The 288,358-nt window shown below is 44.7% G+C and overlaps 1 protein-coding gene across 1 annotated transcript; it reads right to left on the minus strand.

Annotated features, from left to right (window-relative positions):
• Positions 1–44,964: 44,964 nt before the first annotated feature.
• Positions 44,965–227,717, minus strand: LOC146829849 (indolethylamine N-methyltransferase-like). The gene is made up of 3 exons (XM_085608519.1): positions 227,542–227,717; positions 192,829–193,036; positions 44,965–48,081 (listed from the first exon to the last, which is right to left on the minus strand). Exons 1-3 carry the CDS (start codon positions 227,687–227,689, stop codon positions 47,646–47,648), a joined length of 792 nt encoding a protein of 263 aa, XP_085464645.1. The 5' UTR covers positions 227,690–227,717; the 3' UTR covers positions 44,965–47,645.
• Between the last annotated feature and the right edge of the window lie 60,641 nt (positions 227,718–288,358).

Raw genomic sequence — 288,358 nt, forward strand, 5'->3', positions numbered from 1 at the left:
TAGCCATGGAGGTCAGGCAGGATGGGCACTAGAAGCAAGACACACCATGAAGAGCAACAGTGAGACTGTGATGGCATACACACAGACCATGGAGGGAAGGTGGGAGGGGGTCAGGGGCAGCTAACTGACCACACAGGGAAGGTGGGAGGGGCCATGGCAGCACAGAAGACCATGCATGGCAAGTGGGAGGGTTAGTGGCAGCACAATGGCTATGATGGGCAAGAAGGAGGGTGGAGGGGCATGCACAAAGGACAATGGAGGATAGAAGGGAGGGTCAGGACCTGTGCACAGACAAGAAAGTTCAGGGGAAGGGACCTCACAACAGACCACACGGGGCAGGCAGGAGGAGCAGTTGCAGCACAACAGACCAGGGAGGGCAGAAGGGTGTGGCAGTACAATGGACCATGTAGGACAGGAGGAAGAGGATAGGGGCATGGCATGTGGACAGGCAGGGTGGAGGTGGCAGGGACAGGTTACAGTCATCTGACAATGCTAGGCAGGTGGGAGGGGAGTGGCAGCTCAACAGAACACTCAGAGTAGATAGGAGTGGCAGGTCCATGGGACATGGTGGGCAAAAAGGATGGAGCAGGGGCATGCACAAAGACATCGGAGGGCAGGGGGAAGGAGAATAGGGGCAGCAAGCTAAGCACAGAGTTTAAGCAGGAGGTCAATGATGGGGCATAGAATTGGGCAATGGAGGGCAGGAGGACTGGACTGGTACATCATACTAAATTGAGGGCAGTGGCAGCACATCAGACCATGCATGGCAGGAGGGAGGAGGCTAGTCCATGGATTCACACAACAGAGGATAGGGAGGAAGGGGATGGGGCAGCAAGCTAACTGTTCAGAGAAGGCGGGTATTAGGAACTTTATTGTTTTTAAAACATTGTGTCTGTGCGAACTACTTAAAATATGAACAAGTATGCAGCATAATCTCACTTTTATTCAGGAAGAAGAGGACGTTTGTGACTGTGACTCCGGGCTCACTTGGCAGAAACACCCCCTGACCCTCCACCCCCTATCGCAAAATGTAATGCCCGTGAAAAGGGTAGGTGAACACAGTGTTATATAGAACATAGTCCTGAGAGCACGATTGAAAATGAAAACTAGATATAGTGTATGGTATAAACTATGCACCAAAAAGTGTGATATAAGATGAACCGGGCGTGAAATATAATTTGCAATACATTGTGCGCAATGACAGATTCATTGGAGAGCGCGAGATAGCACAGGCACTAGCGCGTGCTATGCGATATGCGCCTTGGAGTGTAATATGCACAGGGCAGTGTTGTGTAACCTAACTAGTCTCTAAAGTTGTAATATAAAATATGTGCTGGGGAGTGTAACGTTGCATATGCACTGTGACAAATATATGGATCCCAGATTGTAATATGTATGGCATAGCACTGTGCGTTATAACATAGGCATCGAGAAAGGCACGTTAGATGGGGCAATATAACCCGTGCGAAGACAAGTGTGGCATGACATATTCACGGGGTGGTGTTACAGTGCACATGGGCTAGAGAGTGTCATAGCATATGCACTAGCTAGTGGAATACAACACAGAGGTGTGTGGCACTCGGCAGGCAATGGTGGGTGTAACACAGCATTGGGCTCTGTCAGGAGCACGCTGTGACTCTCAAGTGATGTTCGTCCCCTTTCCAGAGAGTAAAATAAAAAGTATTACACATCCGGCAGTGGATGTGTGTTTTATTAACCGTGAGGGGGGTTTCTTGCATAGTTTTGGTCGAATTTTTGTCGAATCCCCTTTGAATGGCTTGGTGTGCATGTGTATTAAATGTGCCCGTCAATAGCTACCCATGTTTGTATAAATAAACGACAAGGGTGTCTACCAGGATTAGGCACGGTAGGGCATCAGACATGTCAGAGCTTCACTAGTGGTGTAAATACATTCCACGTGGATTCATTGCATGCATAGTCGCCTTTTAATGAATATCACGCAAATCGTCATGGTGATAGGTACGTACGGTTTGTCCAGCATGTCCTAGGTGTGTCTATAAATATATATTTTTTAAAAATAATAAAAAACAGTGGCCGGCCCTGGGGATTGGGGTCAAAAAAATATAATTAGGAGATTGGCCCTGGGGGATGGGGTCATCAGGGCCAATAAATTAGAATAAGAAGGGGAACCAAACAGCCCCCCTTCTTAAAAAACTAAAATAAATAAAAGACTGGCATCGTGCCGGAGGCCATGCCCCCTCCGTGCAGCACTCTGCAAACGCGCCCCCAACAGGCATCTCCAGTATGCGCCAGGGAGCTGCGCTGCAGCCAGGTGTTCTGAGGCCAAGCCCCTTTTTACACCTCTCTGCAACGCAGCTCTGTGGCGCTTATTGGAGGTACCTAGTGGTCTAGTTTGACCCTAGGGACCCTTAGGATTCAGGGGGACTCTCAACTTAGAACAGCCACAGGGCGCGTTTACACAGTGGTGAAGGGAGGGGACGGGGCCTGAGGTGACGTGTGCAAACACGCACTATGGCATGTTTTAAATTGGGGATATAATTTCCCTTCAATACTGAGGGCCCCTGGGGGCTAACTAGCCCACCAAGTGCTTCCAGTAAGCGCCACTGAGCTGCATTGCAGAGAGGTGGTCCAGGCCGTGCCACTTTTTACACCTCTCTGCAACGCAGCTCTGTGGCACTTACTGGAGGTACCTAGTGGGCTAGTTGGACCCTAGGGACCCTCAGGATTCAAATGAACTTAATCTCCCAACTAAAAATGGACACAGGGCGTGTTTACACAGTGGTGAAGGGAGGGGACGGGCCTGAGTTAATGTGTGCAAAAACGCCCTGTGGCCTGTTTTAAGAGGTAGTTTTAATCCCCATGCCCTATTATACACTAGGGGCTTACAGAGGAGGTCATGCTAATCACAGGGGGACCCCAACGCATAATGTTCCCTAGTGTATGTAGGTGTTTTCACTGTATTCTAAGTGTCTTTTAACATAGCACTGGCTCTAGGACTGGTTAGTCAGACTCAGTTACCACCAGTATCCGTCTGAAAAAGTTGAGGGTACAGGATGATTTTGCAACAAGGCTTCTTTCTGCTCTTCTTTTTGTTCTTTCTGCACGTTATCCTTCTTCCTGCACTTATCTTCGTATTTGAGGACTTCTGTTGCTTCTTTCTGCACTTCTTTTGTTTCTTTCTGTGCATTTTTTCTTCTTTCTTCACATGTCCTATCTCTGTAGGCATAGTTAGAAATTAGCATTTAAAAAACCTTTGAAATTCACTGAAAAAACCATGGGTTTCACACACGTTATAGTTAGGAATTAGCATTTAAAAAACCTTAGAAATTCAATGAAAAAACCAAAGGTTTCACACATGTTATAGTTAGCTGGACATTTCACTCGTAAAAAACCATTGAAATTCCCCCGTTATAGTTAGTTCAGCTAACTATAACTCGCGCGCCCGCAATGCACTACTGATGACGTCACATATTACATCACTCATGACATGGTCACTGACATCACTCATGACATCACTGATGACATCTCAAATGACATCACTGATGACATCACTGATGACATCATCCAGTGATTGTGTGTTTTTATGAAAATTATATATTTTTTATATTTATGTATATCTCAAGGTCAAAGGAAGAATAAATGGGTATATAAGTGTCTAAATGGATACTTTTTTTGGAATTTTTTTTGTGTAACTGACTGTTTAAGTGTATCATAGTGAATACATGGCTTACTGAGTAATCTTTAAATATTTAAATATCTGTATCAGTTTCTTACTTTGTGTATAAGTGGCTGCATGGGTTGGTGAGTAGTTACATGAGTGTCTATATAGGTTATTAGTTGGTTTTTTATCACTATGAGTGTCTGAGTTTCTGTATGGTTCGGTGGGGGGTATTACTTAGTGCATAGGTGCATGAATGAGTGACTCACTGTTTGTATGTGTTGAATACAGCATGTGTGCAGGACTGTATGGGTGGATGAGTGTGTGCATGGGTGTGTTAGTGAGTGAATGACTGTCTCAATAGTGTCTTTATGAGTAACTACATATGTTTTAAACTAGTATATGTGACTATTGGTGTATATAAGTGAGTATATGTGAGAGTGAGAGATTGGAAGAGTTCCTGTATGAATAAGTATGTGTTTCTATAAGTGATTGTTTAAAAGAGTAAGTATATGTAAGTTTCTGTAGAAGTAAGTGTGGTGGTGTGTGTATAACTGTATATGCAAGTAAATGGATGATTGATTCTTTATTAGCATGAGTGACTATGTGTGTGAGTTACTCTATGGATGAGTGGCATTGTGTAACGGGATGTACAGGTGTATGAGTACATATGATGAGTGAGTACATGTATGAGTGACTGTAGAGGACTGTTGGTGAATTACTGTATGTGTATGTGGTTCTTAGAATTACTGAATAGGTTGTTGTAACTGATATTGATATGTTCATTATTTTGAACATTTTAGTTTCTATTTTTGAATGTGTGTTTCAATGGTTATATTAGGGGGAGAGGAGGTCTGCCACTCTATCACAAGGATGATGTCATCAGTGATGTCATCAGTGATGTCATTTGAGATGTCATCAGTGATGTCATGAGTGATGTCAGTGACCATGTCATGAGTGATGTAATATGTGACGTCATCAGTAGTGCATTGCGGGCGCGCGAGTTATAGTTAGCTGAACTAACTATAACGGGGGAATTTCAATGGTTTTTTACGAGTGAAATGTCCAGCTAACTATAACATGTGTGAAACCTTTGGTTTTTTCATTGAATTTCTAAGGTTTTTTAAATGCTAATTCCTAACTATAACGTGTGTGAAACCCATGGTTTTTTCAGTGAATATATATATATATATATATATATATATATATATATATATATTCACTGAAAAAACCATAGGTTTCACACATGTTATAGTTAGCTGGACATTTTACTGATAAAAAACCAATGAAATTCCCCCGTTATAGTTACTGTAGGCAACTATAACTCACGCGACCGTAATCCTCTGCTGATGCTAATACTGTATTTAGACACTTATTTGCCCATGTCTTCTTCCATTAAATTTTAGCTATACATATATTACAAATATTTTTTTTCATAAAGACACATATGTCATCAGCAGAGGATTACGGTCGCGCACCGCGTGTCCACGTTACGCTACATGGGCCATGAACGCACGATGCGCTTCGCGCACCGTGCGCACATGGAGGACATATGAAGAGCATCGCTGTGATAGGTAAAATATATGTTAGGTTTAATCCTAAAAAGCCATGCACTAAAGGTGCCCTTCGGGCAGCATTTGGACACGGGGTGGGGAGAATGTGGATGTTTTTTTTTATTTCTTAGCGTAATCGGCGAAATTTTCGAAAAAATTAAAATTGCCTTTTTTCACTTGGGGGATTGTTGGGGACTCCCTGGACATGGCTAGGTGCTTGGGAGCTGTCTAAACAGCCCCTTTACATGTTTTGGGACTTTGTTTTTCAACCCCCTGTCAGAGTGCGAGAGAGAAAATGGCGGCCGCCGCTTCCTGGTTTCGACCGATTCGAATGTTTACTAAGATCTAAGGGCCAATCAGAATCGCGCTCGCGCACGTCACCGTACGCGTACGGTAAGCGCACGGTAAGCGCACGGTAAGCGCACCGTAAGCTGCCACAGATATATATATTGATTTAAAGGCTATTTTCTCAGAATCTACTGAACAGATTTACACCAAACCTACAAAAGGCACTTCCTTGACCTGAGGACTACCTCTCTGCCAAATTTCAAGTAACTCTGTTCAGCCGTTCGGGCTGTAGCTGTGTCTAAAGGTCCTATGGAAAAATGCATGGGAAAAACGCGTTTTGGGACCCCCCTTTTATCTCAGCCCCCGCTTGACGAATCCCCCCGAGACTTTCAGGGTCGGAGCGGAGCGTAGCGCCCCACCTATTTTGAAACATTTGCGAGGATTCGTCAACCGGCGCCAAAGTTATTCAAAATAGAATGTTGCGGATTTCCTATGGAAACGTGGTCCTAACTATAACTATCTACTGGCGACCGCCAGTAGATAATATATATATATATATATCTTATTTATAGCAGCTGAATCTCCGAATTGTATGGACTTTGAATTTTGCGGTGAGACGTCAAGGGGGCCCGGGGGAGACTTTGGTGCAGCAAGGTCACTAAGTTACTAAAGTACTGCACCTATTCAAGCTTAGTCACGATCGCCAGCACTCAATTACGATTAGTTTACGAGCCGTTAATGAAACGCTTACCTGGTAGCAAAGATGATGTATGCTGGGAAACAAAGTCTTTGATCAGGCAGCGTGTAGGCGTTCAGTCAACCAAACGACTCAGCTGGGCTTCCACCAATGGCAGCGAGATGGATCACTGATAAGCTACAGGTGGCAGGAGTCGGTGTTTGGCATTTGATAAAGGGACTCAACCCAAAACACGTCATGCCTCCTATGCTGCAATAAAGGTTTTCCTCTTGGCTCTCCGTCTGTGTCCCTCCGGTTCTTTCCCTGGTGAAGTGAATCTTTTTTGGATATTTTCGCGCCATACCCTGGGCGTGATTGGAGGACCCGTCTCGCTTTGTGGACTGAACTCAAGGGTATCTGCTCTGCAGCTTCTGTTGTGTCCAAGGTATTGGAATCAGCTCAGACCCCCGCAACCAAAGAACATTGCAAGGCAGCTGCGAATGCAGTCCGTGACTACACGGAGGGACCAGCGTCATGGCAGCTGAATCTCCGAATTGTATGGACTTTGAATTTTGCGGTGAGACGTCAAGGGGGCCCGGGGGAGACTTTGGTGCAGCAAGGACACTAAGTTATTAAAGTACTGCACCTATTCAAGCTTAGTCACGATCGCCAGCACTCAATTATGAGTAGTTTACGAGCCGTTGATGAAACGCTTACCTGGTAGCAAAGATGATGTATGCTGGGAAACGAAGTCTTTGATGAGGCAGCGTGTAGGCGTTCAGTCAACCAAACGACTCAGCTGGGCTTCCACCAATGGCAGCGAGATGGATCACTGATAAGCTACAGGTGGCAGGAGTCGGTGTTTGGCATTTGATAAAGGGACTCAACCCGAAACGCGTCATGCCTCCTATGCTGCAATAAAGGTTTTCCTCTTGGCTCCCCGTCTGTGTCCCTCCGGTTCTTTCCCTGGTGAAGTGAATCTTTTTTGGATATATATATATATATATATATATATATATATATATATATATATATATATATATATATATATATATATATTCACTGAAAAAACCATAGGTTTCACACACGTTATAGTTAGGAATTAGCATTTAAAAAACCTTAGAAATTCAGTGAAAAAACCATAGGTTTCACACATGTTATAGTTAGCTGGACATTTTACTCGTAAAAAACCAATGAAATTCCCCCGTTATAGTTAGTTCAGCTAACTATAACTCGCGCGCCCGCAATGCACTGCTGATGACGTCACATATTACATCACTCATGACATGGTCAGTGACATCACTCATGACATCACTGATGACATCTCAAATGACATCACTGATGACATCATCCAGTGAATGTGTTTTTTTCTGAAAATTAAATATGTTTTATATATGTATATCTCAAGGTCAATGGAAGAATAAATGGGTATATAAGTGTCTAAATGGATGATTTGTTTTTGAAAAATTGATTGTGTAACTGACTGATTAAGTGTATCATAGTGAATACATGGCTTAGTGAGTAAAGTTTAAATATGTAAATATCTGTATCAGTCTCTCACTTTGTGTATAAGTGGCTGCATGGGTTGTTGAGTAGCTACATGGGTGTCTATATAGGTTATTAGTTGGTTTTTTGAGTATCAGTATGAGTGTCTGCATGGTTCGGTGGGGGGTATGACGTAGTGCATAGGTGCATGAATGAGTGACTCACTGTTTGTATGTGTTGAAGACAGCATGTGTGCAGGACTGCATGGGTGGATGAGTGTGTGTATGGGTGTGTTAGTGAGTGAATGACTGTCTCAATAGTGTCTTTATGAGTAACTACATATGTTTTAAACTAGTATATGTGACTATTGGTGTATATATGTGAGTATATGTGAGAGTGAGAGATTGAAAGAGTTCCTGTATGAATAAGTATGTGTTTCTATAAGTGATTGATTAAAAGACTAAGTATGTTTAAGTTTCCGTAGAAGTAAGTGTGGTGGTGTGTGTATTACTGTATATGCAAGTAAATGTATGTTTGATTCTTTATTAGCATGTGTGTGAGTAGCTCTATGGATGAGTGACATTGTGTTACAGGATGTTTAGGTGTATGAGTACATATGATGAGTGAGTACATGTATGAGTGACTGTATAGGACTGTTGGTGAATGAGTGGATGTGTATGTGGATCTTAGAATTACTGAAGAGGTTGTTGTAACTGGTATTGGTATGTCCATTGTTTTGAAAAGTTTAGTCTCTATTTTTGAATGTGTGTATCAAAGGTTATATTAGGGTGAGAGGAGGTCTGCCACTCTATCACATGGATGACGTCATCAGTGATGTCATCAGTGATGTCATTTGAGATGTCATCAGTGATGTCATGAGTGATGTCACTGACCATGTCATGAGTGATGTAATATGTGACGTCATCAGCAGTGCATTGCGGGCGCGCGAGTTATAGTTAGCTGAACTAACTATAACGGGGGAATTTCATTGGTTTTTTACGAGTAAAATGTCCAGCTAACTATAACATGTGTGAAACCTATGGTTTTTTCACTGAATTTCTAAGGTTTTTTAAATGCTAATTCCTAACTATAACGTGTGTGAAACCTATGGTTTTTTCAGTGAATTTCTAAGGTTTTTTAAATGCTAATTCCTAACTATAACGTGTGTGAAACCCATGGTTTTTTCAGTGAATTTGCAAGGTTTTTTAAATGCTAATTTTTTTTTTTTTTCTTCTATTTTTTTAAACATATTTTTATTTTAATTTTCTTACCTTTTATAAAGACTATAATTAAATTTTTAAAATTCTTTAATATGTTTTTTTAATATATTTTATAAAATAAACATGTAAAATTTATTTGCAGTACATTTTTTTCTATTTTTTTTATTATTTTTTAGTACGCGTACCGTAAGCTTACGGTAAGCGTACGGTTTACGCAACGCCCGTAATTTGTCTACGCTGTTTGCGTATTTTTGCGCAATTTGCGTAGCCGCGCGTACTCCGCGTGGGACGCGTACGCGTGTACGCTACACGCGCACGTTACGCGGAAGTGTCGGGGAGTGACTGTTAAGCGCATGCGCGCAAGCGTGTGTCTTTTTTACGCGCATGCGTACTTTTTGCCGTAAGCGTACCGTAAGCGTACGGTAGGTCATATGATCAAGAAACACAACTTTTGATTGGTTGAAACTACTTTCAGTTCTAGAACTCTCCTACACCACACCCATTCCCCTCATTTCTGCTTGTGATCCCTTAGGAGAAGGAGCTGGGTTGTCTTTGTGATACAATGGCAGAACTGCAGAGCCCTTCTGTGAGTGAGGCTAGCACTAGCAGCACTACCTTGAGGCAGAGAGCGAGGAAACAAAAGACCTCTTATGTATGGGATTATTTTACTTTTCCTGAAGGCCAGCAAAAGGTAAATGCACCCTTAGTAACTTGTAAGCTGTGTCAGCGTGTACTTTCAAGAGGTAATCCTGACAGGAAGTATTCCTTTGGGAATCATACCATGATGAGACACCTCAAGGATGTACACAAAAGGACATATGCTCTAATTACTGGAGGTAACCCTTCAGTAAGTCATCCAAGTACATCCACAGCAGCTCAGCCTGGACCATCATCTGCATGGCCGAGTCCTGCTTCTGCAAGTCAGGTGAGCCCTTCATCTGTGGGGGGAGCATCTCCTTTTGCTGGCCCTCTGGAAATTAACCCTCGGTTTGCGAGGGTTGAAGTACGGTGCGCCAATTGTCATGATCTAATTACTTATAGGGAGACCAGTATTTCCCTAGTGAACAATAAAATAGATCAGCACACTTGTCGTACCATCTAATATTCCCAATCTTTCTTTCCTCTGTCCCTGCATGAACACAACGGCTCTTTTAAGAGCCAACCTTATCTTTCATCTTTTTTTTACATATGTTTTTAAAAACTTTTTTTTTTTTTTTACCATACGCGTACGGTGCGCGTAATTTTTTTTTTTTTTTTTTTAAAAACACTAAAAATCAATTATCACATTACAAGGTCTTTGAGACACTACAATTATTATTATTGACTTACCATACCCACTCAAAAAAATATTTATTCATTTGTTTTTTTTAAAAAAAATTGCTTTAAAAATGTTTCTAGTTTTCGCAAATTTTCTAAATCAATCTGAAAAAAAAGGAAAAAAGTATTAATATTTTTTAAACATTTTAAAATACAGTACACGTATTTACATATTTACCAAAAAATATTTTTGCCTTATTTTTGCTGTTTTCAGAATATATTGCATTTCACTATAAATTGTGAAAGCAATTGCATTCATCATTTAACAGCGGGCAAAAAAAAAATAACAATCTCAAAGATTGTATTAAAAAAGCCCAGAATTTCTTTTTACTTGAACTTAGCATTATAGAAATGCATAATATTCTTAAAAAATATCATCTAATATCAATACTTATTTCTTTAAAATACCGTCTGATATTTTTGTTTCAGAAGTATAATCACAATATTATATCTCAAATAACTCCACAATACATCTGGTTCGATTTCATTTAGGCCAAATAGTAATTTTAAAATTCTTTTTTGATTAAATTTCCAATGGTAATCCAATAAAATTCTAAAGTTTAATTTGTCCAGATCTCACCGATTCTCTGTAACATTTTGGTTCCCGAAATTTTTTTAAATAATTTATTAAGTCCACAATAGAATTGGTTACTTTTCCGCATGGCCAAATAGTAATTTTAAAAATCTTTTTGAAAAAATTTCCCATGGCACTCCAATAACATTCCAAAATTTAAATTGTGCAGATGTTACCGATTTTCTCTTAATTATTGGTTTGTGAAAGTTTCTTAAAAAATTAAAAAAGTCCACATTACAATTGGTTATCTTTCCATTAGGCCAAATGATAATTTAAAAAATCTTTTTTTTTGAAAATTCCAATGGTAATCCAGTAAAATGGTAAAATTATTTTGTCCAGATCTTGCCAAGTCTCTCTAAAATTTAGGTTTCAGGAAGATTAGATAGGAATTTGCTAAATCAAACGGCAAACGTTGTTTGAAAATCAAATGGGAATCATTACACAGTGTCCAGCCTTTTTCACATTTAAGATAAACTGTGTAATGTCCAGAAGTAACAGTAGGTCCATCATGGAAAATAATTGCAATAGTTACAAAAGTTTTTCCTGAAATTGATAATTGCTGTCCTGTAAACTTCTTTATTAAAGTATCCAATTTTGAACCATCAGCTCTACATCGTTGCATCATTAAAATTACATACTGTCCGTATTCCTTTAAAATTAATGTTGAAAACATGTCAGATTGACACTCACCGCATTTCATGCTATGATTAGCATCTTTAACTAATTTTGCAAAAGTGACTGTTTTACTCTCTGGCAATGTCAAATAAATAAACCTTTCATTATCAACATTAGAGCCACATATATTATAACAGTTTTCACAACTATGTTCCCATTTATAAGAGAGACCAAATAAAATATCAATGGGAACCCCTTCTTCTTCCAGTACCTCAAGAAAAAACATCAAAAATTCATGTGCATCTTGCTGTTCATTTTGAGAAAACTGTGTTCGTCCTGAACATACATCTAAAAGTTTTCTAATTTCAGTAGTACTTTCTATTTGAGTTTTATCATTACTCAGCTTTTGAAAAAGGAGACTCAGCTCAGAACAGAATCTTTTTCCCTGATTTACTATTATCTGCTCTTGCAAACTTTCCAGATAAAATGCAACATTCAGCACTACATTTGCGTAGCAGTTGACACCAGAGCTATTTTCAAAATGACATCCTACAACCTGTTCTTCTTTTTCCTTACTCTTTTTGCTTGCAATTACATCACTCCTCTTTTTTTTCCTCCTCTCTACATCGTCATCACAGATATTCTCATTTCTCCTTTTACGAGAAACTACACGTTTCTCCAACACAGGATACTGACCTAAATGAGGAGCATAGCTTCTTCTTAATCTATTATACTCCTTTACACAATTTGTATCAGCACTAACTTTTGAGTCATCAAAGTCTATCATGAATAAACCTGATAATGTTTTCACTCGTGACAAAGCAACATATGCCATACCTTCTTTGAACACAGTAGAACCAATGTTCACAAATGCACAATCTACAGTCAATCCTTGAGACTTGTGAATAGTTACAGCATATGCTAGAGAAAACGGAAACTGCTTCCTACGCACATATAAGTCTTTCACAAGCATGAAACGAACTGTACAACGACAAATGTCTTTAACTTCTTCTATCTGATCAAATTTTATTTTTAAACATTCAATTCCATCTTTTTTTCTGATAATTAATAAAACCCACAACTCTTCCCATAGCTCCATTAACTAAACCTTTTTCAACATCCAAATTTCTCCTTAAAAATACTCTACAGTTCATGCAAACATATAGATTTTTTTCTAATCCAGCTGTTTTGGAGATGTTCTTCTCTAGTGAATCCAATTTATTTTTCAGTGTGCCTGTTACTGTGACAGTAATTCTTCCATCCTCAATTTTGTCCACTGCTTCCAATTTCCTGATCTCTTGCTTTTCCAATTTCAAAAGCTCCTCATTGAATATTGAGCATTCACGTAGAGTTGGCATTAAGCAGATGACACTTTTGTTTTCTGCAATGTTCTTGTATATCTTCTCTGCAACTACTTCTTCCTTTGGAAATAAATTATGTAGCAGCCGACTCTGTAATGCTTTTTTGCCAGCTTCAGTGAGTAGTCCAATTCTGATATCTTTCAGAATACTTCCATATTCTTCATCGTTTGCTTGCCTCATATTAGTAGTAAGTTCCTTGTACTCAAAGAAGGACCAAATATTTGTATTTCCGATGCTTCCCAATGACTTCTTCGTGTCTTCATGTGTGACAGTATTAAACACTGGTTGTCCTTTAACTGGAGTAAGTTGCAAAAGATCTCCAAAAACTATGACGTGTTTTCCACCAAATAACATGTCATAGTCTGTCTTCAAAATTTGCTGCATTCTTAAATGCACAAAGGCAAGCATTAAGTTTGATACCATGCTCACCTCATCAATAATGAGAACTTGCATCTTCTTCAATACTCTTGAAACTTCCAAGGATGCTTCTCCAGTTAGCTTGTTGTATTGTATTTTGTTCTCATGCTCCACTGGTAACATTAGCAAACGATGTAAAGTGATTCCTTTTATGTTATATGCTGCTAACCCAGTTGGAGCAGTAACCACACAAGACAAAGTGGAATCTGTTTTTTGCTGTAGGTAGCTTCTGATGACTTTTATAAGGAAACTTTTTCCAGTTCCAGCTTGTCCGCTTACATACATCCTGATTGGATGAAATGATGTGCATGAGCACTCTTTTTTTCATGTAGAAATCCATGATCAATTTTGTTTCTGATCTCTTCATAAATTTGTTGCTGCTCTTGATTCAGTTGTCTTTCCAAATTTTGTAAGTCTATAAATTCTTCTTGAGCTTGATTCATAGCCGTTTCCACTTCATTCACGGCTATTGATGCTTCACTTTCAACGATTGGTTGTCCTAGGGGATCTTGACTGAGTGTTCCTGAACTTTGGCTGTCCTGAGAACTGTCTCTAGCTATTTCTGCTGCAATTGTAGTTTCCTGTTCAATTTCTTCATTTAACATTTGCAGATAAGTTGAGAATGTACTGCATTGTATGCTGTCTTTGCAAGCATTAAAAGAATCTTCATAGCATTGAAATTCTCCCAGTAGTTCATCCTCTGTACGCCATGGTTTAAACAACTGTAAAAGAGCCAAGTAGTAAAATTCCTTCTTGTCAGTAGTGTCGCAACTCAGCTTCCTGTGATTTATCAAACTTCCTTTTGTTTGCTTCACCAAACATCCTTCCTCACCAACGACTTTATATTTTCCATTGTTGATGTCTTCTGCGGCTTTCCGTGAATAAATGTAGTTCTGCAGCACTTCATAGAGACACATGTTCTCCAGATGATGACTTCTCTTGGGATAATATGTGTCCAACATATTTGATTTCAAAATATCTGTACTTTCTGGGTCATTCTCGGCCAAATATTCAATTTCTCCAACAGATTTCAATACCCGATTTCTCATTGCTGCAAGGCCTAAACTTGCCCAAATTATTCTTCTTGACTTCGAGTAGAGACTTGCAGAAGATAACCTATCTGAACATTCGTAGGATCCAATTTCTCGATGCGATAACATCTTCAAACTGAAACTGTACAGCTTCTTACTGACAGTCTTCTCGTGAGAAATCTCTTCCCACATTTCCTTCAATTCTGTTTTTTCTGATTTCATAATGTAAGACGTTACATATCGAGCAACAGCAATGGAATTGTCAGCTACATACTGTATATCCATGTTAGCGTTCCACATGGATAAAATCACTGGGTTGTAGTCATTTATATTTTTTGATTCTTCTTTTCTTTTAAGGTTGTAGGTATTCTTAGGTGATTTTCTTGTGATAGTATGTCTCACAGCTGACATAAAACTGTTGACTCTTCCATTTGAAAGAACAGGTCTTGGAAATCCAAATCGACATTTAGTGTAGTATTTATCTTTGCTCTTGTATTTCCGTCGACAGTATTTTCCACACCGATGACTTTGGAAACGTAAAACTTGCTCCTTTAACTTTTTCTCTTCTGTGCTTTTTGGTATAGCACATGTTGCATATTCTTCAATGTAAGATAACACTGCTTCATCAGTATCTGTTCCAAACTTTGGGGCATCCTTGATCCACAACAGCATATGAATATGAGGAGCACCTCTTGCCTGGTACTCTTTTCTCCAAAAGAAATCCACTACTTCTCCAAGAGGTGGATATTTTTATTGCAGATGAAGGACATCATAGCCTCAAATCTATGATTGAAATATCTGCAAACATTAACCGGATCCAATGAGCACAGTTCTCCTGCTGTCTTGTATTCGATGTTTTTAATGTTTGAATTTGCCTCTCGTAGAAAATCCAGTAAATCATCCCAAGCGTACTCCGCACAGCTTAGGGTAACGAACCATGTTGGTGTTCCTAAATTCCGTAACATGCATTTTAATTCACCATGGCGTCGGTACCAATATTCATTTGTCCCACGCTGACAAGCCATCAGATTGATAAGTTGTGTTTCCAAATGATCATCTCGGTGCTGCACTCTCTCCATAAAATCCTTAGCAGACACATTTTGTAAATGTACTCCACTTTTTAAAATGTGATTTACTGCATAAGACAGTGCAGACAAGTCGCTTTCAAATAAAAGATGGAACAAATAAGGAATACTTTGTCGAAATCTGGGATCTTCAGCATATAGTCTTGTAGTCCGATACTCAGAAGCTGGAATCTGTTCTGGACGTTCATCGTATCGTCCTCCTTTTCCTTTAGGAAACAGCTGGGGAAAACATCGAGCTTCCAAGCTCTCCTCCCATACACTCACGGGAGTTCCTTTTGCTTTCTTCATCTGAAAGAGATCAATATTGTCTCCCATAACTTCTTTTGAATGAAGAGGATGTATGCTAAAATGTTCATAAATTTCTTCTTCCTTTGACTTGTCCACTTTTTCAATTTGTCCAGTTGGTGTTTCAGTGTCTTCTTGTAAATCTTCTTCTTCTTCTTCTTCTATATAAATTGATTCATACCATTTGTTATTCCTTTTCAAATACAAATTTGCTCTTTGTACTTTCCGCACATCTACCAGCTCCTGCCAAATCTTCTTATTCTTTGTAGGTACACCATTAACCAGAATAACTAATGGTTCAGTTTCCAAAGTATCCGCATCAATAGTTTCCATATTTTTTTTCAAATCCAAGGGCAAATACACCACTCTACCTTTTAAACCTCTCAGTAAATCTGAAGGAGGTAATTTACCAGTTTTGGGCTCCATACGTACTATGGTCTGGAACGGATGAACACATTGAATGAGTATAGACTCATATGTATTTAATTCAGAAAGTTCAGCAGGAATAGCATCCAATTCTAAATTATTATGTACAGCTCTGGTCGGCATTCTATTTTCCTCTAACTTGTTGTAACAGTATTTACAAATACGCTGATCTTCACCCAAATCAAAACAATTTTCTAGAAATATATATGTGGCAAAATCCTTCCACTTATAATTATCTTCATTTTCACTCTTTCTGTAGAGATCAACATTCCTAGTTTGTTTTCTATAATGAGTTCTGCGGCAACAAATACAAGTAAAATTTGGTCTTTCATTAGAGACAATTGCAAATTTTGTTATGTGATCATTAAATGTGTAACTTACAGAGGGTTCTACATTCTCTTCCACTTCTTCCTCATTTAGTGTGTCCTTCTCTGCACTGTTTTGTTCAGGACCAAAGTAACAAAACTGAATTTCATCAACAACCTTCTCTACATCTGATACCGTTCCTCGGAACAGAGCCCTATTCAATTCATTTAACTTTATTGCTGGACTTTTGGCAAAATACAACCGTCTCACAAACTTTCTCATTTCAGTATGATGAACAGCCAGCATCCTAAAATGATAGAAAACACTATTGCACACTTTTCTAGATAGACAAGCCAGAGAATGACCCTGCAAACCAGTATTCTCTCTCACTCTGCATGGATCCAGACTTTGAAGCACCTTAATCTTCTGTTTTATACTTTTTTTACTATATTCTCTTAGAAACTCTCGAAATTTGTCAATAGATTCCTGACGCACAGTGCAAATACTACTACAATTCCAAGTGTACACTGGGGCTTTAGGACGTCTCCACATTGCCTCATCTGCCATCACTTGTACCTCATCTCTTGGAACCATTATCTCCTTCTCCATTATGCAACCATTTTTTACTTCGTATGAACGACCTCTGGTGTCAACTGCATGCAGCAAACTATTACTTTGAAAATAGCTCTCTTCATTAAAAAAAGGTTCACTACTTGAACTATGCATCCACTTTCCTAAAAACACTTTACAAAAGTTTGTTCTGTTCACTACTCTTTTCCTTTTGCTATGTGATTTCAGTACATTAACCATTTTGTCTAATGTACGCATCCTATTCAAAATTAATATAAATAGTTTCCTTTTTAATTCTAATGCCTTTGCTGCAATGGCTTCTATTTCTTTTTTTCTTTTATAAAACGTTGTCTTTTTTTTATATTTCTTCACATCCTTCATCAAATTAGACATAACTCTTCTCTGAAACATTTTTCTACGTATCTCTTTAAACGCTGTTTTTCTATTTATATAAATCTTTTCAGTTGCTGAAGGTATATTTGCATTAACTAAATTGTCAATTTTTTCCTCTCCTTTTTTTTTAAAAACATCCTTTCGAGTACAGACATTTTGTACATTTTTCATTCTTTTGAATATATTTTTTAAAAATTGTTTTTTCTGCTTACCAGAAGATTTTTTCTTTTTCCCAACATCAGCATCTTCTACTAACTTTGGTCCTCTAGTTGTCTTCAAATATAGGTTTTTTTTGTGCGTTTTTTGAACTCTGGATTTTGTAGGCATCTTAAATTTTGTTCACTGCTCTTCAGCAATACCTGAAAAAAACTAAAAAAAAAATTCCTTTATTTTATTTAAATATATTACTACATTTCTTTTCACAATAGTCACAAAACGAAATTTCTTTGCCAATTTGAATGCACACTTACTGCTCTTTTTTTTTGGCAAGTGAAAATCACTTTTACAGACTGACACATTATGAAACCACTTTTCAGTTTTTTTTTAAAAAGCCCATGTGCAGACTGCTTTTTCAGACCACCACCATGTGTATCCTCGGTGACTGCCTACACTCCAGCAAGGGCAACCAGCCTTAGTGATGCTGAATGTATTTGCATTACAGACTGAAACCTCAAAACCCCACTCGCTTGTAAATACTGTGCATGATTATACATAGAAAGGAGCTGGGTGTGTGCTAAGAGTCTGCTTCTGCACCAAAAAAATCGCTCCCCCTTTTTCCTACTAATGCAACTGTGAAATCACCAGAGCAATACGCAATAAATCTCTGCCTGTAATTCCTATTTGCACACAGAGTCATGTTTTCACATTAGTCCCAAAACGAAATTTCTTTGCCAATTTGAATGCACACTTACTGCTCTTTTTTTTTGGCAAGTGAAAATCACTTTTACAGACTGACACATTATGAATCCACTTTTCAGTTTTTTTTTAAAAAGCCCATGTGCAGACTGCTTTTTCAGACCACCACCATGTGTATCCTCGGTGACTGCCTACACTCCAGCAAGGGCAACCAGCCTTAGTGATGCTGAATGTATTTGCATTACAGACTGAAACCTCAAAACCCCACTCGCTTGTAAATACTGTGCATGATTATACATAGAAAGGAGCTGGGTGTGTGCTAAGAGTCTGCTTCTGCACCAAAAAAATCGCTCCCCCTTTTTCCTACTAATGCAACTGTAAAATCACCAGAGCAATACGCAATAAATCTCTGCCTGTAATTCCTATTTGCACACAGAGTCATGTTTTCACATTAGTCCCAAAACGAAATTTCTTTGCCAATTTGAATGCACACTTACTGCTCTTTTTTATTGGCAAGTGAAAATCACTTTTACAGACTGACACATTATGAAACCACTTTTCAGATTTTTTTTAAAAAGCCCATGTGCAGACTGCTTTTTCAGACCACCACCATGTGTATCCTTGGTGACTGCCTACACTCCAGCAAGGGCAACCAGCCTTAGTGATGCTGAATGTATTTGCATTACAGACTGAAACCTCAAAACCCCACTCGCTTGTAAATACTGTGCATGATTATACATAGAAAGGAGCTGGGTGTGTGCTAAGAGTCTGCTTCTGCACCAAAAAAATCGCTCCCCCTTTTTCCTACTAATGCAACTGTGAAATCACCAGAGCAATACGCAATAAATCTCTGCCTGTAATTCCTATTTGCACACAGAGTCATGTTTTCACATTAGTCCCAAAACGAAATTTCTTTGCCAATTTGAATGCACACTTACTGCTCTTTTTTTTTGGCAAGTGAAAATCACTTTTACAGACTGACACATTATGAAACCACTTTTCAGATTTTTTTTAAAAAGCCCATGTGCAGACTGCTTTTTCAGACCACCACCATGTGTATCCTCGGTGACTGCCTACACTCCAGCAAGGGCAACCAGCCTTAGTGATGCTGAATGTATTTGCATTACAGACTGAAACCTCAAAACCCCACTCGCTTGTAAATACTGTGCATGATTATACATAGAAAGGAGCTGGGTGTGTGCTAAGAGTCTGCTTCTGCATCAAAAAAATCGCTCCCCCTTTTTCCTACTAATGCAACTGTGAAATCACCAGAGCAATACGCAATAAATCTCTGCCTGTAATTCCTATTTGCACACAGAGTCATATTTTCACATTAGTCCCAAAATGAAATTTCTTTGCCAATTTGAATGCACACTTACTGCTCTTTTTTTTTGGCAAGTGAAAATCACTTTTACAGACTGACACATTATGAATCCACTTTTTAGATTTTTTTAAATGCACATGTCCAGACTGCTTTTTCAGACCACCGCCATGTGTATCCTCAGTGACTGCCTACACTCCAGCAAGGGCAACCAGCCTTAGTGATGCTGAATGTATTTGCATTACTGACTGCAACCTCAAACCCTTAAAGTATTCCTTATTTTTACCAGTACACCTTAATTTATCATGAAAAAATAGTCCATATTATTTTACATGTTCCTCACATTTAAATTTCTCCCAAAACACAAAATAATAAACACAACTTCTCCAAAAGGAATTCCAATTCTATTATTCATTTCTTAATTTACCATATACATCCCCTCTCAAACTCATAACTCACCTTTAAAATTAGTTAGCTGTGAAAGAAATGTGGCACTCAAGCAGCAGATTATCAGAGCCAGGATCTCTGTTCTCTACACCTCTCTCCTCTCAGCAGAACCAGAAAATGGCAAAGTTTCCCTCTATTTTCCACACATATACATGTAAGTTTCAAATCTCATTGCTTCCCCCTTTTTTTCAAATGTAATCACACATTTCTATTGGTTGAAAACCAACCCTTTTCTTAAAGTACCCTTCCCCCAACTTGACTTCTGCCTGCTACCATAGCAACAGCTCATGGAACACTGCTGTGTGGAGTTAGGTCAGAAGTTCGCCAAACAATGTTTCAATTCCACAGAGCAGGAGTGCTTGACTTTTCAAACCTAACAGCAAATCCATAGTACTGTTCTTTGGTAACACATTTTTCTGTACCAATACAAAACATGCTTCTATAAATTTACACATACAGCCTAGTTTTTATTCTAGAATGGTATGAAACAGTCAATCAGTTCTTTTTTTTATTTAAAAATATGTATGCCTCCATTTCCAACCTGTCTTTCATTTCTTTTTCCCATTCTACTGAATTACACCTCCTGAGTGCATCCAGATCTCCTTTGAAGATGTTCACAGTGTGGATTGTAGGGCACAGCTATGTCTTCTGGAGTGAAAAGTTTGCAGAGAAAACAGATATGGTGAGAGACCTTGCTTTGCCAAATGTAGACATTAAATGGATTGGTCAGAGAGGGTTAAAGTGGCACCAATTGATGCCATTGGTGAAATCCTTCATGCAAAACCAACACCCTGACCTCATAATAGTGCACTGTGGTGGCAATGACCTAGGCACTTTGACTGGGGTAGGTCTGGAAATGCTTATGAAGGACACCTTTGCGCAACTGTTTTCTCTTTTCCCTAAAACTGCCTTTGTGTTTTCCAACATATGCCAAAGGCAAAAATGGAACTGGTCCAATCATTTCTGTCCGCAAATTGACAAAGCAAGAAAGCATGTCAATAAATCTGTTTCTGCTTTCCTCCGTGACTATGGTATGGGTGCCATTTACCACAACAACTTGCGTTATGACATGCAAGACATTTATAGAGGAGATGGTGTGCACTTCAATGATGAAGGGAACAGAGTCTTCCTCTTGAACCTTAGACTCTGCATCGATACTTACTTGTAGGTACCAATAAAAAATCACTTCATAAACACAACGGCTCTTTTTAGAGCCCCCTAATATCTAAACACTTAAATCTGAATTACATTTCTTTTTTTTTTTTTTGTTACCGTACGCTTACCGTACGCGTACCCCGTGATTTTTTTAAAAATCAATAAATGTTTTCTTTGTACTTTTCTGTCCTTCTTTGACCCCCTCACAAATGTAAGGGGGTCTGTAACTCTCCTCCTTGCCCCCTTTTCTTGTTTTCACTCTTTTTTTTCAGAGTGAAACACACAAAATGGCGGCCGCCGCTTCCTGGTTTCGGCCGATTCGAATGTTTACTAAGATCTAAGAGCCAATCAGAATCGCGCTCGCGCACGCCACCGTACGCGTACGGTAAGCGTACGGTAAGCGTACCGTAAGCTGGCTCAGATATATATATTGATTTAAAGGCTATTTTCTCAGAATCTACTGAACAGATTTACACCAAACCTACAAAAGGCACTTCCTTGACCTAGGGACTACCTCTCTGCCAAATTTCTAGTAATTCTGTTCAGCCGTTCGGGCTGTAGCCCTGTCTAAAGGTCCTATGGAAAAATGCATGGGAAAAACGCGTTTTGGGACCCCCCTTTTATCTCAGCCCCCGCTTGACGAATCCCCCCGAGACTTTCAGGGTAGGAGCGGAGCGTAGCGCCCCACCTATTTTGAAAAATTTGCGAGGATTCGTCGACCGGCGCCAAAGTTATTCAAAATAGAATGTTGCGGATTTCCTATGGAAAAGGGGTCCTAACTATAACTACCTACTGGCGACCGCCAGTAGGTAATATATATATTACCTACTGGCGGTCGCCAGTAGGTAGTTATAGTTAGGACCACGTTTCCATAGGAACACCTCAACATTCTATTTTGAATAACTTTGGCGCCGGTCGACGAATCCTCGCGAATTTCTCAAAATAGGTGGGGCGCTACGCTCCGCTCCTACCCTGAAAGTCTCGGGGGGATCCGTCAAGCGGGGGCTGAGATAAAAGGGGGGTCCCAAAACGCGTTTTTCCCATGCATTTTTCCATAGGACCTTTAGAACGAGCTACAGCCCGAACGGCTGAACAGAATTACTCAAAATTTGGCAGAGAGGTAGTCCCTAGGTCAAGGAAGTGCCTTTTGTAGGTTTGGTGTAAATCTGTTCAGTAGATTCTGAGAAAAAAGCCTTTAAATCAATATATATATCTGAGCCCGCTTACGGTACGCTTACCGTACGCTTACGGTAAGCGTACGGCGGCGTGCGCGAGCGCGATTCTGATTGGCTGTTAGATCTTAGTAAACATTCGAATCGGCCGAAACCAGGAAGCGGCGGCCGCCATTTTGTGTATTTCACTCTGAAAAAAAAGAGTGAAAACAAGGAAAGGGGGCAATGAGGAGAGTTACAGACCCCCTAACATTTGTAAGGGGGTCAAAGAAGGACAGAAAAGTACAAAAAAAACATTTATTGATTTTAAAAAAAATCACGGGGTACACGTACGGTAAGCTTACGGTAAGCGTACGGTAAAAAAATAAAAATAGATAAATGAAAAGCAGATTTAAGAGTTTAGAAATTAGGGAGCTCTAAAAAGAGCTGTTGTGTTTATGAAGTCATTTTTTTAGTGGTACCTACAAGTAAGTACCGATGCAGAGTCTAAGGTTCAAGAGGAAGACTCTGTTCCCTTCATCATTGAAGTGCACACCATCTCCTCTATAAATGTCTTGCATGTCATAACGCAAGTTGTTGTGGTAAATGGCACCCATACCATAGTCACGGAGGAAAGCAGAAACAGATTTGTTGACGTGCTTTCTTGCTTTGTCAATCTGTGGACAGAAATGATTGGACCAGTTCCATTTTTGCCTTTGGCATATGTTGGAAAACACAAAGGCAGTTTTAGGGAAAAGTGTAAACAGTTGTGCAAAGGTGTCCTTCATAAGCATTTCCAGACCTACCCCAGTCAAAGTGCCTAGGTCATTGCCACCACAGTGCACTATTATGAGGTCAGGGTGTTGGATTTGAATGAAGGATTTCACCAATGGCATCAATTGGTGCCACTTTAACCCTCTCTGACCAATCCATTTAATGTCTACATTTGGCAAAGCAAGGTCTCTCACCATATCTGTTTTCTCTGCAAACTTTTCACTCCAGAAGACATAGCTGTGCCCTACAATCCACACTGTGAACATCTTCAAAGGAGAACTGGATGCACTCAGGAGGTGTCTTTCAGTAGAATGGCAATATGAAAAGAAAGACAGTTTGGAAATGGAGGCATACATATTTTTTTAAAACAAAAAGAACTGATTGGCTGTTTCATACCATTCTAGAATAAAAACTAGGCTGTATGTGAAAATTAATAGAAGCATGTTTTGTATTGGTACAAAAAAATGTGTAACCAAAGAACAGTACTATGGATTTGCTGTAAGGTTTGAAAAGTCAAGCACTCTTGCTCTGTGGAATTGAAACATTGTGTGTCGAACTTCTGACCTAACTGCACACAGCAGTGTTCCATGAGCTGTTGCTATGGTAGCAGGCAGAAGTCAAGTTGGGGGAAGGGAACTAGGCAGAAGTCAAGTTGGGGGCAGGGTACTTTTGGAAAAGGGTTGGTTTTCAACCAATAGAAATGTGTGATTACATTTGAAAAAAAGGGGGAAGCACTGAGATTTGAAACTTACATGTATATGTGTGGAAAAATAGAGGGAAAGTTTGCCATTATCTGGTTCTGCTGAGAGGAGAGAGGTGAACACAACAGAGATCCTGGCTCTGATAATCTGCTGTTTGAGTGTCACATTTCTTTCACAACTAACTAATTTTAAAGGTGAGTTTAGAGTTTGAGAGGGGATGTATGTGGTAACTTAAGAAATGAATAATAGAAATGGGAATTGTTTTTGTTGTAGTTACACATGGTGGTTTCATAATGTGACAGTGTGTAAAAGTGATTTACACTTGCCCCGAAAAAAAAAAGAGCAGTAAGTGTGCTTTCAAATTGGCAAAGAAATTTCGTTTTGGGACTAATGTGAAAACATGACTCTGTGTGCATAGAAGAATTATAGGCAGAGATTTATTGCGTCTTGCTCTGGTGATTTCACAGTTGCATTAGATGGAAAGGGGGAGCGAATTTTTTGGGGAAGAAGCAGAGGCTTAGCACACACCCATGTGCTTGCAATGTATAGTCATGCACAGTATTTAGAAGCCAGTGGGGTTTTCAGGTTTAAGTCTGTAATGCAAATACATTCAGCATCACTAAGGCTGGTTGCCCTTGGTGGAGTGTAGGCAGTCACAGAGAATGCACATGGTGGTGGTCTGAAAAAAAAACAGCTTGGACACGTGCAATTAAATAAATCAAAAATAGTGGTTTCATAATGTGTCAGTCTGTAAAAGTGATTTCAAATTGTAAAAAGAGATTTTCACTTGGCCCGAAAAAAAAAGAGCAGTAAGTGTGCTTTCAAATTGGCAAAGAAATTTCGTTTTGGGACTAATGTGAAAACATGACTCTGTGTGCAAAGAAGAATTATAGGCAGAGATTTATTGCGTCTTGCTCTGGTGATTTCACAGTTGCATTAGATGGAAAGGGGGAGCGAATTTTTTGGGGAAGAAGCAGAGGCTTAGCACACACCCATGTGCTTGCCATGTATAGTCATGCACAGTATTTAGAAGCCACTGGGGTTTTCAGGTTTAAGTCTGTAATGCAAATACATTCAGCATCACTAAGGCTGGTTGCCCTTGCTGGAGTGTAGGCAGACACAGAGAATACACATGGTGTTGGTCTGAAAAAAAAACAGCTTGGACACGTGCAATTAAATAAATCAAAAATAGTGGTTTCATAATGTGTCAGTCTGTAAAAGTGATTTCAAATTGTAAAAAGAGATTTTCACTTGGCCCTAAAAAAAAAGAGCAGTAAGTGTGCTTTCAAATTGGCAAAGAAATTTCGTTTTAGGACTAATGTGAAAACATGACTCTGTGTGCATAGAGGAATTATAGGCAGAGATTTATTGCGTCTTGCTCTGGTGATTTCACAATTGCATTAGATGGAAAGGGGGAGCGAATTTTTTGGGGAAGAAGCAGAGGCTTAGCACACACCCATGTGCTTGCCATGTATAGTCATGCACAGTATTTAGAAGCCAGTGGGGTTTTCAGGTTTAAGTCTGTAATGCAAATACATTCAGCATCACTAAGGCTGGTTGCCCTTGGTGGAGTGTAGGCAGTCACAGAGAATGCACATGGTGGTGGTCTGAAAAAAAAACAGTTTGTACACGTGCAATTAAATAAATCAAAAATAGTGGTTTCATAATGTGTCAGTCTGTAAAAGTGATTTCAAATTGTAAAAAGAGATTTTCACTTGGCCCTAAAAAAAAAGAGCAGTAAGTGTGCTTTCAAATTGGCAAAGAAATTTCGTTTTAGGACTAATGTGAAAACATGACTCTGTGTGCATAGAGGAATTATAGGCAGAGATTTATTGCGTCTTGCTCTGGTGATTTCACAGTTGCATTAGATGGAAAGGGGGAGCGAATTTTTGGGGGAAGAAGCAGAGGCTTAGCACACACCCATGTGCTTGCCATGTATAGTCATGCACAGTATTTAGAAGCCAGTGGGGTTTTCAGGTTTAAGTCTGTAATGCAAATACATTCAGCATCACTAAGGCTGGTTGCCCTTGGTGGAGTGTAGGCAGTCACAGAGAATGCACATGGTGGTGGTCTGAAAAAACAGCTTGGACATGTGCATTTAAATAAAAGAAAAAAAAGTGGTTTCATAATGTGTCAGTCTGTAAAAGTGATTTCAAATTGTAAAAAGAGATTTTCACTTGGCCCGAAAAAAAAAGAGCAGTAAGTGTGCTTTCAAATTGGCAAAGAAATTTCGTTTTAGGACTAATGTGAAAACATGACTCTGTGTGCATAGAGGAATTATAGGCAGAGATTTATTGCGTCTTGCTCTGGTGATTTCACAGTTGCATTAGATGGAAAGGGGGAGCGAATTTTTGGGGGAAGAAGCAGAGGCTTAGCACACACCCATGTGCTTGCCGTGTATAGGCATGCACAGTATTTAGAAGCCAGTGGGGTTTTCAGGTTTAAGTCTGTAATGCAAATACATTCAGCATCACTAAGGCTGGTTGCCCTTGCTGGAGTGTAGGCAGACACAGAGAATACACATGGTGGTGGTCTGAAAAAAAAACAGCTTGGACATGTGCAAGTAAATAAATTTTTAAAAAAGGTTTCATAATGTGTCAGTCTGTAAAAGTGATTTTCACTCGGCCCGAAAAAAAAAGAGCAGTAAGTGTGCTTTCAAAATGGCAAAGAAATTTCGTTTTGGGACTAATGTGAAAACATGACTCTGTGTGCATAGAGGAATTATAGGCAGAGATTTATTGCGTCTTGCTCTGGTGATTTCACAGTTGCATTAGATGGAAAGGGGGAGCGAATTTTTTGGGGAAGAAGCAGAGGCTTAGCACACACCCATGTGCTTGCCATGTATAGTCATGCACAGTATTTAGAAGCCAGTGAGGTTTTCAGGTTTAAGTCTGTAATGCAAATACATTCAGCATCACTAAGGCTGGTTGCCCTTGCTGGAGTGTAGGCAGACACAGAGAATACACATGGAGTTGGTCTGAAAAAAAAACAGCTTGGACACGTGCAATTAAATAAATCAAAAATAGTGGTTTCATAATGTGTCAGTCTGTAAAAGTGATTTCAAATTGTAAAAAGAGATTTTCACTTGGCCCTAAAAAAAAAGAGCAGTAAGTGTGCTTTCAAATTGGCAAAGAAATTTCGTTTTAGGACTAATGTGAAAACATGACTCTGTGTGCATAGAGGAATTATAGGCAGAGATTTATTGCGTCTTGCTCTGGTGATTTCACAGTTGCATTAGATGGAAAGGAGGAGCGAATTTTTTGGGGAAGAAGCAGAGGCTTAGCACACACCCATGTGCTTGCCATGTATAGTCATGCACAGTATTTAGAAGCCAGTGGGGTTTTCAGGTTTAAGTCTGTAATGCAAATACATTCAGCATCACTAAGGCTGGTTGCCCTTGGTGGAGTGTAGGCAGTCACAGAGAATGCACATGTTGGTGGTCTGAAAAAAAACCAGTTTGTACACGTGCAATTAAATAAATCAAAAATAGTGGTTTCATAATGTGTCAGTCTGTAAAAGTGATTTTAAATTGTAAAAAGAGATTTTCACTTGGCCCTAAAAAAAAAGAGCAGTAAGTGTGCTTTCAAATTGGCAAAGAAATTTCGTTTTAGGACTAATGTGAAAACATGACTCTGTGTGCATAGAGGAATTATAGGCAGAGATTTATTGCGTCTTGCTCTGGTGATTTCACAGTTGCATTAGATGGAAAGGGGGAGCGAATTTTTTGGGGAAGAAGCAGAGGCTTAGCACACACCCATGTGCTTGCCATGTATAGTCATGCACAGTATTTAGAAGCCAGTGGGGTTTTCAGGTTTAAGTCTGTAATGCAAATACATTCAGCATCACTAAGGCTGGTTGCCCTTGGTGGAGTGTAGGCAGTCACAGAGAATGCACATGGTGGTGGTCTGAAAAAACAGCTTGGACTGTGCATTTAAATAAAAGAAAAAAAAGTGGTTTCATAATGTGTCAGTCTGTAAAAGTGATTTCAAATTGTAAAAAGAGATTTTCACTTGGCCCGAAAAAAAAAGAGCAGTAAGTGTGCTTTCAAATTGGCAAAGAAATTTCGTTTTGGGACTAATGTGAAAACATGACTCTGTGTGCATAGAGGAATTATAGGCAGAGATTTATTGCGTCTTGCTCTGGTGATTTCACAGTTGCATTAGATGGAAAGGGGGAGCGAATTTTTGGGGGAAGAAGCAGAGGCTTAGCACACACCCATGTGCTTGCCGTGTATAGTCATGCACAGTATTTAGAAGCCAGTGGGGTTTTCAGGTTTAAGTCTGTAATGCAAATACATTCAGCATCACTAAGGCTGGTTGCCCTTGCTGGAGTGTAGGCAGACACAGAGAATACACATGGTGGTGGTCTGAAAAAAAAACAGCTTGGACATGTGCAATTAAATAAATTTTTAAAAAAGGTTTCATAATGTGTCAGTCTGTAAAAGTGATTTTCACTCGGCCCGAAAAAAAAAGAGCAGTAAGTGTGCTTTCAAAATGGCAAAGAAATTTCGTTTTGGGACTAATGTGAAAACATGACTCTGTGTGCATAGAGGAATTATAGGCAGAGATTTATTGCGTCTTGCTCTGGTGATTTCACAGTTGCATTAGATGGAAAGGGGGAGCGAATTTTTTGGGGAAGAAGCAGAGGCTTAGCACACACCCATGTGCTTGCCATGTATAGTCATGCACAGTATTTAGAAGCCAGTGAGGTTTTCAGGTTTAAGTCTGTAATGCAAATACATTCAGCATCACTAAGGCTGGTTGCCCTTGCTGGAGTGTAGGCAGACACAGAGAATACACATGGTGGTGGTCTGAAAAAAAAACAGCTTGGACACGTGCAATTAAATAAATCAAAAATAGTGGTTTCATAATGTGTCAGTCTGTAAAAGTGATTTCAAATTGTAAAAAGAGATTTTCACTTGGCCCGAAAAAAAAAGAGCAGTAAGTGTGCTTTCAAATTGGCAAAGAAATTTCGTTTTGGGACTAATGTGAAAACATGACTCTGTGTGCATAGAGGAATTATAGGCAGAGATTTATTGCGTCTTGCTCTGGTGATTTCACAGTTGCATTAGATGGAAAGGGGGAGCGAATTTTTTGGGGAAGAAGCAGAGGCTTAGCACACACCCATGTGCTTGCCATGTATAGTCATGCACAGTATTTAGAAGCCAGTGGGGTTTTCAGGTTTAAGTCTGTAATGCAAATACATTCAGCATCACTAAGGCTGGTTGCCCTTGGTGGAGTGTAGGCAGTCACAGAGAATGCACATGGTGGTGGTCTGAAAAAAAAACAGTTTGTACACGTGCAATTAAATAAATCAAAAATAGTGGTTTCATAATGTGTCAGTCTGTAAAAGTGATTTCAAATTGTAAAAAGAGATTTTCACTTGGCCCTAAAAAAAAAGAGCAGTAAGTGTGCTTTCAAATTGGCAAAGAAATTTCGTTTTAGGACTAATGTGAAAACATGACTCTGTGTGCATAGAGGAATTATAGGCAGAGATTTATTGCGTCTTGCTCTGGTGATTTCACAGTTGCATTAGATGGAAAGGGGGAGCGAATTTTTGGGGGAAGAAGCAGAGGCTTAGCACACACCCATGTGCTTGCCATGTATAGTCATGCACAGTATTTAGAAGCCAGTGGGGTTTTCAGGTTTAAGTCTGTAATGCAAATACATTCAGCATCACTAAGGCTGGTTGCCCTTGGTGGAGTGTAGGCAGTCACAGAGAATGCACATGGTGGTGGTCTGAAAAAACAGCTTGGACATGTGCATTTAAATAAAAGAAAAAAAAGTGGTTTCATAATGTGTCAGTCTGTAAAAGTGATTTCAAATTGTAAAAAGAGATTTTCACTTGGCCCGAAAAAAAAAGAGCAGTAAGTGTGCTTTCAAATTGGCAAAGAAATTTCGTTTTGGGACTAATGTGAAAACATGACTCTGTGTGCATAGAGGAATTATAGGCAGAGATTTATTGCGTCTTGCTCTGGTGATTTCACAGTTGCATTAGATGGAAAGGGGGAGCGAATTTTTGGGGGAAGAAGCAGAGGCTTAGCACACACCCATGTGCTTGCCGTGTATAGTCATGCACAGTATTTAGAAGCCAGTGGGGTTTTCAGGTTTAAGTCTGTAATGCAAATACATTCAGCATCACTAAGGCTGGTTGCCCTTGCTGGAGTGTAGGCAGACACAGAGAATACACATGGTGGTGGTCTGAAAAAAAAACAGCTTGGACATGTGCAATTAAATAAATTTTTAAAAAAGGTTTCATAATGTGTCAGTCTGTAAAAGTGATTTTCACTCGGACGGAAAAAAAAAGAGCAGTAAGTGTGCTTTCAAAATGGCAAAGAAATTTCGTTTTGGGACTAATGTGAAAACATGACTCTGTGTGCATAGAGGAATTATAGGCAGAGATTTATTGCGTCTTGCTCTGGTGATTTCACAGTTGCATTAGATGGAAAGGGGGAGCGAATTTTTTGGGGAAGAAGCAGAGGCTTAGCACACACCCATGTGCTTGCCATGTATAGTCATGCACAGTATTTAGAAGCCAGTGAGGTTTTCAGGTTTAAGTCTGTAATGCAAATACATTCAGCATCACTAAGGCTGGTTGCCCTTGCTGGAGTGTAGGCAGACACAGAGAATACACATGGTGGTGGTCTGAAAAAAAAACAGCTTGGACATGTGCAATTAAATACATTTTTAAAAAAGGTTTCATAATGTGTCAGTCTGTAAAAGTGATTTTCACTCGGCCCGAAAAAAAAAGAGCAGTAAGTGTGCTTTCAAAATGGCAAAGAAATTTCGTTTTGGGACTAATGTGAAAACATGACTCTGTGTGCATAGAGGAATTATAGGCAGAGATTTATTGCGTCTTGCTCTGGTGATTTCACAGTTGCATTAGATGGAAAGGGGGAGCGAATTTTTGGGGGAAGAAGCAGAGTCTTAGCACACACCCATGTGCTTGCCGTGTATAGTCATGCAAAGTATTTACAAGCGAGTGGGGTTTTCAGGTTTCAGTCTGTAATGCAAATACATTGAGCTTCACTAAGGCTGGTTGCCCTTGCTGGAGTGTAGCACTGTGGACATGGGCTTTTTAAAAAATCTGAAAAGTGGTTTCATAATGTGACAGTTTGTAAAAGAGATTTTCACTTGCCCAAAAAAAAGAGCAGTTTGTGTGCATTCAAATTGGCAAAGAAATTTTGTTTTATGACTATTGTGAAAACAAATGTAGTAATATATTTAAATACAATAAAGGATTTTTTTTTTAGTTTTTTTCAGGTATTGCTGAAGAACAGTGAACAAAATTTAAGATGCCTACAAAATCTCGAGTTCAAAAAACGCTAAAAAAAAAACTATATTTGAAGACAACTGGAGGACCAAAGTTAGTAGAAGATGCTCATGTTGGGAAAAAGAAAAAATCTTCTGGTAAGCAGAAAAAACAATTTCTTAACAAAATATTCAAAACAAAGAAAAATGTACAAAATGTCTGTCCTCGGAAAAATGTAACAAAACATAGAGAACAGCAAAAAATTGAGAATTTAGTTAATGCAAATATACCTTCTGCAATTGAAAAGTTTAACATAAACAGAAAAACAGCGTTTAAAGAGATACGTAGAAAAATGTTTCAGAGAAGAGTTATGTCCAATTTGATAAAGGATGTAAAGAAATATAAGCAAAAGGCAAAATATTACAAGAGAAAAAAAGAAATTGAAGCCATTGCAGCAAAAGCATTAGAATTAAAAAGGAAACTATTCATATTAATTTTGAATAGGATGCGTACATTAGATAAAATGGTTAATGTACTGAAATCAAAAAGCAAAAGCAAAAGAGTAGTGAACAGAACAAACTTTTGTAAAGTGTTTTTAGGAAAGTGGATGCATAGTTCAAGTAGTGAACCTTTTTTTAATGAAGAGAGCTATTTTCAAAGTAATAGTTTGCTGCATGCAGTTGACACCAGAGGTCGTTCATACGAAGTAAAAAATGGTTGCATAATGGAGAAGGAGATAATGGTTCCAAGAGATGAGGTACAAGTGATGGCAGATGAGGCAATGGGGAGACGTCCTAAAGCCCCAGTGTACACTTGGAATTGTAGTAGTATTTGCACTGTGCGTCAGGAATCTATTGACAGATTTCGAGAGTTTCTAAGAGAATATAGTAAAAAAAGTGTAAAACAAAAGATTAAGGTGCTTCAAAGTCTGGATCCATGCAGAGTGAGAGAGAATACTGGTTTGCAGGGTCATTCTCTTGCTTGTCTATCTATAAAAGTGTGCAATAGTGTTTTCCATCATTTTAGGATGCTGGCTGTTCATCATACTGAAATGAGAAAGTTTGTGAGACGGTTGTATTTTGCCAAAAGTCCAGCAATAAAGTTAAATGAATTGAATAGGGCTCTGTTCCGAGGAACGGTATCAGATGTAGAGAAGGTTGTTGATGAAATTCAGTTTTGTTACTTTGGTCCTGAACAAAACAGTGCAGAGAAGGACACAGTAAATGAGGCAGAAGTGGAAGAGAATGTAGAACCCTCTGTAAGTAACACATTTAATGATCACATAACAAAATTTGCAATAGTCTCTAATGAAAGACCAAATGTTACTTGTATTTGTTGCCGCAGAACTCATTATAGAAAACAAACTAGGAATGTTGATCTCTACAGAAAGAGTGAAAATGAAGATAATTATAAGTGGATGGATTTTGCCACATATATATTTCTTGAAAATTGTTTTGAATTGGGTGAAGATCAGCGTATTTGTAAATACTGTTACAACAAGTTAGAGGAAAATAGAATGCCGACCAGAGCTGTACATAATAATTTAGAATTGGATGCTATTCCTGCTGAACTTTCTGAATTAAATACATATGAGTCTATACTCATTCAATGTGTTCATCCGTTCCAGACCATAGTACGTATGGAGCCCAAAACTGGTAAATTACCTCCTTCAGATTTACTGAGAGGTTTAAAAGGTAGAGTGGTGTATTTGCCCTTGGATTTGAAAAAAAATATGGAAACTATTGATGCGGATACTTTGGAAACTGAACCATTAATTATTCTGGTTAATGGTGTACCTACAAAGAATAAGAAGATTTGGCAGGAGCTGGTAGATGTGCGGAAAGTACAAAGAGCAAATTTGTATTTGAAAAAAAATAACAAATGGTATGAATCAATTTATATAGAAGAAGAAGAAGAAGAAGAAGATTTTCAAGAACACACAGAAACACCAACTGGACAAATTGAAAAAGTGGACAAGTCAAAGGAAGAAGAAATTTATGAACATTTTAGCATACATCCTCTCCATTCGAAAGAAGTTATGGGAGACAATATTGATCTCTTTCAGATGAAGAAAGCAAAAGGAAATCCCGTGAGGGTATGGGAGGAGAGCTTGGAAGCTCGATGTTTTCCCCAGCTGTTTCCTAAAGGAAAAGGAGGACGATACGATGAACGTCCAGAACAGATTCCAGCTTCAGAGTATCGGACTACAAGACTATATGCTGAAGATCCCAGATTTCGACAAAGTATTCCTTATTTGTTCCATCTTTTATTTGAAAGCGACTTGTCTGCACTGTCTTATGCAGTAAATCACATTTTAAAAAGTGGAGTACATTTACAAAATGTGTCTGCTAAGGATTTTATGGAGAAAGTGCAGCACCGAGATGATCATTTGGAAACACAACTGATCAATCTGATGGCTTGTCAGCGTGGGACAAATGAATATTGGTACCGACGCCATGGTGAACTAAAATGCATGTTACGCAATTTAGGAACACCAACATGGTTCCTTACCCTAAGCTGTGCCGAGTACGCTTGGGATGATTTACTGGATTTTCTACGAGAGGCCAATTCAAACATTAAAAACATCGAATACAAGACAGCAGGAGAACTGTGCTCATTGGATCCGGTTAATGTTTGCAGATATTTCAATCATAGATTTGAGGCTATGATGTCCTTCATCTGCAATAAAAAAAATCCACCCCTTGGAGAAGTAGTGGATTTCTTTTGGAGAAAAGAGTACCAGGCAAGAGGTGCTCCTCATATTCATATGCTGCTGTGGATCAAGGATGCCCCAAAGTTTGGAACAGATACTGATGAAGCAGTGTTATCTTACATTGAAGAATATGCAACATGTGGTATACCAAAAAGCAAAGAAGAGAACAAGTTAAAGGAGCAAGTTCTACGTTTCCAAAGTCATCGGTGTGGAAAATACTGTCGACGGAAATACAAGAGCAAAGAAAAATACTACACTAAATGTCGATTTGGATTTCCTAGACCTGTTCTTTCAAATGGAAGAGTCAACAGTTTTATGTCAGCTGTGAGACATACTATCACAAGAAAATCACCTAAGAATACCTACAACCTTAAAAGAAAAGAAGAATCAAAAAATATAAATGACTACAACCCAGTCATTTTATCCATGTGGAACGCTAACATGGATATACAGTATGTAGCTGACAATTCCATTGCTGTTGCACGATATGTAACGTCTTACATTACGAAATCAGAAAAAACAGAATTGAAGGAAATGTGGGAAGAGATTTCTCACGAGAAGACTGTCAGTAAGAAGCTGTACAGTTTCAGTTTGAAGATGTTAACGCATCGAGAAATTGGATCCTACGAATGTTCAGATAGGTTATCTTCTGCAAGTCTCTACTCGAAGTCAAGAAGAATAATTTGGGCAAGTTTAGGCCTTGCAGCAATGAGAAATCGGGTACTGAAATCTGTTGGAGAAATTGAATATTTGGCCGAGAATGACCCAGAAAGTACAGATATATTGAAAACAAACATGTTGGACACATATTATCCCAAGAGAAGTCATCATCTGGAGAACATGTGTCTCTATGAAGTGCTGCAGAACTACATTTATTCACGGAAAGCTGCAGAAGACATCAACAGTGGAAAATATAAAGTTGTTGGTGAAGAAGGATGTTTGGTGAAGCAAACCAAAGGAAGTTTGATAAATCACCGGAAGCTGAGTTGCGACACAACCGACAAGAAAGAATTTTACTACTTGGCTCTTTTACAGTTGTTTAAACCATGGCGTACAGAGGATGAACTACTGGGAGAATTCCAGAGCTATGAAGATTCTTTTAATGCTTGCAAAGACAGCATACAATGCAGTACATTCTCAACTTATCTGCAAATGTTAAATGAAGAAATTGAACAGGAAACTACAATTGCAACAGAAATAGCTAGAGACAGTTCTCAGGACAGCCAAAGTTCAGGAACATACAGTCAAGATCCCCTAGGACAACCAATCGTTGAAAATGAAGCATCAATAGCCATGAATGAAGTGGAAACGGCTATGAATCAAGCTCAAGAAGAATTTATAGACTTACAAAATTTGGAAAGACAACTGAATCAAGAGCAGCAACACATTTATGAAGAGATCAAAAACAAAATTGATCACGGATTTCTACATATAAAAAAAGAGTGCTCATGCACATCATTTCATCCAATCAGGATGTATGTAAGCGGACAAGCTGGCACTGGAAAAAGTTTCCTAATTAAAGTCATCAGAAGCTACCTAAAGCAAAAAACGGATTCTACTTTGTCTTGTGTGGTTACTGCTCCAACTGGGTTAGCAGCATATAACATAAAAGGAATCACCTTACATCGTTTGCTAATGTTACCAGTGGAGCATGAGAACAAAATACAATTCAACAAGCTAACTGGAGAAGCATCCTTGGAAGTTTCAAGAGTATTGAAGAAGATGCAAGTTCTCATTATTGATGAGGTGAGCATGGTATCAAACTTAATGCTTGCCTTTGTGCATTTAAGAATGCAGCAAATTTTGAAGACAGACTATGACGTGTTATTTGGTGGAAAACACGTCATAGTTTTTGGGGATCTTTTGCAACTTACTCCAGTTAAAGGACAACCAGTGTTTAATACTGTGACACATGAAGACACGAAGAAGTCATTGGGAAGCATTGGAAATACAAATATTTGGTCCTTCTTTGAGTACAAGGAACTTACAACTAATATGAGGCAAGCAAACGATGAAGAATATGGAAGTATTCTGAAAGATATCAGAATTGGACTACTAACAGAAGTTGGGAAAAAAGCATTACAGAGTCGGCTGCTACATAATTTATTTCCAAAGGAAGAAATAGTTGCAGAGAAAATATACAAGAATATTGCAGAAAACAAAAGTGTCATCTGCTTAATGCCAACTCTACGTGAATGCTCAATATTTAATGAGGAGCTTTTGAAATTGGAAAAGGAAGAGATCAGGAAATTGGAAGCAGTGGACAAAATTGAGGATGGAAGAATTACTGTCACAGTAACAGGCAAACTGAAAAATAAATTGGACTCACTAGAGAAGAACATCTCCAAAACAGCAGGATTAGAAAAAAATCTATATGTTTGCATGAACTGTAGAGTATTTTTAAGGAGAAATTTGGATGTTGAGAAAGGCTTAGTGAATGGAGCGATGGGAAGAGTTGTGGGTTTTATTAATTATCAGAAAAAAGAAGGAATTGAATGTTTACAGATAAAATTTGATCAGATAGATGAAGTTAAAGATATTTGTCGTTGTACAGTTCGTTTTATGCTTGTGAAAGACTTATATGTACGTAGGAAGCAGTTTCCGTTTTCTCTAGCATATGCTGTAACTATCCACAAGTCTCAAGGATTGACTGTAGATTGTGCATTTGTGAACATTGGTTCAACTGTGTTCAAAGAAGGTATGGCTTATGTAGCTTTGTCACGAGTCAAAACATTATCAGGTTTATTCATGATAGACTTTGATGACTCAAAAGTTAGTGCTGATACAAACTGTGTAAAGGAGTATAATAGATTAAGAAGAAGCTATGCTCCTCATTTAGGTCAGTATCCTGTGTTGGAGAAACGTGTAGTTTCTCGTAAAAGGAGAAATGAGAATATCTGTAATGAAGATATAGAGAAGAGGAAAAAAAAGAGGAGTGATGTAATTGCAAGCAAAAAGAAAAAGGACAATGAAGAACAGGTTGTAGGATGTCATTTTGAAAATAGCTCTGGTGTCAACTGCTACGCTAATGTAGTGCTGAATGTTGCATTTTATCTGGAAAGTTTGCAAGAGCAGATAATAGTAAATCAGGGAAAAAGATTCTGTTCAGAGCTGAGTCTCCTTTTTCAAAAGCTGAGTAATGATAAAACTCAAATAGAAAGTGCTACTGATATTAGAAAACTTTTAGATGTATGTTCAGGACGAACACAGTTTTCTCAAAATGAACAGCAAGATGCACACGAATTTTTGATGTATTTTCTTCAGGTAGTGGAAGAAGAAGGAGTTCCCATTGACATTTTTTTTGGTCTCTCTTATAAATGGGAACATAGTTGTGATAATTGTTATAATATATGTGGCTCTATTGTTGATAATGAAAGGTTTATTTATTTGACATTGCCAGAGAGTAAAACAGTCACTTTTGCAAAATTAGTTAAAGATGCTAATCATAGCATGAAATGTGGTGAGTGTAATTCTGACATGTTTTCAACATTAATTTTAAGGGAATACGGACAGTATGTAATTTTAATGATGCAACGATGTAGAGCTGATGGTTCAAAATTGGATACTTTAATAAAGAAGTTTACAGGACAGCAATTATCAATTTCAGGAAAAACTTTTGTAACTGTTGCAATAATTTTCCATGATGGACCTACTGTTACTTCTGGACATTACACAGTTTATCTAAAATGTGAAAAAGGCTGGACACTGTGTAATGATTCCCAATTGATTTTCAAACAACGTTTGCCTTTTGATTTAGCAAATTCCTATCTAATCTTCCTGAAACCTAAATTTTAGAGAGACTTGGCAAGATCTGGACAAAATAATTTTACCATTTTACTGGATTACCATTGCAATTTTGTAGAAAAAATATTTTTAAAATTATCATTTGGCCTAAAGGAAAGATAACCAATTGTAATGTGGACTTTTTTAATTTTTAATGCAATTTTGAAAAACCAATAATTTATAGATAATCGGTAACTTCTGCACATTTTATATTTTGGAATGCTATTGGACTGCCATTGGAAATTTTTTCAAAAATGATTTAAAAAATTACTATTTGGCCATGTGGAAAAGTAAGCAATTCTATTGTGGACTAAATAAATTATTCAAAAAATTTTCGTGAACCAAAATGTTACAGAGAATCGGTGAGATCTGGACAGATTAAACTTTAGAATTTTAATGGATTTCCCTTGGAAATTTATTCCAAAAAAAAAAAAAAAAATACTATTTGGCCTAAAGGAAATGAAATCAGATGTATTTTGGAGTTATTTGAGATATAATATTGTGATTATACTTCTGAAACAAACATATCAGACGGTATTTTAAAGAAATAAGTATTGTTTTTAGATGATATTTTTTTAGAATAATATGCATTTCTGTAATGATAAGTTTAAGTGAGAAGAGATTCTGGGCTTTTTTAATACAATCTTTGAGATTGTTATTTTTTTTTGCCCGCTGTAAAATGATGAATGCAATTGCTTTCACAATTTATAGTGAAATGCAATATATTCTGAAAACAGCAAAAATAAGGCAAAAATATTTTTTTGAAAAAAATGTAAATATGTATACTGTATTATAAATTGTTAAAAAAATAGTAATACTTTTTTCTTTTTTTTCAGATCGATATAGAAAATTTTCGAAAACTACAACCATTTTTAAAACTATTTTTTAAAAAAACAAATGAATAAATATTTTTTTGAGTGAGTATGGTAAGTCAATAATAATAATTGTAGTCTCTCAAGGACCTTGTAATGTGATAATTGATTTTTAGTGTTTTTTTAAAAAAATAAAAAAAAGGTACGCGCACCGTACGCGTACGGTAAAAAAAAAAAAAAAAAAGGTTTTAAAAAACATATGTAAAAAAAAGATGAAAGATAAGGTTGGCTCTTAAAAGAACCGTTGTGTTCATGCAGGGACAGAGGAAAGGAAGCATGGGAAAATCATTCAAAGCTACAAATGTGCTGATCTATTTTGTTGTTCACTAGGGAAACACTGGTCTCCCTATGACAAATTAGACCTTTACAAAATGTGCAATGAATATCAACCTTCCGAAATCGAAGGTTCATTTCCAGAGGGCCAGCAAAAGGAGATTCTCCCCCCACAGATGAAGGGCTCACCTGACCTGCAGAAGAAGGAGTCAGCCCTGCAGATGATGGTCCAGGCTGAGCTGCTGTGGATGTACTGGCTCGTCTTTCTGAAGAGTTACCTCCAAAAAGATGACCATGTGTCCTTCTGTGTACATCCTGGAGGTGTCTCTTCATGGTGTGATTCCCAAAGGAATACTTCCTGTTAGGATTACCTCTAGAAAGTACACGCTTACACAGCTTGCAAGTAACTAAGGGTGCATTCACCTTTTGCTGACCTTCTGGAAAAGTAAAATAATCCCAAACATAAGAAGGCTTTTGTTTCCTCGATCTCTGCCTCAAGACAGTGCTGCTGGTGCTAGCCTCACTCTCAGAAGAGCTCTGCTGTTCTGCCATTGTATCCCAAAGACAAACCAGCTCCTTCTCCCAAGGGATCACAAGCAGAAATGAGGGGAATGGGTGTGGTGTAGGAGAGTTCTAGAACTGAAAGTAGTTTCAACCAATCAAAACTACATCAGTGATGTCATTTGAGATGTCATCAGTGATGTCATGAGTGATGTCACTGACCATGTCATGAGTGATGTAATATGTGACGTCATCAGCAGTGCATTGCGGGCGCGTGAGTTATAGTTAGCTGAACTAACTATAACGGGGCAATTTCATTGGTTTTTTACGAGTAAAATGTCCAGCTAACTATAACATGTGTGAAACCTATGGTTTTTTCACTGAATTTCTAAGGTTTTTTAAATGCTAATTCCTAACTATAACGTGTGTGAAACCTATGGTTTTTTCAGTGAATATATATATATATATATCTCGCTTCTGTTAGACCTGGCACCATTGGCGTTGGTCTACCTTTTATTTTTTGCTGTTGCCTCATGTGTTTTTGCTGGTGTTAGATGATTTGGGCACTGTACCACTGCTGTCCAGTGCCACAGTGCAAGTGCTCCCTACTGTAAATAAATGTACTGATTAGTGATTCCATGATTGACTGATTTGGTTTACTTGTCAGACCCTAGTATAGTGCACTGAGTGTGCCCAGGGCTTGTAAATCCAAATGCTGCTGGTGGGCTTGCAGCACTGGTTGTGCCACCCACAGAAGCAGCCTTGTAAAATGTGACTAAGGTCTGCCATTGCAGAGCCTGTGTGCAGTCTGGTACTGTCATGCTAACTGGGCAAGTGCACCCACTTGCCAGTCCCTAAACCTTCCCTTTTCTTCATATCAGACACCCCTATAGTGGGCCCAAGGGCAGGGTGCATTGTGAGGATAAGGTAGGACATGCCCTAGTGTGTGTGGCATGTTCTAATAGTGAATTACAGCCATTTTCGTTTTTCACTATTCCAAGGCTACCTGTTCTCCGTAGGCCAGAATGGGCAGTTTGGTTATTACATTTTATAATCCTAAACTGACTCAGGGAACATGGTAGAAATTTGAATTTAGTATGCCGGAACTCAGAATGATAAAATACATCTTTTAGTGAAGATGGTTTTAACATTCTGTGTTTGAAAATACCACTTTTAGAAAGTAGGTATTTTCTTGCCTAACCTTTCAAGCCTGCCTCTGCTAGGTTGTGTATTCCTTTGTCTGGAGTTTCTGCATCTAGATGGGTGGGAGGAGTTGCACCTGGGACCTGAATAGGGCTGTGCCTGCCTTCTACAATGCTGGCTCCACCCCCTGGGGAGAGGCTGATGTCTCTGCCCTGCACAGTGAATGAAGAGAAGGAATCCTGTCAACAAAGTGCTCCAGGGCTGTACTTGCCTTCCACAATGCTGGCTCTACCCCCTCCCCTATGGGACGTCTGATGCTTCTGCCCTGCACTGTGAAAGGAAAGGAGAAGTCTGGTAAACAGAGTACTCAGGAACTGGTTTGGACTGGGCAAAGGCCCCTCTGCCCTCAGAGGACAAATGATTTTGGGGTATAAGTAGTGGAACCCTGATCCCAAGAAATTATATTACTTTTGGAACAAGAAGAAACCTTTACTGAGGAGCTGAACCTGAAGAAACTGTGGCGAGACTATCCCTAAGCTGAAGTACTGCTTGGGGGTTTGGCCTGCAGTGGTTTGCCTGACTGCCAAAGGAAGGAGAAGAGAAGTTGTGTGCTTATTTCAACTTGTAAGGATGTCCAAGGGCTTGGAACAGAACTTGCCTCCTGCTGAAGTCTCAGAGACAACAGACTTCAACCACCAGCTCCGCAGAGTTCTTTGGAAGTGACTGCTGCTGTTTTGGGCCTTCTGAGGGACTCCGTGTCGCAAGGAGCTGGAAGCGCAACTCAACGAAGCCGAAGCGTGTCACCGTCGCTGCTGCTGCCGTCTCACTACTGAACAAGGATGTCGCCGCTGGAGTTGTCGCACTGCACCGCATCGAGAGAAGCGTCTCGCAACGAGGAAGAAGCGTGTTGCCATCGTTGTTGCTGCCGTCGCACTTCTGAACAAGGGTGTCGCCGCTGGAACGGTCGCATTGCACCGCATCAGAGAAAGCACCTCGCATCCCCGAGAAGCCCGCCGCCGTCGGAGCTGCTACTGTTGCATTTCTGAACAAGGATGTCGCCGCTGTAGTTGTCGCATCGTGCGGAAGCTTCATGCATCGTGGGAGAAGAGTGTCGCAGTTGGAGCTGTTGCCGTCGCACTTCTGAACAAGGGTGTCGCTGCTGCAGTCCATGCATCAAACCGAGAACTTCTCGCATCTGGAAGATCTTCATGTCTTTATTTCTTTGCACCAGAACTTTGCCGCATTTCCATCACTGCGACATTGCTTGTCGTGGAAGCGCAACGCATCGTAAGGTACATTGACGCAAAGTGTTGCATCTTAAGAACTGAACTGAACTAAGCTAAAAACTACCATCTTAAAGTAATAGTATTGTGTATTTTTGTCGTTTATGGTCTTGTGGTAAATCTATATAAACTATCCTTATTTTTTATATAAAACCTGTGTGGTGTCCATTGGTAGTGTTGCCACAGGATTACTGTATGTGGTCACAAAGGCTTTACACACTGCCTCTGAGATAAGCCTGTCTGCTCGTGCCAAGCTATTTTAGGAGTGTACCCCCTTACCCTGACTAGAGGCAAGGGTCCCTATTTGTCAAAAGTACCTACCTGTGCCAACTAGAGATCCCCAAATCTAACAGCTTCATACAGTGTTGCTAAGACGCTGCTGCTGGCCTCACAATGCCGGTGCCGTCGATGGAGCAACAACCATCAATACAAGAGTCCAAGTTCAAAATATTAAATAAAATGAGAAGACGGCACACCAAGATATATATATCTCATCAACATCATCATACTCATCATAAACTTTATCTCGGTCATTGCGACCACAAAAATGCAAATGCATACAGTACATGAATCAGCTAATAAATATGTGACAAAAGTTCATTAAATACAACACATGGATTGCCCATTGATTTGTACCAGCCAATTATAAGACGATTAAAAAAACATTTAAAAGAATAAAAGATGAGGCATCAAAAACGTATGCCCCAATTAAGTTGCACGGAAAGACCCACCATATAGTCACAATGTTGAAAACGGATTAGTTTGCGCAGATAAGAAGCATAAAGTTATTCTCTAAAACATAGGCTAAAAGAATTGATAAAAAATTATGAAGTGCACACTATCGGGTCTTTGATGAGTACCTTCTAATGATCCACATTTTACCAAGAAACTTGGCAACTGCGAATGCCTGGAATCGGATTTCAGAATGCTCAGCGCTTCTTGGTGGCATAGAGTTCCCAGCAACCTGCAAACAGGGGCTAGACATTTATTTCTCGGGGAGTTATACAGAGAGCAGGCAAATAAAATATGGCTAATTATCTTAACAGTGAGAGGGCAACCTGGACAGCACTGAATTGCAGAGGAGGGCCGACGCCAAGCTGCAGTAAAGAAGTTTACAGGAAGGGAGCCAGATCGAAATTGGATATAAACTTCCTATCCTGTAGGATCGTGATCACCTCCTTGTATTGTTCATAGACTCTTACCAATTTGAATTCCATAAATTCTAATGTGAGATGGACCCTGGACAATTAAGCAACAGTAGTCTGCGCCACCCAGCCCCAGTAATGGGTCTTGAGCAGTCCTTTACTGGGCAATAAACTGGGATCTTCAGCATCCCATGAGCTCCCCAAACCTATCACTGTAAGCAGTGACCTGACTTTGGTAAACCACCCAATTTTCTTGAAGCGGTTTAGTGTGTAAACTTTGTCAAGAGCAGCAGTGTAATGGGAGAGTTTAGGGGTTAGTTGATAGCGCAGCTAGAAAAGCAGGGGACAAAGCCTCGCTCCATCCACAATTGACGGTCTGCCCATATCTATCCTTAATGGATGAAATGGAGTATTCTGTGGAAGGAAGCAAAGGGATCTCAAAAATGTGACTAAATATATATCATCATCATCATTATCATGTGAAAGGGTTGATCCTGAATTTAGCCCTGTCAAGTCCTCTAGATAAGGACCGGTGTGAAATCTGGGTACAGGACCCGTTATTAATTTTCCAAAAAGCCAGGATCAAGATATTGACCCAAGCAAGACTCATGCTCCTCAGTTCTTAATTTCCAAAAAGGTTGAAACCACAATGCTTCGTAACAGCCATTCATACTCAGATCCTATATATACATATATATATATCAAACAATATGCCCCAGCATTGAAAGGGCACTCAATAGCGCCCCTTACCAACAGGTAATTTGATGCCTCGCTGCAGCTCGCCTCACATGACAATTGTTCTCCTCATGCCGACACGTTTCGAGGCGTACACACCTCTTCTTCCTGGGCTTAAAAAACAGGCATTGATGATTCACTTTGTTACCAAGGGTGCTTTTATTAACAACCGCCCTCAGTGGGTCGGGCATAGTGCCTTCATCATTCTCTAAGCATTATGGGACTCGCGGTCCCTCAAAGTGAAATACATTACTCCCTTGGTAGGTTCAATGTCCTGTTTGTATTGAAAGCATTGTTCCTCCTTAGTAGGCCAGGCAAGGTTAGGGCGGGCTCTGTATTAGGGACGATGTGCTGCATGGAGAGAAAGCGTTCCCTCCACAGCCTTTCACTTGTTCAGGAAATGGTGCTCCTTTCCATGGTGGGCCGCCGTGTAGACATTTTGTCAAACAATATGCCCCAGCATTGAAAGGGCACTCAACAGCGCCACTTACCAACAGGTAATTTGATGCCACGCTGCAGCTCGCCTCACATGCCAATGTGAAAAAGTGGAGTAGAGGGTTGTAGAGCTGAGTAGACTCAAGTGGCATAGAGGGGTGTTAGGCACAGGAGGGTTGAGCACAGGTTAATATAATGACATGTTAGTGACCGCTTGTTGTTCAAACTGACAAGAATTGTGGCTGCTTCTTGAGAAAACCTCAAACACACTCATCCAACATCCCGATTTCTCACAATATTAAAATAATAATATTAATGAATGACTGTATAGCCACATAAACTTTCACAGAAACTTACTTGTGATGTAATGCTGCTTGAAAAGTTATAAATATATTATTAAAAGGGCATCACTTTCCTAGCCTCGCCACTTCTCCTCCAAGCTGGTTGAGCAAGGTCTGCTCCTAGCTGATGATGTTGCCCAGTGGTGCATTACTTGCTACTGGGGGCAGGAGACCATGTTGTGGTAGTGCATGCAGCACCGCACTCTCCCCCACATTAGCCATCATTCTGATAGGCTGCAGGAATGACTGGGCCTGTAACCCTTTACCAGCATAAGAGGGAGGTGGCACAGTTCATTAAAAACTAGTGCTGTCACCTCTGCTTCATTAAAAATGTGGCAGGGCTTCACTACCTCGTCTGCCATCAGCCACTGAGGCATAGGTCTAATAGTAATTTATTCCATTGTACGGCTATCTGGTATGAGAAAAAGCGACCTCCTTCTCTGACTTTATTTATTCATCTGGTTTTGCCTAATGCAAGATTACAGGATCTCAATTATCATGAAGGAGAATAGAATTCAACTTTGTCTTGCAGAATGTTAGGGCCTGTCTTATGTAATGCTCTATGTGCATGGCCCATTAACTTAAACTCAGCTCTTTGGTGCCTTGGCAACTAGTGTAACATCTAAATACATCCTGATGCCAAGCTAAACTTGTCCTTGTTACATATTAGCTTGGCTGGTGCATTTTGAGTGACCTTCAGTCGTGAAACAAAGTAATCTGCCATGCCAACATACAAGGCATTCCCGTAGTCCAGTCTACTAACCCACACCCATTCTAAAATGGCCACCACACTGCCAATCAGAGAAAAAGGACCAAAATGAGTGAATGTGAAGCAGCAAAAAGTTTTATTTGATATGCTTTTTTAAAATTTTGTATTGTCATCATCATATCGTCAGACACAGGCAATTTTCATGTGAAATACGCAACATTTGCAGGTGGAGCAGTGCCACATCATGAAATTGTCACATAAAGTAATGTTTGTACTAGCAGGGCATTGTTGAACATCGCATCACACCTAGGTAATCCAGTTGTGTTATGATTAGCATGTTGGGGGATTTGCAGATGTTGATCCAGTTGCAACCCCACTGTGAGTTTGAGCAGTGTACATGTCACTTCATACAGAACAAATACCATTTCAGTTGGTTGTGTCACAATCCAAACCATTAGCTATGTCAGACATGCATTTTCTTATTGGCCCCATGTGTCCTTCGTCCAAACCCTTAATGGTTGCGGAGCAGAAATGTGCAGCATTTTATTGCACAGAGAGGCATCCCTGAGACAGTCCTGCACCTGAGGAGCGAGGAATTAAGGGAAAGCTTTTGTTGTTCTACGTTTCACTAACACCAGTAACAAAACTGTCATTTACCTGTACATGCATGGTATGTCTGCAACACACCTCAGTACCATGACTAGTGGTGTACATTCCAAGAGGCATGCTTATGACATTGTCATACAATGCAGTGCAACACGTCACCTTGCTGCACTTCCCTGCATGACAGGAAAACAACAGGAATGAGCCTTATTCATAATACGCCCCATTCCTGCCTTTTCCCCTGTGCTGACCCAGTTTTGGCTGTCTCGACCCAAGGCACCATGGCTTGTGTGGGTACCTGTGTTTTCAGCAGGATTTCTTAAACTCCGGAAGGGGCATCTTCCTGCACAAAAACTATCCTGGCAGCTTTATTCCTCTATGCAGCACACATGGAAAGAGGCAGTAACTTGGCGAGATAAAGAAATTACTCCTGGTTACACCTCTCCTGGGAAGAGCGTATCTTCTTGGTGCATTACCAGGTTTACCAGTTCTGGTAATTCTATGAATGCAACAGAAAACATGGAACGCGAGATTTATGAAGCCACTCAGGGTCTTGCAATCTGGTCTCACGTGGCTTCGTAAGGACAATTTTGGACTTGCATTGCTCTTTCACCACATTATGTGAATTTTCCAAATTTTAGGATGGCTCCTATTAGGGCTTCTCCAATACAGGGCAGTACCCCATCTACAGATTCTTGCTATACATCTAATCGGGGTGGTGCAGGGATGTCTTGTTATGTTTATGCTGGTAGTGAAGCTATCTATGGCATTTTTAATGTCTGTTTCAGAGATTGGTTCTGTAGTGTATTCATGCACATCCCATGTCCCCAAACAAGTGTGACTACCTCTAAATATTATTCAATTTGTGTAGTGAGCCACTGCAACTTGGGGGTGTGCAATTCTTTTGAATATTCAACTAAGTTTTGTAATATTTTTCCATTGCTGGGAGATCAAAATTGCAATACTTTTACTGAAGTGTGTGGCAGGACAGCCTCCCCATTTTTTCATCCCCATGCATTCTTTACTAAGTATATAAATTCTCATTCTGCCTATTATTCCACTGTAGCTTTATCTCATTAAGCTGTTTGAGTAAGTCATGGTTATGCTTTGTTTTCTAAATCTGTTCCAGGGCTGAACGTGATTCCAATGTATCTATTTGGGTAAGAATGGACTGAGGACCCAGGTCAGTTTATCTATTGAGATGTCTATAATATGATTCTGGAAGGGTTTCCAATTCTATTGAGAAAGTAGGTACTGACCTAGTGTTTACATTAAAAATGTTTCAAAGGCAGTGGTTATTTCATCCTGAACACTGGATCACTCAAGACTCAAGAGGATGACAACATTATTCAGTATTATATTATAAGGTCAGGTATAAGGTCAGGAGCACTGGGTGTGATCTGAAAGCGATCAGGGTAAGTACTTGGCTGCCTTTATCCATGCAGAGGCATCTCTGGATGTCAGATATTGGTCTATATGGGACTGTGTGTTGTGCATTGAGGAGCAGGAGTGGGCCTTGACAATATATTTCAGTATTGCAAGTTTGTGGACTATTCTACTGGGGTGTGAGATGTCCATGGCATGATCTACAGTGAGGATAAAATCCCCTCGAGCTTCATATAATCCTGGTAGTGCTACATTGTCTGCAGATGTCATGATGGCTTCCAAAACTCTTGGAGTCAGTATTTGAGGCATTTATGTTCATTCATGTAATGGGGCAGTCTTGTAGTGATCTAAAGATGATTAAACATCTTCTCAGTGGGTCAGCATGTATGTGGCCTGACCTAAAGCATAAGGTTTTATGGGTTAACAGGGCCACCCCATGACTTCAGGGTATGTAGGAAGCAAAACAGAAAAGTTGTCCGCATCTTTCAGCAAATTTGTGAGTCTTCCTCAAATCAAGAGGTCTCCCACAGGAGTGCAATATGAATGTTATGCCTTTCAAGAGAAGCCATGGCTGAGCATTTCTTTTTGCAGTTATTCAGAAGCAGCTAAGAGCGGACCTTTGCGTCATTGGTCCCTCTGGCTAATAATTCCTTAAAGTATCAGAAAACGAATGTCATTATTTATAGTTTGTCGGACAAATACTCTGTCAAAATGTGACAGATATCCCATCTGCCATATGATCATGTCATGGGCTATAATCCATTTATAATACAGCAGATGGGGCATTGTGATGAACGATCTTGTCCGCCAAACTCTAAATAAAACGCTAATTTTCTCTTTGTTTGCGTGCTTTTAAAATGATAATCGCATCAAAATCTGAGATATCATACAGAGCATTTGTTTGCCGACAATACACATGATGCTCCTCCATGCCATAGCCAGCATCCATGAGTGCTTTCTTTAGAAAACCCTCATCTATGCAGAGATGGGGAAACTTGACATTACCAACCAGGAAAAACGTTTTATTGAGGTTCAAACTCATTATCAGATGTCCTCCTGTTTTTAAGAGCGATGAGACATTTTTCAGAGCATCGCAGAAGGTCTTCTTGTCTGTGACAAAGAACTCCAAAGAGTTTGCCAGGAGCAGGCAGTCAGCCTGGGGTTGGATGATGGGACACAATGGGTTACCACTGATGAAATCACATTTTACACACTTTTTGATTTTTCTTCGTAACATGCTTTGCTTCTCCATCCAGTTTTCACTAAAAAGTAAGATACATCACATGATTAAAAATTACTGAGCAGCAACTTCATTGTAACACAGTTTTAACCACTGTGGATGTTATTCAGTGCATAGAAAAAGTTACAAAAGAATCAAGGTGGTCATTCCAATAGAGTCTGCTGCATTCTTTGAATTACACACTATTCTGGAACAAATTCTAGTTTATGAACTAGAGGTTAATACAAGTATGCAAGATTCGGTGCACCCAACTGGCTTCTTAATAAACATGCAGATGTCAAGGTTGCTACTTCTGAGTTAGTTATATAAATGTGTGCATATACACATATATGTATATTAGCATAAATATATTTATGTGTGCATATATATATTCACTGAAAAAACCAAAGGTTTCAGGGGCATTATAGTTAGGAATTGGCATTTAAAAAACCTTAGAAATTCACTGAAAAAACCATAGGTTTCAGGGGCATTATAGTTAGCTGGACATTTCCCTCGTACAAAACCCTAGAAATTCCCCTGTTATAGATAGTTCAGCTAACTATAACTCGCGCCCCCGCAATGCACTGCTGATGACGTCACATATTACATCACTCATGACATGGTCAGTGACATCACTGATGACATCACTGATGACATCTCAAATGACATCACTGATGACATCACTGATGACATCATCTATGTGATAAATTAGTACACTTTCTCACACCCTAATATAACTTTTGATACACCAACTCAAAATTTCAGACGGCCATTTTGAAAACCATAGATACTCCAATACCAATAACTACATACCCACTCATTGACTCTTAGGCCTACATGCACCTCCACTCACTCACCTGTACAGTCACTTATACTTACAGTCACTCCGTACAAGACTATCATATGCATTTATACACATATATATGGACACTCACACACTGCCAATCATCCATTGAGGTACTGACACACCTAGTCAGTTGTGCAAATAATTAAACACAGTCCAATTGACTCACCTAAACAGTTAAACACACTCAAGTTCACTTACTCATAAAAATACTAAAACATTTTGACACTCTTATTCAATTACTAGTACAAGCGCACACTCATCCATACAGCCAGTCCCGCAATCACACACTCTCACATATAGATAGTTATTTACTCTTATACACATATACACTGTGTTTCACATATGTAGTTACTGTCACATGTACAACTGAGATATACATTCAATCACTAACACACCCTTACATGCACTCACCCAACCATACAGTCCATCACAGTTGCACTCTTAAAACCATGCACCCATAGAATCACCCACTCACACATCTATGCACAGAGTCACACACACCCCACCCACACATACACTCATGCACCCATACAGATACTCAGACAACTAATCAAAAACCCATAGAGACACTCATATTGCTATTCACAAAACCATGCAGCCGCGTATACACCAACAGATAGACAGATACAGACATTCACACAGTTTAGTCACTAGTTTGCAGTAAGATACAGTTAATGACTCACTTATAGAGTCAGTTACGCACCTAGAAAATCACACATTCACACACTTGTACACCCACTTATTCTTCACACAGGCCTTTCCCTATATATATTAAACATATTAAAACTGTTCAGAAACACATACTCAATGGATGACGTCATCAGTGATGTCATCAGTGATGTCATTTGAGATGTCATCAGTGATGTCATCAGTGATGTCACTGACCATGTCATGAGTGATGTAATATGTGACGTCATCAGCAGTGCATTGCGGGGGCGCGAGTTATAGTTAGCTGAACTAACTATAACAGGGGAATTTCTAGGGTTTTGTAAGAGGGAAATGTCCAGCTAACTATAATGCCCCTAAAACCTATGGTTTTTTCAGTGAATTTCTAAGGTTTTTTAAATGCCAATTCCTAACTATAACGTGCATGAAACCTATGGATTTTTCAGTGAATTTCAAAGGTTTTTTATAAGCTAATACCTATCTATAACTTCTCTCTGAAGATACCATGAAACGCATTCTTTTTTAAAAGTAGGGTGCACATTAGTTTTGTGGAAAAGCATCTTTGTGATTGGTTAAGAAAAAGCAGTTTCAACGTGGCGTACATATCATAGGATAAAATTTGCTCAGCTCAACCACACCCGCTACTTGCATTTGGAAGGCACTGTTCGAATTTAAAACAATCGTCAACTTTTAACCTGCACATGTCGTTAAATGTTCAAGAAAACGTTACAAAAAAAATCGCAAAGTTTTAAAAAATTGATGAACTTTTAACCTGCACGTATTGTAGAATGTTCTAGAAAGTGTGTTGATATAATACATTGCACTTCTGACTTCTATGAGTTGTTGAATATTAAAAAAAAAGGTTCATATGGAAAATTAAACAGAAACCAATAGAGAAGTTTTGAAACCTAAAAGAATAAAGGAACTATTCTAATTTATTCTTTACATGTATTTATGTGTGCAGCAACAAAATTATAGACACAACAGCACTAGGAAAAGAAAGAAGCAGGGAGTGGGGGGAGGGGGGAGATGGGCAGAATGGCACACATGCACAATTAAGTACAACACACATATAGACTAACAATGGCCAAAATGAAACACACCAACAAGGAGCACAAGTCACACAACCTGCCAACATCACACCACTGAACGAGCATAGAAGTGAAAACCATGCTGCATTCATAGAGGATGTGTACAAAGGCCAGTCGTTGGTGTTGTGGGATGTCTGCGACCGTGGTCATCATGGATGAGATGCCCAGCATGTGGCACATGGATGGTCGAGTTCACTGTGTGTTATGTTGCCAAATTAGGATTTTTTCTCAATTTAGTAGTCCTAAATTTAGGACTACTAAATTGAGAAAAATCCTAATTTTAAGATTTTCGGTATTCACAGAAGGCATTTAGGAGTCCTAAAGTTAGGAGTCCTAACTATACTACTACTAAACTGAGAAAAATCCTAATTTTAAGATTTTCGGTATTCGCAGAAGGCATTTAGGAGTCCTAAAGTTAGGACTCCTAACTTCTGTGAATACCGAAATGAGTAAGTGCCTTCTGTGAATACCAAAATGAGTAAGTGCCTTCTGTGAATACCAAAATGGTAGTAAGTTTAGGATTTTGTCTTAAGTTAGTTCTGTGAATCGGGCCCCATGAGATTTCTTAATAGATTTTGTGTGTACACTGTAAGTGCAGCCAATTCCTCAGTGCAATACAACACAGGATTTTAGTATTTAGAATAAATCGCAAAGGTGCACCTCGTGTCTTTTTGCACGGGAACGGCTACTCTCCATTTCAATATCAGCGCTTTAACGGAAGTAAAGTTGAGATAAATCTAACACACTATTCAGAAGTTGGTGCAAACTGCAGATATCACCAGTATTCCAGCGATAAGTGCCCCAAAATTTAACACCATGGTGGACTCCATCAAATAACAGTAATAAGAACAAGAAAGAGTCACACAGCAGTTAAGAGAACAACCAAAAACATTATTAATTTTTTTTCAAACTTTATTTTTTATAATAATAAATATATAAACGAAAAACTATTTTCAAACTTTATTTTTTTATTAACATAAATATAAACAATAAACTAATAAACAAAATGTAACAACAATAATACAAAACAACAAGGCGGAACACTCCTGTAGGAACCACGGATGTCGACGACAGACCTGGAAAATCAGAAAGATTGTTAAAAAAAAAACAACATGGTATTCTCAACAAAATACCACAAGAAAAAAAATAACAGATATATAAAATGTATACAGCTAACAAAATTTTATAAGTTTAACTTACAAAAACTGTAAATGTTGCCGCTTTAAAATATTTACCGAATCTGAGGAATTTTTTTTGTAGAAGGCACCACGCCCACAACGTTTCTCTTCAGTGGGCAAACAAAGACCAATGCCACCTTCTTCATTCGCAAGATTTGCCAAAGAGTTCTGTTGCGAGGGGATCCTAACAAAAAATACTCGTGCGGCACAGCAAGTATGATGGAACACCTGAGGACCCTTCATCCAAACCATCTTGCACGAGAAGAGTGCAAACAGATGAGAAACACTCCTATTCTGTATCTGTAAAAAAGAATCACAAATAAATGTATATTAATAACTTTCAAATTTATACTATTCCATTACTGTACAAACACATTTTATATAAAAACTGACTAAGAAACTATAGCCCTGAACCACAAGTGTGACGATCGTTAAAACACTACATGCATAGTGCATACTACTTTGAAGCAGTTCATGCCCTAAAGCCTACCTCACTAAAAGACTACATGCTAACTGACTAAATGATTACAGTACTATAAGGAGACACACTGGGTGAGTGACAGGGTGTTTGCTAGAAGAGTATGAATACTAACTAGGGAATTGAAGGTGTGAAACGCAACTGTGTAGGTGATTAGAGGACTGCATCCATACTGCATAGGCATTTAAAGCAGTCCATGTGCTAAGGCATGGCTCACTGCATGACTACTTGGGTACTGACTGAATGATTACAGTACAGCAAGGAGAGTGCCTAGGTGAATTTATAAGTGCTAGGCTTTTCGCACAGGGAATGGATTAGTACTTGGTACTGAATGGGTCAATAGAGGAGTGCAAAGGCAGTGACAAGTGCTGGACTGTGTGGATACTGACTAGGACATTTAAAGTGTGAAAGACAAGTGTCTAGGTGGTTAGAAGACTGCATGCATAGTGCATAGGGGTTTGAAACAGTCCATGTGCTAAGGCCTCAGTGTATGAATACTTAGGCAGTGACTGAATGATTAGACTATTGCAAAGATAGTATCTTGGTGAATTTATAAGTGTTTGGGTTTTAGCACAGTGAATGGATTAGTACATGGTGCTGAATGGGTCACTAGAGGACTGCAAAGGGAGTGACAGGGTATTTCCTGGAAGTGTATGGATACTGACTAGGGAATTGAAGGTGAGAAAGATAATTGTGTAGGTGGTTAGAGGACTGCATGCATAGTGGATAAGGGTTTGAAGCAGTCCATATACTAAGGCCTGGGTCACTGGATGAGTACTTGGGTACTGACTGAATGATTAGAGTACTGCAAGGAGAGTGCCTGGGTGAATTTATTAGGGTTTGGCGCAGTGAATGGATTAGTACATGATGCTGAATGGGTCACTAGAGGAGTGCAAATGGAGTGACAGGGTGTTTGCTGGAAGTGAACGTATACTGACTGGGGAATTGAAGGTGTGAAAGACAAGTGTGTAGATGGTAAGAGGACTGCATGCATAGTGGATAGGGGTTTGAAGAAGTCCATGTGCTAAGACCTGGCTCAGTGCATGAATACAGAGGCAGTGACTGAATCATAAGAGTACTGGAAAGAGAGTGTCTTGGTGAATTTATAAGTGTTTGGGTTTTGGCACAGTGAATGGATTAGTACATACTGTTGAATGGGTCTCTAGAGGACTGCAAAGAAAGTGGCAGGATGTTTCCTGGAAGTGTATGGATACTGACTAGCGAATTGAAGGTGTAAAAGACAGGTCTATAGTATGTTAGAACACTACATGCATACTGCATAGACATTTGAAGCAGTCTATTTGGTACTTAGAAACTGACTAAATAATCAGACTACTTCTAGAACAGTGCTTAGGTAAAACTTTTACATTTTCAGTTCTGCCACAGTGAACAGAATATTACATGGTACTGCACCTTAGTGTCAAACCCTGACTCATTTTATCAATGCATAAGCAAAGACTAGCTTCTAATGCTACTAAAACTTGACAACATGCGAGGTTTTAAATTAGTTATCTGTCAGTAAATACACGATGTTACCAAATGCTTCTCTGACAGTTGTTCTCAAATGCACACAGACTCACAGTGTAATTCTAGACAACAACCACTATACCTAGGAGTTTACCAAAAATCATTCACTACTGTGGAAGTGGTAAGCGAACTGCACACAATCTTCATATTTCAGGACTGCACTTTTGTGTCAAAGCCTGACTCATTTAATCAAAGCATAAGCAAAGACTGGCTTCTAATGCTACTAAAACTTCACAACATGACCGGTTTTAAAACAGGTATATGTCAGCAAATACACGATGTTACCAAATGCTTCTCTCACAATCCTGACCCAAATGCACACAGACTCACAGTGTGATTTTAGACAAGCAACACTATCCTAGGAGTTTACCAAAACTCATTCACTACTCTGGAAGAGTTAATGGTACCTCACACAATCTACATATTTATGTACAGCACATCAGTGTCAAAGCATGACTCATTTATTCAACACATAAGCAAAGACTGGATTCTAATCCTACTAAAACTTCACAACATGACAGGTTTTAAAACAGTTATCTGTCAGCAAATACATGATGTTACCAAATGCTTCTCTCACAGTGATCCCAAATACACACTAACTCACAGTGTGATTCTAGACAAGCACCACTATCCCCATGAGTTTACCAAAACGCATTCACTACAGTGCAAGTGGTAAGGGAACTGCACACAATCTACATATTTCACAACTGCAATTTACTGTCAATGCCTGACTCATTTAATGAAAGCATAAGCCATAACTGTCTTCTAATGCTACTAAAACTTGACAACATGACATGTTTTACAACACTTATCTGTCAGCAAATACACAATGTTACCAAACACTTCTCTCACAGTGGTTCCCAAATGCACACAGACTCACAGTGTGATTCTAGACAAACAACACTATCCCTAGGAGTTTACCAAAACTCATTCACTACAGTGGAAGTGGTAAAGGAACTGCACACAATCTACATATTTCTCGACTACACTTTAATGTCAATGCCTGACTAATTTAATCAACGCATAAGTAAAGACTGGCTTCTAATGCTACTAAAGCTACTAAAACTTGACAACATGACAGGTTTTAAAACAGTTATCTATCAGCAAATACACGATGTTACCAAATGCTTCTCTCACAATCCTTACCCAAATAAAAACAGACTCACAGTGTGATTTTAGACAATCAACACTATCCTAGGATTTTACCAAAACTCCTTCACTACTGTGGAAGGGGTAAGGGGACTGCACACAATCTACATATTTAAGTACAGCACATCAGTGTCAAAGCATGACTCATTTAATCAACAAATAAGCAAAGACTGGATTCTAATGCTACTAAAACTTCACAACATGACAGATTTTAAAACAGTTATATGTCAGCAAATACATGATGTTACCAAATGATTCTCTCACACTGATCCTAAATACACACTAACTCACAGTGTGATTCTAGACAAGCACCACTATCCCTATGAGTTTACCAAAACTAATTCAATACAGTGCAAGTGGTAAGGGAACTGCACACAATCTACATATTTCACGACTGCAATTTACTGTCAATGCCTGACTCATTTAATGAAAGCATAAGCCATAACTGTCTTCTAATGCTACTAAAACTTGACAACCTGACTGGTTTTAAAACAGTTATCTGTCAGCAAATATACGATGTTACCAAATGCTTCTCTCACAGTGGTTCCCAAATGCACACAGACTCACTGTGTGATTCTAGACAAACAACACTATCCCTTGCACTATATCAAAACACATTTCTTCATCTAGAAGTAGTACTACATTTTAGTATAGAAACATAACATAACTCATTTCACAAATTCATAAACAATGACTGGTTTCTAATTCTACCAAAATATAAAAACTGCACAGTTATCTGTCTACAAACACATGAAAAACACAAATGCCAATCACAGAATGGTTTCTACATGCACACACATTGTAGAGACAAAAAGTACTCCCTACACTTTAGCAGGAAAAATACACTAGTCTGATTAAAATCAAAACAGTCTACATACATCCCCTCACAATTAAATAACTCATCTTTCAAGTTCTTTTGTAGATTAAGGAGTATATCAATCACTCACCATATTTTCTTTTACATAATCTCTGCACTGTGCAAAGAATGAAAAAGTTTCCCTTTCATTTTACACACATATACATGTAAACATCAAATCACAATCCTTCGCACATAAACTCAAAGGCAAACACACATTTCAATTGGTTAAACATTTCAACCTTTTCCAACTGAAATACATTTCAACCCTTCCCCCAATCTGCCTTCTGCCTGTTACCATAGAAACAGGTCATGGAACACTGCACTGAGCTCACAGGTCACAAGTTCAGCACACAATGTTCCTACACAAGACAGGAAGTGTGCTTGACTTTTCAACATATCAGCTTATCATATATTATGTTCCTTACAATCTGTTTTTGTTAACCAATAACAATCATACCTTTAAAAAACAAAAATATACACCCTACCTTTCAGTGTAGAAAGTTGTTATACAACCAATGATTTCTTGTCGTTTTTCAAAAAACGTTGCAGTGGATCCGCGCAACCACCGTGAGAGAATCCGTGCATCCAACGCAATAGGATGCACGCCCCGTGCGCGCATTTCTCCTCTTTTTTTAAAAAAAAAGGGGGGCCACAGGGGGTCCTTCTGGGAACCCCTAAGCAGATCTAGAGGGTCAGTGTATTTCCACTATGCCCCCTTTATATCTTTTACACACTTTTTCCCCTTCCATCTTCAGCCTCGCTTCTACCGAGGCAGAAAATGGCCGCCAACAGTTCCTGGTTTCGAATGTAGAGAGACGCTCGACAGCCAATTAGCATTCAGCATGCGATCGGGAGGGTGCGCGCTCCGTTCGGGGAGGGTGCGCTTATGGTGCGGGTACGGTCCGCGGATCTTCCGCGGCCATAGATATCACTAACTTTTTTACCCTAATTTTCTCAGGAACTACTGAACAGATTCACACCAAATATGCAAAAGGCACGAGTCCGAACTGAGGAATACCTCTTTGCCAAATTTGGTGTCATTCCGTTCAGCGGTTCGGGCTGTAGCTGCGACAACAGATCCTATGGGAAATTGCATGAGGAAAACACGTTTTTGGACCCCCTTTTTTATCGGCCCCCGCTTCACGGATCACCAGCGGAGCTGGCCAAAAGTTTGGAGAATTTTGCGAAGATTCGTCAATCGGCGCCAAAGATATTCCCAATAGAATGTTGCGGATTTCCTATGGAAAATAGGTCCTAACTATAACTATCTACTGGCGACCGCCTGTAGATATTATATATGTGTAACCAAGTCACAAGAAAACAGTTAATAAAAGGTTACAAAAAAAGAAAAGGGGGCAGTGTAGAAACACCCTGACCCCCTAGGCCTGTTCAGGGGGTCCCAGAAGGACCCCTAGGGCCAAACAAAGATTTCTTTTTTTAATAAATTCAGCTGAATTCACGCTGGGTTGAAAATATTTAAAAAAGCAAAGCGCAGGCTCCCGCACTTTGTTTAATTAGGCCCCCGGATGGGCCAGGTCCTGGGGGGGAATGTTTAATTGTGGTGCAGGGACCCATGGGGGCCCCCGCTGCCCCGGGGACAGCCACCTCCCTGGGGCTTAGTTTATTATGTGCAGGGGGCATGCGCCCCCCCTGCCCCAGGGACCGCCACCTCCCCGGGGCTTCAAATAAAAGAACAATAAGTTTGGGGGGAATCCTGCCCCCTACACTGCCCGGGGGATCACCACCTCCCCAGGGCTCACTGAATTTCAGGGTGGGGTGCCTTGCGGGCACCCCCAAGCCCGGGGGACCGCCACCTCCTCAGGGCTTAAATAATTTAAATTAGCGTGGGGGGCTCCTACCTCTCCCCACACTGCCCCAGGGACCACCACCTCCCTGGGGAACACATTATTTAAATGTGGTGGTCTGTTGAAGACCCCTGGGCCTCAGGGATCACCACCTTCCCATGGCCGTAAACAAGTTGGGAGGGGGCCGCAAGGCCACCCTCTTCGAGCCCTTGATGGCCCTGGGACCGCCACCACAGGGCCAACTCCTGCAATGTCCCGAGGTGCTCACCCCAAGGACATTGCCGTCTGCTTTGGCAGGGCTTGAGGATGGTTCCTGCCCTGCCATAGCAAACACTGCATTGCCTCTTGGAAGCGGGAGTAGGAAACCTGCTCTCGCTTCCAAGAAGCAAAGCAGAATTGCTTTTGGGCAAGGGGAGCTGCATGTCAGTGGCTCCACTTGCCCAAAAGCAATGTCGGCTCCCGCAGGAGGCGGAGAGCTGTCTGGGAATGTGGGGGCATTCTGGCTCCCCCCACAGTCCTCAACTTGAGGGCTGGCCCCAGGGGATGGGGTCCCTGGGACCAGAAGTGGCCAGGGGAGGGGAGCCATGCCGTTCCCCTCCAGAGAAAAAAATATATTTTTTAAATACAAAAACAAGGCCAGTCCCCAGGGGATGGGGTCCTTGAGGTCAATAATGGTCCAGGGAAGGGGGGCCATGCAGCCCCTTCCTTTTTTTTTAAATAAAAAATGCACAGGTCCCGTGGGATGGGGTCCCCAGTGGCCAAATAATAATAAAAGAAGGGGGTCACACTGCCCCCCTTCTAAAAATAATGTAAAAAAACTAAACGCCGGCAACTCTTTGGAGGTCCTGCCCCCTCCCTGCAACACTGTGCAATCGTGCCTCTTGGCGCATTCTGAATTAGGGATTAAGACCCCTTCAATCCTAAGGGCCCTTAGTGGCCAACTAGACCACCAGGTACCTCAATAATCCCCACACAGTGGGATTGCTGAGAGGTGGTCTGAGTCCAAGCCCCTTTTTTACCACTCTGCAAACGTGCCTCTTGGCATACTACTGGTGGGGTGATCAGGTCCTCTTGAGTCCTGAGGACCTCAGAACACAAGTAGACTTCATCTCCTGAGTAGCAGTGTGCCAGGAGGTGTGTTTGCAGAGTGGTGTAAAAAGGTGGCATGGCCTCAGACCAATCTCAGCAATCCAGCTGTGTGGAGCTCACCGGAGGTACCTGGTGGGCTATTTGGCCCCCAGGGACCCTGAGGAGCCAAGGGGACTTGATTCCACAACCAGGAGTGTGACAGGAAGTGCATTTGCAGACTGGTGTAAAAAGGGGGCATGGCCTGTGTCCACCTTTGAGCATTCCCACTGTCTGGGGCATTCTGGAGATATCAGGTAGGCTAGTTGGCCCCTAATGAACCCCACCAGCAAAGTGAACTTTAATCTCCATCCAAGAGCGTGCCAGGGAGTGCGTTTGCAGAGTGGTGGGGAAGTGGGCGTGGCCTGCTATGAGACCTTAGCAATGCTGCTGTGTGGGACTTACTGGAGGTAACAGGAGGGGTCGTTTGCCCCCAAGGTTGTCCTTGGGGGCCAACTATCCCTCCAGTTACCTCCACTAAGTCCCACACAATGGGATTGCTAAGAGGTCTTCGGAGGCCAGACACCCCTTTCTCCACCACTCTGGAAACGTGCCTCCTGATACACTACTGGTTGGGGGATGAAGTCCAATTTAATCCTGAGGGTCTTTGGGGGCCAATAAACCCTCCTGGTACCCCCTGTAAGTCCCACGCAGCAGAATTCCTGAGCGCTGGTTGGAGGCCCAGCCGCCTTTCTCCACCACTCTGCAAACGTGAATACCAGTTAAAGAAGCATTTGTAATTCAATAGGTCTCACATTTGCAAGAGTTAGAGTTATTGGTGTTGTAAATGTAAATGTTTTTACTAATGTTTTTTGATGTAGAGTGGATGTACATTGTGTGTAGTGGTATTATGTGGTATATTGTGCAGTGAATATGTGTGGATAGAAAGTATGTGGTATTTAGTGTATAGAAATTATGTAGAGTGGGATTATGTGTTATGGAGAGTAATTATGTGGTATGGTAGTCTGTGTTGTGGAGTGGTAACCTCAGGTTTAGTCTTTCTTGTTTCCATAGAAGCTCAACTATGAACTCTATGAGACAAAATAAAGAAAGAATCACTGAGGAGCACGTCTGGACCTAGTCAGATGTATGAGCAGGGTCACTGGATTTATGCGACTGTTCGGCTGTTCGGCTGTACCAATTTTCACATTATTAAACATTTTCCGCATTCGCCAAATATTCCATCATCTGTTGCCTAATCTGCAGATTTGAACAAAAAAAGCCTTGTTTCTAGCTCAAACTGCTCAAATGCAGCGTCCCGTGTTATAGCGTGGTCGAAGGCCCTTTGAAAAGCTGGAATGGTCATGTGATACTAATAGCAAAATGTGGGTGTAAATTGGTACTAATGAGCACACAACTCTTCTTTCTGTGCCTCTCTTGCCTCTTTCTGCATTTCTCTTGCTTCTTTCTGCACCTTTCTTCCTCTCTCTGCTTCTAACTGTCTTCTTTCTGCACTTCACTTGCCCCTTTCTGCACCTCACTTGCCTCTTTCAGCACCTCTGTTGCCTCTTTCCGCACCTCACTTGCCTCTTTCTGCACCTCTCTTGCTTCTTTCTACACCTCTCTTCTGATGCTCTCGTGCCTCTTCGTGCATTTCTCTTGTATGTTTCTACACTTCCTTTGCCTCTTTCTGTACCTCTCTTGAGTCTTTCTGCACTTCTCTTGCCTCTTTATGCACTTCTTGAGTCTTTTTTCTGTACGGCTCTTAATTCTTTCTGCAACTGAAGTGCCTCCTTGTGCATTTCTCTTGCCTGTTTCTGCACTTCCTTTGCCTCTTTCTATATCTCACTTACCTCTTTCTGAACCTCACTCTCTTCTTTCTGTACGTCTCTTGCCTCTTTTTGCTCCTCATTTGCTTCTTTCTGCATCTCTCTTGCCTCTTTCTGCACCACTATTGCCTCTGCCTGCAACTGTGTTGCTTCTTTCTGTACTTCTCTTGCCTTTTTCTGCACCTGTTTTGTCTCTTTCAGCATCTCTGTTGCTTCTTTCTGTACTTATCTGGCTTCTTTCTGCACCTCCTTTGCTTCTTTCTGTAGTTTTCTTGCCTCCTTCTGCACCCCTAAATCGTCTTTCTGCACCTCTGTTGGTTCTTTCTGCACCGCTCTTGCTCATTTTTGCATCCCTCTTACCTCTTTCTGTTTCCCTCTTCCCTCTATCTGCACCTCTCTTGCCTCTGTCTGCACACCTGTTCCCTCTTTCTGCACCCCTTTTGCCTGTTTCTGAAACTCTCTTGCCTCTTTCTGCAGTTCTTATGCCTCCTTCTGCACCCTTCTTCCTTTTTCTGCACATCGCTTGTCTCTTTCTGTACCTCTATTGCCCTCATTCTGCACCCTGCTTACCTCTTTGTACAAGTCTTTTAATCTTCTTTCTGCACTTCTCTCTCCTCTTTCTGCACCCCTCTTGCCTTTTTGTGCACCTCTGTTGCTTTGTTCTGCACTTCTATTGCTTCTTTCTGACCTTCTCTTGCTTCATTCTGCATCCCTGTTGTCTCTTTAAACATCCCTGATGTCTCTTTCTGCACTCATTTACCCTCTTTCTGCAACTCTCTTGCTTCTTACTGCACTTCTCTTGCTCATTTCTGCACCTCTGTTCTTCTTTCTGGACCTGTCTTCCCTTTTTTGCATTTCTCTTGCCTCTTTCTGCTGTTCTCTTGATATTCTATGCACCTCTCTTGCTTCTTTCTGCAACTCACTTGCCTCTTTCTGCACTTCTCTTGCTTCTTTTCACACCTCTGTTGATTCTTTCAGCAATTGTCTTGCCTCTTTCTGCACTTCTCTTGCTTGTTTCTGCACCTCTCTTGCATCTTTCTGCACCTCTGTTGCCTCTTTCTACACCACACTTGCTTCTTTCTGCACCCCTCTTGCCTCTTTCTGCACCCCTCTTTTTTCTTTCTGCACCTTTCCTGCCTGTTTCTGTACCTCTCTTGCCTCTGTCTGTTCCTCTGTTGCTTTTTTCTGCACTTCTCTTGCCCTTTCTGCACCCTTTGCACCTCTTTCAGCACCTCTGTTGCTTCATTCTGTACTTCTCTTCCTTCTTTCTGCACCCCTGCTGCCTCTTTCTGTACCTCTCTTGCCTCTTTGTGGACCTCCCCTACCTTTTTCTGTACCCCTCTTGCCCCTTTTTGCACCTCTGTTGGTTCTTTCTGCACTGCACATGCTTCTTTCTACACCTCCATTGCTTCTTTCAGCATTTTACTTGCCTCTTTCTGCACTCATCTTCCTTCTTTCTGCACCCCTCCTGCCTTTTTCTGTACCTCTCTTGCCTCTTTGTGCACCCCTCCTAATTCTTCCTGTGCCCCTCTTGCCTCTTTTTGCACCTCTGTTGCTTCTTTCTGCACTGCTCTTGCTTCTTTCTGCACCTCACTTGCCTCTTTCTACACATCTCTTGCTTCTTTCCACTCCTTTGTTCCTTCTTTCAGCAATTCGTTTGCCTCTTTCTGCACTTTTATTGCCTATTTCTGCACCTCTCTTGTGTCTTTCTGCACCTCTGTTGCTTCTTTCTGCACCCCTCTCCCCTCTTTCTGCAACTCTCTTGCCTCTTTATGCATCCATGTTCCCTCTGTCTGCACCTTTCCTACCTGTTTCTGCACCTTTCTTTCCTCTTTCTGTACCTCTGTTGCTTCTTGCTTCTTTCTGCACCCTTCGTGCCTCTTTCAGCACCTCTGTTGCTCCTTTCTGCACTTCTTTTCCTTTTTTCTGCTTTTCACTTGCATCTTTCTGCACCTCTCTTGCCTCTTTCGGCACCTCTGTTGCTTCTTTCTGCACTTCTTTTGACTCTTTCTGCACCTCTGACTTAGAGGTAGTTTTAATCCCCCTACCCTATATTGTAGTAGGACTGTACAGGGGAGGTCATGCAAATTACAGGGGTACACCAACCCATAGTATACCCTAGTGTATGTAGGTATTTTCACTGTATTCTAAGTGTCTTTCAGGATAGCACTTACTCCAGGCCTGGTTTGTCAGTGTCAGTTACCACCAGTACCAGTTAGAAAAAATGTGGGGGCACATGATGACTTTGCAACAAGGCTTCTTTCCACACCTCTGTTGGTTCTTTCTGCTTATCGCTTGCTTCTTTCTGCACATTTCTTCATCTTTCTGGACTTCTGTTGCCTATTTATGCATTTCTCTTGCTTCTTTCTGCACTTTTCTTCTTCTGTCTGCACATGTCCTAACCTCTGTAGGGATAGTTTGATATTAGCATTTAAAAAACCTTTAAATTTCACTGAAAAAAACATAGGTTAAAGAGGCGTTATAGTTAGGAATTGGCATTTAAAAAACTTAAAAATTGACTGAAAAAACCATAGGCACCAGGGACGTTATAGTTAGAAATTAGCATTTAAAAGACCTGTGAAGATACTGAAAAAAGCATAGGTTTTAGGGACGTTATAGTGAGAAAGAAATTTTCATTTAAAAAACCATATATATATGTATATATATATATATATATATATATATTAACTGAAAAAACCATAGGTTTCACACATGTTATAGTTAGCGGAAATTTTACTGATAAAAAACCAATGAAATTCCCCCGTTATAGTTAGTGCAGGCAACTATAACTCACGCGACCGCAATCCTCTGCTGATGCTAATACTGTATTTAGACACTTATTTGCCCATGTCTTCTTCCATACATTTTTAGCTATACATATATTACAAATATTTTTTTTTCATAAAGACACATATGTCATCAGCAGAAGATTGCGGTCGCGTGAGTTATAGTTGCCTGCACTAACTATAACGGGGGAATTTCATTGGTTTTTTATCAGTAAAATTTCCGCTAACTATAACATGTGTGAAACCTATGGTTTTTTCAGTGAATTTGCAAGGTTTTTTAAATGCTAATTCCTAACTATAACGTGTGTGAAACCTATGGTTTTTTCAGTGAATTTGTACGGTTTTTTAAATGCTAAGTTACTTTACGCCATTCGTGGCGTGCGCGCCCACTTAACGCAGTTCGTTCCGTGCGCGCACGGTGCGCTTCGCGCACCGTGCGCGCACAGTGAGCACGCGGTGCGCTTCGCGCACCGCGTGAACACTTTGCGCAGTTAGTGCCGTGCACGCACGGTGGGCACGCGGTGCGATGAAAAAGCAAGAAAGCACGTCAACAAATCTGTTTCTGCTTTCCACCGTGACTATGGTATGGGTGCCATTTACCACAACAACTTGCGTTATGACATGCAAGACATTTTTGAGGAGATGGTGTGCACTTCAATGATGAAGGGAACAGAGTCTTCCTCTTGAACCTTAGACTCTGCATCGGTACTTACTTGTAGGTACCACTAAAAAATCATTTCATAAACACAACGGCTCTTTTTAGAGCCCCCTAATATCTAAACACTTAAATCTGATTTTCATTTTTTTTTTCTACCGTACGCTTACCGTAAGCTTACCGTACGCGTACCCCGTGATTTTTTTTAAAATCAATAAATGTTTTCTTTGTACTTTACAGTCCTTCTTTGACCCCCTCACAAATGTAAGGGGGTCTGTAACTCTCCTCATTGCCCCCTTTCCTTGTTTTCACTCTTTTTTTTCAGAGTGAAATACACAAAATGGCGGCCGCCGCTTCCTGGTTTCGGCCGATTCGAATGTTTACTAAGATCTAAGAGCCAATCAGAATTGCGCTCGCGCACGCCACCGTACGCTTACCGTAAGCGTACGGTAAGCGTACCGTAAGCGGGCTCAGATATATATATTGATTTAAAGGCTATTTTCTCAGAATCTACTGAACAGATTGACACCAAACCTACAAAAGGCACTTCCTTGACCTAGGGACTACCTCTCTGCCAAATTTTGAGTAATTCTGTTCAGCCGTTCGGGATGTAGCTCGTTCTAAAGGTCCTATGGAAAAATGCATGGGAAAAACGCGTTTTGGGACCCCCCTTTTATCTCAGCCCCCGCTTGACGGATCCCCCCGAGACTTTCAGGGTAGGAGCGGAGCGTAGCGCCCCACCTATTTTGAGAAATTCGCGAGGATTCGTCGACCTGCGCCAAAGTTATTCAAAATAGAATGTTGAGGTTTTCCTATGGAAACGTGGTCCTAACTATAACTACCTACTGGCGACCGCCAGTAGGTAATATATATATATATATATATATATATATATATATATATATATATATATATATATATATGTATATATATATGAAACAACCAAACACGCCTTGTCGTGTAAAAATGGAAAGCACTCCAAAAGATTCCAAAAGATTCAAAGCATCGATGCTTTATTTTGCGAGCCCCCCCCCCCCCCTTGTCCCAAAACGCTGACAGACGCGTTTCGCCGACTGGCTATCTCAATGTCAGCTTTCCTTTTGCTCCGTGGGAACATTTAAACTTTTTTCACGTGTCACAAAGTTTATAACAGACATAAAAGACGGACTTAGGCAACATTGTTCAAAAATACATGGCGGCCATCTTAAAGTGACTGATTTGCAAATAGTGTTCCTAATGTTGGAAATCAAGTGCAATACTGCAAAATTTAAAACATAAACAATAGTACCACATATTCATTAGGTACCAGTTTCAGGAGGTAAGAAAAGAAAGAAATTAATAATAAACACATTTCTAACATTTTCATAAATGAATGTATATACAATATGTACATCCTATTTATACAGAGTCCCTATATATCTGTATTAATACTAAAATGATGCGAAGAATCTCAAAAATATAATGTGGATGAATATTCAATTCATTTATGCTCGTATCATTTTATATATCACCCCCTGATTTGGTTTATTATGCCCTGAATGGGCATTAAAACAGCTATTGAGAGAGATTTTATTACATTCATGATGACATTCTTTTAAGTGCCCAAACTTTCTACATTACAACAAACAAATGATGGACGGAATGCTGACAATGCAGACATTCTCCCCCAGTCAAGAGATCTGGGTTAAATCCATCGTTCTTTTGCCCACTACACCACCCCAGTTTAGACATGGCCATATGCAAATCAGTCTTGACCCTGTGCCTCATGGGAACAGTCCAGCCCGAACTGCCAAGCCATGTCTTCCCTGGACCGGAATCAAGCATCCTAGGACTGGTTTCTGGCTATCAGCCGTCATCAGCCAGGATAGCTTGACTCCAGTGGCGTAGTGAGCACGGGTCCCACGTCTGGGAATACCCATCCCACTTAGGGCGAAAAGCGTTACAACAAACAAATGATGGACGGAATGCTGACAATGCAGACATTCTCCCCCAGTCAAGAGATCTGGGTTAAATCCATCATTCTTTTGCCCACTACACCACCCCAGTTTAGACATGGCCATATGCAAATCAGTCTTGACCCTGTGCCTCATGGGAACAGTCCAGCCCGAACTGCCAAGCCATGTCTTCGCTGGACCGGAATCAAGCATCCTAGGACCGGTTTTTGGCTATCAGCCGTCATCAGTCAGGATAGCTTGACTCCAGTGGCGTAGTGAGCACGGGTCTCACGTCTGGGAATACCCATCCCACTCAGGGCGAAAAGCGTTACAACAAACAAATGATGGATGGAATGCTGACAATGCAGACATTCTCCCCCAGTCAAGAGATCTGAGTTAAATCCACCGTTCTTTTGCCCACTACACCATCCCAGTTTAGACATGGCCATATGCAAATCAGTCTTGACCCTGTGCCTGGGCAATAGAACGATGGATTTAACCCAGATCTCTTGACTGGGGGAGAATGTCTGCATTGTCAGCATTCCGTCCATCATTTGTTTGTTGTAACGCTTTTCGCCCTAAGTGGGATGGGTATTCCCAGACGTGGGACCCGTGCTCACTACGCCACTGGAGTCAAGCTATCCGGGCTGATGACGGCTGATAGCCAGAAACCGGTCCTAGGATGCTTGATTCTGGTCCAAGGAAGACATGGCTTGGCAGTTCGGGCTGGACTGTTCCCATGAGGCACAGGGTCAAGACTGATTTGCATATGGCCATGTCTGAACTGGGGTGGCGTGGTGGGCAAAAGAACGATGGATTTAACCCAGATCTCTTGACTGGGGGAGAATGTCTGCATTGTCAGCATTCCGTCCATCATTTGTTTATTGTAACGCTTTTCGCCCTAAGTGGGATGGGTATTCCCAGACGTGGGACCCGTGCTCACTACGCCACTGGAGTCAAGCTATCCTGGCTGATGATGGCTGATAGCCAGAAACCGGTCCTAAGATGCTTGATTCTGGTCCAGGGAAGACATGGCTTGGCAGTTCGGGCTGGACTGTTCCCATGAGGCACAGGTTCAAGACTGATTTGCATATGGCCATGTCTGAACTGGAATGGCGTGGTGGGCAAAAGAACAATGGATTTAACCCAGATATCTTGACTGGGGGAGAATGTCTGCATTGTCAGCATTCCGTCCATCATTTGTTTGTTGTAACGCTTTTTGCCCTAAGTGGGATGGGTATTCCCAGACGTGGGACCCGTGCTCACTACGCCACTGGAGTCAAGCTATCCTGGATGATGACGGCTGATAGCCAGAAACCGGTCCTAGGATGCTTGATTCCGGTCCAGGGAAGACATGGCTTGGCAGTTCGGGATCGACTGTTCTCATGAGGCACATGGTCAAGACTGATTTGGATATGGCCATGTCTGAACTGGGGTGGCGTGGTGGGCAAAAGAACAATGGATTTAACCCAGATCTCTTGACTGGGGGAGAATGTCTGCATTGTCAGCATTCCGTCCATCATTTGTTTGTTGTAACGCTTTTCGCCCTAAGTGGGATGGGTATTCCCAGACTTGGGACCCTTGCTCACTACGCCACTGGAGTCAAGCTATCCTGGCTGATGACGGCTGATAGCCAGAAACCGGTTCTAGGATGCTTGATTCCGGTCCAAGGAAGACATGGCTTGGCAGTTCGGGCTGGACTGTTCCCATGAGGCACAGGGTCAAGACTGATTTGCATATGGCCATGTCTGAACTGGGGTGGCGTGGTGGGCAAAAGAACGATGGATTTAAACCAGATCTCTTGACTGGGGGAGAATGTCTGCATTGTCAGCATTCCGTCCATCATTTGTTTGTTGTAACGCTTTTCGCCCTAAGTGGGATGGGTATTCCCAGACGTGGGACCCGTGCTCACTACACCACTGGAGTCAAGCTATCCTGGCTGATGACGGCTGATAGCCAGAAACCGGTCCTAGGATGCTTGATTCTGGTCCAGGGAAGACATGGCTTGGCAGTTCGGGCTGGACTGTTCCCATGAGGCACAGGGTCAAGACTGATTTGCATATGGCCATGTCTGAACTGGGGTGGCGTGGTGGGCAAAAGAACAATGGATTTAACCCAGATATCTTGACTGGGGGAGAATGTCTGCATTGTCAGCATTCCGTCCATCATTTGTTTGTTGTAACGCTTTTCGCCCTAAGTGGGATGGGTATTCCCAGACGTGGGACCCGTGCTCACTACGCCACTGGAGTCAAGCTATCCTGGCTGATGACGGCTGATAGCCAGAAACCGGTCCTAGGATGCTTGATTCTGGTCCAAGGAAGACATGGCTTGGCAGTTCGGGCTGGACTGTTCCCATGAGGCACAGGGTCAAGACTGATTTGCATATGGCCATGTCTGAACTGGGGTGGCGTGGTGGGCAAAAGAACGATGGATTTAACCCAGATCTCTTGACTGGGGGAGAATGTCTGCATTGTCAGCATTCCGTCCATCATTTGTTTATTGTAACGCTTTTCGCCCTAAGTGGGATGGGTATTCCCAGACGTGGGACCCATGCTCACTACGCCACTGGAGTCAAGCTCTCCTGGCTGATGATGGCTGATAGCCAGAAACCGGTCCTAGGATGCTTGATTCTGGTCCAGGGAAGACATGGCTTGGCAGTTTGGGCTGGACTGTTCCCATGAGGCACAGGTTCAAGACTGATTTGCATATGGCCATGTCTGAACTGGGGTGGCGTGGTGGGCAAAAGAACAATGGATTTAACCCAGATATCTTGACTGGGGGAGAATGTCTGCATTGTCAGCATTCCGTCCATCATTTGTTTGTTGTAACGCTTTTCGTCCTAAGTGGGATGGGTATTCCCAGACGTGGGACCCGTGCTCACTACGCCACTGGAGTCAAGCTATCCTGGATGATGACGGCTGATAGCCAGAAACCGGTCCTAGGATGCTTGATTCCGGTCCAAGGAAGACATGGCTTGGCAGTTCGGGCTGGACTGTTCCCATGAGGCACAGGGTCAAGACTGATTTGCATATGGCCATGTCTGAACTGGGGTGGCGTGGTGGGCAAAAGAACGATGGATTTAACCCAGATCTCTTGACTGGGGGAGAATGTCTGCATTGTCAGCATTCCGTCCATCATTTGTTTGTTGTAACGCTTTTTGCCCTAAGTGGGATGGGTATTCCCAGACGTGGGACCCGTGCTCACTACGCCACTGGAGTCAAGCTATCCTGGATGATGACGGCTGATAGCCAGAAACCGGTCCTAGGATGCTTGATTCCGGTCCAGGGAAGACATGGCTTGGCAGTTCGGGATCGACTGTTCTCATGAGGCACATGGTCAAGACTAATTTGGATATGGCCATGTCTGAACTGGGGTGGCGTGGTGGGCAAAAGAACAATGGATTTAACCCAGATCTCTTGACTGGGGGAGAATGTCTGCATTGTCAGCATTCCGTCCATCATTTGTTTGTTGTAACGCTTTTCGCCCTAAGTGGGATGGGTATTCCCAGACTTGGGACCCTTGCTCACTACGCCACTGGAGTCAAGCTATCCTGGCTGATGACGGCTGATAGCCAGAAACCGGTTCTAGGATGCTTGATTCCGGTCCAAGGAAGACATGGCTTGGCAGTTCGGGCTGGACTGTTCCCATGAGGCACAGGGTCAAGACTGATTTGCATATGGCCATGTCTGAACTGGGGTGGCGTGGTGGGCAAAAGAACGATGGATTTAACCCAGATCTCTTGACTGGGGGAGAATGTCTGCATTGTCAGCATTCCGTCCATCATTTGTTTGTTGTAACGCTTTTCGCCCTAAGTGGGATGGGTATTCCCAGACGTGGGACCCGTGCTCACTACACCACTGGAGTCAAGCTATGCTGGCTGATGACGGCTGATAGCCAGAAACCGGTCCTAGGATGCTTGATTCTGGTCCAGGGAAGACATGGCTTGGCAGTTCGGGCTGGACTGTTCCCATGAGGCACAGGGTCAAGACTGATTTGCATATGGCCATGTCTGAACTGGGGTGGCGTGGTGGGCAAAAGAACAATGGATTTAACCCAGATATCTTGACTGGGGGAGAATGTCTGCATTGTCAGCATTCCGTCCATCATTTGTTTGTTGTAACGCTTTTCGCCCTAAGTGGGATGGGTATTCCCAGACGTGGGACCCGTGCTCACTACGCCACTGGAGTCAAGCTATCCTGGCTGATGACGGCTGATAGCCAGAAACCGGTCCTAGGATGCTTGATTCTGGTCCAAGGAAGACATGGCTTGGCAGTTCGGGCTGGACTGTTCCCATGAGGCACAGGGTCAAGACTGATTTGCATATGGCCATGTCTGAACTGGGGTGGCGTGGTGGGCAAAAGAACGATGGATTTAACCCAGATCTCTTGACTGGGGGAGAATGTCTGCATTGTCAGCATTCCGTCCATCATTTGTTTATTGTAACGCTTTTCGCCCTAAGTGGGATGGGTATTCCCAGACGTGGGACCCATGCTCACTACGCCACTGGAGTCAAGCTCTCCTGGCTGATGATGGCTGATAGCCAGAAACCGGTCCTAGGATGCTTGATTCTGGTCCAGGGAAGACATGGCTTGGCAGTTTGGGCTGGACTGTTCCCATGAGGCACAGGTTCAAGACTGATTTGCATATGGCCATGTCTGAACTGGGGTGGCGTGGTGGGCAAAATAACAATGGATTTAACCCAGATATCTTGACTGGGGGAGAATGTCTGCATTGTCAGCATTCCGTCCATCATTTGTTTGTTGTAACGCTTTTCGTCCTAAGTGGGATGGGTATTCCCAGACGTGGGACCCGTGCTCACTACGCCACTGGAGTCAAGCTATCCTGGATGATGACGGCTGATAGCCAGAAACCGGTCCTAGGATGCTTGATTCCGGTCCAAGGAAGACATGGCTTGGCAGTTCGGGCTGGACTGTTCCCATGAGGCACAGGGTCAAGACTGATTTGCATATGGCCATGTCTGAACTGGGGTGGCGTGGTGGGCAAAAGAACGATGGATTTAACCCAGATCTCTTGACTGGGGGAGAATGTCTGCATTGTCAGCATTCCGTCCATCATTTGTTTGTTGTAACGCTTTTCGCCCTAAGTGGGATGGGTATTCCCAGACGTGGGACCCGTGCTCACTACACCACTGGAGTCAAGCTATCCTGGCTGATGACGGCTGATAGCCAGAAACCGGTCCTAGGATGCTTGATTCTGGTCCAGGGAAGACATGGCTTGGCAGTTCGGGCTGGACTGTTCCCATGAGGCACAGGTTCAAGACTGATTTGCATATGGCCATGTCTGAACTGGGGTGGCGTGGTGGGCAAAAGAACAATGGATTTAACCCAGATATCTTGACTGGGGGAGAATGTCTGCATTGTCAGCATTCCGTCCATCATTTGTTTGTTGTAACGCTTTTCGTCCTAAGTGGGATGGGTATTCCCAGACGTGGGACCCGTGCTCACTACGCCACTGGAGTCAAGCTATCCTGGATGATGACGGCTGATAGCCAGAAACCGGTCCTAGGATGCTTGATTCCGGTCCAAGGAAGACATGGCTTGGCAGTTCGGGCTGGACTGTTCCCATGAGGCACAGGGTCAAGACTGATTTGCATATGGCCATGTCTGAACTGGGGTGGCGTGGTGGGCAAAAGAACGATGGATTTAACCCAGATCTCTTGACTGGGGGAGAATGTCTGCATTGTCAGCATTCCGTCCATCATTTGTTTGTTGTAACGCTTTTCGCCCTAAGTGGGATGGGTATTCCCAGACGTGGGACCCGTGCTCACTACACCACTGGAGTCAAGCTATCCTGGCTGATGACGGCTGATAGCCAGAAACCGGTCCTAGGATGCTTGATTCTGGTCCAGGGAAGACATGGCTTGGCAGTTCGGGCTGGACTGTTCCCATGAGGCACAGGTTCAAGACTGATTTGCATATGGCCATGTCTGAACTGGGGTGGCGTGGTGGGCAAAAGAACAATGGATTTAACCCAGATAACTTGACTGGGGGAGAATGTCTGCATTGTCAGCATTCCGTCCATCATTTGTTTGTTGTAACGTTTTTTGCCCTAAGTGGGATGGGTATTCCCAGACGTGGGACCCGTGCTCACTACGCCACTGGAGTCAAGCTATCCTGGATGATGACGGCTGATAGCCAGAAACCGGTCCTAGGATGCTTGATTCCGGTCCAGGGAAGACATGGCTTGGCAGTTCGGGATCGACTGTTCCCATGAGGCACAGGGTCAAGACTGATTTGGATATGGCCATGTCTGAACTGGGGTGGCGTGGTGGGCAAAACAACAATGGATTTAACCCAGATCTCTTGACTGGGGGAGAATGTCTGCATTGTCAGCATTCCGTCCATCATTTGTTTGTTGTAACGCTTTTCGCCCTAAGTGGGATGGGTATTCCCAGACTTGGGACCCGTGCTCACTACGCCACTGGAGTCAAGCTATCCTGGCTGATGACGGCTGATAGCCAAAACCCGGTCCTAGGATGCTTGATTCCGGTCCAGGGAAGACATGGCTTGGCAGTTCAGGCTGGACTGTTCCCATGAGGCACAGGGTCAAGACTGATTTGCATATGGCCATGTCTGAACTGGGGTGGCGTGGTGGGCAAAAGAACGATGGATTTAACCCAGATCTCTTGACTGGGGGAGAATGTCTGCATTGTCAGCATTCCGTCCATCATTTGTTTGTTGTAACGCTTTTCGCCCTAAGTGGGATGGGTATTCCCAGACGTGGGACCCGTGCTCACTACGCCACTGGAGTCAAGCTATCCTGGCTGATGATGGCTGATAGCCAGAAACCGGTTCTAGGATGCTTGATTCCAGTCCAGGGAAGACATGGCTTGGCAGTTCGGGCTGGACTGTTCCCATGAGGCACAGGGTCAAGACTGATTTGCATATGGCCATTTCTGAACTGGGGTGGTGTGGTGGGCAAAAGAACGATGGATTTAACCCAGATCTCTTGACTGGGGGAGAATGTCTGCATTGTCAGCATTCCGTCCATCATTTGTTTGTTGTAACGCTTTTCGCCCTAAGTGGGATGGGTATTCCCAGACGTGGGACCCGTGCTCACTACGCCACTGGAGTCAAGCTATCCTGGCTGATGACGGCTGATAGCCAGAAACCGGTCCTAGGATGCTTAATTCCGGTCCAGGAAAGACATGGCTTGGCAGTTCGGGCTGGACTGTTCCCATGAGGCACAGGGTCAAGACTGATTTGCAGATGGCCATGTCTGAACTGGGGTGGCGTAGTGGCCAAAAGAACGATGGATTTAACCCAGATCTCTTGACTGGGGGAGAATGTCTGCATTGTCAGCATTCTGTCCATCATTTGTTTGTTGTAACGCTTTTCGCCCTAAGTGGTATGGGTATTCCCAGACGTGGGACCCGTGCTCACTACGCCACTGGAGTCAAGCTATCCTGGCTGATGACGGCTGATAGTGAGAAACCGGTCCTAGGATGCTTGATTCCGGTCCAGGGAAGCCATGGCTTGGCAGTTCGGGCTGGACTGTTCCCATGAGGCACAGGGTCAAGACTGATTTGCATATGGCCATGTCTGAACTGGGGTGGCGTGGTGGGCAAAAGAACGATGGATTTAACCCAGATCTCTTGACTGGGGGAGAATGTCTGCATTGTCAGCATTCCGTCCATCATTTGTTTGTTGTCAAACTTTCTACATATCATCATAGATGGACCCATAACTCCTCATCATTGTTCAACCCTGCTAGGGCCTTTGTCTGGAGATCAATAATATAAGTAGATTCCAGAATACGAAGTTGGCGTACCCTATCCCCTCCTCTCTCAGGTTTAGCCACTTGATCTATGAAAAAAAAAAAATATATATATATATTCACTTAAAAAACCATAGGTTTCACACATGTTATAGTTAGCTGGACATTTCACTCGTAAAAAAACAATGAAATTCCCCCGTTATAGTTAGTGCAGGCAACTATAACTCACGCGACCGCAATCCTCTGCTGATGACGTCAGATATTACATCACTGATGACATATGTGTCTTTATGAAAAATAAATATTTGTAATATATGTATAGCTAAAGATTAATGGAAGAAGACATGGGTAAATAAGTGTCTAAATACAGTGATGTAATATCTGACGTCATCAGCTGAGGATTGTGGTCGCGTGAGTTATAGTTGCCTGCACTAACTATAACGGGGGAATTTCATTGGTTTTTTACGAGTGAAATGTCCAGTCTAACTATAACATGTGTGAAACCTATGGTTTTTTAAGTGAATTTGCAAGGTTTTTGAAATGCTAACTCGTAACTATAACGTGTGTGAAACCTATGGTTTTTTCAGTGAATATATAAACATATAAATATAATCTGCATATCTATATAAATATAAATTCATGCAAACATATACATATATGCATACATATGCATGGTATGTACATGAAAGTTTGAAAAACTCTAATACAAGCAAAGCTAAAAAGCCACCTAATTACAAACAGAATTGCTTTAACTTAAACGAGGGCGAGACCTATTGCATTTTCAATGCTTGTTTACTTTGATTCCATCAAGAAGGCATTCAGATGTGTCCCACATTTTCCATAAATTCTGAATGGTAGCACTCTAGTTGCTCATTAGATCACTGTAGTAAAGCTACTGCTCACCAGGGAAGTCTGCTGCTGGTATTGAAAGTGCATGTTTCAGTCTGCATGTCAGAAAATTTTTAATGAAATAGAAGAGGATTTGATAAGTCACTCAAAATGTGCCCTAATTTTTCTTTTTCCTCACTAATCATAATTTCTATGGGAAAATGAACCTCCTCATTGTGTTCCTTTTAAATTAAACTACTCACTCTCTACTACTCACTCGCTACTACTTTCTACTACTCACTATCTACTACTCACTTTCTACTACTCTACTACTCTCTACTACTCACTCTCTACTACTCACTCTCTACTACTCTCTACTACTCTACTACTCACTCTCTACTACTCTCTACTACTCACTCTCTACTACTCTACTACTCTCTACTACTCTCTCTACTACTCACTCTCTACTACTCACCCTCTACTACTCTCAACTACTCTCTCTCTACTACACACTCTCTACTACTTGCTCTCTACTACTCACTCTACTACTCACTCTACTACTCACTCTCTACTACTCCCTACTACTCCCTACTACTCACTCTACTACTCACTCTCTACTACTCTCTACTACTCACTCTCTACTTCTTCACTAATCTCTACTTATCACTCTCTACTACTCACTCTGTACTACTCTCTACTACTCTCTCTACTACTCTCTACTACTCACTCTCTCTACTACTCTCTCTCTACTACTCACTCTCTACTACTCACTCTCTACTACTCACTCTCTACTACTCTCTCTCTACTACTCTCTAGTACTCTCTACTACTCACTCTCTACTACTCTCTACTACTCACTCTCTACTACTCTCTACTACTCACTCTCTACTACTCACCCTCTACTACTCTCTACTACTCTCTCTCTACTACACACTCTCTACTACTTCCTCTCTACTACTCACTCTACTACTCACTCTACTACTCACTCCCTACTACTCCCTACTACTCACTCTACTACTCACTCTCTACTACTCTCTACTACTCACTCTCTACTTCTCCACTACTCTCTACTAATCACTCTCTACTACTCACTCTGTACTACTCTCTACTACTCTTCAGAAGGACCACGATCCACCACCACCAGCAAAAGGTTGCACGCCGCAGCTGGAACAAGATCACAGCCGACCGGCTCGCAACCTCCCTGAGCAAGAACCCACCCACCAGCGCAATACACCCCAGCCAAGCGGCCACCAACCTCATGAAGTGGATCAGTGACTGCGCAGACGACCTCGCCCCTCTGAGGACCCCGCCTAGCAGACCCGGCAGCAAGAAAGCCCCATGGTTCACCGACGAACTCAAGAGCTCCAAGAAGAACTGCCGAGCCCTCGAGAGAGACTGGCGCAGAGACCCAACACCTGACAACATGACGGCCCTGAAGCTCGCCACCCGAAAACACCGCCAACTGATCCACGCCACCAAGAAGACAGCATTCAAGGAACGACTGGACAACAACGCACACAACAGCAAGGAACTCTTCAACATCGTTAAAGAGCTCTCCAACCCCAACGCCGGAAACAACAACATCACCCCTTCGCAAGACCTCTGTAACTCCCTCGCCTCCTACTTCCACAACAAGATCGCGGACATACACAACAGCTTCAGCACTCTACAGTCGCACGCCATGTCCGAACCACCGCCCCCCACCACCACCCTCCGCGCCTGGACCCCGATCAGCTCCGAAGACACCGTCCGCACGATGTCCGCACGATGAACACCATCCACTCCGGGTCTCCGACCGACCCCTGCCCCCACCATGTCTTCAACAAGGCCGACGCTGTCATCGCACCCCACCTGCGAGACATCATCAACACCTCCTTCGACACCGCTACCTTCCCGGAGAGCTGGAAGCACGCCGAACTCAGCGCTCTACTAAAGAAGCCATCAGCCGACCCCACCGACCTCAAGAACTACCGCCCTATCTCGCTGCTCCCGTTTCCAGCAAAAGTCATTGATAAGACAGTCAACAAGCAGCTGTCCGCCTTCCTCGAGACGAATGGATCCCTCGACCTCTCGCAGTCTGGCTTCCGAGCCAACCACAGCACCGAGACCGCCCTGATCGCAGCCACCGATGACATCCGAACCCTGCTCGACAACGGAGAAACAGCGGCCCTCATCCTCCTAGACCTCTCCGCAGCCTTCGACACGGTCTGCCACCGTACCCTAGTGCAGCGCCTCAACAACGTCAGAATCCAGGAGAAGGCACTGGAGTGGATCATCCCCTTCCTCACCGGAAGGACACAGAGAGTCCGCCTCCCACCGTTCAGATCAGAAGCCACCGAAGTCATCTGCGGCGTTCCTCAAGGCTCCTCGCTTAGCCCAACCCTCTTCAACGTCTACATGAGCCCCCTCGCAGCCATCGCACGCCAGCACAACCTCAACATCATCTCTTACGCCGATGACACCCAGCTGATCCTCTCCCTCACCAACGACCCCGACACCGCCAGAGCCAACCTACACGAAGGGATGAAAGAGGTAGCCGAATGGATGAAGAACAGCCGCCTGAAACTAAACTCGGACAAGACGGAAGTCCTCATCCTGGGTTCCTCACCCTCCGCCTGGGACGACTCCTGGTGGCCCCCCGCCCTAGGCAACGCACCCAAACCAACAGACCATGCTCGCAACCTGGGCTTCATCCTGGACGCCTCCCTCTCCATGACCAGACAATTCAACGTCGTCTCCTCGGCGTGCTTCAACATCCTGCGCATGCTACGTAAGATCTTCCGGTGGATCCCCACCGAGACCAGGAAAACGGTCACCCAGGCCCTCGTCACCAGCCGTCTGGGCTACAGCAACTCCCTCTACGCCGGAACCACCGCCAAACTCCAGAAGAGACTCCAGCGGATCCAGAACGCCTCTGCACGTCTCATCCTGGACATCCCCCGCCGCAACCTCATCTCCGGACACCTGAGAGACCTGCACTGGCTCCCGGTCAACAAGAGAATCACCTTCCGTCTCCTCACCCACGCACACAAAGCCCTACACAACCAAGGCCCAGGATACCTCAACAGCCGCCTCAACTTCTACGCTCCCAAACGCCAGCTTCGATCGACCAGCCACGCCCTCGCCGCCGTCCCCCGCATCCGAAGAGCCACCACAGGAGGAAGGTCCTTCTCCTACCTCGCCACCAAGACCTGGAACTCCCTCTCGACCCACCTCCGCCTTACCCAGGACCACCTCGCCTTCAGGAAGCAGCTCAAGACTTGGCTGTTCGAGCAGTAGCGGACCCCCTCCCCTAGCGCCTTGAGACCCTCCGGGTGAGTAGTGCGCTATATAAATGCTTTGATTGATTGATTGATTGATTGATTGATTGAGAAAGCAAGATCTTCTCACTTGCTGCCCTCCTCCCTCAATTTATGTGGTTTACGCTCTCCTGCTGTTGAATAAATGCACACATTAACCCAGGGATCCTCTGATTTCCCTGTTAATTAATCAATTAATTCTGCTCAGATCTGATTAGTAACCCTTTCCCCCACGTTGAATCAATTATTCAATACACAAACATAATTGCCTGTGTCAGAGGTGTCTAAGTATTATCTTATTTAACTCCAAGGACAAAAATTACCCTTGGGCAATGGAACTTCTCTCATTCATTCTGACAAAACACATAACCACAGTAGAGCCTGTACGCTATGTACATGCGTGTGTGAGAAGGGGGTCATGTGCATGCTGGACACATACAAATATGTGCTTACAAGTGTGTGCATGCGAGGCACAGACTCATGCACACAAGTGAACTCCTACACAAACACAAAAAAGTATACACACAAAACACGTGTGCACATAAGCATACGCATGCACGCTCGCATTCACTCATACTCACCAACACAATTATGCGGACAAAGCAACTCACACACCAAGGGAAACAATATATGATGTACTGAACAAATTAGATTACTTTTGGGAACATTTCATACTACATATAACCTCTAACATGCTTGGGGGTTTGATTGATTATGACATCTAAACATAATACACCGCAAATTTGCTTTGCTATGCTCCCAGACACCTGCAGCTGAATCTATTAGACTTTCATAGGTACGGATGAACTCAGACTAAATCTTAGTCTGGGCATAAATAGGAGGTTCACATTTGTGACTCTTGACTTGTTACAGTGTTTGTCTATTGCTGGCAATGGGAGTCTTGTCAAGGAGGGCAAGAGTTTGTCCAAATGGAGTGCCTAGTACGATCAAATGCGGAGAGCAGCACTCGGCCCTGGGTGCCCAGACCCTACACTGAAATAGCCAATTGTAGAGGAGGTGTAAGTAACACTCAAGTAGAACTGCTAACAACCTTGTAGGAGAGTAGGATCTGCATCACATGTTAACCCCACTTTTTGCTGGTGTTTCACTGTTGTTAGACATTAGTCTGGCTGTGGCCCCGCTAATCAGGACCCCAGCCTAGCTGCTTCCTCTCTAAAATGGTTTCCATGTACATTAGGTACATCTCTAATTGGATTCTGGAGTGCCTTATAAATAACTACTATTTCATACTATGTACCCAGGGCATAGGCACCACAGAGGCCTACCAGGGGCTGCAGCATGTATTATGTCACCCCTGGGAAGCACTCCAAAATGACATTACAGGTCTGCTATTGCAACCTGGGTAAGGTGGTGCATGCACCCCTTACTATGGTATAGGCTACCTATAGCACTACCATTGCACACACATATAATACCTATAAGTCACACCTATGGCAGGCCTTAACAATCCTGAAGGCAGAGTGCTTGGTTTTTATGTGAGAGGGTGCCCCTGCATGAGCAGAGCCCCTCTGCAGTGTTTGGAGTACCTTCTCTGATGCTGTGTGTGGTGCAGCCTGACCATATACTCTTAAGTGCATTATAACCTCGCGGTACATGCTAACTTTGGACTGGCTGCACGGAAACATGTTGTGTTTGGTGTCAAACACTTTGGAATACTACCCCCCACCAGTCCTGGCAGTGGGGGTAGCATTCCACCCTTCTAGAGGGAGAGACATGTTCACACTGGTCTGCCCAGTAAAGACTTTCTAAAGCCCTGGCATCACAAAACGGATGCCTCTGCCACAGACACGGGTCTGGCCTCCTGCTGCTGGGCGAAACTCTGGTAGGGGAGGCCTGGACAAAAGGTTTCCTGTCACAGGCAGGTGTAACCACCTATCCAGACAGGCAGATGTGTTTTGGGGCTGGGCGGGAGCACTCTCTGGTGCTTTGAAGTCCTGCACTGGGGGCACATTGGGTGCCCCTGTGCGTAGTCCAGTTCAAACCAGTTGCAGGGACTACCTGCCCCTGCTCTGGCATGAAACTGGACAAAGGAAATGGGTGTAACCATCCCTCTTTCCAAACCCTCCCATAGGTGGGTCCTGAGAGTATGTCCAACCTATAAACTTAGTATAAGTATGGGAACCCAGTCCTTGAGACTTTAGATTACCCTGGATGCAACATATATCCTGGACCTTCATCTTCCTATTTCGACTAGAAGACTGAAGAAATCTCCCTTGGGGTCAAGGAGTGACTCCCCTGCTTGGCAGGCACCAAAGAAGCAACTGTCCGGTCTGCAACTCTGAAGCTCCCGCTGGACGCCAAAGTCTTTGCATCACCAAGGGGGGATTTCCAGACCTCCCTGAGGCTACCCTGAGTCCATAGAAAAGCTGAGGCCTGTGGCTATCATGGGTGACGTGGAACTGTGACCCCTGGACACCGTGAACGTTTGCCAGTACATCAACTTCCTGGTCTTTCTCGAAGTTGTGCTTTGGGCTCTTAGTAACCCCAGCCTTGAGCACCAACTGCACTGAAGATCTCTGGCCTCCACTCCATGAGTGACCCGTGGGCCAGTTTCCAGTGAGACCTTTGCGATTGCTAGCCTGTTGGCTAGTGGGCCTCCAAGAAGGCAACTTCTTTTGTGCTTGGGTTCCTTGGTTGCTCCAGACATGCCCTGACTTACCTTCACTGGGTGAGTCCCCCAGACCTTGCTGGTCTGCACCGACGTCTTTCTTTCATTTCCACTGGATTTGCTGTTGTCAAGGATTGTTGGGTCTTTTCTGGTCGCCGACACTGCAGCACTTGACAGACTTTGTAGGGCAGCTCAAATTCAGCTCCTGATCATTATTGACAAATCCAAGATCTAGTGGCTGAAGAGTGAAGACACCCGTCAACTCACCTGAAGCACCTGACATCTGTGGGCATTGGACTATCGTGCCCCTGGTCACTTGCAGGTGACCCAGACTCTGTCCCCTCTGCTTTCAGGTTCCTTCCATCTCGGATCCAGGCTTGGATCTCTTCGGACACTTCTCCTTTTCACGGCAGCAGCACTTCTTTGTCAGCTTCCATTGAAAACGACTCTGCGACCCGACACCAATTGACACCTACGCACCCGGCTTCCCTGGGTGAGGAAACTCAAGTACTCCAGTGCTCCCATGGTTGTTGGCCCTAGACACCTCTAAGTCCAAAAGGGTTTGCTTGTAGTCGTCCTCTAAGTGTCCTTAACTTGTAATTTTCCAACCGCGACTTTCCCCATAGAAGTTAACGGCGATTCGTGTCTGTGTTCCAAAACTGAACACGTCCCCTGTGGGTCCCCTACATCACTATCTTGGGTGGTTCCTTGGGGCCCAAGCACTTCTAAAGGCTCTAGGCCTTGTGTCTAGTTCAGTCATGGTTCTTTTACCACTTTATTGGTATATGGTTTGGTACGCCCCTGGGGCCCAAACTTGTATTTGTGCTTTTACTGTTGAATACTGACTTGTAACTTAAGTACTTTGAGCTCTAGCCTCATAAAGAGACTAGGAGGGTGCGTTTAGTAATAAATGCATATATTTTATATATATACCTGGTGTGGATATCTTACATTTAGTGACTCAAGAGATTATAGACTGGTAAAACAATCTGCTTTACATTCCTTCAAGCCTTAGCCCTGAGGCTGCTCTCCATAGCTACCACTAGGATAGCTTTCAATAAAGATTGTCTTTAACCTATACCAATAAGGGGTTGTTTGGGCTGGTAAGAGAAGTGCAGAAATAAGCAACAACGGTGCAGAAAGAGGCAAGAGAAGTGCAGAAAGAGGCAAGGGAGGTTCAGAAACAGGCAGGAGAGTTGCAGAAAGAAGAAACAGGGGTACAGGAAGAGGAAAGCGAGGTGTGAAAAGAGAGATGAAGGGTGCAGAAAGGAGCAAGTAAGGTACAGAAAGAGCCAACAGAGGTGCAGAAAGAGGCAAGTGGGGTGCAGAAAATGGAAGAGAAGGCGCTCACCTGAGTCTGGGTAGTGTGAGCAACCCAGTCCATTATGGTCTGGATTTTGCTCTGTAATGGTTGAACCTGGCCTCCACCTACAAGGTGGCCCAGGTACACAACCTGACTCTGCCCCATCTGGCACTTAAAAGCCTTGATAGTTAGGTCTGCTTTTTGCAGGGACTACAAAACATTCCTCAGGTGGACCAGGTGATCCTCCCAGGTGGAGCTAAAGACAGCAATATCATCTAGATATGCTGCACTATAGTCTTCCAGGCCTGTATGGACTTGATTGACCAACCTTTGGAAAGTGGCAGGTGCATTCTTCAAACCAAAGGGCATTACCACAAATTGATAGTGCCCACTAGGGGTAGAAAATGCTGTCTTTGGCTTTGCATCATCAGCTAGTCTGATCTGCCAGTAGCCAGCTGTCAGGTCAAATGTGCTTAGAAACTTGGCTGAGGCCAAAGTATCTATTAGCTCATCTGTCCTGGAAATAGGATGGGCATCAGTCCTAGTGACTGCATTGATACCCCTGTAGTCTATACATAACCTCATCCCTCTCTTGTCATCTTTGGTGTGAAGTTTAGGTACCAGGACTACTGGACTAGCCCAAGGGCTATCTGAGGGTTCAATTACTTCCAAATCAAACTTCTTTTGAACTTCTGTCCTTATTCAGTCCCTGACATGGTCAGGTTGCCTGTATATCTTATTCTGGCAGACTGTCCCCAGTGTCCACTTCATGAGTGCACCAGGTGGTCTGATTTGGAGTCAGAGAAAACATATGTCTGAACTGGCTGAGAAGTTTTCTGCTCTCAGTTTGCCTGCCAAGGCTACACCATCAACTGACCAATCATCAGGGTTCTGAGAAAGCAGGCCAGGGAGTGGGTCACTCTCTTCCTCCGGTCCTTCATCAGTAGCCATGAGCAAGCCCATGTCTACCCTTTCAACATATGGTTTTAGTCTGTTGACATGAAGTACCCTGTGGGGAATCCTAGGGGTTCCAAGGTCTACCAAGTAGGTAACCTCTCCTTTCTATTCAACAATTGTATGGGGGCCACTCCATTTGTCCTGGAGGGCTGCTGGGGCCACAGGCGCCAACACCCACACTTTCTGTCCTGGCTGGTAAACAGTCAGTACAGCCTTTTGGTCATGACAGGCTTTTTGTAATTCCTGGCTAGCCTCAAGGTTTTTGGTTGTCTTTTTCATATACTCAGCCATCCTTGAGTGGAGACCAAGTAAATAGTCCACTATGTCCTGTTTGGGGGGCTTGAGAGGTAACTCCCATCCTTCCTTAACCAGACACAATGGACCCCTGACAGGGTGACCAAACAAAAGTTCGAATGGGCTGTAATCAACCCCCTTTAGAGACACCTCCCTGTATGCAAATAAAAGGCAGGGCAAGAGTATGTCTCATCTTTGCCTAAGCTTTTCTGGGAGTCATTTGATCATGCCCTTTAAGGTTTTTGGAACCTTTCAACTAAACCATTGCATTGTGGGTGATAGGGTCTGGTGAACTTGTAGTTCACTCCACAGTCCTTCCACACAGCAGTTAAGTAACTTGACATAAGGTTTGCTCTCTGTCAGAGACTACCTCCTTAGGAAAGCCTGCTCTTGAGAATACACTCAAGAGAGCTCTTGCCACCACAGGTGCTGTAGTGGTCCTTAGGGGAATTGCTTCTGAGTACCTGGTGGCATGGTCCACCACCACCAGTATAAACCTGTGCCCAGATGCTGTTTGAGGATAAATGGGACCAACAATGTCGATCCCCACCCTCTCAAATGGAACCCCCACCACAGGTAGTTGTATCAGGGGGGCCTTTGTGGTTCCACCTGCCTTGCCACTGGCTTGGCAGGTCACACAGGAGCAACAAAACTCCTTAGTGTCTTCAGCCATGTGGGGCCAGTGAAAGTGAGGGACAATTCTGTCCCAAGTCATGTTCTGGCCCAGGTGTCCTGCTAAGGGAATATCATGGGCTAGAGTCAGTAGGAAACCCCTAAACTTCAGAGGTATAACCAACATCATGTATGCACCAGGCTTGGGGTCTATACTCTCTGAGTAAAGGGGTCCATCAACCCAATAAACATTTTGAGTGCCAATAGCATTCCCAGCAGCCTCATCAGCAGCTTACTTTCTCAGGGGTTCAAGAGAGGGGCAGGTTTGCTCTTCCTGGCTAAGATCAGACCTGGAAGGGCCCCCTATCTACAAGAACTCAACCTGGTCAGGTTCAAGCTCCTCTGGGACAGTTCCTTCTTCAGGCTCAAGATCTTCTCCCTGAGGAGACTGATCAGCATTCTGAGTCAGTTGGGAAGGCACTGCCTTAACCCTACTGATCCTCCTCTTGGGAGGCACCTGGTCCATTATTCCAGAATCCAGGGCCTGGCCAGCTTTTGACATTTTAGCCTGTGACCTAGTCACAGCAATGACATGTGCAGGGATCCCTAACATTTCTGCATGGGTCCTGAGCTCCACTTCAGTGCAAGCTGAAGACTCTAGATCATTGCCAAGCAAGCACTGTACTGCTAGGTCTGCACTTACCACAATCTTCTAAAGGCCAGTTACCCCTCCCCAGGAGAAGTTAACAACTGCCAGAGGATGGTCTGTTCTGACATTGCTAGCATTGGTCACTTTGTACATGTCACCAAGTATAATCTGCTCAGGATTCACAAGATCTTTTGTCACCATTGTGACACTTGCTCCTGTGTCCCTGAATGCCCAAGCCTGTACTCCAATGATTAAAGGCTGTTGCCTGTACTTGCCCAAGTTACTGGGACTCACAGAGGGGGTCATATCCACAACCCCATCACAGACAAGAACAGCCTGACTAGGCTAGAGTCCAACTCAGTTCCCAGGGTCAACCCTACTAAACCCTTAATTTGTGTATGCCGACCACCAATTATGACTTCTCTAGGGGGAGCAGGTGCCTTAGGGGCATTGGTGGTGGCTGGAGTATTCTCTTTGGACTTGGTGCAATCACTGATCCAGTGTGTCTTTTGCTTACAGACTTTGCACCAAGGTTTCTTTTGGCCTTTCCCTTTGTTAGACTGTGAATCCCCACCTGAAGAAGATTTTTGGGGCCCTTGTGAAGACTTCTGGTTTTTACCCTTCTCCCCACCCTTTTCATAGTTCTTAGAATTCTAGGGTTCACCACTTTGGTTCTGTACCTTTTGCCTCACCCTGGTTATGACCCACTTGTCTGCCTTCTTTCCCAATTCTTGGGAAGAGGTCAGATCTGAGTCTACCAGGTACTGGTGAAACAGCTGATTTTGACAGATATTAAGAATCTGCTCCCTCATTATCAGATTGTACAATCATAGGAAGTCACACACCTTACTACCCAATAACCAACCTTCCAGAACCTTAGCAGAACAATCCGCAAAGTCCACCCTGTCTTGATTTTGTGCGTTTTAGGTATCCCTGAACTTTAACCTGTATTGTTCAGTGGTTAGGCCACACCCATCTATCAGTGCACTTTTCAAGACCTGTTAATCATCAGCATCCTCTTCTCTTACAGAGAGGAGCTTATTTCTACCTTTGTCTGCAAATGTCAGGGAACAGGCATCACGTGCCAGCATTGACTACATGACCCAGAATGCCTGGGGAGAGAGCAGGAGGAGCCGCGACCATAAAAGGGCGGGGACGCGCACAGGACGTGGCGCGTAATTCTGGATTGGCGAGTTCGTTGTTTCCTGAAACCGCTCCAAGGACGACTGGAGCGGTGCCGTAGGCGCTCCTGTTCTGTCGTTTGTTTGGGCATCCCTGCTGGAGATAGGAACTCTGCCAGCCTTCTGAAGCCCTTTCCGATCGACAACCTGCAAGGGTTAGTGTCGATGTGCCCGCTCGGAACTCCGGAGGAAAGCCGGGCGCTTCCGGATCAAGAACATGCCCGTCCGGTATTTCGCATCGGAAACCCCCCCCTCCCCGGTTTTGGATTTATTTGATCAGTACACGCTGCTGCTCGCCTCAGGCTGCAGCGAGCGTGGTGTTGGTGTTTTTGATAGTATTTCCCAAAGAACCTCCTGTGAGGTATTTTTGTTTACGGACAAAGGAAGCGTCAATCTGGCTCCTAGCAGCGGTGCTTTAACCCTTGTGACGCTTAAACCCAGAAACATTAGTGAAACGTGGTGTGAGGCTGATATCAGACCATTTCCTCAACAAAGTACTTGGTGTGTGGTTGGTTACTAGAACGTCATTATTTGTGAGTATTACAGTTTGCTGTGCAAGACATTTACCGAGACACTCTTTGACCTCTTAGTGTGAAGGGATTAAGGTACTGAGGAGAGTCAGTTAGGCCTATGAACATCCACTCATTTTTCTCTCCAGAAAGGGGGGCCTAAGACAAAAAAAACGTGAGACGTTGTGCTGCCAGTTCCTGTGCATATGTGTCTGTGAAGTGTCTGGGCTGTGTTCTGATCTCGTTGGTGTTTGGAATAAAGTACAAAACAAGTGTTAACAAAATAAGAGGCAAAGTCAGGAAGCAGTAGGCAAACAGATAATAAGATATGAGTACTCTAAGCGAGAATTGATGAGCGTAGCATTGAGTGTATTGTCTGTGTTTTTTTTTCTTTACAGGTTCTACTCCCCGCTGTTCCCTTCCTTCCCTTCCCTCGCTTGATAGCTCCAACCTTCCGTGCCATTAGTGCAGGAGTTGGGGACGTCGAGAGGTGGACCCCCTATGGCATCACTCGAATCCCGAGGAGTTGTGGACTTAGGACGGAATCGTCACAGAATTACGTGCCCACGTATTTAGACTCATTCAGTATGGAAGAGGTCTTGCAGGCACTTGCCGCAGTTCAACAGGAACTAGCGGTGTCCAGGGCTGAAACAGCGGCCTTACGTGACAAGGTAGATAGGATGCCCAGAAACCCTTTTGATATAAGCACAGGGGATCCTTCCATACAGGTCACCGTGCCTCCCCCATTCCTTTAGCCAACCCTGAGAGATACTCAGGGGATCCACAGAAAATACAGGTGTTTTTGACGCAACTTCTGATGCATTTTTCTTGCAGGCCGTCATCGTTCCCGAATAATCACTCTAGGGTTGCGTTTGCTATCTCCTATCTGGCAGGCGACGCAGCTAATTGGGCGGTGCCCTTGGTACGGGATAATGCTCTAGTTTTATCCGACTGGGATGAGTTTAGGGTTGCTTTGGAAGGCGTGTTTGATCGACGTTCCACTACATTCAGCTCTGATAGGGAGCTCCTGGAGTTAAGATAAGGGAAAGATGGGTTGGTGACTTATTTGACCTCTTTAAATAGGTTGGTAGCGGAGGCTGCATGGCCAGAAGAAAAGAGGATGTCCCTATTCTATCAGGGCCTCTGCGATGAGTTAAAGGATATAATCGCTAGGATACATCCCCAACCCCGTACTTGCGAAACTCTAGTAACTCTAGCCTTAAGGCTGGATGGGCGCATCGCAGATAGGGGGGTGACCGGTTCCGAGGAGAGAGAGGCAGGAAGGACGCTATTGGTAGCGAAGTAGCCCCGGAGCCCATGGAAGTGGGTGCGGTTCGTGCACCTCTGTCACGGATGGAAAGAGAGAGTAGGAGAACCCAGGGGCTGTGCATGTATTGCAGAAAGAAGGGACATATGTCCGCGAATGTCCCGCTCGACCTAAAACACCAAGGGGGACATACAGGAACAGGAAAGTGGTAGCCACCGTGGCCAGTTCCGACTTACTCTCGTGAACACAGAACAGCAACACTGGAGGATCCCTTCTCTGGCCACTAAACAACTGAGAGACACAGAAAAACATATCGAGTTGGGTATGTGGTTAGACAACGGTAAACAGACTTATCTGATAAGGGCAATGTTGGATTCCGGGGCCACGGGTAATTTCATACACCGTGGTTTGGTGGAGAAATTAGCCATAAGGAGGGTGTCTCGAGAGATCCCAGAAGAAGTGTTGGCTGTTGATGGTAAACCGTTGACCTCCGGGCTCCTCATAGAACAGACCGAGAGCATCAGACTAACGTTTAGGACAGGAAAGATGCGCCATATAGAATCCTTGGCATTGAACATTATAGAAGCCCCACAGTATGAGGTGATCCTGGGGATGCCTGGGTTTAGCCTCCATAACCCTACCATCAATTGGAGAGAGAAAACGGTACAATTCTTGTCTGAAGACTGCCAGGAACACCTGGTTTTAGGTGAGAGGTCTTGTGCGGCGGTTCTGGCCAACTCGTTCATAGCCGCGACCGCAGCTGAAAAAGACATCACTTTGCCTCAAGAATATTCCCGCTTTGCGGACCTCTTTAGCGAGTTCCAAGCCGAGTCACTTCCTCCTCACAGGTCTTACGACTGCCAGATAGATCTGGTGGAGGGGGCTGTCATCCCTACGTGTAGGGTTTATGCGCTCTCCGAACCCGAGACCAAACATCTCCGAGAGTATCTGGACCACTTCCTGGAAATAGGTTTTATCCGTCCTTCCCGGTCTCCTGCGGCGTCCCCTTTGTTCTTTATAGCAAAGTCCAATGGGGCGTTGAGAGCCTGCTGTGACTACCGTATGCTGAACAAAAACACAGTCCGCAACAGGTATCCATTGCCCCTTATTCCAGTCCTACTGGACCAAGTACGTGAGGCCAAGATTTACACAAGATTAGATCTTAGGGGTGCATACCACCTGGTGCGCATACGCCAAGGGGACGAGTGGAAGACGGCTTTTAAGACCCGCTATGGGCTTTTCGAATATCTGATGATGCCGTTCGGGTTGTGCAACGCCCCGGCGGGATTCCAGTACTTTCTGAACGATGTGCTAAAAGATTATGTTGACAGAACCTTTGTAGTGTATATAGATGACATCCTGGTTTATTCAGAGTCAGCTAGCCAACACATAGAACATGTGGTACAGGTTTTAAGGGCCTTGCGGAGGCACCGCTTGTTCTGCAAGTTGAGCAAGTGTGCATTTGGGGTGCATGAAGTGGAATTTTTGGGGGTGATCCTCCGTCCGGATTGATTGAGCATGGCAGAGCGTAAGATACAGGCTGTGCAGGACTGGCAAATTCCCAGCAATGTACAGGAAGTTCAGTGCTTCCTGGGCTTTTCCAATTATTACAGACGGTTCATACAAGGGTTCTCACAAAAAGCCCTACTAATCACCCGACTTCTTAGAAAAGGCGTGCCTTTTGCATGGACCCCCGACGCTGAAGCAGCCTTCGAATTACTAAAAAAGGCGTTTACCTCAGCACCCGTGTTGCGACACCCACAGCTCGATACCCCATTCATAGTAGAGGAGGTTGCCTCTAACGAGGCTATCGGGGCCATATTGTCGCAACGAGACAAAGACACAGGGCAGTTTCACCCAGTGGCGTACCTCTCCAGTAAGCTTCTCCCGGCGGAAAGGAACTACAATATAGCCAAGAAGGAGCTGTTATCAATCAAAAGGGCCTTTCAGGAGTGGCGTCCATATTTATGGGGAGCTAGGTTTCCCGTCACAGTTTATTCCGACCATCGGAACTTGCAGTATATCCGAACAGCCAGACGTTTATCCCCCAGACAAATGAGATGGATGCTCTTCTTCGAAGAGTACAATTTTGTGATCACCTTCCGACCAGGAGCAGACAACCGTAAGGCGGATTCTCTGTCTCGAATGCTGACCACCGAGGCGACCGCAGAAGTACCAGAAGAGGCTATAATTCCTTCCTCCAAGGTGATCTGTGCGTTACGTGCGGAAGAATATTTGGATAGCATAAGGGAAAACAGGAGCACCGAGGCATGGAGCAGATGGGCAGCGAATGACCCGGACAGACAAATACGGCATGGACTGCCGTTTCGGAGCAATAGGTTGTTTCTGCCCACGGCAGCTCTTAGAAAAAGGGCTTTTTCTTGGTGTCATGAATCTCCTTTAGCAGGTCACCCGGGCATGCAGAAGACGACCTTCTCGGTGCAACGGTATTTCTGGTGGGCCTCCCTAGTCCCAGACGTTAAAAACTGGGTATCCAGGTGTGAGGACCACGCAAGGGGAAAAGCGGACACATCAACAAGGAAGGGCAAACTAGTTCCTTTGCCCACCCCACGGTCACCATGGCAGACCATTAGCCTGGATTTTATCACGGGTCTCCCGGAGGAGCAGGGTTGTTCCGCCATCCTGGTGGTAATCGATAACTTAACAAAGATGGGTCACTTTATCCCTTGCAAGACGCTACCTACGACTGGACAAACAGCTCAACTGTTGCTGCAACACGTGGTGAGGATACATAGCATTCCGCAGGTCATAGTGTCAGATAGGGGCCCTCAGTTCATAGCCCGCTTCTGGAAGGGGTGGTGGCACTCTATGCACATTGAGTCAGCAGTGTCCTCAAGTTTCCATCCGCAGACCGATGGTCAAACAGAACGACTAAATCAAACGGTCAAGAAATACCTGAGGTGTTATGCAGAAGAAGTCCGGGACTCATGGGTAGCCATGTTATGGATGGCTGAATTAGCGTACAACAACGCAACACACAGCTCCATAGGGGTCTCTCCCTTTTTAGCCAACTACGGCTATAACACCCGGATTTTGCCTCTCACCCTGCCACTACACACACACAATCAGCCTTCGGTACAAGACCACATACGAGCAGTCCGCCAACGGCACGCCCAAGTGAGGAAACACCTGAAAAAGGCCAAGTTGACATACAAGGACTGGGCGGATAGACATCGTGTAGAGGGTCCTCAGTACAAGAAAGGAGACTTAGTGTGGCTGTCCACAAAGAACCTCCATTTCAAGCTGCGTAGCGTGTTCCACCCCAGATATATAGGTCCCTATCGAGTGGTGAAGCAGATCAACCCAGTTGCTTATAAACTGCGCCTGCCTGGATCCTTCGAATCCACCCGGTTTTCTACTGTAGCCAGTTGAAACCAGCCAAGGGAGGGCTTAGAAAGCCACCACCGGCAGTATCCACCGAAGATGGCCAGGAATATGAGGTGCGATGCATCGTGGATTCCAAATATCGGGGGAAGAAACTGTGGTACTTGATATCCTGGAAAGGGTATACAGCGGAAGAGGATTCTTGGGTATCCAGTCAGTCCACGTGCATGCCCCGGCCAGGGTACGGGCGTTCTACCGCCGACACCCTGATAAGCCTGGTTCTAGGAGGCGCCGGGACGGGGAGCTAATGTCAGGGAACAGGCATCGTGCGCCTGCATTGACTACACGTCCCAGAATGCCTGGGGAGAGAGCAGGAGGAGCCGCGACCATAAAAGGGCGGGGATGCGCACAGGACGTGGCACGTAATTCTGGATTGGCGAGTTCGTTGTTTCCTGAAACCGCTCTAAGGACGACTGGAGCGGTGCCGTAGGTGCTCCTGTTCCGCCGTTTATTTGGGCATCCCTGCTGGAGATAGGAACTCCGCCAACCTTCTGAAGCCCTTTCCGATCAACAACCTGCAAGGGTTAGTGTCGATGTGCCCGCTCGGAACTCCGGAGGAAAGCCGGGCGCTTCCGGATCAAGAACACGCCCATCAGGTATTTCGTATCGGAAACCCCCCCCATCCCAGGTTTGGATTAGGCCTGGGCCAAATTCGTGGAAATTGCGATATTTTGGCATTTCCGCGTTCCGCGGAAAGTGCGGAAATGTCAAAATTTCCGCATTCTGCAGCTTAGCGATAATTTGTTTCTTGCTCAAGCTGTAAAAAAATACATTCTCGCGTGCGCGCGATTGCCTTACCTGAATCCCCGCGTTCTCCGACAAGTTATACCGACCCGGTCGCGTTCTCCACGAGATGTTGGATGTTGGAAGCCATTTTGCGCTGTCTCGCGACAGTTCGTGGCCGCATTAACGTCATTTGTCGCGCGATCACGTCATTTGTCGCGTGATCACGTCTTTCTTCTCGCGATCATGCACCGCGCGAGTATGAGAAGATTGAGATCTCGAACACGTCATTCTACATCGCGAGCGAGAGGGTGAGGACGCGGGCACGTCTAATCGAACGCGAACAGGAGAAAGAGACCCCGAACACGTCATATCCAACACGACAGGGACAAAGAGAACGCGATCATGTCATTTTCGACACGCCGGCAGAAGTAATGTGAAGCTCGATAACTCGGACAGGTAAAATTTTCAATTTGGAGAGGAATATCAGCTCTAGCAGCATGAAACCTTCTGCAAATGCTGATTTTGGATGAAAACAACTCCTTACATTGACATTTGGCTGTCCTTTTTTGTGCAAGGAGTCCTTGTTTTAAAAGGTGGAGAGAGGGAGGAAGTGACACAGAATCTCCAACTTCCTGTTCCTGTCTAGCAGGCTCCTGCCAGTGCTTTGTCCATCTCCTGCTCATTCTGCCTTTGGATTTGGAGCTGGAAAGATCACTCTTTTTGTCTGCTGCATCATTGCAATTGGATTTGAGGATTTTTGGAATAGGATATTTTACAAGTAAGTGGTTGTTGTGTCTGTTTGATTGTGGGCATTGCAGTTGTTGTAAGTAACTACAATTTATTTTTGATAATTAATTATCATAATTCCTTTTTTTGTTTTTTATATTATGTGGGTAGTAGTAGTAGGCCCGAGGTAGCCATGGGCATGGCCTCATGGGTGTGTGCATGATGAAGCAACTGTTCCTTTTGTTGTTTTTTTAATGTATTTTCATTTTCAAGCACATTTAGGGCATGGATGGCATTGGATTGAGTTGGGGAAGTGTGCTTTTTGGGGGTGGCCTTTGTGATGTTGTTGGGCCTGGCCATGTGGCTGGTGGCCATTTTGAAGCCTAGGCCTGCAAGCTTGCCTGGCCGTGTCTGCCAACAGGCCTGCTTTTTCATCCACTAGGATCAGAGCAGGTAGCCACAGCTTTATTGATCAAGTGTTTTCTGTGGGATCTGTTGAATTTAGACATCATTTAGGGCATGGATGGCATTGGATTGAGTTGGAGAAGTGTGTTTTTTGGGGGTGGCCTTTGTGATGTTGTTGGGCCTGGCCATGTGGCTGGTGGCCATTTTGAAGCCTAGGCCTGCAAGCTTCCCTGGCCTTGTCTTCCAAGAGGCCTGCTTTTTCATCCACTAGGATGAGAGCAGGTAGCCACAGCTTTGTTGATCAAGTGTTTTCTATGTGATCTGTTGAATTTAGACATCATTTAGGGCATGGATGGCATTGGATTGAGTTGGGGAAGTGTGTTTTTTGGGGGAGGCCTTTGTGATGTTGTTGGGCCTGGCCATGTGGCTGGTGGCCATTTTGAAGCCTAGGCCTGCAAGCTTGCCTGGCCTTGTCTGCCAACAGGCCTGCTTTTTCATCCACTAGGATCAGAGCAGGTAGCCACAGCTTTATTAATCAAGTGTTTTCTGTGTGATCTGTTGAATTTAGACATCATTTAGGGCATGGATCGCATTGGATTGAGTTGGGGAAGTGTGTTTTTGGGGGTGGCCTTTGTGATGTTGTTGGGCCTGGCCATGTGGCTGGTGGCCATTTTGAAGCCTAGGCCTGCAAGCTTCCCTGGCCTTGTCTTCCAAGAGGCCTGCTTTTTCATCCACTAGGATGAGAGCAGGTAGCCACAGCTTTGTTGATCAAGTGTTTTCTATGTGATCTGTTGAATTTAGACATCATTTAGGGCATGGATGGCATTGGATTGAGTTGGGGAAGTGTGTTTTTTGGGGGAGGCCTTTGTGATGTTGTTGGGCCTGGCCATGTGGCTGGTGGCCATTTTGAAGCCTAGGCCTGCAAGCTTGCCTGGCCTTGTCTGCCAACAGGCCTGCTTTTTCATCCACTAGGATCAGAGCAGGTAGCCACAGCTTTATTAATCAAGTGTTATCTGTGTGATCTGTTGAATTTAGACATCATTTAGGGCATGGATCGCATTGGATTGAGTTGGGGAAGTGTGTTTTTGGGGGTGGCCTTTGTGATGTTGTTGGGCCTGGCCATGTGGCTGGTGGCCATTTTGAAGCCTAGGCCTGCAAGCTTGCCTTGCCTTGTCTGCCAACAGGCCTGCTCTTTCATCCACTAGGATCAGAGCAGGTAGCCACAGCTTTATTGATCAAGTGTTTTCTATGTGATCTGTTGAATTTAGACATTATTTAGGGCATGGATGGCATTGGATTGAGTTGGGGAAGTGTGTTTTTTGGGGGTGGCCTTTGTGATGTTGTTGGGCCTGGCCATGTGGCTGGTGGCCATTTTGAAGCCTAGGCCTGCAAGCTTGCCTGGCCTTGTCTGCCAACAGGCCTGCTTTTTCATCCACTAGGATCAGAGCAGGTAGCCACAGCTTTATTAATCAAGTGTTTTCTGTGTGATCTGTTGAATTTAGACATCATTTAGGGCATGGATGGCATTGGATTGAGTTGGGGAAGTGTGTTTTTTGGGGGTGACCATTGTGATGTTGTTGGGCCTGGCCATGTGGCTGGTGGCCATTTTGAAGCCTAGGCCTGCAAGCTTGCCTGGCCTTGTCTGCCAACAGGCCTGCTTTTTCATCCACTAGGATCAGAGCAGGTAGCCACAGCTTTATTGATCAAGTGTTTTCTATGTGATCTCTTGAATTTAGACATCATTTAGGGCATGGATGGCATTGGATTGAGTTGGGGAAGTGTGTTTTTTGGGGGTGGCCTTTGTGATGTTGTTGGGCCTGGCCATGTGGCTGGTGGCCATTTTGAAGCCTAGGCCTGCAATCTTGCCTGGCCTTGTCTGCCAACAGGCCTGCTTTTTCATCCACTAGGATCAGAGCAGGTAGCCACAGCTTTATTAATCAAGTGTTTTCTGTGTGATCTGTTCAATTTAGACATCATTTAGGGCATGGATGGCATTGGATAGAGTTGGGGAAGTGTGTTTTTTGGGGGTGACCTTTGTGATGTTGTTGGGCCTGGCCATGTGGCTGGTGGTCATTTTGAAGCCTAGGCCTGGAAGCTTGCCTGGCCTTGTCTGCCAACAGGCCTGCTTTTTCATCCACTAGGATCAGAGCAGGTAGCCACAGCTTTATTAATCAAGTGTTTTCTGTGTGATCTGTTGAATTTAGACATCATTTAGGGCATGGATGGCATTGGATTGAGTTGGGGAAGTGTGTTTTTTGGGGGTGCCAACAGGCCTGATTCATTTATTACGGCTCCCTTGAGCCAACGGGCTGACGAGCCTTGGACCTGCACCTGCGCGCCATGAGAGGTACTCTACCTGTTTTAATTACATTTTGGCAGTCCACGCGGCACCCCTTTACACTGACCTGCTCCCTGCTGACGAGAGGCAACTACCTCGAAACACGTGTCCAGGGATGGCTAATGCAACACATACTTTTCTACATACACCGTGGCATAGGCGTACTCGCCGTCGCCACTACATTGACCACAGTTCCTTGGGGCAACTTGCTGTTGTGACCAGCAGAGTGCGACCAACTTCTGATTCATTTATTACGGCTCCCTTGAGCCAACGGGCTGACGAGCCTTGGACCTGCACCTGCGCGCCATGAGAGGTACTCTACCTGTTTTAATTACATTTTGGCAGTCCACGCGGCACCCCTTTACACTGACCTGCTCCCTGCTGACGAGAGGCAACTACCTCGAAACACGTGTCCAGGGATGGCTAATGCAACACATACTTTTCTACATACACCGTGGCATAGGCGTACTCGCCGTCGCCACTACATTGACCACAGTTCCTTGGGGCAACTTGCTGGTGTGACGAGCAGAGTGCGACCAACTTCTGATTCATTTATTACGGCTCCCTTGAGCCAACGGGCTGACGAGCCTTGGACCTGCACCTGCGCGCCATGAGAGGTACTCTACCTGTTTTAATTACATTTTGGCAGTCCACGTGGCACCCCTTTACACTGACCTGCTCCCTGCTGACGAGAGACAACTACCTCGAAACACGTGTCCAGGGATGGCTAATGCAACACATGCTTTTCTACATACACCGTGGCATAGGCGTACTCGCCGTCGCCACTACATTGACCACAGTTCCTTGGGGCAACTTGCTGGTGTGACGAGCAGAGTGCGACCAACTTCTGATTCATTTATTACGGCTCCCTTGAGCCAACGGGCTGACGAGCCATGGACCTACACCTGCGCGCCATGAGAGGTACTCTACCTGTTTTAATTACATTTTGGCAGTCCACGCGGCACCCCTTTACACTGACCTGCTCCCTGCTGACGAGGGGAAACTACCTCGAAACACGTGTCCAGGGATGGCTAATGCAACACATACTTTTCTACATACACCGTGGCATAGGCGTACTCGCCGTCGCCACTACATTGACCACAGTTCCTGGGGGCAACTTGCTGGTGTGACGAGCAGAGTGCGACCAACTTCTGATTCATTTATTACGGCTCCCTTGAGCCAACGGGCTGACGAGCCTTGGACCGGCACCTGCGCGCCATGAGAGGTACTCTACCTGTTTTAATTACATTTTGGCAGTCCACGCGGCACCCCCTTTACACTGACCTGCTCCCTGCTGATGAAAGGCAACTACCTCGAAACACGTGTCCAGGGATGGCTAATGCAACACATACTTTTCTACATTCAGAGTGGCATAGGCATACTCGCCGTCGCCACTACATTGACCACAGTTCCTTGGGGCAACTTGCTGGTGTGACGAGCAGAGTTAGACCAACTTCTGATTCATTTATTACGGCTCCCTTGTGCCAACGGGCTGACGAGCCTTGGACCTGCACCTGCGCGCCATGAGAGCTTCTCTACCTGTTTTAATTACATTTTGTCAGTCCACGCGGCACCCCTTTACACTGACCTAATCCCTGCTGACGAGAGGCAACTACCTCGAAACACGTGTCCAGGGACGGCTAATGCAACACATACTTTTCTACATACACCGTGGCATAGGCGTACTCGCCGTCGCCACTACATTGACCACAGTTCCTTGGGGCAACTTGCTGGTGTGACGAGCAGAGTGCGACCAACTTCTGATTCATTTATTACGGCTCCCTTGAGCCAACGGGCTGACGAGCCTTGGACCTGCACCTGCGCGCCATGAGAGGTACTCTACCTGTTTTAATTACATTTTGGCAGTCCACGCGGCACCCCTTTACACTGACCTGCTCCCTGCTGACGAGAGGCAACTACCTCGAAACACGTGTCCAGGGATGGCTAATGCAACACAAACTTTTCTACATACACCGTGGCATAGGCGTACTCGCCGTCGCCACTACATTGACCACAGTTCCTTGGGGCAACTTACTGGTGTGACGAGCAGAGTGCGACCAACTTCTGATTCATTTATTACGGCTCCCTTGAGCCAATGGGCTGACGAGCCTTGGACCTGCACCTGCGCGCCATGAGAGTTACTCTACCTGTTTTAATTACATTTTGGCAGTCCACGCGGCACCCCTTTACACGGACCTGCTCCCTGCTGACAAGAGGCAACTACCTCGAAACACGTGTCCAGGGATGGCTAATGCCACACATACTTTTCTACATACACCGTGGTATAGGCGTACTCGCCGTCTCCACTACATTGACCACAGTTCCTTGGGGCAACTTGCTGGTGTGACGAGCAGAGTGCGACCAACTTCTGATTCATTTATTACGGCTCCCTTGAGCCAACGGGCTGACGAGCCTTGGACCTGCACCTGCGCGCCATGAGAGGTACTCTACCTGTTTTAATTACATTTTGGCAGTCCACGCGGCACCCCTTTACACTGACCTGCTCCCTGCTGACGAGAGGCAACTACCCCGAAACACGTGTCCAGGGATGGCTAATGCAACACATAATTTTCTACATACACCGTGGCATAGGAGTACTCGCCGTCGCCACTACATTGACCACAGTTCCTTGGGGCAACTTGCTGGTGTGACGAGCAGAGTGCGACCAACTTCTGATTCATTTATTACGGCTCCCTTGAGCCAACGGGCTGACGAGCCTTGGACCTGCACCTGCGCGCCATGAGAGGTACTCTACTTGTTTTAATTTCATTTTGGCAGTCCACGCGGCACCCCTTTACACTGACCTGCTCCCTGCTGACGAGAGGCAACTACCTCGAAACTTGTGTCCAGGGATGGCTAATGCAACACATACTTTTCTACATACACCGTGGCATAGGCGTACTCGCCGTCGCCACTACATTGACCACAGTTCCTTTGTTGCAACTTGCTGGTGTGACGAGCAGAGTGCGACCAACTTCTGATTCATTTATTACGGCTCCCTTGAGCCAACGGGCTGACGAGCCTTGGACCTGCACCTGCGCGCCATGAGAGGTACTCTAACTCTACCTATTTTAATTATATTTTGGCAGTCCACGCGGCACCCCTTTACACTGACCTGCTCCCTGCTGACGAGAGGCAACTACCTCGAAACACGTGTCCGTCCTGGGATGGCTAATGCAACACATACTTTTCTACATACACTGTGGCATAGGCGTACTCGCCGTCGCCACTACATTGACCACAGTTCCTAGGGGCAACTTTCTGGTGTGACGAGCAGAGTGCGACCAACTTCTGATTCGCTTTTGTTGTATGTGTCTGGTGTGTTGGTGTGCAATGCATGCACCCTGCAGACCTTTTTGGGGCCTGTGAATGTTCGTATTTCCATTTTGTTGCATTAAAAAGGCAGAGCAGTGTGCTTTAGCATGCATCCTTTACCTGGCTTTTATAGGCCTTTTGTGAGCTCCTGGTGTTTCCCTGGCCCCCGGCTTGTTTGTGATTTGTGAGTGTCCATGTGGGTGGTGGCCTTTTTTGGTGTTTGGACTGTGAGTTATTAGTGTCCTGCTTTTGCCATAGGCCTGCATGGTTTTCCTATTGGCTATTTGGCGTACTGCTTCCATCCATCCACCCCCTTTGCCAGCAGCAGCTGCATGGATGCTGAGATGCTCAAATAATTTAATGGTCCACCCCACTTTCATTACATTTTTATTTTGGTGGTTATTATTAACTTTCCTATCCTTCCTGAGAGTGTAGTGTGTGGCTGTACACAGTAGTATAACATAGCTCTAGTTAAAAAAAAAGTCATAAATGGCTAGACTATCTTTTGTTTGCACTAGTACAGTACTAAGTAACTGAACCACAACAACAAATGCAACATTTCACTGATGTTCTTCTCCTGTCTTATTTGCTTTTAGGTGCACAAAAGACAGAGTAGGAGGTGTCATCAGCATCACCCGGCTACCCGTTGTACTGCCAGCCAGACAGAAGTCCTGCTGCGCATCACGTCCACGTGTGCCCAGAACTTGTTGTGCATCTGCATCCTGCCTGACATCTGAAGAAGATGGCCCCAAAGAAAGGTACCAGGTCCAGTACCAAGAAAGTTGCCGGTGAGAAGAAGGAACAGAAAAAGTAAGTGCCATTAACCACGACTGGTGGTGTGCCGGCCAATGTTTTTTTTGGCACCAAAAAAGTTACGCCTGCAGCAGCGTTGTCCGGGAACCAAGCTGGGAGCAGCACAGCGGTCCAACCACACCAACCTAGGCCCAAGGGCTTTAGTGTCGCAGAGGTAGCCAGTCTACTAACGAGCAGCGATGTTGAAGAAATGTCATTACCGCAAAGTAGTACACAATCAAGTTCAACCCAGGCGCCAACTCAACAGATCAGTGTGCAGCCGCCGCAACAAGAACAGCAGCAGCCGCCGCAGCAAGAACAGCAGCAGCCCCCGCAACAAGAACAGCAGCAGCCGCCGCAACAAGAACAGCAGCAGCCACCGCAACAAGAACAGCAGCAGCCGCCGCAACAAGAACAGCAGCAACCGCCGCAACAGCCCACCATAGTAGTTGTTGCTCCTGACGTAGGGGCATTTCAGGAAATCGAGCTTCCTGCAGACAAAGTGGAGCAAAGTCAAACCACTGTTTTAGAAGATCTATTGTCTTCCAGACCACCAGCAAGGAAAAGGAGGCTCAGTCCATCATCTTCTTCTTCAAGCCCCGCTTTTGATGATCGTGATGACACTTGGGTCCCACCAGCTCGGTCTGAGAGTGATACACGCCACAAGACAATGCTTCTGAAAAGAAAGGTCCCAGAAAAACTTAGAGTTATGGAGGTAGATGTAGAAGAGGGGGGTGATGATGTTGATGAAGATGAGCCAGTCATCACGCACATTACTCCCGCCCCAAAGGGATTGGAGACCAACATTCTCACCCTATCCAGAAAGGCTGCTACTGAGCGGGATGTAGCACAGATGTCACCAACACAAGTTACACCACCACTACCTCCAGCTGCCATATTTTCCAAGGCCCGGCAGGGACCTACATCCAGCTCAACCATCTCAGTAGGTAGTGGAAGTAAAAGTCACAGTGTAGGTGCACAGGGTCACACATTTTCAAACACCCCCTCAAGTTCATCTGGTGTTGAAAGTGGCATATCCAGCAGTGCCAGAAAGTTCTCCTCCCCAGTTTGGGACTTCTTTTCTGTTAGTGCCAAGGAGGAGAACGTTGCTATATGCTCATTTTGTCGGCAAGGTGTTCGGCGTGGTAAGCTTGGTACAAATTATGGTACCGGAGGACAAGCAAGTCATCTCAGAATACACCACACTATCGTGTGGGAGGATCACCTACTTAAGTTAAAAGAACGTAGAAAAAGTCAACCCATTGAAGTTGGTCAGGATGAATCAGAGAGCGATATTATTGCGGTGGCAGGTGAAGAAGAGGGAGGCATTTCTAGCCCTGTCCCCAGTAGTGCAGTGGTGGTAACGCCCACATCCTCCTCAGTAACATCAGAGTGGCACCGCAGTAAGAGCCATACTCAGAGTCTGTGTGAGACACCAAGGTGACCGGCGAGTACCTCAATGAGACAATCTGTGTCGTTGAGCCATAGTGGGTTAATGAAAACAGCACCACTAAGGAAAGTAAGCCAGCCTACAATTGAGATCATGTTTAGGTTGGAGGGGCAGTTCCAACGTAACCACCCAACGGCACGATGGTACAATGCGAAGCTGGCTAAAATGTTAGCGCTGGACCTTGTTCCTTTTTCATTTGTGGAAGGGGTGGGTTTCCTTGAATTTGTGTCTGCCATCTGCCCGAAATGGAAGGTTCCCAGCCGGTCCTATTTCGCAAGAATTGCTGTTCCGTCACTACATCATGATGTGCTGGAATTGGTTGGACAAGCTTTGCAGAAGAGTGCTGTGCACAATATCCACCTGACAACAGATATGTGGAGCAGTTGCCAAGCCACAGATTACATGTGCATCACTGCACACTGGATCTCTTTTGTGGGGGTTAAAGATAAACTATCTGCACGAGGTGTTGTTGACACAGCTGCGATTTTTGAAGGTACTCGGAAACATGCAACTGTAGCCATGTTTGCCATGGAGAAATCTCATACGGCTGAAAACATTTTGCACGAGTTTCGCACCAAGGTTTTGGAATGGCTGCGGCCCAGAGGGCTTCGTATTGGTTTTGTTGCCACAGACAATGGCAGTAATGTACTTAAGGCCATGGAACTTGGTTCCTATTTCAGGGTTCCATGTTTGGCACACTCCATAAACATTATAGTTCAAGACTTTCTGAAAAAAGAACCCATAGTCAGCAATTTACTGGCCATCTGCCGAAGAATATGCACTCATTTCAGCCATTCTTTTAAAGCTCGGAAGCAGCTGAGGATCATCCAACGTGAACTTAGGATGCCTGTCAAGGCACTCATCCAGGAGGTGGCAACACGTTGGAACTCAACGTATTACATGCTTGATCGTCTGTACGAACAGCACATGTCACTTCATGAATATTTCTGGAAAAGAAGAGGGGATGCTAGTGCTACTGTTAAAGGCATGATCCTTGACATGGAGCAATGGAGCCTAATTAAATGCCTGACTGAGATGCTTTCTCCTTTTGAGGTCTTCACACGTGAAGTCAGCAAGGAGGACTGTACAATGGGCCAAGCTATCCCATTATTGCAAATGCTAGAGTATGAGCTGAATAATGTGTCTGAATCATACAAAGGTGTAGAGGACAGAAGGCAAGCCCATGACTTGGTGGAGAGCTTATCCCTGCGCTTAACTGAAAATGTAAGGTTACAAAATAAAATTTTGTCACAAGAACATTACATTTGTGCCACAATTCAGGATCCACGTGCAAAATTGGGACTACTGAAGACATTCCTTGCTTTTTCCGACAATGATGTTGCCCGCTACAAAAGTTGTATAGCTGAAGCAGCCAGTAAGTTGGAAAACGAATGGCTGCTAATTAAAAGCCCGCAAGATCAACCCACAACAAGTACTGATACTGAAGCAGGCCATGCAGAATCAAGTGCAACTTCGTCGGCTGAGGGCAGTGCGGTTGGCTCACAATCACAACACTCACCATCACTATCGACTACAGAAACAATAACTGGATCATTAGGCCGAGTACAATCATTATCATTACAGGATTGGTATGTAAAGATGGGCTATTGTAAGCACAGTGCTGAGAGGTTAACAATGATCAAAAAGAATCAGCACTTCATACCACCAAATTACACAATACATGAATCAACGGAGGAAGATGAGGACAGCGGCTCAGGTGACGGAAGTATTGTGTCAGATGATTACCTACTACTGGCTGAACCCCCAGAGTTTGAGGACGAGCTATACTTCCCTGACAATTAGGCTCGCACTTACTGTCATCCTCCCTTTTTTCCCCCTTTGTTTATGTGTCTTTCGTTCCGGTTATAAACTTGTGAATCACAACAAATCCATTACCACCGTCTTCTAATTCAATATACAAGTTTCAGGTGTCTGCTATTTGACAGTACAGTCCTCCGAATCGAGCTCCTCCGCTCCATCATACTGAATCTCCTGCTCAATTCCATTTCCCTCATGAATGATGATTGGATGATGGTAACAACAAATTCAAACTTTCCTAGTCCTTCCAAAAGAAGTGGACCATAAATCAGATGACTACTATAGCTATCCTCCTTTCAGAGCCGAGAGAGACTGGCCATTAACTGAAAATAAGATGGAACAGGTAATGATTGATTCCATGCATTGGACGCAGAGTCGCAGACTGAATGATGTAGATTTTGTTGTGTTTGTTGTTTCTGAATTTATGTAATTGTGCACTGCCACTAATCAACTTTCTACAGAACCCACTAAACTTAACTTAAGGTGAATTCAATTTCCCCCTTCTTGCAAATAAGAAATTTGTACTTCTCCTGCAGCTTGGTGATACATTGCTTTTAATTCAATACAGGAAGGGGACTCACTCAATCTGCGCAATGAGTATGATTGACACAACAGCACCGTCCATCATGATGATGGCGAAATAGACGGCCCGTTAACTTATGATGAGAAGGAACAGGTAATGATTGATGCCATGAATTGGACGCAGAGTCGCAGACTGAATGATTTAGATTTTGTTGTGTTTGTTGTTCCTGAATTTATGTAATTGTGCACTGCCACTAATCAACTTTCTACAGAACACACTAATTTCCCCCTTCTTGCAAATAAGAAATTGGTACTTCTCCTGCAGCTTGGTGACCCATTGCTTTTAATTCAATACAGGAAGGGGACTCACTCAATCTGCGCAATGAGTATGATTGACACAACAGCACCGTCCATCATGATGATGGCGAAATAGACGGCCCGTTAACTTAAGATGAGAAGGAACAGGTAATGATGACAATTTATGGCATGCATTGGACACCTGACTCTAAGCTATTGTTGTTTGTGTTTGCGTTGTTTGTTTGTTGTGTACAAAGTGATATCAAAGTGTACTAGTAATCTATCTTTCTGTACACAATAAAGAATGACTCAAGTCAGTAATATTTATATTTCTACTCTTGTTGTGTCATAAAAATTTTACTGCAGGCCGATCTTCACAATCAGTCAGTAAAAGTATCAGAGAAGATGATGATTAAGTCAGGACTCAGGAGGACGTTTCATCATGAGTGTCATAAAACGGAAAAGCCAAAAGGTAAACACTTCAACAACAACAACCACAGCAGACCCAAATGTCTGTGTAGAAGTTGAATAGAGTCTAGCGGTGGGATGACTGCAGTGCATTGATTTTACTAACTTAAACTGTAAAATGCTATGTTTGGAATGGATAATGTGCTTTGCGTTTGTCCAACTCTTTGAGAGAAAAAAAAGAATTTTAAGTGTTAACGTAGGATGTGCTAATGCTAAGAACTGTGGGCCTGCTCTCTCCTGTTACTGTTGAAGGTCAATGCTGGAAACAGACTAGAGTAGAGATAATGCATAGATGCCACCTCGGAAAGTGTTCTTGTTGCACTACACCATCACTTTTGCATTTGTTTTAACTTTCTTTCTCAATATCCCCTTTGGTTTTCAACCTACAATTACAGGCCGGGCATTGCCCGAAACTTTGTAAAACATTACAATGCATATTAATTACCTTACCAATCAATCACCTTTTTTTTTCCAGCCGGGCAGTGGCGAGTGGCGAGGCGACACACACAAGATTGATGGACGAGAGGAGCAAGAGGAATGCCGAGATGCAAAAATCCAGTCCACATTTTTGACCAGGATAAGACAGTAACAGTATCCACTTTTATCTTCTTTTAAATAATTTGATTAATATCTTGTTTACAATCTTTACAACAGTGTGTTCTTGGAGTTGTTATTATCAATCATCATTAGGTTTGCTCTGTGTTTACGATTCTTCCCTACCAATATTTAAAATTTCTATTTGCTATCTGTTAAAGTATTAAGGCCGGAACAACAGAACAAGAACTAGAAGTGTATGTAATACGGGTCTCTCATCATCATGCATGCATTGCCTTTTTCTCCCTTAACATATGGATATGGTAGTCTTCAATGATTGTCGTTTGTTTGTCTATGTATGCATACTGTTTTTCTATGTCAAACCTTTCCCAAAAACCCCCTTCCCATCCATTCAACAAACCCTAACCCTCTTCCCCCGGGCTGTGTGACTTATTGTCGAGGTGTAACTAAATTAAATGTACACCAATACTTAATCACACACTTGCTGGGGCGGATGTGGTGAAAGCAACACTACTTCAATTTCAAGGCAGAGCGATGATCTCCTGCTTGGTCACCCATGAGTAGGATATTTCAGAGGTTATTTTTTTTAACAAAGGAACATATACCTCAGCATGAATTGCCGGCATTGATTGGATTTGTTTATTGTCATCCTCATATACAGCACTAACTGTTAGGCTGTAGGCCTAGTCAAGTGACTCGACACAACTATAGTTTGTAACTCTGTCTAGTATGCTATCCTCCTAACCACCATTCTGTTTTTTTGTCAAATATTTGAGCATATTATTGTTGCTCGGTAAGTTCTGTACTGTACTTCATTCAACTACTCCTAACAGTCTCTCAAAGGCAATTGACTGTCTCCTTCTCTTTTTTTGCAAATGGTGCCGCCCTGCTAGTGTCTACTACTACTACTACTATGCTGCTACCACCACCACCACCCCAATCATGGCATGTATGAAAAAGGAAACCATCTTCACCATGCAGCCAGTGCTGTGCCACACTTGGACATAAACATCAAGCACCGGTAAGAGACAAGTTTGGGGGAGGCAGAATTAATAATGGACATGTTGTCAATGATTTCATTTTCACACACCAGTACAAAGAATGCATAGACTAGAGGACAGACTGAAAGTACTAGAAGGACCAGTAAATGAGTGAGGTGTGTCGCATCTATCTGTGTCTTATACAGTCAGCCAATTATTGAAATCAAACACAGGCCATGGGCGGCCATGAACCAGCAAGGAAACAGTGTGATGTAAAACAGTTACCCCACCTACAAAACATTAACAAAATTGCATGTAACATAGAAAAATATATTTAATTTACCCTAACAAATAAACTAAACCCACAAAAGCTGACCCACCCCCCCCCTAACCCCAACCAATGTCCATAGAAGTCCGTAACGCCCAAACAAGTTCCCACCCACCCACCCAAACAAGAATTAAAAAAGGGGCAGAACAGGATGACAGGGACTAAGTGGAGGGGCGGGACTCCAGGAGGACACGCATCTGGCGCATCTCGCCCTCTAAACGGGCGACGCGGCGTCTAAGGGTGCGGCAGTTGCAGCCACAGTGGGGGGGGCACCGGAGATGGAACGGTGGCGGCGGGCAGCCTCCAGACGGTGGAGCCGTACTGCTGGAGGGCGGTGGCTGGGGCCCGGGTCACGGGAGGAGGCTTCAACAATTGCAGCCGCAGTCTCCTCCTCCTCCTCGGCTAAGACCACCAGCCGCCGGTATTCTCGCTGGATTGCCTCCAGCTTCCGGCGCCGTGCCTTGGCGGCCAACTCCTTGCGGTTTAGGTTAGGAGTAGCTGTGTATCAAAAAGAAAAAAACAAGACAATTGTAAAATATACTCTTAGAAAAACAGTAAGACAAGTTAATTATTTATACACATAGTGGCATGGTAGAGTAGCACTATAAAGCACAGTAGTACCTAACATTTTAAATCTCGCTCGTCCTTCTTCCTTCCACCCGTCTTTCACTTTTTAGTTGAACAGTGCACCAGGTGCTCTTCTCCATAAAACTTTCAAAGCGGAGTTGAAATCAGATAGATGAGGCCATTGGTTACTCAATACTCCCGCTCCTATGCAAATTAAAGGGATTCTAGCCTTCTAGTTCACTCTTCAAACGTCCCCAACAACTCATACTTACTTACGACATCGGATGGCAGGCGGACTTTATCTGCCCGCCATCGTCACGCTAAAAAGGGTGGGGGTCCCGTGGGGACGATTAATTAGGATGATGCGCCCGGCACAGTGGCGGGCGCATCCTGGTTTTTTTACATTCTAGTTGGCGGTGCTGAAAGCAATGCTAAAAATACATGTTGTGCTGCTTTTCCAAGCACAACATGATGGGCCCCGCACGGAGCCTGTCACGTTTTGCTTTGAAAGGCAGGGGGGTACCATAGCATAGGTAGGTACCCTTCATGGGGGCCCCCAAGCATACTCTGCAATGTCTGCATGCCTTTCCGTGGCGGACGGCAATGCCGCCACGCAAAGGCATTCCAAAATGCAGATTATATGGCTGGCGGTGTGTTCAGAGAGACACCACCGCCATATTGAACACATTTCCGCCTGGTCGACATATGGGGGGTCTGACTCTTTTCTACAGGGATGTGGGGTGAGGTTTGCCCCTGTGGTGTCGGCGGTGAATACCGCTGGCCCAGCGGGGGCAATACGCCCGCCATCCTAATGGGGCCCTAAGTCTCAACAGTACAATATACATATACATACAGTACACCCTTGCAGTGAGTGTACTGTCAAGTTCAACAATAGTTAAGGATTATGAATCTAACTTACCACCACCTGCCACTGGTGCTGCCACTCCCCCTACCGCTCCGTTGCTGTCTGCAGCAACTGCCGCATCCTTGCCCTCCGCGTTGCCTTCGCTGGCCCCGGCAATGGTGGTCGGTAGTGCGCCTAGAAAACATTACACATTTATTAGGCGTCATATACACCTCCCCCCTATTGATCAGTAGCAAGGTTGAAAAATGTGTTAATACTAACATACATCACTAGTACAAATCAGGTAGTAGTAGAGTAGACACTAATAGTTATATATGATCATTGTAGCCGTTGCTTAATTAGCCCTAGCCATGCTACCATTTTACCTTTGTGTCTTTTATTTTTGCACATGTGACGTTACCTTTACCTTGCAGCTTAAGACACCTTTGAGCCCACATGACCTGCCCCACACTGCTACTGTCTAGTCTACGCGCTGCGTACAAGCGGTCAACAAACATTAACAAGCCACTTTTTTAGGAAGTACTAGTGTACTACTGTTACTGTTAGTCCATATTGCTTATCCATAAATGCTACACTTTTTGGCACGGCTGAAAAATGCTTGCAAGTTGCAATATACTCGCGCACACCATTTCATTTTTCGCATTACAGACGGGAGATTCCCTTCTACGAACCAGAGCTTCTGAATGATGCAACAATTACCAGTAATAGGTTCTTCTAAGGTGAGGGGTCCCTTCACTCACATCTTCATTTATGAATTTATATAAACTAAATTGCTATGGGATGGTGGTGCTGCCTTCCACCACTGATCAGTTATCATGATTTAATTCCCAACTGTATAAGTGTAACAATGTTTATTGTTTTAATGTTATTGATTTTCCGGTTGGTGCTGCATTTATAAGAAAACAGTGTACAGACCTTCTCAAATTGAAATAAACATTTTGAACTTACATAGACTCGGTGGTATTTGGTGTGGACTAACTTACACGAGTGAGCAAATTAAAGTAAGGGTGTGCATGTGAATTGCTTACACGACTGAGAGGTTGGGTGTGTTATGTTCTGGGTTGTCTACTTGTTGGGTATCTTAGGGGAGGGTTCCGAGACCTAATAGTTATGACAAGACAGTACTATAGTCAAGCAGTGGAATTGTTGTGGGAGCGGAATTTCTGATTGAGGTGTGCAAGGAAGGTCCAACATACCATCACCAACATCCTATTTTCTAGTGCAAATGTCTGTGTATGTGCAAGATCCCTACAACAGTAGTATGTCCTATAGGGTATCATATCAAAATAGTAATAAATCTGGTAGGGCTGTTGCTGTGAATTTTCAAAGCCTCAAGATCTATAAGAGTAAAAGTAGTACAAGACAACGACCCAACGGATTGGACTCAATGGCTCGAGCTACTGGTAATTATGAGTTTTATATTACAACCTTTCACAAAGAGTGGCACTGGCCAACTGGGCAAGACTAGCTACTACAGTACAGACAGACTGATAGTATGTAGTAGTAGTAGTACTCAGAGTCATCATAGCGGAGGCAGGGATAAGATTTTTGAAACCGTACAGATCGAAGGATAATTGGTGGTAAAAAAATAGCATTTGGAAACAAACAATAGTTCGGGAAAAATATGGGGCAGTACAAGTTATGGAATAAGAAATATTATTAAAAACAAGAAGACTTACTGGGGCTAGCAGAGGAGCCCTCAGCGGTGTCCTCCTGGTGGTGTTCTGTGTATCTCGCCGACTGCCCAGTCCCTGTTGGTCTGCCCCTGGGTGCTGATGAACAGGAAAGATATAAGAAAGAGACAAACATTGATGGATGGTGTCAAACAAATACAATATTTTTCAACAACGGTCAAAAAACACTTATGTAAACAACAATTGCAATAACTAAATTGACCGATCTCATCTGGTCAACAAGTAATATCGTGGGATTCGTAGTTCGACTACTTAAGTTACTATTTATCAACAGTAATCCAGTCTTCCATTCTGATTCCAGAATACCAAGTTACAACTAAGACTAAGTACAGCGTACCACCCAACCTTGCCCACCTATTCCAGGCATGCCAATTGTACATTAAGTATGCATTTCCACTGTATTCCTCAACAATGCATATGGTCAAATCATGGAGGACACATGAACATGACTACATGTTTTGTATACACCAAATTTGGGTTTGATTGATTGATGCTGATCTGCTAGTGCTAAGTAACTGCTAAGCCTACCACCACTCATTGAACAAACTAGAAAAGGTTCTAATAAAGACAGCCGTACTACCAGCACGTCACGTAACTGAGTGAGGGGGCATCACGCATACCACTAACAAATTAGAAGCTCATACAAAGTACCTAAACCGAAGTATCAATCCGCCCCTATCTATTAGTGACAGGACAAAGTAAGGAGTGGTCTAGAGTCACTGTAGCATTACGTAACTTAATTTCTCTAAAATAAACTCGTAAAGAATCACACTAAGCAAGCGTAAACGCAAAGCTGCAAACAAGTAAGATTAGTAGTAGCGCAGAAGAGCACCTGTGTCAAAAAAATCACAGACTTTTAAACGTATTTAACCTGGAATGTAAGTAGCAACATTCTAGCTGATTGGAAGAAAAAAAAGATATTCGCAATATATAACACAGAGCAGAAGAACAGACACAAAGTAGTAATAATTAAATAGGTACTCACCAAGCCCCAGGACCTCCACTCCCAGCAGGTCCAGCAGGTCCTGCTCACGGTCCAAGATGTCGGACCACCGGTGCGTCAGCTGCGCCTGGGTGCGCCGAACACCAGAGAAGCGTGACACTGCCCTTCCCCCACCGCTGCCGACGCTCCCGGAGGCCGTACCCGGACCCAGGCCTGCCACCTGCTGCCAGGGTTGAGGGGAGGTGGCGCTGCACAAAGAAAATTAGTGCATCCAACTCCACCTCCCCAAATAAGGCCCGTGCCTGCACCCCTTGTGGGCGGCACCTTCCGCAAGGTAGGCGGTCGCGGCTCTGGCTGCGCCGGCGAACAGCCCTACCCTTGGACATGGTTCTGGGGACGGGGCGGGAAAGAAAAGGTAAAATAAATAAAGGAGTAAAGGAAATAAGTAGCAGGCAATAGAAAGAGAAAAAGTAGCTAAAAAACAAAAAAAAAGTAGACAAAAACAAAAAATATAGAGGCAGGAAAATAGTTAGAGAAATAATAAGTAATAAAGATCCAAAAAAAGTGGCTATAAACAAAGGATTGAAAAGATTTTGGGAGGATTCAAAATCAGGCCCCAGAACCATGCAATAGACTGAAAAACAAGATGGCCGCGCCCATTGCGAGAACGTACGCAAGTTTGCGCGTTATTTTCTCCAGAGCAAGCAAAAAGCAATGCGATCAAGTAAAAGCGGTCGCGAACAGGAAATATCGACCGCGAACGGGCGCGAACATGCATTGCGCGACCCGGAACAGGAAGTAAGCATCGCGAGAGGGCGGGACAAGTGAAAACAAGATGGCCGCGCCCGTGAGCAACCGCATGGGTAAGTTGGCGACCCGCGATCACGCAAAAAATACCGCAAACAAGCGGGAAAAAAACTTCCGTGTCTTCGCGATATTTCCGGCGTGTTTGCGGAGATTTTTTGCATTTTCGCGATAGTTTGCGAAAGTTATTTTTGCAAATTCCGCCCACCCCTAGTTTGGATTTATTTGATCAGTACGCGCTGCTGCTCGCCTCAGGCTATGGCGAGGCAGCGAGCACGGTGTTGGTGTTTTTGATAGTATTTCCCAAAGAACCTCCTGTGAGGTATTTTTGTTTACGGACAAAGGAAGCGTCAATCTGGGTCCTAGCAGCGGTGCTTTAACCCTTGTGACGCTTAAACCCAGAAACATTAGTGAAATGTGGTGTGAGGCTGATATCAGACCATTTCCTCAACAAAGTACTTGGGGGCATATTATCAAGCCAGGCGATACAATTATCGCCTCGTTAGCGGCAGAAAACTGCCGCTAAAGTGGCGATAATGGGCTTGATAATATGCTCTATGAAATTCCAATTGAAGCTCAGGTTAGATGTCCTTCACATCTAACATGGGCTTCAATTGGAATTCCATAGAGCGTATTATCAATCCCATTATCGCTGTTTTAGCGGTAGTTTTCTGCCGCTAAAGAGGCGATAATTTTATCTCCTGTCTTGATAATATGCCCCTTGGTGTGTGGTTGGTTACTAGAACGTCATTATTTTTGAGTATTACAGTTTGCTGTGTAAGACATTTACCGAGACACTCTTTGACCTCTTAGTGTGAAGGGATTAAGGCACTGAGGAGAGTCTGTTAGGGCTATGAACATCCACTCATTTTTCTCTCCAGAAAGGGGGGCCTAAGACAACAAAAGTGTGAGACATTTTGCTGCCAGTTCCTGTGCATATGTGTCTGTGAAGTGTCTGGGCTGTGTTCTGATCTTGTTGGTGTTTGGAATAAAGTACAAAACAAGTGTTAACAAAATAAGAGGCAAAGTCAAGAACCAGTAGGCAATCAGATAATAAGATATGGGTACTCTTAGCGAGAATTGATGAGCGTAGCATTGAGTGTATTGTCTGTGTTTTTTTTTCTTTACAGATTCTACTCCCCGCTGTTCCCTTCCTTCCCATCCCTTGCTTGATTGCTCCAACCCTCCGTGCCATTAGTGCAGGAGTTGGGGACGTTGAGAGGTGGACCCCCTATGGCATCACTCGAATCCTGAGGAGTCGTGGACTTAGGACGGAATCGTCACAGCAAAGGAGAGCCATAAAATTGCTGCCCACTGCTCCAGTGGGACCCTCTGTTCCTTACAGGCCCTCTCCAAGGAAGTTATCTATTTGTGGATGTCATCCCCACTCTATTAGGGAGGGACTATCTTAATCAGGTTTCTATGGTCATAAGACCTCTCCCTATCTCTAGGGAAGTTGCTGCCACCAAGGGACTCTAGTCCCTCCTTTTTTCTAGCTCTGTAGAGCTCTGGGGCTTCCTTATCTAGGGCTAACGATTGCTTTCTGAGGTTACACTGAGCTTGCTCATACTTCAGCAGTATCTCTCTCCTCTCCTGGGAGGTTTCCCTCCCTCTGTGAGAAGAAACAGAGGTCCCTATAGATGAGGTAGAATGGACAGACTCCCTTAAGAGAGATCTATTCCTTCTAACCCTACTTTCAACTATTCCTGGAGGAACAAAGAGGGGAGCATTGTTGTCATCCTCCTCATCCAGGGGAGCTGGGTTCACCAGATCCTGATCATTGTCATCAGTCTGGTTAGCAGCAGAGGTTGGGTCAGGGGAGTTTCCACTCTTGGGGTCCACCCTCCACTGTTGCCCCACCCACTTTGCCTACCCCATCAGACCCACTAGAGTCTGAGAGATCATCCAGCCTGTGTATCTCCAAGAGATGCTGGGTGGTTGGGCTTTTACCTGTCTTCAGCTTTCTAATTGAACATAAGGTTCTAAGCTGAGCAAAGGTGAGATCCTCATATTTATAGGGGAGATGCCCAGGGGATTCTTGCAGGGACACTCTGGTTCCTGGATGATTAGACATTACTAATGGGGTGTGGTGTATTGCACTACCTACACTAGTGTGGCCACCTAAAACTCTCTTGAGTTGTAGAAAGGGTGTTCTATCCCTTAACACATAACTCAAAGTTGAGTAGAACTTACTGTATATTAAAGCTTGTATGATGTGTGCCAAGGGTACCTTTAGTGATTTTCAGTTAGTTACTCAATTGAGATTATCTGGTAAAACAATAGCAAGCTGGACTCCCACATGTCGCACACCAATGTGAGAAGTTGACCTGATATATGCTGTCCACTAGTTCTAGTGGGCACTTTGTATCAATCCAAACAACCCCCTATTGGTATAGGTTAAAGAAAACCTTTATTGAAAGCTATCCTAGTGGTAGCTATGGAAAGCAGCCTTCAGGCTAAGTCTTGAAGGAATGTAAAGCAGCTTGTTTTACCAGTCTATAATCTCTTGAGTCACTTAATGAAAGATGTCCACACCAGGTATATATATATAACATATATATATTTATTACTAAACACACCCTCCTTTATAAGACTAGAGGTCAAAACACATAAGTTACACTTCAATAATCACAGTAAAATAGCACAAATACACATCAGGCCCTAGGAGCGAGCCAAACCATATACTAAAATAGTGGTATGAGAACCACGACTTAACTAGATACAAAGCCTAGAGCCTGTAGAATCACTGGGACCCCAAGGAACCACCCAAGGTAGTGACACAGGGGACCCACGAAGGCCATGTGCATTGTGAGAACACAGCTGTGAGCTCCCGTTATCTTCTATGGGGAAAGTCGCGGTTAGATTTTTAAAGATAAGGAACACTTAGAAATAAGTCAGGACCAAACCCTTTCGGACTAGGGCTACCACCCACGGGAGAACCGGAGTATTCATGTTACCTCACCCATGGAAGCTGGGTGCATAGGTGTCTTTTGGTGTCGGGTTGCATCGTCAATTTCAATGGGAGCTGGTGAAGAAGTGCTGCTGCCGTTAAGATGCAAAGTGTCCGAAGAGATCCAAGCCTGGATTGAGATGAGAGGAACCTGAAAGCAGAGGGGACAGAGTCTGGGTCACTGTCCAGTGACCAGGAAGGCGATGAACAGATGCCCACCGATGTTGGGTGATTTCAGGTGAAGGAGGTGAAGATTGACTCTTCAGCCACGAGGACCAGGAGGCGTCGAGGATGACCAGGAGCTGGATTCAAGCTGTCCCATGAAGGATGTCGAGTGCTGAAGCATCGGTGCCCGGATTGGACACAACAAGCCTTGGCAACAGCAACCCACGCAGAAAGAGAAGAAATACTTCAGTGCAGACCAGCAAGGTCTGAGAGACTCACCACTTGGTTGGGAGTCAGGGCACATCTGGAGCAACCAGGCAAGCCCAACGAAATACAAAGTTACCCCCTCAGGGACCCGCTAGTCAACAGACCAGGGATCACGAAGGGACCTCGAGGTTAAACACAAAATGGCAGCCCACGGGTCACTCGGAATGACCAGCTGACAATCTTCAGTGGATTCAGTGCTCAAGGTGGGGGCTACAAGTTAGCCCAAGCATGACTTCAAATGACGTCGAGAAGTCAATGCACTTGCAGAAATGCATGTTGACCATGAGTTCTGGTTCCACGCTACTCACAAGGGCTGCAGTTCTCAGCTTTGCTGGGGACTCGGACGGACTCTGAGATGTCTGAAAATCCTCTTCCTGGGCTGCAAATACTTCGGAGTCCGGTGGGAGCTTCGATGATGCAGACCGGCAATATGCTTCATTGGTGCCTGCCACGCAGGGGAGTCACTCCTTGACCCCAATGGAGATTTCCTCCATCTTCTAGTGTAAATAGAAAGTTGAAGGTCCAGGATATATGTTGCAGACTTTTGTCCAGGGTAATCTAAAGTCCTAAGGACAGGGGTCCCATACTTATACTAATGTAGGGGGTTGGACATACTCTGGGGACCTACCTATGGGAGGGTTTGGAAAGAGGGGTGGCTACACCCATTTCCTTTGTCCAGTTTCATGCCATAGCAGGGGCTGGAAGCCCCTGAACTGATTTGAGCTGGACTATGCACAGGGACACCAAGTGTGCCCCCTGGGCAGGACTTCAAAGAACTTAGAGAGTGCTCCTACCCAGTCCCAATACACATAATTCTGTCTGGGAGGTGGTTACACCTCCCTGTGACAGGAAACTATTTTGCATGCCTCCCCTGCTGGAGTTTTGGTCAGCAGTAGGAGGTCAGACTTGTGTCTGTGGATGCAGCATCCATTTTGTGATGCCAGGGCTCTTTTAAATTTCTACCGGGTGTACCAGTACTGTCATGTCTCTCCCTCTAGAAGGGTGGGATCATACTCCAACACCCGTTACTGGTGTGGGGGTATGATTCCAAGGTGTTAGACACCAAACACAACATGTTTCCGTGCAGCCAATCCAAAGTTAGCATTAACCGTTTGGTTATAATGCACTAAAGAGTATATGGTCAGGCTGCACTACTGACAACCCTGGAGAAGAGATTCCGAAGGCTGCAGAGGGGCTCAGCTCATGCCTGCCCCCCCCCTCACATATAACCAAGCACCCTGCCTTCAGGATTGATAAGGCCTGCCATAGGGGTGACTGATAGGTTTATATGTGCAGTATATGGTGAGATATAGTGAACCTATATCTCTGTAAGGGGTGCATGCACCACCTTACCCAGGCTGCACTAGCAGACCTGTGGTGTCATTTTGGGTGGCTTTCCAGGGGTGGCATAATACATGTTTCAGCCCCTGGTAGGCCTCTGTGGTGCCTATGCCCTGGGTACATAGTATACAATATACTAGGGACTTATAAGGGCACCTCAGATCCAATCTGAACTGTACCTAAAGTACATGGAGTAATTTTATAGCGGTAGCAGCTAGGCTGGGGCCCTGAATAGCTGGGTCCCAGCCAGACTAAAGTAAAAAAACAGTGAAACACCAGCAAAAGGTGGGGGTAAACAAGTGAAGCAGATCCTACTCTCCTACACTTTCCACACCTTACTTGCCTCTTTCTGCACTTTTCTTGCTTCTTTCTACACCTCTGTTGATTCTTTCAGCAATTCTATTGCCTCTTTCTGAACTTTGTATTCCTGTTTCTGCACCTCTGTTGCCTCTGTCTGCATCTCTGTTGCCTTTTTGTGCACCTCGCTTGCTTCTTTCTGCACCCCTCTTGCCTCTTTCTGCACCCCTCTTTCCTCTTTCTATACCTCTCATGCCTCTTTTGACATCCCTCTGCCCTCTTTCTGTACCTTTCCTGTCTGTTTCTGCATCTCTCTTGCCTCTTTCAATACCTCTGTTGCTTCTCTCTGTACTTCTCTTGCCTCTTTCTGCAAACTTCGTGCCTTTCAGCACCTCTATTGCTACTTTCTGCACCTCCCTTGCTTCTTTCTGTAATTCCCTTGCCTCCTTCTGCACCCCTCTTCCTTCTTTGTGTACATCTCTTGCATCTTTCTGCAGTTATCCTGCCTCTTTCTGCACCTCTCATGCCTCTTTCTGCACCTCTAGTGCCTCTTTCTATACTTCTCTTGCCTCTTTCTGTACCTCACTTGTCTCTTTCATCACTCTCTTGCTTCTTTCTACACCTCTGTTGCTTCTTTCAGCACTTCTCTTGCCTCTTTCTGTGCTTCTCTTGCCTCTTTCTGCACCTGTCTCATCTCTATCTGCACATCAGTTTCCTCTTGCTGCACTTCACTTGCTTCTTTCTGCACCCTTGTTGCCTCCTTCTGCACCCTTGGTCCCTCTTTCTGCACCTCTCCTGACTTGTTTCTACACCTCTCTTTCTGCACCTGATTTGATTCATTCTGCATCCTTCTTGCCACATTCTGCACCCGTCTTCCCTCTTTCTGCACATTACTTGCTTCTTTTTGCAACTTTCGTCCTCTTTCCTGACTTCTGTTGCACCTTTCTGCATTTTTCTTGCTTCTTTCTACACCTTTCTTCCTCTTTCTGCACTTCTCTTTCATCTTTCTGCAGTTCTCTTGCTTCTTTTGTGTGCCTTTCTTCCTCTTTCTGTGCATGTCCTACCAATGTACGCATAGTTAGAAATTAGCATTTGAAAAATCTTAGAAATTCACTGAAAAAAACATAGGTTTCAGGGACGTTATACTTAGTAATTAGTATTTAAAAAACCTTAAAAATTCACAGAAAAAACCATATGTTTCACGTATGCTATAGTTAGAAATTAACATTTAAAAAACCTTTGAAATTCACTGAAAAAAACACAGGTTTCAGGGACGTTATAGTTAGTTGGACATTTCACTTGTACAAAAACAGAGAAATGTGTCCGTTATAGTTAGTTGAGCTAATTATACCTTGTGCCCCGCAATGCACTGCTGTTGATGTCACAGATTACATCACTCATGACATGGTCAGGGACATCACTGATGACATCTCAAATGACATCACTGTTTACAGCACTGATGAAATCATCCAGTGACTGACTGTTTCTAAAAAGTTTCAGAATGTTATATATAGATACGCAAAGGTGTATTGAAGAATGAGTGGGTGCATTGAGCTATATATATATGTTTGTGTTTTTATATATGGGCAGCCACACAGATATCTGAATATTGCTCCTGCCCTCAAGGTGCAGTATTTTGACCTGCTCTCTGTGGGTGGAAGTAATGCTGGCTACCACTGGATGCAGATTGCTGCCTGGGGCAACATGACCTTGGGGCTTCCCCCGAATTCCCCAACGAGGACAAGGAGGACTTGGGGTCCTCAGGTCCAGGGGATAGGGTCCTCGGGCTGAAATATACCTGTGGAGGAGGGCAATGCACCCCCCTACCCCTTTAAACATTTACCGGACCCTGGGGGATGGGCTCCACTGGGACTAAAATCAGCCCAGGGAGGTGGGCTGTAATCCCCCTCCCCTTTTAGCTATAGCCTTGTTCAAGGAAATAGGGCTTCATGGGCCAAAATGCTGAGGGAGGGGATCATGTGCCACCCTCTTTAGTTCTTGGCTCAGCTCCAGGAGACGGGGTCCTCAGTACAAAAATGTGATGAGGGAGAGGGGCTGCATGTCCCCTTCCCCTATAAATATAATTGTGGTCCCAGGAAATGGGGTCCCCTCCCCTAAAAAAATGCACTGGGCCGGCTACTTTTCCCACAAAATGTGCCATGCCCCAGAGGATGAGGTCCCAGGGGAAGAAACAGCCCTAGGTGAGCCCATAGTTTGGATACCTTTGGCCACCTGCAGCCAACCCTCTGCAGCAAACTACTAAAGGCTGTGCACAAGAGCGGTTGAATTAACATAAGGGAGAGGAGTTGGCCTAACTGCTGGGGCGCTCTAACTTGGACCTGGGGACTTGGGTTCGAGTCTTGGTAATGACGCTGAACATCCAGTGATTCTGGGCAAATCACTTAATCTCCCCGTGCCTAACAAAAAACGAATGTGTGTCCTCATGTAACGTAACTGGTGCTGTGTAAAGTGCTCTGATACCTGATTGGATTCAGGTCAAGTTTGCGCTATATAAAACTCTGCAAAAAAAACAAAAACATATGGTTATAAATTATTATGTTAATATGGACCTGGATTTAATTGTTGATGAAAATATCTCATCCTTATTAATAGAATTGTCCATTGTGAACTCAACTTCAACCAGGACTTGCAAATATATAGTTAGTCTGGTCCTGAAACCTAGGCCGGTGATTGGTGATTGTTAGGTCCCAGATGAGAGGGTGCGTAGCAAACAGTCGGGTAGGAAACTCTTGATCAATTATTCCAACAGATATGTGCAGCAACATTACAAAGGGTCAAATAAGATTGCCACAAAAAAACACACATGGCTGGAGGGGGTATGTGCATTCCTAAAAACACCATAAAAGCCAAATACAACATGAGTTAAGAACACATAGCCAAGCAGAAAATAGCACACATAATGATCACACAGTCGCCATGCTGGATATTTGGTCACATTCACTACTGGCCACATTGTGTGCACACAAGGTTGATACCCACCTGTGGTAATCTGTAAACAATTATTTATGACTCCAAAGGCAGCAACTAACATTGCTCACCAAATATGGTACAGTGGAAACTTTCCCCACTGTTCACATTTTGTATAAAATAAGGCTACCTAAAGAATATAAATTTAGACAGTCCTCAGACCCTGTGCCTGTAACTGTTCTCCTGGCCGTAATGTTTGATTAAACAAACTGTTCCTGTTTTGCCAAATGCTATGTATTCTATTTTTTTAAGGGATTTCCAACTTATGCAACATTTACTTTACATAAAAAAACAAGAAATTCAAAGAAAGAAACAAAGGTTACAGGGACGTTAGAGTTAGGTTCAGACTTTCCAAACACAAACCATAGAAATTCAAAAGTTATAGTTATACTTATCTCAAGAAACTATAACTCATGCCATAAGGTAAGTATAACTCGCGATTCACCATACACAGATTTCTTATCAATAAATGTAATGCAAATGTTGCACTGATAATATCAATGATGTCATAGAAGATGTCATGACTAATGTAACATGTGGAGTAATTAGAATTGCATGGCGAGGGCACAAGTTATGGTTTCCAATTGTTATAGTGTATGTACAACATCTGAACCTAACTATAACGTCCCTGTAACCTTTAGGTTTTTTAGAGGATTTCTAAGTTTAAAAAAAATATATATAATTCCTAACTGTAATTTCCTTGTAACCCATATTTTTTGCAGTCAATTTCTATGTTTTTTAATGAAGCAGGGGGTTTGAAACAGGGAGTAGCCTGCGGCCAGGCCCTGCAGGCAACTTCACTTAAATGGAGAAAAGAACACCCTGCCACCCTACCTGGGCCGATTTCGGCTCAGGAGACCCATTCTTCTTAGGCCTGTCCTGATAATAAAGGGGGAGGGGGTCATGCAGTCCTCCTCTATGGAACAATATTGGTCCCATGTGCCCCATTCCCTGGGACTTGGCCAGTAAATGGTGGGTGCCCTGGGGCACACACTGTATGTTTGTTGGGAACCCCAATGCCCCATGGCCCCAGCCAGTTCCCTGCCTCTAATGGGACCCGGCATTGCTCCTGCCCACAGGGAGCAGCTGAAATACTGTTCCCTGTGGACATGAGCACTTTTTTCCCTGTTTCTCGGCCCGCTTCATCGCGGGCAAGGACAAAGATGAAAAGTATGCTCATAGCAGGCCAGAACATTTTCCATGCTCTGCTTCTGGAAGCAGACTCACTGTTTGCTCTCTCTTGGTATGAGTTTTGAACTTGCTCCTGCCAAGATAGAGGATACACAAGTTTCTCTACCCAGTTATTTATTAGGAAAGTTATTAACAAAACAAAAAATGTTTCATCTATGGAAACTAGATCCTAACTACAATTACCCAGAAAAAAATTCATACACTGCAGCTCTTTCCTGGAAAGTTTCTAGGTGAACCATCAAGTGGGGATTGAGAAAAAATGGGGATCCCAAAACATGCTTTTTCCATAGACTTTTTAAAGACAGATTATAGCAAAAAAAAACTGAATGGAATTAAACAAAATTTAGCAGGAAATTAGATCTTTGCCCGAAAGATTGCATTGTAATTTGACGTGAATGTGTTCAGTAGTTTTTGAGATATTAATGGTAAGAAATAATAATTGTATACTTTGGCAACGGAGAAAAATAAAAACAAATGAGCCCTGTGATGGCCAAGAGGCCAATTTTTCCAGTGAGCCTCCATGGCCTTGTGAGAGGCTCCTGTGAGTGCTGCAAGTGCTCTGATTGGCTGTTGGAATGCTAGAAATTAACTTGCCATCATTACTCTTTACTGTGAGAAATTGGAGGTGTTGTGGAAATGAAGTAAACAAACTTTACCAGGGGGGCAACAGAAAGGCATCCCTAGATTTATACACTTAATTGTGATAGGATAACTACTGTGAAGAAAATAAATGTATATTGTTTTAAACTAATTTTTACAATCTATTAGGGGCTCTCACAGGATTGTGAAAATGAAAAAAAGGAGATGAGTTCTCAATACACCCTATTAGTAGGAATGCATATTGTGGTCCTTGTTTGTGATAAAAAGTATGTAAAAGACTAGTACTATGATGATTAGAATGTTAATTCTTTTTAAAATAAATTTTACGATCTCTCAAGACTCCGGTGTAGTCATGAAAAGTAGTAAGGAGTAAGTGATCTTTGAATACACTGTAGTATGCACATTTATTACTTAGAAGAAGTATTACTGGAGATGGTGTTTAATAGAGTCTACTATTTATGTCCATTGACTTGGTAAGAGTTGTGAGTAGAGTACAGTCTCTTTCCACACCCTACTATGAACACCTGTTATCTGAGAGAGGAGTGTTAGCAGGGAAGACAGCCCCTCTCCACTCACTACTTCAGACACACATCATTTGAAAGAGAGGTGTCAGTATAGAGGCCAGTCTCTCTCAAAACATCTTTTTATGAACACCCGTTATCTGAGAGAGAGGTCTGACAGCAGAAAAAAGTATTTTCCCACACAATACTATGCACACCCGTCATCCGAAAGAGAGGTCTGGAAGGAAAGGCCAGTTCATCTACACACCCTATTATGCTCACTTGTTATTTGAGAAGTAGGTCTCAGTGGAGAGGCCAGTTTCTCATTGCACACCCTGCATGCCTACCTGTCATCTGCGAGAGAGATCTGAAAAAAGAGACCAGCCCCTCCCCTGAAAATAATACACAGACCCGTCATCTGAAAGAGGGGTTTGAAAGGAGAGGCCATTCCTTCGCACACACCCTACTAAGTACATCCATCATATGAGAGAGGGGATTTGAAAGGGGAGGCCAGTCTCTCCCATTACCCTACTATGTACACTCATCATCTGAGGGATAGGTCTCAAAGGGGAGGCTAGTCCTTACCCACACCCTACTATGCACACCCATCAGTACAGAGAGATGTGTTAGCAAAGAGGCAAGTCCCTCCACAATTCCTACTATGAACATCTGTCATCTGAGAGAGGGTTCTGAAGGAAGGGTCAATCCCTCCACACATTCTACTATGCACACTCATTATCTGAGAAAGAGATATGAAAGGAGAAGCCTGTCCCTCCCCACAATGTACTAGCACAACTGTCAGGTGAGAGTGAAGTCTTAAAGGAGAGACTAGTACCTTCCCACAATCTACCGTGCACAACCATCATCTGAGAGAGAGGTCGTAAAGGAGAAGCCAGTCCATTTATATTCCCTACTATGCCCACCCGTCTTCTGAGAGAGAGTTCTGAAAGGAGAAGGCAGTCCATACATACGTCCTACTGCTCATCCTATTATTACAGAGAGAGGTCAAACAGAGAGTCCAGTTCCTCCCTACACTCTAATGCGCACATCTGTCATCTGAGAGAGAAGTTTGAAAGGAGAGGTTAGGCCATCTCTACACCTTACTATGCACACCCGTCAACTGGGAGAAAGGTCTGACAGGGAAGTCCAGTCCCTCCCTACTCACGAACACACTCACCTGTCAACTGACAGAGAGGTCTCAAAGAAGAGACTGATCACTCCCCATAGACCCTACTAGGTACACGTTTCATCTGAGAGAGAGGTCTCAAAGGAGAGGCCAGTCCATGTGTTGTAAACTAAGGCAGAATGTGATTAAGCATTTACTGAAAACATTAATGTTTCCCTTTTATCGTGTTTTCCCCATTATGTTGGCCGAAGTCCGGACTCCATTTTGTATTGACATGCTGCCATGTGTTCACCACGAGGAGAGTCCGACCTCTGTGTTAGTTGCTCTTGTAATCTGCCTAGCAACAGGTTATAAATAGCTCTCCCTTGTCCGTCTGGCGCATGCCCAGACTTGACCACATCTGTTATAATTAGCTTTGCTTGACCATGTGTTTTCGCGGGCCCAAGGAGTGTGTTAGCTCCGCCCATGTATCGATTCGGTATCGAGAATGACCCTAAATGGTAATGTTCTTCAACTCTGTGGTATCCACCCACTCATGAGCCCCTTTTCTGTGTATAAAAGGGGACTGTGTATGCAAGTTCTTTGTGCTACTCCTTGCAATACTGAAGAGTGTTGTGTGGATTGTAGGACCACCCTTAAGGGTTAATAAACGTTGTTTTTGTACTTTGCAGTTTCCGTGCCAACTTCCTTATAGATTTCGTTACAGAAGAGCGAACCCTTGTCTCTTGCGGGCCTAGCTGGGGCTTGTATTCATCAATTGGCGCCCGTCACGTGGGGCTCATCGGCGACTCGGATGCTCGAAGGACTGGTCGCGACGAAGGTGAGGAGTTTGGCCAGGGACGTGATCACTGCCAGCGGCGTCTTAGCCTTGGCATCCCGAGGTTTTTCTTCCTTCCCTTCCGAGCTGACCATCTGGGTGGCGCCGGTCATCGACTGAGACCTCTTCTGTCGGTCCTGCCGTGAGAGCCGTTTGGGCGATTGTGGAGCTTGGCAGTTGGAACCTGGACTCTTGATTGGTAAGAACCGTTGTACGGTACTTGCTCCGAGTTTTGAAGCCTGGTCTGGCTATTTGAGTTAGTTTGATTGATGGTGACTAGTCATATTTTGAATTTGTCTTTGTGAAAATATATGCGTTGCAACACATATAGGCAGGTAATGTGGAGAAATTTCTCCGGAGCTGTGTAAACTTTGAACGGCGCAACGATTAAGTGCCATTTTTTCTGATAATACTGCATATTTTGCATTATTCCTAGCATGCCTGCTTTTAGCGCACTTCGTAAGTGGTGCTGCTGTCTTGGGAACCGGTTGAACCTCGAGGAATCTGCTCCAGCTCCCCCAGAGGGGACTCCTAATAGGGATATGTACGTGAAGCATGGTCTTTCTTCCATAATGTACAGCACGTTATGGAGGAAATATACTAGGAAGGATCCTGAGTTGCGATGGCCTTTGTATGGATCGTTTGATATACGTAAGATTGAGTATGTGGAACAGTGTATGTGTAAGCGACGTGCTCGTCAGGATATGTTTGAGTGTGTGCGATTATGGGTGAAGGAAGTGCGTGAGCGAGAGAAACATGAGAAAGCGCTGTTTGATAAGGAGCAGCGAAAGAATGATCATATGCGAGCGCAGGAAGCGAAGCGTCGGGAGGACAAAGAGCAAACGGACAGACAAGAGAAAGAGCGTAGGCTACAAGTTTCGGGTCAATATGTTGTTCGTCAGCCGCTTTATCCTGTCCTTAATAATCCTGATGACGATTTTTATTTACTAGATCGCTCTCCGCCCCCTTATGTTCGCGCATCTGCTCCACGGCCGCAAGATTCTGGCCCGGCTCCGGGTAAGGTCGACACACGGTCCATGTTATCGGCCGAGCATATGGCTGAGCTTCGGAAACTTTCCCTCCGTGCACTTAAGGGCAAGATGTCTATGGATGAGTTGTTCCATGCTTGGGGGTCGTGGCAAGATAGAGAGAGGGTGTATTTTCTGTCTCATTTTTCAGAAGAAGTAATTGCAGCTTTCCGAAAATATTCTAGTGTCTTTGAGCCTGACGACGTGTCTTCGGATGCCGGAGCATTACGTAACGGTGTTTTTTCTCCCCCTAAGGCTTCTGAGGCGGCTCGGCGGCTGTTCGCTTTACGGGACGAGGTGCTGGCCCTTAGAGAGAAAGCACGTCAACAAGCGGAGGAGGAGAAGCAGTCGGATTCGTCTGCAGCAGGGGGCCACCCATCCGCCTCCCAGTCAGATAAGGATGACATAGTGCATGCTAAACCAATGCGAGAGGCGGCGCCTTTGTATGTTCCTCCTAAGGGAGCGGGGACTAGCTCGGATGTTAACTCCGCCGATGCAAGGGGATATTTTGTATATAACTGGGTTTATACTCCATGGCATAGGGCCGATGTTATGGCATTAAAGAATGCGCTGCCTGACCCCCGCAAGAATCCAGCGGCCTTCTATGAAGAAGTCGAGGGGGCCTTGAATTCTTGCATTATGACCTTGGCGGATATAGACCTGTTCTTTGGCCTTATCCTACCGCCGGATACGTGGCGCTCTGTCCGGAAGGTAGATGATGCGGTTGCCTTCAAGGCCCGGTGGTCTGACCTTGAGGATGAGGATAGGGAACGGAAGCCCGCACAGAAACCACCCCAGAATATTTTAGATCTCCCTGCGGCTATTGTGGCTAAGCTGAAGACGATTATCCCCCCTAAAAAGATTGACTGGAATATGTTAGCAGCATGTAAACAGAAAGTTGACGAGTCAGTCGCGGACTTCTTTACGCGTTTTGAGGAAACGTTCCATGATTTTAGTGGCCAGTCGCTTACTGACGACACGGGCCGCCACCTTTTCGCGGACAAATATGTGGCTAATCTGCTGCCGGCAGTTGCGGCCCGGTTAAAAGCGAGTGAGAGTTCTTGGTCCTCCGCGACACCGACGGCCCTTCTGACCATTGCCCAGTATTATGAGCGTCAGGAGCACGAGGCGAAGGGCCAGGAGGAGAAGAAATCGAAAGATCTTAAAACCAAAGTGATGTTAGCACAAGTATATGGCCCGCCCCGCCGGGGTAATAATAATAGAGGAAGGGGTGGATCTTATGGTCCCCCTTCGGGCCGATCTGATTTGAATAGGAACCAGTGTGCGTATTGCAAGCAGTTGGGCCATTGGGCCAGGGATTGCCCAGCGTTGCGTGCTTCGCGTCAGGGGCACACTCCGGGTGGGCCGAGAGGTAGAGGGGGCTTCTCGAACTTTAGAGGGAATTCCAACGATAATGTCCGTTTCGATACTGCTGGACAGCACCGAGATAGCTCAAATGTTTTCGATCGCCAGCACCAGTATCATGTATCGGACAGCGATCGATTGGGATATCACGATTCTCAGCATGCATAGGAATGCGTTGGATGGGGGTCCGAATCAGTTGAGGTGCCGGTCGATCAGACGGGTCCTTATGTATCGGCTGAGGTTTTAGGTTCTACTGATCAGTTCCTAGTGGATACAGGAGCGACACGTAGTGCATTGTCTAGGTACTTGGTTCCGGGGGCTCCCCCATCCGGCTCAATAGTTACATCGGTAGGGTTTGACGGTACACTCTCCCGCAGCCCTCTTTCACAGCCCCTTGCATTTAAAGTTGATTGTTTTTCTGCGCCTTGTCCGTTTCTGCATGCTCCGTACACACCGGATAACATTATGGGCCTTGATATGTTAAAGCATTTTAGGGTTACAATTCGCTGTTCCCCTGAGGGTGTGAGGGTGATTTTAAATGACAACTACCCCCGATCTGGGCGGATGTGTACGATCTCAGAGGATGCGTTGTTGGCTACCCTCCCCCGAACTTTATGGGCGACATCGGACACAGATGTCGGACAAATGGTGCTTCCTCCGGTCCACATTAGTGTCCAGGAGGGGGCGGTACTACCGCGCCTCCCACAGTATCGTATTTCCCAGGAGGGCGAGGAGGCTCTCATACAGATTGTGCAAGATTTGATCGCAGTAGGAGTAGTGGAAGAAGTTCCCTATAATATCTGTAACAGTCCGATTCTCCCTATTCTGAAAAAGGACACGGATGCAAAGGTCTATCAGTTCATAATTGATTTGAGGGAGGTGAACAAGATCGTGATACCTCAGTATCCGGTGGTTTCCGATATCACGACGTTGCTTACCTTGGTCCCGCCTACGGCGACCGTGTTCTCAGTGATTGATTTGAAAAATGCCTTCTTTTCTATTCCCATTCACCCTGATAGCCGATTTCTTTTTGGGTTCACATTAAACAATAGATCTTATCGTTTTTGTAGAATTCCCCAGGGGTATACAGAAAGCCCTAGTATTTATAGTCAGGCTTTGAAGCGACAGTTGGATTCCTTTTCCTTACTCGAGGGGGTCGCCCTCATTCAATATGTCGATGACATCCTGTTGGCGGCTGACACCCTGGAGTTGTGTGAGAAAAGTACGATAGCCTTACTTTCCTTTTTAGCATCCCACAATCATAAGGTCTCTAGGAAGAAATTGCAATTCTGTAGACCAAAGGTGACTTATTTGGGTCACCTTTTGTCTAAGGAGGGGCGTGCACTCACACCAGATCGTATCCAAGTAATTTTGGACACACCAAGGCCATCCACGCAGAAGGATGTGCGTGCATTTTTGGGTCTTGTTTCTTTTTGTAGACAGTGGATATTGGGGTTTTCACACATAGCTAAGCCATTACTAGCGCTCTTGACAAAAGACACGCCCATCCCGATCCCCTGGTCAGATGAGTGTGACGCTGCTTTTCAGCAATTGAGACAGGCCCTTTGTTCAGCACCAGTGTTAGGGACCCCTGATTATGCAAAACCCTTTTCGTTGTATGTGCATGAGAAAGATGGATGTGCATTATCAGTCTTAGTGCAGATGCACGGCGATAAGCAGCGCCCTTGTGCATACTTTTCGGCTGTGCTTGATCCTGTCGCCCGAGCATTACCAGGGTGTTTTCGCTCGGTTGCGGCAACAGCTGTGTCAATACGCCAAAGTGAAGGAATTGTATTGTCCCATAAACTGTTGGTGTTAGTTCCCCACGCTGTTGATGCCCTGCTTAATCAAACAAAGACGCAGCATTTGACCAGTGCCCGTTTAACGGGATATGAGTTGACGCTTTTAGCTCCTCACATTACGTTAAAAAGGTGCGTGACATTAAACCCGGCCACGTTGTTGCCATACCCCGAGACCCAGCCTGAGGCACAGAAAGCGCATGATTGTATTCTTGTGACTGAGGAACAAACAAAGGGTCGTATTGATCTCCAGGATACGCCCTTTTCAGATGTAGATGGAGAGTTGTGGGTGGATGGATCATGCCTGAAGCTACCAGATGGTACGACTTCAGCAGCGTATGCAATTACCACGTTACAGACGATAGTGGAGACAGCACGCATACCACAGAAATCAGCTCAAGCAGCGGAACTGATAGCGTTAACACGAGCGTATGAGCTCAGTACAGGATTGTGTGTGAATGTTTACACAGACAGCCGCTATGCCTTCGGAGTAGCGCACGATTTCGGCCTACTCTGGAAGGAGAGAGGGTTTCTAACGTCACATGGGGTACAGATAATGCATGGGGAGTTAGTTCACAACCTTTTAACTGCATTGACATACCCAAAGAAAATTGCCATTGTTAAGTGTAGTGCCCATAGGAAAGTGGTTGATAAGGTTGGAGAAGGAAATGCGTTAGCGGATCGAGTAGCACGGGAGACTGCGATGCAGCCCGATACTACTGCCATGTATGTAGTGAAGTCACAGGTGGAGAGATGGCATGATGCGAAGGAGCAAGTGCGAGAAATACAAAAGACCGCTTCTGACAAAGAGCGGGAACAATGGATTAGCGAAGGAGAACTGGATGACGAGGGTTGCTGGAGAAATAAGCAGATGGATAGATGGAAGTTACCCACGGCTTTCGTACAACCTATGGTTCAGATGGCACATGGGCTAGCACATGTTGGAGCTTCCGCAATTGTGAAATTGCTTACCCAAGTCTGGGAGCATCCAGAGATTGCTAGCACAGCAAAGAGGGTGGTGCAGACCTGTATGATCTGTCTGAAGTATAACCCAGGGAAAGGCACGCGAACTCCAGCAGGAGGATTTGCGACGCCCACTGCACCCTTTGAGGTTCTGCAGATGGATTACATCCAGCTTGAGCGCTGTAACAATTTGAAGTATGTTCTAGTAGTGGTTTGCGCCTTCAGTAAGTGGGTTGAGGCGTACCCTGCGAAAGACAATACTGCAATGACTACAGCGAAGCTATTGCTGAAAGAGTTTTTCCCCCGATACGGCGTCTGTAGATTTCTGTGGAGTGATAATGGCCCTCACTTTGTAGCAGATGTTATAAAGTATGTCTTGAAGGGCCTAGGCATTACCCAGAAGTTCCACGCCGTGTTCCACCCTCAGTCTGCAGGACTAGTTGAGAAGTATAACGGTACACTGAAGCTTAAGATCGCCAAAATTCAAGCTTCGACATCTTTGACTTGGCCAGACGCCTTGCCACTGGCGTTATTGTCAATTAGGTCGGTGCCACACTCTCGAACCGGCCTTACACCCTATGAGATTGTATTTGGACGCCCAATGAATATTTGGGGTCCACCAAGGCCTAAGGCTGTGTATGATGTACCTTGTGTGATGATGAGTGATTATCTGGCACAGTTAACGGATAACTTGGTTTCCATTCATCAACAGGTCCGAGAGGCGCTCCCTGATCGGTCTACCGGTGAAGGACATGGTCTCCGGCCTGGGGATCATGTCATGCTGAAGGTCTTCGACAGAACGAACAGTTTGGAGCCGAGATGGGTCGGACCTGAGCAAGTCCTTCTTGCAACGAGGACGGCAGTGCGAGTCTCGAACAGGAAGAATTGGATCCATTCCTTGCACTGTCGAAAGGTACCGCCCGGATTGGTGGAGTCTGCCGTGCTGACCGATCAACGAGACATCCTAGCAGCAGAGACAGGCCGTGCTGCAGAGCCAAACGACACTGAGGAGCTTTTTCCGGACCATACGACTTCTGGAGGAAGGCGATATCATCTGCGACCAAGGAAGTGAGGTTTCCAGTACCGGGACATACTGTCAGAACGGCCCTTGGGTTAGTGAAACGGAGAGCCAATGAGGCAAGGGGGGGGGATCAGCCCTGCATTAGTGTAGCGACACCCGTCTTGGCCCGCTGGTGAAGAAACCAACCGCTGCCCAAGGGGAAGAGTTCTGACAGACTTTTAGTTTCAGGAAGATATCAGGGTATTGTTTCCTTTGACATGGAGAAGAAGAAAATTCTTTGTGCGTTGGGGTTCATGCTAACAGTAGCCATCGTTGGTATAACCACATGGTTTGTGGAGGAGGCAACTCCTGCTCGAAAGACGCTTGTGTTGACGACTCCAGTGCCTGCGGAGCACTACTTTTACACATTGCCATACCAAGAGTTGAAGCATCGGCAATCCTATTTGAATAACACTTTCATTCAGATGCTGCATCACACCCACGTTGCTACAAATGCTACGAACTGTTGGATATGTGGGATGATGCCAGCCCATCAGAAGAAAGGAGGTACGCCATTCATACCACTTCCTTTCTCTCACAATGGCTCTTGTAGAGCATGGTACACTCTGTTGTTTGCCACTCGAAAACCGACAGTGGGACGATTGCTTTTCAGACTTAATAAAGAATGCCATCAGGACAAGAATGGATATCCACAAGCGAATGGGACAATTTGGGAATGGGAAGAATACCGACCGGACAATGAATCCATCCCCTATATCTTCACGAACACCAGAGACACTGTGGGGAAGGATAAGTTTGTAATTCAAGTAGCACAAGCCCAAGCGGACCTGTGTGTCCAGAGTGTGGGTTTTATCCCTGTTGGTGTCAGTGATTGTATAACTGTGTTAAACATTGATGGGTTAAATAACAGCACCTTCCTAGCATCCCATAATACCTACTTTGTATGTGGAAATAAAGGTTATTACCGTTTGCCGGCTGGGTGGTCTGGGGTATGCTATGTATCATTCCTATTACCTCCTGTATTTTTAGCACCCGCGTCATATCATAAGGATTTAAAACTGTTGAATAATGTGACTGTAAACAGATATAAACGTACTCTATCAATTGACGAGGTGGATCAAACAGATACCAGTTTGCAACAGTATATTGATTTTAATTTAGGATTGTTCTTCTTTGTTGGAGCCGCTTTGAATAGTAGGAAGATCCGAAGATTAACAAGAGTGGTAGAAGCTGTGACTAATCAGACTGCTGCCGCTCTTGGGAATCTTACGGAAGAATTACAGATTACCAGAATTGTTGCATTGCAGAACCGTATGGTGTTGGATGTAATGCTAGCTGATCGAGGAGGAGCCTGTAAAATTATTGGAAGTAGCTGCTGTGTGTTCATTCCTGATCATACGCCATCCGTTTATAACGCCATTAATAAGCTGCATAAAATAGCAGCTGAAATCCACACAGAAAACGGCACTTGGTCCTTTTCTGGATGGTTTTGGGCGTTGGTTACTGCCTGGGGATGGAAGGTCTTAACTGGTCTCTGCATTATTATAGCAATTCTGTTCTTTCTCTGTATGTGTATTCAATGTGGACCATTGTGTTGTTCCGTATGCATTTCATTCTGCATTCCAGACAAGAAAGCTATTGCCGATGTTGCCCGCCAAAAGGGTTTAGCTAAAGAGGTTAAGGGAATGATGATAATTGACATATACGATGATTATTCTTGGAAGCCAGATGTCTTCAGTAAATGCTGAAAGGGTCGTCTGTTGTAAACTAAGGCAGAATGTGATTAAGCATTTACTGAAAACATTAATGTTTCCCTTTTATCGTGTTTTCCCCATTATGTTGGCCGAAGTCCGGACTCCATTTTGTATTGACATGCTGCCATGTGTTCACCACGAGGAGAGTCCGACCTCTGTGTTAGTTGCTCTTGTAATCTGCCTAGCAACAGGTTATAAATAGCTCTCCCTTGTCCGTCTGGCGCATGCCCAGACTTGACCACATCTGTTATAATTAGCTTTGCTTGACCATGTGTTTTCGCGGGCCCAAGGAGTGTGTTAGCTCCGCCCATGTATTGATTCGGTATCGAGAATGACCCTAAATGGTAATGTTCTTCAACTCTGTGGTATCCACCCACTCATGAGCCTCTTTTCTGTGTATAAAAGGGGACTGTGTATGCAAGTTCTTTGTGCTACTCCTTGCAATACTGAAGAGTGTTGTGTGGATTGTAGGACCACCCTTAAGTGTTAATAAACGTTGTTTTTGTACTTTGCAGTTTCCGTGCCAACTTCCTTATAGATTTCGTTACAGAAGAGCGAACCCTTGTCTCTTGCGGGCCTAGCTGGGGCTTGTATTCATCACATGCACACACGCTACTAAACATACCTGGCATGTGAAAGAGAAGTCCCAAAGGAAAGGCCATTCCCTCTTCACTCATTGCTACACACACCTGTCAACTGAGAGAGAGATCTGAAAGGAGAGGGTAGTACAAGCACACACCTTACTTACGCATAGCATTAGTCTGGGAGATATGTCTCAATGGAGAGGCCTGTCCCTTCCCAATCACTACTACACACATCTGTCATCTGAGAGAGAGTTCTGACAGGAGAGGGTGGCCTCTACCCACACCCTACTACGCGCATCCATCATCTAAGACAGAGGTCTGACAGGGAAGGCCAGTCCCTCCCTACTCACTAATACACTCACCCATTGTTGGAGATACACACTCCCACACTGGAAGGGTGGTGGTGTCCTCCTTAACACACTGTGGTAGCTTGGCTCGAGTGGTCAGGAATCAGGCACCGTGCTAAGCATACGTCATAGCCATACAATAACCAGGCGTGCATCCGTTCCAAAAACGACTCTACACCGTAAAAATTATGAAAATATCTCTCTTTATCTTCTTTTTCTCTTAGTTGCTGATTAGATAAATAATAACACAATCACAATATACAAGGCTTTTAAAATAGTGCAGGTCAAATAAATACTGTCTTAATGATTCAATAAATAGGGGTGATCATAAATAATTAAGGCATAAATATGAGTGCAATACAGACAGGCAATTAAATATTCTGAGGCAATAAATACTGCAAACCAATAAATATTGTGCGTCAATAAATACTGTGGAACAATAAATACAGCGAAGCAATAAATAGGTTAAATACAATAAATACAGTGCTCTCAATAAATAATTAAAAGCTGACAGTGACACTTATAGAATCAGATCACATTTAGATTATTATGGGCTGATTTGGCCCAGGCACAGCTTGTGGTTAGGTGGATGGCTTGAGGGTGTCTACTCCCTGGCTTGGACAAGGCTGAGGCCTAAACTGAGGTAGATTAAGGGGGGATTCTAGAGATCTGGCTCTCCCACTCTACACAACCCCACTGAATTAGTCTCAGCTCACCCCTGGCACAGTCAAGCTGGTTCCAGCACCTCCCTAGCCCCTTAGAGTTGTCTCTCAGGTCTCCACAGGGCCTTAGGCGCCCTCTACTCCACTTACTGCCCTTTTTCTGAAGCTCCGATGCCGCTGGAGTCGTGAGGCGGTTCCGGTTCGATATCGGCGGCCTCGGCGCAATGTCAGTTCTCGACGACGCCGGTAGGCGGTTCCGGTTCGATGTCGGCGGCCTCGGTTCGATCTCGACCTCCGATTCGATGACGTCGGGCAGTCTTGGCTCGGTGTCGACGTCGGGCGGCTCCGGTCCGATGTCGACCTCAGGTTCGATGACGTCGGCCGGCCTTGGCTCGATGTCGTCTTCCGGCGGCTCCGGAGTGCGACCTCCACTCCCGACCTCCGGCACGATTCCCTTCAGGTTCCGGCGACTCCGGAGTGCGATCTCCACTCCCGACCTCCGGCACGATTCCCTTCAGGTTCCGGCGACTCCGGAGTGCGACCTCCACTCCCGACCTCCGGCGCGCTTCACCTCGGTCTCCGGCGACTCCGGAGGGCGGACTTCACTCCTCCGTCGACGCCGCTCACTCGACCTCGGGTGACTTCCTCCTCGACCTCTGGTACTCTCTACGACCTCTGACGGCGCCCTCTCTCGACCTCTGGCGGCTCCTGGTACGACGTCCGCTTTCCAGTCGGCGCCGCTTCTCCACCTCGGTCTCCAGGTCTCAGGCTACTCGACGTCGGACTCCAGGGAAACCAGTATCCAGGTCAGGATCTTGCTGTTCTTTGATTCTAAGGCCTGTTCCTGCTGTCCAGGTCCTTAGGATGGTTTTTCTTGCTTCTTCCCACACAGGGCTCCAGGCTGGGCTCAGTCAGTAGGGACTAGTATCAAGGGTGGGTTTATGGACCCCACTCCAGGCACAAGTTTCCACCCCTGCTGCCTCACTCCTTCCTCCTTCAGGTTTCTGCTGCTCTCTCTTCACCAGTCAGGTGCCAACTGCCAGTTCCAACTGCCAACTCTCTGTCTTAGCTTCCCAACATTCTAAACCGCCTCCAACTGTCACAGGGCTCCAGAATGTTGCAGAAGGTTCTAGTAGGTTCCAGTGGGTGCTGGTGATGTCACAGGTGGCCACCATTTTGTGCTCCAGGCCCTCAGACAGAAGTTCCAGGGGTAGATAAAATGGCTCCCTGAATCTGCATCAACACTAAAAAGTCTGGTGGTTCCCAAAAAGGAAAAATACTAACAGGGCTTGAGGCAAAAGTGGGACAAAATAAATAATGATGAGGAGGGACCACCCAAAGGGCTGACAGGTCTAACACGCGTCCCCCCAGCTGAAAGTGGGGAGAGCTACCCAACCCCTTGGGAGTTCTCATCACTAAGGCGGAAATACCTTGAGAGACCGTCTGCATTGGCGTGGTCCACTCCAGGCCGATGTTCCACCTGAAAGTCCATTCCCTGTAGGGAAATAGACCACCTCAACAACTTGGGATTCTCCCCCTTCATCTGCATCAGCCAACGAAGGGGTCTGTGGTCGGTCTGAACCAGGAAGTGAGAGCCAAACAGGTATGGCCGCAACTTCTTCAGAGCCCATACCACTGCAAAGGCTTCACGCTCTATTGCACTCCACTTCTGTTCCCTGGGGAGTAGTCTCCGGGATAGGAAGACCACGGGTTGATCCAGACCCTCTTCATTGAGTTGCGATAATACTGCCCCAATGCCATGTTCTGATGCATCCGTCTGGACAATGAACTCCTTGGAAAAGTCTGGGGCCCTTAAGACCGGGGCCTCGCACATGGCTTTCTTCAATCTCACAAAGGCCTGCTGACAAGCCTCCGTCCAGACTACCCGTCGAGGTTGTTTCTTGGACGTGAGCTCCGTGAGGGGGGCTACAATGGTACCGTACCCCTTCACGAAGCGGCGGTAATATCCCGTGAGGCCCAGAAAAGCTCGGACCTCAGTCTGTGTCTTGGGGGGTTCCCAGGCCATGATGGCCTCGATCTTCGCCTGGAGGGGTTGCACCGCTCCCCTACCCACCAAGTGTCCAAGGTACACTACCGACCCCTGCCCGATCTGGCACTTGCTGGCCTTGATCGTCAATCCAGCTTGTCTCAGGGCCTGGAGAACAGCTTGCAGGTGACGCAAGTGATCCTCCCAGCTGTTACTGAAGACGGCTATGTCATCCAGATAAGCAGCAGAGAAACTCTCCATTCCGGTGAGGATCTGGTTTACCAGGCGCTGAAACGTGGCAGGTGCGTTCTTGAGCCCAAAGGGCATCACACAGAACTGGTAGTGGCCATTGGGCGTGGAGAAGGCTGACCTTTCCCTTGCTCCATCAGTCAAAGAGATCTGCCAGTACCCAGAAGTAAGGTCAAAGGTACTTAGATATTGGGCAGCTCCCAGCCGGTCAATCAATTCATCCGCCCTCGGGATCGGATGAGCATCAGTTTTGGTCACTGAGTTCAGTCCCCGGTAGTCCACACAGAACCTCAGTTCCGGTTGGGCACCCGGTGGTGCAGCTTTCGGTACTAACACCACCGGACTGGACCAGGGGCTGCTAGAAGGTTCAATCACTCCTAGCTCCAGCATCTTAGTGACTTCTCTGTGAATGCTGGCCTTCACCTTGTCTGACATCCGGTAGATCTTGGACTTCACAGGTGGGCTGTCTCCTGTGTCCACGTCATGGACGCACAGGTGAGTCCTACCCGGGACAAGGGAGAACAACGAAGAGTACTGTCCCAGGACCTGGCGGCAGTCCTCCCGCTGTTCAGGAGTGAGAGATGGGGAGAGTATCACTCCCTCCACCGACCCATCCTTCTCTTGAGACGCAAACAAATTGGGGAGAGGCTCGCTTTCCACGTCCTCTCCTCCGTCAGTCACCATCATCAAGATGACTTCGGGCCTCTCGTGGTGGGGTTTGAGGCGGTTGGCGTGCAGCACCCGTAGGGCCTGACGAGGGGTTTTAAGATCCACCAAGTAGGTAGCCTTACCCTTCTTCTCCAACACCTCAAAGGGTCCTGACCAGCGATCCTGGAGGGCGCTAAGCTCTCCCGGTTCGATCACCCACACCTTCTGGCCAGGCTCCAACTCCACCGGGTGAGCGTTGTGGTCATACCACGCCTTCATTACTGCTTGGCTGGCTTCCAAGTTGTCAGAAGCTTGCTTCCACAACTTAGCCATTTGGCTCCGGAAGGCCAGCATGTAGCTCACCACATCCTGGGGAAGCTTTCTGGGAGTTCTTTCCCATCCGTCTCTCACCAGGTTGAGAGGTCCACGTACAGGGTGCCCATACAGAAGCTCGAAGGGGCTGAAGCCCACTCCCTTCTGTGGCACTTCCCTGTAAGAAAAGAGTAGACAGGGTAGGAGGACGTCCCATTTCCTCCGCAGGCTTTCAGGCAGACTTCTGATCATGCCTTTCAAGGTTTTGTTAAACCTCTCCACGAGACCATTGGTCTGGGGGTGGTAAGGAGTGGTGAACCGGTAGGTCACTCCACACTCCCTCCACATCGCCCGCATGTACGCTGACATGAAGTTAGTCCCCCTGTCGGACACAACTTCTTTGGGAAAACCCACTCGGGTAAAGATTCCCATCAGGGCCCTAGCCACAACAGGTGCTGTTATGGTCCTCAGAGGTATTGCCTCTGGGTACCGCGTGGCATGATCCACCAGAACCAGGATGAACCTGTGACCAGCTGTAGTAGGTGGATCTAACGGACCCACAATGTCGATGCCCACCCTTTCAAAGGGGGTGCTAACGACAGGAAGTGGTTCCAGGGGAGCTTTCAGCTCTATCCCTTATACCAGTCAGAATCGATTTTGGTGAAGCACAGAGCATGTGCATTGTATTCAGTGCTCCCTGAGCAAAACGGATTGTTTTTTGTGATTTTTAATTAATTTTAAAACTGTGTGATTTTCATGTTGTAAATGCACTCAGCACACCTCTGATACACTTGCACGCATTTTCGCCCATCTATCACGGCGCTAGCTGCCGTTAGAGCTTCAAACCGGGCTAAGGCTTCTCTGCACTCGGCGGCCATCTTGAGTGGGGGCTAGAGTGGTGGGAGCGCTCTAGTGTACCACATATTAGGAAACAGTGTTCTACCGCGCTAGCGGTCGCGTTTGCGGGGGCGCCGTCGCTGCGCCGGAGTCTCGCCTGAGTCAGCCCGTCAGCGTCCCGGAAGCGCTCGGGAATGTTTTCTGGTGGGTTCCTTTTAGCTCTTGGCTCGATGTACACTAGAGATGATCTTCTGTCTTACAAGGTACACACTGCTCCATGTCAGCGAGCTATCCCCTACTCTGCTGGGGATATTACTAAGTGCCCCACGTGTGGGTGGATGCCGGACCCCACAATTCCCTGTCCTGGCAAGCTCCCTCTTTTAGGTACTAACTGCGCCTTGTTAAATACTAGGTCTCTTCCTCAGCACGCTCTCGACATATATAATCTCTTAACACAAGATGACATAGATTGTCTCTTTCTCACAGAAACATGGCTCGGTGAGGGCTCGGAACCTGATCTGGCTATTGCCATCCCTCCCTCATATGCTATTTTCCGTCGAGACAGATGCAAGGGAAGGGGAGGCGGAGTGGCACTTATCATTAAAAGGCACATTCCTTGTACCATCTTGTCGACGGATGATTTACCTGACTGTGAAATCCTTGCCTTCTCCCTGGCCCTATCCCCCCATCAATCCTGCCTGGGGCTTTTGCTTTATAGACCACCTGGCCCTCTTGGCTCCTTTACTGAGGATTTGTTATCGATCATTTCCACACTGAGTCTTAGAACAAAACACTGCCTAATACTCGGGGACTTTAACATCCACATGGATAAGGGCGAGGATCCTGAAGTGCAAAAATTTCTGGATATGACATCGTCGGTGGGACTTCATATGTACCTACAGTCCCCTACACATGAGAAGGGGCACATTTTAGATCAAATTTTTTCGACCGTTCCGGTGGTCCTTTCCTCCCTTGCCCCAGTTCTTTGGTCGGACCATTTCCTAGCGGATTTCACGCTAGTACATCAGCCTGTGGCCGCCCGCATTTCGCAGCGGCTCGCTGCTCGTAGTTCTAGAGCCTTCCACAAAGTCACCCCGGCCATGATCACCCAGGCTTTAGATACCCATCCTTGTGTTCTTACGGGCAGTCTGGAGGATGATGTGGTGTGTTTTCAGAATTGGCTCACTGCACGTTTGGAAGCCTTGGCACCATCTCGCCAGGATAGATCTGAACTGGCACGAGCATCAGCCCCGTGGTTCTCTGCTGCCTTGGCGGCCAAGAGAAGGCACTGCAAGAGGCTGGAGAGAATTTGGAGGAGGCACTATGATACATCGGCTAAGCAGTCTTACAGAGCAGCAGTGAAAGAATATCACAGGGAGCTCGTTGCAGAGAAAAAATCCTTTTTGGCCAGAAGGATCGAGGAAGCAGATAGCTCCTGCAAAGAGATCTTTAAGATTGTTAAAGAATTCACCTCTCCCTCCTGCTGCACTTCTGCATCTGCTTTCTCGGAACCTTGGATCATGGAGCTTGCAGTATTTTTACTAATAAAATACGTACTATCCAGTCAGCGTTGCAAGGAACCCAGATCATCTTGAGCACAGGTTCAGAGGTCAATGGCCTTTCCAACCCCTGGTTATGCCCACCAGCTATGCATATGGATTCTGTGGGCCCTACCCTGCACTGTTTTCCCTCTTTAGAGCCTCAGGCCTCGCTTGACCTTTTGTCTAGCCTGAAATCTGGCTCTCCTCTGGACCCTTGTCCCGCCAAGTGTCTTGCGACCCTGGCACCTGCCCTTAATCCGATCATCAACCCTCTCATTAATGCATCTTTGAAGTCGGGCAAAGTCCCCTCCTCCTGGAAACAGGCCTTAGTTCTTCCCCTCATTAAAAAACCAAAAGCAGATGCTAAACTGCATTCTAATTATAGGCCAATCTCGCTGCTTCCTGCCCTGGCCAAGATCACTGAAAAGTGTGTTCATACCACCCTTACCAACTTTGTAGAGGGCAACTCCCTTTTACATCAGTCACAGTCTGGATTTAGATCTAACCTGAGCACCGAGACCGCTCTTCTTGAGGTTACTGAGATTGTGAAGGAGACCCTCGATAGGGGTGGAAAGGCCCTGCTTATCATGCTTGATTTGTCGGCGGCCTTCGACACCGTCCCCCACGACCTCCTCCTAATTAGACTCTGGGAGATTGGGCTGCGGGGTACGGTGTTCGCATGGTTTCAGTCTTTTTTGGCCGATCGGACACAAACGATCTGGGCTCCCCCTTTCTCCGCCCGGATGCCGCAGCTTAAGGTAGGGGTCCCGCAGGGCTCCATACTGAGTCCTTCCCTCTTTAATATCTTCCTTACACCTCTTGCGGCACGGGTGGAGGAGCTAAGGGCCCAGATCATATCCTATGCGGATGACACACAGCTCCTGTTCATTTGTGACAGGGGCTGTGACTTCGATGGAGCAGCCATTCGGAAGTGTTTGGAGTTTGTGTTTGACTGGTTTGGGAAAAATGGCCTCAAATGCAACTCTGACAAATCCGAGATATTGTTCTTTGGCTGTCCTGCAGACCCACGTTGGAAGCTATGGTGGCCTTCGGCCATGTCTCCCCCTGCCAGCGATTCGGTCACAGCGAAGAACCTGGGTATGATGGTCGATAACACTCTTTCCTTTAAAACCCAGGTTGCTGGCTTGACTGGGAAGTGCTTTGCCATCTTAAGGATGTTGCGCAAGTTTCTGCCCTATTTATCTTTGGAGCATAAGAAAATTACGGTGCAAGCATTAATTGGCTCGCGCCTAGACTACGCCAACATCCTTTACTTAGGTCTTCCTGAGTATCTGCTGACTCGTCTGCAGATAGTTCAAAATTCTGCAGCCAGGGCAATCTTCGGTTTAACTAGAAGATCTAGGGCCAGCAATCTCCTTGTCTCTCTGCATTGGTTGCCGATTCGTAAGCGTATCTTCTTCAAGACCCTAACTACAGCTTTTAGGGCGCTTCAGAATTTCGGCGCTGAATATCTGCAGAGAAGGGTCAATTTCTATCTTCCATCTAGACCTCTGAGATCTGCTGCCCAGGCCAAGGCTATCGTTCCAACAGTGAAGCGTGCTCGCTGTGGAGGTCGCTCCTTTAGTTACCTTGCACCCCGCCTCTGGAACACATTGCCCTTGACGCTGCGGGTGTGCACCAATCTCTCGGTTTTTAGGAAAGGACTTAAAACCTATCTGTTTGCTTTGTAATGCTATGATGGTTAATTCTGGTTATGCTTTCTGTTATGGCTGTTTGTTTGCTGCTGGTATATGGTGTGATGATCTTTAGCGCCGGGACGCTCTTTGGAGCAGCTGAGCGCTCTACAAAACAAACAGTAACATAACATAACATAACATAACCCCTGTTTTCCCACTGGCTTGGCAAGACACACATGTCCGGCAGTAGGTATCGGACGACACTTTCATTTGAGGCCAATAAAAGTGTGGAACAAGACGGGCGAAGGTCTTGTCTTGCCCCAGGTGTCCTGCCAAGGGGATCTTGTGAGCCAACTCCAGAAGGAAGGCTCGATAACGTTGAGGGACTACCAAGGCTCGTGACGATCCATGTAGGGGTGCCTTGGGTTCACTGTAGAGGAGGCCATCCTCCCAGTAAACACTGTAGTTCCCTTCAACGTTCCCTGCTGCCTGGGCTGCGGCCTGTCGCCTCAGCCCCTCAAGGGTAGGGCACCCCCTCTGGCCCTGGCAGAATTCCTCCCTGGACGGGCCTACCTCCACGTGCCACTCGGCCGGGATGGGTAGGTCCTCCAGTTTGGTAACATCCCCCTCCGCAGACTCCTGGTCCACCACCTCCGGTGGCCTATCCGTCCTACGGGGTGCGGACGCCGAGGCAGGCTCCTCCTGTCCTCGGTTCTTCCCTTGACTGGCAGCTGGCTGGGCCGTTGTTCCAGGCTCCAGCCGAAACGAACTCCCTCTCCGGGTAGTCGCGGACCTTGTGCTCACACAGGCCCAGTCAGGTGTACCCAGCATCTCAGTATGAGTCCGGTATTCCACCTCCTTCCAAGCGTTGTGCTCCATGTCATTCCCCAGCAGACAATCAACTGGCACGGCAGGGCTTACGGCAACTCGAAGTGAACCTGCAACCCCCCCCCCCATTCAAAGGGAACCTCGGCCACTGGATAGTGGCCTGTTCTGCCGTCAGCCATCGCGGCTGGGTGGAGTACATCGGGAATTACCTGCTCGGGAGACACCAGTTGGCTACGTACCATAGTCATACTGGCTCCTGTGTCTCTCAGAGCCTCCCCTCTTTGGCCGTTGATGGTGACCCACTGCCCATACTTTACGGTATTTGCGGGCACCTGGATCTTAGGAACCATCTCCCGTTCTCCCAGGGACACTAAAGTGACACCCGCCCACTCCCTTCCCTTAGTTAAGGGCATCTCCTCCCCGAGCACTGCACTAGCTACTCCGGGGGTCTTTCCTCCAATGGGAGGGGGTGGTCGTTTCTGGCACTTCGGATCTCCTTTATAGTGTCCAACGCCACCGCACTCGTAGCAATGGACAACCCTTGGCTGCTGACTCTGGCCAGGATTAGGGTTTCTGGGTGGGTTAGCCCTAGGGGTGAAACCTGTTCCCTTTCCTTGGAAATTATTTTGGGGGCCTTTGGAGAACTCCTTTTTCTTTTCCCCTCCCTCTTTCTTCTGGGGGGCGCCCTGTCCGGCCTTTTGAGTATCCCCTCCAGTCCCCCTTGTGGACACCCGGGTACTAGCCCAAATGTCCGCCTCCTCAGCAAGCTTCCGGGGATTGGTCAGCTTGCTATCCACCAGGTGTTGACGCAGTTCAGGGAAACATTTCTCGAGCAGGTGTTCCTTCAGTACTAGATCAAACAACCCCTCGTAGTCCCTCACTTCACTGCCCTGAATCCAACCCTCCAGTGCCTTCTTTGCATAGTCCAGGAAGTCCACCCAATTCTGTGTGCCCAGTTTGTGACTACCCCTGAACTTCTGTCTGTACTTTTCGGGTGTTAGTCCAAACTTTCTTATGAGCGCCAGTTTCATGGTGGGGTAGTGGGTCTGCTCATCCTCCTCGAGGGCCAATAAAGCATCCCTGCCAGCTGGAGGCATGTACTTGTACAATCCCCCTCCCCAGTACTTCTCTGGAACCCCATGGGCCCTTAACGAGACCTCATAGGCCGCTAGCCACTTGGCAATATCGTCACTCGCCCCATAGCTAGCTACTATGTCCTTTGGCAGGTAGGGTTTGGGTTCCCTGGTGTACTCTCGTTCTTCGCTGCCACCGTTAGGTACAGGGCGTGCCCCAATTCTCAGGATCTGAAGATCTATCTCTTTCAGCCTTATCTCATGAGCCATCCTCTGTTCCTCCTTCTCTTTCTCCAGCCTTGCTAAGTCCCATGTGAGCTGTCTTTTCTCCCTCCGGTCTGTTAACTCCACTTCAGACAAGCCACCGCTAGAGGCACTGCTGCCCTTCCTGGAAAGTGTCCTGGGCCCCGCTGACAGGTTCCCCACCTCAGGTTGGTACAAACCAGCTCCCTCACTGTCGGGCTCTCTATCCCTGTCCTCTTCCTCAGCCTTGCTTTCCCGTCGTGCCTCCCCCCAAGCCCTTAAGCTGGTTTGGAGTGCCCCCTTCTTTGCTCCTGGGGGACAATACACCCCCTCCCGCTGACAGAACTCCCTGAGTTGGGCCACAGTGTACGTTTCTAAATTTTCTAGTACAAACTCCATCTTGCCCACTCAGGTCAGAGGACAGTTATGTGCAGTAACTATGCAGGGGGGTACCTTATATAATACCTCCTCCCACCACCAGAGTAAATTTGGAAAAAACAAAAACCCACAATTAGGAAGGCCGCTTTGAGAAAACTCCCGGTGTAGGCCTATGGACTACCCACAGTTATTGTCGAGTATACGTAGGCACAGCTCTATCCCACCACTGAACACCAATTATGTTGGAAATACACACTCCCACACTGGAAGGGTGGTGGTGTCCTCCTTAACACACTGTGGTAGCTTGGCTCGAGTGGTCAGGAATCAGGCACCGTGCTAAGCATACGTCATACCCATACAATAACCAGGCGTGCATCCGTTCCAAAAACGACTCTACACCGTAAAAATTATGAAAATATTTCTCTTTATCTTCTTTTTCTCTTAGTTGCTGATTAGATAAATAATAACACAATCACAATATACAAGGCTTTTAAAATAGTGCAGGTCAAATAAATACTGTCTTAATGATTCAATAAATAGGGGTGATCATAAATAATTAAGGCATAAATATGAGTGCAATACAGACAGGCAATTAAATATTCTGAGGCAATAAATACTGCAAACCAATAAATATTGTGCGTCAATAAATACTGTGGAACAATAAATACAGCGAAGCAATAAATAGGTTAAATACAATAAATACAGTGCTCTCAATAAATAATTAAAAGCTGACAGTGACACTTATAGAATCAGATCACATTTAGATTATTATGGGCTGATTTGGCCCAGGCACAGCTTGTGGTTAGGTGGATGGCTTGAGGGTGTCTACTCCCTGGCTTGGACAAGGCTGAGGCCTAAACTGAGGTAGATTAAGGGGGGATTCTAGAGATCTGGCTCTCCCACTCTACACAACCCCACTGAATTAGTCTCAGCTCACCCCTGGCACAGTCAAGCTGGTTCCAGCACCTCCCTAGCCCCTTAGAGTTGTCTCTCAGGTCTCCACAGGGCCTTAGGCGCCCTCTACTCCACTTACTGCCCTTTTTCTGAAGCTCCGACGCCGCTGGAGTCGTGAGGCGGTTCCGGTTCGATGTCGGCGGCCTCGGCGCAATGTCAGTTCTCGACGACGCCGGTAGGCGGTTCCGGTTCGATGTCGGCGGCCTCGGTTCGATCTCGACCTCCGATTCGATGACGTCGGGCAGTCTTGGCTCGGTGTCGACGTCGGGCGGCTCCGGTCCGATGTTGACCTCAGGTTCGATGACGTCGGCCGGCCTTGGCTCGATGTCGTCTTCCGGCGGCTCCGGAGTGCGACCTCCACTCCCGACCTCCGGCACGATTCCCTTCAGGTTCCGGCGACTCCGGAGTGCGATCTCCACTCCCGACCTCCGGCACGATTCCCTTCAGGTTCCGGCGACTCCGGAGTGCGACCTCCACTCCCGACCTCCGGCGCGCTTCACCTCGGTCTCCAGCGACTCCGGAGGGCGGACTTCACTCCTCCGTCGACGCCGCTCACTCGACCTCGGGTGACTTCCTCCTCGACCTCTGGTACTCTCTACGACCTCTGACGGCGCCCTCTCTCGACCTCTGGCGGCTCCGGGTACGACGTCCGCTTTCCAGTCGGCGCCGCTTCTCCACCTCGGGCTCCAGGTATCAGGCTACTCGACGTCGGACTCCAGGGAAACCAGTATCCAGGTCAGGATCTTGCTGTTCTTTGATTCTAAGGCCTGTTCCTGCTGTCCAGGTCCTTAGGATGGTTTTTCTTGCTTCTTCCCACACAGGGCTCCAGGCTGGGCTCAGTCAGTAGGGACTAGTATCAAGGGTGGGTTTATGGACCCCACTCCAGGCACAAGTTTCCACCCCTGCTGCCTCACTCCTTCCTCCTTCAGGTTTCTGCTGCTCTCTCTTCACCAGTCAGGTGCCAACTGCCAGTTCCAACTGCCAACTCTCTGTCTTAGCTTCCCAACATTCTAAACCACCTCCAACTGTCACAGGGCTCCAGAATGTTGCAGAAGGTTCTAGTAGGTTCCAGTGGGTGCTGGTTATGTCACAGGTGGCCACCATTTTGTGCTCCAGGCCCTCAGACAGAAGTTCCAGGGGTAGATAAAATGGCTCCCTGAATCTGCATCAACACTAAAAAGTCTGGTGGTTCCCAAAAAGGAAAAATACTAACAGGGCTTGAGGCAAAAGTGGGACAAAATAAATAATGATGAGGAGGGACCACCCAAAGGGCTGACAGGTCTAACACCCATCAAATGACATAGAGGTCTCAAAGAAGAGACTAACCACTCCCCATATACCCTACTGTGCACACATTTAATCTGTGAGCGAGGTCTCAAAGGAGAGGTCAGTCCCTGCACACACCCTAATACCCACACCTGTCATGTGATAGATAAGTCCCAAATGAAAGGGCAGTCACTTCCTACTCACTTCTACATACACTTGTCAACTGAGAAAGATGTCTCAAAGGAGAGGCCAGTCACTTCCCATACACCATACTATGCACACCTGTCATCTGAGAGAGAGGTCTCAAAGGAGAGGACATTCCATCTACACATCCTGCTAGCTCTCACCCATCATCTGAGAGAGAGGTCTGAAAGGCTAAGGCAGTACAAGCACACACCTTACTTACACACATTAAGTGCTATTAACTGGTCAAAACAACCATAAAGCAATGCAAATAAAGCACAGGTGGTGAATGTTAATACTTAAGCTAAAATCAAAGCCAAGAAAGATCATTAAAGGTGATTATGGTACATGTAGTACATGTACTCTGGAACAGATGCATTTGTTGTGTAGAGAATGCAAGAGTGAGGTTACATTACGGACAACCAATAGTTGACATTCCCTCTGCAAAATTTTTAAAAAGCTACAATATCATTGGCTGCCAGGCGTGCGGGTTCAAACAGCCTCAGACACTTGAGATTGCCCATGGTGATTTAGAGGTGAAGTGAGTGTAATCTTTTCGACTTATGCTCAGCAGAGTTGATTTTTTTAAATTAATTTTTTGTTATTTATAGAGTTTTGCATAGCACTGACATGACCCTTTTGGGTATTAGAGTGCTGTACAACAGGGAAACAAAAGGTAAACAGAAAACTGTATACAAATGTGGACGAACACGAAATTTGGATTCAAAATAAATGGTCACCTAAATAATATATAGAGTGGCATCTTGGAAAAATAACAAAGGACATGGAGGAGGACCACATAGTCTTGGGACGGGCAAACCATGGAAGCTAAAGTCTGGGAAGGTTTCAGCTTCATTGGGTGAGGAATCTGTTCCTTAGTAGATACTTCTATTCCTATTTAAAGAGACATTAGAAGGGTTGGATCTGGTCTCAGCAGAAAATAAGTTTGAAACTTTAAGGGCAAGTCCTTTGAAGGAATGCTTGAAGGTTTTCTTTTTGTTGAATTTGTAGGACTTCAGTAGAAGGATTATGTGCTTCGTGAAGTTAATTTCTCTCCTGATAGGATAATTTTCATGTCCAGGTAGTTTTGATTGAAGAGCTTTATGAGTCAATCAAGCAATTTTGAGATGGATATTTGCTTTATAAAGTAGCCAGTTTAGTGCTTTGAGATCTGAGGTGATTGCTATTTTGTTTAGCCAATGATGAGTCGAGCCGTTGCATTACAGATTGCCTCTAGAGGTGCTATTTTTGCTTTTGATAGTCCATGAGGGTGGCATTGCTGTAATCTTGTTTTGAGATTCCTAGTTCTTGAACTGCTGTCCTAAGATGCGCAGTTGCAATAAAAGGTTTTAATTTCCTCAGTGCATGCAGTTGGTAGTTTCTGCCCCTGGTGGCAGGACTGATGTGATTGATCATGCATAGAAAGGTGATTGTCCAAGATTATTTCTAGAGATTTTGATGAGGTTGTGATGTGTGGGGTACAGTTCAAGGCTGTTAGATGTGAAGCCATTCTTTGATGTTAGGTTTGTGTTTGGGTAGAGAGATTAAGAGGAATTTGGTTTTGAGAAATGGTAAATCTGGGAATGTGCCAAAATATATAGGTGGATGTGTGGGAACACCCATGTTCAATCTGTGGAATGCCTACCAGGCACAGAGTAACACAACACAGAAATTTTTACTGTTTTGTGTTACTCCAGATTTAGCAAGCCACCAACTCCACGCAATCTAACCTAATTATAGCTTTTATTCATCTGACAGTGCAAGAGGTCCTCAGAACCTGCTATGATGTTGTATTTAGATAGAATATGAAACTTAAAATATTGATGTATTGAAATATTGTGTTTTAAGTATCGTCTTTTAAAATATCATGGTATGTAATAACAAGGTCAAGAATATGGAATTTAGGTGTTGTATTAGGTATCAATGTTAAAAATATCGATGTAAAAAATGTAATATTTATTTTAATATTTTTATAAAAAAATGTTTGTTTATTAATTTTTTTCAGCAGCGGGATGTTGGGTTTGTAGGGGATTAGGTTGGGACGTGTTTTAAAATATGTAAATAAAAATTTGGAAAATGAAAAAATTATATATTTTTCAATTTAAATTCTTTTAATACTTGGTATGCTGTTTTTATAGAGGATAAGGGTGGGAGTGTTTAATAATAGTGTAGAATAGTTGAGGCTTAAAAAGTGAAATTATTATTCAATAAACAATATATATTTTTATCTGCTTGTGGTTCATATGGTATAATGTTCATGAGATTGGTTTTTTTTTTAGTTTAGGGGGAATGCTTGATATTTAGAATTTAATTTTTAATATTAGTGTATTTGTATTATTTTTAATTTTGAAACATTTTAGAAAATTATAAATAGTTTTTTTTATTGAATTTGTTAGGTTGCGTTGTTGATTTTATTTTTAAAGAAGATTTGGGGATTATTTAAAAGGAACATTTTGTAGAAAATAGTGCTATATTTTTGATTTTTTAATTTGATTGTGTTTGGGGTTTTTCCTAGCATTTTATTTTTTAAATTTGGCCTTTTTATCAATTAAAGGGACCAAATACGTATTTCTGTCTATATTTTAACTAGAAAATCATATGGTATAAAAATTGTTGATAGTTTATTTGAGTAATGTCAATATTTTAAATATTCCTGTTATTATAGAAACATCTTTACATTTTTGTTTTATGTATTGAAGTTTTTTGTTAAATTAAACAGAATAGTAAATGTTTTGTTTTAGAAATGAGGTAATAAAAAAGAGTAAATACAAAATAATAATAATTATGATACCATATAATAATGTTTGAAGAAAACTATAAAATAAAGTTTTATACATTTTTGGGTAAATATTTTTTGTTTGTTTTTTTATTTTTTTATTTTTGTGCCACAGTAACATAGATATAAAGTATCTTACACTCTTTAGAATTCATGAGTTTATATGATCACTGAAAACACCCCAAATGCCAAGTCCAATCTTACGTTTCTTAGCCCCTTTTACAGAGTATAAGCTCCACTCTAGATGAAATAAGTTATACATTTTTGCCCGCCAGTGTTCAAAAAGAGGAGGTTCAGGTTGTAACCACTCAGCTGCAGTACACAACCAAGCGACCGTCAAAAGAATAAAAATAAAATATCGATGTTTATACAAAGGTGTTCCCTTGTCAAGTCCTGAACCAATTCCCAAAAGCATAATGGCGGGAGTAATAAACATTGTAGTCTCCATTAACATAGACATAAACTTCTCAATCCTCGTAATATATGTTGATAATTTGGAGCAACTGAAGAAAACATGCAAGGTATCCGCAGTATCCGCCCCACACCGAAAACATTTACCATCATACCCTCGCCCCCATTTAGACATACGTGCGGGTGTATATTACAAATTGAAAGCAGTTTTAAAGAATTGCACTTTTAAATTTGCAGAAAGTAAAACTTCTTTAGATCTCATAATGGCATCCTCTAAACATACATTATCGTAGACCATTTAGCATTATGTTTCCCTAAATCATCTACTCTATAAGATAACAATATTCTATTTAGCACCCCTATCTTCTCCTGACGCCTTACAGCCTCAACTACTATATTAGATACAGCTGATACATTTTTCCGAATTATAAAATCTCTAATTTGGAGAAATTTTAAAAATTGAAATTTTGACAGATTATATTGTCTAGCTAATTCTTCATAAAACATAAGGTGTCCACCATAGACAAATCCCCTAGTTGTGAAATACCTTTCTTCCTCCAAATGAGTGCTACACTGTCCCAAAAAATGGGGGGAAGAATTTTTACAGCATCCGTCGGGGTGTATTGAGATAATTTCTCTATTACACATAATTTGCAAATTCCCTTCCATACTTTAAAAGAAGATTCCAAGACTTTAAACCTAGTTCACTTAAAGTAGCTGCGATCAATTTGTTTAAACAAACATTGTCATGCCTCCGGCACCCAAAAAATCTGAAAAATCGAAGGGGCCTCTGCTCAATTAACAATATCCTCCCCCGTCAATAGAACACGCATCTTTAACACAAAACATGCATAAAAATATAAAGCAAAATCAGGAATGGCTAAACCACCACGTTTAACTGGTAACGTCATGAATCTAGTAGCACGTCTAGGTTTCCCAGGGGGCCAGAAAAATTTAGCACATGTAGATTGGAGATGTTGAAGTTGGGCCCCTGTCACTTCCAAGGGTATTGACCTAAATAAATATAATACCTTCGGTAAAATATTCATTTTGATGATGTTGCATCTACCTATTAAAGTAAGTTGCAAACGAGCCCACCTGTCTAATGATTCTTTAATATTACATAACAGCGCAGTCCAGTTAGCATCAACCACTTCCAGCATTGATGACCTTTTCTTAATACCTAGATATGTTACTTCTTTTAACACTCTGTTATCATTGAGTACAAGATTATCACTACATAATATTTGAGTTTTTGTCACATTCAAAAAGTAACCGGATACCTGACCAAAAAGTGCAGCTAACCGCTCGATCTCTTGAAGAGCAGCATATGGGTCAACCGAGGTCACCGTGATATCATCAGCGTAGGCAAACACTGAGTATGGGATATTTTGTGCTACAAAGGGCTTGATCAACGGACTATTACCTAAATGCTCAATGAATGGATTAATATATAAAGCAAAGAGCAATGTTGAACAAGGGCACCCTTGCCTTGTGCCCCTAGTAACAACAACAGGATCTGATAATGGACCCATTGAGGCAATCTTAGCGATCGGTGAAGTGTACAGTACCTGCAGGGCTGTCATAAACTTCTTACCAAAACCCATTCGACACATCAGTTTCCAAAAGTACTCCCACTCCACACGATCGAATGCCTTCTCTGCATCCAATAAAATTAACCCACGATCCCGTTTCTCTGTCTGGGCAAGATCAAACAATATCAACACCTTATTTACATGAGTGACAGTCCCTCGTGATGGTATAAAACCATGTTGATTTTGTGAAATTAATGAATTAATAATCTTAGAAAGACGGGAAGCCAAAATCTTCGAATAAATGTTAGCATCACAAATTAATAAAGAAATCGGACGATAAGACCCCACCAATTCTGGGTCCTTGCCCTTTTTACTAAAAACCACTATGTTGGCCTCTGCCAAAGATTTAGGGGCATGTCCATCCTGAGCAGTCCTGATTGTAGTCAACAAATCATATTTTAATAAATCAAAAAAAAGCTTATAAATCTCCACCGGGAGCTTATCCGGTCCGGCAGCCTTCCCTGAAGCTAAACTGTTAACTGCAAGTTCTAGTTCTCCCATCGTAATTGAACATTCTAGCTGCGCCGCATCAGCAGGATCTAAATGTAAAATAACCCCATCTAAACACCTACCAAAATCGATACCCTTCTTTACCTGTTTCGTATAAAGTTCCGTATAAAACTGATGAAAAATAGCTAGGATCCCTGCAGGTTCCTGACAAGCTATACCCGCTTTATCCTTTAAGGCCTTAATACTACGTGCAGATTCTTTCATGCGCAATTTTAATGCTAAACACCTACCAACTGCTTCACCATACTCATGATTTTGTTTTTTATAAACCAAATATTTTCTGGCATTCTCTATATTCCAGATTCCCTGAATTTTTGCCTGGGATCTAGCAACAGCATCTTCTAACTCCAATATATTGTTGCCTTGCAAAGTTATAGCCCGTGTTAATTTACCCTCCGCATCTCTCAAAGCAGAGTATAATATTTGCATTTCTAATTTTCTCTTTCTTTGCTGATTAACACTAAAGCTTAATACCTCCCCTCTGAAACACGCTTTAAACGTGTCCCACACAATTGCGCTATGAGTGGAGTATCTATTATTCTGAAAGAATTCATTAATCCAGCGAGACATATGATCTTTAAAATCGTCATTTAAACATAATTTTCGATCAAATGAAAATGATTTGGGAGGTAAATAACAACTAGCAGCAGCCATTTCTAATACTATTGGTGAATGATCCGAGGATATCCTCGTATACATTTTAATTGAAGCCCCTACCAAAGAGACACTTGGTGCAAAAAAATAATCCAGTCGTACCATCTTTTTATGGGGAAAAGAATAAAATGTATAACCTGGGTCCAACGAATGTAATTTACCCCACACATCCACAATACCATGATCATTTACCAAATTATATAGAGCCTTAAATGCCTGTGGTTTCCGGCCTTTATACCATCGAGGGGTATTTGACAACTCCTGATTGGTTAGATTAATGTTGATATCTCCGCATTTTAACAGCGGGGTCCCCCAAGTTGCTAGCTCTATATTTAGCTCCTCCAAAATAGCTGCCTCATCTAGATTTTACCCATAGATGGTACAAACTGTATACTTACTATCCCCTAATCTACACTCGGCTATAGCCCATCTGCCTAACTTATCTGCCAAGCTTCGTCCTGTGCCTTGTACATTAGATTTAGCCAAAATCGCCACTCCACGAATCATTGAGGCTTGCTGCGAGGACACTACCAATGAATAACCAAGTGTTTCTAGAATTGCCCGTTGACTCCAGGGTATATATGTCTCTTGGAGACAAACCAAATCCGGCTGAATAGTTCTCAATTCTGCAGCTACCCTGTTCCTTTTATTCCAATTATTAAGGCCAGAGATATCTAATGAACAGATCTTTACCCCCTTAATAACCATAGTAGCAGCTAAAAACAAAACAAGATAGACACTAGTATATAACATAGGTGCCCTAGTAGTAGACATATATCCCCACATGACATTTAACATTGCAGTACATTGTTCTATTTTCTCTCTATTAGTTACTGTGGACCAGTGTGACCCCACCCTCCCTACCCCATGAACCCCAAAAGAACTCACCCTCCTACCCTCCATCCCCCCTGTAACAAGGCTTTAGGACCAATGGTCCTGTAGATGCAGGCTCCCGAGAGCCCCCGGCCATTACTCGCGGATCTAAATTCTAAAAAAAAAAAAACCTATATCATAAATAAGGAGAAAGGAGAAAGCTCCATAGTTACTATCTACCAAATGACTAAGGAAAGAAAAAAAAACACATTCCTATATTGATTTAAAAAATTCCTTAGCAGGCCCTTCACTAGTAAAAGAGCGAGTATGATGCTTACTGGTCACTTTTAACTTCGCAGGGTTCAGTAAGTATGCTTGGGCCCCTTTATCCGGAAATTGTGCAATCAATTACCGCAACTGCCATTGAAGCTCTACCGTAGACCTGCAAAAATCCGGTCGTACAAAAAACTCAAAATCTACCACTGATCTCTTTTTGTCAGGCCGTGCCAAGTGAAACACCTCCTCTCGCGCTAAAAAACTGTTAAATGATATTAAGAAAGCTCTTGATCTATCATTAACTTGGCCAGCTCAAGGACGAATGGTAAAAGGAAAACGGTGGGCACGTTCAATCTCTCTATCCGAGTCCCACTTAGTCAACTCAGGAAAGGCAATTTTAAACAGCTCAACTATAAATCAGCGCGGGTCCTGCCCTTTCTTCCCTTCCGGAATCTTAAGCACTCTCAAATTATTCCTACATGCTCGATTTTCAATGCCAGCCCACTTCCATTGATTATCATCCCTGTCCAATTGAAAAGAGATAGTCAGTTTCTTTTGTTGAACCAATTCGTCCTCTAGATTGGAAATTCGAGCTTCTGCCTCATTAAATCTTGCAACAAAATCAACATGAGATTTAGTCATTTGTCGAACTGAATTCTGTAATGTTCAACATATATTTTGAAGTCTCTGGCTTTCCTCCCGTGTTTCAGTGCGATGAGACATAATCGATTGATAAATTAATGAAAGGGAAATATCTTCTCCAAGGTTAGGTACATTTTGTACATTATCAACCAATAATGGTGCCCCATTACTTGCTTTCAATTCTAATTTCTTCCGAACAGTATGGGGGCTACCTTCCATAAGATTCCCGGATTCCTCAAAAACGAGCTACTGTGATCACTACCGTCAGCAGCGCTCATCTGGACAGTATACTGGTTTACCAGGTCCTCACAAGAAGACGTTGAATGATCTGACAGGGAATAAAAGTCCCCAGACTCCACATCGGGTGCCAACGTCTGGACCACAGTTTTTACACTAGTTGGAGTACTCAAGTGTGTTTGTTATTGTTATATTGTTAAATTAAAAAAGATTTTATATGATCATTTTTTGTTGTAAGTGTTAAAATGATATATGTGTGTAAGGTACTTTAATTTTTTTAATTGTTATATATGTTGTAATTATTATTGAATTTATATTAATATATTAGTGTGTTGGTGGTTAACTTTAAGGAATATTTGAGTTGTTTGCTATATTTGGAAAAGTGTCTTATTTGATGTACTTTGGAATGGGAATAGTAAATTATATATATTTAGTGTCCAGCACCTACCCTGGGTTAATATAGTTTGGAGTGGCAATAGGAAATTATATATGTTTAGGGGCCGATTATAATGCCGTAGGAAACGGCTCCAACCCATGGTCGTAGTCATTTCTAGGGCATCGTAATCTCCTGTTTGGATGATTTTCCGACTGACCAATTTGGATGGAGCTATTCGGAAAGGGGCCTGTAATCCCAAGGGTGTCTCTTTCTGCCCAGGGGATTACATGGCAGGTTCCCACAGCCTGTCTGTGCCGGCCTTTCCAGCACAGAAAAGCTGTGGGGATCGACTTTGTTGTACCCCTGTAGGGATAGCATGGGTGTAAGGCCTTTGGATGGTAGCCTAAGGGGCACACTGTTGATCCCTACACCCCGAACAGTGTTCAGTCACATCCCAATTGCTATTTTGGGACTGCCAACAGAAGGTCGATTGGTCCCAGTTGCAGATCGTTGTCGGACAGACTCAGGCCTGTCCAACATTGAAATTGGCCCCTTAGTGGTCAGCACCTTCTCCAAGTTATTGTAATTTGGAGTAGGAATAGTTAATTCTATATGTTTACTGTCCAGCACATTTCCTGAGTTATTGTACTTTCGAGTGGGAATAGTAGATTATATATGTTTAGTGTCCAGCACTTTCCCTGAGTTAATATAGTTTGGAGTGGGAATAGTAAATTATATCTGTTTAGTGTCCAGCACCTTTCCTGAGTTAATGTAGTTTGGAGTGGAATAGTAAATTATATATGTTTGGTGTCCAGCACTTTCCTGGGTTTATGAAGTTTGGAGTGGGAATAGTAAATTATGTATGTTAAGTGTCCAGCACCTTCCCTGAATTAGGTCCCATTTTTGATGTCGGATGGACCTGAGTCTGTCGGACATTGATTCGGTACTGGGCCTGACCGACCTCTTGTTAGAGTTGGTAGAGGTTCCAACCCAGCAATTAGGATGCGGCCGAACACTGTTCGTAACACTCCTACTCTTTACAATGGGAACATGCATTTTGACTGGAATGCTTGCTCTCATTGTAGAGAGAAGAGGTGCCCCTTGGCCTCCAACCAGAGGCTGTGTACCCATGGAGACCTTGCTTGGGTCCCCCAAAGTCGACTTCTGACAGTCTTTCTGTGTCGGAAAGACTAGCATAGAAAGGTTGTCGGAATCCAACATTGTAATCCCTCGAATGGAAAGACACACTGTTGGGATTACTGGAGGCTTTCCAAATGGCAGATGGGCTCAGCCCATCTAAAGCCATTTGGAAATCCAGTTTGGATTCCTTTCCAAACACCTCCATCCAAACAGGTCTGTCGGAAATGAATCCAAGAAGCTGATTAGCATGCCGTAGGAACTGCTCCGACCAAGGGTCGGAGCCATTTACTATGGCACCGTAATCATTCCGTTAATGTAGTTTGGAATGGGAATAGTAAATTATGTATATTTAGTGTCCAGCACCTTCCCTGAGTTAATGTAGTTTGGAGAGGGAATAGTACATTATAAATGGTTAGAGTAAATATATATGTTCAGTGTCCAGCACCCTCCCTAAATTAATGTAGTTTGGAGTGGGAATAGTAAATTATACATGTTTAGTGTCCAGCACCTACTCTGGGTTAATGTATTTCAGAGTGGGAATAGTGAATGATATATGTTTAGTGTCCAGCACCTTCATTGACTTAGTGCCTCATTACGATGGCAGATGGAAAAGTCCTCTGACCACCGTGGTTACAGAAAAAAAAACACCTGCATATTCCTCGGCAATTCCTGTGGTCAGATTACGATGTTATAGATGAAAAATCTGACTGCATCAGTGGGATTTGACAAAACTCTATCTGCTACGGTCAGCAATCCTGAAATCTGACCGCAGTGGATGATAAAGCAGTTTTCCGGAATAAAAAAGCTGATTCACCTGCTGGCATGACCGCAAGGCAAATTATGATGAAAACGTGGACCTGTCCTAATGAGAATTGCGTTACGACCCTTGCAGTCGTGCGAAGGCAACATAAAAAAACTGTTGAATGCAATGTCAGAAAGTAACAGGACACCTGATTCCTCAGGTGGACAAACCCACACAGCAGAGTATAAAACCAACCCCTTCCATGACCAGCATCCTTTGCAAAACCACAGCATTGAAGGGCCAGACACCACAACTATTAGGAGAGGTAAATTATCACACAGCACACCATCACACTCACCTATCCCCACACACCAAGACTTTCCATCCACACACCTAACACAACTTTCAATCAATCAATCAATCAATCAATCAGGAAATTTGTAAAGTGCACTACTTACCCGTGAGGGTCTCAAGGCACTGGGGGGGATGGGAGTGCTGCTACTGCTCGAATAGCCAGGTCTTGAGGAGTCTTCTGAAGGTTAGCAGGTCCTGGGTCTGCCGTAGGAGAATGGGGAGGTTGTTCCAGGTCTTGGCAGCGAGGTGGGAGAATGATCTGCCACCGGAGGTCGCGTTTTGGATGCGGGGGACTATGGAGAGTGCGAGGTCGGCGGAGCGGAGCTGGCGGTTGGGGGTGTAGAAGCTGAGTCGACTGTTGAGGTTTGCTGGTCCGGTGTTGTGGAGTGCTTTGTGTGCGTGGATGAGGAGCTTGAAGGTGATCCTCTTGTTGACGGGGAGCCAGTGCAGGTCTCTCAGGTGGGGAGTGATGTGGCTGCATCGAGGGATGTCGAGGAACAGGCGTGCAGAGGCGTTCTGGATGCGTTGAAGTCGTTTCAGGAGTTTGGCCGAGGTTCCTGCGTAGAGGGCGTTTCCGTAGTCCAACCTGCTGCTGACGAGGGCCTGGGTGACTGTTCTTCTGGTTTCGGTGCGGATCCACCTGTAGATCTTGCGGAGCATGCGGAGGGTGTTGAAGCAGGAGGACGAGATGGTGTTGACCTGTTTTGTCATGGAGAAGGTGGAGTCGAGGATGAACCCTTGGTTGTGTGCATGGTCGGTGGGTGTTGGAGCTCTTCCCAGTGCGGTCGGCCACCAGGAGTCATCCCAGGCCGAGGGGGTGGATTCGAGGATGATGACTTCTATCTTGTCCGAGTTTAGCTTCAGTCGGCTGGTCTTCATCCACTCAGCGATGGCTTTCATTCCTTCATGGAGGTTGGTTTTGGTGGTGTGGGAGTCCTTGGTGAAGGAGAGGATCAGCTGGGTGTCGTTGGCTTAGGAGATGATGTTGAGGTCGTGCAGTCGGGTGACGTGGGCGAGTGGTGCCATGTAAATGTTGAACAGTGTTGGGCTGAGGAATGAGCCCTGGGGTACACCGCAGATGATCTTGGTGGCTTTGGAGCGGAAAGGGGGAGGCAGATGTTCTGGGTTCTGCCGGAGAGGAAGGAGGAGGTCCAGTCCAGGGCCTTCTCTTGGATCCCAGTGTCATGGAGTTGTGTGCATAGGGTGCAGTGGCAGACTGTGTTGAAGGCGGCTGACAGGTCCAGGAGGATGAGGGCCGCAGTTTCCCCGTTGTCTAGCAGGGCTCTGATGTTGTTGATGGTGGCGATGAGGGCAGTTTCGGTGCTGTAGTTGCTGAGGAACCCGGGCTTGGATGAGTCCAGGATGCTGTTTTCCTCGAGGTAGCGGGTCAGTTGTCTGTTGAAGGTCTTCTCGATGACCTTCGCATGGAACGGGACTAGGGAGATGGGCCGAAAAATTCCTGAGGTCCTTGTTGTCAGCCTTGGGTTTTTTGAGTAAGGCGTTGATCTCGGCGTGTTTCTAGCTCTCCGGGAACGTTGCTGTCTCGAAGGAGATGTTGATGGATTTCTGGAGATGGGGAGCGATGGTGGTGCTGGCTTTGTTGAAGATGTGATGTGGGCAAGTGTCTGACGGAGATCCAGAGTGGATGGTGTTCATATTTCATGAACTTTTATAGCTACACTACCACCTTCCTTTTTGCACTTGTTTTATATTTGCACAGCATACACCATGCCACAGAAAACAATGCCCAAATTCACAGACAGTGAGTTATCAGTGATGGTAGATGAGATAATGGGGTAGAACCACATTTGTTTGGAGCCATGGTCCAACAGACCCCACTTGTCAGAAAAAATCAAATGTGGTAAAGGATTGTCAACAAGGTCAATGCAATAGGTGCCACCCTGCGCACACTGTGTGACATTAAGAAGAGGTGGCATGACCTCAAGAGCAGGGTGAAGTACTGTGCCAACAGGAACCCTGAGGTGGCTAAAAGGATTGGTGGTGGCCCTCCAATTCCACCACTAACATTCACCAAATGGAAGGAGAAGGTGCTTGCCATTCTGCATCTATAGAGTCTCACAGGAATAGCTGGTGGAGTGGAGACTGGTAAGTACCAACAAATTTATCCCATCACACTTTCATGTACTGTCATGCACCACACTTGAGCTGCACTTCCCAGACAAAAATATACTTATGTACAACAGACTCTTTCAACCACATGTCTAACATAGCTACCATTTCCTTCCCCTGCTTCATCTTACAGGTAGGTAGTCATCTTTCCATGGGTGTATGAGGCCACCCAGCCAGCACTTCAACACCCACCAGGCCCTCTTGCCTCACGTCTGATAAGGAGGGAACACCCCTCCCACCCCAGAGCCATGTGGCAACCATTTCACTCCTCAGTACCTCCTTGCAGGTAGGTAGCAATTGTACTAGGGAGGGGGTTTTGGGGACATGGGAATAATACTATGACTCCCATAAGGCCCTCTGGCCTCACTCCCAAACAGGATTGAACTCTCCTCCCACCCCAGAGCCATGTGGTAGCCATCTCCCTCATCTGCTTCACCTTTCAGGTAGGTATCCAGATTATCCTAACTTGCATCACCACTGAACAGCATGGAACACCCTCCCCACCCCAGAGCCATGTGGCAGCCATATCCATCCTCTGCTTCACCTTACAAGTAGGTAGTGAGCTAATGCTCTCACCCCAAGCCTGGCCTGCTTATACGTTGGTGAGTTCGAAAAGAAGCCTTTATATAATAAACTGGCACCATTCATTGTAAATGTAGCGGGCTCGTACCGCTACATTAATGACATATTTTTATCTGGGAAGGACAAATTGAACAGTTAGATGATTTTTTAAGCTCGTTAAATTTGGGAGATCCCAATCTGAGATTTACCTCACAGAGTAGTAGAACAAAAGTGGATATCCTTGACACCTCAATTCAAGAAAGAGATGTCTTTTGGAGGAAGAACTGTAAATGAAACCAATGGATAAGAACAAACTGCTTAATTATTCTAGCTTTTACCCTAAGTCCCACAGGGATAACATTTCCTTTAGCCAGTTTCTCCGTCTTCGGAGAAACTGTTCAAACCTTGAGGATTTCTACAAACATGCTGATGTCCTCAAGGATAAACTAAAAGATAGGGGCTATCCGAAGAAATTGATTACTCATGTGTTTAAACATGCTAGATTTTATGATATGGACTCTATGATCAACAAGACTACAAGAAAGAAGAAAGAAATGACTAGAGACGTTTTTGTAAGTAAGTTCTCTAATATTAGTAATAAAATCAAAAATACAATAAATTAGAACTGGCAAATCTTCTTTCTGGACAGACTTGGATTCACTCGCGGACGAATCTTACTAAGGATATTGGGAAGTACACTTTCAACCTCTATTGTGGGGCGTCTTCCCTAACAGCGATGCGTGAAATACAGATATACTCTTGTGCCTGTGACTCCAGGAGTTTGGATGGATTTTTGTCAACCTTTATTGAGAGATCATTTACTTTTAGCACAGATATATTACTCTTCTCTGTACAATTTAAGCCTGGATGAAGTTCCTTTAGAGGAACGAAACGCGTTGACTGATGTCCACCTTTTACTATTCACAATAATAAAGAAAAATTGGATTAACTTGGAGTAAATTGACTCTACTCTTGGTGCACCTTCCCTCTCCTACAAAAGCTGTTTATCTAGTTTTCAGTAGAGCTTAACTGTGGCAAGCTCTGGAAGTGACTGCGCAGGACTTTTACTATTCATAAATTGGGATTGATGTGCTGAACCGTGGGTCAGCCGCAGATGGGAGTGTTTTTTTGTTTCCAAATTCTCAATGATGATGAAGAGGTAAGATTGGGTAAACCCCTCTTTGCCTTTAAGAGGAATAAGAATTTTAAAAATGAACTAGTACATACATTTAGAGAGGAACCTCGAGACACACAAAGGACTCTAGAAAACACCGTAGCTAAAGGCAATACAAGATGTGGGTCCTGCAATGTATGTGCTCAGTACATACAAACAAAGATAATTATTCACAATGGGGTATTTTTTCCATCTTAAACCTTAAATAACTGCTGTAGCAGGAATGTGGTGTACCGACTGCTTTGCCCCTGCAGATTGAGATATGTGGGGGAGACGAGTGGAGAACTATGTACCCGAATATACAGACACAAATCTGCTTTTAGGACATAGAAGCCCAATTCCCCTTTGGTGACACATTTTGAAGAACAGGGACAAGGGAAACAAGACATCGAATAGTTCATTCTGCTCTCGGGGGAAGCTACGGACCTGTGTGCTGCTGCCTTTGACGTCTCCCCTCCCGCTGCCGCAGCTAGACATCCTAGCGGCCACCGAGAGGAGGGGGACTCCATCTCCCAGCCTGCCCTGCTTCCCGCCCTGTTGGTCACGCGCCCGGAGGCGATATAAAACCCCGTAAGACTTGGCGGAGCGGGTGTCCTGCTCTTGGGGGAAGCTACGGACCTGTGCGCTGCTGCCTTTGACGTCTCCCCTCCCACTGCCACAGCTGGACATCCTAGCGGCCGCTGAGAGGAGGGGGACTCCATCTCCCAGCCTGCCCTGCTTCCCGCCCTGCTGGTCACGTGCCCGGAGGTGATATAAAACCCCGTAAGACTTGGCGGAGCGGGTGTTCTGCTCTCGGGTGAAGCTACGGACCTGTGTGCTGCTGCCTTTGACGTCCCCCCTCCCGCTGCCACAGCTGGACATCCTAGCGGCCGCCGAGAGGAGGGGGACTCCATCTCCCAGCCGGCCCTGCTTCCCGCCCTGCTGGTCACACGCCTGGAGGCGATATAAAATCCCGTAAGGCCCAACGTCGCGGGATCGCGCGCGGGTCGCGCCGGGCGAAGCCCGGGCAAAGGGCGGGCCGTCAGAGGCTGAAGGAGGCTGGGCTGGGCCACCCCCCTAAGGAGTGAGGCAAATTAATTATTTATACTGTTTGTTGTTCGAGTATATGAGCCCGCTGTGACAAATTAGACCAAAAAGTCGGGGGTGGCTTAGATTTTCCATTTGGATATGGCAAAACGCCGAGCCAAAGTATTAGCCGATGCAGCATGTAACACTATCGATACATATTTGGTAAAAGTGGTCAGTGCCCTCACCCAAGAAATCGACCGAACTGAAAGACGTTTATCGATGGGTTCAAATGTACCACAACCAACAGAGCAAGGAAATCTCAGTAGAGCCACTAATAGTGAGATGGCCACAGGTATGATTATCTCAGATGGAGTTAATACTAATGATAGTACCCAGTCTAAAATTTTGAACACTCCTAGACTGTTTGAGACAGATGACAGCTATGTTCCCCCAGTATCCCCCCCGTTCAACCCAAAAGGTGCATGCAAAAAAAGTACAGGTCAGGGTAACATTACGAGGAAAAAGGGGAAAAAAACAACCACAATGGAAAACATGGTCACTACTCGCACAAGGGCTAAAGAAAACTCTGCGGATATGTTTAACATAGAAGTTATTTTTGATAAATTAGCTGAGCTGATTAGGCCCTTACACGATAAGGTGGATAATTTGGCGAGGGAAGTTCATAAATTAAGAGGTTCCATTGACACAAATAGGTTGCATGAAACACAAAGAGTAGGTGCAGTAGCAACCACTATATTAGAGAACACTACTGAAGGAAGCACTGGTAATACAAATACGACCAATAACAATCCCTCCACGGTTTCTATCATAAACACCAAGAGTGTTCCTGTTAACAAACAACAAGCCACACGTCAGCGCTGTGGAGGTTTGGCCATTATTCCCCAAATACCTGTGGAAGGTAATTCTATGACTAGTATTAGTCAGGGACCTCAACATAATTTAGAAATTACAGCCACAGAACAATTATGCAGGGACAAGGAAGATTATGCACCGACAATAACTACTAGACAAACCCCACCTTGTATCCACCTGCCCCCAGAATGCAGTGCCTATGTGACAGTGCTTACAAATATACCTAAGTTGAGAAATGGGCAAGTGGAAAATCATGATGCACTAAAAAATAAAACTCGCTATTGGCTGGCCAACAATTGCAATTACCCCATGGAGGGGTCAGCCAGATCATACTGACACAAAGGGTGGGCTAGGTAGGCCCCCTCAGGAAGAACTTTGAGGGGGACTGCGTTATAATAAATTTTAAATCTAGTTCATGGGCTAAAAACACCCTTAAAAATGCTCCATTGCCATCGGCGCGGGAATGCAATACAACTTTATTACCTCTAGCCTACTTTTATAGGCACCTATTGGAACCCGGCCTCTCAACTAATAATAACCCTGCAAATCATTTGAGGCATTATTCTAACTTTTCTATTCCAACATTTAATAGATTCAAGGCTTTGGAATCCCTGGAAGATATTGACTGACTTAATCTGCAAAAGGGCATAAAACAGGATAGTTTTCCTATAAGCCTTATATCGACTGTAACATCTGTAGATTGCCAGGGAGAAAAGAGATGCGGCAGTCATGATACCCGCCATCAAATTGGCACAGTTATAATCACACAAACACCTACGGCCCGTAAATCTGGCACAGCTGAAGCAGCTAATACATTAGAGGAATTGAAATCTACCTGTTCATCAACCAAGTTAGACTTGACAGATACCTTTCTACCTAAAGAAATTCTTGCAGTAGAGAATAATGGATGTGTAGCTGCCAACTTTGGCATGGATTTGGGTTATAGTGTTGTTATCTGGAACATAGCAGGTATAAATGGAAAATTGGAAACACCATTTTGGAGGGATTTTATAACTACGAGCTGTGACATAATATGCCTCCAAGAAACTTGGTGCAAGGAGCCTATTTTCATCGAGGGTTATATCTCGTATTGTCTGAATGCAGTTAGCTCAGTTGCTGGAAGGGCTAAGGGAGGTTTATTACTACTAATATCAACTAAACTTAATACCTGCAGAATTAGAAGTTGTACTTCAGTAGATTTTTACTCCCAAGTATTGCAAATTGAATTTAATAAAGGCAAAGATTTAATATTGATTAATTTTTATAACAACTTGTTTAGTACTGACAGAGGTAAAATCTTAGTCCCGTTGGAAAATGAAATTGAGAAGACCTTGTCGTTATCACATAACCAATCTATATCCTGTGGGCAGGAGATTTTAATATTAGCCCATGCCCTTTTACAATGAGCGATTTGTGTGGGTTCAGAAGGGAGAGCGGAAATGTGGAGGATACTGATTGTTTGCATTTCCCACATTGCCTTTATGGCACAGTGTTAAATGATATGATAGCAAAGTTCGATTTGGAATTGCTAAGCTGTACGAAAAATAGGGAAAATTCTAACTGTCCTACTTTTACAGGGAGAAATGCTAACACATATATTGACCACATCTTGCTCTCCAATAACACTGCTTATTCTAATTTATGGGTGAACAAGCAAGCGTTAAGTGACCATAATAGCATATCTATGGTTTTACATTGCTGGGGTAATAAGCAAATCAAGGAAAATAATTGTATTAACAATGTTGAAGCTGTGAGACCGAATGGTATGAGGATGAGATGGTCGAGGATCGTAGCACATGAATTACATAAGGAGGTGATAAGAAAATGTAGCAAGGAGATTGATTACTGTCTTGGTGAGGAAGCTAACCCTAATATTATATTCACAAGTTTCCTTAGGATTAATGAAACAGTAGAAAGCCTCCTCACTAAGAAAAATAATGGGAAAAAATAATTAACTTAGGATGGTTTGATAAAAGATATACCCGTGCCCTCCATGACCTAAAACAAGCTTTGAGTACCAAACCACGCGATCCCCCTAGTATTAAAAACCTTCGCACTATTTATAAAGTAACCCTTGCTAACAGGAAAAGAGATCTTCAAGAAGAGGCTTGGACTAACCTTAATTTAGCGGCAGATACAAACAATAGTAAACTTTACGGGGAGACTATAAATAGCTCCTTTTTAAAGAATGATAGAGTGCCCGAAATTACCTCACATGTAGACTGTAATTCGTGGACCGAACAGTTTTTTTAAATATTTTTAACCCTGAAAGGATAGTTTTAGATTCCTTACCTCTAGATATTAGTTTAGATGAGGTATATGAGGGCCTAACTAAGAGTAAAGGCGGTAAAGCCCCTGGACCTGATGGGGTCCCGCTGGATTAATACAAAACCGAATTACATTTGTGGGCCCCTATTTTAACTAGGTTCTTTAATGCGACTGCGGTGGGACAGATACCTATTTCATGGGGCCAATCTTTAATTATCCCCCTTTTTAAAAAAGGTTCCAAATCAGAGGCAAGTAACTATCGCCCCATTTCCCTTTTAGACTCCTCAATTAAAATAATGAGTAGGATCATGCTAAAAAGAGTAGAATCTTGGGCCACGGAAAACACAATTTTATCAAAAGCACAATATGGTTTAAGGAAAGGTGTGGGGACAATGGAACAGTGTGTAAATTTGAACCTCCTTATCAATAAATACACAATTGCTAAAGAGGGCAATTTGTTCCTTTGCTTAGCAGACCTGAGTGGTGCTTTTGATCTTGTAGATCATAAGATTTTATGGGAAATCTTATTAGAATTAGGTGCCCCAAAGGAATGTGTATATTTTCTAGCACGGCTTTACTCAAGACTATCATGCAAGGTTCGTTATGGGCCATCAGCGGAATGTACACCGTTTTTTAAAGTTGCCAGAGGAATCCGATAGGGTTGTGTTTTAGCGCCTTTTTTATTCTCACTATTTATTAATCAGATTGATTCTATTCTAAGTCAGTTACCTTCGGATGCCCCTATTATAGATGGGTGTGCTATCCCGATTTTATTATATGCGGATGACGCTGTTCTGCTATCGAGAACACAGGTCGGACTACAACGCCTTATTGATAACTTTGCGTTATTTATTGGAAACAGGAAATTGATAGTTAATAAATCCAAGACTTTCTCAATGATTTGTGGCAAGAAAGTAAAACCGGCTAGAACCTTTTTTATTGATAAAGTTAAAATGCAGCCGGTCAGTAGGTTTTGCTACTTAGGCATAACATTCTCTGGAGATGGGAAATGGGCAATTGAAGATGAGAATGTGAGATTGAAGATGAGTAGAAAAGCAAATAGCATATTTAGATTCTCCGCTAAATTGGGGCAAAAAAGAATTAAAGATATGATGGCAATCTACAATGCCAGGTGTGTTTCATTGGCATTGTATGGGGCGGGGGTGTGGGGACACCATTGCGTGAATTCTCTACAGAACGATGAAAATAAGTTCCTAAAAAAATTACTAAGTGTACCCCCCTCAGCATCAACTGAGTTAATTCACAAGGAAGTTGGGATAGATTATGTTATGGATTTAGCTGCATTACGTCCATTATTACTCTGGCGGTCTATTTGGTCCAAACCCGAAACACTATTTACGCAAACAATCATCAAACACTGCTTTAGGCTAGACCACTCGTCACGCATTTCTTGGTTGAGTTACATCTATTATTGGTTTAACCTTTTATATGGTTGTGACACTTGTTTGAGACCAGAAGCTGCAGCGGCGATCTCTAAGAATGATCTTAAATTGAGGTTTCTGTTATATAAGAGAGCGGCCAGAGAGAGGGAGTCTAGAATTTTACCGTCTGTAGTATTTTATCATGATTTAAATTTAAACAAAGGTTTTCAGACATGTCTTACTACTGTAACACGTAATTCCCATCGATATGTTCTAACCCGACTAAGGTTGGGGATTGTCCACCACTTAGTGTCATTTTCGCATATGAGAATTAGATCCAACTCTCTGTGCCCCTGCGACAATATCTCAAAACAAAGCTATTGCCATTTTTTACTGTTTTGTAAGTTTTATCATTATTTTAGGAAACTGTATCTTAAACCTATTTTTTTTTTTTAAATATAATGTTCGGTCCACCAAAACTGCAATGAAGTTATTATCATCACTAGGAAACTTAGACATTTGTTTTTTTACTGCATCTTATGTGTTAAAATGTGTATCTATAAGGGAGTCAATAATTTGTCCCATGTAGTTTTAATATATTTGCGTATTTGCACATTATTATGCACTGATAGAAACTTTATGTTCCTCCAATCTAGAGGTGATTGCAGTTAGATTGCACTGATAAAGCTCTCATCTGCACTTTACATTTTTGCACAGTTATTTCATATGTGTTATTAAATGTGGATTTTGCACATGGGTAAATATGGCTCATATCATGTCTAGGAAACTCAGATAATTATACTGTAGTTTACCTGCTAAATACGTGGAACCATAAATGCCTCTTTTGCACATTACTATGTATAGATCGCAACTTTTATACTCCTAATTTTTAGGAGATTGTGTATATATATTGCACTTTAGTAATGCCTTATTGCACATTGCCTTTTTTGCACAGTTATTATATATTTGCTACCCTTTGTGGAAATACAGATCACCAACTAATGCTAATGGAATTTCCCTCTGGCATTGAAAGGGGCAGAATTTTTATATTGTAATGTACCTAATCGATCATTATGGTATTTCTTCTGATACGCAAATGGACTTTTTATGACTAAATTTCTGTTTTTTACTTCATTTTGTATTATCAATTTGTTCTGCTTATATGGATGTATCTTGCAAACCGAATAAAGCTTTTGAACTTGAACTTGGTTCATTTTAGAAAAGGTTATCATTGGTAGAAGGGGGGTAATATCAATGATAAACTCAAAGCCAGAGCTCAAAGCCAGAGAATAATGGTGTAGGAAAGTAGTATCTGCTTCTCATGGTTACCCCCGCTTTGTGATGATGTCATACTGTTTTTGGCCTAGTCTGACTGGGATCCTGCTATCCAGGACCCCAGTCTATCTGCTTTCTCCTGTATATTGATATGCATGTACTGTAGGTGCATTCCAGATTGGATTCTGGGGTACCCTTATCAGTCCCTAGTATATGGTATACCATGTACCCAGGGCATTGGTACCCCAAAGGCTTCCCATGGACTGAAGAATGTATTGTGCCACCCCTGAGAGGCCATTCAAATTGACACAACCAGCCTGCTACAGCAGACTGTGTAAGCTGGTGCTAGAACCACTTACTTAAGATATAGGCTCACTATATCTATCTAAATCACTACACTTAAATACCTATCAGTCACCCCTATGGCAGGCCTTAACAATCTTGAAGGCAGGGTGCTGGGTTTTACACGAGGGGCTGCCCCTGCATGAGCAGAACCTCTCTGCAGCCTTCCGAGACCATTCCCCAGGGTGGTCTGTGATGCAGCCAGACATATATGTTTAAGTGCATTATAACCTTGTGGTAAATGCTAACTTTAAAACGGCTGCTTAGAAACATGTTGTGTTTGGTGTCAAACACCTTCGAATCATCCCTCCCCACCAGTAACTGGTGGGGGAGGTATGATTCTACCCTTCTGAAGGGACTTCTGTGGGTCACCGTATACCCGGTACCAACTTTCTCAACCTGGACAGCACAACATTGATGCTACCAGCCACAGACACAGTTCTCCTCTCCTGCTGCTGAGCCAAGCTTGTGCAGAGGAAGGCATGACAATAGGCATCCTGTCACAGGGAGGTGTAACCATCTCCCAGACAGGATTTAGTGTAATGGGGCTGGGTGGGTGCCAGATAGTCTGCACTGGGTGCATATTTGGTGTCCTGTGCATAGTGCACAGCTCAAACCAGTTCCAGGAGCCATTTGCACCCTGCTGTGGTGCAAAACTGGACAAAGGACATGGGTGTAGCCACCCCTCTGTCCTGCCCCTCCCCTAGGAGGGTCCGCAGAATCATTCCAACCCATCCCATGTGTATAACGTGGGTTACCTGATCACAGGACTTTAGATTTTACCTGGACAAGATTCTGCTAAGAAGAAACCAAATACTTCGACTGCCTGCACGACGCTGGACGACTGAAGAATCTCCCTTGGAGTAAAGGAGTTACTCCCCTGCAAAAGCAGGTACCTAAACACATCTGACTGGTTTGCTTCTCCCAAGCTCCTGAGGACTCTGAAGATTTCAGCAACACAGGAGGTGGGCTCCCAAAGGTCACTGAGGTCGATCTGCTGTCTTCGCGATTCTTTTTCATGTGCATGTGCTTAGTGATGATTCCTGAGCCTGTGCTTTGGACTCTGTGTAGTCCTGACCCTGAGCAGTATTTGCACTAAAGAATTCCAGCCTCCACTCTACGAGTGTCCTGTGGGTTGGTGCTCTTCAGACTTGCTTGAGGTCTCCTCGTGATCCCTGGTCTGTTGGCCTGTGGGTCCTGGCAAGGGTCACCTTGCTAATTCTTGGGCTTACCTTGTTGCTCCAGACATGCCCTGACTCTCCATTGCTTGTAGAGACCCCTGGACCTTTCTGGTCCACACCGTAACCTGTTTCCTCTGACCATATGGGTTGCAGTTACCAAAGCTTGTTGGTGATGCAGCCAGACATCAACCCCTCAGCTCTCGACATCCTTTGTGGGACTGCTCACCTCTGGACTTTGGTCACTCTCGACATCTCCTGGTCCCTGTGGCTGCACAGTCAAGCAACCCTTCTTCATTCCTGAATGACTCAAAATCAGTGGGCATTCGACTACCAAGCCCCTGGTCATCTGAAGTGACCCAGAATCTGTACCCTCTGCTTTCAGGTTCTTCTCACCTTGAATCCAGGCTTGGATTCCACTGGACACTCTTTGCCCTCCTGGAAGCAGGACTTCTTTGCAGCGCTCCATTGAAAATGACAAAGGTTTTCAACGCCACTTGACCCCCATGCACCCGGCTCCTCTGGGAACACGGGTACTTCAGTGCACACTGGTGGGTTGGCCTTAGAACCTTCTTATTTCCAAATGGTTTGCTCGAAGTCCTCTTAGAAGTGTCCTTAACTTATATTTTTCCAACAGCAACTTTCCCATAGAGTTGTACGGAACACGCGTCTGTGTTTCCACATTGCACCCATCCTCCGTGGGCTCCCTGTGGCACTTCTTTGGGTGATTACTTGGGGTCCCAGCAATTCTACGTGCTCTAGGCACTGTGTCTAATGAAGTTGTTGTTGTTATACCATTTTTTAGTATATGGTTCGTTCTCCCCCTGGATCCCGCTGTGTATTTCACTATTTACGAATGTTCTATTGATCTAGTATTGTGTGCTTTGTGCCCTAGTCCTGTGTAGAGACCAGTAGAGAGTGTTATATTAATAAATACATATGTTTATATAAACACTGTGTGGTTTTCCTTTCATTTTATCATTTAGGAGGTGATATTCTGGTAAAACAAGCTGCTTTACAATCCTTCAATATTAAGCCAGAAGGCTGCTCTCTATAGCTACCTCTAGGATAGCTTTCATATAAGGTTGTCTTTAACGATTCACCATAAGGGGCTGTTTGGACTGATACAGGGTGCCCACTAGAACTAGTGGACATCATATATCAGGCCACCTTCTCACATTGGTGTGCAGCGTGTGGGATTCCAGCTTGCTATTGTTTTACCAGATAATCTCAATTGAATTGATCAACTGAAAACCACTAATAGTTCCTGCTCCTAAGTAGATTTGTATCTGGAAAGAAACACAATTACACTTATCAGTCTACAAAGTAAAACAAAAGATGCTGGTGACTCAGTGATGGCCGGCCGGAGAAACGTCAATGCTCGGAAATTCGCTAACCCTATTTTGTACTTGACAGAGCAGCTGAGTAGACATCGCGGTGTTGTCCAATGTTCATTGAGAGATGAGTCCTTTTGGTAGTTCGGTGGCGTAAGGTAGACCTCATTCTATTTTTTACTGTGTAGTCTTAACATGCGGAAAATGTAGCCAGCCTTTGTTTTGTCTCTGCGCTGAGTGAGGGCTGATTCTTCAGTGGCACACACAGTGTACTGGTGTAAGCTAGCGGTATGGTGGAGGGGGCTACGTTATTCTTTAATAGCCTGTCACATGAGCTCACCTGATTTTGTGACTGATCTGTATTTCTGAAGTACAGTTACATAAAAAGCACTTGTCAAGGTTGGTCTGGCTGTATGCTTTGAGAGATGGATGTGTCAGGACGGCAGAGATTGTAGCCTCTATGAGCATTATGCATGACCATGGTGAAGTTGGCAGTTAAGGTCGTTACAGGCCTGTCTGGGGCTAACACACAAAATGTGAGTTTGACCCTCATTCCCTACCCCATATATCCCACTGCACCTTACCAATGCCACAGTAAAACCTCTTGCACCCTTGCTGCGACACAAACTGTTAACATTAAGCGCTAGGAGAAAATATATTGCACAACCTCAATAAAACAGCACATTTCCTTTGAGGTTTTACCTGCCCCTAAACCAAAAAAGTGGTAAGAAATCTGGGTTTCCTGATTGATGAGTACATAACAATGTATGAGCAAGTTATTGCTACTTGTGGCAAATGTTATGGTCTTTGAAACTTCTTAAGAAATTGTTCCACTGGATTCCAGTCGATTGGCTTAGCCCCTTATTCGTAGCCCTTGTGTTAAGTAGATTGGACTGTTGTAATGCTTTCTACTTTGGTATGTCAGATCATGTTTTTCCCCCATCTGAAGGTGATTCAAAATATGGTTGCTGAATTTATATGAAACAAAGATCGGTTCAGCTTGCCTTCTGCTTGCCTTAAAACCCTGCACTGGCTCCCCATTCTTTATTTCGACATTTGTCATAAAAGAATCCATACAATTGAGCATTAATAAAAAATAAAAAAAAGAATTAATACAAGTATACATAAAACAGTTATTACAGCAACAAGAAGGTAGCGGCGCCCATGGGACATGCCAATAGTGGTAATCAATAAATTGTACCTCCATACAATCTAGACTTTAGGGGACCTCCTCATGGCAACTGTGAAACTATAATGGAAGGATGTAGTTTCAAACAAGATTTTTACAAATCATTCTTTTCCTCCACATAGCTGCCAGGAATGATGACACAGCAAAAACTATTACAGTAGTTAAGTCTGTTTTAAGGATTCAATAAGCTTGCATACAATGCGTAAACCCCAAATTTTTGCAAAGAGGAACAATCCAGCGCCTTCTAAACTTTTGATAAACAGGACAAAAGAATAGTATATGCAGTTCATTTTCCTGATCGAAGGCGCAACCAGGGCAATTTTTGGGAGAGAGCGGGGACCATTTACTCGTAAAAGCTCTAATAGGTAAGGTACCATATCTCCACTGCAAGTACAATTTTCTTGCTACAGATGGACTAATATCATTTAAAACATGCTCAAAGTGATAAAAATCTTTAACCATTATAAAAGTTAGTGTTAAAATAGCAGATTGAGAATTCTGTGTAGAAACAGTTAATTTGGTTTCATAATACAAATTAGCCAGGTGCTTACGTGAAACACTAGTACAAGCTGTCTCCGGGTCAGACCACAACATAGGGAGGCCTATTCTCCCCAATTCCTCTTTCACATACCTCAACCAAGAATGTTTCCCCACATTCGGCAGCCCTAAGACTTCCAAACGTTCTTTCCTATAATCCTGAAGCTCGGGGGTAATCCAAATCCTCCGCCAAAATGTTAGTGGTTTCAGACATAATTTCTCGTCTATGGATCTGAGGCCCAAATCAAGCCTCAGTGGCAATAAAGGAGTACTAGGGGGGAGGGCCAACAACTGCCTTAAAAATTTGTTTTCTGTGGCTAGGATCTCTGGACGGCAATGAAAGCCCCAGAGTTCACCGCCATAGATTACTTCCCCCCTTGCCTGTAGTTTATATATTTCAAGAGGTGGGCCAATAGGTTTGGCACATGATTTATTTAGAAGTCTTAGAATACCCCCCACTGTTTGGGCTAACTTGAGTTGAGATTTAATTTGGTGTGGGACCCATGTCATAGTTTCATTTAAAGTGAGCCCCAAGTACTCAAAGGTCTGGACCCTTTCTAGGCTAACTCTCCCTATACTCGGGTTTGGGCGTATCATTGCTGGTGGATTGAAAATCATATATTTTGTTTTGAGAGTATTTATCTCTAAGCCCCGTTCGAGGCAGAATGTCTCAAAACCATCCAGCACTCGTTGAATGCCCATCAGGGACTTCGAAAGTAATAAAGTATCATCCCCGAACATAATCGCAGGAACCCGACATACAGCGAGCTTGGGGGCATCGCTATTTATAACCTCATTCAGCTGTGTAAATACTCCGTTGACATAGAGGGAGAACAGGGTGGGTGCCAAGACACAACCCTGTCTGACTCCCCTGTCAACGGGACATCTGCATGATAAGGCACCATTTTTTCCACATCTGACCTGTGCGAAATTCCCCCTATGCAATCGAATTATCATGTTCAATAGGGGGGCAGGAATGCCCAGTTGTAAAAGGACGGACCATAATTTAGCCCAGGGGACCAAGTCAAAGGCCGCACGGAGGTCCACAAAAACAGTGTATAATGACCCACCCTCAACTTTAACAGTTTTCCAAAATAACAGGGCCAGTCGAAAGATCTGGTCCGCGTTAGACACATTCTTCCTAAACCCTGCCTGGTAAGGGCTTAGAATGGAGCACTCTTCTATCCAGTTCATAAGGCGGTCTAAGATCAGCCTTGCAAAGATTTTTTGAGGCACATCAATGAGGCTGATAGGCCCGTAGTTGGCTGGGAGGAGAGGTGAGCCCTTCTTAAAGATAGGGACTATCTCAGCTCCCAACCAAGTACTAGGTACCGCCATACCCCTCTGGACTGCATTAAATAAAGCCGTTAGATAAGGGGCCCAGACCTTAGGTTCATGTTTGAAGAGGTCGCCTGGAAGTTTATCAAGCCCAGGCGCTTAACCCGCTGGAAGTTTGGATAATGCAACAAGAACCACTTCTTCCATAAACTCGACCTCATATAAATCGACAGTAGAGTTCGACAGTAATCCCCCCTGCTCCATATCATAAGTAGAATACTCCCCTCCATAAAGGGTGGAGAAATGATCTTCCCACACATTAGCAGCGATATTGGGTACAATCGCCGGTAAAGGATCAGATATTAAATTAGCCTAGTTATCATTGTCCCACTCCATCTTGGCATGATATATTAACTGCTTATATTCTAATCGTTTTTCTCTTATTAGCGAATTGTTGTTATTAAGCTTCACAGCCCGAAGAAGTTCTGTTTTAGCTTAATACAGGTGGTGTTATACCATGTAGGTCTATTACCTCTCCTTCTCTCTTTGGGCGCTATAGGGTTGAAAACATCAGCCAAAATAGCATTTAGTTCCAGGTTTAGATCCCCAAATTTTTGGTATATTTCGGGAGTGGGATGCTGCAGCGTTAAGGCACCTATAGCTTCCAGTACCGGAATAACCTGCGCATAGAGTTCTGCCACTAAAGCTGGACAAGTTAAAACATTTTCCCACCTGACCCTACGCCTGTTACTAGATAGGAGGAACCTGGCATCTAGGCCATCGTTTGGGTTACCTGGGCCTTCAGGGTTGCCCGGGGATAAAAATTCTAGGATCAACGGATTGTGATCTCTATCACCCCTGATTTCTACACTGAAATCAATGACCTTGTCCGAAGCACAGCTTTCAACAAATATATAATCCAGGCGCGACTCTTGCCCGGGCTTGTTGAAAGTGCATGTTGAGGGGGTGTCTGATTTTGAGCGGCCATTACAGGCCCTGATTGAATACTTTAAGGTTAAGGCCGTAATTTGAACGGCCAATGGTGCCCATGACCTAGGTGAAGGGCCCACTGCTGGAGGTATTTTCCAGTATTCATCCTCCTCCAAATTAGCACTATCCGTCAAACCCATAAGCGGCTCGAAATGGCAGTTAAAATCACCCCCTAGCAAAAGAGTGATGCCCTGAGGAATCATATTTAAGAATACTGAGAGCTCTTCAATGGTTCCAGACTCACATGTAATATTCACAGGTCTTAAACAAACATTGACCAGAGCAAGCCTGGAATCATTCGGCCATTCTAAAATCACGCATTGGAGATCCTCTGATGATGTGTTCAAAACCCTGGCTCTACAGCCCAAGTGGGAACGCACCCAGATTATTAAGCCCCCCAACGGTCTACCCTTCCCCCCCACCTTGCCGGGACTGAGAATGAAACAAAACCGCTCCGATGATGTTCCTCCCTGGCCCAAGTTTCCTGAAAGGCATATGTCATTCCTATCTATGAACGAGCCCCACTCAGGACGCACTATTTTGTTACCTATTCCTGCTAAATTCCAAGACAAAATTGTCAGTGGACCAGCAATAGGTGTAACTTCCAGAGTTAGTGCACCATATCCCTCGCTAATCGTTGTAGTCGCCACCAAGCCGCCTTCCACTAAGACCCCGCTCTGGCCGTCGGGGATGATAGTGCCCAGAGGAGCACCGAAAGGTGCCCCTAACTGGGCACTCTCAACACTGTCTACTCCCCCTGGCCTGCCCCTATTCTTACATGTGACTAAACGTCCATGCAGGGTAAGATTGTTAGTGATGATATCGCTCGCCCTCAAATGACCCCCCGAATCGGAGTTACAGTGTAGTCAATCCACCTCACCCAAGCAGCTAAACCGATTGTAATCCAAATATTGAGGTGTCCTATTAATGTAATGTGGGCTATTCCTATCCCCTCTGGCGTGGCTTCTAGATCCCATCCTTGACCACCCCTATTCTAATCCCATATCAGAGCAACTAGCATGAGGTGGATAAAAAAAGGACAAGGGAAGGGTCTGAATTGTAGTATCCTCCTTGGAAGACGGCCTCTTAAGAATGTGGGAAACTGTCCCTGGGTCCTAACCATAATACAGTCACCACCAATATTTTTCTTAGTGGATCCCAGCCATGAGACCCTTCTGGCCATCAAAATTTCACTAAAAATGTATGGGGGAAGGGGTCAGTGCTTGTTTAACCAGCTTGCTACTTTGTTTTTTAATGAAGGAAATGATTCTACTCTTGTGTTGGTGAGTTCAGGAACTCCTGCTAGGACCACTACCAGGGGAGCAGCTTCCGGGGGTAAATTTACTATCAGTTTCTTTCTCAATCCATTACCCTCCAGATTTTCTTGCTCAGTATTTACCAAAGGCTTTTCAGCCATTAACCCGGGACAGGAGGGAAGGGTGGAATTGGTATTCCTATTTAGGATATCCTGTACTGGAGAGGGGGGGTTTACCAAAACTGGAAGAGTTGCTAAAGGAGGGGTGTTAACTAAGTGTGCACCCCTTGCATTAACATCCCTCTTCCCTTCGATAGTTTCCACAATTTGCAAGTGACCCAGTGGCCCTTTCTATGTTCGCCAACCTAAGATCAATTTGGTCAAGTCTAGCGATCAAAGGGTCCAGCAAAGATTTCAAACTACTTCCCGGACCTGAAGTCTGATGGTCAGCCCAAGCCTGGATGTTATCACCAATATTCAAGGTGGTAGGCTGTGCTGCAGAAGGACTCAGGACTGGGGAGTTTATAGGATCACAGGCTACTGGAGGGATCACCTTAGCTTTTACCCGGCCTTTAGAATTAATATACGTTGAGGAGTTAGATAACCTTGCCTTCTTTCCACCCCCTATATGTGTCCCTAGCTTTCTTTTTGGGACAGCCCCCTCCCTATTGCCACTAGAAATAGGAGGAGAGACAGTACTAGATTCAGGAATTAGCGATATAGAATCTATTTTCGATTCAGGACAACGCCTGGAGTCGGACGGAATAATTACTTCCGAATGGTCACTATTATTTAAAGAGTTAAGAGGTGGAGTACACCTTTCAGGCGTTCTGGCATTCGCTATGTGACCCAGCGACGATCTTTTCACGTTATCTATACCCTGGGAGAGGCGACGTTCTAAAATAGTTATCTCATTTGATAGCAGGGAATTTGCTCTAATCAAAAAACTGTCCAGAGTACCCACCACCGTTGTACTGGGCGAAAGTGCTTTGCTTCTTGTCTCTCTGCCCGCCATAGTCCTATGTCTACCAGAGTAATATGTCCCTTGGATGACAAAGTCTTAAAGAGATACCTCAATTAGACAAGAAGCCAAGAGGAATGGCCCGGTCCGGTCTCACACGGTCTGTAACGGGCTGGAACGGGCCCGCCCTTGGCCCGGGCTTCGCCCGTGCGCGTCCCCCGTTGCATATGAATGAGGCAGTTATATCTTTCCGGGCAGGGGGCGGGAGCGTGAGGGAAGAGGCTGCAGCTGTGCAGAAACTAGGCTGCTGGTCCTCGCAGTCCTTCACTGATTCACATCCACCAAAACAGCAACAAGGCTTCCACGAGCGGCTCCCGCAAAGCGGGGGCCGCGAGCCGTGATGAAGTGTCCAGGCAGGGGGCGGGAGCGTGAGGGAAGAGGCTGCAGCTGTGCAGAAACTAGGCTGCTGGTACTCACAGTCCTTCACTGATTCACATCCACCAAAACAGCAACAAGGCTTCTACGAGCGGCTCCCGCGAAGTGGGGGCCGCGAGCCGTGATGAAGTGTCCAGGCAGGGGGCGGGAGCGTGAGGGAAGAGGCTGCAGCTGTGCAGAAACTAGGCTGCTGGTCTTCGCAGTCCTTCACTGATTCACATCCACCAAAACAGCAACAAGGCTTCCACGAGCGGCTCCCGCGAAGCAGGGCCGCGAGCCATGATGAAGTGTCCAGGCAGGGGGCGGGAGCGTGAGGGAAGAGGCTGCAGCTGTGCAGAAACTAGGCTGATGGTCCTCGCAGTCCTTCACTGATTCACATCCACCAAAACAGCAACAAGGCTTCCACGAGCGGCACCCCATTCATCTGAGGGCTACATTTAAACTTCTGTGCCATGCACATAGGGCCCTTCACAACACAGGTCCTGTGATTATCCGATCTAAATTGGAGCTTTATGCCACCACACGAAGACTGAGATCCACCAATCTTCCCTTGCTAAAACTAATGAATGAAAAAAGCAAGAACTCAGGCCGTTGTTTCAGCCATCTAGCTACAGCACGCTGGAATTTACTGCCTCTAGAGCTCCGCTGTACTAATAACTATCTTGTCTTCAGAAAGAAGCTCAAAACTTGTCTTTTTCCAAAATAAGGATCCTTCTCTTTCTGCCGTAGACAGAACTTCTGCCTATGTTATGTGGGCTTCCATAGCACCGTGATCTACCCTTCAGGGTGAGTGTAGTGCTTTACAAAAAACAAGAAAAAATAAATAATAAAATATTCTCACTTGTCTCTTTGAGACAGTGTATTGTACTTGGAGTCACTGGGCTTCTGCTACTGCGTTTTCCTACCTCTTCATGTTAAGAGATAGACTTATGAAGCACACCACTGCTTATTTTGAGTCACTGGGCTGCTGCTACTGCGCTCTCCTACCTCTTCATGTTAATAGACAGACATATAAAGCATGCCACTGCTTATTTTGAGTCACTGGGCTGCTGCTACTGTGCTTTCCTACCTCACAAAGCAGACCTCAGCTACTACCACCTGCAACTCAGTGAAGCCAAGAGAGCAGCCATCACTACCCACATTGATACTGATGTCAACCACACAAAGAACTCCTTAAAATATCCAAGGAATTATCCAGCTCGACAGCCACAGAGAACACCATCCACCCATCCTAAGATCTCTGCAACACCCTTTCGGACTACTTCCATTGCAAAATCGCCACAATCTACTGCAACTTTTTACCGCCAACCCACCTCTCTCAGCCTCAATAACCTCAACCCAGCATTGAACACCTGCCGAATGCTCACCACCTAGTCTCCATTCACCACTCAGACCACTGCAGCCACCAAGTCATCCATCCACTCTGGAATGCCTACCGAGCCCTGCCTCCACCATCTCTTCAAACTCAGAACTAAACCAATCAGCACAGAACTCACTAGCATCCTCAACACATCCATCACCACAGCAACCTTCTCATATAGGTGGAAAAATGCGGAGGTCAGACCCCTTCTTAAGAAACCCTCAGTCATCCCCCGAGCGACCTCAAAAATGATCGTCCGATCTCCCTGCTCCCCTACCCAGCAGACATACTCGAGCAAGCCATCAACCAACTGCTCATTGAATACCTGTAACACAACCACCTCCTAGACACCTCACAGTTGTGATTCCATGCCAACCACAGGACTGACACTGCGCTGATCATTGCCATAGATGACATCAGAACTCTCTTCGACTGAAAATGTGGCCCTAATCTGCCTCGACCTTTCTGCTTTGTTCGATACCATCTCCCACGTCAGACTCTACAACATCGGCATACAGCAAAACACCTTCGAGTGTATCTCCGCCTTCCTTACAGGACGCACACAGAGCATCCAACTTCACCTCTTCACCCAAGAGCAACATATGCCTCGTACCACAAGGGCCATCCCTCAGCCTCACCCTTTTCAACATCTACATGAACCCCCTTGGAGACGTCATCAGGTCTTACGTACTCAACATAATCTGCACGGCAGATGACACTCAATGAATCCCTTTGCTCACGGAGGACCCTTCCAACGCCCAAATCACCTTCTGTAATGCCATGACCAAAGTAGACATTTGGATGAGAGACAAGTGCCTCAAACTCAAATCTGACAAAACTGAGGTATTGATCTTTGGGAAGAACACCTCCACATGGTACCACAGCTGGTGGCCTGCATAACTCGGACCTCCAACCACACCAACCGACCATGCTCGCAACCTCGGCATCCTCCTTGACAGCTAACTGAGAATGAAACGACCAGTCTACTCATTCGCCTCCTCCAGCATTCGACATCCTCACATACTCCGCAGAATTTTCATATTAATCCCAATGAACACCAGAAAGACAATCAGGAAGACCCTCATCACCAGCTGCTTCGACTACAGCAGCGCTCTCTATACCAGTATCCACAAACAGTTCCTCAGCAGACTCCAGACCATCCAGAACGATGCAGCCAGGCTCATCCTGGACCTCCCCAGACAGACAGACATCATTCCACACCTCACCTATCAAGTGCAGAAAAGAAAATCCTGTTCTTAGTGTTAAGATCAATTGTAATTAGAACTTGTAGTGCGGCATCAGATTGCTTGATGACATTGAACTCGCCTTATGGCTTTTATTTTCTACTAGTGTTGACATTCATTGGTACTTATTTGAAATTGAGAGAAACAGTTGAACTAACTTTATGTGTAATATTACTTCAGCCTGGAAAATATATTATTTGCCTTGTTTTATTGGATAACCAGCTGGTAGGTCTTTTTAAACGTTTGCTTTTCATTAATATTTGTACTCGTTTTTTTGATTTTTTATGATTTTAAAACTTTTTATTAAGCAGTCTCATGGCACACCAAATACAGTTGATGCACATATGGAGGTGTAAAGCAATTGATGAAACACATGGATAATTACATTGTGAGGAGTCTTTCCCTGTGAAACCTCCCGTCACATAATGTCCCTTCTTGCACCCGCGATTAAGTTCCTTCATAGTACCTGTATCTGGATGCTGTCTAACCATGTCTGTACTCATCTCAATGGTCCCATATCTCTTCCCATATTTTGGGGCATCACCTGCTTTGATAAAGAACCTTCTCTGCCAGCTGGCACCAGTCCATGTCACACTCCGAGTCCCTCACCCTTGGTGGGGCCGCTGCTCCCTACGCCTGAGCAATGTTTCGCTTAGCTATTGCCAATGCCAGTTAAGCCAAATTCCAAGGCATTTGGGCCCCTGCTATTTTCATACTTGCTTCTAGTGGGACCTGGAGGCCCATTGGCTGCAGCCGTAATCCTGGTCACTCTCCTCAATAGCACTTGATACTGGGGCAGGCCCATATGATATGATAGAAGGATCCTTCCCCCTGCACACTCTGGCACACCGATTGGAGTCGCAATGGCCCCACCTGTAGCGGAGTGTGCTAGAGGCATATGGCTTATGCAATATGCGTATTTGAACCAAGTGGAAGAGCACACGAATGGCAATCTCCCTAGGGCATTGCAGTGCCTCTGCCCAATCATTGTCCTTCAGAAACCCTATGTCGGATTTCCACACTTTTTTCAGGGGGGCGAGATGGTCTGGTAGATTGTTAATACGTTTTCGCTATATTGAAGGGGAGAGTACTCTGGTATCAATTCCCCTTCTGGTAGATGACAAATGTAGACTGGGGGGGTGGATGGCCCAGAGCCTGCATGGATGGGGCCCCGGTGATCTGCATAGTCCAAGGAGCAGAGAAGGTGGAAGTGCACAGTGTTGGATCCCCGGGACCTCTGAGAACCCCACACAGATGACCACAGGAACAAGTTGACATTTGGGCCTGGAGGACAGGACTGCTCCATCTGGAATAGTTCTTACTACGATCCAGCTTCAAGATGAGCCCAGAATCTCTGAATGAACTCATCACAATGTGCCCTTCCCATAAAGCTTTATTCATGCCATGTTCAAACGGATTGAGGCCTAAAGAACCCAGAGACAAGAGAAAATGGTCAGCCGTAGGATGATAGGTACAAGTTAATCCGGCCCTTTGGCTTTACATTAATATCTTACACTGATGACACCCAAACTGTAGTGCCATTTACTTCGGATGACCAAGCAGTGGCTGGCAATTTCAGGAATTGTATGAGAGAAGTTAGTCACAGGATGGATGCAAATTGTCTCAAACTTAACGCCAGTAAGACTGAGGTGCTGTTGTTTAGGGCTTAGCCATCCATTTGGTCTCCTTCGTGGTGGCCTTCTGAACTCAGGCCACCTCCTTCTCCGGTTAAGTCGATTAAGAACTTGGGTGTTGTTCCCAATGATAAACTTTCTTATGTGAATCAGGTTAACATGGTTACTTCTGCTGCTTTTGTCACTTTATGTTCTGCATAGCTAAATACATATAAGGTCCCAAAGGTGAGACCGATTGCATTGCAAATGCTTGTTTCCATTGTGGCAGGTTCTGCTGGCTGCAGCACCCTCCACAATTTTAAAAAAACTACTTGGCTGGCACCATGCGGTGACTGTAACATGGTGCAGGGAAATGTAGGGGGCACCATGGGTACCCGTAGTGCAAAACTGGAGTGCCCCTGCCTAATGGGGGCCCACTACAGGCTCCCAAAGTCTATCCCCTCCAACAGCCTGTCAGTGGCGGGTTCATTGCCATCATAATCAGCCCCTAAGTTTGGATGCAACTATGATAAATATGTCACACAGTCTTTAAAGAAAGAATGCCTTATGTTGATTTATCATGGGTGAGGACATTGTCAGGGTTGTACCTTCCTGATTTTGATGAGAGCAAAGTAAATGATTACCCATCATGTATGATAAAGTACAATCACTTGCAAAGGACCTATTCTTGTCATCTGAGCTTACATCTCATTGTTGACAAGCATCTATCTTGCAGAAAGTGAAAAGTGCTGAAAATTGAAATTTTTGAAAAATTTCAAAGTGAAGTGAAGAATCCACAAAGACGTCACAAAAGCTAAAAATGAATGCTGTCAGCCATAGAATAGGTTTTCCATTTTCTAACAGTTCGGGAGTTTCACGTTACTGTAATGTAGTAGTTAATAGTCTATTCCACCTATAGCCAGTGGTTTATAACATTGTTCAAAACAAAGAGAAACCCTAATGTCAAGCTTTGGCAACTATTTCCAATTTAAGGACCTATTACCTTCTTGATAGGATACTGTTCTGACTGAATCGGTTTTGAAATCATTTCCAAATGAATCGGGTTTTGCGAGTCCGACCGACCGATTACGATGCGCCAGATACTTCCGGATACGATTCGGTCGGACTCTCATTGACTTCAATGGGAGGCTGTGTTCCGAATGATAACACATGCTCTCATAGAAAATAGGGGTGGTGCCTGCCACACTGTGCATGGTTGGAAAGCGGGGTCCCATGGATACCCCCATGGCCCCAACCAGAGACCTCAGGGTGAAAGGGGCCTGCTACGGGCCCCCAAAGTCAGTTTCTGACAGCCGTTTAGTGTCAGGCAAACTGAATCGGAATGGCTGTCCGAATCGGTCATCGGAATCGCTTGTTCGGAATCAGCTCCTAACGACTTGGTCTGTCCGAATACTGTTCGTAATTGAGTCGGACAGCCCGAAGGGTTTCCTTGCATTGTAATCTGTCGCCAGGAAAGGTGTCTAATTCCGTTGGAAACGCAGGTTCTGAAATGGATTTGCCGATTCTGAATCCACTTCAGAGCCTTTCCGGATGGCATCAAAATCGACCCCTTAATATATACTGAAAAACTTTCATAGATGATATGGTTGACTAGGGATATGTGTTACACACTCCACTGTGAGCATGTAACAGGATGCACAGGAGTTTTTAATGGCAGTGCTAAATGTGTTAGAAAATGAGGGAAATCCAATTAATGATTTCTTTACAAAAAACTGTTCATGGAACCAGGAATGTGTCATTTGTCACTATGGCGGCAGAACAGGCATTGAAACAGATCAATCTGTGTACCTTGCAGTACCAGATTGCAAGTCAGTGTATTTTTAAATAAAATGTGTAAAAACTGGACAGAACATCTCCTGTCCAAACAATTCCTGTCCAAACTGCAAATAAGTACTGCTGTCTACATTGCTTTTGAGACACAGTTCAAAATATCTCATTCTCATGCTAGAAAGATGCAGAGCTGGTGGTAGCAAAAACAATACTGACATCACCTTACACTTTAAGGCTGTTTAAATATAAATTCATAAGAAAACCTACACTACTGTGGGTTTTGTTCTCCATCATGGACACTAAATGAACTCTGGTCAATTTGCTGTAAAAATTAATTTGGCTGGACTGAGTGTGAATATGCTTGTCTTAGAGTAAATCAGAGATTAAACTGGAAACTTCTAAATTCCTAGACACATGTAAATAGATATAAATAGGCACAGAAACTTAGAAATGCTTCATTTGGAAAAATATAATAATAATCCTGGAGCAACTGAACAATGTTCCTGTATTTATAGTGGGGTAATCCTTACTTGTAATTCTTAAGGGAATGTACTAGCGTTGCGGGAAAAGCGTGCCTCGAGGATGCCGAGGTCACGTTGCCAGGTCCTACCACAATTTCGTGGAGACACGGATCCGCTGTTCAGCCTAAAACCGTGACCCGCAACCGCGTCTCGACAGTATCTCGGCCACCAGGAGGGGACTTTGCACTCTAACCAAGGGTAGGGTACACCTTAGCGTGTGTAGACCGCCCTGATTAGCAACATCGGTCCTGACGAAAACCTGGAGAATTTTCCCTTAAGGTTGAAACATGTAGACCTATTTCACATAATTTCTTTCACTTCACAATTTATTTTGATACCTCAGGTCAATTTACCCTCATATGGTATCCCCCAATACTTTTAACATTGTTCAGTTGCTCCAGGATTAAATAATTTTGATAGAGAGTTAAATCTGACCAATTTTTAATCCACTTCCTGCACCTGCACGACACAAAAAAGAAAAAATACCATCTCCACTGTAATCAGGTGTCGCAGCACACCCAGATGGTACTCGGCTATCCGGGTGGGACCCCGATGATGAAGCTAGGTTGGTGAGTGAGTGGTCTTCTATAAGAAAGGATAAATCTTTCCTTTCACCACATGTTATGGCTCATCTCAGCGGTTAGTGGTAAGCAAGCTGACTTTGATTTGGTACCAGCACCCCAGTGCTCGGTCCAGTGGCGTAACGAAACTTGAGGGGGCCCCCCTGCAAAGCACAATGAGGGCCCCCCCCAGCGGCCCGGCCCACCACCTACAACTTTGCCCCACCAACATAAAAAAGCAGTCACATAAAGCCGTATTTTCAGCATACCTCTAACAGCAAATATAAATAGAATGCACTTTAATTGTTTTCTGGGGCTGCCTGAATGATGAGATCCATGACTGATAATTAAAGGGAACAAAGACAGGAAAGTCACATTACAAATGATTACATACTTTTTTTATTTATAACCCTATTTAGTGCCAAGACGAGGTCTTTCCAGGCTCTTTAAACAAATGGCTGGCATTTTTCTTTTGGCATCCCCACTTTATATTTCTTTTCATGAAATGCATTCTCACACTACAGCAGTAAATGTACAATTTATGAAGTAGGACTGTTATGAGGCAACTCACTGGTGCAACTAACGCCGGCGAGAGAGTGTAGTGCTGCCCGTGTGCGCTACAGCGCTGATGGGACCCCTGGAGGTTGGAAAATAGGGGCTGCTGGGGGCATAGCTGCCAAGGTTTCAGATTGCCATGTGTGACATTTTCATAATTTCAGTGTAATTATGAGTGACATTTCAACGACTATGAGTGACACTTTCTTGCGAGTAAAATTAAGCAATGAAGATGATCAACACATATACATATCAGAAATAACAGAAAATGAGGTGAATGAGAAGTGCAGATGGGCACGGGTGGCGACGGGGCCAGAGAGTCCATGAGATAAATGTGAGAAAATGTTAGAGATGAGGGCAGTGAAAAGACAGAATGGCAAGAGGTGATTAATGGTGAAGTGAGAAGTTGAATGAGGAGAGTTCAGAAGTTGTCAAAAGGGGTGAAAGAAAATGGCCTGCAAAGTGAGAAAGGGATCGGGATTGGGAGAGGAGAGAGGGATGGAAGGGAGGGGTGAGAGGAAAGCAGCATGGGTAAATTGCTTAACTCTGCACAAGACCGCCAGGGTTTTGATGGACCCCTGCTGCTCCCGGCCAGGGTCAGGTGAGCTTTCAATGTGGCAGCACGTATTCCTGCAGAGTGGAAGGCCTATCACAAAGGTTGACTAGACATCTTTCTGATGTTAATTGCTGTATCTTAGTTATAAACTGGTACTGATGGGGTGAAATCTTACCTCAGCGTTACTGTGTGCAACAAAATGTCAAAATAATGAAGAAATTCTATCCCAAAATAACACGGCATCACATAACATTATTTAAATTTTCTTCCCAGACAATTTAGTCAAGCCTGTTGTGTAATTTGGTCCTCAGCTGCCTGGTAATTCCAGAAGCCCTGCCTACAGGTTTAGAAATGTTTGTCAGGAGGGGGTCCTTACGACTTAAAATGTTGACAGGGGGTCTCGGCACCGAAAAGTTTGAAGACCTCTGCTTTAACGAATCCTTGAACATTCTACGCCAATCCTCAAATGCCGATTTTGTTTCTATTGTTTTACTTCCACTTTTTCGAAGGCTAATTTTTTTCTTCTTTCTTTCTTTTTTCACAACAACGATGACATTGCCCTAGTTAGCCCATATCTTACATTAGATAAACCAGGAATTTGGACAATTATAAACATTTAAACGAGGGACATGTAGCCCCAAAGAACTTTTAGCAACATCACTGCTTCCTTTTTAAACCATTTTGTATAAACGTTTTACTTTTCAACTTTTTTGTTTCTGCTCTGTTTAAAGATATATTTGCTTGCCCAAAGTTTCAAGAGGAAGCAACCAACTAACCAGGTTATAGGTAGCTTAGAGATGAAAAAATGGAATGGATATTCCTTGTGATGGTCCAAAGTGGACCCTGAGGCACTGCCAAAACAGCTCATCTTGAAATGTAAAACTCCTTTGATACATGCCTGAGTGAGCTTTCTTCATCGGATGACACTCCTTCCTCGAAAAAAATATCGAGGTAAGGAGCTTATTAAGTTTACAATGCCGTAATAAGCCTAAAACTTTAAGGTGGTTTAACAATGCCTGCACTAAAGCACGCTCTAAATTAAAAGCTGAGCTGCATAGGCAACCTAGATCGCCTGTCGGGGTAAGGCAGGCAAGAACAGAATATTAGGGGGTCATCATTGATAGGAAGAGAAGCATGCAAGAGGAAGCTTGGGAATCTCTTCACTCTGCAGCCCAACGGAAGGACTCTGTGGCCTTTTGAAAGGTGCTAAGGGCCCCTCCCCTGTGTGGGGGGGAAGGCCCCTCTATCGATATTGTGATACCAGAATATGTCTGGGTCAGTCACTTCTCTAAAGTGTATAACGTACCTGTCCTTCCTGACCAGCAATCCCTGGGTGCCTATTCTGAGCAATGTAATCAAGGCAAGCTCCAATTAACGTTCAACGAAATAGATATAGCCCTTGCCCGGAGCCAGGGGGTCAAGGCCCCTGGCCCCGACGGGGTCCCGAGTGACCTAATTAAGTCTAATACACTTTTATGGGGTCCCCTTTTAACTCAATGTATTAATGCGAGTGCCTGCACCACATTTCCAAAGACCTGGGCAGAGTCTATCATTATCCCGCTCCTCAAGAAGGGAAACCATCAAGATCCCGGTTGTTATAGACCGATTTCCCTCCTTGATTCAATGGTGAAGGTAGCAGGACATGTTGTCCTGGAACGTTTGCAGGATTGGGTGGTAGAAAACCAGGTTCTCTCAGATTTACAGTACGGTTTTCGTGAAGGACTCGGCACAATTGAACAGAGTTTAAACCTGGCTATTATCATAGGGAAATATACTAGAGCCAAAAAGGGAAGACTGTATTTAGTCTTCGTTGACCTTACTGCAGCGTTTGACTCTGTAATACATGTTAGGTTATGGGAGATCCTTGCATGCTTAGGGGTGGACCCTAATATTATTGCTTTCTTGCAGCGCCTGTATGATGGGGCTTCTGCCAGTGTTCATTATGGGATAGATGGACAGTGCACAGAAGCATTCCCCATAAGGAGGGGGGTCAGGCAGGGCTTTGGCCTGGCCCCTTTCCTTTTTAATCTATACATTAATGGGATGGCTGATGCACTGCTAAAGTGCGGTTAAGATTTTCCTCAAGCGGGTGGACAGCCTATATGTCCCTCTTATATGTGGACGACGCAGTTTTAATGGTGCGCACTCGAAACGGTCTGAAAAGGGTTTTAGATAGCGTCAACATTTTTATGCTTGATCTGGGTCTAAGTGTCAACGTCTCAAAGGCCTTCGTCATGAGCTGTGACCTAGGGGCTCGGAAGGAGATGGGTAAGGACATTCGTTTGGATGGTAGGGAGCTAGCATCAACTAGTACTTTCACGTATCTTGGTGTCCTTTTCAATCAGAATGATACTTGGACATGCACCATTGCTATGAAATAAATGTATATTTAGCAGACCAACTAGTGCCCTTGCTACCTTTGCGAAGAAGTTGGGTAGGAAGCCGCCTGGGGAACTTTTGCAAATCTATAAGGCACAATGTATCTCAACTGCAATGTACGGGGCTGGAGTTTGGGGTTTTGCCAACACCCTCCCCTACAACTCGTGGAAAACACTTTCCTGCAGTACATCCTCTCAGTCCCACATGGCACGTCCTCCTTCGTGTGCCATGAGGAGCTAGGTCTTCCTTATATAGCGGACCTCATTAAATTGGAGCCAATACTTCTTTGGCACAGGATATGGGCCAGTGAACAGACCTACTTAAACAGAGAGATCCTGTGTGATAGCAATAGGCGGGGGGGGCTCTAAAGATCCCCTTGGTCAGGTTTGTCCATAGTTTCATGATTGACCTAGGAAATCCAGACTATTTCACTAACCCCAGTTCTATGTCTCGGATCCCCAGAAAAGTATTGAAGAAAGAGGGCCTCTAACTGTTGGGCTCTTTAAGAGCAGCAGGTGAAGTCTCTAAACCTACTGTTATGCCACATCAGATAATGCTCACCTGCTTGGGCATGGAACCTTACCTACATTTTGTACCCAGTGGTTTTGATAGGTTGCTCCTGATAAGATTTAGATTGGGCACCATTCACAGATTAGTGACCATACCTAAAATGAATGACTGGTCAAGAGCCCTTCTCCCTAGCCCCTGTGACACCTAATCCGAGCAGTCGACCATCCACTTAACTCTTTTCTGTAAGCTGTTTTTGGAGTTGAGGAAAGTTTGGCTATTGCCACTTTGATAACAGTAAGGTCTTAGGCAATGCCGTCCAGCCCTTATTAGCCTACAACTATTAGAGAATGAGCATGTGGCTTGGAGGGTATCAAAGTTCCTGAAAAAGGTCCTTCAGCAAAGGAAAAGTATGACATTTGAGGTCTCGTAGGCTAGTTTTAATGAGGGGAAGTGGGATCTGATCTTTGTATTTATTTTTAAAGTGTACATTTTAATGTATTGCGAAACTGCAATTTTAATGCTGTATTAATCTATGAATTTTAATATGTAAATGTTAGTGTTAATGTATACTCTTGTGCTTTTATGACTGTTATTATCATAGTCGAATAAAGCTTTTTTAAATTTGATTTGATTTTGATTTTACATGAGAAGTGTTCTTTATAATTGTCATGATTTTAAGTAATCAAACAATACACACACACTGCATGAGTTTGGCTTCGTGAGCAGGCATGGTGCAGGAGTAACATGTGGTGCACCAAGGCATTTCTTGGCTTGTAGAAAAATCCTACTGGAAATTCTGTGATGATAGAAGAAGATCCATGAGACCGAAAGATGCCTTTGTCAGCTCACCAGCACCCACCCCTGGGCGTTTAATATTAAAAACGACACAGTCCTCCATGAAAGGTTTCTGATCATCCCCGATCCGGATTACCCACATCACCATATTAATCTGAGGACCAATGTGTACTGCCCCCAATGTGATTTTCTTTTTCACTTTGAATTGACTTTCCCACATTCCTTCCTGCAGATGCCGAACATTACCCAGAACTACCACACATGGTGTGAAGTCTGGCCATACAGTAATAATCAAGGTTTATGAGGCTCATCTCAGTAATCTCCGAAGAAACCTGACGGGTTGAGAAGGGATGCCGAGAAGAGGCTGCAGTCATCTCATTAAGCGAGGCCATGATTAGAGGGGAGGGGCCACCAATGAGGCTTCAGGCACCAGAATTGCTGCTCTTGTGACCTTTGCTTTAGGGGGCCCACTTATTGGGTCTCCCTGGCCTGAACAAGGAGGGTAACATGTAGTCACCTCTGGGATAAAAACTTCAGACTCCCAAGGCACAGCAGCCCAAATATCATACTTAATACAGAGTTACTCTGAGGGCACCTTCAGCAGTGCAGACAATACAACTAGAACCTTTTTAGCAATAGCCACCCTGAGAATACAAACATGAAAATAAACTCTTAATTCAACTTTCCAGTATAGTAATTAGTCTGTCCAAAAGTTCCCGTGTGGCTCCTACAGCCTTAAGTGGCACAGCTGTGATTAAGTATTGCTCATTCTTTTTACACTTGCAGGCTAAAGGCTTGGAGACTGATTGTGGTCCCTCTATAATGGTATCTACTTGAGGAATATCTGTAAAAACAGTCAATGTTGTTCCTCCTTTTCTAGGACCAGTTCACCCAGGTAGGTCCAGTTCCTCCTTAACAGTTTGTTCACCTTGTTAAGTTAACCCACAGAACTTTTTTCAAAATCATTATAAAGGGTTCACTTCGATGATCTCTATGAGACATTTTAGAGATATTACTGGAGGCAAAAGACACCAGATATGAGATGAAAGAGGAGTGGCCCAGTCTGATCTTCAACGGGCTCAGACAGGCTCATCTTGGTTCAGTCTTCACGCAGAAGCAGCCTGGATGTGTCCCGCACTGTGGGGAATAGGATCACGATATATGTGTGGTAGACCCTCTTCCTTAATTCTTCCTTAGACCAGCAGAATCATGGACTTTTAAGTCCACAAATCCAATGTGGGGTCAGGCGTCCCACACTGCGGGGTAGAGAAGCATGCTATATGCACTATAGTCCCTTCTCCTCCAGCCTCCATCTTCACAGCAGAATCCTGGGCTGTGAGTACACAAATCCAATGTGGGGTCAGGCGTCCCACACTGCGGGGTAGAGAAGCACGCTATATGCACTATAGTCCCTTCTCCTCCAGCCTCCATCTGCACAGCAAAGTCCTGGGCTGTGAGTCCACAAATCCAATGCGGGGTCAGGCGTCCCACACTGCGGGGTAGAGAAGCATGCTATATGCACTATAGTCCCTTCTCCTCCAGCCTCCATCTGCACAGCAGAATCCTGGGCTGTGAGTCTACAAAGCCAATGTGGGGTCAGGCGTCCCACACTGCGGGGTAGAGAAGCACGCTATATGCACTATAGTCCCTTCTCCTCCAGTCTCCATCTGCACAGCAGAACCCTGGGCTGTGAGTCCACAAAGCCAATGTGGGGTCAGGCGTCCCACACTGCGGGGTAGAGAAGCACGCTATATGCACTATAGTTCCTTCTCGTCCAGCCTCCATCTGCACAGGAGAATCCTGGGCTGTGAGTCCACAAATCTAATGTGGGGTCAGGCGTCCCACACTGCGGGGTAGAGAAGCACGCTATATGCACTATAGTCCCTTCTCCTCCAGCCTCCATCTGCACAGCAGAATCCTGGGCTGTGTAGTTACCAAATGAAATGATAAAGCAGTTAACATTTACTATCTAGCAGCAGCAAGGAAAGAAACATTTTATTTGCTTTGTCAAGGGGTACTCTTTTAGTATTTTGTGCATACTTTACCATAGGATTTGTGTCACTTTATTTGAAAGGAATTGGAAGTTATTCACAAATGCATTATTTTCTTTTAATGGCTGAATGCAGCAATTCACTTCAGAGATACAGCAGGCGTTTCAGATTTACACAAGTATAAGGCTATTGGGATATCCATATAAGCAGCTGAACTGTGGCGACAACTAAATTTGAGTCCCCTGTCCATGGTGGAACAACGTTTTATGTGCCAGTTGGTTGGTGTACCAGTCAACACCCCATTATTACCTCTCAGGATAGGCCTCTGTCTCCTGCTTTATTGGTGAAGGATCTGGCCGACCCTGGACCTCCCCTGCTATTGGCGGGTGCCGGAAGACACATCCTTTGCCGTTCTGGTTCCGATAACATTGCATGGATCTAGTATCTGAAAGCCACACTTTGGGAGGTGTGGTTGGAAAGCCTGTGGAGCATCCCAGGGAAGGCATGGGGTTGTTCCAAAGATCAGCTTAATCTCCACACCCAGGCGAGCAGAGGATTCCTCATTAATGCTTTTCTTTTAGTAAAGGACAGTTGCACTCAGAAGGACTCCTTGGATGAGATCGAGCCACCTTTTAGTTAGGGGTTTGTGCCTGCAATTGAGCTATGAGTTTTTACCACTTCAATCCGTTATTGCTAAGTGGGAATGGGGCAATGAGTTGCCAATCGATGTTGTCCAGCTTGTGGTGATAGCAACAAAACCGTGGAGCATGTTATGTTTTTTTAGCCCAGCCTACTTACACTGCAGGAGATGGTGGATAATCCCACTCTGCCAGTCTCTGGGTGCCAGGGAGTGCAAGGAGGCCCTCAAAATACTGAGATATGATAACAACAAAGTCATGCTCTTTGCACTAACACAATATCTGCTGGGAGTGTGCAGCGTGAGGGAACAATTGCTCACAGCAGCTGATAATGGATAAAATGGTGCACTAATTAGAGCATAAAACATTATTAAATCTCCAGTACGCTGAGCTAGCGCAAACCTGATATAAGATGTTTGCTGCTGCCTCTATTGCTTTTAATATATTGTCAAGTTTGCACAAACGTATCTGTCTTTGGGCATAGGTGCCTTTGATTTTTGGTGTCTTAAAAGCAATAGTATGTAGATCAGCCTCTAAGTATAATGGTGTTTAGTCCTGATGAGCAATATTCTCCCCTCATTTTTAACATCCTCCCAGTACTTACAAAATTCCTATTCTATCACCGTTGTGGTTTTTATATTGTTTTTAAGATGTTTTAATCATCTATTTAGAAGGAAATAAGAACATGAATTCGAAATATTTTGTCAACTTTGTGCTTGGCCACTTACATTGTCTGTGATGTGATATTTATGCAATGTACTAGTGTTATGTGATTTTATGACCCAGTGGCGATATTAAGATTTGACTCCCTGAATATAAGAAATAGCTCTTGATCAATGCTATCCTGAAAAAGACTACAAACATTAAAGGATTTATGTTAGTGATTAATGTAGAAGCAAAATTATTCTGGCTCTCCAGGACAACATTCTGGTGTTTGGGAAGGATAAGACACAGCCCAACAGAAATCTGAAAACTTTCCTAAAGCACTCTCTGAGAAAGTATGACACTTCAACTTGAAGAAAGTAAGTAATAATCAATTTGAATATTTAGATTATACTGTTCCCAAAGACAATATAAAACTCAATCTCTGTCATGTAAGGGTAATTCCAGAATCCCTTTACCTTGTATCCGAAGAATTAACATCCCTTTTAGGTACAGAATTTTAAGAAAATATATTGCTGACTATTCTAAAGCAGAGGACTTAAGGTCATTACCCCAGAGAAAATCTCAAATTCATTTAGGTATTTTATTTTTATTTATTTATTTGAAGGTTTTATTTAGAGCAAACAAGACCCTTGCAGGTATCAGAGCACTTTACAAGGTAAATATTGCAGATACATAGGCATATGGTAAGTAACATATAGCTCCATAAAAATCACAGGTGATAGAATGAACATATCGAAGATACATAGGCATATGGTAAATTATATGTAGTTCCATACACATCAATCATAGTATAATCACAGTAACGAAGATACGTAACGAAGAAGTAAATAATATATAGTTCCATATAGATCGAGAATAGAGTCGTATAATCACAGTAACCCATGTTCAAGTGAACACGTTGCTGAGCAAAAGAAGCATTCAGCCTGCTTAAGGTAGCAATTGTTCAATCACTCTTTACCAAACATTGTGTGATGGTCATTCGATGTATAGTGGTGGTTGATGCTGGTAAAAGTGGATAGTGGCTCAGACATTGAAAGAGAGTATCTTGCCTGTACCTGGGGACCTGAGCATTTCTAAATGTGTTCCTGGGACTAGACACATTCTCTCACTGACCACAAGCCCTGGTGAACATGCTTTGAAGGGTGATGGAAGTTGTCCTGACTGTTCTCAAAAACCATGCCTCCTAATATGAAACTGAGCATGCTCCAGGGAACAACTGACTGCATATTTGCTTTTCTCTATTCAGAAAGAATAGGAAAAACATGCATTTTTTCTAAACTCCAAAGGAAATTGGTATGGGAGAACATTATTCTTCTGAGGGGAGAAAAGAGAGTTTCATTTCTTTTGATTGTGGAGTATTGCTAGAAAAGAGCATATTGCACTCTCAGTTATATTGTGTCTTAAAAGGAAAGGTTTTAAAAACTGTTGCTGGTGGGGATAATATAAAATGGTTGATGAATACATGAGGCAGCGGTGATTTTCTTATAAAAGTGACAAGCCTGTGATGGCTCATGTGACAAATCCCATGCCTTGGTAGCTTCCAGGAGAACAATGCAGGAAGCTAAGGATAGAGGAACGACCCTATCATATTGCTGCAAAGGGAAATGCTTTTGCTGTAGCACTAATGGATTATTACTCAAGTATGCAAAGTTGAAAGCTGTTGAAAGGTTAATATGTGATTAATTGGTTTATTTGTTTGAGGATATCTTCAGTATGGAAGGATGAAGAAAGTACTGGGTGTCAGAAAATGGTCCCCAGTTGGCAAATGCTGCACTTGCTGAACATCTAGCTACGTGTGGTTCGCTGCACAAAAGAATAGCGTTCGTCATCCCAAAGCTAATGAGAAGTCAGAGCACTTTAGAGTGATCAAAGTATATATCAAATGGTGTTCAATGGAGTGAACTGGAGTAAAGCTTTACAGGTTACATTACTTTCAAACAGGGTTTCTGCTAATGTAATGCTTTACATCTTGTTTCCCAGTGGTTTTAAGAAAATGAATGATATTTGAAGTTTTGGGAAACACAATCTCTGAATACCTTAGGGAGGGATTTAGAAAGTGAAGGTTCTCCTACAGAATCTGAGTAGGGGGACTGGTCTATTTCAAACTGCCCGGCAGACATGGGGCAAGATGGTGTGATCCTGGTATTATCCAACATCTTGAACAGAGCCATTCATGTTGATGGTGGTACCCTATGGAATCTAAACAGAGTAATAGTGTTTATAGGAATGGAAAGCCACAGCCCCAGTGTGACCAGGAGGGATGAGGTGACAGATTACATTTTTATGACATAGATGCCTTCAGCAATGTGTTTAACACCGATGTGAGTGCATTGGGTTAATCTAGGCCAATATGTGATTGTAATGTCTAAAATAATTAATCCCGATCACAATTGAAAGTATGAACCTCCGACATCTATTCCTAATGAGAAGTATCCTGGTCTATTTGATGGAACTAGGGTAACACATTTTTAGTAGAGGAGCATTTTCACACAAACATGTTCCTTGTTATGTTTTTATGAGTGAAGGTGCTAAAAGGGGTGGGAATGGGTAAGAATGTTCTAAGAGAGGGAGGCAGGTGGTTGCCAACATTTGTATATAATATAGAATCTGGTGTTTCACAGCTGTAGGGGCATACCGATCTCAAGTCTCTTCATTTAATAATTTAACTTGTAAATGTAACTTGTTAACAGTATTAATTAAACTTCTTTTTCATGTGTGGAAGCTCCTTTATTACATCTACATCCATAGCACCCTTTGCTTGTACTCTAACATGGCCATGTGGGCTCTCTTTAAAGGGCTCCTTTACTCCATCACACGGCTGGAAAACATTGTCTTCTTTGCGAGTCTGTAAAGCAAAACAAAGCAGAACAGTAGAACCCTTACCTCTTGCCCTCAAGCTCACAAATGAACTTTGCAACGTGGCTCCAGTCCAACGCATCAGGCTCATTCTTCCTCCATTTCTCTAACTCTTGGATGGACTTGTCATTCGGGCAAGAAAATATGATCTCAGAGAAATATTCGCAGGCTGGCAGAGCGTAATAGATAAATGGGCCAAAACACATTACCATCAGAGTGTCACCTTTAACGTCTCCTGTATAGAGAAACATTCACAGATGAGTGAAATGAAAAGACTTAATATGGTACAATACCTTGTTCATATCAGCAAATGATAGAAAACATCTATCACTCTTATTCTTACTATTTCGGGCATATTGTATGCCTCTATTCAAACTCTCAATGAAGGGGTGCGTCAATGGCACACACATGTCCATAGCTCTCAGATGACACATTGGGAGTTCCCAGTCCTACATGTCTAAAGTTCTCATCATCAGTATTCATTTGTTAGATGTAGATATTCATAGGCCTCACTCTGGAGGTAAGTAATCAGACATGTCCTGAGCTTTCGCCATTAGCGTTAGAATGTTAATCCAATAGACCCTCAGGCTTTCTCTGAATGGGGTGGTGAGACACATACTTCCAGAATATCATCATGCTGCAGTACCCTAATAATAAACTGAAGGGGTGGGGATGATGGACCAGACTTCTTCAAAGATCTCATTCTTTTCATATGTCACATGTTGTACTCTACGAGATTCCACTTAAAGAGGGTGGGGCTAGGGAGACCTGACATGAGCAAAGGGATCACTGGCATAATATCAGTGATGTCATTTGAGATGTCATCAGTGATGTCACTGACCATGTCATGAGTAATGTAATATGTGAGGTCATAAGCAGTGCATTGCGGGTACCCGAGTTATAGTTAGCTCAGCTAACTTTAACTATTGAATTTCTCTGGTTTTATACATGTTAAATGCCTGCCTAAATATAATGTCCCTGCAATCTTTGTTTTTTTCAGTGAATATCTAAGGTTTTTTTTTAAGTTCGATCTCCTAACTATAAAGTCCCTGTAACCTTTGTTTTTTCAATTTCTGAAGCTTTTTTAAATTCTATTCCTTAATTGTAATGTCAATTTTTTATAAAGTGAACTTGTAAGATTATTGTACTTTCTTTCTATATTTGGATATTGTGTATTATATTTATATCATACACCACTGATCTTTTTATTTCATATGTCTTAATCAGAAAATACATTAATAACTGGTTTTATTTTTTAAATTTTGTAAGTCGGCAGGACATTCTTGCATTTTCAGTGGTGATACCATCATCATAAAATGCACGACCTACTGAAAAATACCCTTAAAGACATATTTTAAATAAAGTGTAACTCTAAATATTTAGTAAAATATTGTGTTAACCTTTCTTTTTATGATCAATTTAGAAGAAAGCTACATTTAAAAAAAATAATATGTATGTGTGACTACTGACATCACCGCAATTACTTTTTTTTCAAATCAGAAGGAAGAGCCCCAGAAAATCCAACTTCCTGTTCCTCTCCAACAGGCTCCTCCCAGTGCTTTGTCCCTCTCCTGGTCACTTTTCATTGGGATTTGGTGATCTCTTTCTCTGCTGCATTTATACCACTGGATTTAAGGACTTTCAGCCTCATGCATCAACCCAAAATCCAGTCGGTAAAATACCGATTCGGTAATAGCTCCCGGTATTAAGTAAAAAATACCCAATCCCAATGCATCAACCCAAAAGCAGAAATCGCTATTTAAGGAATCCTTAAATAGCGATTCTTTAAATAGGGATTCCTTAAATACCGATTCCTTAATAGCGATTGCATTTAAGGAATCCCAAAGTGAGATTCCTTAAATGCAATGCATCAAAGTTAAAAAATTAGCGATTTCGCTAATAAGGGGAGCAAATTACCATGAAGATGAACTGCATGGTAATTTGCAAAAACTTTGAAAAATGCACTTTTGTGCATTTTTCAAAGTTTCATGTTGCGCACACACATGCCCTTAGAGCATGTGTGTGTGCAACATATGTGCACATATCATTTTCAGGGGTGCAACAGGGTGTCCTTTTGACACCCTGGCACCCTTGAAAGTGCTCCCGCTATTAGCGATTCGGTAATACCGAATCGCTAATACAGACTGGCTTTACATTCATTCCTATGGGCCTCCAAGCCCATAGGAATGAATGGGTAGGTATTCCTTATTACCGATTCGGTATTACCGATTCGGTAATAAGGAATATTAAGGAATCGCTATTTGAATAGCGATTCCTACATGCATAGCCTTTTGCTATTCCTTATTAGCGATTCCTTATTTTTCGCTAATAAGGAATCGCAAATGGCATTGTTGATGCATAGGCCCCTTTGTCTTGAGATACCACAAGTAAGTTGAAACTTGTGTATAAAGGTGTAGTTTGTTTATCTGGGGGCATGCACCTGAATTTATTTATACGTTTATTCAATTTTTAAAATGTATTATGGTGGGTGGCCTGCAGTTTTAGTAGGGGCCTAGTTATTTTTGCATGAAATTTATCTTATTTTGTAAATGAAAAATGTTGCACAGTTCAGTACATTTTCTTCTCCATGTTTTTAATAAGTTTGTAATATTGATTGATTTAATTCACTATATAGCCTAGTCTGCCAATTGGATCTTCCTGCTAGTAGGCCCCGTACTTTTCTTTTTAGCGTTTGTAAGTCTTTTATTTCGATCAATGATCATAAAAGACACATTACATGTACAGTAACATAGTGTATATAATGTTCGTTAACATCTAATTACACTCTAACAATATTACAATTAACATCATGGTCAGAGAAAGACCGTTATCGTATGTTTGTCTTAAAAGAGAATAAAAAAACACTAATGTACTGTACAGACCCTAAAACATAGTTCATTTTTATATCATACAAATGTTAAAATCATATACCCCATAAAATATTTATGTAAATACAATGAGCTAATCATTTGATAATATGCATAGCAGCAAGATTTCATCCTAGAATATATCCTTTAAAAATAATCACTGTCAGCAGTCACTTTACTTTATTATTTTAACTAATAAAACCAGATCGTATTCTCCACATCCATCCTAGGAATTTTGCTAATGCAGTCATAATAGGTTCCTCAGTGTTGGTTTCCAGTATTAGTACTGCGGTTGCACTTGACCTAGTACCCATATTTAACCAAATAGGCTTTAGCCACTTGCTCTGTGGAGATTTGTAGGTGGGGCATACAAACAGTATGTGCGGAACTGTTTCATCCAGGTCGTGGCAATGTGGACATTTGCTGTATGACATATTGTGCCAATTTTTAGTAAAGTATTTAACAGTGAGGTTACCAACCCTAAACTGGTAAAAGAGTTTCCTATCACTGGGCTTGGTTATGTAATCCCAAAATTTTTCATAAATGGGTTCTAGCTTGTGTTCAAGAAAGTTGTTTACTATTGTTGAGTTCTTAGGTGATCATACATTGTTCACTCTAACCGTAGCCCAGTATTTCTCCTTAAATTCTTTTTGGGACGGAAACTGGTTCCCAACTGGGTTTTTCCACAGGTGACTCATACCCATTCCCTCCAGGGAACACTTTATCTTAGCTAGCCAGCTGATCTTGTGGGACATGTCTACTTCTCTTACATCTTTAACTGCATTGGCATAGTGCGACAATTCTGGGGTAGACCACAATCTGAGCCAAAAGGTCTAAATCTTGCAACATCTACAAGTGAGTTACTCCCCAAATCGATGTAAAGAGGTTTTAATGGGGTGTTTTGAGCAAGACCTGTGAGGCCCCTCACAAATGTGTTCTGTGCCAGAGATAGCGGAGCCAAGTTTCCAAATCCCCATAAATCTGCTCCACCTAAAGTAGAGGCCATGACTGTCAAGTACCTGTCCCAGAACCTTAAGCTTCCGCAGGAGCCGATGACTGTTCCACACGATTCCTCAACTCCGTTACCTGAGCTGTACATATAATATATACAATACCCTGGCAACTAGAGGGGGGAAAGGGGATTGGGAAGAAAAGAGAAACACCACGTCTTCTTCAGCTGGACCGGCCTGCTATCATTCTTGTCAACTCTTCCTGCAAAAGAACTAACTTTAGCAATTATACTTTTACATTTCTAGTCATATTCTAAGCCTCAAAAGAAATGTTATCTGTCCTAGCTTTGTGGCTAACTTTTCTCTTGTGCGTTGGCTTATTCTATCTGCAACTCAGTTGTTCTCTTAGTTGGGTGGGTACTAGATAGAAATACAGGTTCTAGGTTATCTTGGTGTCTTAGGTTTCTCAGTATTTACACTGTCTTTCAGTATCCTACTCTTTCTATTACCTTGCAAACTCCCTATGAAGTCGTTAATCTTTTGTTTCTTATCTTTCAGCTCTCGACTCTCAGACTGTTGGCAAAGCTCCAAGATTCTGTAAAGTAGAAGGATGTCTTCACCGCTGTTGGTAAGTATCTTTATACATATATTTATATATATATACATAACTACACCTACTTGTAGTTTGTTTAGGATTGGATTATCTCTCAGAACTAGTCTCTTTTTCTTGAATATTGTTTCTCGATTATTCAAATGTTATAATGTGCTGGTCTGCTATTCTCTTAAATTACTTGTTGTCGAATTTCTCAGTCTCTGTAACTATCCTCTTAAATGTACTTGTCGTCGAATTTCTCAGCTGCTGCAACTATTCTCTTTTATTTACTAGGCATCGAATTTAGTTTCTGTATCTATATCTTCTTGCCAGTTAGTACAGTTAGTGCGCTGACTAGAAACTCATGTATTAAGCCTCTTGCTCCAGAAGAACTAAAACCCTTACCAGTGCGCTTTAATTTCCTTGCTACACCGCAGGAATTCTTCAGTGAAACTCTGAAGATAAGACTCACTTACCGCAGCCGCGGAAGCAGTCTTGCTGTCTCAGTTCTTGGTTACTCCCTACCAGAAGTCTGTTTTAGAAAGAAAACACCGCAAAGAGAAATGCAACCGTTTTCTAAATTTCCTCAGTTGAAGTGCGCAGTTTGCCGCGAGCGGGAGTCGCGAGCACAGCTGCGCTGGGAAAGGGCATAAACACTAGACCGGCAACCTAATGAACACTGCTGGCGGCCATCTTGGATTTCCGCTATGAACGAATCAGTCGTCCCTTAAACAGATGGGAAGACCAACTGTTAGGCAAGTACTTAATCGATCTGCAATTTCTGACACCGTGTAACCTGCAAATCACTGGAAGAAATTTTAGGCAAATTGGTGGCTTACGCTGGCCAGTCCTGACAATGACCTTGGTGTTATAGATTTTTAGTGCAGGTCCTACTGGTTTAGTATGAGAGAGCCTATACTCGTTTAATAGGGTCTTCTGCCAGTTGGCGATGGTTAAGTGCCAGAAGATCTATCAGGGGTTTCCAGTCTAAGTTCCTGCCTAAAGTGATCCAGATGTTAGTAAATACATCCGTTTGTTCCAATAACTCATTGTTCATGACCACCTTACCCTTGACTGCTTTGTGTTTATGCAAAACCATAAACTTTGTTTTATCCACGTTAACCACTAATTTGTGTTCTTTGCAGAAATCTTCAAAGCGATGTAGTGCTCGCTGCAGACCCTCCTGGGTTTTCGATATTATTAGTGTATCGTTCGCGAACATCAGTATTGGAACCTTGATGCATGCTAGTTTTGGAGCATCAATCAGATATGATGTAAAGTACTTAACCACCCCAATTATAAATAATGAAAACAAGGTGAGTACCAGGACACATCCTTGACGTACTCCTTTTGATATTGGAATTTTGGGGGTAATGTTGCCCTGCGTTCCCCAGCAAACCTGCTCATAATTGGACTTGTGTAACTAGACTATAAGCAGCAGGAGCTCTGTTGGCATCGCCAAACCATTTAAGACAGCCCAGAGCTCATGGACTTAGGTAATGATGAAATTTAGTTCATCCTGGGTATGTACTTTTCAAAGATCAAGTACTACGCTCATTACTTCCTTAATTTTCTCCAGTGAACTTTCGCTTTCCAAAATCATTGCCCATTTAACTCTCCTCACGTCATTAGTTAAAATGACGTCAGTGGTCACCCTTTCTATGGTTTGAGCTGGAGCTGTCATATGTTCGGTTAACATCAGCTTTAAAACGAGCGGATTATGATCACTCTTGTTTCTTACGCAGATTTCCATATTAGCGACAGTTGGCCAGTTCTCAAGATTAATAAAAATATAATCAATGTGGCTACTTCTAATGCCATTGCAATAGGTATGGGAACCCAGCCAATCCGAAGGTGTTCTGCCATTTGCTGCTCTAACTCCCCTCTCCAGGGTTAATGCTTTGAGTTGGAGGGCAGCCTCTGTCCATTTCTCAATAGGTGGCAGTTCTAATAAAGCAATGTCCCATTGGGCATCTTCCTCACCAAATTATGTGATCCTCTAGTTTCATCTAAAAAACTATCAAGCAGTGTTATTGTCTTGAAGAGTTTACCTCCTATCTCACCTCTTGCATACACATTGACTATGAGTAGGTGGGGGGAGTTTGAATTGAATCAGGATTGCCATAATATCGAGAGTGTCGATCACGATTTCCCCTATTGAATAATTTGGACTCTGCCTGATCCAAAAAGTGACCCCCCCCCCCAGGGTCTACCTTTTCGTCCCCCTATTGCTTAGAAAAATTTCAATACCCAGTATGATAAACTGGATTTAGTGCCCAGGTTTCTTAAAAGACGAGTAGCTCGTGGGTCTCAATTCAATCCAGTCTAATGATGAGATTTTTCAGTACAGGCCCGCTATGTTCCAAGAGACCAGTGACAACTGGGAGGCATCCTGAGTGCTTGTTGGAGAGCTGACGGCCACCTTGCTGGCTGATCCCATACCCTGGTTGACCTGGGCAATTACTGATCTTTTACGGATACTTGCCAGATCATCCCTAATAGGATCTGCTGGTCTTAAAAGCTCATTGGTAGTGCCTAGTATGGCGGCACTGTGAAATGAGTATGACTCTATGCTACTTCTATCTATCTCCCTGGAACACCCTTCTTCCAATTTTTCTTTACAAGAATCAAGGTTCTTTAGGCATCAATCTATATTTTGTAGGGAGGAGGCCTCGGTACCAACTGGTTCCCAGCAGGATTTTAAATGGTTTACAATTGTATCGGGTGGGTTGATTTTCATCCTGATTTCGGTTGTGAAGTTCTCAGATCAAATGCAATTAGATTCTGTACCAAATCAGTGTTATCAAGTGTTAGGCACACACAGTCAGATTTTGTTCCATAATACGTGATCCTCTTGGCAGAGAGTATGTCTTCTCTGATAATAGATCTGCATTTACGCACATGTCTAAACCATTGGGCGCATTTATTAATCAGGGACTGTCCATCTTACTTGATTACACTGGGTGATCTTTTTGGGACATTAGTAAAATATAGTTGACATTTGACAGGACGGGCCGGGAAATTCACAGTATTTGCACCTTGATAAGCTGGCAGTACTTCGATACATTGATTGCTTTTGATCAGCCCGGGTTGCTCTCTACTAATGTGTGGCTCATATTGTAAACAAGATCCTCTTTGCCGAGATTGCGTAGTGCCTGTTACCAATCTTATCACTATTTTGATTTTGGGCCCTTACTTTTAGAGAATCTCTTGGATGGACAGCTGTCTGCCCCACAACAGCTTTTTACGTGGATCCAATAAATGTGTTCAAAGTTGTTGAGAGTGTGTCAATAAGACCCTTAAGTAAGCCAACCTCTTCTGTTAGCTGTCTTGTCCATATTTTTTAATTCAAGTCCCTCTGTGAAGTCCTGTTCTGAGCATGTGTTTTTACATGGGCAGGAATGGGCAGTCTCCCCGTCCATCCCACCATGTTCCTGTCCGTTATCGATTTCTTCATTTAGGCTTGATAGGGGTATGAATCTGTTTGAACACTATATGATTGGTTCAGGCAACCTTTTATCAATTCTGCCACTTGATGTTACTGGGTTAATAAGCTCTATATTCTGGGTATCTTTCTGTGGTGACCTCATGTGCCACTTTGAAATCGACCTTCTAAACATATCTGGGATTTCTGGAGAACCATTTGGGGGGGAGAAGGGGCTATAGGAATGTGAGGAATTGAGTTGGTGGGATTATGTTCTCAGTCCAATGGAAGGGTTAGTAATATCTCCTCACAGTCGCTGACTAACCTGTCTATGCGGTTCATAACAGGGATGTTTTTATTTGCCAGGTGTTTTTTAGATTTTTTTGCATTCTTCACTTTCCATATTGCACCACCTCCCATGCAGTCCGCTGCCTTCCTCTTCCCCATGATGGTGGATTCAGGGTATATTCAGGGAGTATTTCACACAAAGACAGCAGTAAGCACAACAGTTTTGGCCAGTAATTAGGGTTTTGCAATCAAAACAATGCGAAAGAAGATCTATTATATTAATCTATCACACTTTGTTTCACACTTGTTGCTTACCAATGTCCAACTAAAACATAGAAGTTCCAATTAAGCATCTGGACCTTATTTTTAGAGTTTGCAAAGCAATTAACACATCTATACCTTAGGTTGATGGGGCAGTTTGCATGGAGCCAGCACAGACTCAGTTGAAATAATCTTGTACTTCTATGTCTATTACTCTTTGGCTTTTCAACGTTTGCGGCTGTACATGTGTCCTGGGAATCCACTTAATCCTTGGGAAACAGCAAGACCAAGGAGGTGGCCCTGCCCTGCCTCTTCCTGGCAATGACGTGCAAGGCCAGCCCTTGGCCCGGGCACCGCCCGGGTGCTGCCAACGTGCATCCCGCACCGCGGTGGGAGAGGCAACGCTATAAGCTTGATGGCCACGCCTCCCTCTCACCGGCAGCACCTGGCTTAGGGCTGGGGACTTGTAGTCCTCGGGGTGATGAAGCAGCCCTGTGAGTGCCGTAGAGCACTATGGCCGGGTGTATCTGCTGGTGCTTCAGTCCCCCGTTACGCGCGGTGTTAAGAATGAGCCCTAAGCCCCAGACAACAGGGGCAAAAACAGCAGGGCAGCAGCAGTGTACTTTTCATGGATGCAAGAAGCAACTGTTTCTCTGGTATCTGTAGAATTTAAACATCATTTAGGCCCTTGAATTAAAATACAAAATGTGTTTTTTTTGTGGTATTTCATTTTTTTCCCCTTGCAAACAGTGTTTAGGTGGGGTAATGCCTTTGGAGGACGTGTGTTGTTGTGAACATTTTTAGCCTTGTTAATTTTTGTTTATGCTGTGTTCACTGGATTACCATGCCACTTTTATCTGGCCAGTGTGTGTGTGTATGTGTATTTGGCATAGACCACCATTTGCCTTTGTTGATCATTATGCAATGTGGCCAGGGGCCACTTTGTATTGTTAGTTTCCACCTTAGTCCTGCATGAGTTCTTTGTTTTCCAGGCCTCCTGCTTGTTGTTGATCTGACCATGTGGCTGGTGGCTATTTTGTTTAGCCAGCCAGTGTGCTTTTGCCGTAGGCCTGCATGTCTTACCTGTTTGTGACCATGCCTCCTTTCTGGTTGTTGCTGTATGTCGCCTTTATTTTTTTCCATGCCTTCTTGATGGTTGTTGTTGTCTGTCCATGTGGCTGGCGGCCATTTTGTGTAGCCAGCTAGTGTGCTTTCCCATAAGCCTGCATGTCTTCTTTGTATGTGGCCATGCCTCCTTGCCTGTTGTTGTTGTTCTGACCATTTGACTTGTGGCCATTTTATGTATCCTGCAGTGTGCTTCTGCAATAGGCCTGCATATCTTCTATTTGTACCACGTGCCTCCTTGCTTGCTGTTTGACCAGGTGGCTGGTAGCCATTTTGTGCAGGTATCCAGTGTGCTTTTGCCATAGGCTTGCATGTGTTGTTTTTCTCCCACAGTGCAATAATAACTTCCTAGGCAATTGACATTTTTAGTGAAGTGATATCTAGGACGAGTCCAATTAGTATAGCCAAAACAGTATTTAAAAATTTCACAATAGTGTTTATTGTTAATGTGATTCTCACAGAATCAAAGAAAAAAGTCAATAGTTAACCCCTTCAGCGTGGCACGGATTTCCGCGCCACGCTGAAGTTTCCGTGCGCGGGCGGGGCCATGACGGAGCGGTTCCGACATGCGCGTCGAAGGGGTTAAAAAAGGCAATTCAACAATGCATTTATACATAATGTATACATTCAATATAGTAATATTCATCAAATAACAGATAAAAGTAAAAACAAATCAGTGGCCATATAATTATCTTCTACGCGCGTTTCGGCGAAAAGTACGCCTTCTTCAGGAAAAGCCACAATTCCTGTTCTATATTATAAATAGCTTTTAAGATGTAGAGATGAAATGCTTTTATAGACTCGATGATAGTTCTCCATGGTCGCTAGCTCAGCTGTAGGTCGGGTTTAGCCACCCGACCTACAGCTGAGCTAGCGACCATGGAGAAGTAATCGGTACTTCATACCACCGCGGATCAGGATATTTGTCCTATAAACAAGACGTCTGTCATCCAACCGGCATCATCTTGAATACCACATGCGGAATATTCACCCTACAAATATATAAAAAGAATCTCTTTGCATAGAGAGAATATCCTGAATCCACGAACTATCATCGTGATCATTGTTTCCCCCAGGTAATTACCTACTGCCCAAACCGCTGGACAGAATTACACAAAATCTCGGAGAAAGGTAGATTCTCTTCCAGAGATCACACTTTTTCTCATTAGATATAAATCCGTTGAGTAGTTTTTAAGATATTATTATAGGTAACCAAATGTGTATATCTGGGCATATGTGGTACTTTTGTGTACCTTAGTATATATGTTTAAAGTGTATAAATATTTAGAAAACACTAGCAATCAATGGATGAAGTCATTTGTGATTTCATTTGAGATGTCATCAGTGATGTCATGAGCAATGTCACTGACCGTGCCACTAGTGATCCAAAATGTCAGGTCATAAACAATGCATTTTGAGGGTCATCAATTATAGTTAGCTCATGTAACTATAACTGCTGAATTTTACTGGTTTTGTACAAGTGAAGTCTGAGCCTAACTATAATGTTCCTGTTATCTTTGTTTTTTCAGTGAATTTCTAATGTTTTTTATTTCTGTTTCCTAAGTATAATGACCCTATAACCTTAGGTTTTTTTAACATTAAGTAAGATTCTCATCACAATGCAGAGTGGAGGGTTAAACATAGGACCTGGCCTGGCCTGGCATTGTGCTGCTCCCACCCAAGCTTGCTGCTTCTGCAACCCTGTCCTTGCCATCTATTGTCCAAGTCCATGACCCTGCTCCCTCATTACAGCCAGTTGTGGCTATTGTTCTGCAACTGTGCTTCCTGCCTGCCCTAAACATTTAGCTTGCTGCCCCATCCACCTCCTTCCTACCCTCTGTTGTCTGAGTCCATGTACAGGGCCCCTTCCTCCTGCTGATGTGAACTCACTGCCCTCCATTAAGCTTGATGTCCCTGCCCACTCCTATTTCCCTCTATTGCCCAATTCTATACCTCATCATTGCCCTCCTGCTTAGCCTCTTTGCTTAACTTGCTGCCCCACTCTCCTTCCACTTGCCCTCCGAAGTCTGTGTGCATGTCCCTTCCCCCTCCTTTCTGTCCACCGTATTCCATGGACCTGTCATTCCTATCTTCTCTGAGTGTTCTGTTGAACTGCCACTGCCCCTTCCACCTGCATAGTAAGTTTAGATGGCTGCCACCTGTCTCTGCTACCTTCACCCTGCCTGTCTAAGCTCCATGCCCCATCCCCTCTCTCCTGCCATCCATGGTTTATTTTGCAGCCACTCTCTTCTGCCCTCCATGCTTTGTTTTTCTGTAAATGCACCTCCAGCATGGTCTGTTGTGAAGTCCTGTCCCCTGTACTCTTTTATCTGTGTCCAGCCCCTACACCTCCATTCTGTCCTCTATGGTCCTTTGTGCATTACCCTGGCCCATCCCTCTCGCCCACCATGGCTGTTGTACTGCCACTAACCTTCCTGGTTGCCATGCATGGGTCTTCTGTACAGTCACATCCCCTCCCACCTGCCCTGAATAGTCAGGTTTCTTCCCCTGACCCCCTACCACCTTACTTCTGCTGTCTGTGTATATGCCACTATAGTCTCACTGTTGCCCTCCATGGTGTGTTGTGCTTCTAGTGCTCCTCCCTTCTGCCCTCCGTGGTCAGCTTGTTGCTGCTGCCCTGCCTCCTTGGACCCATGTGCAGAGCCCTGTCCCCTCTCTCCTGCCTTGTCTGGTCCTTTGTTGTGCCCCTGCCCCCTCCCTCCTGCCTTTCAGGGTACATTATGCTGCAACTGTCCCTTCTGTCAGTCCGGTAAAGTCAGCTTACTGCCCTTGCCTCTTTCCCTTCTGCTTTCTGTTATCAATGTGCATTGCCCTATCCCCTCCTTATTGCTGTTCATGATCTGTTGTGCTGCACAGCCATTCCACTTGTCCTGTGTGGTGTATTTTGATTTTACAACCCCTGATGCCTGCTCTATAAGGTCAGTTTGGTGTCCATGCCATCTTCCTCCTGTCATCTCTTATCCAAATCCAAATCTCTACCACATTCCTCCTGACCTCCCTGATCCAATATACCTAATTTGAGAACATTTTGATATTGGAAAGAGTTTGAAAAAGAAAACATGGGAAATTGATTTTCAGCATTGCCTCTCATAGAAAACAAGGAGCTTTTAGACAGGAAACAGATGAAATAAAGCCCTTTGGGCTTAAAAACATCTGGAGTCTGCTGCCTGAATCCGGTCTGTTGGCATATATGGTTGCACTGCCACTGCCTCTTCCTTCTGCCCTCAATGGTCGTTCATGTTGCCACAGCCTTTTTTGTCTGTACTGCATGGTTGGTTTGCTGCCCTTGCCCACCTTTCCTCTGCCCTCTGTGGTCCGTTGTGGTGCCACTGCCACTCCTGTCTGTATAGCAAGGTCAACTTATTGCCTTTTGCACCCTCCTCCATGATAGGGTCTATTTCCCAGAGAAATTATAGTTAGTGCTTGAAAGCAACAAAAATGAGGACACAGTTCTAAAATAGCAAAAAAAGCACTTTTAAATCATTTGCTATCTTTATTATTTTGACATGGCTGATCACTTGATTAGTTTGTTACATTTAAGGGAGATGATGTGGTGTTATGGCCTAGCCTGTAGCCTTTGCAACTGGGGAACTACATTTAAGTTTCTGTGTCAGCCCAACATCTTGTGATTTTGGACAAATCACTCAATCTACCCAAGCATAAAAACAAAATTATTGTTTCCTTAAGTAATGATGCTCATGTAATGAACTCCAATACTTCTGGGTCAAGTCTGCACTATATAATACTGCAAACAAACAAAAAAATATATGTGTTTTGCATACTTCTGACATTGGACTATCCTTGGGCTACATTTGGGTGATATTTGTGCTAATTTTGGGCTCTTTATTCTCCCTTTGCCATCTGTGTAGGTGAGTAAGTGGTTGAGTGACTGACTGTATGGTTGTATTAGTGGATACATCAGTGTATGTATTAGTGAATGAGTTGGAGCATGAATGACTGTATGGGTAACTGAGTGAATATGTGTGTAAATCTATTGATAAGTGAGTAGATGTGTAAGAACTGGTATGGGTATGTCAATGGTTTTAATAATGCTAGTGTGGAAGTTGACATAAGTGTTTGAAAGGATATAACAAGTATGATGTCATTAGCGATGCCATTTGAGATGTCATCAGGGATATCATCAGTGAAGTCACTGACCATGTAATGAGTGATGTAAAATGTGAGGTCAGAAGCAGTGCATTGCATAAGCAGTGCATTGCAGAGGCACACATTATAGTTAGCTCAGCTAAATATAATTCCTTAATTTCTCTGTAGAAAAGGGTGTAAAATCTAAGCCTAACTATGACTTCCCTGTAACCTCTGGTTTTTCAGTGAATTTCTACGTTTTTTTAATTTAATGTTCTTACTAAAACGGCCATGCAACCTTTATTTTTTTTTAAGAATTCCAAATGTATTTTAAAATCTCATTTCTAACTATAACGTCCCTGTAACCTTTGTTTTTTTCAGTGAATTTGTACTTTTTTTTTAATTCTGTTTCTTAATTGCAACATCCATTTTTTTTAGGTGAGCCCCTAATATTTTCATATTTTCTTTCTATTATTCAATATTGTATATTATCTTCATATTATATACAATTAGATATTATATAACACTCATTTTTTGAGTTGGCATGTGTTTATCAGAAAGTACATTGATAACTGATTTTATGTTTAACAATGTTTTGAGTCGGCACAACATTGTTGCATATACTGTGGAGAGTCTGTGATCAGCAAATGTATTTCACACATGAAAAATAAACTTAAAGACATATTTTAAATAAAGTTTAACTGTAAATATTTAGTAAAATATTGTTGTAAACTTTTCTTTCTGTGATCCATTTAGGAGAAAACCACCTTTACAAACACATTTCACATTCACGACTACAGACGTTATTTATTTTGTTTATTTTGCGATTTGTAAAGCGCCTGGTGACCCGTAGGCATCCCCGCGCTGTAAAAGTGATGTCATTAGTCGCGAAGAGTGTTTATTTTATACAAAGAGTAAAACACATTTGTATATAGACATATGCTACAGTATATTTAACAGTAGGGCTTCATTATTGTACTTTTCAAACTTATATTTTTGTAGTGAGCTGCCAGAAAAAGCATCTTGCAAAGCTATTTTCTGTTTTCAGAAAGACAGCGAAAGTCACGATGATGTTGGTAATCGCGGCTACCACCTGTTTTTCAATAACTCTGAAACATATATATAGAGGTATTGTGAACAAGTTTCAGTATAGCTGTTCACTATTATATTATTAAAAGTGCTGCTTTTTTCTATTTTATAGCAAACTACTTTAAACTTGAATTTTGAATTTTCGCTTCTACGATGTAACTGGGAATATGTCGTTCACCGCAAATATCACATTACCGGGAAAGCAAGAAATATCATTGGATAAAATAATTTTCAGCAAAATCAATAGGAGGTACCCACCCACTTCTCTTTGAATCTTCTTTCATAGAACTTTATTCTGAGCAGGTGGATCGATCTTGCTGTGGAGAGTTTGTGCCCTATTTTCATTAAAATGGCAACAAAGGAAGGGCATGGGAGTCAGCAGCAACAACAAAAGGACCAGGGTGTGGAGGAGGTGGAGACTGAAGATTAGAAGAAGAGGATCATACACTAACGAGAGCCAGTGTAGTATTGGATTGTTTCAAAATCCCATCTTGGAAATCTAAAACTGCTGCAAAATTAGTGCAATGCACAATCTGCGACAAGACCCTCTCTAGAGGGACAAACAAAAAATCTTCATGTAGGATGACGTACATGTTATATCATTTTAAAACCTAGCATAGAAAATGTCTGGCGATCAAGAAGAGGGAAGGTGGAGGACCATCTACATTAGTGGCAGCAGCATCAATTCTTAGCCACAAGAGTTCCTTTAGAGGTGCAGACTACTGCAACAAATATGGCTTCATAGTTTTCGAGAATAGCCACGTACTACATGGACTTTACTGTTGTTGTAATGCTGGTGAGCAGTGTGTTAGAGTTTTTCGCAATGCTGAAAAACATCATACATGCTAACTTTTTTCCCCTTATACATTTTTTCCACATTTTTCAGTACACGTTTGTTTTAAATCCTTCTGTCCCAGTTGCCATTTTTGTTATCATAAGAAAGAAGAAAACAAATGGATGAATGAATACAAAAATAAAAAAGATTCCTGTTGGAACCGCTTTTAACAGTGAAACAAATTAAAGAATTTATATATGTTAGAATGAGCGTATAACTGGTGTATGGATGATTGAATGAGTGCATAACTGGTGCAAGGATGTTACAATGAGTTCAGCAGTGGTCCCTGAGTAAATCTATGAGTGCATAAGTAGTGTCTGAGTGAATGGATGAGTGCATGGGAAGTGCCTGGGTAATTGGATGAGAGCATGTGCACTGCCTGGGTGATTGGGTGAGTGCATGTATGATACTTGGATGATTGGGTGAGGGCATACATAGTACCTGAGTGAATGGATGAGTACATAGATAGTGCCCGGGTGAATGCATGAGTGCTTTGGTAGTGCATGGGTAATTGGATGTGTGCATTAGTAGTGCCTGGTTGATTACATGAGTGCATGGCTAGTACCTGAGTGAATGGATGAGTGAGTGGATAGTACCTGAGTAATTGGATGAGTGCATGGGTAGTGTATATGTGTTTAGTTGAGTGCATGGGTAGTGCCTGTGTGATTGAAAGAGTGAATGGATAGTGCTTGGGTGATTGGATGAGTGCATGGGTAGTACCTAAGTAAATGGATGAGTGGAAGGTTAGTGCCTGGGTGATTGGATGAGGACATGAGCAGTGTATGGGTGATTGGATGAGTGCATGGTTAGTACCTGTGTTTGGATGAGTGAATCTGTAGTACCTGAGTCACTGTATGAGTGCATGGGTAGTGCCAAGGTGATTTTATGAGTGCACAAGTAGTGCAAGGGTAATTGCATGAGTGCATGGGTAGTGCCTGGGTGATTAGATGAGTACATGCATAGTGTCTGTGTGATTGCATGAGTACATGTGTTGTGCCTGAGTGAATGGATGAGTGCAAGGTTAGTGACTGGGTGATTGAATGTGTTAATATGTAGTGCATTGTTAATTACATGAGTACACGGGTAATGCCTGGGTGATTGGATGAGTTAATGGGTAGTTTCTCAATGGTGATTAGATGAGTGCATGCATAGTGTCTTGCTGAGTGCATGAGATAATGGGAAGTATCTGAGTGAATGCATGCGTTGAAGGTTAGTGCCTGGGTGATTGGATGTGTGTATGGGTAGTGCCTGGTTGATTACATGAGTGCATGGGTAGTGACTGGGTGACTGTATGAGTGCATGGGTAGTACCTGGGTTATTGGATGCGTGCACAGGTTGTGCATGTGTGATTGCATTAGTAGATAGGTACTGTGTGAGTGGTACCTGAGCAAATGTATGTCTGTATGGGTAGTGGCTGGGTGATTTGATGAGTGCAGTCATACTGTCTGAGTGATTGCATGAGTGCATGGGTAGTGCCTGAGTGAATGGATGAGTGCAAGGGTAGTGCCCCTGTGAATGGATGAGGACATGGGGGCATGGATAGTGCATGAGTTAATGGATTAGTGCATGAGTAGTGCCTCGGTGATTGGATGAGTGCATGGGCTGTGCTCAGTGAATGGATGAGTGCATGCATAGTGTCCGAGTGAATGGATGAGTGCAAGGGTAGTACCTGGGTGTTTGAATTAGCATATGGGTAGTACCTGAGTGAATCGATGAGTGCAAGGGTAGTGACTGGGTGATTGGGTGCATTCATTGGTAGTGCATGCATAATTGCATGAGTGCATGGGTAGAACCTGGGTGATTGTATGAGTGCATGCATAGTATCTGTGTGATTACCTGAGTACATGGTTAGTGCCTGAGTGAATGGATGAGTGCAAGGTTAGTGACCGGGTGATTGGATGTGTGAATGGGTAGTGCCTGGGTAATTTTATAAGTGCAAGTGCACTGCCTGGATGATTGGGTGAGTGCATTTATGGTACTTGGGTGAGGGCATACATAATACCTGAGTGAATAGATGAGTACATAGATAGTGCCTGGGTGAATGCATGAGTGCAAGGGTAGTGCATGTGTAATTGGATGTGTGCATGTGTAGTGCCTGGTTGATTATGTGAGTGCATGGCTAGTACCTGAGTGAATGGATGAGTGCGTGGGTAGTACCTGAGTAAATGGATGAGTGCATGGGTAGTGCATAAGCGTTTGGTTGAGTGCATGGGTAGTGCCTGTGTGATTGGAAGAGTGAATGGGTAGTGCCTGGGTGATTGGATGAGTGCATGGGTAGTACCTAAGTAAATGGATGAGTGGAAGGTTAATGCCTGGGTGATTGGATGAGTACATGAGCAGTGCCTAGGTGATAGGATGAGTGCATGGTTAGTACCTGTGTTTGGATGAGTGCATGGGTAGTGCCTGAGTAACTGTATGAGTGTATGGGTAGTACCAAGGTGAAAGTATGAGTACACAAGTAGTGCAAGGGTGATTGCATGAGTGCATGGGTAGTCCCTGGGTGATTGTATGAGTGCACAGGTAGTGCATGTGTGATTTCATTTGTACATAGGTAGTGCCTGAGTGAAGGGATCACTGCATGAGTGGTGCCTAAGCAAATTTATGACTGTATGGGTAGTGGTTGGTTGATTTGATGAGTGCAGTCATACTGTCTGAGTGATTGTATGAATGCATGGGTAGTGCCTGAGTGAATGGATGAGTGACAGGGTAGTGCCTGTGTGAATGGATGAGGACATGGGGGCATGAATAGTGAATGAGTTAATGGATTAGTGCATGAGTAGTGCCTGGGAGATTGGATGAGTGCATGGGCTGTGCTCAGTGAATGGATGAGTGCATGAATAGTGTCCAAGTGACTAGAAGAGTGCAAGGGTAGTACCTGGGTGTTTGAATTAGCATATGGGTAGTACCTGAGTGAATCAATGAGTGCTAGGGTAGTGACTGGGTGATTGGGTGCATGCATTGGTAGTGCATGATTAATTGCATGAGTGCATGGGTAGTACCTGGGTGATTGTATGAGTACATGCATAGTGTGTGTGATTGCATGAGTACATGTTTTGTGCCTGAGTGAATGGATGAGTGCAAGGTTAGTGACTGGGTGATTGGATGTGTTAATATGTAGTGCATTGTTAATTACATGAGTACATGTGTAATGCCTGGGTGATTGGATGAGTCCATGGGTAGTTCCTCAATGATTGGATGAGGGCATGGTTTGTGCCTAGGAGATTAGATGAATGCAGAGGTAGTGCCTGAGTGAATGGATCACTGCATGAGTGATGCCTGAGTGAATGGATGACTGTATGAGCAGGAGCTAGATAATTGGATGAGTGCATGTTGGGTCGGTGGTTCTCCTCAATGTTATAGTTGAAAAGTGTATCATCCAATCATATTTCTTTGTTTCCCAGTCGCATGATCTTCGTGACGATCGACATCCTCATGGAAAACGGAAATTGAACAGAATAATATTTTGTTTCAAAATCATAACTGTTAATCAACTGATATTAAACCACAAATGTATGCAATACTATGTAATATGTACAAGTATGTGTTATACAATTTACCAAAAACACACGTTCATCGCAGTTACTGACCTCATTGTGACATCATACAAAACACCACATAAAAGTATTTTTATCGAAAAAAATCTTCAAAGTGTTAGGTTTATAGAGTATATCAATAAATAACTTGGGCCAAATATTAATTAAAATATCTCTAAGTCTGAAGGTGTAAAAATGGGCATGGCCTTGGACCACCTCTCTGCAACGCAGACCTGTGGTGCTTACTGGAGGTCCTTGTTGGGCTAGTTGGCCCCAGGGACCCTCAGGATTCAAGGGGACATAATCTCCCAACTTAAAACGCACCACAGGGCGTGTTTGTACACTTGTCACATCAGGCCCCGCCCCCTCTGTGCACCACTGTGCAAACGGGCCCTCTGGTGCGGTATAAGTTGGGGGAATCAGTCCCCTTGAATCCTGAGGGTCCCTCGGGGCCAACTAGCCCACCAGGTACTCCCAGTATGCGCCCATGAGCTACGTTGCAGAGAGGTGTAAAAAGGGGCATGACCTTGGACCACCTCTCTGCAAAGCAGCTCTGTGCCACTTCCTGGAGGTACCTGGTGGGCTAGTTGGCCCAGAGGGACCCTCAGGATTCAAGGGGACTTAATCCCCAACTTACAACGTGCTAGGGGGCAAGTTTTCACAGTGTTGCAGGGAGGGGGCGGGGTGTGATATAAGAAGTTAGCAATCCTGCTGTGTGGGACTTACTGGTGGTACTAAAAGGGATAGCTGGCCCCCAAGGTTGAAGTTGGGGCTAACTACTCCTCCTGTTACCTCCAGTAAATCCCACACAGTGGGATTGCTAAGAGGTGTTTTGGAGGCCACGCTCAACTTTCTCCACCACTCTGGAAACCCGACTGGGATGTTATAGTTAGAAATTAGCATTTAAAAAACCTTTGAAATTCACTGAAAAACTATAGGCTTCAGGGATGTTACAGTTAGAAATTAGCATTTAAAAAACCTTTGGAATTCACTGAAAAAAACATAGGTTTCAGGCACATTATATAGTTAGAAATTAGCATTTAAAAATCTTAGAAATTCACTGAAAAAAAACATAGGTTTTAGGGATGTTATAGTTAGTTTGGCATTTCTCTTGTAAAAAACCATAAAAATTCCCCTGTTATAGTCAGTTTAGCTTACTAAAACTCGCGCACCCGCAATGCACTGATGATGACATCACATATTACTTCAATCATGACATGGTCAGTGACATCACTGATGACATCACTGATTACATCTCAAATAAGATAACTGATGATATCACTGATGACATCATCCATGTGAACATCTGATGCACCTCTTCACACTGATATAACCTTTGATACACCCAATGTAAAATACAGCCTACCATTTGCAAAACCATAGACACATCAATACCAGTTACTACATACGCACTCACTGATTCTTAGTTCTACACACACATCCAATCATATACCCATACAGTCACTCATACAAGCAGTCACTCATCATTACAACACTATCATATGCACTAATACACCTAAAAGACACTCACACACTACCACTCATCCAGAGTTACTCACACACATAGTCAGTTATGCAAATAATCAATCACACTACCATTTACTCACCTATACAGTTTTACACACACCACATCACTTATTCAAACAGAAACAAATGCATACTTATTCTCTTATACAATCACTGATACAAGCACACACTCATCCATACAGCCACTCTCACAATAACTGACTCTCAAGTATAGACATTTATATTCTTCAACTCTCACATGCACTGCCTTTTACATATGTAGTTAATTGGACATGTACAATTGAGCTATCCATTCACTCACCAACATACCCATACACACACTCACCCACCCATACAGCTGTTTCCACATGTACTCTTAAACCCATAAACACAGTGATTTAACCACTCAAACATCTATGCACAGAGTCACACACCTCCTAACGACCCACACACACACTCAGGCACTCATACAAATACTCAGGAAACCTTTTGACACTGCTGCTCAGAGGATGAAGTTCACTTGTGTCCTGAGGTCCTCAGGACACAAGAGGACCTCATTGCCCTACCACCAGTGCACCAGAAGCCACGTGTGTGGAGTGGTGTACAAAGGAGCATGGCCTCAGTCCACCTCTCTGCAACGCAACTCTGTGGTACTTACTGGAGGTACCTGGTGGGCTAGTTGGCCCCCAGGACCCCCCAGTAATCAAGGGGAATTAATTCCCCAACTAACAATGCGCCAGGGGGTGCATTTGCAGAGTGGTTAAGAAAAGGAGCATGGCCTCCGGTGAGATGCCGGCTTTTTTCCCCCTTTCTTTAACAAGGGGGGCTGTGTGGCCAATTATGGCCCTAGGGACCCCATCCCCCAGGGCCGGCCTTTCCTTTTTCATTATTTGTTTATAATATTGTGGGGAGGGGGGATGCGTGCCCCCCCTTCATGGGCCACTTCTGGCCCAGGAGACCCCATTCCCTGGGGCCTGGCCTCTGTGATGGGGACTGTAGGGTAGCCCAAATGCCCCCACAGTCCCACCAGCTCCCCGCCTTCTGTGGGAGCAGGCATTGCTTTTGAGCATGGGGAGCTGCTAACATGCAGCGCCCCTTGCTCGAAAGCAATCCTGCTTTGCTTCCTTGAAGCGAGAGCAGGTTTTCCTGCTCACGCTTCAAGGAAGCAAAGCAATGTTTGCTATGACAGGGCGGGAGCTGTGCTCTCACCCTGCAATAGCAAACAGCAATGTCCTGAGGGTGGGCAACCCGTGACATTGCAGTAGTCAGCCCTCGGGGTCGGCAGTCCCCAGGGCCATCATGGGCTCCAGGAGGGGGGCAGCACGGCCTGCTCCCCATGTTTGCAAAGCCCCGGGGGGTTGGTGGGCCCTGGGGCCGGAAGTCTGTAACGGACCCCCACATTTGAATATTTGGTGGCCCGGGGAGGTGGTGGTCCCCAGGGCATGTGGGGGGCTCGAGCCACCCCACACATTTATTTATTTAAAAAACAGTGCCCCGGGGAGGTGGTGGTCCCCAGGGCCTGTGGGGGCCCACGAGGCACCCCACACTAAATATAAAAAAGCCAAATTTGGTGTCATGCCGTTTAGCAGGTCAGGCTGTAGCCTGTAATAAAGTTTATATGGAGAATAACATGGACCCACTTTTTTCTCAGCCCCAGCTTGATGAATCATTGCAAAACTTTCAACATTCTATTTGGAATAACTTTGATGCCGAATCTTCCCGAAATTTTCAAAACTGGTGGGGCGCTCTGTTCTGCTCCTATCCTGCATGTCTCGGGTGAATCGTCAAGCGGGGGCGGAGAAAAAAGGAGGGTCCCAAAACGTGTTTTCCCCATGCGATTTTCCAGTGGAACATTTAATCGCAGCTACAGCCCGAACTGCTGAACGGAATTATGCCAAATTTGGCAAAGAGTTAGCCCTTGGTTCACACTCATGCCTTTTGGTTAAATGGTGTAAATCCGTTCAGTAGTTCCTGAGAAATGGAAAAGTAAAAACATAGATATATCTAGGGCCGCGCATCCTCCTGAACACGAGCTTTATGCTAATTGTCTGTCAACACTTCAACCAGGAAGTGTTGGCAGCCATCTTGTGCCTCGGTAGAACCGAGGCACAAGAATACAGTGAAAAAACGCAAAAAGGGGGCAGGGTAGAAACACCCTGACCGCCTACGCCTGCTCAGGGGGTCCCACAAGGACCCCCGTGGCACAAAAAATGTTTTTTTTATTTAAAAAAAAAAAAAACTCAGGATGCGTGCATCCCGAGGCCCAAAAAAAAACAAAGCGCGGGCTCCTGCACTTCGTTCCTAATTAGCCCCCAGGGGGCCAAGTCCCAGGGGCAATATGTATATTGTAATGGGGGGCCCCTCTGGGCCCCCCAGCCCCGGTGACCGCCAACCCCGGGGCTACAAAATTAAATGGGTGGGGGAAGCTCAAAGGCCCCCCCAAGCCCCTTGGGGACTGCCACCCCTGGGGATTTTTTAAAAACAATAAACCTTTGTGGGGGGCTTGAGCCCCCCACACGCCCAGGGGAACGCCACCTCTGCGGGGCACTAAATATTTAACATAGGAGGTCCGTTATGGACCCCCAAGCCCCAGGGACCACCACCCCCGGGGCTTTAAATTAAGTGGGAGGGGGCCGCACGGACCCCCTTGAGCCAATGATGGCCCTGGGGACCGCCACCCCCTAGGCCCGGCTCCTGCAGTGTCCCAGGGTGCCCACCCCCGGGACACTGTAGTTTGCAATAACAGGGCGGGAGCCGTAAACAAACTGCTTTGCTTCATTGAAGTGAGAGCAGGGAAACCTGCTCTCGCTTCAATGAAGCAAAGCAGATTGCTTTTCCACATGGGGAGCAGCATGTTAGCTGCTCCCCATGTGGAAAAGCAATGCCGGCTCACGCAGGAGGCGGGAAGCTGGCTGGGAGCGTGTGGGGATTGGGGACCCCCGACGGTCCCTAACGAGGTGGCCAGGCCCCGGTGGATGGGATCCCCGGGGCCCCCCTCCCCCATTAAAAGAAAAGAAATTTGTTTTAAAAAAAATGCAAAGGCTGGCATCGGCGGATTGGGTCCCTCGGGTCATAAATGGCCTGAGGAAGGGGCTACGCAGCCCCCATCTATAAACATATTTTAAAAAATTGGCCATGCCCCGGGGGATGGGGTCACGGGGGCCCGCAATTGGCTACGGGAGGGGGCCCCCTTCCCGTAAATAAATGATTTTAATTTTAAATAGGGGGCAGGCCCTGGGGGATGGGGTTCCCAGGGCCCCAAAAAAAGTAAAAGGAAGGGGGGCCACACAGCCCCCTTTCAAAAAAATTCAACAAAAAAAGACACGCGATCGTCCCTAGGCACCGCCCCCTCACAAAAACACTCTGAAAATGCGCCCTGTGGCGCGTTTTAAATTGGGGAATAAATCCTCTTGAATACTGGGGGTCCCTGGGAGCGAACTAGCCCACCGGGAATCTCCAGTATGAGCCAGGGGGCTGCGTTGCAGAGAGGTGTTCTGAGGCCACGCCCCTTTTTACACCTCTCTGCAACCCTGCTCTGTGGCGCTTAATGGAGGTAGCTGGTGGGCTAGTTGCGCTCCAGGGACCCTCAGGATTCAAGGGTTATTAATTCCTCAACTTAAAATGCACCACGGGCGTGTTTGCACAGTAGTGAAGGGAGGGGGCGGGGCCTGAGGTGACATGTGTACAAACACGCCCTGTGGCGCGTTTTAAGTTGAGAAATTAATACCTCTTCAATCCTGAAGGTCCCTGGTGGCCAACTAGCCCACCAGGTAACTTCAGTAAGCACCACGGAGCTACGTTGCAGAGTATTGTAAAAAAGGGCGTGGCCTCTGAAAACCTCTCTGCAACGCAGCTCTCTGGTGCATACTGGTGGTACCTGGTGGGATAGTTGGCCCCCAGGGACCCTCAGAATTGAGGAGGTATACATTCTTCAACTTAAAACACACCATAGGGCGTGTTTGCAGACATGTCACCTCAGGCCATGCCCCCTTCCTTCACCATTGTACAAGTTGTAAGTTGATGAATTAATTCTCTTACAATACTGAGGGTCCCTGAGGGCCAACTAGCCCTTCTAATTTAAATATAGTTGTCTGGTGTTTTTGGCAATAATCCTATTTACAATTGCTTTAATGCTTGTTCCTTTTTATACAAAAATTGGGAGCATACACCTCCCTATCACCAGCCCCTTTTACCAAAATGACGCGGTGCCATCATATTTCCATTAACGGCATACGCTATGTAAGGGGAGGTGCTAGAGGAACATAGCCATCAGCAGCTATATGCCAATTATTTTTGCGCGCATGTACTGGGGATTAGTTTCCCCGTGTTATGCACATGCGCACCCTGTTTTCTGTCACAGCGCATGCGCTAACGGTCAGAATTCCGGAGGTCGATTCGGCACAAGAAATCACTCAGACCCCTTTAATTTACTATTACCAATCCTGGCACCTCATTACCTGTTTCTGCTACAGCACATGCGGCTTGTCAGAATTCCGGAGGCCAAGCCGGAAAAGGAAACCACCCTTCCCTCTCCATTAAATTACCACTAGTCCCGGCACCTTATTACCGGCGAACGTAATGGAGGGGTAGGTGTGGAGGAGGTAGCCCGCGTTTCGACGCGTAAGTAGATGAACTATGTTACTGGCTTTTCTGAGCCAATTAGCTCAGCATTACTTGTACCCGGGACCTTCACCCCTCATTTTAATTCAGTTTATTTTTGGTTTGCTTGTTTTTTCAGCCCGACCATGTGCGGGCTTCCATTGCACGTGCCTTTAGAGGGACTGTCTCAGCAGGGCTAGGTAAGCTAACTATGGGCACTATTAATCATGTGTGTCACCAGCCTTATTCCGGGTGGGACCTTTAACAGGCATAATGTGATTACCTTCTATTTGACTAGAACCAATGTGCACACAGCTGTGGCACATCATGAGGCATCAAGTTTTACTGAAGTCCATATGTTTGATTTATTTGTGTTTTTCTTTCCTAGGTATTAATCATGAGCGGCATCCACCATACAGCTGTTGCCATACTGAGGGTACACAAGTTGCTGTTCCGCCCTGATTGAGAAAGAGGGTATTTTCTCTCATTGACACTGTTCACGTGCACTTCACTTACCTGAATTATGAATTTTTATGGTCCTGAAGAAGCGCTAATGACCCTGGTTGGGCGAGATAAGCGCGAAACATGTCGACCTATGACCTATGACACCCAGGCATAGTGAGCCTTTGGGGCAATGTTTTTATTGAGCGGTTTTCGGACTGCGAAGGGTACAACAGTTACATTGCCACTGCATGTTGACCCTTTTACTCGTTATCTATTTTGAACGCACATTCTCTTTTTCACCCTCATTTGAACCCACTTCCCACACACCCTCATGCACCATCCGGCAGTCCTAAAAGATCTCCGACAAAGCGACCCTTCGGGGGACCCGTAGGGAATTGCAGCGCCGGCCCTACGAGGAGCAACTGCCCGATGATGAAGCATGACACCTCTTGGGGTGTGTGAGGGCATCAGAGGACAAAAAGGTTTTTTCCCCTTACTTGTGGGTACCTCTTACCTAAGGTTTCTTTGTTCACATCTTTTTCTGTTAAATGCACAGGTGACTTTTTGCACCCGTAAGTATGGGTGACTTTTTGCATCCTGCTTTAGGAACAGTGTCCTTCGTTGGTTAAAATGTATGCATCAGGAGCATGGACACTGGACCTTTAATAGCTCCTAGGTCCCCCCCTCTTTTTTGTTTTACATATATTGCACGGCGGTTCAGCCGAGGGACCTTACTATCCTTGTCTGTCCTTTCCTTTCTCAGACACACGAGTACCCGTTTATTGACACTGGGAGTGGTTGTCCCACTCCTCCTTGACTTCCTTGTGACAACTGAGATTTCGCCCCCGTATCTTTAATTGAGATCAATAAGGCTAGTGGCCTTAGGGTAATTCAGAGGTTACTACCCAGGTCTGTCTCAGGTTTATTTTCATTTAATATTACCGGTGTTATTGGGTCTCTGGTACTTCTAATTTAAATATAGTTGTCTGGTGTTTTTGGCAATAATCTTATTTACAATTGCTTTAATGCTTGTTCCTTTTTATACAAAAATTGGGAGCATACACCTCCCTATCACCAGCCCCTTTTACCAAAATGACGCGGTGCCATCATATTTCCATTAACGGCATACGCTATGTAAGGGGAGGTGCTAGAGGAACATAGCCATCAGCAGCTATATGCCAATTATTTTTGCGCGCATGTACTGGGGATTAGTTTCCCCGTGTTATGCACATGCGCACCCTGTTTTCTGTCACAGCGCATGCGCTAACGGTCAGAATTCCGGAGGTCGATTCGGCACAAGAAATCACTCAGAGCCCTTTAATTTACTATTACCAATCCTGGCACCTCATTACCTGTTTCTGCTACAGCGCATGCGGCTTGTCATAATTCCGGAGGCCAAGCCGGAAAAGGAAACCACCCTTCCCTCTCCATTAAATTACCACTAGTCCCGGCACCTTATTACCGGCGAACGTAATGGAGGGGTAGGTGTGGAGGAGGTAGCCCGCGTTTCGACGCGTAAGTAGATGAACTATGTTACTGGCTTTTCTGAGCCAATTAGCTCAGCATTACTTGTACCCGGGACCTTCACCCCTCATTTTAATTCAGTTTATTTTTGGTTTGCTTGTTTTTTCAGTCCGACCATGTGCGGGCTTCCATTGCACGCGCCTTTAGAGGGACTGTCTCAGCAGGGCTAGGTAAGCTAACTATGGGCACTATTAATCATGTGTGTCACCAGCCTTATTCCGGGTGGGACCTTTAACAGGCATAATGTGATTACCTTGGATGCCCCTTAGAGATGGGACTTTATTTCAATTATCTTTATTTCAATGTTGGATGTCTCGTGTGTCTGTTAACTTTTTAATTCTTCTTCTATTTGACTAGAACCAATGTGCACACAGCTGTGGCACATCATGAGGCATCAAGTTTTACTGAAGTCCATATGTTCGGTTTATTTGTGTTTTTCTTTCCTAGGTATTAATCATGAGCGGCATCCACCATACAGCTGTTGCCATACTGAGGGTACACAAGTTGCTGTTCCGCCCTGATTGAGAAAGAGGGTATTTTATCTCATTGACACTGTTCACGTGCACTTCACTTACCTGAATTATGAATTTTTATGGTCCTGAAGAAGCGCTAATGACCCTGGTTGGGCGAGATAAGCGCGAAACATGTCGACCTATGACCTATGACACCCAGGCATAGTGAGCCTTTGGGGCAATGTTTTTATTGAGCGGTTTTCGGACTGCGAAGGGTACAACAGTTACATTGCCGCTGCATGTTGACCCTTTTACTCGTTATCTATTTTGAACGCACATTCTCTTTTTCACCCTCATTTGAACCCACTCCCCACACACCCTCATGCACCATCCGGCATTCCTAAAAGATCTCCGACAAAGCGACCCTTCGGGGGACCCGTAGGGAATTGCAGCGCCGGCCCTACGAGGAGCAACTGCCCGATGATGAAGCATGACACCTCTTGGGGTGTGTGAGGGCATCAGAGGACAAAAAGTTTTTTCCCCTCACTTGTGGGTACCTCTTACCTAAGGTTTCTTTGTTCACATCTTTTTCTGTTAAATGCACGGGTGACTTTTTGCACCCGTAAGTATGGGTGAATTTTTGCATCCTGCTTTAGGAACAGTGTCCTTCGTTGGTTAAGCTGTTTGAGCAGAACCATTGCTCATGGGAGTCCCAGGCTCTAAGAGGGTCAAGGCAGGCAGGCCCTCCAGGGTTCTTGAGGTTGCTGTCCGCAGGAGACGCCGGGATTTAGCTGGAGCAGGTTTAAGGATCAAACAGGCCTGTAGGGATGGGGCCAAGTCAGTTGGTGTTGTCCTCTTGTCAGCAGCTGTATGGCAGGTCTTCTTCTTCTTGGTCTTCTTTCTTGTTTCTAAATTGGGATCTGAAGAAGGAAGGTTCAGGGTGGCCCTAAATACTAAATTTAGGGGCGTTACAGGTAGGGGAAGGGCAGGGACCAATAGATCCCTGTCCTGGGGTGAGTACACCCCCTATCCTGCTCCTCTCCTGTGGGAGGGGGGCAGGAGCCTATCTCTGATTGGGCAGGGCTCCCCATCCTCAAGATGGCCGGGGCCTGGAGTTATGCTTCACCTCGCCTCTCCCACCTGAGGGGTGGAGTTGGCACAGGCTGGCACACCTCCTTTCCTCATATAGGTCACAGAGTGGGGGTCAGAACCAGTGGGGGACAGTTGCTAAGTACAGCAAGTGGTCTGGAGAAGCTCACAAAGGAGGTATGCCTTTGAAGCTTCAACCTGCCCATCCTGGGGGAGGAGATATAGCACCTCGCCCAGGATGTGCATTGTTGCAGGCCTATCAGAGCGGGGGGCTCCCCACCCAGGGTTCCAGCAACATGTCTGCTGCGTGGCAGCCTAGGCAGCCTCTCAGACAAGACGTGGATTGTAGGGTAGTTTTCAGGGGGCATCTCTAAGATTCCCTCTGTAGTGCATTTTACATTAAATCCCATACTGGCTTCAGTGTGGGTTTAATGTGCTGAGAAGTTTGATATCAAACTAGTCAGTCGTCAGTGTAGCCATTATGGTGCTGTGGAGATCGTAATGACAACCTCCCAGAACCATATACTCTTAATCACATCACTGCACTTACAGTGCCCAGGGATGGCCCTGGGTACTGTTGAGGCACAGGGCTCATGTACCTGTGCCCACACAACTGGCATAGGGCACCCAGCTGGAGGGGTGACTGATGAATGCCAGGGCAGTGGGTTTGTGGGCATGGCACACTGGTATGTGTGCCATGTCGACTCTTTATTTAGTTCTGCACCAGGATAAGTAACAAAGGGAGAACAGGAGCAGGCCGTGAGACTTTTCAGTCCCGGAAAATCCTATGAAGAATATCAAAGCACAACTAACGAAGTGCTATTGCGGCTATATAGGCTCGCAGTGATGACCATAGCTCCGGTGGTCACAAAAGTTTGGACCCGGGCAACAGTTTAGCGGATGAGGCTTAACCCCGCATCGATTATCCCCAGTCGGTTGGTTTACATTATTGACATCATCAAAGATTCATTAAAGGGAGGAGACTGTGTCCCCCCATACAGAGGAATACAAGTGAGATACCATCTGTGGTGAGAAGGTTTAACCGTGAAAGGAGAGATATATAACCCTTCGGTCTACCCTAGAGCAGATACAGTTACTTGGGAGATTTGCTATAAGTGTTTGCTAGCCTGAAGAAGGTGGGAAATTAAAAGACACCACCAAAACGCATCGCTTTTTCTATAGTTCTGTAGGAAGGATTCATACAACAATTTGCTAAAACAAAGGAATTTCTGGCTTATGAAGGCATTTATAACAACTTTTGACTTGAGCAGAAGAAGAAAATATAATGCTCATTGTACATCTATTTATGAACATTATCATCTAGGTTCATGTATTTTGAGTGCCTTTAATATACAATATATTGTTGTCTGTTCATTTCCTTAAAGATCATTAGGTTCTCCCATTTTTTATATGGATGATATGTTTTTAAATGATTTTATGATATAAATAAAGAATACATTATACATTTTCTACATATTGTATTTTCGGACTCTATTGGGTGCTCATATTTAGTTCTATTGAGTGTATGTGAGTGATTTGGTGTATGCTTCACAAGGAACCCAAGGGGATCTTTTCATTTGACATAGTGTCTTTCGTTGGTGTCCTGTCCCCCTTTGGTGTAGTGGGACCCCTCTCGCTGATTTGTTGACACTGGGATGTGTGCCATGTCGACTCTTTATTTAGTTCTGCACCAGGACACTCAGTCTGCAAAGGCAGTGTGTGGGTGTCAGGGTACAGGGCCCCTAATGGTGGCACAATAAGTGCTGCAGCCCTTAGGGGTCTTCTCTAATCACAATGCCCTGGGTACCTAGGGTACGATTTACCAGGGGCTGACATGTGGCCAGGGATGCCAATTGGGTTTCAGCTTCAATACAGTTTAAGGGAAGGAACACAGGCACTGGGCACCTGATTGACAGGAGCCCAGGGCACACTCAGTCAAAGCACATCAGCAATTCAGCAAAAAGTGGGGGCATACCATGCAAGAAAGATGGCACTTTCTCACAGATGGGGCCGGAGGTGACGTGTGCAAACACGCCTTGTGGCAGGTTTTTTAAATGGGAAAATAATTCCCCTTCAATCCAGAGGGACCCTGGGGGCCAACTAGTCCACCAGGTGCTTCCAGTAAGTGCCACTGTGCTGTGTTTCAGAGAGGTGCCCCAGGCCGTGCCCCTTTTTACACCTCTCTGCAACGCAGCTCTGTGGCACTTACTGGAGGTACCTAGTGGGCTACTTGGACCCAAGGGACACTCAGGTTTCAAGGGGACTTAATCTCCGAAGGGAGGGGATGGGGCCTGAGGTGATGTGTGCAAACATGCCCTGTGGCAGGTTTTTTAAATGGGAAAATAATTTGCCTTCAATCCTGAGGGACCCTGGTGCCAACTAGTTCACCAGATGCTTCCAGTAAGCGCCACTGCATGTCGTTGCACAGAGGTGGTCCAGGACATGCCCTTTTTTACACCTCTCTACAATGCAGCTGTGTGGCGCATACTGGAGGTACCTAGTGGGCTACTTGGACCCTAGGGACCCTCAGGATTCAAGGGGACTTAATCTCCCAAATTAAAATGGCCACATGGCGCATTTACACAGTGGTGAAGGAAGGGGATGGGGCCTGAGGTGACGTGTGCAAACATGCCCTGTGGCACGTTTTAAGGTGGGGAAATAATTCACCTTCAATCCTGAGGGACCCTGGGGGCCAACTACTCCACCAGGTGCTTCCAGTAAGTGCCACTGTGCTGCGTTATGGAGAGGTGGTCCCGGCTGTGACACTTTTTACACCTTTCTGCAACTCGGCTCTGTGGTACTAACTGGAGATACTTGGTGAGCTGGTTGGACCCAAGGGACACTCAGGATTCAAGGGGACTTTATCCCCCAAATTAAAACACCCACAGGGCGTGTTTGAACACACCAGCTTAGCCCCCACCTCCCTTCACCAGTGTGCAAACGTGCCCTGTGGCACATTTTAAGAGGTAGTTTTAATGCCCCTGCCCTATTATGTACTAGGGGCTTACAGAGGAGGTCATTCTAATCACAGGGGAACCCCAACGCATAGTGTTCCCTAGTGTATGTAGGTGTTTTAACTGTATTCTAAGTGTCTTTTATCACAGCACTGACATTAGGACTGGTTAGCCAGAGTCAGTTACCACCAGTACCCATCTGAAAATTTTTTACAAACTGCACCAAAACCCAAACACTTATAAATTCACCCAGGCACTCTCCTTGCAGTACTCTAATCCTACAGTCAATACCCAAGTATTCCTGCACTGGGCCAGGCCTTAGCACATGGACTACTTCAAATGCCTATCCACTATGCATGCAGTCCTGTAACCACCTAAACACTTGTCTTTCACACCTTCAATTCCTCAGTCTGTATCCATACACTTCCAGCAAACACCCTGTCACTCCCCTTGCACTCCTCGAGTGGCCCATTCAGCAGCATCTACTAATCCATTCCCTGCGCCAAAACCCAACCACTTATAAATTCACCCAGGCACTCTCCTTGCAGTACTCTAATCATTCAGTCAGTACCCAAGTACTCATGCAGGGAGCCAGGCCTTAGCACATGGACTGCTTCAAACCCCTATCCACTATGCATGCAGTCCTCTAACCACCTACACGCTTGTCTTTCACACCTTCAATTCCCCAGTCTATGAATCACTGAGTGGGTTTTTAGAAACTTGTATTGGTGTGTCAATGTATTAAAATATGGTACTCTGTATTTTACAGTGAGTGATGAACGGTTATACTAGTGTATGATGAGGTGTATCTGATTGTCACGTGGATGATGCCCTCTAGACTGCTCAGATCTGTCCCGCACTCTCCCTCTCCATGTACGGTTTGAGGTTCAGCAGTGGGTGGGTGCCAGGCTCTCACACTGGTATCATTCCAGTTGATCCCTAATCCTCCACTTTAGGTCTGTGACACGTTTCTTTACATCACTGCCCTATCTTTGTCTGTGATGGATCCCCAGACCCTGGTACATGAGCTTGGGTTCTTCCCTCACAGCCACTGCTTCAAGAACCTCAAGATCTCTCTCTGAAAAGTAAATATCCCTTGCTGGGTGTGCAGCGTGAGTTCTGACAGGTCACGAGGGTCTGATGGGCTGCCAGTTGCTGGGAAAGGGTGGCAGAGATGTGTGTCTGCTTTTTTTAAAAGATGACCTATGTGGCTCAGCACATGTTCACACAGGGGCAGGGTGTCTGGCCTGTAGGCTGTCCTGGGAGTTCAGGTGTTCTTTCCATAGCTCAGCGGACTGTGTTAAGGTACCTGGAGTACTTTTAACGATACGTTTCTTTCCTGTTACCTGTTTTTTCTACTCATGCATGTTAATAATATGTGCAGTAATTCTGCATTCAGTGGAATCACATGTCAAATTACTGGGTGGAAAAGGTTTGCACCCAGTGCTATGGTATGCGGTTCTAACGTGTTACAGAAGACACTCAACCTGTGATATCAGTACTCTATGACATCAGTCTTAAAGGGTTAGGGAGTGTCTCACCCTGTGATATCAGTCTTGAAGGATGATGCAGACACTAGCCCTGGGATATCAGTTTGAAAGGATAAGGCAGTGACCCACCCTGTGATATAAATTTTAAAGGGTGAGCGAGGGAGAAAGAGTGACTCATCCTGTGGTATCAGTTCTAAAGGGTGAGGCAGTGACTCACCCTGTGATATCACTCTTAAAGTGTGATCGAAGGTGAGGCAGTGATTCACCCTAGGATATCAGTCTTAAAGTATGAGGCAGTGACTCATCCTATTATGTCAGGCTTAAAGGATGAAGAAGTGACTCAACTTGTGATATTACCCTTGAAGGTTGAGGTACCAACTGCCCTGTGATAACAGTCTTATTACTCTGAATGATGTGTTAGTGACTAACTCTGTGTTAATACTATTAAAGGCTGAGGTAGCAACTCACCCTGTGATGCCATTCTTGAAGCACACAGTTTTGATTCACTGTGTAATATCACTCTTAAAGGACATGGCAGTGACTCACCCTGTGATATCAGTCTTAAATGATGAGGTAGTGACTCACCGTGTGATGTCATTCCTAAAGAATCAGCTAGTGTGTGGCAGTAACTCACTCTGTTAAATCACTCTTGAAGACTAAGGTAGTGACTTAGCCTGTAATATCATTCTTAAATAACAAGGCATTGACTCACCCTGTGATATCAGTCTTAAATGATGTGCCTTAAAAGCTTAGCCAAGGTGAGGCATTAACTCGCCCTGTCATACATCTCTTACTGGGTGAGTAAAATCAGATAACACTAAAGGATAAACTATGCCTCTGTAATGTATCCATGGCTATTTCAGTAAAAGCAAGCCTGTTAACAAGTCAAAGTGCTTTAAGCAGACAGGTCGGCGCTACAACTATGTCTAGGTATAAGTTACATATGGCATTCTTTACACTTGTCAGGACAAAGGCTTCTTTGCAGTCAATGAGGAAAGTAATTCTATTTAATTCAAGGGTCGATAAAAATGCATTTTGAAGAAACCATTTTTTACAACTGAGCACAATTCATGTGACTTGACAGCATCTAAGTGCACCGCCAGTGCAGACAACCTACTCACCGTATGTACCATACATCTGTATGTGGACACAGGTGAGTAGGAGCAGTGGACGAGCATGCATTTAGACTTCATTTATAGGGTGAACACAGAATATTTGAGTCTTTTGCGTGCAAATTAATGAGCGCAAAGGATCACTAGAAACAGGTATTTACAGGTGTCTGGTTGCAGACTCTATTGGTACCCAGTGTAACATCAAGAGCTTCAACTTCATGAGAGAGCAGATCTCTTCTGCTGTGAGGATTCACTTGTATCGTTCCCCTGTGAGGACAGATATCATTCCTGGTTTGTTCTGGATATAACATAGCACAAACTGCTGAGACAATTTTCAATAATTGAGGTGGTTATCTGACACTTTGTAGGATACATGTTGCCTAACAATTATAATCTTATAAAGAGTATTTGTAAATTGATTTGTAGAAATACTCAAGGTGACTTTCTCTATTGATCATAAATTATAATTTTATTAAGAAGCAGAATGGAGAGTACGTACCTGATGAGAAGACTTTGTTGTAGCTGGAAAACATCTCAATAATACCATCTTTATAAAATGCAGATTCTGGTGTGAAAGCAAGGTCTCGCACCTTGCTTGCATCAAAGAACTGGTCATAGAAGTTTAGGATACTGCTGGTAGATGCCATTCTCTCCTCTGCTCTGCTCTCCTGTGTTCTATCCTTGTTACTTACACTAACAATATATATAGAGAGCAATCTGCCTTGTAAATGATGTACAAACAGTGACTTATGTGATCATAAGCATAAATGTCATTTTATCGCCAACTTAATCTAACTTTCAGATTTAGGCTGATTGTAGCCTGTGTCCACATCCTACCTTTCTCAACTGCTAGTCTCAGCTCTACAGCACAGCTAGGACTCAGAGCAAACCCCCTCATACAGGAAGTTCCCACTTAGGGTTTCTGGATCATTAGTTCATCATGAGGTCCACAGCAACCAGATGCAGGCAGGGTACAGGCAGCCCTTAGGAGTGTGCCTTCCTCCTTTCATACAGATCTGCTCAACATCTTTAACCAGGAAAGAAGGATTTTTCTTCTTGCTTCTTTTTACAAGGGTTGGTGCCCAACCAGGTGTGCTGGAAAAAAGTAGGTTTTCAGTATGCAAGGGAAGTCTGGTGAAGTTTACAATTATTGGCCTACATGGGGGTTTCAATTTGGCTATCTATATGCATTTACACAGCTCCCACAGAAATGTGTCAATCTCGCTCATGCGTGGTAGCTGGTGCATAGATGTGATTGATTTTGGTCTCACACCTATTTTAAACAGGTGACACACATCCAAATTCCGAGCTGTGTGCATTCATTCAAAAAACTCCTTATAAAGAGCAAAGAGGATAAAGGTGAACTTTATGTAGCTTCATTTAATTTGAATTTCTTTAAAAAAGAATTGAGAGAGACAGTGGATCAAGGAATGATCCTGTATAATCCAATTTCTAAATAAGTGATTCGTAGAAATAGTCGAAGTCCACTATTCATGGGTATTGATTATCCTCTTGTTAATTAATTTATAGTTTTTGAGAAATAGTGCACACTGATTTGAGTAAACAATTGTAACCACATAGAGGTGTTGCTGTTGAGTCTCATCTCCGCTCGGTTTTGTATATCTCTGATCGGTGTGATCCTGTTGAGGGGACCCAGCCTGTAACTGGGCTTTGTTTAATTTTGTTGTTTATTATCCCCTTTCTTCTTTGAAGAATCTGGTGCTTGCTTAGAGTTATCCTTTTCAGGACCCTTAACCCTTGGTGTCCCAGGTTTGACTTCCAGATTATCTCTGCTTAAAGAGGCATATGTTTCTTCGATAAACTTAGGTAATTAACATCATGGTAGATACCTGAGCAAAAATAGTTTCATTCCCAGATCTAAGGCAGGCTCTGCCCCAGTGTTCTGGTGGCGAAGACTGTACAACAAGAGGTGCAATCTTCTAACTGGGGAGCCATCCCCATCAGTAAGCAAATTGTCAGTACTCCGTGTTTTTCCTGTGCGCCCATATGGGGAAAGACTGCTTCAAGCTGTTCTGGTACGTGTGCTATCCAGAATAGGATTAGCTCCTGGCTGGTGGGAACCTTTCCTATGATCGCATTAAGAGGCTAATTACAATGTTGGGCGGAAAGCCTCCTCCTGACATTCAGCAACTCCTCTTCCGCTTCTGACCGATGGTTTATAATCCATCCGACCAATAACAATGTTGGTGGTCAGATGGTAAACCACACGGTCTTTTCAAATTGGTTCCGACTGGCTCTTGGAGCATCTGTGTCAGTTGTAACCGCATTGTACAGCTCTAAGGACAGCATTTCCAACCGAGTGATTACGTTGTAGGTTTCCAACAGCCTTTCTTAGTCGGCCTGTCCCACATTAAAATGCTGTTGGAAATTGACTTTGGGGCACCTTTCATCCTGCCGCCACTGATTAGGGGCCGAGCGGGTACCCAAGGGACCACCCTGCAAAACTTTGCACTGTGTGGCAGGCACCATGGGGTGACCGCAACAGGGTGCAGAGTTTTCTGTAAAACATTCCATTTCCCCTTAGGAGCATGTGTTGTCGGGCGGAACACAGGCTCACATAGGGATCAATGGGAATCCAACCGAAAAGTGTTTGGTCGCATCATAATCGATCAAGCAGAACCGCCGACCGCAAGTCCCTTAGGGCTAAATTCACAAGAACGTGTGATAACTACTGCAAGAGTAGCGTAACGCAACTTCCAATATCGCAGCCCATCATGGGAAAATAACCCCGTGTCAATGTTGAATTCACAACAAGGCGGTAGCATGCGATAGACACCAGATAACGTGTCAAATGTCAGCATCCAACTCAACACCACACCACAAAAATGCGAAAAGCGAACGTGAAAAATCATGCGATGAGGACAATCGCGGTACACAAATCAGCGAAGACCAGCCACAGGCCTACAAATCCCACGCATCTGGTGGGAAAAAGCAACAAAAAATTCCCAAAACATTTCAAACTGCGTAGCGAAATGGATGCACCAGGACTGAGTGCAGAGGACAAGCCGGACACCACAAGCCTCACGGAGGACCAGCCAGGCACCCCGCGTTTGTGGTCAGGCAAGGACAAGAGGAAGAGGAACACAAGGTTCAGTCTGCAGGAAGACCATATCCTCATCACTAAGGTGACCGAAAAACAATACCAACCGATCGGCACCTTCACTGCGGCACTGGCAACCCAAACCTAAATATGGCAGGCCATTGTTACCAACGTCAATGCAGTCGGAGTGTCAAGGAGGTCACTGGAGGAGGTCAAGAGGCACTGGCATGATCTGAAAAGGCAGACCAAAGATAAGCTCGCTGCCAACAGGGACTGGAGGTGGGCCTCCTGCGACATAGGAGGAGCTGGATGAGCTGGAGCAAATGGTGACTACAGCCAGCAGTGAGGAGACGGTGGCAGTATTGGGGGGCCTGGACACAGCATGATACGACCTGACCCAACAGCAACAGGGTGAGTAATAACCAGGGACTGGGGGGGATGGGCACAATGGCACACATGCGCAAGTATGCGTAGCACACTGCACACCCACAATGACTGTGGAACATGTCCCTGATTGCCTTGGAACACTGCAGCACACATAGAAATGCCAAGTAGGCCCCCATACACAATGTGAACAGAGGGGCCCCCCAATCACCAATATCACAACCGACCCATGCACTTGTGCCGAATCCAGCAAAGCGTTACAACAAACAAATGATGGACGGAATGCTGACAATGCAGACATTCTCCCCCAGTCAAAAGATCTGGGTTAAATCCATCGTTCTTTTGCCCACTACGCCACCCCAGTTCAGACATGGCCATATGCAAATCAGTCTTGACCCTGTGCCTCATGGGAACAGTCCAGCCCGAACTGGACCGGAATCAAGCATCCTAGGACCGGTTTCTGGCTATCAGCCGTCATCAGCCAGGATAGCTTGACTCCAGTGGCGTAGTGAGCACGGGACCCACGTCTGGGCATACCCATCCCACTTAGGGCGAAAAGAGTTACAACAAACAAATGATGGACGGAATGCTGACAATGCAGACATTCTCCCCCAGTCAAAAGATCTGGGTTAAATCCATCGTTCTTTTGCCCACTACGCCACCCCAGTTCTGTCCATCAATTCTTGTTTTTGCCTTTGTCACCCCGAGTGGGAAGGGTATGCCCAGACGTGGGTCCCGTGCTCTCCATGCCACTGGAATCAAGCTATCCTGGCTGAAGAGGGGTGAAACCCCGAAACCGGTCCTAGGATGCTTGTTTCCAGTCCAGGGTGGACCTGGCTTGGCAGTTCGGGCTGGACTGTTCCCATAAGCCACAGGGTCAAGACTGATTTGCATATGGCTGGGTTCAAACTGGAAAGGCATGGTGAGCAAAAAAACGATGGATTTAGGCCCAGATCTCTGTACTGGGGTGAATGTATGACATTGTTCTGCATTCTGTCCATCAATTGTTGTTTTTGCTTGAATCCAGCAAAGCAGCGGCTCCATGACCCACACTGACTATGCAAGTAACACTGCATGTCTGATAGCATGGCAGCAGCCCAAAAAAATGACATGGCCCATAAAGCGTCATGGAGGTAGCCCAGTGCGGACCACATCCGCAAAGGAGCAGGTCACGCTCTGACATATACACATGAACCCACAACCCATGCCGTACAATATACGCAGCAGATGAACAATGCACCTGGCCACTAAATCTGTCCGAGAGCAAATATGACCCCAGTGAAAAACAATTCTGCCCCCGAAAAGCACACAATTCAAAGGCACCTGGCCTAAAAGGGAGAAGGATACACAAAATCAGAGCTGCAGGGCCAACTCCCCCATAATGCAGCACACACACATAGCAATCACAGGACATCAGCAACGACGGCAATGTGGTACAATGTGCAACACCAGCACCACAGGACAGAGCCCACAACAGGTTCTGCTCGTGCGTAGTAACTGTCCACTCACATCTGGCATTGCTTGACACAGTGTGATGATAAAGAACGGGTACCACCACACATCCATCATGTATTCGGAAAACACACTGACTGCCATCGAATAGCCAGCTCCCCCAAAACATTCATAATGTACATTGGCATGCAGTCTGAATGTAATCATATGCCAATTAACAACATACATGTGCAACTATGTTAACCTGCATCTCCCCTTAACATTGCAGAGGGACAACCAACACTTACTGCAGAGCAGAACACAAACCCCATCATTGATGATGTAGAGGACAACCTGCACATATGTCAAGATACCCTCCAATGGATACTGGACAGCCTCTGTACCCCACCCTCAGGTGCAGGGCAGGCCAGCTGTCCCGAGGTGACCCCACCACCTGTGCAGACCACACAGCAGGAAACACACACCACCACTGCTGTCTCCCAGGTTCCCCCGGCCAATACATGGAGCAAATACAACGTGTATGGTCTTCTGAGGTGGAGTTGGCTGAACAGCGGCGGGTGGGTTTCGTGCTCATGGCAGCCAAACTCGATGCCATATGTGGGTGCCTGGACCACATACAGTCCCTATCGGACACCCCCTGTCTGCACCATGCTCCGCCAGAGACCTTGGCTGACCTCGCTGGTGCCATGAATCGGGCACAAGAACTGTGTGGGCAGACAGGCACCAGCCATTACAGCACAGAGTTGGGACAGATGCGGAGGTTAATGGAGACCAGGGAGCGGATGCAGGCTGGAAGGATGTCTGACACGGATGGACACCAGCAGGTAGTAGCTGGGGACTTCAGTGCCCTGCAGTACTTCATCTTGCCATTGCTGCCACTGAGCCGTTCCCAGATGACTGCAGCGGGAACATCGACACACACAGCTCCAACCCCTGATATGTCAGTGGCACACAGTGATGCAGCCATCACCCCGCCACACACACTGGACACACAGCACACCCAACCTGTATCAGGGGAGTAAGAAGGGGATGTGAAATACTGTGTGGGGAAGGAGGCAGTAGCAGTACACAGCTATCCTGCTGCGGACTGCACTCTCCCTCTTCCCAATCACTGTGCAATCCCAATGGACTCTGGTTGGCACACCACTGGGCTTCCATGTGATGTGGGCTTGGATGGGCATGTACAGCCCCAGCTCCCACAATCACCTGAATGTGAATAAAACATTCTAAATCACACAGATGTGTCATCACTAAGTTCACTCACTTATGGAGGTATGGCTGGATGTAGGTACAATGATTGCACATGAATGTACACCCTGGTAACTGACATCTATGCGCATTTTGTATCCCTGGGACACATGGCCAATTGGATGACTGTGAAGGTGAGTACTAGCTGTGTCCCCATTGCACATCAACAACAATCTCACAACCCCCAATGTAGGCAAACATCCATGTCTTGAATAGGGGCGTGTGTGGGACTGGCCCAAACGAAAGCAGGCCAGGAGTGGTGTCCTACAGCACATGTGACACCAGAAGTTCACGTCGCATACCTACTCACACACATCTGTGTGTACACATTCTGTTGTGATATATGAAATCACGCCACATGGTCAGGGGTTGGACACCATACTCCTAGTGCTGAAGTCACATAAGTGCACCTGGCGTCCATCACCTATCCAATAAAAATGTCTGGCTCACAGAGGTGGAGCTTGCCAAAGGGACACCCCCCCATTGCACATGCCTCAGTCAGTTCCTCCATGTGTAGGGACGATGCCCAATGTTGGTGCACGAGTGGACAATCAAAACAACACATCTCACTGTTAGACACCAGGGGAGGTGCATAGACTTTATTGCCATGTGCGTGTCAGTACGGACGAGGCAACGGCCACAACAGGCAGGGACATGCTTAAGACACTTACACACAGCATGGGTACATGTCGAAGTTCAGGAAATGTTGGGGCTAAACTGTGCAACATGCATCACGGATGGCAACGCTCTCAGCCTACCTTGCCTTGCTGGATGAATCAAGTCGTTTTTGGCATCTGGCCATTGACCCGTGTGAGGGGGCATGACTCACTGCCCATGGGATATGCACAGTTCTCTGCCTCCGGAGTGCGCCGATTGGCTGCTCTGCTGACAGTGATCAGGTGTGAGGGTCTGACAGGTTCACATGTCGTGCCACATTGCCATGTGTGTGCTCTCCCCCAGTAGTGTGTCCGAATTGGCAATGTTGCCAAATGATGCTGTGTTGCACCAGGCATGGACCTGCATTACCTTGCACAGGTGTGTGTACACACGCGTTCCACACACATGCATCCAGAGCCCGGATGTAGGCAGACGTATCCTCTGTTGTGGAGGGATGTGTGAGCAATCCCCATGATGCAACAAGTTGTTGGGACTTGTGCTGTGGGTATTATTCAGAAGAAGGGGGGTCCCTAGGGGTAGGATGGGTAGACAGGGGAAAAGGGAACAACGGAAACCTTCAAAGAGAGAACAGGCCCCACTGTCTACACTCAACTGATATCGTTACGCCCAAGATTGGGTCACATTGGGTGGAGAGAAACCCCGGGCCGGAGTGGGCTCAAAGAAATCAGAAGGACAAAGAAAATAAAAGAAACATATTTTATTTAAACAACAATGTTGTGATAATATTCTTTCCTAGAATGATGGATAATAACCTGACATCACCAACACCCCCTTCATTCTTCAATGTCTGAAAATTATACTGGGTGAAAATTACTTTGAATTCAACAACGAATTCTATCAACAAACTCAGGGAGTCAGCATGGGGGCAGCTTGTGCCCCTAGTGTGGCCTGTCTATACATGGGGATGTTTGAAAGAACCAACATCTACAACGAGATCGCCCCCTTTTTCGAAAACATCCACGCCTGGTCACGCTTCATAGACGATATTTTCTTCGTCTGGAAGGGTGACCAGACCTCCCTTGATGAATTTGTTCAATGGATTAACCAAGCTGATGAAAATCTGAAATTCACTGTTCACTCTAGCAGTAACAGGATTGAATTTCTTGATGTATGGGTAGAGCATAAAGATAATCACCTATTTGTCTCCCTATACACCAAGCCCACCGCTAGGAACACGTTGCTCCAATTTGACAGCTACCATCCCCGCTGCCAAAGAGAGGGTATTCCGTTCAGCCAATTTCTCCGACTTCGAAGAAATTGTACTGAGACCAAGGATTTCCTCCACCAGGCTGACATCCTGAAAATCAAACTCCTGAATAGGGGCTACCCCCCTAGATTGGTGAAGAACTCCTTTAAGAGAGCCAGGTACTATAACCGTGACATTATGTTCCAACAAAAAGAAGACAAGGTTACAGATCGACTGGTGTGCGTTACCCGGCACTCTAACATCAACCATAAAATCCGTCAGACCATCGATTCCCTCTGGTACCTCCTTAACATGGACGATAACGATCGACTATCCAAACCACTCTTTGCATTCAGAAGGAATAAAAATCTCAGGAACCACCTTGTTCGTGGTAAATTACCTGAACTCTCTTGTCCTCTTCGCCAAATATCCATCACTGGCCTACCCCCTATTACGGGTAACCATCGGTGTGGATCCTGTCAAGCATGTTCCAACGCCTCGGTCAGACAAATTCTTAACATTAACAAACGAACCATCAAACTGACGGATATGACCAACTGTCGAACTGCTAATGTGATTTATGCGATTCTCTGCCCTTGCAACCTCACCTATGTTGGAGAAACTGGCAGGGAATGCCGCCTGAGGATTGGTGAACACAAGTCGAACATTCGCCTGAAAAAATCAGGGGCCCCTCTAGTATCCCACTGGACTAGCTCGGGACACTTAGAACTAGATCTCAAATGGGTCATTTTGGAAAAAATACGTACCCCTGCAGGCAAGGACCCCACTACTCTTAGAAAGAAGAGGGAGGTCTTTTGGATATTTTATCTTGATTCTGTTGCCCAGGGCCTCAATGAGACCTGCCCCTGGGAAAATGCCATTACTTGAGCCAGTACTCCGGGATTCTCTATCTTCCCGGCTGCTTGATTCTGTTTACTGTAAAAAAAATAATTTTTTATCTCTTACCCTATTGTGATTTGGGTATTCTTTCTGTTTTGTTTAGACCACCTTCTTTGAAAGAGATTCTCCATTCCTCCCTTCCTCCACCTCCCGGTATATACTCTAATCCTGATACTTTACCCGTAATTGAGCTGGTCTATACAGCTCTATTTATTCGTTTTTGATTATCCGTTTGTTAGTATGTTCAGTTTTATTTGCAGCACTAGGACTGAATCTCAGATCTAGTTACGTCCGCTATATTGCTGTTATTCTATCCTTTTCCAACATGGCCGCCCCTTCTATCGGCCCTCCTAGTCCTGCCCCTGTAGCCCCTTTTCTATTTCCTAACTCCGGGCAGTCCCGCGAGACTAATTTTCCCCGGCCCTGGAATTGGTCGGGTACCATTTAAATTCTGGACTGGTTGGCAGATTTCCCTTGCGCCATCAGGACTTGTTACTGCTGTAATTATCTCACTGGATCCGTTTCCCGTTCAAGCTCCGTGTTCGTCTACGGTAAGATTCTTCGCTGCCCTTTCCCAGTCTGTCCCACTGCAGTCCCGAGTATTTTGGCAGCTCTTTGGATCTCTCCATCCCCCGTTGTTCCCGTTTATTCATCTGTTTGGGGCTTGTCACTAAACCGCCGATCCCTCCTATCTCTGACACACACCATTTGGGACCTGTCTGTGTCTCTTGGATGCCAGCCGGGATTTCCCGGTAGTTACAAATGTGGCATCTGGTTACAAATTTGGCATTTGCCTACATAGAATTTTTGAAACAGGTTTTCCGTTTTCCGTTTTTCTTTTCAGATCATTTATTCCTTTGACGAACCTGATATCTGCTGCACCCTCCCCCGATCTGTTGGGTTCCCATGAATCGGTTTGCGATTTCTTAACGTACAGCCCGACTGGATGGCATACTATAGGTGGGACCAGCGTAGTATCCTCAAACCCTATCTGACTGATCACAATCATGCTTTTAGACACTTTTTAATGCTTGAATCAGATGAATTAATTTTTAGAGTTACTGGCTTCCTCAATGCAATTGTACGTTCACGCAGGTCTTTGAAAATCGAGTAATTTTATTTTGTATCTTGCACATCAAAACCTAATTTACATACATTTAATGCTTTGCATCTGTTTACATATGCATTTTTGCACTTTGAAGCCTAATTTGCACAAACTTAACGTACTATACTAGTTTACATACGTATTTTGCACTTTAAGGCCTAATATGTACAAACATAATGCAACATGTCTGCCTTGCTCCTATAAAACCAGAGGTTACATCTCAGCATATTTTTATATTTTGTATGTATATGCATAGCTTAGTAAGAAAGTATATTTGTATTTTATTTGTTGTTTTTGTAAGTCATATTTTTTGTTACCTATCATAAATAGTGGCCCGGAATTGAAGTATCAAACTGTGTATTTTAACTTGGATCTTGTGCTTTTATGGATGATTTTTTGAAATCCGAATAAAGTCTATTTGAATTTGAATTGAATCAAACCCTATCTTTATGTATACCTGCCTGTTTCCTCCTTAGCTGACCCCACTTCGTTTTATTGTTTTCTCTTTTCTCTCTCTCTCAGAAATACCGTCTGGGCCTTATTTCAATAGTTTGGGGCCCACACTATTGTTATGCTGATCGCGGTTGGCCCCTCTAACTCTAGCTCCACTACCGGGCTTTGACTTTGGAGCATAGTTGATTTAACTACACCTTTGGTAAGCCTCCTTCTCACTGCATACTGTTTTTCACTTGCGACTCGTAATTTGTGCATACTGCACATCTGCCTACATCGTTTCTATTGAACTCTTGGGCATGTCTCAGCACGGCACATTTTTTGTTTAAGTTCTTCTCTTCTCCTTATAGAACTTATGTATCCCCCTTGTCGCTTAGCAATTGCCTCTTCTATATCCCTTTGAAGAGCTGACCTGCAAACAGTACTGTGGATTGAAAGGTAATGCCTCTGTCTGAAAATCACCTTTATTATTTTCTGATTTCTATCTATATATAACAAGTATAAAGGAATCTTCTGCGGTTTTTCCCGCTCTCACTCTTTGTCTTACCGGGTGGTGATTGACTGACTATATTTGCACGCTCTTTATCCTTTTCTATTTTTCACTTTGGGTATGTACTTATATCTTGGTTTGTAATCCTGACCCCATATGACTAGACCCTATCTTGCAGTGTGCACCTCGTTTTCCTCCTCTTTTAAGCCACCTATTAGTTCGACTCTTTGTAACCTATACTTCACCTTAACCTCGGGCTGTTATGGACTCTAATTGTGTAAAGAAAAGAAGGAAAAAAATATACACATATAAGATTTGTCGAATATCTACTGATTGATTAGAATGTTTTTTGTTAAAACAGTACAACCTGCAATTTGCTGATGTGTTGTTTTCTTTTTTCACCCTTGTTTATGATTCCACAATAGGCTCTCCCTGTGTTGTCCCACACCTTACATCGTCGTTGCCCTGATGAAGGTGTAGCTTACACCGAAACGTGCGTTGGCTTCTGCCCTCTTGGGCTCATTGAAAGAACGTATCTATCCCACTAAATGGGAATGCACAACCCTATTTGAACTGTCACTTCTCGGAAGCTTTACTCCACTGAGGCGATTTTTAATGTGTTGATAATGATGATATGTACAATATGTCTTATGTGTATTAGTTTTTGTCATAAATATGAACGTGTTGTTTGAATGAGAGTGTGTATGTTCGTGTCTCTGTGTGGGACTGTGTATTTATTGTCTAAAAGAACTATTTGTTATATTATCCATCATTCTAGGAAAGAATATTATCACAACATTGTTGTTTAAATAAAATATGTTTCTTTTATTTTCTTTGTCCTTCTGATTTCTTTAAGCCCACTCCGGCCCGGGGTTTCTCTCCACCAAATGTGACCCAATCTTGGGTGTAACGATATCAGTTGAGTGTAGACAGTGGGGCCTTTTCACTTGTGCTGTGGGTGACAATCAAATGTGGCTGCAGGAATGTAGTTACTCGTCCATGAATGCCTGTGCAGCTTCATGTGCAATGTGTTCCAATAGTACGTCATTGTCGTGTTCAAGGAACCCCAGCGTGAGCCAATCCATTGAGTGGTCCAGGCAGATGTGCTCAACCCATGCCGTTTCACCAATCCACAACACAGCCCAATAGGGGAGCCTCGATGTGGTCACTGCACACGAGGAATTGTGCAATCTCCCATACATAACTGCCAATACATAAACAGTATGTCAGGGCATTCCATGCACGGCTGTCTCGGTTACACTCCTGTTCATGATCCAACAGGGGGTGAAGACACAAGTCATAGTCCAAGTTATCAACAGTTGTGTTGGATTGGCAGACATCCATGGGACACTCGAATGTGCATGTTCGGCAGTGGAACCAGGGCTGGACGCAGGTGACGTAGGCAAGGTGGAAGCTGAGCCGGCAACTGATCCGCAGCACTGCCAGTGGCACTGCACCCAGTAAATGCAGCATACGGGCACGGTACTGTTCCACGTGATGGGGGTTGTGCATGTGCCCGGTATGGCCTGCTATTGCGTTGGTGCGTCTTGTGGAGCCGGCACTCTTCTGAAATGCGGCAGTTGTGTGGAGGATATGCCACACCTCTGAGCAATGATTCAAATGTGTGTGCAACGTTGGGGAGAGTGATTTGCTGTTTCCGTGAGTGTCAAGGGCATCCCATGTGGGGGTACCACAGGCAAGGGCTTCTGTGTATGGAATGTGGATGAGTCAGATAGTTCATTTGCGGAATTCATGTTGTGGGAGTCATCCCCGTCTGCCATGGCATCTCTCTCAGGGTGTTCCAGGCACGTTCTGGACCAAGGTCAGAGTTGCAGGTGTCCTCCTACCTTCTGCATCTCCCACTTGCGTTTTCAGAATGTGATGTGGCTTTGGCGCTGAGATTGGGACACGGCCTTGGGTTATGGTGTACGGATGGCGATACACACACACATGTTGGCATGTGGAGCCAGGTGCCCAAGGGGCCTTGCGCTGCTTGTGCAATCTCACTGTGTCTCTCTCTCTAGCTCTCTCCCTGTCTTTCCTTTGTTGGGCGCATGACACACCTTCTTTTCTTGAATTAGGTCTTCCAGGCTGTGGGCTATGGATTGTCCAGTGAGGAGCCGCTAGGACTCATCCTAAGGGCTGTCTGGGCTTTTGTTTGTATAGTGTTTTTTGTTGGTGATTGCATTGCTGTATGACTGAGTCTCCATTTCCTGGCCACACATGTCTGTTGATTTTCCTGCTTGTGCGACATCAGGCAAAATGTTTGTATTGGGATTTGTGATGTTGGTGTGCATTTTCTTAGTCCGGGCTTGGGGGTGGTCCTTGTGGGGGTGTTGCAGTCCTGGGTGTGGTATAGGAGGGGTTGTGGCCCTCTTGGGTGACCGGGCCACATGATGGGTGGCTCCATGGAATCTGTTGCCCTTCCGATGTGGCCCTGGTCTGTGCTCCCTTTTGTTGTGCAGGCTGCCGTCCTACTTTACACCAGGTCAGAGCAGGTGTAGATTTCCTGGTGCTAACGTGGCTTATCGCCTTTTTTGTGTTTTTATCAGAGTTCTGCCTGGTCGTTGTGAATGTTGAGGTGTGATGTTGTTGCGGCTGTTGGCACAGGAATGCCCACTCTGCATCTCATTAGCAATATTTGCAGGGGGCCTCTGTGGTGATGTTTTTTGCAGCTGCTATCACAGGTATACTGGTGCTGTGGGCTGTTAACACCAGCTTGTGAATGGGGCGATAGATTTATCACAACTTTGGCTGCGATAAAGTGCGGTTGACTCCTCGATAGTTTCTTGTGAATATGCCCCTTAGTGTTTTCTGGCTAATACCTGAGGTAGCGGTGTGTGGTTGTGTAACCTGAGCAGCTCCCACAGGTTAGACTGTTAATGTTCTCATTATATATGTTTTCAGATTCCTGTAAATTTTTACTAAATCTCTGTAGAGATTGTGCAATCCTGCTGATGTTAAGGCAGCAACGTCTGGTTGTGGTGTGTATAATGCTAAGACAGGCCAGCCCATTCCTTCTCTGCTGAGCGGACCAAGTCTAATTTTTTCTGTTGTAGGGGTTAGGGCACCTTTAAACCAAAAAATGTGCTCTTGGTCAGTTAATATGACTTCTAAGTCTAGATATGGGAAATACTCATCAGGTGGTTCATCTTCAAAGTATTCATGAAATAACCATGTGTGTGCATCTGCAGGTGGGGATTTAACCCAAGAAAAGAATACCTCTGTCCCGATTGATTTGTGTGCCTCAACCACAAAGTAAACATCAGCAACCGTCGCAGGGAGTCTTTTTTGTAATCATTTCATGATATATTCAGGGCATCTATCTGTTCTCCAATGTTCTAACCCTGTTTGGTCATTGTTAGAGAAGTAGTATATAGTTGCAATTCCCATAGAGATATGGTTTGCACAATGTGGGAACCTTGAACTACTCCAAGCTTGGTTAACCCACAGCCAATACATAGAATGTGCTGGCTCAGCTGAGGCATATTTGTTTCCCTTCCCACTGTGCATGTCTCCTGTTGAAAATGTAAGTAGGGGCCTCTGAGAAAGCACAACTGAACTGCTCAGATTTTGTCCATTAAATAAGTGCCATACCAAAGTTGGTAGTGCCATGTTGTATAGTTCCTACCAATCCGTAGGATTTGTGCATTGTTCGGACCACACAAACTAAGGGTTTGGTGTCAAGACTGATTCCGGACACCCTCGGAGGATATGTTGGCCTATAGCATCTAGCTCACAGTGCCACCGTAAGCCTCCCTAACCTACCAGGGAGCCAATTGTTTCTGGCAACCATTGAACATGACAACTCTGATTCCTCAGGAAGCATGGACACTGTACAGAACCTTTCACTCAGTTAGTTATACATGCTTTTTCTCAGAGAAATATACGGAGAATACACAGTGGGACGTTTTCAATAATATTTATTGAGCCAACGTTATTCTTGCATAAAATATGTGTGCTGCAATGAGTAGTAGACAGAAGTAGAGACACATGATTACAAGCACCAACAGTGTAAATAGTACATAGAGTTCACCTACGGTGCTAAACAATTGTATATATGCAAGCATCTATGCAATGCAGTAATCTAATGTATTCCTACTATATAAACCCTACTCTCAGTCTACCTAGAGTGGGTGGAGGTGTGGAGCCAAGAATCCTGCCAAAGGACGATCCAACCTCATTACCTGATGGGATACAATGAAGGACTCCGTCTTGTTGTCTCGAACTGGACACCCCTCACAAGATGTCAGGTTGCTGCATGGTGATTTCTCAGCATGCAAGGTTCCTAGGTATCATCTGGAGTACCTCCTCTACTAATCTAGTGGGATACTCGTCTTTTATGATCGAAAACAGCCTTGCAATGTACGCATTAGATTAGTGGTGCAATAAATTTGCAAATAGCCCAGTCGCCACATGGATGAAGATAGTGATGACATTTGTATGTACTATGGGCCAAGACCTTGTACATGATGTTCAGGGTATTGTGGTAATGTTGCCTGAACCTAGATATAAAACAATTATTGTTTCAAAGAAACTAATCCAACATTGAAGTGTGTGCAAATATATGCAAAAGTTCACAGGTTGGAGAAGGTTGTTTGTGAGGACAGTGTAAGTAAATAATAAGCTGCTTCGCAATATGGGCCTAACCCGAGAATATAACAACCCCCCTCTTTGATTTCCTAAGTGTCAATCATTAGACCTTCTAGCACAGGAACCTTTCTCTTATTGGGCCACCTACCACTATAATTCTCCCTCCCCACAAGAATATCTATGGGGACCATAAGAACTAAAGCATTCGTTATCAACCCACACCATTGGAATATTTCTTAGGAACCACTCTGGGGGTCACCATCTCAGTAAATTCCAGTGTACTCTTAATTTTGCCAATGGCAGGACTATTCTACAAAAATAATGAATGACAGTGGGCTCCCTGGTGAGCAAGCTTGAGAATTTCCCTGAACCCTCAATCACCTCTTACCACCTACAAAACAGGGCCCAGACCTTTTCACAGATCTATGTTGTGGGTATATGTTGGAGTTCTAAAACTTAGAGAAGAATCCTCCTCACACAGACCTAGTGTGTAGTAATGGGGTTCAAGTAAACCGTGTGTAAAAGCCCACCCCACCGACAAATCATTTGAAAAAATGCAAACTGGTCATAATATATACAGTTAATACATCAGCCAACCATCATTTTTTTCACATGATATATGCCTCTGAAGTTCAATTATCCTTTGAATTCCTCACAGAGCCTTGTGCTCTGATATTTAAACTTTAATGCATAGGAAGTGTGGCAAAACTTAAATCATTAAATGTTATCAAGGTGTATTGGAACTGAATGGTAGCCATTTTATGTAGCCAATGTGTGTGTTTGTGTCATGATGACCCTTCTTTATAGGCCATATTATGGTGGCCATTTTGTGTAGCTGGTGTATGTGTTTGCTGTACAGCCACACATTCCTTATTCTCCATGCCTCTTTTTTTGATGGGCATGTAGCAGTGGCCATTTCATGGAGCCAGTGTGTGTGTTTGAAAACGGCAGCCATGTTTTCTTTGTTCTCTACATCTTCTCCATTCCTCCTTCTTTGCTGGCCATGCTCTGGTGACAGACACATCTGCTAATGTAATGGAAAGCTGTCTAAAATGTTAGAGATTGACCTGCTCTCATTTTATTTTGTAGAACAAGAAGGCCTTCCAGAATTTGCAGAGGTACTCAGCCCACAATGGAAACTTCCTAGCTGGTCCTATTTGTGCACAGTGCTCTGCCAGTGCTGCATAATGAAATTCCTGCAATTCATTGGGAAAGCGATAAAGCAGAGTGCTGTCCATTACATTTACCTATTGACAGACATGTGGACCAGTTGTCAACCAATGGAGTACAAGTGCATCACAGCACAGTGGATCTTTTTTCCAGGGAGTTAAGCAAAGGCTAGTTGCTGGGATCACTGCTGATGATGCTTTACAGGACATTCATCGGCATGCAACAGTTATGATGTTCACCATTGATATATCTCATATGACTGTCGACAACTTGGATGAGTTTAATCCTAAAGTCAATTAATAGCTTGAACCCAGAAATCCAAGTATTGGATTTTTTTGGCACTGATAATAATAATAATACAATCAATACCCTGGCTGATGTTGGATATTTCAGGGTCGGGTACTTAGCCCATTGCTTTAACCTAATTGTGCAGGGCTAAAAAAAGAATGCATACTGACAACTTGCCAAATAATAAGCAACTGCTTTAATCATTCATATAAACCTCAAAAGCCATTGAGGATCATTCAGGGTGCTAATAAATTACACAGTTAAACTCCCCAATCTAAATGTTGAAACTCAACCTACTACATGCTGCAACATCTGTTGAAGCAGTAAAGTCTGTCATTGACTATGTAACTCAAAGGAAAGTGGATGCACCTGCTAAAGTCATGGCAATGGAGGTGGATTAATAGGGCTAGTTGAACGTCTGATCCGAATGCTACTCCCTTTCCAGATTATGACATGGGAAGTAAGCAAGGAGGAGACTACAATGAGGCAAGCAATTCTGTTGGAACACCTGCTGTGGGAACATTTGCAAAAGGTGGAAAAAACATTCAGCAATGTCAATAAAGAAGTTGCTTATTGGGGAAAAGTTTATTTCTTTACTTTACCCACCTATTCATGCCTTGACGCCTTTTGATATTTGCATGTTTTATAAATGTGTTTTCATTTCATTACTTGAAGACTTATCAAAGGCAGCAAAAAAGATTGTGTCCTCCCAAAAATGTGATGAGCACTTCCATTCATTTTTCAGAACTGGATGTACTAAATCAATTTACAAAACTTGGATTATCAGGAAAGTGGGTGATCAAGAAGAAGAATGTCTGCAATTTGAGACCAGAACACAAGTTCTAGAGTGCAAAATTCAAACTCCAGAAAGGGTGGTACTGTTGACTAATAGTATTTGCAGCAGTAACTAACACTGATGCTAGCTAAAAATCCCATTGAAAAAACAGATTCAAGTTCACTGCCAACCTGTGCAATGGATTGATTTCATATGGCAGGACTTCATTCATGTACAAAGGCGCAGGCAACTCAGACACAGAAAGTGGCAGCACCAATTACAAAAAGGGTGGACTTGGATCAAGACTCCTTGAACTTTTGATATGGGAAAAAGGAAGAGTGGCAAGAGCTAAGCAGGTTGGCTATGAAGTAACTAGTGTGTCAGTTAGTCAGTGTGTCTTCGGAGTGTGTGTTCAATGCAGCTGGCACAGTCGTCACATTCAGAATAATCAGTTTCTCACTTCAAAACATGGAGAGATTGACAATGATTAAAAACGCTTCATGCCAAACAATGGTAGTGCTCCTGAAGACACAACCATGGATGACAAGGTCTATTGATCTAAATTCACAAGTGTGTTGAGTGATTACCCTAGGATGAACACATTAGTTTGAGGATGAACGCTACTTTCCAGACTAATATTTACCTCAACACAACGTTACATTTCGGACTTCTATAAAAAACAAATGATGTGTCACTTACACCGGCTATTGCAAATAAAATTATGTGGAGTGGACCAGTGCATGTTATAACATTTAACAGCATTTTTTAGGTGCATGGCTACCCAACTTGGTCTTCTCAGCACTAGCCATCCTCCTGGGAGCTATCCCAAACTAATTTTGAACAGAGACATTTTCAGTTGTTTTCTTCCAACTGAACTGATTAAAGTCAAGTCTAAGACAGATGGGTAGAGAGTTCCAAGGTTTGGGGGGCCAGGTACGCAAAGGATCCACCATCACTTCTAGCCTTCTTGATTCTTGGAACAATGCGAAGGGCTAGCATGTTTGTTGACCTGAGTTCTATGACTGCCTTATAAGGTTTTATATGTTGATGAAGGATCTGTGGACCTGATTTATATTTAGCATGATGACCCATGCATAGTTCTATAAATGGTATTCTTTTGCCTATCTGTACCCTGTGCAGAGTGGCAAGTGCTGGTCAAGTTGACTAGGATCTAGGTACACCCAGTAGAAATTGAGCTGCTGCATTATGGATGATTTGCAACCTGTTAATCACGGAAATTGGGCTACCCAGAAACAGGGAATAGCCATTATCAAGGTACGATGGTATCAGTCTGTGTACTACTGTTCTTCATAGCTCCATGGGTAGGCATTTGATAGCTTTCTTCAGGGCTCTAAGGAGGTCAAAGCAAGTGGCTGCAACTCATATCGCTTGCTGGGCCATATAGAGATGACTATCCAGAGTAAGATCCAGACTTTTCACCTCCACATGGCACAGATATTCAATAAAAGTGGACACAGCAATTGTTTGACCAGGGCTGATGGAGGGATGAGAGGTGAAGAATACTTTATTTTTTATATAATGCAGAGTAAACTGTAAAATACTTGCAAAACCCATTCTGTTGATCATGCAAAAACAGCTGAATTTTTAGACACCTTTTGTCTATAATGATAAGCATACTCTAAAATAAATGTAACAACAATGTCTTCTGATCGTGCAAGACCAACAGTATTTTTGACACATGTTTTTTTTGTACATTGATAAGTATACCATAAAATACATATAGAATTAAGTGTTCTGATTGTGCAGAGATATAAGAAAGACTAATTCAACTTTTGGTTCAAACTTAAACTCTGAAAGAAGCAATGGTGCCATTCTGCACTGGAAGCCTCTATTTCATAGAGAAAAACTGAGATGTCTCCTACTCCCACCCGATGTTTCATTCCACTGCTGGGCTGCCAGTCAAAAGAGTAAAGACTGCACTGTTTTGAATATTTTGGAGCAGCTCCGAGAATATACACACCCAAAGGAAGAAGTAGAGGACAGAGGGAGTGATGCTTCTAGAGGAGCAGCAAACAGCTGCTCTTTTGTGATAATCTGCAAAAAGACTCCCCCAAGCAGCAGGAATGACCCCCTCCCACTCCCATTGAGAATAAGATTGTACTTCGGTGAACAAAGACACGGGCTACCCACCACAATAATGACACCTGAATTACTTTCCTACAAGGAGCGCAGACCCAGCATTTTGACAAACAGGTCATATTACCTGGTTGCCTTTCCCCAAAAGGGTGAATCCCAACCCACACTAATTACTCACTAAGCTGACCAATGCCCTCGACCCCACTTACCACCTCCACTTCCCCATCATCCTTCTAAGCATGTCAATAGCGAACCACTGATGCACAAACCCCTAATATCGAAAGGCTCACCACACTTGATCTCCCCACACCATGCAATGCCTGTACCCAATATGGTGGCTCCAGGCCATATTTGACCTACACCACCTGTTAAAACCCCTGACTCCTACCACAGAAACATAACAAACCTATCCCTAAGGGAGTCATCCTCCCCTCCGACTAAGTCATAATGCTATATGCCACGCCAACCTACATCAGCCCCTCCAAACCAAATTACCTAAAACCACATGGCCCAAACTCCTTCTCTATCAGTTCCCCCCAAACCTTGTACCGAAAGCGAAAAGAAACTTCAAGCACAGACTGATCAGACAACACCCAGAAACACTATTCACAGACATATATCACTGCTCCTCCTTTCATTCTCATTTTTCACATGGAAAGACCCGAAAAATGGAACTTCATTCTCAGATCACAGCTACACATATCCAAAACAACTAACCCCCCCCTAGCTGCAAACTGACAATCTCAATACCTAACCGCCCTATGTGGTGCGGTAACATTTCTGTGACCATTTACTCTGACAGCACATTCCTAATCTAAGCCACCAATGATAACCTAGATGCATTTGACTCCCTCTTCCCCTCGCTAAGAAACACCCACTCTCATACACATCCCCCATGCCTGACCTACTCCCTATCCCCGGACAGCCTGACATAACAGGTAACCCCACAAACCAATCCCACGCCCTACGCCAACCCGCCTCCCTTTCCCCTAGACACCAAGTACATACTCCCCGCACAAAACACGCACAATACATTCCCCCTCTCCAATTCTAACCGGAGGGATGTTGTACAAACAACAAATGACCCCAACCCACAGTCAATGACCCTCAACAACCTAGCTCTTCCCACATGCAAGAGAATGAGGAAACCACAACACGATCTGCCATATCCCCTGCCCATGGCCCCTCACAGATTCAATACTGACAGTGCAAAAAACAAAAGGCAACACAACATTGACAAGCTCCCTCCTTCTCAGGATGACGCCGTTCACAACACCCCCACCACTGCCTCTGGGGAGACGGCACATTGTCTCGTCCTGCTAGAATCCCAGCTAGAAACTATAATCCAGGGCCTTAACAAAATCACACTGAACCTCGCCACGCTCTGAAAGACCAGCCAACCCCCTCACCTGACTCCTACCTTCTCTAGCTCCACACACCAAAGGCCTTCCAAGGCCCAGCAGGATCTCAATCCCTCTCTCAAACCAGACACAGAGACTCATAAGAACAAGAGCTGCAATGTCCCCAAGTGAAGCGTCGGATCTTGTTTCCTCATTCAACACTTCCTCCACTGGCTCCCCAAACTCCAAGATCCAGGTGATCACAGGACTCAGAAGAGACCACTCCCCTCCGAGATCCCTAAGACTCCCTGCCTTCCTCACCAACATCCCCAGGGCCCCCTAATGAAGAAACGCAAAAAAGAGGGTACCTCCACCAAGTGCATGCTCATAAACTGAAGATCAGCCACCAAACATGCAACAGAGCTAGCAGAATCAATCCTCATACATGACATAGACATCACGTTCATCACTGAGACGTGGCTAAATTTTTTCTCTTCCCCAATAATGGATATGCTGGTGCCCCCAGGCTTTGCAATCATCAACGAAGACAGAAAAGAAGACCGAGGAGGGGGTATAGCAATTATACACAGGAACAACATCTCGATAACGGAAACCGACACCTTCAACTACAACACCTTTGAATGCCTTACCGCCAACATTAAGACAAGTGGCAAAAAAACACTACTCTGTAATCTTCTCTACCATCTGCCAGGCAACAACACCACATTCGGAGAACACTTGTCGGACTTGATTGCACTCTGCTCACTCCGGGACTCGAACAACTTAATTCTAGGTGACCGCAACCTACACTGGAATGAAGAAAACAACTCGCTAATCTAAACCCTGAATGAGCTCCTACTTTTATTTATTTATTTTATTTATTAAGGCATTTTATATAGCGCTGGCCTGACCCCAGGGTAATGGAGCACTTCACAACAGTTTTTGAGCAAGATGCATATAATAAAGCAGTATCCTATGCACCAACAACCTTACCCAACACTGCTCAGAGGAAACTCCTAACAGAGGAGCAATCCTCAATGCCATTATTACCCAACGAGAAACAGTCGCGATAGACCACATCCTTCCTGTTGACTGGTCCGACCACCACATCATCATATTCCACATCAACCAAACGATCTGATACCAAGCCCCCACGCATGACCCCCCCCCAAATGGGTGAGAAATCTAACTGAGATTCCTTTGGCTGACCTAGAGGAAAAGGTAAGCTCTCTCCTTCCCATCCCCACAGAAGATCTCTCCACAATAGAACTCACCTCCCATTACAACACAACTATGATCTTCATTCTGGATCAGTTAGCCCCCTTGAAACTAAAAAGAGTGAGAAATATTCCATCCAGATCCTGGTTCAAAACAGACATCAGCATCGAACAAAGACAACTAAGAGCTTCAGAAAGATGCTGGCAGAACAACCCTTCCAAAACCCTCCATGATCAACTTAAATCAGTTCGCAACAAACACATAAAAAATGAAAAATAAAAAATTTTCTGCAGTGCTCTAGACAAAGCACAAAAACCTCTTCAACCTCATCAGGCAGCAAACTTCCAAGTCCGCTATATTCTCAGGTCAGGCCTCCAAAGATCGGTGCAAGAACTTCGCCAACTTCTTCAACAACAAGATCAAGCTTTCATTGGACAACAACCACGGAGTTGCCGATCCACCACGATGACTGCTAGCTCAATCCACGGGAGCGACGAGGAAGTCCCCACACTCCTAAAGCCCCGCTATGGGCGAGCCATATGCAATGGAATGCTCACCCACAGGGGAGCCCACAGAGATGTGGGGCGGTAAGGTGAAGGCAGCTGTATGGAACCCCCAGTTGGTTGTTGGCCGCAGGAACAGAATGGGACAACCTACAGAAAGAACAAGGAAGATACCATTAATTAACCTTGCCCCCTCCCCTAGTTCAAAACACACAGGAGATTTACAAGTGCAAACGCTATGTATGACACACCACACACGGTCTCTTACCAACTGAACATCTCCTAAAGCGTTAAGAAGATCTGAATGACTCAGCAGGAAGGCAGGTATCACGCTTGTGAACAAAGCGTCAGCACTCGGTAGGTCTCTTTGGTTGTATAACAAACTTTCAGGGAGTAAACCGGCTATTACACTCAGCAGTGTGGGAAGGGACTGGGGACTAGTGATGACGCCTAAAGATGGTCAAAAAGGCGTGAGAGCTCTAGTCTCAGACTACTCTCCAAGGGAGTCTAATAGCGCAACCGCGCCAGCACCTCTCTATCTGTACTGGGAAGGTACGGGTGAAATGAAACAATGTATCTCACTACAGAGATAAAAGGGAACGCGCCCGCGTAGGGAGTCTAGAGTGGCAGGCAAGCGCTCGGGTGTTTAGGGAAATACACTAGCACATCAACGTTATCAACATCATGGCCATGAATCGATTGCCTTAAATAACGCTGCATGGGACTGAGGGGAGAACCACAGCGTAGCAGAAAGCAAAGAAAGAAACGCGCGGCACGGAGAAGGCACACCGCGTCTTCCCTGCAATCACTGAATACTCCGAAACCTCTCTGTCAAAGGGGAGCGCCTCACCCACCTTTATACCAGTGCCAATAGCCAGGGCCAAAAACACAGAGGAATCAACCAGGAAAACCGCTTGCACCGCTACTGTAGTATTGATCCTAACGGACACTGCAAACGCTCTGACAGGAAACAAAGGGGCGTGGACCAGGGTTCAGGAAACCAAAAGCCAAGCACAGGATTCGTGGCTAACCAGGGTTTATATAGGAGGTAACGTGGGAAGACTCTACCTCCTCAAGGGACCATGTAAAAAGTGTGTCACCACAAGGCAAGCAAGCAATTCTCTAGGCCACAGTCGAAACCCCAGTAACGACTGCGCAAGGGATCTGACCTCTAACAAACGGCCCCCCTCACAAGATCCCAGCAACTGGGACAGAAGATGTCACACTCAAGAACCCCCCTAAACCCTGGAAATCCTTCAACCCCATCCCGGAAGCTGAGATAGTCAAACTAATCTCCACCTCCGAACCCTCATCCCACGTCCTAGATCCTTTCCCCGCCCAACTGGCCAAAAAGCTTAAACTCTCCCTAGCCCCTCTCTGGAGCAAGATCATAAATAGCTCTCTAAAAACAGGAGACATACCAGACTGAGTAAAAGTATGGCAAATCACACAATTACTGAAAAAAACATACCTGGACACCAATGATCTAAACAACTTCAGACCCGTCTCCAATCTCCCTCTCCTATCCAAAATTCTAGAAAGGTGCGTCCTATTACAAGTGACTCAACACATGGACAACATCAACCTTCTAGACTCCCATCAATCGGGCTTCAGAAAAGGTTTCACCACTGAGACCGCAATCCTCAACGTCAAAGACGACTTCCACAAGTCACTCGATACAGACCAATGCTGTCTACTCATTCTCCTGGACTTATCGGCAGCCTTCAACACGGTTGACCATAACTGACTCATTAAGGTCCTCCAAGAAAGGGCAGGTGTAAATGAGGTGATTTTACTCTGGTTCTCTTCCTTCCTCCACAACTGCACCCAAAGAATAAAAATCAAAAATATCTTGTCCGACTTACACCCCGTCAGCAGGGGTGTCCCCCAAGGATCCGTACTTTCCCAGCAACTTTTCAGCATCTACATGGAACCCCTCACCAACATATTAAAAAAAGCCAACATCCTCTTTCACCTCTATGCAGATGACACCCAGAACTATCATTCATTCAGAGACAAAACTGTAAGAGAAGTTCAACACTGGCTATCAATAAATCATCTAAAACCCAACCAAGACAAAGCAGAAATCCTCCTCACCTCCAATAAAGAAGAGAATCCCCAAACCCTACAATGGCTAAAAGCTATTGTTGGTCTTAACAGCAATCTCACCCTAGCTGACTTTCACAAATTGCTGGGAATCACCCTAGAACTAAAACTTGACATGGCTAAACACATCAAGAACTCTGCAAAGAGCACCTTCCTCAACTTGAAACTACTCAACAAAATAAAACCCTTTATCCCGCCCAAGGACCTCAAACAAGTGACTCAATCACTGGTGCCATCTAGACTCGACTACAGGAATGCAGTCCTCACAGGTACAGCAAAATCCCACTTAGCTCCCCTCAGAACAACCCTCAACGCAGCAGCCAGAATGGTCACCGGAGTTTAGAAATATGATCACATCTCACCCACACTTAGAGAACTAAAATCCCAGTCGAAATGTGTGCCAGCTTCAAAACTGACTGCCTCACGCACAACGCCCTGCACACAGGGAAACCAGACTACCTGGCCTCCAAACAACAGAAGGCCGGCCAGACAAAGAACCTCAGGAGCACCAACACTCTACTCCTCATCACTCTGAAAACATGCAAAAAAAAATAAACGCAGCCCGGTCCTTCGCTGGAAATGCGCCCAAAATGTGGACCTCCATTCCAGTCCATATCAGGACTATCCCCTTGTTTGTAAAATTCAAAAGACAGCTCAAAGACCTCTTGATCAATCGGTCTATCCCGAACGGATAGCTACTGTCAAAGTCCAGTAGCCAAAACACACTGCAACTCACTATCATGGGGACATTAAGACTTCTACCTCCTCCACCTCCCTGACTCCTCCCGCTATCCCCCTTCCCCGTAGGAGGCGCAGTTCAAGTTAACAGCCACACAACTTGAATACTACTTGACTTCCATGCATTAACGATGTACATAGCACTGAGACTTACAAAACGGCTTGAGCCAATATGTATACTTCTTGCCAGTTTGTATGACTCTAGTAAGACAACTGTTGTAAAGCGCTCCGATACCTTCGGGTCTGACCAGTGCTATGTAAAACTCTTAAATAAATAAATAAATATTAGCTATTGCTTGTATGGCAAAAAGAGACACTGAGGTAAGTGGATACTACACTTGAATGAGGTAAGTTGTACCAGTGATTGCCAATTGATCATAATTCATTTGATGGCTTGGAGGGTCTGGAAAACTGAACTTGATGTGTAACGTTTGGGTGATCGACTCCACTGGTTACAGGGATAACTTCTTAACTTTACTTGGTTATCCGTTCAAGAAACTAAGTTTTTCACTATCACCAAAGTTTTGAGAGCAAAAATGTTTAACTAGCCTGTTGAAATGGGTAAATTTGATGTCAATGAGTACCGGGATGTATGCAGGCCCGACAAAGACAATACTAATAAATGCAATGGCGATTTATACTATACCCTCTGCTGATATGACAATGTTAATGCTCGGAAATACAATGTCAATGACTTCATCAGGGCTGCATTCCTGGAAATTCTATTGTTTATATCTCCACGCCAGCTCTACTTCTGTCCCGGCAAAAGATTGCAAGGATGTTTCATTTAATGTACCTCAGAAATCCGTATACCCTCCAAATCTTAAATCAATTTTTTTACAACCTCCTCTATGAGTATGTTGGCAGATGTATCATATCCCACTTGAATCATATATCCAATATTATGCAGCCCGAGTAACTGCCACCTTAGATGATGACCCACTAATCGTGCTGTTTCCTCCGTAAATCACGGTAAGAATGGTACCACAAACAGGTCCACTGCAATGGGACCCAAAAAACACGCTCACCTAAAGGCTTTCATTCCCCACAAGCCCCACAAAGCTAGATGTCACATGTAGATAGAAAAACTTAGCCAATCAGGACCTGACATGCACACCACACGTAGTGATCACACGTTCCTCATGGAGGATATATGGACACTAAAACACTGGGCCACATTAAGCTCTCTCTAAGGTCGAGAGCCACCTGTGTCCTTATCAGATGCGCACATGTGATTGATTCATGACTAAGATGTACTTTTGGAATGTAGAGAACATTTTATTATACCTCATAAACAGTATAAAACAATGGCCCAAATTTTGTACAATGAAAGATTTTGAGAAAGCGCTTTCTGTCCAGGCTCTCCTGCCACGGCATTTAATTAAACTAACTTGTTCCGGTTTTGTCAAACATCATGTATCTTTTCATGAATGTTAGGTAAATTCATATCCAAGCAACAGCATAATAGATGCTGCAGTCCCACTAGTAAGGATGTATGACGTTACAACGCATACTATTACAACGCATACCTTTACAACGCATTTTTTACAACGCAAGTACTACTACAACGCATTACTTTACAACGAATACTCTTACAACGCAAAACCTATTAAAATACTGAAAAGTGCTGTTACAACGAAATCAATTACAACGCATACCATTACAACGCGATTTTTTTTTTTTTTAAATTAAAAGTACAATAAAATCTGGCACGGGATGCAGGGAAATTAGGGGTTTTAGGGTGGGGAAGTGTATTAAAATGTGGAGAAAAACTGAACGTAAATCTACTGAAACGCATTACCCAATTAATACGCGAATATTCAAATTAATACTCGAGTTTTAAAATTAATACTCAAAATCCCCCATAAAATTCCGTTTCACACATTTCAAAGTTTTACAAAAATAACGAAAATTAAAATAACAGTACATACACATTTTTATCATGATTAGATCGGAAAGTAAGTAAACAAAGTAAAACATAAGACACATACACATAGGCGACATTTTAACCATCTCACTTGTAAAACTTGTCCTACCACAGTTTCTATGTAAACAATACCAAAAGACATGTTCCAAAATGGATGCCAAAACGGAGCAAATGAATGAAAACAATACTTTTGTAAAAGCATTTTTAAATTATCATTTTCCACAGTAAAACAAAGCATTTAAAAAAACACAACGAACGCAGTTTTTAAAAAAATTAATAGTGACACAGAGGTGCCGATCACGATCCGGCAAAAACCGGGTACGAACCGTCGGACGGAGCATAATCTCCGCCCGACGCGTACCCGGTCGTCAAATTTTACAAACAAGGAATTACGATTCGCACGGGTACACCATTACCGTACGATTCGTAAAAAAGCCCGACCGAACAAAAAACACCTACCAATGCGATCCGGGAAAGCGCCGACCTGACGTCGGGACGCACGCAGCCAGCCATTCACGACCCAGGAATCACGATTCGCACCGACGTCACCCCGCACGGTGAATATTTTGCGGCAGCCAAAAACTGCCGGGAAATCAGGACGACGCGAACAAGGACCACCAGTACGCGACGGACAGACGACGCCGCGAACAAGGAGGACCAGTACGTGACGGACAGACATGGACCCGAACCTACGAGTCATCCCTGCCCTCATAGCAGTCCACCTCCTCTACAGGTTACGACGCAGACGCCGCAGAAGGTCAGAATAACTAAGGGAGGGGGGAAAGTGGGGTGGGGTGGGGGTGGCACGACCAGGGCAGGCCACAAAACAACCACATGAGTCACACACCACACATGGCCTGGACATACCTGACTCCCATGCCCTGGTCACCACGAGGGGGTGGGGGCGTGTCCTGATAAGCCAGCGACCGCCACAACGGAAGTCCGTCACCACGCGAACCGGCAACACAACCAGACAGGTACGTCCCGTACCCACGCCTGAAGAGCGTGGGTACGAGTCGGACCACGCCCACACACGTCACCCCAACAATGGCGGGACGGATCGCACCCACGTGGCAAAGGCCTGGGTACGGGCCGCACAAACATCACATAGCGTGGGGACGGATATGTATGGACCCTACCCCCACCCCGTATGCAAGGAGCGTACCCCCCACCCCAACAGTGCAAGTACGACCCGTACCCCCACCCGCGTATGCAAGGAGCGTACCCCCCATGCCAACAGTGTAAGAACGACCCGTACCCCCACCCGCGGACGTACGGAGCGTACCCCCCATGCCAACAGTGTAAGTACGACTCGAACCCCCACCCACGAATGCAAGGAGCGTACCCCCCAGCCCAACAGTGTAAGTACGACCCGTACCCCCACCCGCGTATGCATGGAGCGTACCCCCCATGCCAACAGTGTAAGTACGACTCGAACCCCCACCCACGAATGCAAGGAGCGTACTACCCTGCCCAACAGTGTAAGTACGACCCGTACCCCCACCCGCGAATGCAAGGAGCATACCCCCCATGCCAACAGTGTAAGTACGACTCGAACCCCCACCCACGAATGCAAGGAGCGTACCCCCCAGCCCAACAGTGTAAGTACGACCCGTACCCCCACCCGCGTATGCATGGAGCGTACCCCCCATGCCAACAGTGTAAGAACGACCCGTACCCCCACCCGCGGACGTACGGAGCGTACCCCCCATGCCAACAGTGTAAGTACGACTCGAACCCCCACCCGCGTATGCAAGGAGCGTACCCCCCATGCCAACAGTGTAAGAACGACCCGTACCCCCACCCGCGGACGTACGGAGCGTACCCCCCATGCCAACAGTGTAAGTACGACTCAAACCCCCACCCACGAATGCAAGGAGCGTACCCCCCAGCCCAACAGTGTAAGAACGACCCGTACCCCCACCCGCGTATGCATGGAGCGTACCCCCTATGCCAACAGTGTAAGTACGACTCGAACCCCCACCCACGAATGCAAGGAGCGTACCCCCCTGCCCAACAGTGTGAGTACGACCCGTACCCCCACCCGCGAATGCAAGGAGCGTACCCCCCATGCCAACAGTGTAAGTACGACTCGAACCCCCACCCACGAATGCAAGGAGCGTACCCCCCTGCCCAACAGTGTAAGTACGACCCGTACCCCCACCCGCGAATGCAAGGAGCGTACCCCCCATGCCAACAGTGTAAGAACGACCCGTACCCCCACCCGCGGACGTACGGAGCGTACCCCCCATGCCAACAGTGTAAGTACGACTCGAACCCCCACCCACGAATGCAAGGAGCGTACCCCCCAGCCCAACAGTGTAAGAACGACCCGTACCCCCACCCGCGTATGCATGGAGCGTACCCCCCATGCCAACAGTGTAAGTACGACTCGAACCCCCACCCACGAATGCAAGGAGCGTACCCCCCTGCCCAACAGTGTGAGTACGACCCGTACCCCCACCCGCGAATGCAAGGAGCGTACCCCCCATGCCAACAGTGTAAGTACGACTCGAACCCCCACCCACGAATGCAAGGAGCGTACCCCCCTGCCCAACAGTGTAAGTACGACCCGTACCCCCACCCGCGAATGCAAGGAGCGTACCCCCCATGCCAACAGTGTAAGAACGACCCGTACCCCCACCCGCGGACGTACGGAGCGTACCCCCCATGCCAACAGTGTAAGAACGACCCGTACCCCCACCCGTGGACGTACGGAGCGTACCCCCAGCCCAACAGTGTAAGTACGACCCGTACCCCCACCCGCGAATGCAAGGAGCGTACCCCCCTGCCCAACAGTGTAAGTACGACCCGTACCCACACCCGCGGACGTACGGAGCGTACCCCCACCACACCAGTGTCAGTAGACTAGTACCCTCACCTCGAATGCATTGGGCGTACCCCCACCGTGTATGTGCCAAGCGCACATATCCAGAAATCGGAGGTGTGTGTGCAGAGTCCACCCAGCAGTGCCCTGAGACAGGAGTGGTGGGTGTGGAGTCCTCCCAGCAGTGCCCTGAGACAGGAGGGGTGGGTGCAGAGTCCTCCCAGCAGTGCCCTGAGACAGGAGGGGTGGGTGCAGAGTCCTCCCAGCAGTGCCCTGAGACAGGAGGGGTGGGTGTGGAGTCCTCCCAGCAGTGCCCTGACACAGGAGGGGTGGGTGCAGAGTCCTCCCAGCAGTGCCCTGAGACAGGAGGGGTGGGTGCCTATCACTCCCAGCAGTGCCCAGAGACAGGAGGGGTGTGTGCAGAGTCCTCCCAGCAGTGCCCTGAGACAGGAGGGGTGGGTGTGGAGTCCTCCCAGCAGTGCCCTGACACAGGAGGGGTGGGTGCAGAGTCCTCCCAGCAGTGCCCTGAGACAGGAGGGGTGGGTGCCTATCACTCCCAGCAGTGCCCTGAGACAGGAGGGGTGGGTGCCTATCACTCCCAGCAGTGCCCTGACACAGGAGGGGTGGGTGTGGAGTCCTCCCAGCAGTGCCCTGAGACAGGAGGGGTGGGTGTGGAGTCCTCCCAGCAGTGCCCTGACACAGGAGGGGTGGGTGTGGAGTCCTGCCAGCAGTGCCCTGAGACAGGAGTGGTGGGTGTGGAGTCCTCCCAGCAGTGCCCTGAGACAGGAGGGGTGGGTGCAGAGTCCTCCCAGCAGTGCCCTGAGACAGGAGGGGTGGGTGCAGAGTCCCCCCAGCAGCGCCCTGAGACAGGAGTGGTGGGTGTGGAGTCCTCCCAGCAGTGCCCTGACACAGGAGGGGTGGGTGCAGAGTCCTCCCAGCAGTGCCCTGAGACAGGAGGGGTGGGTGCAGAGTCCTCCCAGCAGTGCCCTGAGACAGGAGGGGTGGGTGTGGAGTCCTCCCAGCAGTGCCCTGAGACAGGAGGGGTGGGTGCCTATCACTCCCAGCAGTGCCCTGAGACAGGAGGGGTGGGTGCCTATCACTCCCAGCAGTGCCCTGACACAGGAGGGGTGGGTGTGGAGTCCTCCCAGCAGTGCCCTGAGACAGGAGGGGTGGGTGTGGAGTCCTCCCAGCAGTGCCCTGACACAGGAGGGGTGGGTGTGGAGTCCTCCCAGCAGTGCCCTGAGACAGGAGGGGTGGGTGTGGAGTCCTCCCAGCAGTGCCCTGACACAGGAGGGGTGGGTGCAGAGTCCTCCCAGCAGTGCCCTGAGACAGGAGGGGTGGGTGCCTATCACTCCCAGCAGTGCCCAGAGACAGGAGGGGTGTGTGCAGAGTCCTCACAGCAGTGCCCTGAGACAGGAGGGGTGGGTGCCCATCACTCCCAGCAGTGCCCTGAGACTGGAGGGGTGTAACACATGTGTGTGAGGCCAGAATTATCCACATGCATACTGGCTACAAGGGAACATGTCCCCATGAACTCATGTCAACAGACTCCACACACAAGTACAGTGATCACCAAGGATGCCACGATTGTCGCAGGTGGAGACATGGCCCTGCATGCATGGCCAAAGTAGAAGGGCTCCGTCACACACACAGCTCATGTAGACACAGCTCTGCGCTAAACATTGGGAACACCCTGCAGGGAAGAAAGCTGGGTACACAGAGGAAGGAATACACCCATGGACAAGTGCACCATGCAGTAACTGCCTACATGAACAAAGAAAGTTAGCCAACACCTTGTGATGGCACACAGATCACAGGGTCCCACCAATGAGCAGTACACTACTACATATCCCACACACCCAAACCCTTACACACCACCCAAAACCATGTAGCAGCCCCACCAACACCAATACCAACATAGCAGTAGTGTGATAATGAAAACAAAATTAAGCTTTATTCAGCAGGAGCACAATGTCCATGGATCGCAGGCAGTTCAATCTTCACAAAGCCCATAGGGCAGTCAATGATTCTCAGCTGGATGGGGGACACAGTGGGATGCGTGTCCCCTACCTTGCCTGCACAGTCAAATGGCATCGTCTTCCACACTGGTGAGGGCATCAGGGGGGGGGGAGCAACAGGCACCGCAGGGACATCAGGGCAAAGGGGCGGCGTTGTGGGTGCAGGGATGGAGGAGTCCACCACAGGGGGTGGGTCAGTGCCAAAGGCGGAGGCCAGGATGGCACTACACACCTTTGCAAGGTCCTCCAGGGAGTCCCCTGCACCCGAAGGGACCTCAGGCCCCAAGGAGGGGGGGGGTCAGAGGGATGGGTCGCAGCGCCACCGGGGGAGGGTGGAGACAGGGGGGGAGACTCAACCACCCTGACCGGGGACCTCCGTGACCGCTTGCGTGGTGGTGTAACTGTGGGGCTCAGGGACAGAGCGGCCATGAAGGAGTCCTTGGGGGAGATGTGGCCAGGAGAGCTGAGGGGAGGGGATTTGGAGGGAGTGGACTGGGTGGAATGCGGACTCCCACTATGGCTGCGTGTCACACGTTTGCCCCCCGACCCAGTGGGTGTGCCTACCTCACCCTGTGTGTGCGTGTCAGGAGGAGTGCGGTGGACCTTCCCTGCTGGTGTGGTGCCCGTGTCCGTTGATGTGGGTGCATGCCGACGTCTGGGTGTACGTGTGACAGGCATGGGAGTGGGAAGTGTGGATGGGGCAGGGGTAGGTGGGGGGAGGTCGCGCTGCAGGAGACCCACTGCTGCAGTCAGTGTGGAGTCGATGGACCTCAGCAAGTTGCGTTGGTCAGCCTGCGATGAATGAATGCCCTCCAAGAAAGCCTCGATGTTGGTGAGGGTTTTGCCGTGGGCATGGAGGACATTAAGGATCGCAGCCTGACCAACCTGCAGTTGCCGCTGGATGTCCACAGACTCAGCATTGGCGGCAGCAGTGGAGACAGGGGCAGGGGGTGCGGTGCCTGGCAGGAAGGAGACATGCTGTGACCGGGCACGCTGGGAAGGGACACGAGCAAGTGGGAGGCGGCTGGTGGAAACTGAGGGGGCGGTGCGAGGTGTTGTTCCGCTGTCAGCTGCTGGTGCAGCCTCCGCCCACTCGGCGACATCGTCCCCGGACCTGTCAGCTTCGTAGTCTGATGTGCCAGTCGACAGGTCCTCGGCCACACTCTCCTCCGCCTCTGTCCCACTCGATGTGCCAGACCCGATGTCACGGCTGGCACTGGTGCTCGGTCCCTCCGCCTGGTCTGTGTCCATGTCTCCCTCTGTGTCCCCCGACGATGCTGTGGGCAGGGTGGAGAGACAGAAATTATTCAGACACCTGTACACATCTGTCACATGAGTCCAATCTACATAGGTAACATTGCATGGCCTGAAAAGGAAGATCCCTAACATCTACTGAACAGGGTACCGATGTAGGGCATGAAACACACAGTTGGTTGAGCCACCATGCCACTGAAATACCATGGAGAGCATGAGACAATAGCTAAACACAGGAAAAGGAGTCTGACATAGCACCCAGGCCCTGGGGACAATCCAGCACTGCATCTGCACCACACAGCGTTGGCGAAAATACCGATGACCAGGGACCATATCCATGAACTTGAGACACATGCTGCATAGGTAATGCTGAAAACATGCACAACATGACTCGGTCACTGCACATTGCGTGTGTGTCCAGGCACATCACACACTGCCCAGACCCAGCAAGTGGTAATCAGGATTTAACACATAGGCATTGCCCGCCCCAACAAGACCCTACACGAGGCAAATTGTGGAGATACAGGTGGCACCAACATCTCATGGTCTGGGTGATACACACAGGGGCAGGCAAAAAGCAAGATTGGACGCCAAACAGCCAAGGTGCGCCTGTACAAATAATGAGGTACCAGTGCCCATCCTCAGATGAGTATAACAAGACACACAGGCACTGGCAACTGTGAGTATGAAGAAGGACAATCAGGTCAGGCTGTTCAGTGGACACCTGTACAAATTAGCACGTCTATATACATGGTGACAGGGGACAATGGCACAGAGCACAACTTACGCTGTAGACACTGACAGTGGCCACGTTTATGATGACACATACACCACTGAGGAAAAGGTGCCCCAGGGGACAGTAGTGGGCACGCAACTACATGCTACTGAATGGTAATGACAGCAACACACGTCACCATCCCTGCACTATGTGTATCGCACAGTCATGCACATCATGTCACAGGCCACTACATAGGACATGCGCGCTGTAAGGCATGACACATGAGAGACCAACTCCCATGTCTGGAGTCAGCATCAGTGCCAACTGACATGGAACCCACATGCAGTGAACTTGACAGTGCACAGGCAAGGTCCCACAACCTGTTACACACCACCCCCACACATGATGCTACAGACATTGTTCCCGTGGACAAAGCGCCAGCCTACATTACCCTGTGAAGGAGTGACTACACACAGACCAGGGAACACATTGCAAGGAGGGGAAGGGTGGCAGGGGCACAGCGCTATACTGGGGCAAACAGGATCTGCACAGCACCTTTAAACCCTGCCAGTGGATTCATGCTACTGTGCCCTTACAAATGCCGGTGACACACAACAAACACACATGTACCTACCCCCTTCCGGCTGCTGCATCACCTGTAAGCGCCTCTCAAGGTCTGGAAAGACCACCGGCAGCACACGCCTGTGGAGGTGGCTCAGACGGCGGCGGCCGCGGTTCTTGTGGCTCTCAGGTGAGTCCCCCAGCAGGAGCCGTGCAATCCTCCGCGTCCAGCACCGGATATCCTGCCAGCGTTTCCTCACCTGGGCCAGGCGCCGCCTCCGACCATCCACACCCCTCACGGCACTGACGGCGGTCAGCCAGATCTGCTCCTTGGCAGTGGCGCCTACCTGTGAGGAGGAACAAGTGACACCACATCAATACACCAGCCACATGTCACAGAGAGACATATGGGTAAAAATTAGCTGGTAACAACAAGGCATGTCATGCAGCCAACGCATTGCACCTTTGTCATAGGGACATCATCCCCTGGTGAGGGGAAAAGCACTACGTGCCACAGTGGGTACACAGGTGGAATGATGGCAATGTCACAATCAATGATCTAGGCTCACACTGTGCATCACACCCACCCCTCCTGTCTCAGGGCACTGCTGTGAGGACTCCACACCCACCCCTTCTGTCTCAGGGCAATGCTGGGAGGACTCTGCACCCACCCCTCCTGTCTCAGGGCACTGCTGGGAGGACTCTGCACCCACCCCTCCTGTCTCAGGGCACTGCTGGGAGGACTCTGCACCCACCCCTCCTGTCTCAGGGCACTGCTGGGAGTGATGGGCACCCACCCCACCTGTCTCAGGGCACTGCTGTGAGGACTCCACACCCACCCCTCCTGTCTCAGGGCAATGCTGGGAGGACTCTGCACCCACCCCTCCTGTCTCAGGGCACTGCTGGGAGGACTCCACACCCACCCCTCCTGTCTCAGGGCAATGCTGGGAGGACTCTGCACCCACCCCTCCTGTCTCAGGGCACTGCTGGGAGGACTCTGCACCCACCCCTCCTGTCTCAGGGCACTGCTGGGAGGACTCTGCACCCACCCCTCCTGTCTCAGGGCACTGCTGGGAGTGATGGGCACCCACCCCACCTGTCTCAGGTCACTGCTGTGAGGACTCCACACCCACCCCTCCTGTCTCAGGGCAATGCTGGGAGGACTCTGCACCCACCCCTCCTGTCTCAGGGCACCGCTGGGAGGACTCCACACCCACCCCTCCTGTCTCAGGGCAATGCTGGGAGGACTCTGCACCCACCCCTCCTGTCTCAGGGCACTGCTGGGAGGACTCTGCACCCACCCCTCCTGTCTCAGGGCACTGCTGGGAGGACTCTGCACCCACCCCTCCTGTCTCAGGGCACAGCTGTGAGGACTCCACACCCACCCCTCCTGTCTCAGGGCAATGCTGGGAGGACTCTGCACCCACCCCTCCTGTCTCAGGGCACTGCTGGGAGGACTCTGCACCCACCCCTCCTGTCTCAGGGCACTGCTGGGAGGACTCCACACCCACCCCTCCTGTCTCAGGGCAATGCTGGGAGGACTCTGCACCCACCCCTCCTGTCTCAGGGCACTGCTGGGAGGACTCTGCACCCACCCCTCCTGTCTCAGGGCACTGCTGGGAGACATCAGGCACCCCCCCCCCCTGGGACCCCCCCGACAGTACATGGCATGTGTGTTACACCTGGACGCAATGGCAGAAGTCACAGTCACCACATAGGGACAGTCTGTGGCAGTGGCCTATGCACTCACCTGATAACCTGGTCGCCCATACAGCATGGAGTACTGTGGGAGGATCACATCCAGCAGAGCCATGTTCTCCTCCAGGGTGAATGGCTGTGTCCTCTCCACAGCCCTTGACATGGTTCCAGGGAATCAGTAGCAGCAGCTGGGTCGACGAATGCAAAGATGTGCAGGCAAGTGCTCCCTCATGGGACCTGGCTGCCTTATATGTGCCCTTCTGCCCAGTCTCATGCACAGGAGTACAGAGAGATTGGTCACTCACATTTGCATCCTATGTTTCCACCAATCCCTTCAAACCTAGCAGTCTGTGGGTTCTCTATCGGTTTCATTCTCCTGCATGATGTCAGCCCCACAAACACATTGCAACAAAGTAGACAAATCCCAACTGACTTCTGCTGTGCACCTTCCAGAACAATTTCGAATTTTGAACTTGGTCTCCATGACAACCAGCATGCATGTAGGCCTTAATACTTGTCCCCTATGTAATTTGGAGCATCACACACAGGTACGGTGCGTGTGGGGGCCCTAGGGCACCCCAAATGCATGGCAACGGCCCGTACATGCATGCCTACGCTCTCCATCACTTTTGGTCTGCACGCGTATGCGTACCCGTAGTGGTACGGACCGAACACTCGCATCTACGCTCACTATCACTATGGGTCTGCACGCGTATGCGTACCCGTAGTGGTACGGACCGTACACTCGCATCTACGCTCACTATCACTATGGGTCTGCACGCGTATGCGTACCCGTAGTGGTACGGACCGTACACTCGCATCTACGCTCACTATCACTATGGGTCTGCACGCGTATGCGTACCCGTAGTGGTACGGACCGAACACTCGCATCTACGCTCACTATCACTATGGGTCTGCACGCGTATGCGTACCCGTAGTGGTACGGACCGTACACTCGCATCTACGCTCACTATCACTATGGGTCTGCACGCGTATGCGTACCCGTAGTGGTACGGACCGTACACTCGCATCTACGCTCACTATCACTATGGGTCTGCACGCGCATGACTGTTGCTGTACTCAATGTGTCTGTCAGCACGGTTGTTCGGCCACCCCCTCAGCTGGTTCTGACCATCACGGGTGTGTATGGTGCTCCATGTCTGTCTTGCCTAGAAAACTGTGACCCATGTGTCCTGTGCCAGACTCAGGCCCCAGGGTGTGGATGGTTGAAGTGAACAGATGACTCAGGCATGTTTAGACTGTACAAGACACATGTTAGGTAATAATGCTACCAGCAGGCATCTACTCTTAATAGTGTGATTTATTATTGGGGGGGGGGGGCAAAGTGAGGGCCTTTCCGGGATTAGGGAATCCAAAGTTCAGTAGGGGAGTTGGTGTCCTTGCCATTGGAAATCCTCAGAGTCCATGCCACAGTCTTTGTCAACATTGGTCAGCCAGTGACCAGCAGGGCCATGTGGCAGAGAATGTCTCTTGATGCTGTGATGCTGTTGCTCCAGTGGGCCAGGTGCCAGGCCAGGTGTCCTGGGAGATGGTGATGTAGCAGCCACCCTCACGGTCCTTTCCGTGGACGACCCGGCTTCCTGCGGGGAACCTCAGCAGCAGGCCGTGACGACGTCTGGGATGCTCCGTCGGATGTTTCCTCCTCCTCCTCATGATCCCTCCCTGTGGGTGGTGATGTTCTCCGCCTTCTGGCACAGGGAGGGTCGGCCATGGTGTCGGCCATCCGACGGAGTTCAGCGTGAATCCCCTGGGACGCCGTCACTTGCTGAGCCTGTCTGTCCTCCATCCTCCGTTGGTGTAGCTGTAGACAGGCTATTAGCTCCGCATGTTGCTGGGCCTGCTGGACCTTGATCCCCTCGAGGACGGACACAACCTGGGCCATGCCCGTGGTGTCCTGCCGGTATGAGTCCAGGATGTTACGGACATGGGAAAATACCGGATCCCCAGCCAACTGGTCAGGCTCGCGCCTCCGCCGTCCTCCACTCCCACCACCCCTGCCCACTTGCGTCTGGCCTGCACTTGTGGGCACATGGGGTCTCCGGGACCCCTGAGGGGTGGCATTGGCGTTGTCGCCTGCCTCCTCCTGGGTGCCCGGGACACCGTGTCCCTCCTGGCGAGCCTGGCTGCATTGTGGTGTTGGGGCAGGGATCCTGGGTGTCTCCTGGGATGTGGCAGGAGTGGGGGTGGTGGTTGGCACGGTTGTACCTGACGCAGGTGCTGCAGGTGGTTGGACACCAGAGGGGCCAGGTCGGTCGGGGTCGTCCGCAGAGTGGTGAGAGTGGTCGCTGCCGGTGGGATCGGTCTCCTGCAGATCCGGGTCCTGTGAGTGTTCCCCCCCAGTGTTGGGGGGTGCAGCACGACGTTGACCTGTGTGTGAGAGAGACAATGTTAATTTTGATCCATGCAACATCCATGTTTCATCCGTTACAAAGTTGGCACATTTCCTCTTGGAATTAGGTTCTGTCTTGCATTCCACTCACAGTGCACTTGTGCATGTGTGTGTCCCTTGGGCACCAATTTGGCCCCTTTAACTATGTGTGGCACAGTCTTACTTGCTGCGTCAAGTGTGACTGCAGTCAGCAGTGGAGTGTGCATGTGTGCCGAGCTATGCATTTGCGCCTTCCTTGTAGCACTGTACATGTGCACATGGAGTGGATCCACACACTCATATGATGCAGGTGGCTGTCCTTGTGCTCGTGTACAGGTTGTAACATGGCCCTGCGTTTTGCCATGATGAAGAGGGGGGGTTCTGGCACTGGCCACCCTTGTCTACATGCACGCAGTCCACCTGCTGACGAGCAGACATTCCCACACACCAAAGGACTGATTTGCTCTCCCTGTGTCTCCCTCCTTCTCTGTCCCCCTCTCCCTCCCTCTCTGTCCCCCTCTCCCTCCCTCTGTGTGTCAGCCTCCTCCCTGTGTCCATATTCCTGTGTCTCCCTCTCTCTCTGTCCCCCTCTCCCTCCCTCTCTGTCCCCCTCTCCCACCCTCTGTGTCCCCCTCTCCCTCCCTCCGTGTGTCAGCCTCCTCCCTCTGTCCGTCTCCCTCCCTCTCAGTCCCCCTCTCCCTCCCTCTCTGTCCCCCTCTCCCTCCCTCTGTGTCCCCCTCTCCCTCCCTCCGTGTGTCACCCTCTGTCACCTTGGCCCAGCTTCCTGGGCACACACTGTTAGCAGATCTTTGAGTGGCCCTTGGCCTGTTGATGTGAGTTTGTTTCTGATCTCCAGGCACCCATTTTGTCTGCTGTGTGTCTGTGCGCTGCTGCTGTGGTGGTGTGTGCTGCCACTCTTTCACACTGTTGGCTGTTCATTAGCTGCTGGCATGTGCAAAACAGTGCCTTCACCCCCATGTGTTGATGCAAGGTGTCCGCCATTTGCTGGCAAGTCATTCCTGTGTTGGGACACAGTGTTTGTCTGGCTGTGACCTAGGCCATATGGGCAGAGGGCATTGTTGTTTGCTTTGGAGTCGCACTATGTGATTCTTGGTGCCCAGCCTCCCGCCATCCGGGTTACCGTGTCATGTGTTGTTGTCTTCTGTGGCCTGTGACTTGACATTGTCCAGCTGGGTGCATGGGGCATGGTGGCAGCAGTGGCATGTGCCTGCTCATGGAGTGTGGTTGAGTAATGCGATGGCTTGTGGTGGTTGCGTGCCTGTTATTAATTTTGGTTGTGGTTGCAGTTCCCCCCATGTGAGGTGCGTTGTTTGTGTACTCACCCGGGTCTCGGAGTCCTTCTACTCCTTCAACTGCCTCCACCGGCAGTATGGCCATCACCCTCTCCTCCCAGGGATGGTACTGTACGGCTCTGCGGGAGGGCCCTCCTCCGGTGGCGTTGGCCTGGTCGTGTTCCTCCTGCCTCTTGGCTCTGACCCTCCTCCGCAGATCGTACCACCTGTTCTGGCAATCCTGCTTGGTCCTCCTGGTGTCCGCAACAGCATTCACAGCATCGACGATGGTCTGCCACATGGCTGTTTTGGCTGCCTGGCTGGTGCTTCTGACCAATGTTCCAAAGATCTGTGGCTCGACTCTGAGGATTTGATCAACAAGGACCTCCAACTCTCGGTGACTGAACTTTGGATTCTTGGTAGTGGGCATGGTGAGGGGTGTGGGTGGGGATGGTGTGGGTGTGGGGGGGGTGTGGTTGTTGGGGGGGGGGGTGTGGATGGTTGTGTGTGTGTGTGAATGTGATGAGAGGGTGTTTGTGAGGGTGGTCGTGTGAAGGTGTGCAAGTGTAAGGTGTGGTGTAGCTTGTTGTCTGGTTCTGTGGTGTCTGGCAGCAGTGAGTCTGTTGCAAAGGCTCATGGTTTGTGTGTGTGGGCCCTTTTTTAGGGGTGGGCGGAATTTGCGTAATCGCGTTACGCAAATCTCCGCGAAACGGTAAAAAATCTCCGCGAACACGCAGAAATTCCGCGAACACGCGGAATTGCTTGTTCGCGATACTTTTTTCCTGTTCGCGATCGCTGATTGCGTGCTCGGGGTGAAATATCTCGCGAACACGCATATTGAGAACGCGAACAAGCAAAAAATTTCGCGAAGTCGCGGAACGCAGATTTTTGGGCAATTTTGCGTTCTCCGCGGAACGCGAAATTACCCAAATTCCGCAAATTCCGCGAACGGAACGGAATTTACCGCCCAGGCCTACCCTTTTTATTGGTCCATGGGTGGGTGTGGCAGTTTTTGAATTTTGGGTGGGTGTGTTATAAGGAGTGGTGGTGTATTGGGCCTCTGTTTGTTTTTGGCAGTTGCAGGTCAGTGATTGTGCTATTTTAGTGGTTGTTGGCCATGTTTAGTGGCTGTGTGCCTTTCGAATGGTGTATTCTTGTGTTGTTTTATTTTGTCCTGGTTGTGTACGTGCGTTTTGAGCGTGTGTACGGTGTGTACATGGGCCATTTGGTTGTACGATTTTGTCCTTGTGTGTGGCTTTGTAAGACTCGTACATGCGGTTGTGATGTTGGGGCATGGGGTGCGCTCCGTACTTAGGAGGTTGTGTTGGGGGTGCGCCAGGAACGTACTGGGGTGGGGGTACGACTGGAACGTACTGGGGTGTGGGTAGACGGGGCTATGACACGTCCTGGGGTGGGGGTACGACTGGAACGTACTGGGGTGTAGGTTCACGGTGGTACGACACGTCCAGGGGTGGGGGTACGACTGGAACGTACTGGGGTGTAGGTACACGGGGGGTACGACACGTCCAGGGGTGGGGGGTGTACATTGACGGTGGTACGACACGTACTGGGGTGGGGGGGTGTACATTGACGGTGGTACGACACGTACTGGGGTGGGGGGTGTACATTGACGGTGGTACGACACGTCCTGGGGTGGGGGTACGACTCGAACGTACTGGGGTGTAGGTTCACGGTGGTACGACACGTCCAGGGGTGGGGGTACGACTGGAACGTACTGGGGTGTAGGTACACGGGGGGTACGACACGTCCAGGGGTGGGGGGTGTACATTGACGGTGGTACGACACGTACTGGGGTGGGGGGGTGTACATTGACGGTGGTACGACACGTACTGGGGTGGGGGGTGTACATTGACGGTGGTACGACACGTCCTGGGGTGGGGGTACGACTCGAACGTACTGGGGTGTAGGTTCACGGTGGTACGACACGTCCAGGGGTGGGGGTACGACTGGAACGTACTGGGGTGTAGGTACACGGGGGTACGACACGTCCAGGGGTGGGGGGTGTACATTGACGGTGGTACGACACGTACTGGGGTGGGGGGGTGTACATTGACGGTGGTACGACACGTACTGGGGTGGGGGGTGTACATTGACGGTGGTACGACACGTCCTGGGGTGGGGGTACGACTGGAACGTACTGGGGTGTAGGTTCACGGTGGTACGACACGTCCAGGGGTGGGGGTACGACTGGAACGTACTGGGGTGTAGGTACACGGGGGGTACGACACGTCCAGGGGTGGGGGGTGTACATTGACGGTGGTACGACACGTACTGGGGTGGGGGGGTGTACATTGACGGTGGTACGACACGTACTGGGGTGGGGGGTGTACATTGACGGTGGTACGACACGTCCTGGGGTGGGGGTACGACTGGAACGTACTGGGGTGTAGGTTCACGGTGGTACGACACGTCCAGGGGTGGGGGTACGACTGGAACGTACTGGGGTGTAGGTACACGGGGGGTACGACACGTCCAGGGGTGGGGGGTGTACATTGACGGTGGTACGACACGTACTGGGGTGGGGGGGTGTACATTGACGGTGGTACGACACGTACTGGGGTGGGGGTACGACTGGAACGTACTGGGGTGTAGGTTCACGGTGGTACGACACGTCCAGGGGTGGGGGTACGACTGGAACGTACTGGGGTGTGGGTACACGGGGGGTACGACACGTACAGGGGTGGGGGGTGTACATTGACGGTGGTACGACACGTACTGGGGTGGGGGGGTGTACATTGACGGTGGTACGACACGTACTGGGGTGGGGGGTGTACATTGACGGTGGTACGACACGTACTGGGGTGGGGGTACGACTCGAACGTACTGGGGTGTAGGTTCACGGTGATACGACACGTCCAGGGGTGGGGGTACGACTGGAACGTACTGGGGTGTAGGTTCACGGTGGTACGACACGTCCAGGGGTGGGGGGTGTACATTGACGGTGGTACGACACGTACTGGGGTAGGGGGGTGTACATTGACGGTGGTACGACACGTACTGGGGTGGGGGGTGTACATTGACGGTGGTACGACACGTACTGGGGTGGGGGTACGACTCGAACGTACTGGGGTGTAGGTTCACGGTGGTACGACACGTCCAGGGGTGGGGGTACGACTGGAACGTACTGGGGTGTAGGTTCACGGTGGTACGACACGTCCAGGGGTGGGGGGTGTACATTGACGGTGGTACGACACGTACTGGGGTGGGGGGGTGTACATTGACGGTGGTACGACACGTACTGGGGTGGGGGTACGACTCGTACGTACTGGGGTGTAGGTTCACGGTGGTACGACACGTCCAGGGGTGGGGATACGACTGGAACGTACTGGGGTGTAGGTACACGGGGGGTACGACACGTCCAGGGGTGGGGGTACGACTGGAACGTACTTGGGTGTAGGTACACGGGGGGTACGACACGTACTGGGGTGGGGGGGTGTACATTGACGGTGGTACGACACGTACAGGGGTGGGGGGTGTACATTGACGGTGGTACGACACGTACTGGGGTGGGGGTACGACTGGAACGTACTGGGGTGTACCTAGACGGGTGGGGGTATACATACACGGGGGGGTACGTGTCGGACGTACGGGGGCTGGGGGGAGTGTTGGGCGCGTATGCGGGCACATGTCTCCATGGTTGCTATAGGTGTTCGGTGCGGACGGTGTTTTTTCCATACGGTTGTACGCTCGGACGCACGGGATGGATCGTGATTCCTCGGTCGGACTTGGCTTTTCACGTTTGTAAGGTAAATCGTCCGAGGACGTGTCGGACACATTTTCCGACCCGAGGACGTGTGGGGAATGATTCCCAGTGCGGTTCGTATGGACTTTTTACCATGCGAATCGTGATTGCCAGTTCGTACGGCACTTGTACGATTCGTACGGTAAAAAGACCCGATACGAGTCGCACGGGGGAATTTTTTACCGGATTGTGATCGGCACCAGAGTAAAACTTATAAATACCAGGAAGACACCATTTTGCACTCAGTTGATTATCAACTACCAGAGAGACCAGACGTGAAAAGCTGACCCTCTGTCACCTCCACTGCGACCTCCTCAGAGAGAGCACGGAATTCATTCGTAAAAGCATTACAATAGAGCAACTACTAGTAAGTCATTACAATATTTTTAAACGTTGGTTTTGAGGAAAATATATTTTCTTAACCCAAAAAAAATTAAAATAAAATTCTTAATAATAACTTTTAAAATGTACTGTTTCTAATTTATTATCACTAAAAATATACACCAACTTAAAACAAGTATTTTATTTTCCAAAAACAGAAACTCGGAATATATTGAGATTCAACAATTGGTGTACCTAATTTAGCATCACCACCACGTTATCGACTGACATATACAATTGTGAAGGTAAATGTAATTTATTTGTAATTGTTTTATTTGTAAAATATATTTTAAAAAATTAGCTAAAGTGATGTATGGCAAAGGTGTTTTTTTTTTTACCTCAATCTCACTACATCATAAACGAAAATATACCATGATGCAGGAGTAACAATTACTAATAAGACTTCAGTTGGGTACTACATCTGAAAAAGAGATTCATGTTACTAGGGTAACTATTACTATTCAAAGTCCTAGAATGTACAGCATTACAGTAATTGTGTGATAGTATCGGAGTAACCATTTTTTTTTTTTGAAAAATGCATTAAATGTGTAATATGTTTACTTTCACCAATTGTTACTCATACTCATTTGTCATATATCATATTGTTTAAAAATTGTATTTTTTTTCCAACCAACGTTGGCTAAGGAACATTAATTTATTAAACATTTTTTTTTTCCAGAGTACATCTGTACCAAAAAAATAACTTTATCCTGCTGCAAGCATTACCTTAAAGGCACGAAAACAAACAACAACTGAAAAAGGTATGTTACCTTTTCAGTATTATTTTTTCTATACATTTTTAATCCTTCCTTTTGCAATTATTACTCCTCTAAAGTACCTAATTAGAAAAATGATGGATAGTTTAGAGTAACAATATACTATTCCTACTCCAGGAAGGTGCAACATTAGGGAGATTTTTTTATGGTGTAGGGGTACATATCTCTATTTCAACTACAGGAAGGTGCATTGGTTAGTACAGTGTCATGTAGTATTAGTTATATTGTATGTCATTATTAATTTAAAGTTACTCAGATTTTACATTTCAAACCAACGTTAATTTTTTTATTATCCTCATTTTTTTCAAAAGACAACAATTTGATTCGTTGCAGAAAGATTCTTTCCATCACATACGTTAAATCTTGAGCCAACAGACCAAATCATCTTCAGAAGCCTCACCCAGAAAAGCAATTTCTACAAAACAAGGTATTGATTTTCAGCATGGTTTCTTAACCTTCAATGTATTAGACTAGCCATCTCATTGCTAATGTTGAAAAAAAAACAATTTAATTATGGTAACATTTGCAGAATTCAGAATTTTTTTTCATGACTAAAGGTTGGTGTAGCATTAGGGAAAGTGTTATCTACTACAACTTATAACAAATATACAATTTTTTTTAAATTATTGTAAATTCGCATTTCTCAACATCGTTCAGTTTTCTCATTTTTTTCTTTTTTCACTTTTCCAGACATTTATTTTCCCATTAGAAATCCAATCACCACATAAGTGTCTACTCCAGCCTACACGCCATTCCCACTTAAGAAGAGTCAGCAAGAAAAGCAAATTCGAAAGAAAAAGGTATTTTTATCCAACATTCTAAGGTGCAGCAGTTGTAAAAATGTACCATGCTGTAGGGGTAACAATTACTATTGTAACTCCAGGAAGGTGCAGCAGTAGGGAAACTGATGGATGGTGTAGGGGTGAAATTTACTATTCTAACTCCAGGAAGGTGCAGCAGTAGGGAAAGTGTTGGATGGTGTAGGGGTGCAATTTACTATTCTAACTCCAGGAAGGTGCAGCAGTAGGGAAACTGATGGATGGTGTAGGGGTGAAATTTACTATTCTAACTCCAGGAAGGTGCATCAGTAGGGAAAGTGTTGGATGGTGTAGGGGTGCAATTTACTATTCTAACTCCAGGAAGGTGCAGCAGTAGGGAAAGTGTTGGATGGTGTAGGGGTGCAATTTACTATTCTAACTCCAGGAAGGTGCATCAGTAGGGAAAGTGTTGGATGGTGTAGGGGTGCAATTTACTATTCTAACTCCAGGAAGGTGCAGCAGTGGGGAAAGTGTTGGATGGTGTAGGGGTGCAATTTACTATTCTAACTCCAGGAAGGTGCATCAGTAGGGAAAGTGTTGGATGGTGTAGGGGTGCAATTTACTATTCTAACTCCAGGAAGGTGCATCAGTAGGGAAAGTGTTGGATGGTGTAGGGGTGCAATTTACTATTCTAACTCCAGGAAGGTGCAGCAGTAGGGAAAGTGTTGGATGGTGTAGGGGTAACAATTACTATTCTAACTCCAGGAAGGTGCATCAGTAGGGAAAGTGTTGGATGGTGTAGGGGTGCAATTTACTATTCTAACTCCAGGAAGGTGCATCAGTAGGGAAAGTGTTGGATGGTGTAGGGGTAACAATTACTATTCTAACTCCAGGAAGGTGCATCAGTAGGGAAAGTGTTGGATGGTGTAGGGGTGCAATTTACTATTCTAACTCCAGGAAGGTGCATCAGTAGGGAAAGTGTTGGATGATGTAGGGGTGCAATTTACTATTCTAACTCCAGGAAGGTGCTGCAGTAGGGAAAGTGTTGGATGGTGTAGGGGTGCAATTTACTATTCTAACTCCAGGAAGGTGCATCAGTAGGGAAAGTGTTGGATGGTGTAGGGGTGCAATTTACTATTCTAACTCCAGGAAGGTGCAGCAGTAGGGAAAGTGTTGGATGGTGTAGGGGTGCAATTTACTATTCTAACTCCAGGAAGGTGCAGCAGTAGGGAAAGTGTTGGATGGTGTAGGGGTAACAATTACTATTCTAACTCCAGGAAGGTGCATCAGTAGGGAAAGTGTTGGATGGTGTAGGGGTGCAATTTACTATTCTAACTCCAGGAAGTTGCATCAGTAGGGAAATTGTTGGATGGTGTAGGGGTAACAATTACTATTCTAACTCCAGGAAGGTGCATCAGTAGGGAAAGTGTTGGATGGTGTAGGGGTGCAATTTACTATTCTAACTCCAGGAAGGTGCATCAGTAGGGAAAGTGTTGGATGATGTAGGGGTGCAATTTACTATTCTAACTCCAGGAAGGTGCTGCAGTAGGGAAAGTGTTGGATGGTGTAGGGGTGCAATTTACTATTCTAACTCCAGGAAGGTGCAGCAGTAGGGAAAGTGTTGGATGGTGTAGGGGTGCAATTTACTATTCTAACTCCAGGAAGGTGCATCAGTAGGGAAAGTGTTGGATGGTGTAGGGGTGCAATTTACTATTCTAACTCCTGGAAGGTGCAGCAGTAGGGAAAGTAATGGATGGTGTAAATGTTATGTTTTAGGTATTTCATAATTTTTTTCAGGCTAATTTTTTTTGTCTTCTCTCCTCTTTTCAGATAATGTCTAGCCTGGGAGCTGCAAACTTTATTAAATCCAGGAAGGGCAAAAATGTATTAAACCATGGTGGATACATATATAGTAAGGAAAGAATAAGTTTAACTAGAAATCATTGGAGGTGTGTGCAATACTACACTACCCATTGCAGTGGCAGAGCGGTTACTGTTGATAATTTGGTTGTGAAAACCACAGAACATAACCACTCTGCCTCTGCAATGGATGTAGAAATTAGAGAAACAATAAACGAGATGAAAGCTATTGCAAGCACCTCCAATGATTCTACAGGATCAATTTTAAGAGAGGTTGCACAGCATGTCCCCAGTCATGTTGCTAGTAACATGCCTATAATACCTAATTTGAGAAGAATTATTCAGAGACAAAAGCAGGCAAGTAACATCCAATTATCTACACCACATTCTTTCTCTGACATTAGAATTCCTCATGATCTTTCTATTTCTTTTTCTGATGAACCTTTCCTTCTGCATGACAACGAAAACGCTCAGAAACGTATTCTAATTTTTAGTACCCCACGTAACCTTGCTAAGTTAGAAAGTAGTGAAATTTGGATGATGGATGGGACGTTTAAAAGTACACCCCATCCTTTCACTCAAATTTACACTATACATGCTAAAATTAACAATAGTGTAATTCCCTTAGTTTATAGTTTGCTACCTGATAAGACTTCTGCAACATACACTGAACTTTTATCAGTGATTAAAAGTAAAACATCTTCAAGTCCTCGAAAAATAATTATTGATTTTGAATTGAGCATGATCAATGTGATCACTAAAACGTACACGGATACCCAAATTCAGGGATGTTTTTTCCATTTTTCGCAGGCATTTTGGCGTAAGTTACAGAAAACATCCCTAGTTGCAGATTATTCTCGGGATAGCAAACTACAATTTGAACTAAAAAAATTAACTGCACTTTGTTTTGTTCCTCCCGATAGTGTGGACGAGTACTACACTGCAATTATAGAATCTGTTTATTATACGAGTAACGAAGAAAAATTGGCACCCATTCTAAATTATTTTGAGGACACATGGATTGGACACCTAAGCAGATCGGGTCGCAGGAGGAAGCCACGATTCCATGTGGAGTGGTGGAACTGCTACACGAGTTGTTTAGAGGGAGAAGCAAAAACAAACAATGCCATTGAGGGATGGCATAACTCCTTCAACCATACAATTGGCAAACCACATCCTAACTTCTACTCATTTTTGGAAACTTTGAAGAAGGAGCAAAGTTTCCAAGAAATGAGAATAGCACAAACACTCGCAGGTAGTCTAAACCCACGAGTAACAGTCAAAACAAGGGAAATGTCTGAGAGACTATTGGCAATTCTACAACAATTTTCGTTGTGTGTGGCTATAGACTACCTGGAAAATCTTTCTAACATTCTTTCTTTTTAAAATAATGTAATAACTTACTTTCCTGCTTTGCTTCAAAATTTAATAATTTTCAAATTACAATTGGCATACAATGTTTTTTTCTAAAATATTTTTCAATCAAACAAGTCGGGTCCTTTTTTTTAAAACAAATCTTCATTTCAAGCAAAAACTACCAATGTCTACAAATTTACTGTCCCATAGTATTTGAACAATTGTTCTACATCGGAACTCCATTAATATAATTACCGAAAATTTTCAATTTAATTACCGTCATATCAAATCACCAAAACTCAAACATATGTAAATTCTACAATTCAAACCATATTCCAAAATGCACTTTGCAGCTTAATCATCATTTTTATAACAATCGTTAATTTCCAAAATTTGAAAGTACGCAACTTTTTTGCACTTAGAAATGAAGATCGACATTACTTTTGTTACTTCCTAAATAAACAAATCAACTTTCTGAACAGTAACTTTTAATTTTTTAACAGTTACATACTTTTTTAAACTAAATAAATAACTGTTAGCGACCCGACATAGGCATACATTAATGACATTAATGTGGACATGTTTAAAAACATTTAAGTAATCAATTAGTTTTCCCGCAACCTCCCCTTATTCTTTCCTCACTATATATGTATCACTTTTAAAGGTTTATTCTACAATTACAAATGAAAATATTTCCTACCTGGCCGCAGATCAGCTTCCTGCTGCTTCCTCCTCCGATGCTCTACAAAATGGCGCATTACGTCGATGCTCATGTCATTACGTCATCGCGTGCATCTAAATTTATAACGGACTACTTTATTTAACTAATCTGTAAATAAATGTTTATAAATGTTAATAAAATATTTATATTTTGTTTTAAAAATGTTACTTACATTGCAAAATTCATTAAAAATATGGTTTATTTTTTCATGATTTTTCTATAAATAAAAAATTTGAAAACAATAATTGTTTGCTGTTATTATTTTTTTAATAGTTATTTAAACTTCAAAATTGTAACTAATTAAATGTAAATTTACTAAATATGTTCCTTACCTCGACTCTATTGTCTTTTCCCTTCAAAACTTTCTCTTTCTTCACTTTCTAATCCTTCTTTTCTTGTTCCGCGGGTTGTATATTCTGAAGCTGCCAAAATAAATGAAGGACAAAGACGCTCATAGACTTCAATGGAAAAGCGTGGGAATTTTTTTTAAAAAGTAAGTAATTGTTTTCTTTTTTTTTTTTTTAACTATTATTGTTTTTAAAATGCATTCCTTATTACTCTTTTCATATTTAAATTATTATTATATTTTTAAATTTTTTAAATACATTTCGCTAATTTTTTTAAAAAATAATCCAAAAGTACTCTTCCTTTTTAATAATAAAATTTGCTTTATTTTTGGAACTTATAAATACTCTAGTATTAATATATCTGATTACTTACCTTTTTGAAAAATACTCTTGTATTAATATTTTTAGAAAGTACTCACAAATTTTAATTAAATTAATTTTAAAATATGCTGTTTCTTAATTTAAAGAAACCAATGAACTAAATTAATTTTAGAAATACACTTTAATATTTAAAAAATACTCAAGTATTAAAATTTAGTTACTCACTCTTATTTATTTTAAATAAAATATTAAATACTCTTTCTATTTAGAATAATTCTCAATTATTAATTTAACTTTAAAAATACTCACTATTCACTGTAATATGTATAAAATTAAATATAAAAAAACTCATTCTATTTTGAGAAATACTCAAGTATTAATTTAACTATCCAACAAAACATTTCTACTAGACAAAATACTCAAGTATTAAGTATCAAGTATTAATATTAAAATACTCAAGTATTAATTTAACTATCCAACAAAACATTTCTACTAGACCAAATACTCAAGTATTAAGTATCAAGTATTAATATTAAAATACTCAAGTATTAATTTAACTATCCAACAAAACATTTCTACTAGACAAAATAATCAAGTATTAATATTTTGATAAACTACTCACTTTTTATCAATTACAATTTTTTTTAAAAAAAATAATTATACGATATATATTTATTTAAATTAAAATTCCAACATTAAAAAATGTGTTGTAATAGTATATGCGTTGTAAAAGTACTTACCATATAACATCTTGCGTTGTAAATTCATGCGTTGTAAATGCATGCGTTGTAAAGGCATTTTCAAATAATGCGTTGTAAAGGTATATGCATGGTAAAAGTACTTACCATATAATAGCATGCGTTGTAAAAGCATGCGTTGTAAAAGTTTTTGCGTTGTAAAAAATGCGTTGTAATAGCATAGCGTTGTAAAAGTTGCGTTGTAAAGGTGGTTCCCCCACTAGTAGTATTAACAGGCCCTGGGTAAATGCAGTACCATTTTACAAGTGATTTACAAGTAAATTTTCAGTTGGGTACTAAACAGCTCTTCCATGTTTTAGGAATAGCACATGCCCTTTAGTGCTGGTAAGCAATGGTAAAGCGTGCCGAGTCCTAAGGCTAAAAAAAATGATATCAGCAAATATACCAGGTGTGAAGGCAAATCGTGTGTTGTCTGACAGGCCTGACACCTATCCCAAGAGCATATTTAGCAAGCATGAGCTATGCATGTTCTGTTGCATGTAGCTCCATTTCTTGTTGATAAATGCATCCTCTCTTCCATTTTGAATGAGAGGGGACATTTTTGTGCTAAAACTAGAATTACACTTCTTGTTCTAGGTAATTCCATAGGATTACCCTATACAGAATTGCAGTAGTTATGCCCATTCCTAACCAGGACCTGCCCTATGGTGAAACTTACATCTGACACCACCACTACAACCATTTGATCACTCACTCATTTTATCTCAGTAACAGTGACACACCCAGGTCTCATATGGCCTGGGATTTCCAATGCACCAGGCACATCTCCCCTGCATACATATTTGCAGGAACAGTCTACCAAGAGGCAGTGGCAGTTTTAAGGACCACCTCTTTGTGGCAGGTTTCAGTTTTGCATGCCTTCCAGTGAGTTGCTGGGCAACTCAGTGAAGCGTTCAATATCTTGACTAACATACACTTTGCCATGACTGCCCTACAGGGAAGATTGTGTCCAGCAAGTTCATCTTCTGAGAACAAAATCCTTCCCTTTACACATTAATCCATTAACCTTCCTTTATCTACTCAAAATCCGGACCCCACTCCTCAGACCAGCTCAAATACAGACACTCAACACAAAACAAGCATGATTCCAAGGACATACCCAACATTCCACACCTAAAAATAATATCAAACAATTAGGAAAAAAATGTTGCAACTCTCAGCGATGTCATTTCCTCGTAGTTTGTACAAAGTACATTCAATTTTGTGGTATGTTGTCTTGGTCCCAACCTAAACCGTATTGTGGTACACTCTGATGCAAGAAACAAGGACATTATTCCTGATTCATAAGATTAATTCTGGTGTAAATTTGCAGTTTATATAGTTCATTTCCATAATGTCAGTTGAAGAGGGGAAACTGTCAAGGTTATGTCAAGATAGAGGGCTGGGACGTGGCGAATGTTGTTCCTTCCTTTATATTTCATAGACTACTCTGGCTCTGGAGATAGAAAAAGATTAAGGAATTGGTTGAAGGATTGATGGAGATATGTCAGTCAAACCAACAATTTCTAAATAGGGTGAATAAACCTCTATAATAGAGGACAGCATTTTAAACAATTTTATTGGTGCAATCACATATGTCAAACGCTAAATCAGGCATTTAGTCTTTTTTGTGGAGCTCAAAATCCTGCAAGACAAGTTTGGAGCTGTGGCCAAAGAAGTCTTCTCTGAATCAGACACTATTGCTGCAAGGCCCTATTGAGCCTCCAGAAACCTTGGATCTACAAACATTGTTTAAATTCCAACATTCCACTGCTTCAAGTAGAACTTCACTTGGTCAGTTCAGACTATCATCAGGGTTACCACATAGGTGCCGGGACTCACTCCACTAGAAGCTGTCAGTATTGTTCAGACCAGTTCCAATTGAGACTGGTCAATGAGCACTTCAGGAGTAATGCACAAAGCATTAATGTTCACACTCTATCATGCCCTCAAGAGCGAGTTGAATGCACACACTCTTGGGTGACAGACAATGAAGGGAATGTGGAAATGGGACAAGAAGAGAGTGAATGTTGTTTTGTGTGTTCGTTCACAACGGCCTAAGACTGATGATGATGCTCTGCAAGAAAATACAAACATGGACGAAGATAACGTTATTAATTTCATCAATGATACATTTAGGTTTCCATATTAATATGTGTATATTTATTTACTTTTTCTCTTTCTTTAATCGGTTTACTTCTTGAATGTACTGTGACTCAATCTTGATTTACTATTTATCTCCAAGTTGCTCGAAAAATATATATTTGAATAGTTTCTTTCAACATCTTTTTCGGAATACTAGTATCAAGATTTTTCCCCAATACAACTATCTTGTTTCAAGTTCTTAAAGCTTTCCACATGATTGCTCAAATTTGTGTGTTCTAACTATAATTTACCAATCTTCGTTCAAGAGTTAGTTTTATCAAGCATCTAGTTCTTAAATGTTAATAGAGGATACTTGTAAACTGCTGATTCTTTGCTCACTCAATTATGTAAATTATGTACACATTTGCGTAAGGAACCTCAAATGACATTTCAACTCCTAAATCTGTTCTCTACATTTTCTTTGTACTTGTCATTGCCTTTAAATTGTTAGAATAACAAACATGAGTTCAAAAACAAGTGATTATTTTGCTTGTGTTCCTTTTTTCAGGTCTTCAAGGCTCCTGATGAGCTGGAAGGTCAAAGTAAGGGTGATGACTCTTGGAATCCCAGCACTCTTTCCCAGGTAAGTTTTACCTATGACTTCTTCTTGCCTAGTAAAATGTGTGGTACAAGGGCATGTTGTTTATAGCAAATGGTTACAAAATGGCCTCCAAGACTTCAAGATCTTGTGCAAACCTCTTTAAAGGACTCTGGAATTTTCTATTCCTGTTCATGAGACTTCTCATTGATTTAGTATCAAATGTGTATCATGCCTGGTCCAAAAGAGCCTGGCATTGGTTTTAGACCAATGCTCTATATATTTACATTCCTGGTTGATAGCTCTAGCAGGTGATTCTCAACATACATTAATTCAAAAGTATTTGGGTATTGCAACTTCAGATTCTAAGCTCGCCCCTTCATTCATTAATCATTACATCTTCAATGAGGTTGGATGCAATTTCTATATTAGATTCGTTGTGTACCACAGTCCATTCTAGTATTGCCCACATTACTTTAAGTGGTCATGATACCTGGGCACATGTTGTGTCAGATCCAGCCATTTGGTCTCCACATAGGTCTATAAAAAAATGAACCAGTGCTCCTCTGTTCTTCTGCTGATCCAGAGAGAGTTCTGATGTGTGGTCGGTGAGGTGCCAGCTTTATAGAATTCATTAGCTGAATGTTGGGGTTAGTACTGGAACAATTAGAATTAGATTTCCAGGGGTATCTTTTTTGAACCACATCCTATGTGCCATGCAACAAACTATCCCACAGTACACCATATTGAGACATAGTTAAATCTTTCCAACATCAAAGAATTGCATCTACCACTTTTAAATGCTAGGCACTATACCTTCTGCATTACAAGTTATAAAAAGGAGTGACTTCTTTAATATTTAAAAGTTGGGTTCTTTCCTGTCAAAAAGTATTGTGTTGATGTTTGTATGCAGGTTTACATGTTTCAGGAGTAAGGCTACCTAGACAGGCCTGAAGCCATGTTTTCGTTGTCAGCCGATGGGAGCAACACATGTGCTAGAGTCCACAGGTGATTTTTAATGTTGCCATGCTATTGGTGTATTTCATGCACAATTTACTATAGGCTTACTGGGAAGATAGATATGTCATTTACGAGTTAGATGTTTTTGCCATGGCTCGAAGTGTTAAAGGGCATACCCTGGTGCCCAGCATTGCCCCAGTGTGTAGAGTTAAAAAACCAGCATTATCATTCAGTGCAAACTGGAGAAGCACCTTCTAACACTGACGAAAATATAACCACAACTTTAACAAGCCTTAACTAGGCTTGAAATGCATCTGAAATGTTACAAGGAAAAAATATATTGTCAAACTGCCTACAAGTGTGACCCAGAAACGTTATGCAAACCTGAGGGGTTGCAGTCATATAGCCCTGTATTCTATATTATATCATCAAACACTGGGGCAGCAATGGCAGTGGCTTATCAAACATCTTCAGATCATCAGACTGAGCTGACGGTGGCTGCGTTTCAGTTCCTTCTTGGCATGGTTGAGACACACCATATATTTTGAGTTTGTTTTTTTGTCTCCTGACTTTGTCTGAAGAATCAACACCCAGAAGGAACATCTCATGATTCTCAGCAGAGAGGCTGAAAGAGATTAAAAATAACAAGATGTCACTGAGCAAACATTTCATCCAATCCTGTATTTAACCACATATTACATTTTTGGGTGAGTTTTTTGTTCAATGCCCACAGTGTATTCTGAGACCACTGACTGTATCACAAATATTAGTAGATGAAATATGTTCCTCAGAACAGCACAACATATGACCCATGCTGTGCCTAGATGTTACCTCTTTAATGATGCAATGATTAAGCAATGTTACATGCAGCTGTACACAATAAACCAGAAACCAGGACCCCTTGGTCAGATGTCCCTCCTGGTACAAACAGATTTCTCCTGCCCGCATATATTTTAAAGGACCAGAGGTTACCTGTGACCTGAATACATTTATAAAATCCTAGACTGTTCAAGTCAAGCATGAGGATGTAGCAGTACTTATTGTGTAATATTGTTGTTCAGTGCTGTAATACCAAGGTTGGACAAATACTGTTTTCCCCACTGTCTAAGCCACTACAATCCAGCCTCCCAGACAGCCCCTCCAACCTCTCAGAGCTACTTCATATAGTTAAGAGCATGGCTGCACAGCAGCCACATGCAACACACCTGCTGCTGGCACACTGAGAGCACACCAACGGAAAATATCTCTGCGCCTAGATCACACCCAGGCCCAGGAACCCTGACCTCATGCACTCCCACAGGTACTCCACCACAGAACTACATGCCCTTGACCCTACATGCAACAACACCTCCTGCCTTGCATCACCACACTCTACAGTGGGACCTTTCACCTCATCCACTGCTGATTCACCCCCACCCCAACACCGATCACCACCACATCAAACAGCGCCATGCCAACCCCGGATGACGACACAGCACTGGATAAACTCAACTGCCTCCTGATCAATGCCAGATAACTCAGCAAACAAACCAACAAAATCTGGGACACCATCTCCAGCATCTCTTTCAATGTGACCTTCATCACAGAGACATGACTAACCCACCCATTGGGCCCAGACATTGACACAGCAGCTCCCAGCAGCTACAAGATGAAAGACCATACCAACAGACACAGAGGGGGCATTACTATTATACACAAGGAAGGAATCTCCTTCACCATCACCGAAAATGACAGAACACCAATTATGGAACACATCAATTACCAGATTCAAGCTGACACCAAAATCACCCAAAAATCACCCTCTTATACAACAAACAGGACCACATACCAGCCTAAGTGACACCATTACAGAATTCATCACCCTGCTTCCTGTGAAATCCGAACATTACGTCTTCCTGGGAGACTTCAATTTCCACCTGGATGTTTCCACTGACACCAACACCACCAACCTCCTAGAAAGACGAGACAACACCGGCCTCAAGCAAGCAGTCACCAATCCCACACACAGAGCAGGACATCTTCTAGACCCAATATTCACATCCAGCAACAGAAGAAAGTACAGCCACACCTCGGAATTCACCTTGGCAGACAATGTTGGTATACACTTCATGCTCACCGGTCTGTCGTGCACCGCCCCCAACAATCACAACACTCACTACCGCAGCCCAAACTAGGTAACTCAGCAGCAATGGACAGATGCCCTCAGACCCACTTAGTCCAACATCACCACTAACTTGGACCAGACAGTAGTTAATTTCAGCACCTAGATCACCAGGGCGGCCAAGTAAGACGCCCTGATCGAATCAGCAAAAATGCACAGACCCACCAAATGAGCAAGTTGATACATGCCAGCACTCAGCACATCAAAACACAAGTGTAAACACATGGAAAGAAGATGGTAAACCAGGAGAAATGGCACTGACTGAGCCGCCTACAAATCAGCCCTCAACAACAACCACTGGCAGGTCAAAGCAGCAAAAAAGGAGGCCCTGACACATTGGATTGAGACCGGTGCCAAGCAAACCTGGAAACACTTACTCATCATCCTAGAATTGAACTGGCCGTCAGCCACACAAAACTCAATCCCTCCCTCCCTAGGACCTCCGCAATGCCCTTACTGAGCACTTCCGTAGCAAGATAGCAACCACTTACAGAAACTTCCATCCCCGACCCTCTGACAAATTCAGCAACCCGTCAAACATAACCACCAACCACCCACTTACCGCATGGGAACAAATTAGCACACCAACAACTATCCTGATGAACTCCATCCACTCCGGAGCACCCACTGACACATGTCCCCATCAACACTTCAGCCACAGAAGCAACGACAAACAAGATAAGTCACCAGCTCACCACCATGCACAATGTCTCCATAACTACAGCCACCTTTCCTGATTCATGGAAACACTCTAGGTTATACTACTCCTCAAGAAACCTAAAGCAGACCCCAGTGAGATCCAGAATTTCCATCTCTTCTCGCTTATGCCGTTTGGTGGCAAAGTCCTGGAGAAGGCCATCGACCTCTTACCTACCGATCATCTGGAAAGAAACCAATTGATGCATCCATCCCAATCGGGATTCAGAACCAGCCACAGCACTGAGACAGCCTTGATTGCCACAACATAGAACATCCTAGCCCTACTTCGCAGAGGAGAATCAGTTACCCTCATTCTCCTTGATCTATCTGCATCCTTCAATACCTACTAAGTAATCGACTATGCCAGATTGGAATCACAGACGATGCACACAGTTTCAGACCTCGTGGGATGTTCTATGATGAGGCCCTACGGGGCAGAGGGCCATGGGGCAAGAGGGACACAAAAAAACAGAAAGAGAAGGCCTAAAAATGGCCTGAAATTATCAGGGGACACAATCTTTTGTGGCGGTGATGCAAAGGTCCTGGTCAGGGTTCGGTGGTGATGGGTTGGCATAGAAGGGCAACATGCTGAGTGAAAGGAGGCCCTATCACCCTCTCTGTAGAGAAAGGTGGGCAGACCGGGCACTGCGCTCTCAGAGGTACTGCCAAGAGCAACGAAAGTCCCCATCAACAGATGAGACTCCACAATTTGCATTTGGCAAAGACAAAGTGGGTCTGCCGAGGTGGTCAAGAAGTCTGATTTGCAGAGGGCCCATGATAAGGGCTCTTTGATGTAAGAAGATAGCCCAGACAAACACTCACATGGGTCCAGTGTGCTCCCCAATAGATGACCCCTCACTCCGTTTAAGGCAAATAGAAAGAGAAAGTAAGTCATAATCATCCTGGTCAGAAAGAGTCTACAGAGGCATTGCTGGCACTGCCGTCACTTGGCCGATAGCAGGCCCTACCACACATGCAACTTGGATCGGATGAGCTACAAGCAGAGATGACTCCCATTGACCTAGAGTTGCATACCCGGGTTGTCACATGTCCCTCACAAAGACAGGCCCACCATGGACAACTGAAGTTGTCAGGAGAGCTCCTGCTCTGTCCTTGGTGATCAGAACACCAAGCCTGCTGTGTACTAGCATATCCCCAGAGAATAACGGCATTGATAAGGCTGCTCTCCAGCGAAACAACAGTGAGGCGGCTGAAGGTACAACCAAAATGACACAAGGGACAACACCTTCTTCTCTGCACCACACAAATCATATTGGTCCCTAGACTCCTAGATGACAAATCAATAAGGGTGCTGGATGATATTGAAATAATTCAGATACCTCCTCAGATCACGTTCCATTGATAATAACACTTTGTGTGCATGCACCCTCCCCCAGACACTCCTTCAAGAGACTCACTGAGTATTAGCGATCAACTCAATCACTAAAGCTGAATTAAAAGAGGACAGTGTGAATTTTGTACATTAGAATGACATTCCAAGTATAACTTCAAACACTCAATTTGAATCCCTTAAGGCGTACATGAGAGGAACATTCATACTGCTGACTGTCTGATACAAATAGAGACATGAAGATTAAAGGCCTAAGCTAAAACGTGCCTTGAAACAAGCGGCTACACTCTACAAACAAGCCCCATACTATAGGAAATTGAGAACGGTTTGTGGCCCCAGGGCCCAACTTAAAGCCCTAGATTGGGATACAGCTGAATATGATCTACTCTGCACAAAACAATGCTACTAGTCTTTACCTAACAAAGCAGAAAGTTTGTAACAGTGCAGCTACAAGCTAAGACCATCTGTGAGAGGATCCATAAAGCAGTGAACAGCAAGGGGGTCACAGGCCAGGGCGATCTGGGTCAAAGATGTTTTCTAGGGAGCAGATTAGTCAAACAGATGTTTCTCAGTACTTGGAAAACCATTACCTTAGATCCATCTCCCAGGAGTGCCATCAACCCCTATACAAACCTATCTCAAAAGAGGACGTCTTGACATAAATTTCAGGGAAATCCCTAGGCCCAGATAGCGACACATCAAACATCTACAAGCAATTGTGTGGGTATGTAGCTCATCTTAACAAAGCTATATAATGACATTGTTGACTCAGGCGAGCTTCCCAGAACAATGTGCCAGATGCCAGTACTTGTAATACACAGAACGGGTAAAGACCAAACCCTGTATTCATAGCATCACCCTATCTCCCTTCTGAATATTAGCCTGAACATCCTCAGCAATATCTAGATGCAACGATTGGTCCACTACCATTTATATGCAATAGACACTGACCACTAATGTGGTGACACCAGGAATAAGCTGATCCATATAAGTGAAAATACACAAAATAAAAGGGAAAACAATGTGTTTCTCTTTCGCTAGGAGTTCTGCAACACCTGGGATCAGCAAGGTCAAATATGAGTGAATGGCTCTACAATCATCCCCTGTCACTATAGGATAAGGAAGGAGACAGGGATGGCCTCTTTCACCCATTTTTTTTGCTCTTCCAAATTACACCTTAAACCTTAATTGCTCACAATCCCATACTACCAATCTAGTCCTTAAAATCACACTTAGTCCTACAACCCAACATTCATTTTCCCTCTATTCATATCCCTATACTATCCCCGGAATTAAGTATGAGCGTATCTCTCTATCCACCCCTGCTTTACAGAATCATATACCATAGTTCTTACAAAGAATCACACATCTGCACAAAATCAACATCATAATTCCACACGCACATTCTAAATAGCAAAACTAATACCTAGATATAAATGCACAAAACAAACACATTCAGAAACACAACCACACACATTTTTAGAAAAAGACACCCAAATTGCACATGCATCCAAATCGATATACAAACAAACCAGCACATGAACGCACACAAATAAACACAAACAACACTCAAACTGAAACATAATCTCTCACACCAGACACCTCCATTATTCAAATACCTACCCAGCAATCTTCAACAACCATTCCTAAACCTACCCATAATGATCCTTACCTTACTGTCCAATAAAAATTCTACCGCCACCCTTCCACAAAAAAAAGTTTGCGTCAGGCTAACACCGCTTCAGAAGAAAGGACCTTGAGGAGGAAAACTGTTTCAAGAGGCGGCAAGCCTCCAAAAAGATGGATGGTTAATCCACAAAATGGAGTTCATGTACATACTTCACTTATTTGATTTGTAACATTGTAAGTGAAGGAAACACACTAAACAATATGTTTCCTTATGTTTTTGATTCCTTATTATATAAAGAAAAAAATGAATATAAAATACATTTAAACCTTTACAATATTTTCTG

The sequence above is a fragment of the Triturus cristatus genome, chromosome 5_2, assembly GCF_964204655.1.
Source record: "Triturus cristatus chromosome 5_2, aTriCri1.1, whole genome shotgun sequence".
NCBI classification, from domain to species: domain Eukaryota; kingdom Metazoa; phylum Chordata; class Amphibia; order Caudata; family Salamandridae; genus Triturus; species Triturus cristatus.

Coding starts and splice junctions, on each gene's coding strand:
- LOC146829849 (XM_085608519.1), bottom strand. CDS start 227,689: ATGGCATCTACCAGCAGTATCCTAAACTTCTATGACCAGTTCTTTGAT. Junction 193,037..227,541: donor CAACAAAGTCTTCTCATCAG/GTACGTACTCTC, acceptor TTCTCTATACAG/GAGACGTTAAAGGTGACACT. Junction 48,082..192,828: donor TGTGAGCTTGAGGGCAAGAG/GTAAGGGTTCTA, acceptor CTTACTTTTTAG/TGAAAACTGGATGGAGAAGC.